Raw genomic sequence first — 235,473 nt, 5'->3', positions numbered from 1 at the left:
ATAAAGAAGAGAGAATAAAGCATAGAGGAGAGCGTGGGTATGGGCTTCTCAAAGAAAAGCACGGCTTAAGTGTATAAGCTGTATGCATATCATTCTGGTGGTCTCAGGTTACATCTCAAAGGGTTGCTAAGAAGCCCTTTTTTCTCTCTTCTTGTTAAGTAACATTCTAGGGTGGCTCCAGAGGTTCCCTGAATTACAGCATTACAGTCAGGTAAGATAAAATCAGGAGCCACTAGGCTTGCACAAGGAGTCGGGACACATTCTTCTACTGTAACTGAGGTTTCTGAGAGGAATCATAATAAACTGCAGGCTTATAGCTGGGCAGTGGGAAAAGTCCTCACGAAAATGCTAGTTGTGTTGGATGTCTTTTGTGCATGTGTGTGTGTGTGTGTGTGTGTGTGTGTGTGTGTGTGTGCAGTGTGAGTGTTGGTGTGCATGGTGTATGGAGACCATAGGTTCACCTTAGACGTACCATCCGACAACTTCTCCTTCTTCTGTTCCCCACCCTATTATGTTACTTTTATTGTTTCTGACCTGGAATTCCCTGGGTAGGTAAGGCTGATCTGCCAGCAACTCTCAGAATTCCTCTGTCTTCTCCCTGGTGCCCAGGAGTAAAAGCATACACTGCCAAAGCCAACTCTTTGACATGGATTATGGGACTAGAACTAAGGTCCTCACATCTGCAAGGCAGACATTTTACCCACTGAGCCCACTCTCTTCTGCCGGGATTCTCCATTCTCATCTGCTAAGTGGCTTGAATATTCCTGAGTCCACCATCTTCCCTGTTTTCCATCCTGTCTTAGTTCGTATGTAATGCAGACACCAAGCTGAAGCCAACCAAATCATTTCTTTTGGCATGGATTGATTGACTAAGAGGATGCGTGAGTGTGCACAGGCATGCGGTAGTCAGAAGACAACTTGCAAGAGGCAGTTCTCTCCTTCCACAGTTCGGGTCCCAGGAATCAAACTCAGAACATCAGGATCAGCTGCAAGAGCTGCCTGCTAAACCATCTTGCTGACTTCCTTCCTTCCTTCCTTCCTTCCTTCCTTCCTTCCTTCCTTCCTTCCTTCCTTTCTTTTTATTTTATTTTATTTTATTTTTTTTCCCAAGACAGGGTTGATATGTGTAGGCCTGGCTGTCCTGGAACTCACTCTGTAGACCGGGCTATCCCTCAAGTAATTACTTTCGTATTTAGTTTTTAAAAGCTGTCAGCTGGGCGTGGTAGCCCATGCATTTAATCCCAGCACTCAAGAGGCAGAGGCAGGCAGATCTCTGTGCCTTAGAGGCCAACCTGGCCTGGAAAGCAGAAACCAAGCCAAACCAAATTAGAACAAAACAAAAAAACCAAAGCACTCATTGTCCATTCTGCTCACTCACTCAGGGGGTGTTATCTGAGCCTTTGTAGATTCTGTCACCCAATTTATAAACCAGCCTTTGCTCAAATGAACCCTGAAATGTTAATGTGCCTGTTGTTAATTTTTCAGTGACTCAAATCTCAGCACAGGAAACCTATGTATTGTCGGGGGATATTTGTGTGCACTGTGTATTCATATGCTGATTTCTGGATCCAAAGATCTGATTGTAGTCCAAATTTTGGCAATGTCAAGCATTTCCTGTCTTAATGCTGTGTAAAACTTGTTTTCCATCACCTCTGATTGGTTAAGAAAAAGCTCATCAGCCAATAGCTGGGCAGGAGAGGAGAAGGCTAGACTCCCAATCCAGGGAAGAGGGTCTCTGGTGGGAACTAGGGAGGGGGGGAGGGGGGAGGAGAGGGAGAGGGAGAGGGAGAGAGAGAGAGAGAAGAGAGATTAATTCACCAGGAGATTGGCTTTGACCCCATGGACCAGGAGCAGCAAGACTAAGTTGACAAATAATGGGGCATGTGACTGGGTAGCAGGCAGTCATAGACAGGTTAGAATAAGATTAAAATAGATAAGCCCACCTATAGTGCAAAAAGCTTTTTTAATAAATATAAAGTCTCTGTGTCTTTTGTAAGGGACCTAGAGTGGGCATCAAAAAGCCCAAATTACTTTTACACTGTATGGCCATGGAGATGAGAGCCTATCATCTTAGTCTGCTCACTCCACTGAATTTACATACCTGTTGTTGGCTTTTCCATCACCCTCTAGTGGGCAACCCATCTCTAAAGGCTCCTGCTTCACTGGCAGTCAGCCTGTCCCCTCCACCTCTGGGGATGGTAGAAGCTCCTTCCGACTTCCCTAGAGATAAAAATCATGAACACCATACAGTCACTTTGTGGGCAGCTACTGAGCTGGAGTACACCAGCCAAAGAACTGTGTAAAGCTCACGCAGGAAGTAGCAGACCTCCGTTCCTTCTAGGCCTCCAACAGTTATCAGGAAACACAGCCATTGTCCCACACTGACACACAGCAGTGAGGATGGGCCAGGAAGGGAGCCCTCCCTCCCTGGCAACACCCATCTATCTGGCTTCTTATGGGGTTGGGGAAGCTACCTCTTTTATTGGTCCCCCACTTAAATCAGTCTCCTGCTGGTGTCCTCTTTGCCTCTTTGTTTTCAAAATCCAGGCTATGAAAGCCTCTCCTGAACTTACTTTTTCCTCACACTAGGAAGGTCAAAGGTCTGTACTGAAAGTGACCGCAGAGGGGGACTGCCCTGTGGGCAGTAATACGGGAAGACCAGCCACTGCCTGGCCTGGCGGGAGGGAGGGAGAAGATGGCAGGCTTTTCCCAGAACACTAAATCATTATTGAGAAACTTCAGCAGGACTGAGGAGATAGCTTGTTGCTCAAGCTTGGGGACCTGAGTTCAGACACACTCCCTCAACACAAACAGGTGAGGGATTGTAACCCTGTGGTGGGGAGGTGGAGACGGGTGGATTCCTGGGGCTTGGCCAGCCACCTCAGCCTGCTCAGTGGGCAAATGAGAGACCCAGTCTCAGAAACAAGGTGAATGGCTCATGAGGTCACTTGGGACTGTCTCCTGGCCTCTGTATGTGCCCGTGCACACAAACATGATCACACACAAATATGTTTTCACAGTAATATGAAAAAGCACAGCCTCTCTGTTTTCTATGTATTGCCTAAGCTTCAGGCCTGTGTTCCACACTAGCTAGCTCTATTGGGATATCATGAAGAACAGTCAAATCCAGTGCATTGGAATATGCCTGATGCCTGGCTCTGGACATGACGTCATTACCTATCCAGTTCCCAAGGACACGGTGAACTTCCTTCAATTCATACTTCCTGCCTCCCTCTCTTCTGTTCTCCACCAGTTTACTATATAATAGAAATTGTACCCAATTATTCAAAATCTCTCTCTCTCTCTCTCTCTCTCTTTCATCTCCTCCTATCCACATCTTACTGAGTTACATAGCATGTCAGGTTGTTCCTCATTCTATTTTGTTTTTATATATTTTTAAAATGTGTGTGTGTGTGTGTGTGTGTGTGTGTGTGTATTGCAGTTGGGGGAGAGGGGGAGGGGGAAAACTCCAAGAGACCAGCCTACACAAGCAGGCCAAAAACACACAAAGGCCCTCCTGTAGCCATGCCACATGGCGAGGCCTGACAGAGAAAACACAGAGGCCCACCTGTTGACACATAACACTAGGGAGGAGGAAGCCACCCAGAGACCGGCTTACCACCATGCCATGCAGAGGGGGAGAGGAAAGGAAGATAGCCATAGATCCGCCCACCACTATGCCACATGGGCAGGCATGAGACACCTACAGGCCCGCTTGCTGCCACACCACATGGTGCAGGCAGAGGAGGTCACCCAGAGGCCTGCCAGCTACGTGCATGGCCTGCCTTGAGTGGAGCCACTAGAATGTGCAAGTGTGGGGTGACAAATGGGAGAGAAAAAGGCACAACAGTTTGAGCATTATGAAAAGAGATGGAACCAGAGACACTAGGGCACAGAGGAGTAGCCTGTTGTGAGTAGCCAGCCTGGCCCCTGGGGCCTATGGTGAAGTCCCAGACTGTGCTATGGCTAAGGGCTATGTCTGGATACACGATTATGCAGCAGCAAGGGTCAGTGTCGATGTCCCTGGTTCATATCACCACTAAAGACCATGCAGACTTCCATGGTCTAGGACCATGTTGATGTCCAAGGGCTGTGCAGAGTTGATCCCAGCCTTTCTTTGCCTCCTGCAGCAGTTGAGAGTTGGGAGAGCTGTCCCTGTCCCTCACCACCTGCAGTACAATCCTGGCCAACACAGTGAAAATGTCCCCGATGGGGAAGGCATGGATGAGCTAGCCCCAACGTCATGAGAATGGGAGAGCTGGCCCAGCCCCTCTGCCGAGGCGCTTGGGAGAGTAGACCCGCCACGTTGACTGGGAAGCACAGTGGAGCTGGCTCTGGTATCCTAAGTGCCAGTGAGCCATGTGAGCTGATCCTGCCCCCTGCTGGCAGCAGTGTCCTTGGGTCACCTAGCTGGGGCAGTGCTGGAGAGCTGGCAGGCAGGCTGACCCACACTGCTACCACCCAGGCCCAGATCCAGGGCTTTGAGCTGATCCAACCCAAATCTACCTTATCTATGAACTGTGGATAGTGTGAAAGGGTCAGCTGTGCTGATCCAAAGGAACAGAATCTCTGGGACACAGGACAACCACAGGATAACTGAGAGGAGCCTCAGTGAGGATCCAGTATTGATGATGTAGCAGAAGCCAGAGGCTCTGAGCCAGACCAATGACTCATTGCAATGCACATTTGCAAGTGAAGATGTGTGGGCAAAAGGGTGTGCTGTGGGACACGCTGTGATACACTACAGTTTCCATTATGAAATGTTTTCTATGCTTTGTTTTGTTTAGTTTTTTTTTTTTTTTTTTGTATATATTTTTTATTTTGGCAGGGGAGGTTGCAAGGGCAGAGTGTGGATATGAAGGGATGGGGTGATGAGTGGAACTGGGGTACATGCTGTGAAACTCACAAAGAATTAATAAAAAGGTTTTTTTCAGGTTTTAAGTTGTCTGTGTTGCGTGTGCGCACACCTGTATACTGGTGCCTGCAGAGGCCAGAAGAGCGTGTCAGATCCTCTATTGCTTGAGTTACAGGCTGCTGTGAGCCAACCAACATGGCTGGTAGAACACAGCCAAGAAAACTTGGGGCCCTCTGCAAGAGTGGCAAAGACTCTTAGCCACTGAACCATCACCCCAACTTCTTTTTTGTTTTGTTTTGTTTTTTTTGTTTTGTTTTTTGGTTTTTTTGTTGTTGTTGTTTTGAGACAGGGTTTCTTTCTCTGGTTTCCTGGCTGTCCTGGAACTCACTCTGTAGACCAGGCTGGCCTCGAACTCAGAAATCCGCCTGCTTCTGCCTCCCGAGTGCTAGGATTAAAGGCGTGCGCCACCATGCCTGGCCACCCCAACTTCTTAATCCTTCCTTCCTTTCTTCATTTCTTTTTTTCTTCCTTCCTTTCTTCCTTTCTTTCTTTCTTTCTTTCTTTCTTTCTTTCTTTCTTTCTTTCTTTCTTTCTTTCTTTCTTCTTTCTTTCTTTCTTTCTTTCTTTCTTTCTTTCTTTCTTTCTTTCTTTCTTTCTTTCTAATTATAACCCTGGCTGCTAGCCCTTTGTCTTTTCAGTCTTCTAACACAAATGTTACAGCGTCTCAGTTTTCTCTGAGGCACCTTCCCTACTGGTGAAGACACAGGATCTCACCACACTGCCTTCCAAGGACCAGCTGTGCACATTTGCTCTCTAGTTGCAAACATGGGGAAAGCCTGTAATCGGAACCCCTTGCAGCATGTGTTACACTAACCGACAAACCCTACAAACCATGAGAAGGTCCCTGCAGAGTACCAGGAACTAAACAATTATCATCATGTGTTTGGTACAAGAAAGTGCCAGTAGGGGACTGGGAAGAGTAACGTGGGACAGAGAGCAATGTTAGTGCAAAGGTTCTGGGACATGGAGCTTGACTTGAGTGGAGTCCTGACTCTTTGAAGAGCCTGGACCTAGAGCATATCTCAGAATTGTCCTTTCCAGGAGGAATATTTGCCTGCTAGTTTCTATCCTCCCTGGACTAGGGTGTAAACTCTCTACCATTTCGAAGTTTGCTTGTGTGTGTGTGTGTGTGTGTGTGTGTGTGTGTGTGTGTGTGTATGTGTGTGTGTGTGTGTAGAAGGGCTGAAAAGGCAGCTGCAGGCATCTAGAATAGCAGAGGCCCTGAGGTCCCAGGGCAAAGAGAAAGCACAGCGCCGAGCAAATGGCTTCCAGACTAATCCTCCACATAGCCGATGGCTACAACCAGGACCTCAGGGAGTTTGCTGAAAGAACGTGGCACAGTGGAAGAGAAATCTGATCCACTCATTTCTGCTCCCTACTTAGTTCAGCCAATCCCAAAGACTGTGAGGTCCTGGCCAGCTTTTAACTGTTTCGTAACTCAATAGGCGAGGGGTCAGAGAATGAGCTGTTGTATTCCCTCGAAGAAACTGGTCTCAGGGCAGCTTTGGTATGCTTCGTCTCCAGTCTATTCCCACCCATTCCAAGTGTTCCCACCCTTGGGCAGCATTCAGCAGCTCTGGGTTGTTGCCTATTGGTGACTCAGGTTTTCATCCCCCTCCCCAGGGTGGGGGGGTTATGAATCATTAATTGTGCTTGCTTGCCATGAGCATTCATTTAAAGTTAGCACTGGACATGCAGGTACTGATATATGCCCCCCAGGATAACCCTCCCACCCCCCTGCCAAGTTCAGCACCAATGCTGCTGGTCTTTGTTGGTGGCCCAGCCATCACCCCTCATGGTAGCCAGCATCAGCTCTTCATCTAGGTAGCAAATGTCTGCAATAACTCTGAAGAGAAAAGTGGTACTGGATTCACAATGCTGTTGTTTCTGCCCGAGACTGGATGGGCCTAGGTCCAAAAAGTCCATGTGTTGGGAAAGTATGGTAGAGCAAATCCACTCAACTCGTGGTTAGAAAGGAGAAAGAGAAGAGAGAGGAGCGTCCCGCAGGCTCCATCAGGAGCTCAGACAAGAGAGCTGAAGACCACTGCTAGATCCCAGAAGCTTCTTCACACACCAGGAGCACCATGCTTCGGACAAAGCCTTCACAATGACACAGCACTGGGGTCTGAGTCCTTACTGTGCAGTTCACAGAGATCCAGTTTTCCCACACGGACTTGTGTGAGATCCGTAAGACCCAAGTCTCAGTGTAGCACTGGCAACAAGGTCACTTTTTGTTTTTGTCCTTGAGATAAGGTGTCATGTTTCTTAGGATGGTCCACAACTCACTGTGTGGTTGAAGATAACTTTAAACTTCGAATCCCCCTGTCTCTACCACTGAGTGCTAAGTTTGCGAACATGTATCACTATACCCAGTTTATGCCATTTGAGGGCCTGAACCTAAGGCTTCATGAATGCTAGGCAAACAGCTTACCAGTCGAGCTACATCCTTCAATTCAGTAACTCTTTGTGTGCTAGTGCACAGCATGGGACGCTCAAGTGATTATTGGGTGGATAGTCATAGACTCCAGGGTAATAGAACCTCTTGGAAGACACACTCTCTGTACTCCACACCAGGAGCTAGAATTCCTAACTCAGCAGTGCCTGACAGTGTGAGGACAGGAAACACAGTCCATGAGTGAGTCACCAGTTATCATGATGAGTCCAGCCCACTGTCACCAACTTATTCTGTTCAACCAACTTATTGCCTGGTATGTTTTCCTTCAGATGTCAGCTCCTCCCCAATCCATCAATTTCTTAATTTTTTAGAAGGTAGGGATATTCAAGACAGAGTTTCTCTGTGTATCCCTGGCTGTCTTGGAACTTGCTCTGTAGACCAGGCTGGCTTTGAACTGAGAGATTCTCCTGCCTCTGCCTCCTGAGTCCTAGGATTAAAGTCATGTGCCACCGTTGCCTGGTATTTTTCTTTTTTCTTTTTTTTTAAAGATGTATTTATTTATTATATGTAAGTACACTGTAGCTGTCTTCAGACACACCAGAAGAGGGTGTCAGATCTCATTACGGATGGTTGTGAGCCACCATGTGGTTGCTGGGATTTGAACTCCGGACCTTTGGAAGAGCAGTCGGGTACTCTTACCCACTGAGCCATCTCACCAGCCCGCCTGGTATTTTTCTTAATCTTTAAAACATGTATTTATAGCCAGGCAGTGGTGGCACACGCCATTAATCCCAGCACTTGGGAGACAGAGACAGGCAGATTTCTGAGTTCGAGGCCAGCCTGGTCTACAGAGTGAGTTCCAGGACAGCCAGGGCTATACAGAGAAACCTGTCTCGAAACAAACAAACAAACAAACAACAACAACAAAAACCCAAAACAAACAAACAAACCAAAAAAACAAACCAACATGTATTTATTGGGCTGGAGAGATGGCTCAGCAGTTAAGAGCACTGGTTATTCTTCCAGAGGTCCTGAGTTCAATTCCCAGCAACCATGTGGAGGCTCACAACCAACTTTATGGGGATCTGATACCTTCTTGTGGTGTGTCTGAAGATAGTGACAGTGTTTCACATATATAAAGTAAATAAATCTTTTTTTTCTTTTTTTTTTATTATTTATTTATTATATGTAAGTACACTGTAGCTGTCTTCAGACACTGCAGAAGAGGGCATCAGATCTCATTACGGGTGGTTGTGAGCCACCATGTGGTTGCTGGGATTTGAACTTTGGACCTTCGGAAGAGCAGTTGGGTGCTCTTACCCACTGAGCCATCTCACCAGCCCGAATAAATCTTTTAAAAATGTATTTATTACCATGAGGAGGTGCACACCTGCCATGGTATACCTGTGGGGACCAGAGGACGACTTAGTAGAGCCAGTTCTTTCCTACCACATTGATGAGAGTTCCGGGGTTCAAACTCAGGGATCAGGGATCATACAGGTACCTTGACTAGATGAGCCAACTCAGTAGTCAGAACCGTAACTTTTGAAATATGACTTCATGAAAATATTTACTATTGCTATCCTCGCCCTACAGAGGACAGTCACAGAGCTGCTCTGGGATGCCCCATTCCCATGCTTTTCCAATTGACTTTGTAAAGTGATTGCTATCTGTGTCTCTTTAGGGAATAGAATTGGGCGGTTGGTTCTATACTTCATGTATCAAATCAATTCTAATACCCTCCCCTGTTTTGGTTTTTTTTTTTTGTTGTTGTTGTTGTTCTTCTTCTTCCTCCTCCTCCTCCTCCTCCTCCTCCTCCTCCTCTTCTTCTTCTTCTCCTCCTCCTTCCTCCTCCTCCTCCTCCTCCTTCTTCCTCCTCCTCCTCCTTCTCCTTCTTCCTCCTCCTCCTCCTCCTCCTCCTTCTCCTTCTTCTTCCTCCTCCTCTTCCTCCTCCTCCTTTTCTTCTCCTTCTCCTTCTTCTTTTTCTTTGTCTACTGATACAAAGTGAGCTCCAGGACAGCCAGGGCTAAACAGAGAAACCCTGTCTCGAAAAAACCAACTTAAAAAAAAAAAAAGAATTCTCATACAACAAATTGAAGAAGCAGACTGTGAAGTGTTTAATCTGTTCCTGTCTCTCCCTCCAAATGTTAAACAAGTTTGAGCAAGTAGATAGGGCATTCAGATGAATTTGTGGTTTCCTGAATTTGTGGTTTTCTAAAGCCATTCCATCACAAAGCACCTCTTAGAAACCAGACTGGAATGTTAATCTATATTTGGTAAAACTTGATGAAGGCAGTTTTTTACTGTTTTTAGACATTCGAGGCTTATGTAACTTTTAACTGTCTTCTTCACCTTAGCTAATGGCTACAGATACAGAAAGATGTCGTATTGTCACCCCAGCACCCAAGGGGTTGAGGCAGGGGGATCACACGAGTTCAAGGCCAGCCTGATCTACTGTGTAAGTTCTAGACCAGCCAGGGCTACAGGTTGAGACCCTGTCTCAACCTCTCTCCACCAAACAGAGACAGAGAGGGAAAAGAACTCCATGAACACAATCCATAAGACATTTTCTGTAGAATAATGGTAAAAGCCTTATCTGGCAATAATGTTATTTTGGGTTGGGGTTCAAGACAGGGTTTCTCCGTGTAGCCCTGGCTGTCTTAGAACTTCCTCTGTAGACCAGGCTGGCCTCCATCTCAGAGATCCACCTGTCTCTGTCTCTCAAGTGCTGGGATTAAAGATGTGTGCCACCATGCCCAGTATACTTTTAAATTTTTTATTTTAGGGGTATGATTTTGTTCCAGGTTGTATTTCTTTTCTTTTCTTTTTTTTTTTTTTTTTTTGGTTGGTTGTTTGTTGGTTTTCGACACAGGGTTTCTCTGTATAGCCCTGGCTGTCCTGGAACTCACTTTGTAGACCAGGCTGGCCTTGAACTCACAAATCTGCCTGCCTCTGCCTCCCAAGTGCTGGGATTAAAGGCATACGCCACCACGACCAGCTTTCAGGTTGTATTTCTCTGCACTATGTGCATACTGTGTCCAGAGAGACCAGAAGAGGCCATCGGATCACCTGAAATTACAGATACAGATAGTGTGAGCCACCTTGTGGATACCAGGACTCGAACCTGGATCCCTCGTAGGAGCAGCCAGTACTCCTAATCATGGAGACACGTCTCCAGGCCTAGTTTATGAGATTTTAGTTAAAATGAGCAGCAACTAGATCTAGAACTGCATTATGACTCAGTTTACCACTCCTGGGCATATACCTAAAGAACTCTATATCCTACATCAGATGTTCATTGCCAGACAACTGAATAACCTAGATGTCCATCAAAAGATGAATGGATAAGAACACACACATAACAGTGATAAAAGTTCTGAATTTCAGGGTGTTGCTATAGCAGTAAGAAAACAACCAAGAACCCACAAGCATAAAGACTACTGGAGTGATGTCAGTAGCTCACAAAAACTCTCCCCTGTCGATGGTAATATATGTCCAGTTAATTGTGACACAGAAATTCCTACTTTCAAGGAATTTCCAGACTAATTCAGGGAGTACAGTTCATAAGACAACGTATTAGGTGCCACAAGAGTGGTATGGGTAATTTTTTTTGGTTTAGATCGTATGTTTTGAGACAGGGTCTCATGTGTCCCAGGCTGGCCTTGGATTTACTGTGTAGCTGAAGATGACCTTGCCCTCTCGACTCCACTTCCCTAGTCCTGAGATTAGAGGTGTGCACCACCAAACCTCCTTTATGCCGCGCTGCAGATTGAACGCAGGGGTTCATGCACGCACGGTCAGCAAGTGCTCTGTCAGCCGAGTCACATTCACAATCCCTGCATTGATAATTTCTGAAGTTTTGTATTATGGTTGTGTATCTTGCAGGAATTCATATTAAGGAATGTGTGGCAGTCAAAGCCAACCTGGTGGAGTTGGTTCTCTTTTTCCACCTTTATGTGGATTCCAGGAATTGAACTCTGGTCTCCAAGCTTGTGCGGTAATCAACTTCACCTGCTCTTTATCTTGCCGGCTCTAATTTTCTTTTAAGAACAAAAGCTGCTGAGCGTGGCAGCACATACTATTAATCTCAGTACTCTGAAGGCAGAGAAAGGCAGATGTCTGTGAGTTCAAAACCAGCCTGATCCCAGAAATTCAGTTCCAGTTCTGGGAGCAATGCTGGATAAAAACCCTAGAATCATTCCAACAGAAACCCAGTTATGTTATGTTTTATAGCTCTCAAAGGTCCTGAGCATCAGCCTATGAGTTAGGGAGTCCATTTCTGTGATAAGCAGGATGACCAGAATTAACTGGAGAGGAGAGGGTTTATTTTGGCTTACAATTCTGGAGTCACACTCCATCTCTGAGAGAAGTAAGAGCAGGAGCTCAGGCAGGGCAGAAATCCTGAGGAATGTTTCCTGGCTTGCTCAGACTTCTCTCTTATACAACCCTGGACCAGGGTGGCACTACCCATGTTGAACTAGGTTCTCCCACATCAGTCACAAATAAAGAAAATATCCCACAGCCTTGCCTACTGGCCAATCTTTTTGTTTCTTTTTTCAAAAGAGAGTTTCTCTGTGCAGCTCTGGCTGTCCTGGAACTTGTTCAGTAGACCAGACTGGCCTCAAACTCAGAGATAGACCTGCTTCTTTGCCACCTTAGTGCAGAGATTGAAGGCATGGGCTGCCACCACCCGGCTCCTACTGGCTGATCTTTTTTTTTTTTTTTGGTTTTATGAGACAGGGTTTCTCTGTATAGCCCTGGCTGTCCTGGAACTCACTTTGTAGACCAGGCTGGCCTCGAACTCAGAAATCTGCCTGCCTCTGCCTCCCGAGTGCTGGGATTAAAGGCATGTGCCACCACGCCTGGCATATGTGAATTCTTATTCCTCTGGATTCATTTCTGAGACCCAGAATAAGGTTACGTCCAAGAAGAAGCAGGTACCACACTGTACCTGCCTTGTGTCTAAAGAGAAATCACAGAGGTTTAGAAGGAGAAATCTGTCCCTTGTGTGTGTCTTTGGTGGGCTTGCTCAGAAGAGGAGCACAATTGCCTTCAGTCTTCTTAATGAAAGTTCTTCTAAAAATTACACAAGATTTTGTACATATGTACGCATGTGTGCCTATGTGTGCCATGGTGCTTTTGTGAAGGTCACTAAACAACTCGTGAGAATATTCACTCTCCCTCCACCATGTGGTTCAGGAAATCAAACCCAGGTTATGAGGGTTGCCAGGAAGCACCTTTACCCGCTGAGCCATCTCACTGGCCCTTCTTACAGAAATAAGCACAGACCAAAGAAGACCATGAAGAAGGACAAGTTAGGCCGGCCACGCGCCATTAATCCCAGCACTCAGGAAGCAGAGGCAGGCAGATCTCCAAGTTCGAGGCCATAGAGAGCTCTATGCTGGCAGGGCTACATAATAAGCCCCTCCCTTAAATTAAAATAAATATAAAATAATGAACGAATGGATAGATAAGAAGAGAAGTTGGGAGGGAGACAAAGAGGGACAAGTCTGGGCTGGAGAGATTGCTCACTTCCTGTTCTTTCTCTCTTTTTTTCTAAATATTTATTTATTTATTTATTATATGTAAGTACACTGTAGCTGTCTTCAGACACAGCAGAAGAGGGCATCAGATTTCATTACAGATGGTTGTGAGCCACCATGTGGTTGCTGGGATTTGAACTCAGGACCTTTGGAAGAGCAGTCAGCACTCTGTAACCACTGAGCCGTCTTACCAGCCCTCCTGTTCTTTCAAAGGACCCAGTGCAGTTCCCAACATGGTTCACAAGTGCTTTGTTTGTTTGTTTGTTTGTTTTGAGACATGGTTTCTCTGTGTAGCCCTGGCTGTCCTGGAACTCACTCTGTAGACCAGGCTGGCCTCAAATATCTGCCTGCCTCTGCCTCCCAAGTGCTGGGATTAAAGGTGTGAGCCACCACCGCCCGGCTCACAAGTGCTTGTAAGTGAAGTTCCAAGTGCTCTCTTCTGACTTCCAGTGACAGCAAGCACACACAGGACACGTACATTTTAAGTAAAGGAGGGAGAGCAGTCGGGTAGAGAAAGCGAGACAAGCCTGTTAGTCCCCGGCACAGGCTCTCCACTGTTCTACTTCGGTTTCAGTCCGTATTCCAAAGAAGATTATTTATAAACCACTGTCTGTTCCATGAGCTAAACAGACTTTTTAGGTGGATGTTCTCCAAGGTGCCTGAATTCCTCAGGAAAAAACCTCACTCCCTCGCCCCCTAAAAACTGCTTACGCTGGGGAAGAGAAGGAGTAAGGAGGATGGAAATGCAGCCACCCGTTCTAAACGAGCATGTGTGTTGTTTTTTCATTCTCTCCACCAGAAACATCTATGCCTGCTTATAGAAAAATGTTAGATATATAACTGTTTCATACTTTAAAAGGCTACTTCTGTCCCAGGAAATGTGGTTTGCAGGACTCAGGCAATTGGGACAAGGTTCACCAAATACCTCCAAAGGCCGACTGCATTCTTAAAGAAGAATAAAGAGTAAAACAAAATTAGAGTATCAGCAATTATTTCAACGCTAGCCCACACCACTTCTTTCTTTCTTTCTTTCTTTCTTTCTTTCTTTCTTTCTTTCTTTCCTTCCTTCCTTCTTTCTCTCTCTCTCTTTCTTTCTTTCTCTCTTTTTCTCTTTCTCTCTTTCTTTCTTCCTTCCCCTCTCTCTCTCTCTTTTTCATAAAGATTTATTTATTTATTATATGTAAGTACACTGTAGCTGTCTTCAGACACTCCAGAAGAGGGCATCAAATCTCATTACGGATGGTTGTGAGCCACCATGTGGTTGCTAGAATTTGAACTCAGGACCTTTGGAAGAGCAGTCAGTGCTCTTAACTGCTGAGCCATCTCTCCAGCCCCAGCCCACACCATTTTTTTAAAGAGATTCTGGGGTAGTGTTCAGAGATGTCAGCACTTTACATTTAAATTTTTTAAATTTTTTTTTATTTATTTATGTATATGAATACAGGCATACCAGAAGTGGGCATCAGATCCTATTACAGATGGTTGTGAGTCTCCATGTGGTTGCTGGGAATTGAACTCAGGACCTCTGGAAGAGCAATCAGTGCTCTTAACCACTGAGCCATCTCTCCAACTCCCCTATTTTTTTTTTATTATTATTACTAACATATGTGTGTGTCCACAAGTACACACCACAGCATGCATGTGAAGGCCAGGGGACTAACTTATGTGTAAGCTCCCTCCTTCCACTGTCAGGATTGCATTCAAGCTGTCAGGCTTGCTTGGCAAGTAGCTCCATCAACTAAGTCATCTCATTGGCCCCTTAAAGTGTGCTTTTTTGTTTTTTTGTTTTTCCAGTCTCCTAAAGTCATTGTGCAGTTTCCCCTCTTTCCAATAATGACATTCATTGTGTGGTGTGAGCAGACACTGTCTACAAAGAAACAATTAATGCAAAGAAGGTCTGAGTGGATTTTATAGTCACACCTGCCAAAAAAGCCTGAAACCACGGATTTCGGCCAAGCCTTTGAGAGAAGAAATGGTTTTGTTTATCGTTCAAAGAAGGCGTGGTTACAAAGCTTAAATCACATTGGAGGATTGGAGTTTTAGGCTTGAGGAAATTTTGCCACAGAGTAAGGACAATGAAGTGACTCACAGACAGCTCCCCTGCCTGCCTCAGGCAGGAAAGCCAAAGCAATATTTCCTGGGCTGAGAGGGAGAAAGGAGAACAGGCGAGAGTAAACAGAACTGAAGCGCCTAAGAGGGGCCCACTCCTAAGGCCTTGCTAGTCAAACCTTCAGTGACAGGATGGGTTGAACATCATGCCACTGGGGTCAGCCTCAAGGGGTTAGGAAGGGCATCTGGTGGGTCAGAGAACCTGAGGGAATGTCCTTGGTCTGTGTGACCCAGATGGGGACCAGATGGATGAGACCTGTGAGCTCCGGGAGCAGCCTGGGGTGGGACAGAGCAGAGGATGTCCACACCGGATGTGAGGATATACACACTAGCTGTGAGGATGTACACACCGGATGTGCTAAGAGGGCACAGACACCAGAAATCTTGCAGAAGAAGAACTTGGATTCCAAAGAGTTGAAAGAGTTGGATCTTTCCAGAGAAAGTCATGGAGAAGTTATAAAGTAATATGGGCCACAAATGCAGATGCTCAGGGGAGCCTGGAAGACTGAGTTTGGAGAGAGAATGATACAGTGAGGTTTGAAGGAGTGTCTTTATTGGTGATGTTGAAGTGGAGGGCAGCTTGGGAGATTTGGCCTTTGAGGAAAGAAGGCCAGCCACACAAGTCTGGGAGAAATGGGCTTGGTTACTCATATCCTTTTTCTAGCCAGCCAAGAATTCTGCCTTTAGAAGGGAGGAGATTCAAGTTGAAGAATTAGCTGTGCTTTGCTGTTAAGCAAAGACGGGGCTAGGGAGCCGACTTTGTGAGTAAAACGCTTTCCCTGAAAGCATGAGGACTGAGTTTGGATCCCCAGCATCCACATAAAAGTTCAAGCAGGGGTAGTGTGAGCCTGTAACTCTATCACAGAAAGGTATCGATGGGGAGGAGGGGGCAGTTAGGAGGGAGACTTGTGGAGTTTGCCAGCCAGCTAGCCTAGTCCGATGGCTGAGTTCTCGTTCCAGTGAGAGACGCTGCTTCAGAATAATAAGGTGGATGGCAATTGAGGAGGACACCAATATTCACCTCTGGCTTTCACATGCATGCACAGGTGTGTGTGCCTATACACATATGCACACAGCTCTATGAGGGGAAAGATAGCTGCTTATCCCTGTTGATATAAAGTGAGGACTGTGTTTACCAGGGCTAGGCTCTGAAGGAATGCTTCATAAATAAAGAAACAAAGCAAGGGCTGGGGAGATGGCTGTGATGGTTTGTATATTCTTGGACCAGGGAGTGGCACCATTTGGAGGTGTGGCCTTGTTGGAATAGGTGTGACTTGGTCGGAGTAGGTGTGTCACTGTGGGTGTGGGCTTAAGACTCTCACCCCAGTTGCCTGGAAGTCAGTCTTCCACTAGCCGCCTTTGGATGAAGATGTAGAACTCTCAGCTCTGCTTGCACCATGACAGCCTGGATGCTGTCATCCATTGATGATAATAGACTGAACCTCTGAACCTGTAAGCCAGCCCCAATTAAATGTTGTTTTTTATAAGACTTGCCTTGGTCATGGTGTCTGTTCACAGCAGTAAAACCCTGACTAAGACAATGACTCAGCAGTTAAGAGCAGTTAAGGCTGTTCTTCCAGAGTCCAATTCCCAGCCAGCCACAGATGGCGGCTCACAACCATCTGTAATGGCATCTGATGCCCTCCTCTGGTGTGTCTGAAGACGGCTACAGTGTCCTTATATACAGTAAAAAAAAAAAAAAAAAAAAAAAGTAAATCTTAAAAAACAAAAACAAAGCAAGACCCTAGTACCATATGGTAGCATCCAGCACACATCTGCCTGGGGTCCTCCAAAAGTTGTATGGTGCTCCCATCCCCCACCCATGAAAGTCTTTCTGTTTTGTAGTTGAACTTCCCAAGGGCTGGTAGCCCCCAGAGAAGGAGAGTGAGCCACTAAGGAGGTATTGTGAGAATTTCCGTTGAAACCAAGGGCTCCTCTCCGTGAACCTGAAAGAGACTTCAAACATTCCACACAGAGAAGTGGAATGACTCCCAGGGAAGTGGTCTAGATCAGATGTTTTTGTGGGGCTCACACAATGTATTAAGAGGAGTGGGATTAAGCCTCTCGAAAAACCAAAAAAAAAAAAAGAGGAGTAGGATTGATGCTTGAAAAATTTTTTTTCCTTTCTTTTTTTTTTCGGGGGCAGGGTTTCTCTGTGTTGCCCTGGCTGTCTTGGAATTCACTCTGTAGACCAGGAAGGCCTCGAACTCAGAAATCCGCCTGCTTCCTAAGTGCTGGGATTAAAGGTGTGCGCCACCACCACCACCCCGTGATGCTTGAATTTTTTTTTTTAAAGATTTATTTATTTATTATATGTAAGTATACTGTAGCTGTCTTCAGACACTCCAGAAGAGGGAGTCAGATCTTGTTACAGATGGTTGTGAGCCACCATGTGGTTGCTGGGATTTGAACTTCGGACCTTCGGAAGAGCAGTCGGGTGCTCTTACTCACTGAGCCATCTCACCAGCCCATGCTTGAAATTTTTAAGCCAACATGTGTTTTCTTTCCCAAAATGATTGCTGACTGACCCAGTAGAATGTCATGCATTGTTTAAGGGAGCAGCTGGTCTAACCTAGTACAAAAAAGGAGATCGAAAGTCAGAACTCTCTCTCTCTCTCTTTCCCTCTCTCTCTCTCTCTTTCCCTCTCTCTCTCTCTCGTGTGTGTGTGTGTGTGTGTGTGTGTGTGTGTGTGTGTGTGTGAAGTTCTCTGTGTAGATTTATTATGCGTGCCTGTGTATGTTCCCTAAGGTTGTTTTTTTGTTTTGTTTTTGTTTTTCAGATAGTGTCTCACCATGTTGAACAGGATGGTTTTAAAAGAACCTCATGAGTATCTGGGACTGGGTGTGTGCACCTTGACTCAGCTGTGTGTGTTTAATTAAATTCGGGGCCGGTACACTTGTCTGAATGTGTACACAGGCACCAGGTTTGAAGTTTATGGTTAAAATGACTCAAGGGCAAAGATATTTAACTCTGTTAATATGTCAGTGAAAAAAACAGAACACCCCACAATTCTACAAGTTGTGGAAACTTTCACCCTGCCCCTTTAAGAACATGTCACCACCTCTAGACCTTTCCTTTTGGATTAATTCAGAGTCTATCTTTAGGAACTCCTCAGGCATTCTTTCCCTTTATACCTCAGGCTGAGTGCAGGTGGCAGGCGGCAGAGGGTATGTGACACCACTTAGTTCTGCACTGAGGAGGGAGGCCCTTCTGCCCTCTCTGCTTGCTAGCCTCCACTAAGGTACTTTTCTCTACTGTGGGTACCATTTGCTTTTGGGATTACTATCTTCTGCCCTGGATGCCTCCTGTATTTGCCGTGGCCCCTTGCTTGGGGTATAGCTCTCCCAGACTTACGTCCAACCCTTTGGGATCTACAGGTCTTCAAATGTAGCTGTGGACCCCGACCAAAGGCACGAAACCTACTGTAACCAGTCAAGCAGAGATGGTTGGTATTCTAAAGAAACACTGTGTCCTTCCTTCCCTCTGGTCTGCAGACTATTGAAACAATGGGCCCCAGTAAACGGGAATTTCCCCAAAAGCTCTTGCTGGGAGAAGAGAAAGTCAGAGGGGGAAAAATAAAATCAGGAAAGAGATCCACAATTCGTCAGACTGCGTTGTGGGAGAGGTAAGGAGGAACAGCGGTAGGTGGGACCACAGTCTGCCCCAGACTGCTTGCTTAGCCTGGCCCCTACTTAAAACTGAACCTTCCATCAGGACGGGCTCACTAGAGTTCTTTGTCCTTCTCAATGTGACCACATTGAATAAAAATCTCTTCTTTCTGTTTTCATTATTAACTGGGCTGCTTTTTTTGGCTTACTCAGGACGGTTGTCGAAACATACTTTCTTGAGGCCCAGGCTGGGGCCTCAAATCCAGTAACATTTATCTAGGATATTCTGGCCCCTTGAAGCTCACACGCCCCAACTCCACTTCTCTCTGCTCTCCCACCCTCCTCCAGCCCGGCTGTTTTGTTTGCAACCCTCCTTCGGTGTGGGGTGTTTTTCCAAGTCCCCAGACAGAAAGAATGCCTGAGCTGCCTCTCCTCTAAGATTCCCTTTCACCCAGCTGGAGAATTCCACCCTTCTGGCTTTCTCCCTAGGCTCCTCCCCCCTAACCAGGAAGGTCTTTTATTGCCTTTTTGTGTGTGACAGGAAATTGCAATGACCTCATGGTCGTATGGTTTATATTAAAAACTATACTATACCATGCCTCAGATCGAAATATTTGAGGATATTTCGTAAGTTTGAAACAGAACAAGCGGGCCCTTCTTATCAACCAGTAGGCCCTGAGCCTGTTTGCGCAACGTGTTATTCTTGCCCTCACCCCATCCCCCTCTCAGCTCCGGAGCTAGCCGCTTGCAGGTCACATGATCTGTAAACCCTAGCTAGGTCCATCCCCTCGAGACAGCAGTGCGAGCCGGGCCTGGAGAAGTCTGGGTATTTTCTGGGCTAGCTGTGGAAAGTGCTGGCCACTGCCGCGTTCCACCGCGGCTCCAGCTTCCTCCTAGGATCATCTCCCAGCCTCTCTGGTCTTGCTGTAATCGGTTTCTGAGAGATCTTCAGCGTCCAGTCTGCTTTCTCACTGCCTCTGTTTCTTGTGCATCTAATTATCTGTTCAGTATTGCACACGCGCGCGCGCGCGCACACACACACACACACACCCCCGTAAGGGTTTTTGTTGTTGTTGTTGTTGCCATTTTGAGACAATCTGCTGGATCCCAGGTTAGCCTCAAATTCACTTAGGAGCAGAGGGTGTCTGAGTTGCTGATTTACTTTAGCTCCTGAGTGCTGAGGTCACGTGTGCATCACCATGTCTGGTTTATAGGGAGCTGGGGCTTTGTGTATACCAGGCAAACACTCTAACAGCTAAGCTCCTCCCCCTCCCCCTCCTCTTTCTTTTCTTTCTTTGTTCTTTTTTAAGACAGAATTTCTCAGTGTAGGCCTGGCTATCCTGGAACTTGCTCTGTAGACAGACCAGGCTGGCCTCAAATTCAGAGATCCATCTGCCTCTGCCACCCGAGTGCTGGGATTAAAGGTGTGCGCCACCACTGCCTGGCTCACTGAGGGTTCTTGAAGTGTTTTCTTGATTAGAATATAATGGAGAGATCAGGCTTTGAAGACCTTCTGAAATGATGTTCAAGAGAAAACGAGTAATTCTTTGCGTCCCAGCTATAAAAGCCCCAGAACTTTTGAAAGCAGTGATGTTTAAACTAGAGTAAAAGTCATGAGCAAGAAATACAAAAATAAAAAGCACATCAACATATTTCAAAACCTCTCGCTACCAAAGCCCCAAAGGTACTGTGTCCGTCATATTGCCTTACGGGCAGCCATTTGCTGGTCTGTCTGCTCCTGTGCAGAGTTCTCAGCTGTTACAGTCTTGTGACTATTTTGGTCCTGTGCAGCTACATCAGATTCCAAGTAACCAGTTTTTAAGCCCTGTCTTAACTGGATATTTCATATGGGAACAGAATACATTTGATGCTTAAGTAATGGACTCTTAATAAAACTTACAGGCTGATGTTTTAGAGTTAACTTTATAACAGTATTTGAATATCCTCATTTTATGTAACCTATATCCTTTCATTTACAGCAAGTGAATTTACATTATTGCTCTATTAGAATTATAATAATTATTATAATTATTTTGGTCTTTTGAGACAGGTTCTTACTACATAGCCAAGCCTAGCCCAGCTTTGTGATCCCCAAAACGCAGTCTTCTGAGTGTCCAGAGTATAGGCAGATGGTGCCATGTCTCGTTCTCTCTCTCTCTCTCTCTCTCTCTCACTCACTCTCTCCATGTAGCCCTAGCTGTCTTGGAACTCACTGTATGAACAGGCTGGAGAGTGCTGGGATTAAAAGCACCATCTGGCTTTTTTTTGTTTTGTTTTGTTTTAGAATTATTTATGGTTATATGTAAGTACACTGCAGCTGTCTTCAGACACACCAGAAGAAGGCATCAGATCCCATTACAGATGGTTGTAAGCCACCATGTGGTTGCTGGGATTTGAACTCAGGACCTTCAGAAGAGCAGTCAGCGCTCTTAACCACTGAGCCATCTCTCCAGCCCCTCTTTTGTATTTTTAAGCATCTCAAATTAATAGTATGAGTAACTTTTATAGTGGAAAAATGTAGGAAAAGTAAGTTTGGGTTTACATTTTCTCTTACTTTACCATTTTATACATATTTATTGGAACACATACAGGCTGCCTCTAAAATGTCTCTGCACCGTCTCCACTGCCTTTCTACTTCAGTCATTGCATGTTACCCTGTACTAAAGTGGTCCAATGTTTTCTCTCTTCTCTCGGCTCCCAGGCCGTGCATCTTCCTTTGGAGCAGCTACTATAACAGTCCCCTAGATCTTAGCACATCTGACTTCATGATGGAAGTACCATTCATCCATAAAACTCAGCATGCAGACACCACCACCCACTGAAATGAAAACAAAGACCTAATCCTTCAAAGCTCATAGTTCTGGGAAAGTCTCTAAATGTACTAACCTGTCTCTTTAGCTTCTGTAGTTTCACTTCTGGCTAACTGTTCTTGTTAAATAAAGTATGTCAAAACCAAGATATGTTTTTTTTTGTGTGTGTGTGCTTAAAAGTTCACTCTGAGCCGGGCGTGGTGGCACACGCCTTTAATCCCAGCACTTGGGAGGCAGAGGCAGAGGCAGGCGGATTTCTGAGTTCGAGGCCAGCCTGGTCTACAAAATGAGTTCCAGGACAGCCAGAGCTATACAGAGAAACCCTGTCTCGAAAAACCAAAAAACCAAAAAACCAAAAAAAAAAAAAGTTCACTCTGAGAAAGGCTCAGGCTACACTGGAATCCTGAACATCCAGTGTAGTTGCTGGCAGGTTAATTAAAACTTTCAATTGGGCCGGGCGTGGTGGCGCACTTCTTTAATCCCAGCACTCTGAGGCAGAGGTAGGCAGATTTTTGAGTTTCAGGACAGCCAGGGCTATACAGAGAAACCCTGTCTCGAAAAACCAAAAAAAAAAAAAAAACCAAAAAAAAAAAAAACCCAAACAAACAAAAAAACCCTTTCAATTGGCTTAAGCCCACGGCCAAATAGTCTTCTCTGGTGGATACCCCAAAGTGCTACCATGCATCAAGCACAATGCTAAGGACTCTATGCCCTCAGGAAACTCACATCCTAGCACTCCGGTGGGGAGTATCTGATGCTCTGTGGAGGGGTCTCCTCGTCATCCCAAGGATGGAACCCGGAGGAGCAGGGTCAGACTAACCAACTGGAACCTCAAAGACCGCTCCAGCAGCAGTTCCAGGCCTGACTAAGTGAGTTATTTTCTCCACATCTCCAAATGTAGAGCAATAGGGGTTCTAACATTTCTCAAATCTTACAGCTGGGGGCTGGTGAGATGGCTCAGTGGGTAAGAGCACCCGACTGCTCTTCCGAAGGTCCGGAGTTCAAATCCCAGCAACCACATGGTGGCTCACCACCATCCGTAAGGAGATCTGACGCCCTCTTCTGGAGTGTCTGAAGACAGCTACAGTGTACTTACATATAATAAATAAATAAATCTTTAAAAAAAAAAAATCTTACAACTGCCCTAAAAATGTATATTCAGGCTTTCTCTGATGGCTAATCTTGTTTGTCAATTTACAACATCGAGAATTAACTAAAACCCAAGTCGCTGGCCGATCTCATGAGGGATTTTCTTGGGGTCATTTGAGGTAGGAAGACCCACCCTTGTGGGTGTCAGGGTCACACCTCCTGTGGCAGCCAACATAAAAGAACATCAAAGGAAGCTTTGGGTTTTTTTTTTTTTTTTTTTTTTTTTTTTTTTTTTTTTTTTTTTTCCTACTTTCCCTTACCCTGGTTGGCAAGTTCATCTATCCTGCCGCTGACGAGTTCCCACAGTAGTATGAAAACCTACTTCTTCGGGATTTCCACATAGACTGAAGAGCAGCTGAGACACCCAGCCTCGGGAACTGAACAAACTACCAGGTTCTTAGCTTCTCTGTCAAGACACAGCCATTATTGCATTACTCAGACCATAGCCTGTAAGCCACTTTAATAAAATTCTAATAACTCCCCTTTGGTATATATGTACGTATAACCACCCACATATTTCTTTTTTTATTAAATTATTTTATTTATTCCAAATATTGCCCTCCTTCCAGGTTCTCCCTCCCAGAGTTCTTCATACCATACCCCATCCCCTCTGCCTCGGAGGGGTGCTCTTCCACCTCTCACATCTATACTACACACACACACACACACACACACACACACACACACATATTTTTACCAGTTCTGAATCCTGATTTTCTCTTATGTGAAAATACTACTTGACAGTGAAAATCAGGTATGATATCATCCAAAAGTCTCTTAATATTCTGGAATTGTTCTTTGTACTATAGTATATCTTATTTACAGTTTGAATTTATAGCATACACTGAAGCTGAGTGTGCTGGTACACACATGTTCCCCCCAGCTATCCAGGAAGCTGAAGCAGGAGGATTATTTGAGTTCAGTTCCAAATCTGCCTGGACATCATAGGAAGAAAAGTATCAATGTTTGAAATTTAGAAATAAATTTCTGTAAGACAGGAGTAGTAACATATACCTTTAATTATACTCAGGAGTCAGAAGCAGAGGATCTCTGTGAGCTTGAGGCCAGCCTGATCTACAGAGTCAGCTCCAGGACAGTCAGAGACATACAGTGAGACCTTGTCTTTAAAAAAAAAAAAAAGATTTATATAAATAAAATAGAAATAGAAACATTGCTAAGCAGTGGTGGTGTACAAATTTAATCCAAACACTAGGGAGGGGCAGGTAGACCTCTGTGAGTTTGAGGCAAGCCTGGTTTACAGAGCAAGTTCTAGGACAGCCAAAAACCAAAAACAAAGAAGAAGAAGAAGAACAACAACAACAAAACCCCAAAACCCAAAACAAAAATCAAAACAAAACAAAAAAAAACCACAAAATAAAAATTTTAAAGCTCTATGTTGCTTTGAAATACAGATTCTTGAATTCCTATCTTTCTCTACTAGACTATAAGGTCACTCTTTCATTGTCTGCATTTTGTATGTTGTCACAAGTGGCCCCTAGTGCTGCACTAGACAGACACTATTCAAGATTTGAGCTGGTGAGAAGTTAGAATCTCCATCTAGTGGTCAAACTGAAAAACAGCATGCCCCTTTGTGCTAACCTATCACAATTGTGAACCAAACCTAGAAATGGTAGCAAACTTAACAAAAACTACCTGACACCACAGGGCCCCTTCACTCCTTGTCTATTCCTTGAACTTCTGATCCTGCTGCCTCTACCTCTAAGTTTATACAGTGTCTGACTCAAGAGCTTTCTGGATGGTACACAAGCAGTCTACCAATTGAGTAGCATCCCCAACCCCTAGGTTTACAAAAAGAAAAAAAATCTCAAGTGTAGACAGTGTCTGTCACTAATTTCTGATCCATGGCTAGAGGCAGATGACCTCAGGCTTCTGTGAGGAAACAGAAGCCTAAAGAGTTTTATCATGACATGGCCTTTGTCTCTATGGAGCTGAGTAGGCTCAAGCTGATTTGGGTAGGGAGTGGCCCACTCCTACTGTGCTCTCTGAGAGCTGTCTGGGGTCTGGTCAGTGCTCTAAGGTCCATTATCTGGTTTGGGAACCCATAGGAAAACACTGGGGATGGCATTTTTCAAAAGGAGCCTTTTGAAACCTTGACCCCCTGACCTGTGACAAGTTTCTTCCAACATCCTCCAATACAGTCACAACTCTTAATCCTGTCCAAACAGTTCTACCAACTGGGAGCAAGCATTCAAGTATAGGAGCCTGTGGGGGCCATGCTCATTCAATTCAGCAAGGCTGTTTCACTCTGTGCTTTGACAGAGTGAAGATCCTCTGGTTCCTCTGGTTTGGTGTTGGCAAAACCTTTGGATGGAATTCCACTGTGGATTTGTTTAGGTTTCCTTGGCTCCTTGAAGTCTTGTGCTCTCACATGATGTAGTTCAGGATATTTTTTTCAGTTATGCCAAGTTATTTATTAAAGTCACCATTGTTACACTGAGGCCTAAACCACCTCCTCCTCCTCCTCCTCCTCTCCTTTTTTTTTTTTTTTAATCTGACAGCATTTTTTTTTTTATAAAATTAGGTGCTGTTCCAACATTTGGCATACATATTTACATCATTATGATTTTCTTCAAGTAACTTAAAATATATTTTGCTTATTCCTTCCTATTTATCTGGTAATTCTGATAGTTTTATTATATTAGTAATAGTTCTTATTCCCCATTGGTATATCTCTTTTCTTTTTCTTTTTCTTTTTCTTTTTCTTTTCTTTTTTTTTTTTTTTCCCGAGACAGGGTTTCTCTGCATAGCCCTGGCTGTCCTGGAACTCACTTTGTAGACCAGGCTGGCCTCGAACTCAGAAATCCGCCTGCCTTTGCCTCCCAAGTGCTGGGATTAAAGGCATGAGACACCACGCCCGGCTGGTATATCTCTTTTCTAGTGGAATTTATCCACATTCTCAATGATAGTGTTTTCTAAAGTCTTTCTCTTTTGGGAATAGGATTCTTTTAAACACTTGCTGCATTTCTGGGCCAGTGGTCAGGAAATCCCCTAATTTAATCTTAAGATGGAAGCTCTTCACTTCTTCTTTAACTGTGAAATATAGCCTTGCTGGGCACAACAATCTTAGTTGGTAGTTATTCCCTTCAGGACACAAAATGCATTATTCCATGCCCTTCTGACATTTAAGAATGCTTTCTGAGAAATCTTCTGTTAATCTGATGTATTTGCCTTTGTTACTTGACATTTCTATCTTATAGATTGTATTACATTCTTTGTCCTGTATTTTTAACAACTTAACTATAGCTATCTCATGGTGATATACTCTTGTGGTCATGTGTATTTGCAGTTCAGAATACTTCTTGTCCAAGATTTGGGGAGTTTCTTGCTGTTATTTTATGGAAGAGGTTTTCTTTCTTTTTTTTTTTTTAACGCTTCATGAATTTGCGTGTCATCCTTGCGCAGGGGCCATGCTAATCTTCTCTGTATCGTTCCAATTTTAGTATATGTGCTGCCGAAGCGAGCACTGGAAGAGGGTTTCTATGCCCCCAACCTGTATTTCTTCTCTCTCAAGTATGCCAATGATCTGAATATTTGAAAAAAATGTTTTTTCAAGACAAGTTTTCTTTGTCCTGGAACTCTGTAGACCAGGCTGGCCTCAAACTCAGAAATCCTTCTGCCTCTGCCTCCCAAGTGCTGGCATTAAGGGCATGTACCACCACTGCCCGGTTTTGTTTTGTTTTTTAAATTTTTTTAAAAAAGATTTATTTATTTTTAGCTGTACAGATGGTTGTGAGCCTTCATGTGGTTCTTGGAAATTGAATTTTTAGGACCTCTGCTTGCTCTGATCCAAAGGTTTTATTATTATACATGCATACACTGTAACTGTCTTCAGATGTGCCAGAAGAGGGCGTCAGGTCTCATTATAGATGGTTGTGAGCCACCATGTGGTTGCTGGGACTTGAACTCAGGACCTTTGGAACAGCAGTCAGTGCTCTTACCTGCTGAGCCATCTCACCAGCCCCAAATATTTGAATTTTTAAAGGGTATCTCAAAGCTCTTGCATTTTCTCCTCATTCTTTAAAAATAATTCTCTTAGCCGGGCATGGTGGCGCACGCCTTTAATCCCAGCACTTGGGAGGCAGAGGCAGGCAGATTTCTGAGTTCGAGGCCAGCCTGGTCTACAGAGCGAGTTCCAGGACAGCCAGGACTACACAGAGAAACCCTGCCTCGAAAAAACAAAACAAAACAAAACAAAACAAAACAAAACAAAACAACAAAAACAAAAACAAAAAAAAAACAAAAAAAATTCTCTTTTGTTTTTTGTGTTGGATGCTAACAACTCAAAAGATCTGTCTTCAAGATCTGCTATTTTTTGTAGGAGGAATGCAGGTCCTTGTGCTCACAGATAAGCACCAGGGAAACCAGGAATGTTAAACACACACAGCTGTCTCTTCAAAGAGAGAGATGTAGAACCTGTCTCCTGTCCAGAAAGCTGGAAATAGACATTAAGCCTGGTGACCTCTGCACTATCTGTATAGCCAGGCGACACCAGCTCTTGCAGACCCTTATCTTGAGCTTGTCTTGATCTATAGCTATCCTCCCCAGGACCCTTATCATGTGCTTGTTTATCTTGAACCTGCTTCCTCAGTTAATCTACAGAGCATATCTTTGTGGAAGATGTCATTTGTACTTCACAAGAGTTTTGATGTAGTTATGTCTTTTATTATTATTATATTTTTAAAATTTACATCTACAGTCCTCTGCTCTACCAACTGAGCTATCAAAGGCTCTGTGGATGTAGTCAGGCCTTAAGCTTTGTTGTGCACACAGTATTGAGTTAATTAAAACCAGGAAACTTTCCCTCAATTGTTCTGGGCTTACATATGTCTAAAATTATGTACCTACTATCCGCCTCTTCTTTTCATGAGACATGGTTCACCTGTGGAGCTAGGCAATCTCTTAGAGCCTCCCTGCTTTGGACATGAGGTCCTAAAGCAGATCCTACAGTGGAGTTCTCAACTTGACCTTGGAGTTTAAGGTCACATCTTGTGGTAGCTTTCTAAGGTCCACCCTTTATTTCTTCCTTCCTTTCTTTCTTATTCTCTTTCTTTTAAAAATTGTTTGTGTTGCTTATGAATGCGTGCACTGTGCTACACTGTACATGTGGAAGTCACAGAACTCCTTGGGGGGAGTCAGTTCTCTTCTTTCACTGTGTTGGTGGGAAGATTCAAATTCAGGTCATCAGGCTTAGTGGCAAGTGTCTCTCCTTGCTCAACCATCTTGCTGGCCAGTGAGGCCATACACTCAGGAACAGGATAGAATAAGAAAGAGTTCTGATTTTCAGTCCAACCAGCTCTATGTTGGAAGTATTTACTTTAAATTCTCCTCCTCCTCCTCCTCCTCTTCCTCTTCTTCTTCCTCCTCCTCCTCCTCCTCCTCCTTCTTCTTCTTCTTCTTCTTTTGGTTTTTCGAGACAGGGTTTCTCTGTATAGCCCTGGATGTCCTGGAATTCACTTTGTAGACCAGGCTGGCCTCGAACTCAGAAATCCATCTACCTCTGCCTCCCAAGTGCTGGGATTAAAGGCATGAGACACCATGCTCGGCTACTTTAAATTCTTCTTGAAAACTGCATTTCTCCTTCCTTGATTCATGTGTCCTTCCAATATTTTATCATAGGCAGCTAAGAAGACGCAAATTAGTCATCACTCAACTTGAAAATTTCCTTTGACTAGATCCACAAGTTCATCATGTTACTGTAAGTATCAGCTTTATTCATTACTCTACAACCTTTGTTGTTGTTGTTGGTTTGTTTTTTGAGGCAGAGTTTCTCTGAGTAGACCTGGCTCTCCTGGAACTCACTCTGTAGACCAGGCTGGCCTTAAACTCACAGAGATCTGTCTGCTTCTGCCTCCCAAATGCTGGGATTAAAAGTGGGTGCCACCATGCCTGGTTTTCATTCTACTATCTTAAAGCATAAATGGACATCTTTTCTGTCTACAAGAACAATTTCCTTACTGGCTCCCTGACATGTAGGTATCAAATCATCTGTAACCACCACCCCCCACTTCAGATACTAATTTAGTTTTAGTAATCTACTGACATGTAAAAACCTACCTCAGGGGGCTGGTGAGATGGCTCAGTGGGTAAGAGCACCCGACTGCTCTTCCGAAGGTCCAGAGTTCAAATCCCAGCAACCACATGGTGGCTCACAGCCATCTGTAACAAGATCTGACTCCCTCTTCTGGAGTGTCTGAAGACAGCTACAGTGTACTTACATATAATAAATAAATAAATCTTAAAAAAAAAAAACCAAAAAAAAAAAACCTACCTCAGATGAGTTGTCATTTCCTGAATGTTGTGGGGTTATTGAAATAATAGCTGCAGCCAGGCAGTGGTGGAGCACGCCTTTAATACAAGATACACATTTTTTAAAGGTACCGAATGAAATGTTACCCTACTTTTCAGTTACTGCCACATTGCTATTTTTTTAAAGATTTATTTGTTATATGTAAGTACACTGTAGCTATCTTCAGAAACTCATTACGAATGATTGTGAGCCACCATGTGTTTGCAGGGATTTGAACTCAGGACCTTCAGAAGAACAGTTGGTGCTCTAACCACTGAGCCATCTCTCCAGCCTGCCACATTGCTATTTTGTTGTTCTTTTGTTTTAAAACTGGGACTTATGTTTCACAGACTAGCCTTATACTAGCTTTGTAGCCAAGGATGACTTTGAATTTCTCATTCTTTTATTTCCAACCCCCAAGGTATACATCACCAGGACAATGCAAGGGTTATGCAGTGCTAGGGATGGAACCCATGGCCTTGTGCATATGAAGCAAGTGCTACAAAATAACCTACATTCCCAGGCCACTTTTTTCTTTTTTGATATGATAATCTGCTAATCGATTTTCTAATTAATTTTTCCTTTCCTTACAAAAACGAGTTCAGTTTGCCTATGTTACTTATTGATAGGTATTCCCAGAACTTCAAATAAGGTGTGAATCCATGTAAAGAAATGTATACATATGTATAGAGACTGTGGAGATGGATCAGAGGCTAAAGTGCTTGCTATGTAAACATGAGGATCTGGATTCAGCTCTTGCAACCATGTAATCAGGGGATGAACATATCATACACACACACATAACTATCTCATTGTTTAAACAACTGCTGACTACTACAGGCTGTGAGTAAATGATTAAAGTGTTAAAAGAATGGCTGTAACACTGACTAGAGCTTGTGGATATATCTGAGCTTTGTTCCAATAATCTGGAGCACATAGTCAGATGTGTTAAACTGGGAGTGTAATGAGGTTATGAGTTCATAACTATTAAGCTGACTTAAGGCTACATGAAGGTTCTCTATTCTTTTAGTTTTAATATTCATCTGAATCTTCCATGTATAAAAACTGTAATGTTGCTACAACTGTGAATTAGTTTATATATTATTCCTACAGCTCCTAGTTATTTTAGGGCAGTGGTTCTCAAACTATGCACGACCCCTTGGGGTCAAATGACCCTTTCATATAAGTTGTTTAAGACCATAAGAAAACATATTTACAGCCGGGAGTGGTGGCAAATGCCTTTAATTCCAGTACTTGGGAGGCAGAGGCAGGCAGATTTCTGAGTTTGAAGCCAGCCTGGTCTACAAAGTGAATTCCAGGATAGCCAGGGCTGCACAGAGAAACCCCATCTCAAAAAAACCAAACCAAAAAACCAAACCAAACCAAAAAAATCCAAAAAAACCCCAACATATCTACATTACAATTTATAGCAGTAGCAAAATTACAGTAAAGAAGACTTGTACAATGGTGGATAATGATTAACTAATGACTTCTATTTCTTGTTTTGTTTTGTTTTGAAGACAGGGTTTCTCTGTGCAGCCCTGGCTGTCCTGGAGCTCTCTCTGTAGAGCAGGGTGGCTTCAAACTTAGTGATCTGACTCCTCTGCCTTCAGAGTGTTTTAGTTAGACATGTGCCATAGGCTCAGCTAACTAATTTTTAACTATTTCTGTCAACATATGAGCAGGTCTTCCTCTTTTTCTTTTCTTGTTTTTCTCCTTTTCCATTAGGGAATACAGAAATGTCTTGCATGGCCAAGGTGACCTTAGCTTCTTGCTCAAAGCTGAGAACACCAGACAGTTCAATGCATCACGTTTCTTCCCGGATTTAGGCAAAATGCCAGTGCTTACAGCTGTGCCTGCACTTCATAGCCACTCCCCTGAGCTATAATTAGTAGTCAGAGAAATCAACAGGAGGCAGAGAGAATATGTTCTCAGAACTAAATGGAAATCAATTAGGAAATGGCTTGCTTTAAAGCCAAAGTTCCAGGAACATTTCAAGTGATGTCTGCTATTGTAGATGTGAGAGGTAAGCAGATATTTGAGTCTAGTGAATGGCAAGAATATAAAAGAACTTCTTAGCTACCTTCAACTGTCTCCTTTTCATCAATGTACTGGCCTTTTATTCGATTTACTTACCTGTCCAAACACCATTTCTCCACTGAAGAGAGGAACTAGTCCATTCTTTTAGACATTACCAGGTTTCAAAGCACCAGGATCACTAAGTACTAAGCTAAGCACTTGTAGAACATTTCACAGAGAGTCAAACTTAGAAGGAGTTTTGTAGTCAGAGCCTCAGGAGAACCTGGGCTCCCTGAGGTGGGAAGGGGGTTACTAAGAATCGGAAGGAAAGAGTTTCTTACTTTGTGAGTCCGTGCAAAGCCTCACATTTGGAGTGAGTTAACTGGATTCTGCACAGTGCTCAGAAACGGTTAGTCTCATTTCCTCTGACTTTCTATCCCCAAGACCACCTATCCGGAGAAGACAGAAGGCAGGAGCTGGCCTGACTGTTAAAGTCAAGCACAGGCCTAAATTGAGTCTTCCTGGAAAAATTAGAGCACTTATAAAAAAAAATTAACAATAGATAGGACAAATTCACAGTTGCGACTGCATGATGTGGACTCAGTCATCAAATTAAAAACACAAAATAAAACACTCAAATTTCTTTCAGTTTGAAGATCTTCTCAGACTTATATGGTAAAATGGTAGCTTAATCAAAGATTAGCTTAATGCAAATATTTAGCCTCCTCCCCAAAATACCATATGGTTATTGTCGTATCAGTTAAAAAATTCTGTTAAAAGCAGTAAGGGTGACCATCTGCTGAGGCTGGCAAACAAAGGAACATATTTAAAATGCAGACACATCCACATTCTCCTGCTGATCATCCACAGGCATCCTGGATGATTTGTTTAGGCTGGAGATCCTAGGCAATGCTCATTCTACTTAGTATTACAGAGAACAATCTTTTAGCTTAATACTCTTTCCACCAATACTCCTCCACAGTCTCATTTTTCTATTGTTGTGACAAAGCACCAGGACCAAGGAACTTATGAAAGAAAGCATTTAATTTGGGGTTTACTGTTATGACCATCATGTCATGGAGCATGGCAGCAGGCAGGCACAGTGCTGGAGAAATCTAAGAGCGGTTACATCAGGTCCACAAGCACAAGGGGGAGGGAGAAAGAAGGGAGGGAGGGAGGGGGAGAGAGGAAGAGAGTGAGGAGGGAGGGAGAGGGAGGGAAGGAGGGAAAAAAGGAGAGAGAGAAAGAACAAGTGGTGGTTTGAATATGTCCCCCATTTTGTGAGTGCTAACAGGGAATGTCATGGACTTTTGAAACCCCAGAGCCTAACTCTAGCAATTCATCTCCACCAGCAAGACTACACCTCCTAATCCTTCCCAAAAAGTTGTAACAACTGTGGTTCAAAATATATGAGCGTATGGGGGACATATTCACACTACCACCCTCTCCCTTTCTCCCCGTGTGCTTTTGCAAGTTTACATGCATCATTTGGTCAGAGGCTAGAAAGCTATGTTGGATCCTCTGAAACTGGGGTTACAATATTTGTAAGCCATTATGTAGGTGCTGGGACCTATACCCAGGTCACCTGTAAAAGCAGTATTCAGTCTTAACTACTGAGTCCCCTCTCCAGCCTCCTTTGTGCCCGTGTTATAGGAGTTATTAGTTACTAGGCCTGTGTTTTGACGTGGCACATACCTTTAACCCCAGTACTTGGGGGCCAGAGGTAGGCAGATTTCTGCAAGTTTGAGACCTAGCCAAGTATCTCGAACTTCTGATACTCCTGCCTTACTTTTTTTTTTTTTTTTCTTTTTTTTTAGTTTTTCGAGACAGGGTTTCTCTGTATAGCCCTGGCTGTCCTGGAACTTACTTTGTAGACCAGGCTGGCCTCGAACTCAGAAATCTGCCTGCCTCTGCCTCCCAAATGCTGGGATTAAAGGCGTGTGCCACCACGCCTGGCTCTGCCTCTTTTTAAGTGCTGGGAGTATAGGTGTGTACCATCATACAGTTTAGCTCCAACCCATTTCCAGACTCAAAGTTTTTTTGTTTTTTGTTTTTTTTAAATAGAGAACAGTCTGAGAAAGATTAGAGGCAAGAGTGTGTGATTTATTCATGAAACAGTGAGTGTTTCTGTTTGTCCGGATACGTTTTGAAAGATAAAGTTGGGAACAGCTGTGAGTGAGAACTGTGCATGGATTTCTGCAGCACTCTGCCCTTTGAAAAGACTTGAAGGAGCAGACTGCCCCGTTCCCTCAGTATCCCCCAAAGGAGCTTGGATTTTGAGTTATAGCCTTTAAGTCTATGGAAAATAGGAGGTTATTAAAAACTATTTTTAATGGAAACATACTCAAATATAGAAAACCCAAATTTGAACCATGATGAACCTCCAAAATTCATTTGCAGATTTAAAAATTGTTGTTTTGAAGGAGCATTCTTCCTGTTTTTCCCTTATCTCCATCATGTCATCCCCTCTGCATTTAAGAATACACCATGACATCCTTTACTCACCACATGTATTTCAGTATGCATCTATAAGAAAGATTAATATTACTTTTTGAGGGTTTCTCTGTGTAGCCTTGGCTGTCCTGGAACTCACTCTAAGTCAGCCTGTCCACAAACTCAGAATGCTGTTATTAAAGGCAAACGCCACTATGGACAACAGATGGGTATTATCTTACAAACAAAAGGCCCTTAGCACACCCAATAGTTACTCAGGATCTTTGAGTATCCAGCCGTTAAAATTTCCTCAATTATTCAGTTGTCTTGTTGTTTGTGAAACAAAGCTTCACTGTATAGCTTTGGCTAGACTGGAACTCATAGGTATGTATCTACCTACTGCTGCCTCTCTAGAGATGGATTTAAAGTAAACATTTCTTCCCAACAGATATTTTATTGAGTTACTTTTTGAGGGATGGTTTGGCAGTTAAGACTCCTTGCTGTTCTTATAAAGGACCTAGGTTTGGTTCCTAGCACCCACATGGCAGCTCACAATCATCTAGGGGGACCCAATGATGCTCTTCATCCCTGTGCTCGCCTCACCTCTGTGGGCACTGCACTAACATGGTCCACATCCACACATTTTGGCAAGGCTCACACACATAAACCTAAACCCTTCATAAAAGTCAATTCAATCCTAATTTTAAAAGTAGGATGAAAAACTTGAAAGGAGTCCCCAGCTCAAATGACTGTAAGTGGGCAGTGTGAGCGAGCACCTATGGACAGCATTAGGTGCAGCACTGGGCTCTACCCAGCAATGCCCCTTCCGGTGCTTCCATCAATTCATCTCTGGAATCCAATGTTATCACCTGAAAATAATAATCCCCTAGGATTATTATAATCAGGAAACGAGAACTTATGCAAACTATTTAGCATAGGATCTAATGCAAAGAAATACTCTACATATGGCAGCAAGATCATCTCATAATAGATTTTATCTACAAAACCATTTTACCTTCTCTCCAAGAAAAAATACTTGTAAGGACAGTCTTTCTTGAAAAGTGAGTCTGTTTTTACTTCCTTCTCTTGTAAGATTATTTACCCCAGAGCAGGCACACATTAAAAACCTTTAGGGGCTGACGAGATGGCTCAGCTAAAAGAGCAGTTTAATCTGTTGTTCTGTAGGTCCTGAGTTCAAATCTCCAGCAACCACATGGTGGCTCACAACCATCCATGAGGTCTGGTGCCCTCTTCTGGTGTGTCTAAAGTCAGCTACAGTATACTTATGTATAATAATAAATAAATCTTTAAAAAGCTGGGCAGTGGTGGCACATGCCTTTAATCCCAGCACTTGAGAGGCAGAGGCAGGCGAATTTCTGAGTTCGAGGCCAGCCTGGTCTACAGAGTGAGTTCCAGGATAGCCAGGGCTATACAGAGAATCCATGTCTCAAAAAACCAAAAAAAAAAAAAAAAAAAAAAAAAAGAACTTCAAGCCTTTTTGCCTTTTCTTTCCTTTTTTTCTACATACCACAATGTTAAATATCCAATTTTGTAATTAATTCTTTACTAGACTCTGAGCTTCCCAAAGGTAGGCTCAATATCTTAAAAGGCTGTTGAGATGGTTCAGCAGTTAAGAGCATCTATTGCTCTTACAAGATGTCTGGAGTTCAGTTCCCAGTACCATGCAGGGCAGCCTTTAACTCCAGCTCCAGATCAAACACTCTCTTTTGACTGTGGGCATTAGTAGGCAGTGTATATACAGACAGACAGACAGACAGATGCACACACAGAAAAATGTTTTTTTTTTTTTTTTTTAAAAAAACTCATTAATTTTACTAGCTGTTGTTTTCATTTTGACCACTAATGGTCTCCTTCCAAAGACGAAGTCCTTAACATTTTTAGGTTATGAAACTTAAAATTATGATTTTGTGTGTGTGTGTGTACATCCATCACAGTGTGCCTGTGGAGGTCAGAAACAACTGTGGAAATCACTCTTTTCACCACATGAGTCCTGGTGACTGATCTTAGACTTGCGGGTAGGTACTTTACCTGTTGAGCCATCTCAATTGCTCCAAATAGATGACCACATGCCCCAGAAAGCAGGCTCCTCTTCCAACCATAAACGATGAACCAAGAATTTAACAAATTGGCATTTTAGGCTTTTGCTTGTCCAGGAGGGTGTGAGATGTTGGAAAAGGATTTTTCTTTGATAATGGCAATAAGAACTGCCTTTATTAGCCAACTTAGGGTGAAGCCACAGAAACCAGAGACCCTGAAGTAACATGAAACCAAAGCTGGTGATGAAACAACCTAAACCCAGAAAGCCAGAACCTGGCCTTGAGAACAAACTACTGCATGAACTCTTTGAACCGGTCTACAGTTTCATTTTCTAGGGAATGAAGTCTCTGTATTGCTAAAATTGGTTTCAACACACTAGGCTGAAGAAATCTTCCTACCTCAGCCTCCCAGAAGCTGGGACTATGAGCACATGCTACTGCTTTTGACACTAAAATTGTTATTAAGCTAACTGCAAAGTTTCTTACAGCTTGAGGCAATTTTAAACTGTCATACTTAAAGTAACACCCAGGTGGTTTTGTCTTGAGATTTATCTGTTTTAGAGTTATTTTCAAAGTGCTTTGGAGTTTTGGTTTGTAGGTTCAATCTATGTAGGAACCTTCCTGTAATTCACTCATGGCCTTTCCCAATCTCTTCGTGACTGACTGCTTTATACCTGTGTAAGCTTGGGGTTCAAGCTCAGGGGTGAAAGATCTGTATATACAGGTACGTTGTCTGTTTGACTGAGGATATTATTATATGTTATTATCTCAGATACTGGTTCTTGTTGAGTCTGTATTAAAGGTGACCAAAATCCTAGACCCTGGTTCCAAGACTTAGAAGCTGAAGTTTCTGGTATCTTCTGCCTGCCTGTAGACCCATGGCCTATGTCCTGGCTTACAATTTCCGTACATGTGAACATATCTAGGTTTTGATATTTTCATTTTTGTATTCAATGCTCCTGAAAAAGAGCAACCTAGATAGCCCTCAATCTGACATCTGAAAGCAAATACCACGTGAAACAACAGAAAAAGATGGCCTTTTGGATGACATAAACTCTTATGTACCACTTGCTACAAAATTCAAGTGAGTGACAGAGTTCCAGAGAATGGAGAGACAGAGCTGTCATTTCTTTTGCATCAGCAGAGATGTGGCACATTTTGCCTTGTATCATTTTTATGCCCCTCTCCCATTTCACCAGTTCAAGGAAAATACAGCATCATGTACATATTTATAAAATGGCAAATTGTCTATAAAAATACATCCCATAAATTATCTTAACATCCAGTCAGTATAATATAAAATGTTTTTAATTGTTTTTGAAAACATTTAAAAAACAATTTGAGCACTTTTAATAAAAAAAGAGAACTGAAATGCTACTGTGCGATGCTCAACTACTGTAATCTCAGCAGGTACAACAGACAACAAAGCACCAGGGTCTGACTCTGCACTAAAGGAAACACACAACAGGGCTTGCTTTTGTCACCTCTGGTGTAGTAAGCACACTGTAGTACAAGACTGTTATCTGAACTTCAGATGCACTGCACAAACCACGCTCCTTCTTTCTCAGTTCAAAAGTCAGTGCTTATTGCAATTATATGCAAAATTATTTACTTCATGAAGTCTTATCATGATAAAACAGTATGCAAAAATGTTTTAAACGTCAAAACAATGAAAGAAATCCCAAGAAAAGAACATATTCAACAACTAAGCAGAATTAGTAAACATTAAAAAAGCAAAATAACCTGTGAATAACTATGCTCACCTGGTTAACACAGAGCCAGTTTCAATACAGCCAAGAGGGGAAAAAAAGTGGTTACAGGATTACCTAGTACTGTACAAGATAAGTCAAGAACACTCATGCACATTTTGTGGTCATGTATTAACATGGTGAAGCAAACTAAACTTAACTCTTCCTGCTGTAATATTCTCGTGTAAGAGAATAAGAAATAGAAATATCTCATTGAGATCAGTGCACATTGCTACATAAGACAATTTCATCTGTCACTTTGATGATATTTTGTCTTTTCATAATGAAACACATTTAAAAATTTTAATCTGTGGACTGTACTGGTTGCATTTATCCTAAGAGATGTGCCTACCACAGGTTCAACAAATTTAGTGCAATATATGAACCCCAAAAAGTTTGCTGGACGAATTCAGCCAAATTTAAAGAGTTTGCTGCAATACTGTACAGGGGGCAGGGGGTAAAAATCCTCCAGTCTCTAGACTTTTTTTTTTTTTATCAAAAAAAGATTTCCATTATTTTTATATTAGTAGGAAGCTAACAATGTAAACAAGGGATTAGAATGGCCTCAAAGTCTCCTTTTCAGAGTATCTCACTGAGAAAGGCTCCCATCATTTGTTAGAAGAAATCACACAGTTTCCTTTGGGTATTACATACTTTGGTGTGCAGTAGTGCTGTATCTCAATGTACAGTGAAGAAATAACTATTATCAAGAAAAAAAACTAACAAATCATTAAATCAAATTAACAGCAAACACACACATATGCCAGTAACTAGGACATATCCATAGATAAACCTCTGAGCCAACTCTAGCACCATTGATTTATTAGAATATGTTAATACCCTACTTTCAAATCTGTTGAACAATGGACCCTTATTAAATTAACCCTTCTATCATATTTATTAAATATTCAGATTGTAGTCTTCTAATTTCTTTTTGAATTAAGGTAAAAGAAAAGCTTGGCTAGTCAGGAGAGTACAGTGAATGTTTTCATGTAATCTTTTAAAACTCAGGGTTAACTTTAACATCTCTTTGAAAATTACCTTGAAACTCACTTAAATGGAGCTGCCTACTAGTTTTGTGTTAACATGAGATTCATAAATACTATTCATAAAACAAAATGGGAGCCACAGAGAAACACTTTAAAACAAATCCTGAGTGCTTTGCTTCTTTTGCAACTGTGTCCATCACAATAAATAAGTCAAGCATGTAATAAAATGCTCCTCTCTTCAAGTACTAATATCATCCCCTTTGTGTTATCAGAGATAGAAAGATCTGAGGCTTCAGACCTCAAGTGAAGAAATGCTTTTTTGCTGGGCTTTTAACGTTATCTCTTTCCTGCTTGGTGTTTTGATCCATGATAGAACTGTATTACTACATTCAGAGAAGCAAAGGAGTTAGTCAGCAAACTGAGGAGGGAAGCTGAATACTAAAGGATACCATGGTGAAAAGCATTAAAAAATAATGAATTCTTCAGTAGAATTTCAGTATGTACATGGAGCGGTGGTGAAGAAACTTAAAAAAAAATCCTCTATTTTCCTTCTAACACTCCAATCTCAGCAAGCAAATAATAAAACACGAGACAACTTCCTAACATGCTTGTATTTCTTCTATTAAATCTTAATGTCATGTGTGTGTGTGTGTGCGTGCGTGTAAGAGATGGGGAGGGGGGAGGGAAGAAGAGAGGAAGAGGGAAGATAGGAAGGGAACGGAAATGGGGGAGAGAGCCAGAGTGCATGAGCTGGAGAGCCCCACTTTAAAAGCCACCTTCTAAAATTGGACTAATGCAATGTCACAAATAAATGGCTACTAGTTTTCCTCTTAAAAATTTTAGTGCAGCTTTTACTTTCCTTAAACTAATGTTTATTTTCCATTATTTTCTCCTACATAAGCCCTTCATTGTGGGAGTAAATGGTACCGAAGCCCCAGAAAGTCCTACAGAGATTTTTTCATCCTACAGTAGCTTTATGTTTCAAGCTTAAATATTTATAATAACCTGAATATTATCCCTGTTTTAAGGAAGACTCTCTTGCCTACAGTTTACCTTAGCTATGATTTCATACCTAAAAGATAATGCCAACAACAAAACAGCCTACAACTAAAAATGGATGGTCTTTTAATTTCTGTGTAGGTCAACTGATGAGTTAAAATGAACTTATACAAAATAAAGACCCAGACTGCTCTCGTAAAAATCTGGATTTTTTACTAGCAAATGTGATTAAATGGGGAACATTATAAAATTTAAAACCTAATACTTGCTCTACAGCCTACTGTCTTCAGAAACGTGTCCAGAACTGAGGCAAGTCTAACCATTTCCTACTGAAGAAGAAACCACTTCTGCAGCAAACGCTTTTAAAATGTCACAATTAATAGTGTTTCTGCTGCGGGAGGCACTTCCATTAAGACAAATACAATACATATGTCTTTAGATACAGTGTGCTACATATTATAAAACACAATTTATCCCAACATTTCAACAGTAGGATGGTCCTTGCTTTCTATCCATTCAAAACCTGATGAAGTCATAGAGTTCATTGACTCACTGCAAATTTGTTGAAACAGTGGGTCATTCTTTAATTCTTCCAGTGTGGCTTCATCATCCTGTCCCTGCTGACGACCTGGATCAAACAGTAGATTTGGGTCTAAGGTGTTCAAATCATTGATGCTGCCTGAGAGGTCAGAAGACAACCTGATGTCGCTAGAGAAATCAGATGCAGTGTTGGTGAGATCAGATGCCACCTGACCTACCAGCTGCTGGCTGGTTTGCAGGTTGTCTCCACTCAACAGGTCTTTAACAGTGCTATTGAAATCTAACTGCTGTTCTCCAATTTCAGATTGTGCTTGATTATCTCCAGGAGAAAAACTGATCTGATCGGTGCTATTACTTTTGGTGAGGTAAGATGGTGTTTGGAATTCATAAACAGAAGTGCTGGAATCGATCATATTTTGTGAGTTGGCACTAGGAAAAACAGGGGAAGTTTCCAAAATCTGGGTGAGATTCATCCGGGCTGTGTAATTGGAGGGTACGTTGTTAATTCCCAAACCTCTCACTGAATCATCATTGTCAGAATCGAGTTTACTCAACAAAACATTAGTGATTTTTTTACTGTTTGTTTGCTTCTGCAGAGCGTTTGGGAAGGCTGTTTGCATCATGACTGTCAATGGAACTGACTGACTTCTTTGAGCTATGTTGTTGGCACATGCATCTGTGTGAACATTTGTGAAAACATGAACTTCTGGGGTCACTGGACTTCCAAAGGGGGTTACATTAGACCGTGGGATATTAGACACAGGATAGAGGGTGCTTCCACTAAGATTCCGTTGGCGATGGACAGCAGGGCTCACACTCCGGCACCTGAAGTTGCTGCCGGCAGATGAATTAGTTCCCTTATTATCAAGAGGAGCTGGGACTGCAAACCCTTCTTGCTTGTTGGTGTTTACAGTGGCACCTTGATGCTGCACAGGAGAGACGGGAGTCAAACGACCAAAATGAGTGTCATGGTGTCTGGACTGAGACTGATATGACTGTCCAGGTACAGCAAAAGCATGAGGTTTCCTGAAACGATCTTCTACTAGTTCCTGATAGCTTGGGAGAATGCCATGACCAGAAACCGATGAATTACCAACCCCACCATACCCATTATTCATCCATTCAAGCTTGGTTTTATCAGGGTGAGTGGCCATGGGTCTTTGCATTGGTTTCACAGGACTGCTTGAGACAATGCTGGCATCGTGATATGCCATACTGGAGCTTATTGGAGTGAATGCAAATGGATTCCTGCATTCAACAGGGCTTGGAGGGACGCTACTGCTGCAATTAGAATGAGGAGTACCAATGGGTGTGTGTCGGCTACTTCCTAAAGCACTATCCACAGGTGTTGTCTGGGCAAGCCTGGAACAAGGGCTCTCCCGTGACAGACTCTGAGACCCAGCAATCATTTCAGACGTTGGGGTTGGAGTTGGGGTTGGAGTTGGTGTAGGAGTGGGTGTGGGTGTAGGTGTGTGAATTGGAGTGCCATTGCTATGAATTGGATGATAGAAGTGAGTGCTGGAAGCATGAGATGACATTGGAGCTCCTGGAGTTACTGACTGATTCTGAAGGCTCATTCCCAAGCAGTTACCATAAGAATGTGAATTATTCATTGACATCTGCTGCTCCATAAGTACCAGCTCTTCCACAATGCTATCTTGTGTAAGTTCATCGTCAAAAGGAAAGTAGCTTTCATTTGTCTGGGAAACAGAAGACTCAAACTCTTTCAGTTCCGATTGCAATGGCAACTGATCTGAAGACTGTGCTTGTATTTCATTCAGAGAAGATTCTGGTATCTGGCTATGTAGCTGCTGGCTGTATGTGTCCTGTGGCATCCCTTCTAATTCCCAAACAGATTTCTCTAAATCATGGATGTCAGGATGCTCAGCAATCGTCATAACACTAATGTCTTGCTGATGCTCACAGCTGGCAGCTATGAAGTCAGAATCCTTAGTAACTTGTTGCCATTCGTTACGATTAAAGCTGCCATCTGATTTTGACTCACGGTCCAAGAGAAAGACACTCCCTTCAAGTTTGACTTTTACATCCGGAGACGATGATGGCGTTGTCTGCTGCTCCAGAACTGGTTCACTGGTGACAAGAGCAGGGTTCACGGGCTGATCCTCTATTATCTGTGAACTGACACTGATTGACACCTTGTTAGGAATCTGAGCACCTGCTGTTGAACTTTCTGTTTTCCCTGAATGTGGAACCTTTTGGTCCTTTTTAACAGTGCCTGGTTTCTGACCTTCTATAGTAACTGCAGAAAGCTGTTCCACAATTGGTTTCTTTACAGGAGGCACCTGAGACTCTTGCAATGTAGCAGACAGTCGTTTCCTTGGACTTTTAGTGCATATTTTAGGGTCTTTATTTACTGAGTCACCATTAGATGGTGAGCTGGTGCTGGTGAAAGGTAAGTTCTGAGTAGCAACCGAGAGAGTAACAGTGCTTTGATTATTGCCTGCTGAGATGCCTGACAGAATTTCATTACATCGATTTTTACATTTGGTCCTCTGGTCACAGACCTTAGTTGTTTTCACTTCAGTGACACCTTCATTAGAAGGTTTTGGTACTGTTCCATCTGTATTACTTTTCTGGCCCCAAAGGGCACTAGATGTTGTCAGGGGAGCTTTTGTCTCCTCAGAGTTCTCTTGGCACTGGAGAGGATGCTCATCTGATGAACCTTCTGGTTCCATTTTGACTTCCACAGCCGAAGTTCCCCCAGTGCTGCTAGCCCTGGACCCAGGAGACTGAAGAGAAACGACAGAACCATTCTTGATCTGAGGAACAATCCTTGATTCCTCTGTTGTTCCAGTAGCACTGCTGACTGAGGCAGAATGTTTAAGAGGCGCATTACTGTTACTGGGTGTGAGGGATATTGTTGTCATTTTCACCACATTTAGAGAACTCATGTGTGATGCAGGTACCACAGCAGTTTTGATGGGACTGCTAGTAAAGAGCACAGTTGTAGGAGAGCGGATGGTGAGCGCACTGGTGTTTGCTGGCTTGGGTAAGATCTGAGGGTAGCGGTGTCTGGCAGAACGGTCCCCACCAGGACTGGCTGGAACGTTCTGAGGAGTCTTTGGTGTCTGTTTCACAGACTGCATGTGCTGAGTGACCACTTGCACATTGAGGGGAAGAACTTTGCCATCAGGAGAATTCATTGGACTTGGTGAAGTTACTAACTGCCTTGTCCGCTGGACCTGCAAAAAGGTAAAAAAATCAAAAGTCCATTTTATAAGTCTAGGGTACAACAGTACATGTGTATAGTATTAGAGGATTTATTAAGTGTTAATTTAAAAGAAAAAAGGTCATTATAATGTTAGAAGAGAGTTCTTTTGTATCATTTTGTACACATATTTTTAACAAGTATAACCACAAAGCAATATACTTATGAAATACAGTAACACATGGGAAAAAAGTTAGGTTTACTTTCCAGTTAACAAAATACTTCATACCTATAACAAATATTTGTCTAATGAGTGGGTTAAAGACGTTACAGTGAGAAGGAATACAATCATGAAGAAAGGTAAGCTCTCAAGTATCTAAGAGCACAGTTCACTCTTGGGAAGTCTTACACAGCTCAAGTTTGCCCTGGACTTTAGTAACTAGCTACTAGGTTTCCTTATCCACAGTAGGCCTCCTGAAATCTGCTCTTAGGTGAGTAGTATGGCCATCAGATATTAAAAATTTTAATGGAATAGCAATGATGAAAGATAATGATACCAAGAAAAATTAAGAGAAAATATCTCCTTAATAATCATACCAATAGTAATTTAAGGTTACCACTTTACTTTAGGAGGATACACTTGCATTTGAAAATCCCCTTCACTATAATGTTAGTTGTGTGAGAGTGACCTTAACAATCTTCTACTCCTATATCTACCCAGATGCAGGCTAACCAAAGATGCAGGCCCACATTCAAGTATAAAATCATTAATAATATATTATAACTTGATCTAGTTCAATATTAAGAAAAACATTTAGGCTCCCAAAAGATTCTTGATCCAGCCAGGATCAATATTAAAAATTTTTTAATAAATTTAATCTTACTGAAATTCTGAATGCTTATATGCACACTTTACAAATCTTCATCTTTTGTATCTTTAGTTTTATAAACTTTAGGGTTTGCTTTTCATTAGCAATAAATATTCGGAATGAAAGATGAATGACCAGCCGGGCGTGGTGGCGCACGCCTGTAATCCCAGCACTTGGGAGGCAGAGGCAGGCGGATTTCTGAATTCGAGGCCAGTCTGGTCTACAAAGTGAGTTCCAGGACAGCCAGGGCTATACAGAGAAACCCTGTCTCAAAAAAAAAAAAAAAAAAAAAAAAAAGAAAAGAAGGAAGGAAGGAAGAAAGAAAAAGAAAGATAGATGGATGAATGACCAAGGATAGTCTGGTCATAAAACCAGCTTATGACCCTTGCCATCTTCTCACCTGTTACTTCTAATAAAATAAATGACTTCCTACCATCTCAGTAAGGCCAAACTCTAGTGATAATATTACCGGAATGGGGCTAGGGACAGCTGCCACCACGATCCCAATGGGCTGGGGAGAAAGGATCGCAGGGTTCCCATTGGGTAGATTAGCCACTCCGTTGGCTGTAGTGCCTTCTGGCTTTTTTGCTGAGGATTCTCCTGGCAATGGAGATTGTAGTTTCTGTTCTTGCTGCTTTTTTTGAATTTTCCGTTGCAACTGCTGCTTAGCATCAATTGGAGATGGCAAAGTCTTTACTTGAGGTTGAAAGGAATTACTTTCAGCTGTAGGTATAAAAGCAGAAGGCTGGGGAATTCCTTTAAGTCCTGAAAATAAACACAAAGGAAAGCTAAAACTAAACACTGTCTTGTGGAAGGCCGCATTACTCAGTTTCTTTGAATGTGTAGCCATCTGCTGGACAAAGTGTCTAAGCTTGCAGCACACTCTAATTAATTCACAGCTTATTTACAAAGCAAAGTAACAGACTTCTATTTACAAACCTCTGTCAACAAGAGTTTAATATCTTAAAATATGGTTTAACCAGGCCAATTTCAGTTAAGTAAACAATGGCAGACAATTTAAAAAGATTATTTATATCATAAATGTTGGAACACTAAGAAAAATACATGCCAACAGAGCAGTTTTACATTGTATTAGATGCCAGCAAATTCCTACCCCTTTCTGTGATTAGAATGAAATTAATAAATTTTCATAATTTAAATATTTAGCTCATAAGGATAACCTAATAAATATTTGCTAAAACCACTCCATAGCCTAATTTATGTGGGGAAAACAAGTTTTTAATCTTACCAGAAATTGAACCATTATTTTAATTGTTACTTAATGATTATTCCAGTGTGACCTAGAGAAATTTAGAAGCAGAATTTCTTTGTAAGACTAAGGTTAAGGCATTTTGAAAAGTGTCACTGAGAATACTTTTTAAGAGTAGTAAGATAGCAGGAAAAAAAAAAAAGAAGAAAGAAAGAAAAAGCAAGATAAAAATTGCACTTTGCCTTTGGTCCCTTAGCCAGGCTCTGCTTTGCATCAGCTACAACTTAGTGCAGGTGCGGGAGGGAGGGAGGGAGGCTAGGAAGAAGTTAAAAACACAGGAATTCTCCTTTGCAATCTCTGGTTGATAATCCTTCATTTTTGATCCTCTCCTTTTCTATTAAATGCTGTAATTACTGTTTTTCTCTTTGAACTCAGTCTTACAGCTTCCTTTGGCCCTGTCTCAGCGTTACTCCTAGCATCTGCACCCAGGAAAGCCTCTGCCAACGGCTCACAGCTTTCTGCCTTGTCCTCTTGCCAGGGTTTCTGGACAGGAATGATTTCCAAGCAGCTGACTTACAAAAAGGACATTTGTAACACAACCTGTCTTCAAGATGGACACTGTACTTATAAAAAAATTAATTTGCCTTCAAAGGATGAAAATTAATTTATCATGAGTATTCTTTTAAAAATGTACTAATAGTTGAGAACAAAATTTCAAGACTGAAAGTGTTTTCAGTAATGATATAATTGGAAAAGTTTTGTGTTCTCATATGTTGCTTCTAAAAATAAAAATCACCTGTTCACACATGTACTTTTTAGTACATTAAAAAAATTTATTATTTTATGTGTATGAATATTTTGCCTTCATGTATGTACATATGTGTATTATGTGCATGCCTGGCACTTGCAAAGGTCAGAAGAAGTCTTTGGATCCCCTGGGACAGGAGTTACAGAGGGTTGGTTGTGAGCTGCCACATGGGTCCTGGGAATAGAACCCAGGCTATCTGAAAGAGCAACATGTGCTCTGAACTGCTGAGCCATCTCTCTACTTTACTAGACTTACACCTCAAAAATCCCTTCATTCTCTTTTGGTCAAATTTGCAAATAATGGGAAACAGATGGTACTTCCAAAAAATCCAAGCCCCCATCCACAGAGGTACCCTTCCAACTGTCAGTGAGGAGAGTAAAGAGAGATTAGAGTGTTCTGAAGGCTCCACACTCTTCAAAGTCTTATTTTGCAAGAAGATAAGGAGTTAGTAAGAGTAACTGAGGTAGCCTGGTCTTTGGAGACAGGCAAACAGTATTCAAATCCTGGTTGCATTACTTCTCTAGCCAAGGACAAACTATTTCACCTCCTAGAGTCTGTTTCCTAGAATGAACTTCACCTTTTTCATAGGCATGAAAGAATTAAGGGAGCTAACATATATGTGAGCTATTTAGTGACACACATTGGGATTTCTAGGCAATACCATGCTTGTGTCTAATTAAGTGAAAAGTCAGGTTTGGTCATATACAGTTTATATTCAGGAAAGAAAAGTTGTGACTAGCAACTGTGAGAGGCTGCTTTGCTGATACTGGTACTCAATTGGTCATAAAATGAAAAGGAGAGATTATATACACTTATGCACAACATGAACAATAAATCTCTTCAGGATAAATGTAGTGCAGATTTAAAAAATATAAACTTAGAAGACATATCTTGGAGAACAAGTTCCATGTTAATATTCTTCACAGAAATAATTTTCTAAGGTAATATAATTTATTCACTCTACAATCTGTCAGGTATAAGTGAATTAAGGCATTTAAAATTTTCCATTAGAACTGATACCTTACATACAGCTATTCAATTAGCAATGCATCAGATATTCCAACAATAATGTTAATTACTAAAGTTGTCAATTACAAAAACTTCTCTTTGAATTAAAATTATCATTTAAACTGCCATTAAAGAAATTCTCTTTCAGCCAGGTATGGTGATAAATACCTTAGAGATAGAGGCAGGAGGATTTCTATGTTTTGTTTCAGGACAGCCTGGGTCCTATTAATAGAGGGACCCCATCTCAAAAACAACAAACTAACCAACAAACCAACCAAAAACAAAGCTCTTTTTATTTTATAGTACCACTTCATAAAATTTATTTTTTAAATAAAACCAGGTAATCAGTCAATGATGTTCAGAGATCATTTTATTTACAAGATTAATTTCTGGGACAGGAGCCTAGCACATAATTTTAAAATTAGTTTTATTTTACTTTTAACATTTAACTAATTTAGACATATAGACTTAAAAATACATATATTCTTTACATTTAAAAACAGCTATAAAAAAGGTATGGTAGGGGAATTCAAATAGTTTATTCTAGCAGAGCAACACAGAAAAGTAGATTAAACTCTACAGCTTAACAATATAGTTTTTATTTTATTAGCCTAATAAAACATCTGCATTTAGTGTGAACTGAAGTAAGATTGAACTTATACATATACTTAAATGATGAAGTTCTTTGGTCACAGACTTCATTAATCGATTCTCTAAACTTGATTTATTTATTTATAAATGCACATGTACCAGGGAGTGCATGTAGAGGTCATAGACAACTTGCAGGAGGGGAGTCAGTTCTCTCCCTTCATCATTCTGTTTCTGAGGCTTGAACTCAGGCCATGAGGCTTGGTAGCAAGTGTTCTTACCTACTGTGCCGTCTTACTGGCCTGCAAGCTCTCGTTTGCTATCGGCTCTACCTATAGCAATGCGGTCAGTTTCCATACCTGCCGGTGCTGCCGCCATCACAGTCAGAGCTGCCATTGACTTGGTGCCTATATAGTGACTCTTTACAAGGAAGTGGGCTAATTCCAAGACTGTGTCAAATGGCTGGCTTAACACTTTCTGGGCCCACTCACACACAAGACGGCAAGCAGAAGAGATAACTTCCTCATCAATATTTTGAAGCTGCCCAGATGGTTCAACTCCTTCCAACTATACAAAGGAAAGAGGAAAAGTTAACTTTACGAAATACTACTACTACTACTACTACTACTACTACTACTACTACTACTACTTCTTCTTCTTCTTCTTCTTCTTCTTCTAATGTTCAGAGAAATTAAGATGAAGTACATTGACGATATATATATATATATATTTTTTTTTTTCGAGACAGGGTTTCTCTATATAGTCCTGGCTGTCCCGGCACTCTCTTTGTAGACCAGGCTAGTCTTGAACTCAGAAATCAGCCTGCCTCTGCCTCCCAAGTGCTGGGATTAAAGGCATGTACCACCACGCCCGGCTCGATATGTGTTCTTATTGGGAGATACAAAATACATCTCTTGGATCAAAACAGCATGAAGGAGCTGTTGGAAGACATGTAACAGCTTTGCACATAAGAGCGAATCTGTAAAGAACAGTCAGTCAAGAGTAGGGTGAATATAGCACTTTAAATAGCAGCTAAATCAAGGTGCAGTGTTCCACACCTTTAATTCCAGCACTTGGGAGGCAGACACAGGTGGATCTCTGTGAGTTCAAGGCTACTGTGGTCCACATAGTGACTTGACTTCTAGGACAGAGAGGCCCATATAGAGAGCCACTGTCTCAAAAATAAAACAAAAAGAGCAACTAGGCACAAATAGATGTTTTTGGCATTTCTAAAGCTTTCTTTAGTATCAATAAAAACTACATTGCGTAGTAGCCCTGTTTTTGTTTTGTTTGTTTTTTTCTTTAAAAAAAAAAAAACAAACACATTTATTTATTTTGAATACACTGTAGCTGTCTTCAGACACACCAGAAGAGGGCATCAGATCCTATCATGGATTGTTGTGAGCCACCATGTGGTTGCTGGGATTTGAACTCAGGACCTCTGGAAGAGCAGTCAATGCTCTTAACAGCCGGGCCATCTTTCCAGCTCCCTGTTTTCTAGAGAGGTCAAATATAGCTATTTTACAAGACTCCCTTATGTATACATGTATCATCAATATATATTATGGACATACCTACAAATTAGTATCTTAGGTCTTTATTCTCCTGAATTTCACGGTGATATAGGTCATTTTCACTAACATCCTTTGGCCATTGTGGGTGTTTTCCCCCCACTCTTTCTTCTTTTTATTTGTGGAAGGAACAATTCTCAGTTCCCGATTTTAGCCAATATACTGAACAGAATGCATTCAATTAAAGGCACATTTCTCTTTATTAAAAAGAAATTGTAGGATTCTTACCCCATCTCCAGTTTTATGAAAGTCAAGGTTGGGCAGTGTTGGCATATGAACAAAAGCTTTTTTCCTTAGTCCACTGTAGCAATATGTAATAAACAGTTAAGGTTGAAAGCACTTTAACTGGGCTGCCTATAAAGATAGCACTTGAGAAGGAACTGTTTATAAAATGAGAATACAATCACTAGGAGATAACATATACTTTGGGAATTTGTCAATAAAAGCACAATGTACTAGCAGAAACTCAGAATACTTCAATGCTTTTAAAACTAAACATTTCTTGTAGAATGTTCAGTTAACTGTCTTAAAAGGAATCTCATCTGTTATAACATTATGAACAAATGTTCCCACTATGCAGTGACAGCCACCAGTAACAAGCAGGTCAGAGGGAAGGAATCACCAGATGGAAACCTGGCAAAGGGATAGGAAACTTGAGTAGGGGCAGAGGGACAAAAACAACCCTTAAGAGTGTCACAAGGGCTTTAACCTTTATATTTCTTTTTCCACTGAAACATACAGGATTATCACCCTGTAACATGCCAAAGACACATCAAGACCTTTTATGTCTGAATTCAGGAAACAAGGCTAGAGTGGTGCACCTGTGACTCCTTTAGAAAAGCAGCCTTCTTCCTTACTAGCCCCTTCTCTCATTGCCACAGTAGCTAACGTAAGGCTTTAAAAAAGGCCATGAGCTAAGCAAGGAGGGTATGAATGCATTTCTAATAAAAGATAGTCTCTATTTTATAATCTAGGAGCAGCAAACCCTTTAGTAAGTTCTCTTTTTTAACTTTTTTTTGACCCTTTGTGAATCTAACAACATGCACCCCAATCCACTCACCTCCCTGTTCCTTTGTATCCACCCTCTACCCCTGCAACCTCCCCTGAAAAGAAAACTAGAAGAGAGAGAGAGAAAAAAAGCTTCTTTTGGAAGCTGTAGTGTGTCACAGTGTGTGCCACAGTGTACTCTTTGTCCACGCATCTTTACTTGCAAATGTTCATTACAATGAGTCATTGGTCCAGTTTGAGGCGTTTGGCTTCTGCTATACCATCAATACTGGATCCTTTTTTGGGACTCCTTTCAGATACCCTGTGTTACAGAGATCCTGCAGCTTTGGATCTGCAGGACCTGCCCTTTCATGGACTCCAGTAGATCATAGATGGAGTAGATGTTGGGGTGGGCCAACTCAAAGCTGTAGATCTGGGCCTGGAAGGTAGCTGAGTTAGTCAGCCCACCAGTTTCTCTAGTGCCCGAACCATCAGGGTAAGCTCTCTAGCACTGCCCTTGTTAGATCACTCAATGCCACATCCTGCAAAGGGCAGGGTCAACTCCCCTGCTTGCAAGTCCTCAGGGTCAGCTCTACTATGCTGCCCAGTCTAGGTGCTGCTGGTGAGGGGTAGGGCCAGTTCAGCACAGTGTCTCAAGTATCAGTCTAAACTAGAGCACCTGCATGGGCTTTGGTGGTAACACGGCCTTGGACATCAACACAGGCCCCTGGCTGCCATAAAATCACAGACCCTGACATGTTCCCTCCCTGCAGGAGCAGAGGCCACTCAGATCAGCATGTCCCACTGCCCCAATGGCAACTACGACCATGGACATCTGCTTTGGTGGTAACCTGGACCACAGATCTCAACACAGACTCCAGCTACAGCAGTATCATGCTCTAGGTAGCAGCTCAGGTAAGGACCTCACCATGGCCTCTAGTTCCACTTTCCCCACAATGTACGAACCCCTTAGCCTCACTTTCTCTTCCATCTCTCCATCACACATTCTTCCACTGTGGTAGGGCCAGAGGCAGGTACTGGGTGTCTATCTTCTGGCCATCCAACACCATTGTGGCCAGGGCAGGTGCTTGAGTGTCCTTCTTCCAGCCACATGGGCCAGCCTGTGGTGGACACTTGGGTCAATCTGTAATAAATTCTTAATTTTCATCCCCTTCTGTTTTCTTATATATTATTTCTCTGATACAAAAAGGGCCTTTTCTATTCTTTTCTATGTCCTGCTTTAATGGTTGCAAAAAAAAAAAAAAGTTAACACCAGTCTTTCATTATAAGACAAGAACATTTTTTAAGTGTATTATTAACATTATAATTATTTTTTAACCAGGGAGATTCCCATGTTTTTGAATTACAGGAGGGAAACAAGATAAGCTAACATCTTTCTCCACTTTTACTGTTAAAGCAAAGATGATTGGATAATAACCAGGTGATAAAAGGGGCTGAAAAAATGGCTCAGTGCTTAAAAGCATTTGCAACTTTTATAGAGAACCTGGATTTGGTTCCTGGCACCCACACTTTGAGGTTTACAGACACCGTAACTCTAGTTTCAGAGAATTCAACACTTTCTTCTTCTGGTAGCACACATATATGCTACACATACAGGTGCATAGGAACACATACATAAATATGAGTTTAAAAAAATACAAAACATAAAATGATAAAAAGATAACATCTTCAGAATCATAACTTAGAAATCATTTGCTATTTCTTATGTAGTTTGGTAACAGTGGGAGAAATAGCATTTGTAGTTACTCCACTAAGGACTTTAAACTATTTATTTGTTGATTTACACTTATTTCAAAATGTAGTGGCCAGATGAACTACACTAGCAGCTGAGTCAAAAGAGATTCCTGACAGAATTCTGATAAAGGATATTTAGATTTGCCTCTAGTGCCTAAACGGCGTGCCTTCATGTTTGGAAAGACGTTTTTCATGATTTTTCCAAAGTCAGCAGCACTTAATGGATGGTAGCCAAGATTGTCGCAGTAGCTCCTGCAAAGGAAGGAGAGCAATTCAAACAGTGACAGAATTCAACATCACACAGCATGGGGCTAGTTCAATACACTTTTGGTAAAGTGAACCAATGGATATCCCAGTAATTCAGTACAATTTATAAACACTCACTCTGGGGAGCTGCATGCTAAATTCAGATTAAATTTGCTTGACTTCCTCTAAGGATCTCTAATACTATTTTCAATGGCATCTGGGAAATTTGTATGAAATTTGTACATAGACAGTATATTGCTATAAAGTTTCCAGCTCTGGTCAAACCCTAGGTCTGAAATGAGTACATGTAAGCCCATCTTGCAGGGCTTTAATTTGTATATACACACAGGTATGCCCACGGAGAAGAGATAACTTCCAATCTCAGAGCATTACACAGTTAATACCACGAGATGGTTTAAAACTTCAAAACAGTCTCCTCTTCTTCCTCCTCAGCCCCATGATTAAGAGGCCCAGGATTAGGAGGCTTTGGGGCTTCTGCAGAGATTTCTAGGGGCATGGGTCAGGGTCCTGGCTCCTGGAGGTAAAGCTGAAGAGTAGATTCCTATCCCCAAGCTGGACTGCCTGGATAAGGACCTAAAATCAAGTCCTTGGAGATCTACCTATTCTCCTCGACCACTAAGGAATCGAGATCATTGGCTTTTTCCTGGGTACACCCCTACAGGATGAGGTTCTAAAGAGCCTGCCAGTGCAGAAGCAAACTTGGGCTGGCTTGAAGACCAGGTACAAGACTTTTGTAGCTATTGGGGACTACAATGGTCACATTGGTCTTGGTGTTAAATGCTCCAAGGAGGTAGCCACTATCATCTGAGAGGCCATAATCTTGGCCAAGCTCTTCATCCCTGTGCAGAGAGGCTACTGGGGGAACAAGATTAGCAAGTCTCATACTGTTTCATGCAAGGTGACAGGCCATGGTAGCTCTGTGTTGGTGTGCTTCATCCCTGCCCCTAGAGGCACTGGTATTGTCTCTGCTCAGGTGCCCATGAAGATACTGATGATGGCTGGTATTGATGACTGCTACACATCAGCCAGAGGCTGTACTGCCACCCTGGGCAACTTTGCCAAGGCCACCTTTGATGCCATCTCTAAGACCTACAGCTACCTGTCCCCAACCTCTGGGAAGAGACTGTGTTCATCAAGTCTCCTTATCAGGAATTCACTGATCATCTTGTCAAAACCCACACTGGAGTCTTTGTTCAAGAACATAAGGGATTTTATACAAGAAAAATAAAGTGAAAAAAGCCCATTAAAACAAAACAAAACAAAAAACCCCCAGAACTCCAAAACATGGGCTATGAACTAAGAGACCTTAGAGATCATCTGCACTAACATTTATACTCCAGTGGTAAGGCTAACACCAAGGGCAATGAGACGTCCAGAGTCACTCTTTCCCTTTGTATCTCTTTAGTTTCATGAAATCTTAGAATTAGAAATGAATTCAGTTTGTATAGCTCAACTTTCTGTCATGTGGAGAAACTGTCATAATTTTAAATATTGGTATCCATGTGAGTACCTCCCTGATAAGGACAGCTCTACTATGAGGTGGCCTATCTAGATTTCAGTAGTTTTATTTTTAAAGAAAAAGGATTTTATTATTACCCATTGGGAAATTCTAAATAGTCAATGATCCTAACTTATGGAGAATAGAGCACATACAGTTATGATTTAGAAAGCAAGGGCTGTATTGCAAGTCATAGGTCATGCTAGGACAAATGAAGGTGAGGATTAGCTTACATCTCATTTTCCTGCTTTAACTAAAGGGTTCATCAAGCAAAATTTGGTGTCAATTAACACCTAACTCAGCATTAGGTTATGTTATACAAGTTATAAAAAGGTAAAAAATAAAAAATGCTCTGTTTATAGAAAAATTCACTCAACATTCTTAAAATGAGATCATTTGGTCTTTTTCTTTTTTACTTAAAACTATGCTTTAAAGACTGAAATAAAATTAACATTTAATATGACTGAAAAGGTCACCCAAAATACACAGAATTCAGTCTTTTTTACTTTGTCATGTCATTTATAACATCATTTACACAATGTAAAAGTAAATATTTAATTCTACAAAAATAAGCTAAAACGGGGCTGGAGAGATGGCTCAGCAGTTAAGAGCACTGACTGCACTTCCAAAGGTCCTGAGTTCAAGTCCTAGCAACCACATGGTGGTTCAAAACCATCTATAATGAGATCTGATGCCCTCTTCTGAGGTGTCTGAAGACAGCTACAGTGTACTTACATATAACAAATAAATAATAAATCTTAAAAATATATATTAAAAAAAATAAGCTAAAACACAGTAGAGAAAATTGGTGCAAGCAGAGGATAACTGACCAAATCTTACACCATTGAGTGCTTTATAAGAAGTATTATTTCATTTTTCTCAAGTCCTTAAGATAAAAGTTTATTAGAAAATTTATAGGGCTGGTGAGATGGCTCAGTGGGTAAGAGCACCCGACTACTCTTCCGAAGGTCCGAAGTTCAAATCCCAGCAACCACATGGTGGTTCACAACCACCCGTAATGAGATCTGATTCCCTCTTCTGGTGTATCTGAAGACAGCTACGGTGTACTTACATATAATAAATAAATAAATAAATAAATCTTAAAAAAAAAAGAGAGAAAATTTATAGATAGGAATCTGTACAAAGAAGTTTAGTCTAACCCAATCCAATTCATATAGCTTATTAAAATCTTTAAGCATATTTGGATACTTTGGATGAAACCAAGGTTTTATCAATTTTTTTCTATATACAGAATAATTTATTAAGATGATCATTTTTCTAATTGAATCTTTACAATGTTTTTAAGCTGCTAGTTTAGTGGGTCTTACCGCTCATGCATTACGGATGACAACAAATTAAAAAATTGGGAAGCTACACAGCATGGTTGCACATGTCTTTAAGTCCAGCACTTTGGAGGCAGAGGAGGCAAGTGGCTCTGTCAGCCTGGCATACATAGTGAACTCCAGGACACCAAGCTACATAGTTATACCCTGTCTGGAAAAAAAAAAATGTAGGGAAGCCAGAGATATGGTTGGATAATATTCTTTTAAAGTGTCAATCAAATACTACATCGCATCTGTGAGATAATCTAGACGATAAATTTGGTAAAAGAAAATTGACAAGTCTTTCACTTGCTTGGTTTTGGTTTTATTGTCAAAGGTCAAGTGAACATAGGTGTGTGGATTTATTTCTGGGTCTTCAATTCTATTCCACTGATCGACCTGTCTGTCTCTGTACCAATGCCATGTGGAGTTTTTACCACTATTGCTCTACAGTACAGAGGTCAGGGATGGTGATTCCCCCAGAGGTTCTTTTATTGTTGAGAACTGTTTTTCTTTTTTCTTTTGTTATTCCATAAAAAGTTGAGAATTACTCTTTCTCTCTCTGCGAAGAATTGAGTTGGAATTTAGATGGGGATTGATTGCATTGAATCTGTAGATTGCTTTTGGTAAGATGGCCATTTTTACTATGTCAATTCTACTGATTCATGTGCATGGGAGATCTTTCTATCTTCTGGGTCTTCTTCGATTTCTTTCTTCAGAGAGTTGAAGTTCATGTGATACAAGTCTTTCACTTGTTTGGTTAGAGTTACACCAAGATAGTTTATATTATTTGTGACTACTGTGAAGGGTGTTGTTTCCCTAATTTCTTTTTCAGTCCATTTATCTTTTGTGTAGAGGAAGGCTACTGATTTAATTTTTATATCCAGCTACTTTGCTGAAATTCTTTATCAGGTGTAGGAGTTCTCTGATAGAATTTTGGGGTCACTATGTATACTATATCATCTGCAAATGGTGATACTTTGACTTCTTCCTTTCCAATATGTGTCACTTTGACCTTTTTTTGTTGTCTAAATAGGGAGAGAGTGGCAGCCTTGTCTTATCCCTGATTTTAGTGGGATCACTTCAAGTTTCTCTCCATTAAATTTGATGTTGGCTGCTGGTTTGCTGGATATTGCTTTTATTATGTTTAGGAATGTGCCTTGAATTCCTGATCTCTCCAAGACTTTTAACATGAAGGGGTGTTGTATTTTGTCAAAGGCTTTTTCAGCATTTAATGAGATGATGTGATTTTTTCAAACCAAATAATCCAATTAAAAAATGTGGTACAGAGCTAAATAGAGATTTCTCAACTGAGGAATCTCGAATGGCTGAAGGAGCTCCCAGGACCCAATCGGGATGACATTAGCCGAAATACCCAATAGCAGGGAGACAGAACATGAAGAGACCACCTCCAGTAGATGGACATGGCCCCTAGTGGTGGTGTGGGGTCATCCACTCATCTCAAAAATTTTAACTGGGAATTGTCCCTGACTAAAGAAAATGCAGGGACAAAAAATGGAGCAGAGACTGAAGGAAAGGCCATCAGAGGCCGCCCCAACTTGGGATCCACCCTATTTGTAGACACCAAACCTTAACATTATTGCTGATGCCAAGATGTACTTGCAGGCAGGAGCCTGGCATGGCTGTCCTCTAGAGGCTCTGCCAGTACCTAAGACAGACGCAGATAATCATAGCCAACTATTGGATTGAGCTTGGGGATTCCAATGGAAGAGTTAAGGAAAGAACTCAAGGACCTGAAGGGGATTGTAACCTCATAGGAAGAACAAAAGTTTCAACTAACCAGACCCATCAGAGCTCCCAGGGACTAAGCCACCAGTGAAAGAGAATACACGGTCCAGTCCGTGCTCCTGTTACATATGTAGAAGAGGACTGCCTTATCTGGCATCAGTGTGAGAGGATGTGATTGGTCCTGTGGAGGCTTGATGCCCCAAAGAAGGGAGATTCTAGAGGGGTGAAGTGGGACTGAGTGGGTGAGTGAGCACCCTCTTAAAGGCAAAGGGGAGGGGGATGTGTAACTTTAATTTTTTCAAACTTTATTTTGAATGATGGTTCTTAAACACTTGTAGCCTACCACCCACCAGAGTAGTGGGAAAGAAAGGATACGGGGGTCTGGGGTCTGGGGGGTGGGCTGGAGGAGTGAACCTGTTTAAAAAGTTTCTTTGGAGCAACTCCTGTCTGTGTTGTCTGGAAATCAGTTCAATTAGCAGGCAGCAGCAGCTCCATCCACTCGCAAACACTTCACGGATATATCAGTAGTCCAATTCGGTAGAGTCAGGTTAGCAACAACAGTGACAGGGTGACACCATCTAGCTGAGACAATCAGGCATCAGCCTTAGCACCAGTCAGCGGGAGGGACCAGCAGGAACACCAGGAGAAGTTCTCTCTTTTTTTTTTTTTTTTTTTTTTTTTTTACCAGGAGAAGTTCTCAGCTGTGCCTCTCTCAGGGGAACGAAGATCAGTGAAGACTCAAGATCCACAAGGTTGCACAGCAAGCCAAGCTCTGTTTCCATCAGGAGTCCTATTTCTACCCTCCAAACATCATGTGTCCTACATGTGCCTTGCCTCAGCACATGCATCCAGTCAGCCCAAGTCTGAGGAAGTGGCAAGAAACTGCAGCACACCACCAGATGTTTTTTGTTCCATTGCTCTCTATGGAGTCCTGAGTAATATAGCTCAACTATGCAATATAAGGCAGACCAATACATGTGTGTCATTTAGCAAAGAATCCTTTGTCACGTGTCCTTTCACGTGCTTGCTTTAGCAGAACTTCCTCTCCCCTGTATGTCTGCTTCCGAAACGTTCCTTCATGGGTCGGCCTTAGCCTTTCACACCTGTGTCTACTTTAACAAAATGTTCCTTCATGTGTTTGCCCCAGCAAAACACCATCCAACTGATTTTCCAAAAAACCTTAAGTTTCCAGTTCAGGGAGGGGTGGGGGAGGAGTGGAGTGGGGATTGGGAAGGGGGAACAACACTTGAAATGTAAATAAAATAATTAAGAAAAAGATAAAAACAATCTGAACAGTCCTGAGATGCTACATCACAAGTATTTGAGACTTGAGAAAGCCTGAAGTTCCCATTTCAGGCTAAAGAGAAAGCCTCCCCAAAGCAGAAAGTGAAGGCTAAGGACAGTTGATTCCACATCTGATGGCTGAGGCTGAATCCTAATACATACTTATGGAGACCCCTAGTGAATAAAGATTGGGAGATTTATTGGTTCCAGGTCCTTTTTGAAATCTATATCTTACTAGACTATTAAGCCAGGGAGACTTCAGTAGATAGTCATAGTGACACAGTATAGTTCAAAAAAGCCACATAAAAAATTATCCCCCAAGCAACAAATATTAATAACCACAAGAAATGACACACACACAAACCTTGGGCAGGGACTGAATCTAATTTCCAGAGTAACATATTTTATGTCTAACTTGCAATAAAGGACTATGAGCTATAAAATAATCAAACATTTTTGCCCTGTTCCCAAATTGTAATTGTTAGAAGCTATACCCAAGGAAGTCTCGATAGATGTACTTGCTATAAACCAGCTTCTTAAAATATACTCAGGGTTAGGAGAAACCAAATCTCACCAAACAGGAAATATCAATAGAAAGACAGAAACTACATATATTAAAAAAGTTATAGTTCTAGAAAATATATAATGAATCTTTGCTATGATAAAAATAAGTATTTAAAACTAGCAAATGTGTCATATAAGAAATCAGGCTTAAATGGACACTACATAGCAGCTCTGAAAAAAAAAAAGTCACTTGAAGAAATAAAGAGTACCAGTAAAAACTAAATATAAAGTACAGAATAAATATATCTTCCATGTATAATTTTTGATATTTTCTTATCTGAACTGAAAGTCAATTGCATAAAACATCATTTATAAATCTCTGTTGATAGGCACATATTACAAAAAAATATATGGAATAAGGTAGATGAGGACATACATATACAAATATGCTTATTTGCTTCTGGCTTTTTGTTGGTATAAATCAAAATAGATCCTGGGGCAACTATTAGAAAAAACCCTGAAACGTAGAAAGTGAAAAAAATAGAAAATAATTATTAGGAAATAACTGTTTAATGAAGAGACAACAATAGGAGAAACAGAGGAACAAAATGAGGTATAACACACAGAAGATGACCAGCAAAACCAGGTAATACAATTCATACCTCATTAGCAATTACACTAAAGGTTCAAAGATTGCAACATTTTAATTTAGCCAGGTATTAGCACAACAGACTTAATATAAAACATGATGAAATCAGGTTATCCCCAGGGTGTGGGAAAGGGGACTCAAAAATCAGCTGTAGGTAGGAGCATATAACTTATGTAGCTGCTGTGGAAATCAGTATGGAGGCTCCTCCAAAAACCTGAAGCCAGCGCCAGCCACATGGTTCAGCAGGGAAAGCACCTGATGCTTTTTCTGTTTTGCTTTCTGTTGCTGTAATAAAAACACTGACAATGGCAACTTGTACCCATAAATCATAATACATTTCTTAAAAGTTAAAAAAATAAAAATATTAATATCATATGGCCCAGCTCTACCACTCTTTGATATAGACCTGAAGGACTCTAATACTTTAGAGATCCTTATACGTTTATATTCATAGCATCGATATTCGTATTAGGTAGAAAAAGAACTTTGCATTGGTTTCACAGGACTTTATTACTGACAGCCATCATTAAATGAATGACTAAAAAAAGTGGTACATTTTTACAATAAAAACTTTTATAACTGTATGGATAAATAAAGTATTTGCAAGAAAATGGATGCAATATGAAACTATTATATTACATAGAATTTTGCTTTTTTTTTGCTTGCCACATTTAAATATTAAACAGAAAGTAGCTGAACATGGCAGAAAGAGGTGGAGGTAGAGATAGGAAGGTCAAGGATTCATGGACAGCCTCAGCTACATAGTAAATTCATTCAGGTCATCCTGGGCTATATGAAACACTTTTTCAATAAATTCAGTACAGACAACAGGAAGATTACCAGACACAAGAAGAAACTATTAAAAAAAAAAACAAACCACACAGAGAAACATTGTCTCAAAAAAAATCAATATGAAATAAAACAAGAGAAAATCAAAAGAGATTAAGAATAAAAGTACAAGCAGAAATAATACAAGAAGTGAAAAAACACAAAGAATTCTATTTCTTCTAGTTAGGAAACATGTACCCAAATTACAAGTATACAAGTTTTTTTTTTTTTTTTTAAAAGATTTATTTATTTATTTTATGTAAGTACACTGTAGCTGTCTTCAGACACACCAGAAGAGGATGTCAGATCTCATTACGGATGGTTGTAAGCCACCATGTGGTTGCTGGCCTTCTCAAGAGTAGTCAGTGCTCTTAACTGCTGAGCCATCTCTCCAGCCCAAGTACACAAGTCTTTATCTGCTTCATATATTAGGATTTCTTCCGAGATAGTGACCTGTACTAAGTGTTCACTCATAACACCATTGTATATTCTACTAGAAGGTTAAAATAACCTAGAGGAATTTTAATTGATATCCAAACATAATTTACATGATAAATAGTAGTGTAGCCATTAATGACAGCTATTAAAGATAATTTATGTTCTGTTACAGAATGATCTCAGGTTTTGTTTCTGGTCAAAACAAATGTAATGTATAAAACCATGTTATGCTTCTATGACAGGTGATGTCCACTGTCAGCTCAAGAGATTAAAATCACCTAAGAGACTGGTAAGGTACCTCTCTGAGTATGTTTAATTCCAAATAGATTCACTGCTGAATTTTACCAAATGTTTCAATAAGAGCTAACAGCAGGGGCTGGAGAGATGGCTCAGCGGTTAAGAGCACTGACTGCTCTTCTGAAGGTTGTGAGTTCAATTCCCAGCAACTACATGGTGGCTGACAACCATCCGTAACAAGATCTGGTGCCTTCTTCTGGAGTGTCTGATGACGGCTTCAGTGTACTTACTAATAAATCTTAAAAAAAAAAAAAAAAAGAGCTAACAGCAATGTTCCTTAAACTCTTCTGTAAAACAAAAGAAAGAACACTATTAAGCCTAATGTATGAAATCAGCATTACCTTGATATAAAAATGAGAAAGGAATGCACCACCACCACCACCACCACAGGGTGGCCCCACCACTGCCCAGCTCTTTCTAAACTCTTATACCCATGGTTTAGTACTGCTCTCAACCCTCATCAAAAAAATTCCTTTGGTAGCAGACAGAGGTTATTACAGAGAATCGTAACTAGTCAAAGTGAAGAGAGAAAGTGCAGATGAGCCGGGCATGGTGGTGCACGCCTTTAATCCCAGCACTCGGGAGGCAGGGACAGGCGGATTTCTGAGTTCGAGGCCAGCCTGGTCTACAGAATGAGTTCCAGGACAGCCATGGCTACACAGAGAAACCCTGTCTCAAAAAACAAACAAACAAACAAACAAACAAACAAAAAAAGTGCTCATGGAATACCCATTTCCACATAGGATATCTATACTAACACCCTACATCCAAAGCTCAGAAATCCTCACAGAATGGGTGGAAAAACTACAAGACCCTGAAGGCTGGGAAGACTGCTTTGAAAGTCTCTCTGGTTATGACAGGGATGGTGCACTCATAAACGTTCTACAGCTATGGTTGCCCATACAAGATCATACTAGTCAATATTCTAGCATAGATGTGGGGTGAATTCACAAGGCCCCTCCCCTAGATGAGGAGCTGTAGGTAGCAGATGGCTGCAGAGGAGAGACGTAAGTTCTCCTTAGGGATGAACCTCCTGGCTGGTTTTATGTGCCAATGGTCAACCTTATACCAACTAACTGGATTCAGAAGAGAAATGATTTGAGAGAGAAGTGTGGGAAGCAACCTGAGTAGGAAAGTGTGGAAGGGAGACATGGATATGGACAAAATGCAAGAATTCTAAGCAAAAAAACCCCATCAACCCCTAACCAGTTCTTAACATTTCAGCTAGAGCAATAAGACAAATAACAAACAGGAGACAAACAGGAAAGAATTATCCCTACGTGAAGATGTCATGATTCTGTATCTAAAATGTAGACCCTAAACATTCTGCCACAAAAACATAGAATCCAATAAATACTTTCAGCCAGGTATTAGCATATAAAACCAGCAAAAAAATTAGTTGCTTTATCTATATACTGGTAATGAACATGATACATAAAAACTAGGAAAGACATCCCATTTACAATAATTTAACATCCTCCCATATTCAACAGGATACTTAGGAAGAAGTCTAACCAAGGACATGAAAGACCACCACATGAAAACTAAGACACTGAATAAAGAATGTAAGTTTAACAAGATGGAAACAACTCTCATGCTCATTGTTTGCAGAATATTGTGAAAAGCTATTATTACTAAACATGATACACAGATCCAATGTAATCCCCATCAAAATCCCTGTGACATGCTTCACAGAACTCAACTAAGCTGAAAATTAACTGTACGAGGTTGGAAAAGTCACTAATGTTCCTTAACAATATGACGTTTCAATCTATTTTAAAAATGATTTATTTGTATTTTATGTGTATGAGCGTTTTCCCTGAATGTATGTACATGTAGTTTTGTGTGTACACAGGCCACAGAGGTCAGAATAAGTTGTAAGTTCCTTTACTTTAGATGGTTGTGAGCCACCATGTTGGTGCTGGGAACTGAACCTGCATCCTCTGCAAGAGCAACAAGTGTTTCCAACTACTGAGCTATCTCTCCAGGCCCTCAATCTCTCTCTCTCTTTTTTTATTAGATATTTTCTTTATTTACATTTTAAATGCTATCTTGAAAGTTCCGTATACCTTCCCCCTGCCCTGATCTCCTACCCACTCACTCCCACTTCTTGGCCCTGGCATTCCCCTGTACTGGGGCACATAAAGTTTGCAATACCAAGGGGCCTCTCTTCCCAATGATGTCCGACTACACCATCTTCTACTACATATGCAGCTAGGTGCTGATTAGTTCATATTGTTGTTCCACCTATAGGATTGCAGACCCCTTCAGCTCTTTGGGTGCTTTCTCTAGCTTCTCCACTGGGAGCCCTGTGTTCCATCCTATAGATGACTGTGAGCATCCACTTCTGTATTTGCCAGGCACTGGCATAGCTTCACAAGAGACAGCTATATCAGGGTCCCTTCAGCAAAATCTTCCTGGCATATGCAATAGTGTCTGGGTTTGGTGGCTGATTATGGGATGGATCCCCGGGTGGGGTAGTCTCTGGATAGTCCATTCTTTCGTCTTAGCTACAAACTTGGTTTCTGTAACTCCTTCCATGGGTATTTTGTTCCCTATTCTAAGGAGGAATGAAGTATTTACACGTTGGTCTTCCTTCTTCTTGATTTTCTTGTGTTTTGCAAATTGTATCTTGGGTATTCTAAGTTTTTGGGCTAATATCCACTTATCAGTCAGTGCATATTTAATGACTTCTTTTGTAATTGGGTTACCTCACTAAGGATGATATCCTCCAGATACAGCCACCTCAATCTCTTTTACTTAAGAAAAACTTTTATTATTTCTTGATTTCAAAGAAAAATTCAATATAATTTAATAGTAAAATATAACCAAGCTTTACCCAAGACAGAACATTATTAGGAAAATATGAGCTGTTTTCATGCATTATGGTCACATTTTTACAAACTGAGGTGATGTCTCTGCAGGTGATATGAATTGTTGAATAGGCAAGGCCAATACTTCAGGAATATATGCATGTCATGGATTTGTTCATAGTCTATCATGAAAACATCATTTGTTGGGGCTGGAGAGATGGCTCAGATACTAAGTTCAATTGTTAAAACCCACATGGCAGCTCACAACTGTCTATAATGAGATCTGATGCCCTTTTCTGAAATGCATGCAGACAATGCACCCATATTCATAAAATACATAAATAAACAAACTTTAAAAAAACCACATCACTTGTTAAAAATTTCTTTTAACTCAGGGCTATACAGAGAAACCCTGCCTCAAAAAAACAAAACAAAAAACAAAAAAAAAATTTTTTTTTTTTTTTTTAGGAAACTAGCAAGACATCTCTGGACAATTTTTCAAGATTTTCTACTTCAGACAAGTTTATAATTTTAGACTAAAATAAACCTTATGCAGTTTCACTCTATTTCATTTTATAGATGTGCCAAATGATAAAAGAACAGTTAAACACTTTTCCTGGTCATAGAAGTTTGCTGACAATGTCAATTTCCTGGATCTTGAACTCAGACTTTCTTCAACATATTGTACAAATGTTCTTTTATTGAATTCAGACGAGCTTTTTACATGTTTCAGAAAGATCTCCTTTTGGCCTTTTGGCTAAGATCAAGTATATAAGTTTAAGAAGGTCTTTTGTATTTAATTACCCTGTTTGTACTAACCCTATGCTAATCATAAATATACACCTTTTTCCTCCATCCCTCCTGCTTCCCATGTAGCCCAAATATAAAGCTAACTTTACCCTTGGACTCTTCCTGGATCAGTGTGGCATCACAGACACAGACTACCATTCCACCCACCCACCACATATACAGAGTCTTGGGGAGGACAGAACTGGTGTCAGTCTCATCAGATACTCAGGGTCCAGCACACAGTGGATACTCATCAAAGAGTTTCCGATTGTAACAATGAACAACTTTCAGTTTCAACTTTTCTCAAAATATTAAAGTTCTTCATTTAGCTCATCTTAAGTATGTATTCCTTTTTATAGCCCCACTATGCTTTCTTTAACGAGCAGTTAAAACTTATGAGTAAGCTAGAGAGTTTTCTTGCCAGATATCAACAATGTTCTTGTTAAAGTTTTCTAACAAATTATATAATTACAACATACTATTTTTTTTTTAAATTAAAAAAAAAAAAGATTTATTTATTTATTATATGTAAGTACACTGTAGCTGCCTTCAGACGCACCAGAAGAGGGCGCCAGATCTCCTTAGGATGGTTGTGACCCACCATGTGGTTGCTGGGAATTGAACTCAGGACCTTCTGAAGAGCAGTCAGTGCTCTTAACCGCTGAGCCATCTCTCCAGCCCCTTAAAATTTTTTATTAGATATTTTCTTCATTTACATTTCAAATGCTATCCCAAAAGTCCCCTATACCCTCCCCCCGCCCTGCTCCCCTACCCACCCACTCTCATACTAATTTTTTCTTAGTTTGATGTTTTAATAACCATACAATTTTGGCTTTATTTATTCTACCAGAATGAATTCTTCCTCCCTCCCTCCCTCCCTCCCTCCCTTCCTTTATTATATGTAAGTACACTGTAGCTGTCTTCAGACACACCAGAAGAGGGAGTCAGATCTCATTAGGGATGGTTGTGAGCCACCATGTGGTTGCTGGGATTTGAACTCAGGACCTTCGGAAGAGCAGTCGGGTGCTCTTACCTGCTGAGCCATCTCTCCAGCCCCGAATTCTTCCTTTCAAATAAACTATAAACACACTAAGCAATACTGAATATCACAATAACTGATCATGCTCTGTCTTTAAAGCCCTATAACATATATACTTTTTATTTCCCATTTAAACAAACTATTTGCATAATCAAAGTTATTTGTGTGGAGTTCTTGTATGTCACTAATCTCTTTTATCCTTGAATAAACACTTTACAATATTCTCTGGTTGGGATAGAATTAAATGGTTTTATATTTATGAAAAGTGGCTTAAAAATTCAAGTACACCAATGGAGGAGTTAGAGGACTGAAGAGCTGAAGAGGTTTGCAATCCCATAGGAAGAAAAACAACATTAACCAACCAGACCCTCCAGAGCTCCCAGGGACTAAACCACCAACCAAAGAGTACACATGGAGGGACCCATGGCTCCAGCCACATATGTAGCAAAGGATGGCCTTGTCGGGCATCAATGGGAGGAGAGGTCCTTGGTCCTGTGAAGGCTTGACGCCCCAGTGTAGGGAAATGCCAGGGTGGGGAGGCAGGAGTGGGTAGGTGGGGGAACATCCTCATAGAAGCAGGGAGAGGGGAAATGGGATAAGGAGTTTTAGGATGGGGGGGAACTGGGAAAGGTGATAACATTTGAAGTATAAATAAAGAAAATATCCAATTAAAAAAAAAAGAGAAAAATATTAAAGTACAAAAACCCATGTTTTAGTCTTTTCTTATGCACTGATTATTTTTTATTGCCACCCACTGTCCCTCTAGTCCCTCCCATGTTTCTTGTCATTTTAAAATTCTGTAAGAAACTTTAAATTCAGTATCCCTATACATCCTTTGTCCTCAGAAGCCTGGACAAAGCCCTCATTTAATACTCTGTTCTATATTACATTCTAGCACAGAAGCTTAGAGCTGGTAGTAATCTTGGAAGTTTCTAAACACATCACCCAAGTAACAGCCAGATCATAAGCAGAGACAAAATAAATCACTGTTCTAACACAGTACTTATCTGCTTTAGTCTATCACATGGTACACTTACTTGTATTCATCATAGACTTCCTGTTTGGGGAGTGACGTCTCAGGATGCTCCTCTAAGGTATTTCGAATCCAGGAAAAGGCATGCATTTGCTGTGCCCGACTAGATGACATGGCATTCTGATCACTAGTGATAAAAACAGACAAATTTTAGCTGAACCAGACAGCAATTCTATTAATACCTTTTTAAGCAAGGCCTAAGTGTTATGTTAAAAACATATTAGCGGATCAAACTGAACTTAGGACATACAGTAGATACGCAGTAATCTATATAGAAATTGTGTATTTGTGACTGTGAGCCAGTTTTTACTATCTGTTTCAGACTGAAAATACTGGCCTGTTTGGCTAAACTGCTGGCTTGGATTCTAAAGCATGTTAGGTAGTGAAGATATTACAAAATAAGGTTTTTGTTTAGATCAAAATGACTTTTGTATGAATATTTCCTAACTTACTTGCCTATTTATATATTTTTTTAATTTCTAAATTGTTAAATGTTTAGAACAAACATTGTGGTAAATTCTTTATATTCGATTTACTCTGCACACTCAAAGAATATCCCTGTAGAAGTACCTACCCTGAAATCATACTAAAACCCTCCATCCCTAGAATGGACAGGAGAGATCTTAAGAAAATCATCCTCCCACCGTAACCCTTCTCACATCTAGGATCTTTGCATAGACTACCATGTCCATTAATCAGCATTAATTTTATTATCTGGCAGTACTTTTATAAGCCGATCTCATGAAATGGGCATTATAGACCGTATACAGTAAGCTAGTCTACTGACTATGACCCTAATCTCAACCTCCGAGTAGAAGTACCTGATTCCAAAATACTGAGCACATGTTTAGAACAGGATATAATTAAAATATGGTTGATACGAGGTAAGAACAGGTAAAAGCAACATAATATGTGTTTCATTATTTCTCATGTACAATTTGAAATGAATATAATATTGAAGATAACATATGAGTGAAATGAATCCTCAGAAATATGCAAAGGTAATGAAAATCTAAAGAATAGAAACTGAAGAACTGTTTTCTCCACATTCTCTCCACTTAAGCACTTTTAATGAAGCTAAATCAATACCCAAAGTACTGAAAGTGAGGCACACCTACAGTAATGTGGCCAACACTGCACTTCCTCTTTTCTCTGACCTCCTGTGATGTGCTTATTCATCACTGCATAAAAACAGCCCCACACTTGGTTCTTCAGAACACTTACCTGGCTATCCTTTGGTTTTCTTTTCTTTTCTTTTTTTTTCCACATTTTTATATGGCATAAATACTCCCACTGTTCTGTGTAACCAAATCCAACTTACATTTCATTGTATTTAGCCAGTTACACAAATGAATTATTCAAAATTGATGGTGAATATTAACTAAGTATTATGAAAGACACATGATCTGTTGTTTTTCCAATCTGTGTTCAGACAAGCTTAGGAATACTAAAATAACAATCAATCCTAATGTACACAGCTTGGTACAGTCCTACAAACAAGGCAGCATTACAAAGACAAGGATAGGTCTACCTTTTCTCTGCACTGCTAAGACCAGAAGGCAGTTGAAGGTAGAGGTAGAGTTTCTCTAGGTCTGTAAACTTCTCAACTTCTTGCTGGTTACAAAGGGTTAAAAAGAAAGATCATTAAAAATATTTCCTCCCAACTAAATTTATTATTTCCCCTAAATACTACTAATCTTTTTCTAATTTTCAAATACCTAGAATGTGACTAATGCTAATGCAGGCTAAAAGATCTGAAATAAAACCAACAAACCCCTTTGAACTATGCAGGTGAAATTATAGTTTGAATTTCAAAAGGGCTTCTATTTAGATAAACCTAGTTATAAAATTCTCTACTATTATTGCTGAATAAACGTCATTCCTGCCTTCTTTTATATGGGTTTCATCCATTTCATAACCTCTTTTTACAATAAAGACATTCATGGGGCTGGCGAGATGGCTCAGTGGTTAAGAGCGCCGACTGCTCTTCTGAAGGTCCCAAGTTCAAATCCTAGTCAAACACATGGTGGCTCACAACCATCCGTAATGCAATCTGATGTCCTCTTCTGGAGGGTCTGAAGACAGCTACAGTGTACTTACATATAATAAATAAATAAATCTTAAAAAAAAAAAGACATTTATGGTAACTTATTTCAAGCAAAACTTCTTAGTAATGTCAAGTGAACTGGTTACTGGTTATTTATAACAGAATTGTTTTAGGTAGTAGTGATGGTGTAGGACATCTTTTTAAGACAGAGTCACTCTATTATTGCAGCTGTGGCTGTCCTGAAACTCTCTATGTAAATGAGGCTGGTCTCCAATTCAGAGAGATTCACCTACCCCAGCTTCCTGAGAGCTGGGATTACAGGCATGCACTACCATGTCTGGCCCAGAATTTCTTCTTCTTCTTTTTTTTTTTCTTCTTTTTCTGAGACAGGGTTTCTCTGTGTAGCCCTGGCTATCCTGGAACTCACTCTGTAGACCAGGCTGGCCTCGAACTCAGAAATCCGCCTGCCTCTGCCTCCTGAGTGCTGGGATTAAAGGTGTGCGCCACTACTGCCTGGCCAGAATTAATTCTTTATAAAGCACAGTTTATATGTAGATTTAATTTTAATAGCAGAATTAATCTCACAATTTTGAACTGTCTATTCATTTTGTTATATACAATTGTATACATGTATGTAGAGGTCAGAAGAGGATGCTGGTTCTCCTTCATCGCCTTCTGCTTCATTTTCTTGAGAAATGGTCTCTCACTTAACCTGGAGTTGGCAGTTAAATGGCTATGTGGATGATCAGCAAGCCTCAGAGATAATCCCACCTCTTCATAGCTTCCTCAGCAACACAGGGGTAAGAGGTGCTGGTCCATGCCCTGGCTGCTTATGTGTGTGTGTGCTGGAGTCCCAAATGCAGTTATTTCTGTGCACCAAGCACTCTTACCAATTGAGCAATCTTTTTAGATTATAGAAGTCTGTCCTTATTTTCAAAATTTACCCGAAAATTTAATCTTAGATTTAATTCAGAAGGTGACTTAATCTATCAATTGTTTGCATATAGGTCCTATGTACATTTCAAAAATCTCATCATCTAAGAGTATTTTCCAAAGGATTGTTCTAATGCTTAATGAGCTATATCTCTTAAAGAAAAACAACAAAACAAAAACAAAGTAGTCTTATTTATGATTTCTGCCTTTTCTTAGTTTCCACAACATGTGGTTTTGGAGTCTGCTTAACTGAACTCTTCACAGTGCATTCCACATTAATCCTCCAGTTAGAGCACAAACATTGTGTCCCACAGTCTTCAGTACCTTTACTTTCACTCTCACAATAGTTTATGTTCTTTAGCTTTTTCTTTCACTACCACCAACAAAAAAAGTTCATTTACTCAGCATATATGTTTTGGGTTTTGCCATGTTTCACAAATTTTACAAGAGAATGGTCTGGCTATACTCTGTATTCTACATTACACAAACACTTGAATACATCACAATACTGATGAACACTACAATTTTTTTTGCTCCCACTGACTTAAGACAATGCTTACCGAACTAACTGGCTTTCCTGTTTCCAACCTCTCCCTTCTTAAATTTATTAAATTTGGTTCCTTATATTATTTTTATTAAATACTATAGTTCCCATTCAACCCCCAAAGTGTCTATCATCCTGAACCTAGTGAGGTTATACTGTAATAATAAATCATACATAATATTGTGGACAAAAAAATGAGAACTATAGCTAAAATCACAATATTTGATCATTAAGAGAAGATATATCTCAGAAGTTAGAGAGATGGTTCAGCGGTTAAGAACACTGTCTACTCTTCCACAGGTCCTGAGTTCAATTCCTAGCAACCACATGGTGGTTTGCAACCATGTGTAATGAGATTTGGTGCCCTCTTCTGGTGTGTCTGAAGACAGCTACAGTGTACTCAAATACAGAAAATAAATAAATAATTCTTTAAAAAAAGGTAAATCCCATATTGATTGTTAAACTTGGGGTTCTACATAATTTTTAAAATTTTCCAGATATGAGAAAAATAGAGAAACTTCAGAATATAGGAACATTTCAAAACATATTTCAAATTAAGACAAAGCACTAAAAAGGAAACTTATAAGATGTCAAAGAATATCTTTTGAAAAAAAAGTAAAACTTTTTTTCTTACTTTAAAAAATAAAAACTTGTAAATGCTCTGTTATTTCTTTATTTACAACTGGTGTTTAGCACACAAAAGGAAAAACTACAGACTAACACTAAAAATTGGTCATATTAACTCTATGAAAAAAATGGAAACAAAATGACCCAAGTGTGTACTAATGGCATTTGACTCCAGTCTGAGTTCATCACAGTTTTCTGGTTTTAGATATTTGTGTCATTCACTGCCATATGTTGGCTTCCAAAACAATGACAGTTGATTTATGAAGACTCTTATACTAGATTTTCAAGGCAAGAGTATCATGTGGCAAGCATGATAAACATCATATTATTTAATATACTTTGTGAAAATTTAAATGCGAAGAATAACCATTTTAAGATGCACTAGTTGTTAAAAACCACATCTGGCTGAATTCATAAGGTAAAGGATAATGGTGGTCCATTTTCATAGAAGTAGAGAAGAAACTTGACTGTATACACTTAAGAACTGTGTGTGTTTCTTAGATAGGATTTTACTAAGTGGCCCTGGCGAGCCTTGAATCAGAGATCAACTTGCCTCTGCCTAAATAACCTTATTCTAAGACAGTGTTCTCAACTTACTAATTCTCTGACTTTTCACTTTTAAAAAGATGTACTTAAAGCAAAGCTATGAAAATAGTTTCAAGTTTAGGGTGAGCCTCAAGCATTACCTAGTTGAATTACTTTACTAATACTCTGCTCTAAGTGAAAGAAAGCTTCCAACAAGAGACTTAGTTAAGTTTTCGACTGCCCCCACCCCCAGAGGCAATACGAATATTCCAGAGGAGAATGCAGAAACTGTTTAATGGGCAGCATCATATACATAAAATAAAAAATCTTACAAAAACCACACCAATCACAGTTTATAACAGAGTTGGGCAGATGTATCTTTATATCTGAAGACCTCTATCAAACTTTAAAAGATCACATTTTAAAAACAATAACCCACACCAACATCCCTTTATCCCTAGACTTAAGTTTTCACTTTAAAAAAGATGTTCTTAAAGCAAAGCTATGAAAATGGTTTCAAGTTTAGGGTGAGCGTCAAGCATTACCTAGTTGAATAGACTGGGCAATAACTGTTAGAAAACAATATGAAAAGGGTTCCTGCCTATAATCCTAAAAGCTTTCAGCCATTCATACTCAGTAGATAACTTATTTTGAAATTTAAGACTAACACTATTACTGATACTATGGTTTGCTTACAGACAAGAGAGTAGATGGCAATCCTCTGAGAGGCCCAACAAGCAGCTGACTGAGACAGAAGCAGATACGTACACCCAACCAATGGACAGAAGCTGGGGACCCCTGTGGTGGTTGAATTAGGGAAAAGCTGGAAGAAGTTGAGGAGGAGGACGACCCCATAGAAAGATCAGCAGTCTCAACTAATCCAGGCCCCTGAGATCTCTCAGACACTGAGCCACCAACCAGGCTACTGGTCCGATACCCCCCTCCCCTTCCCCCTTCCATACACAGCAGAGGACTGCTTCAGTGAAAGATGATGCATCTAACCCTCAAGAGACTTGGAGGTTCCAGGGAGTGGGGAGGCTTGGCAGGGTAGCTGGGGAGGGGGGAGAGTGAAGCGGGGGTGGGGTGAGGGGGGAGAGCAACAGTGACATCCTCTTGGGTACAGGTGGTAGGAGGAATGGGATGAAGAACTTTGGGAGGGTAGACTGGGAGGAGGTAATGACTGGACTGTAAAAAAATAAAAAACAAAACAACAACAACAACCCCCCCCCCAGCTCTGATAATCTCTTCCTATAAATTTTAAACAATATATACACAGTGAAACAAATAAGCAAAACCTCCTGTTAATAACTCAACTTGATTTAAAGCTTGCAACACTATTCTGATTGCTTCTCTGCTTTGGGTCCTAGCTGTCAATCAGAAACAAGTTCAGCTTATGGATAATTAGTTTGCATTTATGGATAGATTTAATAATGCTTTCTAGTATCAGGTTATACTTTTACCATCAACCAAGATGAAGCTTTTATCCGTTTTGTTCTAATTAATTCTTTTGTGAGGAAGAATCCTAAAAAATAAGATGAAGCCAGATGGGGACCTTTCTAGTATAGTTTAGTACCCAATTTTGTTTTTAAAAATCTAAAGTTATAAAAAAAAAATCACAAAGTAGAGAGAAAGATCAGGTAGGCATACATTACTATGTCACACTAACTTTTATTATCTTTGACATTCCTTCAGCAGCATATACAATAAAAGTATCTTGGTAGCGGGGTAAGAGGGTAGAGGATGGAGAGTTGGAGAAGGGAAATGGGAAGGGGGATAACATTTGAAATGTAAATAAATAAAATAATCAATAAAAGATGGAAAAAGTATCTGTATATGTTTGAAATACTAATGTTGTAAGAGCAGCCTAAACTGCTGATTGATTGATAAAGGATAAACAAAATGTGATACTGATATACAACAGTTTTATTCAGCTACAATGAAAATTATCTTGTCAGAAAATAGATGGAAACAAAATAGCCAATATCAGAATATACCACATATTTTCTTTCATACAGGCATTTCAGGTGGCATAAAAATAAAAGCAGGACAATTAGGTACATTGAAAGGGAAAAGGATTAAAGGGAGGAGGATCAGAGAAAGCAACAGAGGGGGTAAGCATTACCACAATGTCATATTCAATTATGAATATATTTATGAATAAGAAAAGCTACTGCTTTATGATCAGCATATGCTAGTGAGATAAACGAGAAAGCACATTGTAAAAATGGTCTGCTCATTGTTAGTGAATTACTACAAAGCTTCAGTATTTTAAGCACTAATGCTAGATAATAATTGTGACCCTTGTGAGTTTTTGTAACATGTTTAAAAGTAGAAATAGTCATCAAGGTTGTACATCTTCACCTTTATCAGTTTTGGATTTCTTCCCCAAACTGTTACACTAACTTATACTCCCAGCAGCTATGTCAGGATTTTTCCATATTTTTTTTATTAAACTTACATTTTAAATTAACTTGTAGTTTGAAGAAGTGTTTCTATTTTATCTATCATTTATAAGTGATGAATATGGCTACACTGAGGTTTAATGAAATGGCTCTGAAGGTTTTTTGAGGTAGAAGATCTGAAATGAGGGCCTGGCCTGAGAGTCTGGATTTCTAACAAGCTCCCAAGTGATGCTGCTACTGTTCCTCGGAGGATCATACCCAAGGAAGTAGTGTTCACAGAACTTTTCATGTTCAGGACACATTTAAAATAAGGGCTCTTTATCATAGACATAGTATACTAATCCTCCAGTGGCTACATGTGTTCATAAGATTTTTCTCTTAGTTGTAGCTAGCTACTCATTTTATTTTTGGAAACTTGTGACACCAGTCTTCTGATGTTTCCAGGTTGTCTAATTCTGCAGTCTCTTCATTCATAATCCCAAATCCCAGGACTTTATTCCTCAAGATTAAGTAAGAGACACAGAGTGAGGACTCTTACTTTCCAGGCTTGTTGCTTAGAATTCTAAAATTTCAGTTTCCAAATTTCTATGAAAATCATGGGGAATTACAGAGGAATATGATTTCCTTTTGTGGAGTAACTACATAAACAATGTAAGAAAACTGCCTTCGGCCCTCTGTCCTAGAAAACATCAAGCAACTAGGAGAGCCAACACTTTACATTATATTTGATTATTGTAAAAGTTTGGCCTTCTATTTATATACCTACTGACCTAGGTATAAAATGAAAATGGCTTAATTTCTCCACTCTGCTAAGAAATGTGATCTAAGTTCACTTGGAAGATCTGAGTTACTAGGGTCAGGGAAGGAAAAGTGAATCAAGTCCAATAAGCAAACTTTACAAAACCCCAGTGTGGTGGCTTACATGAGAATGGCCCCTATGGAATCATACTTCACTAGCTGGTCTCCAGTTGGTTGAACTGTTTAGGAAGGACTGGAAGGTGAAGGCTTCTTAGACAAATCATATCACCATGAACAGGCTTTGAGGTTTCAAAACTTATGCTATTTCCAGTGTGCCTTCTCTCTCTGCCTCATGGTTGTGGATCAAGATGTGAGCTTTCATCTGATTTTTTTTTACTGTTATCATGGACTTCTAATCCTATGTAAAAATGAAAACAAGACAAAACAAAACAAAACCAAGAAGCTCCTTTCAATTTACTCCAACCACAATCATGTGCCAAGAAATTGTAGTGCTAGGAATCAGAAGGTGCTGCAATGTGAGTGCTAGCAAATTCATATTCCAAGACAGAACTCTAATGTGATTCTCATTGGATTCTGAGTATAATACTGTGAACATTCTGTATGTAACAGTGAATAGATTTTAGTAAGAAAGAAAAAATTAAAGAGATTATGGAGGACATTCCCCATATTTAAGAAACCTCACATTTATGAATATAGTCTCAAATATATTTTGGGTTTTTCATTACTTTTATTTATCTGACTAATTCTTTAAAAAATGGGTGGGAGCTGGAGAGATGGCCCAGCGGTTAAGAGCACTGACTGCTCTTCCAAAGGTCCTGAGTTTAAATACCAGCAACCACATGGTGGCTCACAACCATCTGATGCTCTCTTCTGGAGTGTCTGAAGACAGCTACAGTGTACTTACCTATAATAAATAAATCCTGTTTTTTTTAATGGGTAAGTTAATAATAAACCAAAAGAAAATCATATTAAGAAAAAAGCAACATGGAATTTTTTTGTTTTTGGAGACAGGGGTTCTCTGTATAGCCCTGGCTGTCCTGGAACTCACTCTATAGACCAGGCTGGCCCCAAACTCAGAAATCCATGTGCTTCTGCCTCCCAAGTGCTGAGATTAAAGGCATGCACCACCACTGCCTGGCTTGCAACAAGAATTCTTAAGGACTAAACAACACATCACAGATAATTAGAAAATCTACTAAGTTACCCCAAGGCTATATCACAAAGTAATCCTTATCTTCCAACCACAAGCATTTTAAAGCCATATTATTTTTACTTAGGTACTCTAAAATGTAGTTGTAGGCTTAGTCAACTCTGAGTTAGTATGCTGATCTTGGTTAGCATTTAGTATTCACTATAGAATGCTTCCACCAACAGAGGAGAAAAGGCACTTTTTCAAATGGCCATACCTTACATATATCTATTTAATGATATATACACTGGCAAGAACAGGAAGCACTACAGTGAGCTACTTATTGTTAGGAGTATGTAATGTTTTGAAGAAGGCCTCTAACATCAGTCTGGTTCTCAGAAAGCATGTTCTTTTTTTTTTTTTTTTTTGGTTTTTTTCGAGACAGGGTTTCTCTGTGTAGCCCTGGCTGTCCTGGAACTCACTCTGTAGACCAGGCTGGCCTTGAACTCAGAAATCCGCCTGCCTCTGCCTCCTGAGTGCTGGGATTAAAGGTGTGCGCCACCACTGCCTGGCAGAAAGCATGTTCTTATATTCTAGTGTTCCAGATCACTTTTAGTCCATCTAACAACAGAACATAAGTTAATTCTCTCCCCATTTAAAATAATAATCATGAAACACACACATAAAAGTTTCAAAATTAAATAAAATCATTCATGCATCCAAAATTGAGTATTTAGCATATTCTAGGTACTATTTATACTTTAATCACACAAAACTAGACAATAAACAAAATTATACACGATGAAGACAAATGCTGTAACTAAAAAAATGTTGGGAAGAATAATTTTTTTTAAAAAATTATTTAATGTATATGAGTACACTGTAGCTGTCTTCACACACACCAGAAGAGGGCAATTATATCCCGTTACAGATGGTTGTAAGCTACCATGTGGTTGCTAGGAATTGAACTCAAGACCTCTGGAAGAGTAGTCAGTGCTTTTAACTGCTAAGTCGTCTCTCTAGCCCAGAAAGAATAATTTATAACAGTGACCTTGCCACAAAGTAAAAAGGCAAATGCTTTGTACAATGGCTGACCCACAGCAGAGATTCCCACAAGATATCATTATTCTTCGTTACATTAAATTTTCTTATATTTTGCTTTTTATTGACTGGTTATTGTGATGGCTAGGCAGGAGCAATGATAGAAGTTAGTACAGTACTAAAACAAAAATAGAGGTCGTCTTCCCATTTTCTGTTCTCATAGATAACTATGGTTTCCCCAACCCTATAAAGAATGACACTTGGAAGAACTCTGCCACAAAGATTCTAATACAAACTCCAATGTCAGACATTGCAGTACAAATAAAGAACACTTAAGAAAAATATCTTTGGGGCTGGAGAGATGGCTCAGTGGGTAAGAGCACTGACTGCTCTTCCAGAGGTCCTGATTTCAAATCCCAGCAACTACATGATGGCTCACAACCATCTGTAATGAGATCTGATGCCCTCCTCTGGTGTGTCTGAAGACAGCAACAGTGTACTTATTTATAATAAGTAAAATCTTAGGGCCAGAGCGAGCAGAGGTCCTAAATTCAATTCCCAGCAACCACGTGAAGGCTCACAACCATCTGTACAACTACAGTGTACTCATATACATAAAATAAATATCTTTTAAAAAATGGAAAAATATCTTTGCTGAGGATGTAAAACATGGTGGGGGGTCTGAGAAGACTTGAGAGCACCTATCATTTCTGGAAAAGAACTCAGGTACAACTGCTGACACGTAGGAAGATGGGCTCAGAGTACAACAGAGACCAGTTTTTTTTTTCCCCCTGTAAACTCTTTATTTTTGAGATAGGAAAATCAATTCAAGAATCTTTGATATTAATTAGGTATAAGTTGAAAGGGATTAAAGTATTATTCATTAATAATATTTAAGTAGGCAGAAAGTATTAGGCCTCTATATAAAATTACTGTATTTACAGGGCTGGACAATTAAGAGCACTGGCTGCTCTTGCAGAGAATCCAAATCACACAAAACTAGACAATAAAATTATACATGATGAAGATAAATGCTGTAAGTAAAAAAAAGTGTTGGGAAGAATAATTTTTTAAAAAATTATTTATTTTATGTATATGAGTACACTGTAGCTGTCTCCACACACACCAGGAGAGTTTGGTTCCCATCATTCACATGTTAGCTTACAAACCCTGTAACTCTAGCTCCAGGGTATACAACATCTTCTCCTAGCCTCTACAGGCACCATATATACACAGTGCCTTTACATATATACAAACATTCACATATACATAAAATAAACATATAATCACTATATTTAGTTGGTAAACAATGAGTCTGCCAAAATTTTTATTTTATAAATTATTAATGGAAAGGCTGAAATAGGAAAAGTAAGATTAAGGTGTTCACAAGGCTAGGTGGTGGTGGAACTGGCCTTTAATTCCAACAATTGGCAGGCCAAAAGATCAATATAAATATGGGCAATAAACACTGGATAACAAAAATTTAATTACTACCTACAACAGTATCTAAACTTTAAAAATTTTAATGTTTAGGAATAGTTTTAAGAAAATCTGTATGAAATTTACAGAGAAAACTACAAAGATATATTGAGAGAAAATATGGAAGAATCAACTATAATAGTGAAAAACCCTATCTCATAGAGGAAGACTGTGACATAGTCACTGAAGTCCCAATAAAAAATATCAATAATTTTTTTCTAAAAATAGAAATTGACAAAGTAATTCTAAAACTTGAATGGAAATGACATAAACAATGAGTTGTTTATAGAACTATTTTCCAGATTTCATATAAAGTGATAGTACACAAGACACTGATGGGGAGAGGAAGAGTCTATAAAAAGACCTGTACATTACAAATTTTGATAAGCTAGAGGATTCTCAATGAATGGTGCTGGGAATGGATACCTATTCAAGTTTTAAAAATCACCTGAAGCCAAAAACAGATTCAAAATAAAAACGATTCAAAGATCAAAAAAAAAAAAAAAAAAAAAAAGGCTAAAGTATACAAATAAATTTTACAAGGAAATATGTTAAAGTATTATGGAAAGGCTGAAATAGGAAAAGTAAGATTAAGGTGTTCACAAGGCTAGGTGGTGGTGGAACTGGCCTTTAATTCCAACACTTGGGAGGCAAAGACAGGGATCTACATTTCTAAGTTTGAGGCCAGCATGTTTTACAGAGAGAGTTCCAGGACAGCCAGCGCTGCAGAGAAACTCCATCTCAAACAACAATTAAACCAAATCAAACAAAACAAAACCAAACTCAAACCAACCAAAAAGAGATGTTCGCAATGCATCTTTAAAACATTTACAAAATGACACACAACAGTCAAAAAGAACAGTAGTGTGTACCTGAGAACTGACTAAAGGAAAACAATACACAAAGAAGTAGTTACATTATTAGAAACATCTGAATTTTCATCAGTAACTATCAAAGTCCCTATTATTTTTGCTTGAGGCTGCTACCATGACCCCATTTCATCTGGTCTGATAGTAAAACTATCAAAATGAGGGTGCCTGCATCTAAATGAAGCAGGAGGGAGGGTCAGATGCACGTAACTGCGATTTATAGGAAGGTTAACTCTAGGATCAAGTAACTGCCCCCTGGACTGCCTTAGACAGTTCCTTAAATTGTACAAACCCTCCCTCTAACAAATAGGAAAAAGAATCTGACTATGGCTAGGAAATAATATCCAGGGGAAGACTACTCTAAAGATGTGATTTTTCCCCATGGGACCTTTGGGACACCACAAACCACTTAAAAGTTCATGTGTATGGACTGTATCTCTAGCAGATGACTATTTAAAATGACTATAGAATAGATCATGTGTGGAAAGCATGATATTACATAATCAACAGATGCTAATCATCTATGTCAATCAAAGAAGGCTCTAACCCCGCCAGGGAATCTCTCCTTCCCCCTCTGTAACTAAAGTCTTGTAAAAACAGGAACTCCTGAGCCTGTGCTCTCTGGAGCACATTCCACTCTGCAGCGTGTGCCTGGCTTTCACTCTCACTGACTCTGTGGCATTCGTTACTGCTTCTCTGTGTTTTGCTCAACTCTTTGAGACACAAAGAACTGAGCACTGCCTCCTGAGAGATCCCCAAGGCTCTTTATAGTAACAAACAAGAAAAAAATTGAGTACAAGTCAAATAACAGAAATTAATTAATAAACAATGTTTTTAATAGTCTAGGTTGTCCTTGAACTTACAATCTTCTTGTTTCAGCTCCTGAGTCCTAGGTTTGGAAATTTTAATAGAGAAACCAGAGTAGAGAGAAAGACAATCAGAGAAAAAAAGAACAGTTATTGAGATCAGAATAACATCAGTGATTTCAATTTATGTATCTTCAAAATTTTAAAAGAGGGATGAAAAAAAAAATCTAAGGAACAGAAAAGTATTTAGAGGTAATAATGCCTGAAAACTTCCCAAAACTAATCTACTGAAGACAAATTCAATAAAGCCTCAGTCAGATGATACAAAGTAATACATAGCCAGACACATAACAGTCAAACAGCTGAGAACCAGTGTTTGTGGGCAAGTTAACAAATAAGAGACAGAATGAATAAAAAGAAATTTTAATAGCAATTAAGAGGAAAAGAACTCATCACATTCAGGAAGACAATGATGGACTAATTACTAACTTCACATCATAAATAACAAAGACTGGAAGGCTACAAAATAACATTCATAGCAATAAAAGTGTTAAGCAATAATTCGATTTCCAGCAAAGTTATTGTTTAAAACTCAAAGCAAGGAGATATTACACCAAATGACTTATTCTTTAATTTTTAAAATAAAATAAATTTTAAAAATAATTAACATTTACTATTACTTCAACAAAATTCTTTAATGCTCTATTGGATTTATGAGTGGCCTGACTAGTTTTCTACTTCCATTCTGCTCCCCTTATCTATATAGCACATTCTTTATATATGTCTGTCTGTCTGTCTGCCTGTCTGTCTGTCTGTCTCTCTCTCTATCTATATAAATAAAATTTGTTTGAGGGGGTTGGTTATTTGAGATAGGGTCTTTTTATATAGCCTGGTTATTCTAGAACCATTATGTAGACTAAATTGGCTTTGAACTTCTAGAGATCCTTCTGGCTCTGCCTTCTGAGTACTTAGATTAAAGATGTGTGCTCCTATGCCTGGCTCAGTAGAGTCTGAGCACTCTGTCCTGTAAAAAGCCTTCTACTTGGCTTTCAATGAACTTAGGATGAATGCATCCTTCCTGTCATAGCTAAGCACACCAGACATAAACGATTCCCTATACTACATCTTACTCTAATTCTGCCATCATTCCCCTCCCTTCCATGAGTTTTAGCTTACTGAAATCATTAGATCTTTCAAATATTCCAAACGCATTCCTAATTTTGATTTTGTGTATTCTCCTTGGTCTACAAATGTACAGGCCACTGCATATTTATTTATTTATTTATTTATTTATTTATTTATTTATCATTATTTGTGTGCATGCCACAGCATGCTTACAGAGGTCAGAGGATAAATTTGTGGAGCTAGTTCTCTTTTTATTTGGGTTCTGAGGATAGAACTCAGGTTGCTAGGGTAGAGTACTAAGTGCTTTTTTTGTCCACTGAGCCACTTGCCAGACCATGGTTGGCTTCTCAGGTCTGCTTTGTTATCATGATTTCAGAGAGGCCTTTCCTGATCACATCCACCTAAGTTTACTCTGGTCACCATTATTTATTTGCTTCAATGTGCCCTTTTCAAATTTTATAATAGCATTTATCAATATCTGATATTTCAAGCTCATTTGTTTAATGTGAAACCTTTTGTTATTATTTAGTATTTTGTAATATTACTTATCTTTTCCCTATTTTCTCCATGATTAAAAAACATGAATAATCCTCCAAAGTATATATGCCTTATGAATATCAAAATCTAAGAATATCAGTTATTTTAGTTATAAAAAGGAAGCAAAAAGATTGCCTATTCCAGAGGATTACTGTAAGACAACAAGAAGCAGAGAGATAAAGGAAGAAAAGAAAAGAAAAGAAAAGGAAAGAAAAGGAAGTCAATGAATGAAAACAGGAAGTAAAAGGTACAGGTAAAAACTTCCCTACAAAGCCATCCTTCAGCCATTAAGTTAGAAATATATAGAACTGATAGAATTTTCTCCCTATGAAAAATTGTTATCCATTTACCTTTCAAGAAACTACAATGTTAACAATAATAGGAAAAACCCCTAGTAAGATATATATTCATTATACCACCAGATACCTCAAGCCATCCAAACCCCACAGAATTTGACAGGAGAAGGTTCTGAAATGACAAGGAAAGGGAATTTGCTATCTTGACAATGTATAACTTAATAGTGCAAAGCTGTTGGATGCTCAGGTGCATAGGGTGTAGCCTAGGTTCTTGAGAAAACAGATAGTATTAACTCTTATCCCAGTAGTTGGACGTGTATGAGGGTGTGTGTTGAGGATGCCTGTGTGAGAATGTCTCACTGAGTAGCCTATGCTGGTTTTCAAACCTGTAGCCATCTTGCCTTCATCTCTGTGAGTGCAAGATGGCTTGGTTTTCCCTGTACATTAAAAAGACCTAAAGGCTGGAGAGATGGCTCAGTAGTCGTGAGCTCTTGAAGAGGACCTGAATTTGGTTCCTAATATGCATGTCAATCCCCTGTAACTATAGCCTCAGAGAATCCAACAGCCTCTCCTGGTCTGCAGGTAACTACACAGGTGTGGCAACCATTCATACATACACATAAATAAAAATAAAAAAATAGCTTTACAAGACCTAAGGAACTATCAAAATAAAACTATTATTGTGGCTTAAATTCTTAAAAGCTGCAACTCAAAGATGAAAACATAATAACAAAAATAAATTCCCCAAGAATATAAAAGCATTTGTTAAAGTAAATCCTTACAGGGTTTTATTAGTAAATGTATACTATCTTTGTAGGTGAATTCCAAAAGGCTAACCAACAAAACAGTGACAAAAAGGTTATCTAATGAATCAAGGTACCAAACATCTAAAATGTTTTCTTTAAAATTTTCATACCTCGTAATTAGAACTTTAAAAATTACACATTTAATGAAATGTTTAAGTAATCTTTCAGTAAACGTCAGCAAGATTCAAAAACACAATTGCTTCCAACTGTGGTTTTAGGACTGATGAGCTACACAAGAACATAGATAGTTAATAATGAAGGTACCCCGAGGGTTGGTTGTAAATGTAAAATTTATTCACAAAAACTCAAGAGATATTTAGAATCAATATTTATTTAAGAATGGCAGATTGTGAGGTATTGTACTTACCAAAATGCAGTCCACTTTAGATTGTACAGTTTTGCTAGAAGAAAAAAAAAAGTGAGAGTTAATAAAAAGTAGAGCATCTTTTAAGTATAAGAACTTCTCTTAAACAGACAGAGTAAATATACAAACTAAGGAAACAGTGAAGCATCTAATTAAATACTGCATTTTGTTACAATACCTACTAAAGTACAAATGAAAGCAAGGCATGCGAAACATTTAGATATTTAACACAGTCTTAAGAAAATAATGAAAACTAAATTACCTTTCACAGAAAGCCTAAGAGCCAAGTAGATGCAACAAAACCTAGTCATGGGGATAGAAGATGGCTCAATAGCTCTGAGCACTTGCTACTCTTGCATGGTGGCTTACAACCACCTGTAACTCCAGCTCCAGGAGCATACATGCAGTGGACATACATACATACATACATACATACATATACCACATATACACACACACAATTTTGAGGCCCTGACTATTATGTTTATGTGTGTACATGTATACATGTGTTTGCTGTTGTAGAGACCAGAGAACAACCTCAACTGTCACACAAAAATGTGTCTACCTCCTTTAAGATGGTGTCTTAATGTCCCGGGGCTCAACAATGAGAATTAGACGAGACTGGCTGGCCCAGGGATCCTCCTGTCTCTTCTCCAGGGCTGAGATTATAAGCATACCACTATATCCAGCATTTTAAAGTGATTTCTTGGGTCTGAACTCAGGTCTTCATGTTTGAGAGACAAGTAGTTTATCAACTGAGCTAAATCTCTGGCTCAGATTTGACTAATACTTATTATAGGAACCTTTATGTATCCTAGATACTAATTCCTCACATATATTTGACTTTGCTAACTAACAGCAACCGTGTCTAGACAAAGTTAAAATTTTTAGTCCAAATGTATTAACTTTCTTTTTATGATGTATTTTGTTTTGAGAACGCCTATCTAGGGCTAGAGAGCTGGCTCAGTAGTTAATTGTTTATTGCTCTTCCAAAGGCCAGAGTTTGGTTCCCAAAACCCACCTACAGTGAGCAGTTCACTACTGTCAGTAACTTCAGTTTCAAGAAGTTTGACACCCTTTTTCTGACCTACATGGGAGTACACACATATATAGCATATTTATATCTCCCCCAAACATACACACACAAATTTAAAAAGTAAACATTAAAAAGTTAATCTAGCTAAGTGTATGCATTATATTTTTAGGATTCTGACATCATCTTTTAAAATCCCACTCTGTTTTTGGAATTTCTGAGTATGTGTAATATACATTTTTTTTTCCTGGCAATCTGTTCCCGACTCTGTTATACCAAGTTTCACATATTCTTCAATCTATTCTTGGGCTTCCTTTTCTGTTTTATTGTTAATCTTACTGTTCATCCCTAAGCAGTACCACTTTCAGTATATCATGTCTAGTTATTTGATTGTTTGACTTTCTTTGTCCATTTTCAAAATGGCCAATGATTGATGAACATTCACTTTTCCAGATGAACATTTTAATATTTTTGTTTGTTTTATTTTATGTATTTAATTAATTAATTAGTTGATACAGAGTCTCCCTATATAAACCTTAGTTAGCCCAGAACTTATTATGTATACTATGGCCTTGAACTCAGAGATCTGGCTGGCTTTGCTTTTCAGCTGTGGGAAGTGTTCACTACATGGCAGGTCCATTTATTTATTTATTTATTTTCTCAAATTCAACAGAAGTTCTCCTAAGAGTTACATCTAGTAATAGTGATACACACTCAACTGGGGTTGGGGAGCAGATTAATTTCATGATATCTCATAGATGATATGTTGATAGTTATTCATATTACATATTCTGGTTAATTCCTGATATGTGAAAAATTATTGATTTCATAACTGAAACCAGTTTTATTTTCACCAGTCTTCTTGTACACTTAGTTTTTTTTTTTTTTAAGAAAGAAAAAGAGAGAAAAAAGAGAGGAAGGAAGGAGAGAGCAAGAGAGCAATTTTTAAAAAGATTTATTTTCTGTATATGAGTACACTGTTATTGTCTTCAAACACACCAGAAGAGGGCATCCGATTCCATTACAGATGGTTGTGAGCCACCATGTGGTTGCTGGGAACTGAACTCAGGTCCTCTGGAAGAGCAGTCAGTGCTCTTACCCACTGAGCCATCTCTCCAGCCCCCCACTTATTAGTTTTAATGGGATATAGATTCTCTTGTAGCTAATCATTTTGTGCATAATTAATGATATTTTGATGATTTTCAGTATTTATATTTCTTTTCTATTTCTAGCTGTAGTCTCTAGTGCAATGATGAGGAATGGTAGTGACAGCAGTTATTTGTTTCATTTCCACATTAAAGATCTTTCTTCTAAATTCTTTGAAATAATGTTGGTTTATGGAAGTAACTAACAACTTTTGATTGGATTTAAGGCCTACTCCATGACATAGATCCCATATAAATAACTGCTAAAGGGACGGAGGACAGATAGGGATGAGACTAGATAGGTTGTGAGCCTAGGGGAAAACCTAAACTATGAATCTGATAAAGGAACATAAGTAATAAAATGCCTCCCAATGACATCCTGCCATACCCATGGATTAATGCCTTGTTCAATTCATATCAGAGAAGCATCTTGTAGTGGATGAGAATTAACACAGACCACTAACTGGACAATGTGCAGAGAGTGAGAAAGACTTTGGAGCACTCAGTCCTAAACGGGATGTTCATCAAACCCTTCCCCTATGGCTCAGGAGATCTATGCAAAAGAGGCAGAGAAATTATACGAGCCAGAGGTAATGGGTGACTCCAAGTTAAGAGTGTCTTCCAGACACAATAGGATTGGTGCACACTTGAACTCACAGGAACAATGGCAGTATGTATAACACCTAGGCAGGTTCAAGCCAGATGGAGTTCTAGCACTATGAAAAAGGATTGGATATGGAGTCCTATCTCTAAACAAGAAGTTATCTATAACTGATACAAACTGAAAAGGAAAAAAATTGCTTTTTGCCACTGAGTGTCACTGAGTGTATCAACTACACTCCAGTGCAGAGGGGCAGTTGACCAATACAAAACAGCCTTAATGGTACTTTTGTGAACTTGTTTTATTTTACTTTGTTCTGATATTTTTTTTTCATCTTACTGGTCTTTTGCTTGCCCCTCCCACCCCTTAATGGGGTAGGTCATGGTAGCATAGGCTTTTAATTCTTGAAGTGAGGAGGTGGAGGCTGGAGAATCAGGAGTTGAAAGTCACCTTTGGTTGCATATCATTTGAGGCTAGAAAACTCCATTTAAAAAAAAAAAGGTGATTTGGGAGGCTTGAGAGATTGCTAAATGGTTCAGATGCTAACACTACTATAAAATCTAGGCATGGTCCTACACAAGCAGTACCTGAGTTCAAACACTTGTACCTATATGAAAAGATGGGTGTGGTTACTTGCTTGTAATTCCAATGCTGGGAACAGGGAGACTGGTGAATTTCTGAGACTCAACTTTGCCCAACCATCCTAGCCTCATCAGTGAGCCTTAGGTCAATGAGATACTGTCTCAAAAACAACTAACCAACTTATCCCCTAAGGTGAACTACTAGCCTCTGACTGTGCAGTACACACACATACTGTAGAGTCCAGAGGAAAAAAAGCAGTGCACAGAATGCAAATCCTGAATGACCTAGGTGTCACTCAGCAGACGAGACTTTTAACATGAAGAATTATAAGCATGCTCAAGTATATAGGGATGGTGATAATAAATGTGCACACAGAGGTGGGTCAACTGAAAAAGTTAAGCTGTGAACATAAAAAAATAAAAGTAAATTCTAGAATACAAAAAGTTGTAACATATATAAAAAAACCTCATTGGGTGGCTTTATAGGATAGCAGATAGCAGTAAAAGGGTCATAACTAAAAAACTGATAGATCTTATTGAACCTAAAGGAGAAAGAGAAGTCTTGAGATAATACAGAAATTCTGAATTTACAGCACAATATCAGGTGGTCTGTGTGTGACAGGAGAGGACAAATGAGACAAAATATTTAATAAAGGTCAGATTTTTCACAAATTTCATGACAAACAAAACCTTACAGATTACAATAAGCGAGAAAACTCTCAGCCAGACATATGTCAACCCAGAGGATGAGAACACATAGATAAAAAGAATTCCATGAAAGCATCTAGAGAAAAGCAATACCACATACAACAAAAGGGAGGTGAGAACAATGACCATCTTCAACACAGTCAACAGATCTGCAAGAAGGAAATCAGGGAAATTCAAGAGACCTGGGGGGTTCTTTAATGTATACTGATGTGATAAACTGTATGTACCTGTACAGAAAGCAACATACCTTACACTATAGGACAATTTGAGCTAGATCAAAAACTAAAAATAAAAGCTGAAACTATAATGTATCTTGGGAAAAAAAAAACTTGACAAAAATTCTACAACTTGAAAGCCAGAAAACCATTTACAAAATGCAGGAGTAATAACCTTTGAAAGAGCACTGGAGAGATGGCTCAGCACGTAAGAGTACTGACTGCTCTTCAAATGGTCCTGAGTTCAATTCCCAGCAACCACATGATGGCTCACAACCACCTATACAGCTAGAATGCACTCATATACATAAAAATAAATGAAAGAGAAATAAATTATAAAGCACGGGTGATTCTATACACCTTTAATGTCAGCACTCAAGAGGCAAAGGTAGGATGATTAAAATATCAAGATCATTTTCCAGCTAGGTAGTGAACCAAGGACTAGCCTGGGCTACATGGGCTTGGATACTATAAAAATGAAAAGCAAGTTCTATGTGTTGAAAGCATCAATTAAGAAAATATTTGCAGTATAAATCTGATAAAAGATGATCAGAAGAACTCCAGTAATCCAAAAGTAAAGACAAGTAACCAATTAATAAACATGTAAACAACTGGAATAGAAATTTTTAAGAGCAAGAATATATAGATGTCCAGTAAATACATGAAAAAAATAGTCCACATAAATAGGTACTCAGGAAAGGAGGGAGATAAAATGATGTATTAATAGCATATTAACAGAATTTAAAAAAATGGGCTGGAGAGAGTAAGAGCACTGACTGCTCTTCCAGAGTTCCCGAGTTCAAATCCCAGCAACCACATGGTGGCTCATAACCATCTGTAATGGGATCTGATGCCCTTTTCTGTTGTGTCTGAGGACAGCTACAATGTACTCTATACATAAATAAGTAAAATCTTTAAGAAAAGTAAAAACCAAACAACCCAAAACAAACCAAATAGAAAGGAAGTAAGAAAGAAAAGAAAAAGGAAAGAAAGAAGGAAGGAAGAAAGCAGGCAGGCTGAGCAAGCCTTGGTACTAAGCCAATAAGCAGCACTCCTCCATGGCCTCTGCATCTGCTTCTGCCTCCAGGTTCCTGTCCTCTTTGAGTTCCTGTCCTGACATCCTTTCATGATGAACAGTGATGTGGAAGCTTAAGTCAAATCAACTCTTTCCTCTTCAAGTTTTAGTAACCCTACTAAGGAAGACGATGATGACAACAGCAGCAGCAGCAGCAGCAGCAGCAGCAACAACAACAGAAATGTAAAGAAAAGAAAAAGAACTTAATACTTTTGAATAAAGGAGTTCAGATTCCACAGCAATTTAAGAATGTAATGTTAAAATCCAGCTCAGGCCCCTTTGACAGATACTGGCAGGCTTCTGGGATACTGTCTGTGAATCTCTAATTAATAGACTTGAGTTACCACACTCTCTCACCTGGGGAAGTAAGTTTACATTAAGTGGGGTACTGATGGCAACATGCTCTGCTCCTAACCCCTTTCCCTGACTTACACATGGGAAATGAAGAGAGCTTGGCTGCAGCCTCAAGTTGTAAAATAATCTCCATCTTCAGAGAGGGCTTGGGCCTTGGGGCCCCTCTTTTAAGAGCCCCTGCTATGTGACTATCCATCCATGGCACCAATAACTGTTAAACTCTAATACCCAAAAATCTGTTTCAGTATTCCTCTAGAACATAAAACTGAGATCTTTCATTAGGTATATGTCTTTTACTTACATGAACCATTTATTTCCTTCTGAGATACACTATCCTTCAGGGTTTTTCATAAAGATGACTTACATAAGTCATTGTAAGTCTGTTAACAGATTCTTATTACATGCTATGTGATATTATTTAAAGAAGAAAGTATATTAAGATTTAGTATAATTTTTAAAATATTCCATTAAAGACTAACCAGAGGGCACAGAGACAGTATCCAAATTAATAAAATCAGAAATGAAAAGGGAGACATAGTAAATGAGTTAAATACCTAATAAAAAATGGAAAAAAAAAAAAAAAAAAAAAAAAAAGAAAAGAAAAGGGAGACATAACAACAGAAACCGTGGAAGTCCAAAAAAATCATCAGATCCTACTACAAAACTTTATACTCAACTAAATTGGAAAATCTGGATGAAACTGACAATTTTTTAGACACATACCAGGTGCCAAAGTTAAAACAGGATCAGATAAACCATCTAAACAGACCCATAACCCCTAAATAATTAGAACCAGTCATTAATAGTCTCCCAACAACAACAACAACAACAACAACAACAACAACAAAACAAAAAATACCAAAAAACCCTAGGGTTTAGTGGAGAATTCTATCAGACCTTTAAAGAAGACCTAATACCAATACTCTTCAAACTATTCCACAAAATAGAAACAGAAGGAACACTACTCAATTCATTCTATGAAACCACAATTATGCTTGTACCTAAACCACACAAAGACCCAACAAAGAAAGAGAACTTCAGAGCAATCTCCCTTATGAACGTTGATGCAAAAATACTCAATAAAATTCTTGCCAACCAAATCTAAGACCACATCAAAACGATCATTCACCAAGATCAAGCAGGCCTCAACCCAGGGATACAGGGATGGTTCAATATATGGAAATCCATCAACGTAATCCACTATATAAACAAACACAAAGAAAAAAAACCCACATGATCATTTCATTAGATGCTGAAAAAGCATTTGACAATATTTAGCATCCCTTCATGTTAAAAGTCTTGGAGAGATCAGGAATACAAGGCCCATACCTAAACATAGTAAAAGCAATATACAGCAAACCAGTAGCCAACATCAAACTAAATGGAGAGAAATTTGAAGCAATACCACTACAATCATGGACTAGACAAGGCTGCCCACTCTCTCCCTATTTATTCAATATAGTACTTGAAGTTCTAGCTAGAATAATTAGACAACAAAAGGAGATCAAAGGGATACAAATTGGAAAGGAAGAAGTCAAAATATCACTATTTGCAGATGATATGATAATATACTTAAGTGACCCCAAAAATTTCACCAGAGAACTCCTAAACCTGATAAACAACTTCAGCAAAGTGGCTAGATATCAAATTAACTCAAATCAGTAGCCTTCCTCTACTCAAAGGATAAATAGGCTGAGAAAGAAATTAGGGAAACAACACCCTTCTCAATAGTCACAGATAATATAAAATACCTTAGTGTGACTCTAACCAAGCAAGTGAAAGATCTGTATGACATGAACTTCAAGTCTCTGAAGAAAGAAATTGAAGAAGATCTCAGAAGATGGAAAGATCACCCACGCTCATGTATTGGCAGGATTAATATAGTAAAAATGGCCATCCTGCCGAAAGCAATCTACAGATTCAATGCAATCCCCACCAAATTTCCAAATCAATTCTTCATAGAGTTAGAAAGAGCAATTTGCAAATTCATATGGAATAACAAAAAACTCAGGATAGTGAAAACTATTCTCAACAATAAAAGAACTTCTGGGGGAATCACTATTCCTGACCTCAAGCTGTATTATAGAGCAATAGTGATAAGGACTGTATGGTATTGGTACAGAGATAGGCAGGAAGATCAATGGAATAGAATTGAAGACCCAGAACTGAACCCACACACTTGATATTTGACAAAGGAGCTAAAACCATCCAGTGGAAAAAATACAGCATTTTTAACAAATGGTGCTGGCACCACTGGCGGCCATCCTCATGTAGAAAAATGCAAATCGACCCTTTCTTATCTCCCTGTAAAAAGCTCAAGTCCAATTGGATCAAGGACCTCCACATAAAACCAGAGACACTGAAACTTATAAAGGAGAAAGTGGGAAAGAGCTTTGAACACATGGGAACAGGGGAAAAATTCCTGAACAGAGCACCAATGGCTTATGCTCTAAGATCAACAATATACAAATGGGACCTCATAAAATTGCAAAGCTTCTGTAAGGCAAAGGACACTGTCAATAGGACAAAAAGGTAACCAACAGATTGGGAAAAGATCTTTACCAATCCTAAATCTGATAGGGGACTAATATCTAATTTATATAAAGAACTGTAGAAGTTGGACTCCAGAAAACTAAATAGCCCTATTAAAAAATGGGGTACAGAGCTAAACAAAGAATTCTCAACTAAGGAATACTGAATGGCTGAGAAGCACACGAAAAAGTGTTCAACATCCTTAATCACCAGGGAAATGCAAATCAAAACAACCCTGAGATTCCACCTCACACTAGTCAGAATGGTTAAGATCAAAAATTCAGGTAACAGCAGATACTGGCAAGGATATGGAGTTAAGAGGAACACTCCTCCATTGCTGGTGGGATTGCAAGCTGGTACAATCACTCTGGAAATCAGTTTGGTGGTTCCTCAGAAAATATGACATAGTATTATTGGAAGATCCAGCAATACCACTCCTGGGCATATACCCAGAAGATGTTCCAACTTGTAATAAGGACACATGCTCCACTATGTTCATAGCAGCCTTATTTATAATAGCCAGAAGCTGGAAACAACCCAGATGTCCCTCAACAGAGGAATGGATACAGAAAATATGGTACATTTATACAATGGAGTACTACTCAGCTATTAAAAATGATGAATTCATGAAATTCTTAGGCAAATGGATAGAACTAGAAAATATCATCCTGAGTGAGGTAACCCAATCACAAAAGAACACACATGGTATGCACTCACTGATAAGTGGATATTACCCCAAAAGCTCCAAATAGCCAAGATACAATTCACAGACCACATGAAGCTCAATAAGAAGGAAGACCAAAGTGTGGGTGCTTCGGTCCTCCTTAGAAGGAGAACAAAATACTCACAGGAGCAAATATTGAGATAAAGTGTAGAGCAGAGACTGAAGGAAAGGTCATCCAGAGAATGTCCCACCTGAGGATTTATCCCATATATAGTCACCAAAGCCAGACACTATTATAGATGCCAAGAAGTGCATGCTGAAAGGAGTCTTATATGGCTGTCTTCTGAGAGGCCCTGCCAGAACCTTACAAATGAAGAACACCCTCATAGAAGCAGGGGGGAGGGAGGATGGGAAACGGGTCTTCTGGGGGGGTAGGGGGAACTGGGAAAGGGGATAACATTTGAAATGTACATAAAGAAAATATCCAATAAAAAAAATCTAAAAAAAAATTCATTAAATGTTTGATAAAATAAATTTTAAATTAAAGATGTCATGTGAAACTTCCTTACACATATACATCATAAATACACACAATAAATTAAAAACCAAAAGTGACATATAAGATCACACATTTTTATTTGCTGTTACATCTGATAATGCCTCAATTGTACAATGGGATTTTCATCAAGAGCATTTTGTGTCCTAATCTCATGACTTTTGGAACTTCCTTTTCCTTAAACCCATTATATGTTTCACTGAGTGAGCTGGAGGAAGGGTCTGGCTAGATCCAAAGACTGACTCTTTGCTGAGCTTCAATGCCCTCTAGTGCTGATCCTGCAGAGCTAACCTAGAGGTCTAAACACAGGGCAAACGTTACATCCCAGAGAGGGAGAGGGAGGGGGGAGGGGGAGGGGATTCCTCAAGGTAAAAAGTCCTCAGAACAAAAGAGAATCATCTATCTACAGAACTATACTATCGATCCATATCATACCTACATTAAAAAAAATGGCTATGGAATATAAGACAAATTTAAATTTTTACATCAAATAACCACTTTACTTTCCTATGCTCCAGCAAACCAGAAAAAAAAAACTTCATGAAATCAAGTGTGAATGAGGATAAAACCCCACCTGACTCTAAAGCTACCCACTCTTGAGACTGGGCAAGCTTAAGAACACCGTGAGCCTTATAGTGAAAGCACAAAAACTAACCATAGTAAATAAGTAATATATACATTTTCTAGGGGGGAAAAATAAAAAAAAAAACAAAAAACAAATGCGGACTGAAATGCCTACCAGAGAGTCAATTTAGTCAACAAGCACACAAAGAAACAAATAGGTATTTCTTCTGAGGAAGATTCTTTCCTAAGGCTCACAGAAGGCATGTAAGTCAAAGACATACTACAGAAGATGTTCTATAATCTTTCAAAATCCAGACTCCAGAGCAAATGATTTTTAAAGATGATCAAAGGATAGAGAACATACAACAAAGCTATAAACAGAATGATACTGAAGTTTCAAAGCAAGTCAGTTTCAGTAGCATACAGTAGGGGTATACCTTCATATTGTGCCCATTTTAATAGGTATGAAAACCAATTTTTAATCTGCTTTTCCCTTGAGAACTATCAAGCTTGAGTAACTTTTAATAGTATCGTTGACCTTATTCCTTATGATGATTTATTCTGCCCAAATTTCTACCTGCCTATTTCCCTCTTAAAAATTACAGAATGCCTACCCGTTTCAAATGCTAATCTCAAAGTTGTTTTTCAGTTCTCTTCTCTGGGTTTGTGATCTACCCTATTTCTTATTATCAACATAAGTTTGATCACCAAACATCAAAATTAAATATAAATGCCCAGATATTTTCAGTAAAGAATACTACCAAATGTTTATCTACATATTACATTCAGAAAATAGAAGATGATAGGAAACTTTGAATCTAGTATTAACATAGTACTTCTGACAGTGACAGAAATATGTATCAACAGAACAGAACAGAAAACAAGGAAATAAACCAACTCAAGTATGTTCAAGTGTTTCTCTGATAAAGGTGCAAATGCAGTTATATGGAGGAAAGGGAGCTCTGTAACATCGGTTCTAATTATGTTGGAATTCATATAACAAAGTTTACTGTCTTAGCCATTTTTATGAACACAAATAAAGCTAAGCATGGTGGCACAGGCCTTTGTAAGTTTAAGGCCAACCTGTTCTACACAGTGAGTTCCACACAAGCCAATTTCTGTAGAAAATGGAACCCTGTGTAAGCTGACAGGGAAAGTGAAATAGTGAATACAGGAAGAATATAGAAATACTCAACATACAAATGGAGCACAGACTCTAACAGTCCCACTATTAGAATACATACCCACAGCAATTGACACAAGGACTCAGATGTGGATGCAGAACATATTATTCATAAAAGAAACTGTAAAAGCAACTTAATGTCTATCAATGGATACATGGTTATGAAATATGACATATCCACAGAGTATTACTCAGCACGTGCTACAAACACACAAGCCTAATAGTTTGAAACACCATCAACCAAAGGCCAAAAAGTGTAATTCCACTTTGTACTTATAAATAAAATCAAAGTGCAATCAAAGTCAGAGGAAGAAAGAACTGTGGATGCCAGGGATTAAAAGGTAGTGGGACCAGAGTGTTTTTATTTTGTTTGAGACAGGGTCTTACTCTGTAGCCGTGGCTGGTGTGGAACTCACTGTGTAGAACAGGTTGGTCTTGAACTTACATAGGCCTGTGCCGCCATGCTTAGCTTTATTTGTGTTCTTAAAAATGGCTAAGACAGTAAACTTTGTTATATGTATTCCAACATAATTAGAACAAATTTCAAAATGAACTTCAATCTTTATCTTATTTATCCTTTACTTTACAACTTAATTCAAAATAGATCACAGACAAACTGAAAACAAAAATATAAAACCATAAATGGGGAAAAATAAGAAAATTGGATCTAGAACAAGTCAGTTCTTAGATTTGAGATCAAATTACTATCTGTAAAAGGAAAAGCAGAAAAAGGACTCTGTTTCTGGTTTCTGGTTCAGTGCAGAAAATCTAAAAAGTCACTACTTAGTCCTCCAACAAGGAAAACACTGAAAAGGAGACAGATTTACTCTTAGATCTATTAGGGTGAAGTCACAGGACTGACCCAATCCCCTTGAGTTTGAGGGATTGACAATCACCAACACAAATCTCTGTGAGGTCCAGGAAGTTCAAAGTGCAGGAGAAATATCTAAAGTACTAAGGCAAAAACTCCTTTAACCTATAACACTAAAATAGAAAAAAACAAAAAACAACAAAACAAAACAAGAAAAACACCCCAAAACAAAAAAACCCCACCACCCTTTAAAACTGAAGGTGTAATATCTTCTCTTTTTAAGAAAAACCCAAGGAAGTCTGTGGATAGTAGTTCTATAGAAAAGTTAAAGAGATGGCTCAGCAGTTAAGAGTGTTTGCTACTACTCCAAAGCACCTGAGTTCCACTCCTACTACTCACTCTGGGCAACTCACAAATGCCTCTAACTCCAGATTCAGGGGATGTGACCTCTTTTTTGGACCTCTGTGGGCACATACAATGGACACACATATATAATATATATTTGATTTAAAAATATCAAAATGAATGTTAAAGGAAATGAATAGAGAAGACTAACAAGTTATAATACAAGTATACAGAAAGGAAGAGCATTAAGGACAGAAAATATGGGGGGGAGGGTATGGGGGGCTTTTGGGATAGCATTTGAAATGTAAATGAAGAAAATACCTAATTAAAAAAAATAAAAATCTAATAATAAAGGAAATTAAAATTAATTAATTAAAAATAAATAAAAGGAAAGGCACGTTAAGAAAGAAAATATAATAGTTACATTACTTACTTTTAATAGATTCAACATGCTTGTATATTCAAAATAATAACAACAATGTATTCAGTTATGCTTATGGACACATTCCCTCCTCCTGCTTCTATATGAATAAGGTGGGTAATAAAAGAAGGGACTATAAGCAAGAATTCATATAACTTTGCTATTTAAGGCTAAACTTACCAGTATCTGTGTAGCAGTAGTTATTTTAAAAAGTAGGGTTAGATTAGTTATGTATATGAACTGAAGATTTGGGAACAAATAGTAAGAAAATATCCAAAGGGAAGTATAAATCATTAGCTAACAAAGGAGATAAAATGGAATCACAGGAAATGCTTAATGAAGATCCAAAAGGATAGAAATAGAATTGACAGATATTGAACAAAGTAAGAGAAATATGCTTAATATCCACTTGATCAATAATCACTAAAAAATCTTGTGGTACAAATAGTCTAATTTTTAAAAATATTATCAGAACATAGCAAATACAATATCCCAACACTGCTAGAAAGAAAAGAAACTTCCTCTTATCTCTATTTTTTCCCCTGAGGTCTCTGTAATTGATTAAAGACTTAAAATGTTAAATGAAAGAATTAAGAAATAATTTCTAAGTTTTGTATTTTAGTATTATTTCTAATTGTTAATTGTCTGTATTTATGAATTATACTTAAGCACAGTTATGTACGACTAGGATGAAACCGTGAGTAATGAGGTTTAGGATTCAGGTGTCTAGTGCATGTCTCACAATACATTTTCCAGGAATAAGAAGAGACTATAGCAATGTGGGATGAGAAGATTTAAAGGCAGGCAAGCTATCAGAAATAGAGTAGCACTGCATGCAATAAAGATAAGATATATTTTGCAAGAAGACATTTTACCCCATAAGGTGCATGTGGTGATTTGAATATGCTTGGCGCAGGGAGTGGCATTATTAGGAGGAATGGTCTTGTTGGAGGAAGTGTGTCATTGTGGGTGTGGGCTTTAAGACTTTCCTCCTAGCTGCCTGGAAGTCAACTCCTCCTAGCAGCCTTCAGATGAAGATGTAGAACTCTCAGCTCCTCCTGCATCATACTTGCCTGGACACTGCCATGCTCCTACCTTGATGATAATGTGCTAAGCCCCAATAAAATGTTGTCCTTATAAGAGCTGCCTTGGTCATGGTTCACAAGAGTAAAACCCTAAGACAGTACACGAGTCAAATGATAAACTTGGCAGAACCAGCTGGTACAAAACCAGTTTAGGACACACTTGACCCTAATGCTGTCAATCACCTATAACGGATCTCTGCAGAGTACTTAGTCCAACAACTGTCAAGGCACACATAGAGCATTCACCAAGACACACATTCTGGGCTATGAGAGAATGCCTTAACAAAATTTCTTTCATAGTACAATAGCATAAACTAGGAATAAAAATATAAGCTTAGAAAATCCCAAATATGTAGATATAAACCAAAAATTTATAAGATTGGAGACAAAACTTTCTTTTAAAAAATGTTTTATGTATATGAGTGTTGTAACTGCATATATGTATATGCACCATGTACATGTCACAGAGGCATCAGATTCCCTGAGAATTAAGTTACAGATAGTTGTTAGCTCCCATATGGGCGATGAAAATCGAACCCAGGTCATTTGTAAAGAGCAACAAATGTTCTTAAACACTGACCCAATTCTCTAACTACAAGAGAAATCTTAAAATACTTTGAGTTGAATAAAAACAATCCATCAACCATGTGGGAAGCCAAACAAGCAGTGCTTAATAAAAAATTATTTCAGAGTGAATGGACTAGAACCCAAGTGTTTAACTTATAAAAGGAGTTAAATAAAGTGCTATGGTATGAGGCTCATTCATGTCTTTAATCACTTGACCCTGGCTAGTAGTGCCGTCCTGGGAGACAGGGGGTGTGGTTGGCAGAGAAAGGCTACTGGTGGAGCCCTTGAGGTTTCCCATCTCATTTTGTTTCTAGTCTGTTGCAAGGCTATAGTAACATGAGACTTATACTTCTACTAAGGTGGACATAATCACTCTTGCCACCATACTTCCCCTACCATGATAAACTAAGATTCGTTGAAACGACAAACCAAAAAAAAATCCTTCCTTAAGGTGCTCCAAAAGTTAGGTATCAGAAGGCTCAGAGTAAAACTTAGATTAGAGCATACATAAATGCTGGGTGGGCATGATGGTCTACCTGTAATTTCAGCCAAGCAATGGGAGCCTGGGCATCCCTAAAGCAAGATGGCTAGTTATGTCATGATTAGTCACATAGACAAAGTCTGATTTTATTTAGACCTTGTTTTAATAAATATGGTAGAAGAGTAACTGAAAATGACACTGAGCATCAACCTCAGGCCTTAATCTGTGTTTGCATACACTTACAGGAGCACACACACATAGGGGCCTGCACTCATGTGAATATGTATACATACCTATACTCATGAGATGAGTCATCTTACCACAGCACTGAAAAAAGTAACACTTTTTTAAAAAATAAAACAACCTACAAATTACTAGTATTAGAAATGAGAAACTGGACATCATGACCTTTAAAAGGTCAACAAGGAAAAAATCTCTGTACAACTTTATGCCATCAAATTTGATAATACACATAAAATTCCTTGGTTAATAAAATCTGTCAAAATTAGGAAACAAAGTCTGAACAGGCCTGGATCCACCAAAGAAACGGAGTAAGTAATTAGCAGCCTTTCACAGAAGAAAGCAACCGGTCTAGTTGAGTTCACTAGTAAACGGTACCAAGAATGTTCAGCGATCTTCAACAAAAGAACCAAAGCAATATAATGAAGAAGTTTTTTAAAGGCTACGCAGATTCTGGACAGCCACATGCAGAAAGAGGTAAGGAGACATAAGCATTACACCCTGAATTATCAAAATGCAAAAGTAAATTGAAAAATATTTTATAGATGGTAGTGAATGAGAACATCTTTATGAGTCAGCATGTTCATATTGTGCTTATACTGAGTGTGGTATGACTTTTCAGATATAAAATCAAAATCCATAAAAAGAAAAACTGATGATTTGGATTTATTAAAATTACAAATGTCTGTTCTATGAAAGACATTGTCAAGAGAATGAAAAGAGAAAAGATAAACTAGGTGACAGAATCTGCAGAAGATGCACCTGACAAAAAAACTGTTAAAATGCACTAAGATCCTGTCTTCATCTTTCTCCCTCAAAACAATAGGCGCACAACTCAACATTAAAAATACAAGAACCTAATGTCAGGTGTGGTGGTATGCACCTTTAATCCTAGCACTTCGGGAGGCAGAGGCAGGTGGATGATCTCTGTTAGTTCGAGGCCAGCCTGGTCTACAGAGTGAGTTCTAGGACTGCCAGGGCTGTACAGAGTAACTGTCTCAGGAGAAAAAAAAAAAAGAAAGAAGAAGAAGAAACAGGAAGAGGAAGAAGAGGAGGAGGAAGAGGAAGAGGAAGAAGAGCATGAGGAGGAAGAGAAGAGGAGGATGAAGAAGAGGAGGAGGAAGAAGAGGGGAGGAGGGGGAAGAAAAACAAGAATTATGTATAAATCTCAGCAAAGAAAATATACAGATGGTAAACAGCAGGTGCATAGACGGCCCTTGTATACACATCATTAGAGAAATGCACATGAAAATACTACGCATCTATTAGAATGTCCAAAAATCCAGAAGCTTGGCAACATCAACTGTTATAATGACATAGAGTAAGCTTTTTCTGCTAGTGAGAACAGAAGCTGAGAGATCCTCTTCAGAGAAAAATTTCTTACAAAATGAAGCATATTTTTAACATATGTTTCAGCAATTGTGCTCCCTGGCATTCATCCAAAAGAGGTGAAAACATGTGTTTACACAAAACCCTACACACATGTTTGTAGCAGATTGATTCATAATAGCCCAAAATTAAAAGCAATAAAAATGTCATTCTGCTGGTGAATAGATAAATAAACCATGGGAAAATAATCCATCAATGGAGAATCATTCACTATTAAAAAGAAATGACCTATATAACCCACAAAAAGACATGGAGGAACATCACTAGATGAAAATTAATAAGTGAAGTAAGCTAACGTGAAAAGAGCATATATTGTATGATTATAACCACCAACAATCTGGAAAGGTAGCCTTATGAAAACAGTAAAAAGATCAGTGGTTGCCAAAGTTTGGGGAGGAAATAGAGATATACAGTCAGGGCACAGAGAAGTTTAGGGCAGTGTGACTACTACTCTTCATGATGTAATCATGTGTGCATATCCTCATGTATGGTATACAGCATTAAGAGTGAAGCCCATGTGATAATATATTGTGGGTATGTGTTGAAGTAGCTTCAAAAATTTTAATAAATCTATCACTGGTATAGGATGTTGATGACAGAGGCAGCAATAGATGCTGGACAACAGTGAGAATGCAGGCAATCTCTGTGCTCTGTGTAGCATTACTACAAACCTAAAACTGCTCTAAAAATATGATCTAAAAATCAGTTTAGAAAAGACAAGTTTCAGGTTGAGAAAAATATCCCATATAATATTTAGATTATATTTAGACTAAGACTTAGAATATATAAATATATAAGCATGCATATATGTGTGTGTGTGTGTGTATATATATATATATATACATATATATCTCCAATTAACAAGTGAACAAGCCAGTAAGAATACATGCAAAAAATATAGAAATGTATATACATATGGTAAACAGGAGAAAAAGATTATTAAGCCATTAGATAAATGTACAATGAGTCCATAAGACATAGCAATACACACACACCTGTGAGAACAACAAAATTAAAGAATGTCAGCACCAAATACTGGCAAGGAACAAACAAACAAACAAACAGGAATCATTCAGAAACTGTTGGTGGAAATGTTTTGTAATCCTTTCAAAAAACAAAACTGAACAGGAATCTTCATTCTTGGGCAGTTATCCAAGAGATATGCAGATCGTATTTATAGAAAAACCTATACAGAAATGCCTACAGAAGCTAGCTTCTAAGAGCACAAACTAAAATCAACAAGGTAGTCTTCAATATGGGAACTGCCATACAAACTGTGGTGCAGTTAGGTCATGCTATAGTATTTGGCAATAAAGAGGAATGATTAAATGAGCAACATAGGTAAGTAATCAAAGAATTTTGTCAAATGAAAAAAAGCTAATCTCAAAAGTTTACTATAAAATCTGTTCTATGTTCTTGAAATGGCAGAACTTTAAAAAGGAGAACAGAGCAATGATCACTGAGAGTTAAGGAGGTTAAAGGTGAGGACGAAGTGGGTGTGCCTGTAAGAGGCACCATCAGGAACTTGTGGATACTGAAGACTGTCCTTGGTTGTGACTATCTGACTAAAGTGGTGTAAGATGTGACCACTGGGCCAGGCCAGGCAAAGTGCAGATGGATCATTTCTCCATTTCTTAAAAGTGCATGTGAGTCACTCAATGGTTGTTCAAAATAGAAAATTTAACTAAAAATTAAGTGTTAGCAAATGCAATTCTGTTCTGAAATGTGCACTTGTCTTTCCTCCAGGAATGTGCATCCTATGAACATTTTCTCCCATTGATTTGGAGTTTTTTTTTAAGTTTATTAACTAAAAATTGACTATGGATCAAGGGTAAAAAGGAGCTTTTTACTTTGCTTTTAACAACCCATTCTTCCCTGCCCTGTAACAAATGTCTATGCAAGCACAGGCCATCTAGGTTATCGAACTGTATATAAATACCAAACCCTACAGCTGCTGTAGCCCTTCAATCTTGTATGTGGCACAGCTATTTCCTGAGCTCCTCCTTCTGTAAGTACATGCTAGTTAACACTCATCCACAAGAAACTTAAATCACACTGGCTTTCTGAAAAACGCAGTTTAGCTTTAACTTGTAAGGAATCAATCTGGGTGTGGTTGTACGTACTACCATCCCATTACTTGGGTGGTTAAGCAAGGAGGGTCAGGATTTCCAGATCAGGCTAGGCTACAAAGGAATACTCTGTCCCAAACCACAATTATAAAGAAAAACAATTACATTGGGGCTAACATGAATGCTCAGTAGATAGAGGTACTCATCACCTGACAACCTGAATTTGATTGCCAGGACTCATATGGTAGAAGAGAAAACAAGTCATGATTTTTTGTGTGGACCTTTTTACATAGATTAACCCATGGCAAGTTTTTTCTTCTATTTACTGCTATTTATTCCTTTTTCTTGCATTTCAATATGGTAAAAACTTCTGAATATTTCTAATTTTTAAAAGTGTGTTAAATGTTTTTCTTTAATAGTATATTTTATGGTTTCTTGATACTTTTTATTAAGGAAAATCTATTGTCTTGCTAATTAGAGAAGAGCTTTAACATGAATACATATCAAACAACACTGGTTTTCCTCTGCAGAAGACCTCATAAAGCTAGACACTGAGGGTTTTATGCTGTTCAAAGTTTGGATTTCCTTCAAAATGTATTTATGTTTGGGGTAAAGTTAATTTATTAGTAGTTCAACTTGACATCTTTTAATATTAGCTTCACATTTTGTTAGAATCAGTCTAGACTAACTAACTATATTTGTACAGTCTTTTTTTTTTTTTTTTTAAAAAAGATTTATTTATCTATTTATTATATGTAAGTACACTGTAGCTGTCTTCAGACACACCAGAAGAGGGCATCAGATCTCATTACGGGTGGTTGTGAGCCACCATGTGGTTGCTGGGATTTGAACTTCGGACCTTCAGAAGAGCAGTCTGGTGCTCTTACCCACTGAGCCATCTCACCAGCCCCCTGTACAGTCTTAACTAATGTCAACAATGCTCAGCAAGATTACTACATCTAGCTTGTTGAAATGTTATTGCTCAGCAAAATGTGGCCTCTTTAACTATAGGTCACAACAGTTGCTTTTTAGAATAAGGCCTGTGCATCTGACATTCAGTACTCAGGCAGAGTGAGGGACACCTTTAAAATGGTTTCTAAAACTTCTCAAACTGCCCCCTTCCTCCAGTATTTAAACATGTAAAGTAGAGCTGCTTTAGCAGCTGTGCTCTTTAATGCTGGTTTACTCCATCTTAGACCTCTATGCAAGGATGGTCTGCTTTCTGCTTAGCTGAATGACAGTATGGAGAGTCAATGAAAGTATACCTGGAAGACCTCTATTCTTTATGCTTTATTATTTAATAATAAATGTAACTAATATGTAATTTATTTTTTATTCAGCTTCACAACTGATTCTAGAGAGGGTAGGTGCAATACCCATTACTCTATTAAGGTAGGGCCTAAAAGTGATTATGTATTAAAATTAACTTTATGTATTTTAAAAAGTCTTTTATATATGTCATTAAGAAAACTGAGAGATAAAAAATGTTAAAGAAGTTTAAACCAAGAACATTTTCTGTAATGAGTATCTGCTAACTTTGGTGTATTTTCTTCTACTTATACATAAATGTTTGAATATGTACATGTACATTAAGATCATTTCAATATTAGGACAGAATCAATTCTATATTTTTCTTTTCCCATTTCCCATGATTAATATATTCAAGTTATTATATATTATTTAACAATAGGATCTTTTATTACTGTATAATAAAACACTGACAGTAATTTAAAAATAAGCATTCTCTCTTTGTTGGACATTGATGCTCTACCAATATAAATTAATGCTTTGTTCTCAGGAACCACACAGCTCACTCCATAATTTAGGTCTTAATATTTAACTCTGGCTTTGATGATGTCTCCCTGACCCAGTCATCTGCTTACAACAGTAGTCCATTCCTGTCAGACGCAATCCCTACACTACAGCTTTACTTTCCCTCAGCACTGACCACCATACTTGACTATGCACTGTTATTTATTGTTTAAATTGATTAAATCGACTCTGTGCTAATACTGAAATGATCTAAATATACATGCATATGTCCAAATATTTGAGTATAAACAGAAGAAAATACACTAAAGTTAGCAAATACTCATGACAGGAAATGTTCTTTGTTGATTAGGTGGTTGGCTGGTTTGCTTGTTTGTTTATTTTTCATGTCTCCTTCCACCAAGACACGAGGTTTGGGCTGGAGAGAGATCTCAGTGGTTAAGAGTAAACACATACTGTTCTTTCTGAGAACCTGAGTTTTATTCCCAGCACTCAGGGGGCTTATATCTGATGTAACCCCAGCCTCAGGGGGATCTCACATCCCTAACCGCTGTGAACACTTGCATTTATATGCACATACCACCCCCTATACAATACACACAAGTAAAATAATCAAAATAAATATTATTTTTTTACAAGTCACAAGGTTTATGAAAGCAAGTACCTTTGAAATTTTTGTTTACTAGTTTAATCTCCGTGTGAAGAGCACCTCCAATAGCATATTTAGTGCTTGTTGAATAACTTTAAGAATATTTAGGAAGAACATACTATATAACATAATTCTGACTAAACATATGAATAAAAGTGCACCCTGTCTCAAAAAAACTCAAAAAAGTGCATACAAATTCATGTCATTCAAATGTGCTATGATAAAAAAAATTCTTTAGTATTTTTAATTTCTTAAATTAGTTTTTCAATATGAAAAAATAAATTTCTTTTACAAAAGATGATATATTAATATTATCTATTAAACAAGAAATGTGTAAAAGTAAAAATGAACTAAAACATCCTTTAGTAACTGGGACAAATTATTATCAAGCCATAAATATTTGCTAACATAACACAGTAGAGACACAGAGATAAATGGCATAGTCATCTATTGGAGCTCAATACCCACCAGGAAATACACATACATCTACAAATATCATATATGAAAAGTGTGACAATGCTATAGGACAAGTGTGAGGTCAAACAGGCTGAAGAATACTGGAAAGCATGTGGTCAAACTGGGTGGCCTCTGGTTATGGTCCTGAGCTGTCATTCAACACAGCGGGTAAAGGAAGGTACTCAGGTCCAGTCAAGGAAAATAAATGGAAGAACAGAAGAGTTTTAGGAAAACAGATACACCAAGTTATTTAGTAACTACCCAGCAAGGGTTCCTTCAGAAGTAAGATAGCCATGTTAGTTAGTGTGTGGTGTAGCTGAACTTCATGTACTGTGGATCACGTAGTGAAAGGGATGCTGAGGGCCTTCACATGAAGACGCGTGGAAAGTGAAACATGCTACTTGTGGTGGGAAACTGTGGAAAGTCAAGAAACAAATTTCTCAATATGTGGTTCTGTAAGCAATTTAAAAATAAACATTTTAAAAGTCAATAATTATAGAAAGAGTCAAAATACATTAAAAAACAGAATATTTTGAAAAATCACTGACATCAATTCTCCAAAAATTATCAACACACACACTGTGCATGGGTGTTTAGTTTTGGATGTGAAATTGTGTACCTAGATTACCAATCTTTCCTGTTTTTTTAATTAGAGTTAGGTTTAAGTGAAAAATATGAGCTATTTGGTTTTTCATTTTAAGTAGAAAAATCTAGCTTTTGTTTGAGGTATCTTCTACCACTTTTAACAGAGAATCTTTAAATTCCATCCTTTTCATTGTATTATGCTCTAGATTTTTGTTACTCTACTATGACTTTTATTTTGTTTTCTTTTCTTTTCTTTTTTTGGTTTTTTGAGACAGGGTTTCTCTATATAGCTCTGGCTGTCCTGGAACTCACTCTGTAGACCAGGCTGGCCTCAGAAATCCACCTGCTTCTGGCTCCCAAGTGCTGGGATTAAAGGTGTATACCACCACTGCCCAGCTCTGACTTTTGTTTTCATTTAAGTATTTATGCATCTGGAATTCTACTGATAACTATTGCTATGTCAAGGCTCTGAATTTATTAGCTTCCTTCTGCAAATAATCAAACAATTTCAGTAATGCTATTTTATAAATCACCCTCTTGCTGATTTATGATGTCTCTTCTAACATTTATTTGTATTATAATGTAAACAGCTTCATTATTATTAAGTGAAAGAAAAAGGAATACGAATACCAGTATAAAACAAGACTTGTATCATTAAGTATTTCTGAATTTAATAGTTTCACATTTGGAACTTAAGTAATAAACATCTACAATCTAAAGTGAATGAAACAGATAGGTGTAAACTATAATATTTGTTTTATAATCTGTCACAATCACTGTAGAGTCCATTTGTCTTTTTAAGTTCCTGCAAAGATTAAGCACATGCAACCCAACTTAAGGACTCAAGAAACAGCCTTGTTGACATCCCTGGACAATCTTCTCTAAGACTGGGTTATATTTCCCTCGGGTTTCAGGTCTTTACCTTCCTCTAGCTGTTCAAGCAGCCTCTACACTGTCCTTACTGAGCTGCCACATGTTTCACCTTACTTAAAAAATAACTCTGAACTATTCAGTACTATAATTTAGAATATCTACGAATGTTTAGAATAAGACATAAGACATATTTCTATCCAAAAAGATTAAAAATGTACAGAATTCACATTTTACATCCCACAGTAGAGTCAAGAATCCACAAATAAGTCAGGCACAGTGGTGTATGCCTTTAATTCCAGCACTCAAGCTCTGTGAGTTCAAGGCCAACCTGGTCTATAGATTGAGTTGGCTACACAGTGAGGCCTCATCCTCAAAAGAATGAATGAATGATCCTCAAATATCCTTTCAGCTCAGTTCCTCTGTGTCTTCAGCAGGTTTAGCATTTAGTAGCTTATATATGGGGACCACAGCAAAAAAGCAATCCACCTAGCACAACCCCTTTCTCCAAAAACCTGCCTGTTGACTTACACCTTCTTCACATCATCAATGATTTTATTGACTTTTTTAAAATATCAGACTCATTACATCTTTCTCAAATAATTCAATTAAGCTTTGAAACAACCTAGTTTCTAAAACAGAACAAAACTTAAAAACCCAGCCATCTACTTATCAGAGTTTAAACATAAGACAAGAAGACATGACTCTTGGAGTTCATCCTCTGACCTCTCTGTACTCCTGCCATTTGGCCTCCTTTCTTATAATCTCTGCACTTAAAGGGATGCTCCCATCCCTGTGGGTTCCATGTGTGGAATACATATGAATGTGTTCAACCAACCACTGATGTTAAAAAACAATGTTCCTATAGTGAACACACTGGCTTTTTTTTTTTTTTTTTTTTTTTTTTGGTCATTACTTCCTAGTACAGGTTAGTAAGTGTTCACATAGCATTCACACTGGATTAGAAATCAGACACAACCAATGAAAGATGACTTAAGCATATGGGAAGACATGTGTAGGTTAAATGCAAATACTGTCCCATTTAAGAGAACTGAGCAATTGCTAGAGCCTTGGAATCAACTTTACCAATACAAGGAACACTGGTTTAACATTCCTAGAAATGCTCCCTCACATATCACCATAGTCTCTTTACCTCTCTAAAAAAAACCCAGAAGTAATATTCCTTATATACAGATGGTATGTTAATGTATGTTCTTGGAATTTTACAGGGGCTAAAAAATAGCAGATGACAACTTGCCAAGTTTTAAGTGTTTTATATGAGATAGCTCACTTAATTAGTACTATAACCTACAAGGTACACAAAATGAAAACAGCTTCAAAAGGTTAGGTTAGTTGGGTAGGAAAATCTAGAAATTAATTCTAGAACACATTATAAAGCTTGCTGTCTCTGTAACTCTGAGTTTTCACTTTAAAACTTTTTAAAATAAAAGTCTATTTGTAAGTTGTGGATCTTAGCAAAAATTTAGAAAAATGTAATCATCTCACTGGTTCAAAATATGCTGAAGAAAAATCTGACAGTTGTCATACAGTATCCATGAATATGAACATATAAAGGCACAATTATTCGGAAATGAAGTTTCCCACAGAAAAACCACATGAGTGTGTGATTAGTGACTGAAATTCAAGTATTTTGACATTTTGCTTTTTTCCTTTTATAGAAAGAACACTTTGTAGCCTATCTGAAGTAATGGAAGACTGATCCATGAGGATAAATAAGACTGTAAGGAAAATGAACAGAGCCAAGTGAGCTTCCTGAGTCTAGAAATCTACATACTATAAACCCATATTGAGGTGTTAGGATGGGCTGCAGAGATGGCTCAGCGGTTAAGATCACTGACTGCTCTTCTGAAGGTCCTGAGTTCAAATCCCAGCAACCACATGGTGCTGGGATTTGACCATCCATAGAGAGATCTGACGCCCTCGTCTGGAATGCCTGAAGACAGCTACAGTGTACTTACACATAATAAACAAAAATGTTTAAAAAAAAAAGTTGTTAGATAAAAATACTACTTTATACAAATATACTACCTTTGATACTCTAGAATTACAAATGGATAACCTTTCTAATCCTAATTGTTATGCTACTCAGGCAACATAGTATGTTTTTTTGTTTGTTTGTTTTTTTTTGACTTTTCAGGGTTTTTAATAGTCATATGTAGAGGTCTGACTCATTTTAGCTCCTTCACTGTCAAACCTGGGGGTAGGGACTGCTTTAGCTTCTCTGCCTTCTCCTTGTCTATGATATAACCAGAGTGTAAACATATCTGCTACAGTGAACTTTGAAATTCTCATTATCCTTGTTCTTGATCTTGACAGATTTGGCAACCTTCCACGGGGCTATGAGCAGAAAATCCTTGATTTCCTCAATTTTCTGAGGCATGGCGACTGGTGCTCTGCTCTGGTGTCAGCACTTGCCCAAAAATACTCCCACAATACACCTTTCAACTACTTAAAACATCAAAATGTTGGGGCTGGGGATTGCTCAGTTGTTAAGACTGCTCTTCCAGTGGTCCTGAGTTCAATTCAGAGCAACTGGTTACATGCTAGTTCACAACCATCTGTAATGGGACCTGAAACCTTCTTTTGATGTGTCTGAAGACAGCTAAAGTGTACTCACATAAATAAAATAAATAAACCTTTAAAAGAAATCAGAGTGTGGGCCACTGAGATGGTTCAGTAGGTAAAGTTCTTGTTGTCAAGGTAAATTCTGTCCCTGCAACCCTATGACAGAAGGAAAAAAAAATTCCTGAAAGTTGTCTTCTGGATCCAACATTTATGCCACTGCATGGGCATATATGTACTTGAGTATGAATGAATGCACACACAAACAAAATGATAACATAATTTTTTTTAAATCAATGTGTCCTAAAACCAGAAGAAGGTAATGTTTCCACAACTTTGTAACCACACTGAAAATCATTTTATTGTTTGCTCAAAAGTAAATTTAATGGTATATAAGCCATATCAATACAGTTACTGTGTAAAAAAAAAAAAAAAACCCAAGTCACCACAGTTTTCGACAATCACTTGAAAAAATAAGATGAAATTAAGTGGTTCAAATATAAAACTAGGTTTAAAAAAATACAGCAAACTTTCCTTGAACTGTCTTCATAATTTTATCACCTTTACATTTGCTTGCAACTTGTGTAACAAAGGTTTTCACAGATTCTGTGACAACACATACATGAAGTATGTTACAATTAGCTTATTACTAAGTAATAAAATAGCATGCTCTGTAAATGATATTCTTGTAGACAACGTATGGGAGGGTCTTATTTTTAAAGCTAATCTAACAATATGTCTTTTTAAAAATTCTATTTTATGTGTATGGATGTATTGCCTGCATACATGTCTGTGTGCCATATGTATATCCAGTATCCACAGTGGTCAGAAAAGGACTTCATATTCCCTGGTACTGCAGTTACAGATAGTTGTGACCTACCATGTTAGGGCTTGGAGCCAAACCTGGGTCCTCTTTAAGCGAAGCCAGTGCTCTTAACCAGTGAGGCTTCTCTTCAAGCTCAACAACCTGTTCTTTAATTGCTGTATTTAAAATACTAACAAGGCTATCAGCAGATTTGGACTAGTCAATGCAACTTCTCTAGTTCTTTACTTTGTTGTATTTGATTTCTTTTTTTTTTTTTTTTTGTCTTTTACTCTATCTTAACTATTTTGTGATGTTGGGTCAAAATCAGATCTTTCTAAACTACTCAACCACTGAGCTACATCTCTCTAGTACAGTTTTTTACTTTCTTCTTTGAGCATGCTCCTAAATATAAAAGAGCATATGGAAGCCAGAGGACAACCTTAAGTGGTGGTGGTCTTCAGGAAGTGGCAATCCTCCCCAAATATGTCTGAGTGTTTGCCTCCATGTATGCCTGTGCAGCACATTTGTGCCCACAAAGGCCAGAAGAGGGTGTTGGAGACCCTGGAACTAGAGCTACACTGTGTGCTGCCTAATGGGTCCTGAGAATCAAACCAAAGTCCCACAGAAGAGTAACAGTACTCTCAATCCCCAATTCATTGCTCTAGCCTATCTCTGTCTTTTTAAGACAGGAGTTTCAATGACCTGGGCTTTGCCAAGTAGGTGAGATCTGAAAGTTTTTACCTCAATGATGAAAATATATGCTTCTACCACTGTCCCTGGCTCTCCCCACCCTCTGTGAGTTCTGGGGACTGACTGAACACAGTCCTCAGGTGTGTATGGCAAACACCTTTATCAGCTGAGTTATCTACCTAACCCAACTTGGTTTTCTATACCCTTCTGGTATACCGTATTAGTAGACTCCATCAGTGTAACAAAGTTCCTAGGGTAATCAGCTTAATAAGAGAAAAGGTTTATTATGAGAAAGAGAAGGAAAGAAGGAGGGAGGAGAGGAAGAGGGAGAGAGGGGGAGGGGGAGAGGGAGGGAGAGACTCACACTATCTTGAGGTTCCACTATTTGTATCAGAGGTAAGTCTTCAATGATCTAGTACCTAATGGCTCCAGACAAAGCCCATAACATGAATCTTTAAAGAACATTTTTGATTCAAATTATAGTGGGTATCAACTACATTTCCTTCTATTTAATCTCCTTTAGTCAAATGGCCCTACAGTTTGCAGTATAATTAAACTAATTGAAGTCTATGTTCAGTAACATTATACTCCCTCACAGGGTATCATTCCTAAGACCTCTGAACAATCTACTGAAGTCCTGTTGTTATTTACCTTATTTATTCATGAACTAAATAATGGTTTATCCAAGAACTATTTATAAATGTATTGTATTGTTGCTGTTATTTTAGATAAACTCTTATGAATTCATCAACTTAAGAAAAAAAAAGATTCTATCCCTTCTTATATTTCTTCTTGTTCTTCCTTTATATAGACTTGGGTTTTTTACATATTTCACTATTCTCTTTGCTGTACTATTTCACATTCCTTACAAACCAAGCATTTCAGGGACAAATTCTCTTAATATTTATTTCATTTTTACTTTATTTCATATGAATGTGGGAACACATGCCACGATACAGCACGTGCACATCAGAGGATTATCTTCCAGGAGTCAGTTCTCTCCTACTGTGTGTCCCAGAGATTGAAGTCAGAGGTCCCCTGAGGTCTTCTTGGTGGCTTATGCCTATATCTCCTGAGCCATCTCTCTGGCCTTCTCCATCATTTTCAAGGGCAATTGGTAAGCACAGAATTCTACTTTGGTGTTTTTGACACTAAATATTTCACTTCACTCTTTTTTGCCTGAACGGTTTTTAAAGGGAAGCCTGATACAGTTTTTATTTAGGGGTTTTTCTCCTTTGAATTTTTTCAAGGTTCTCTGCCTATAAGTATCTGTAGTTAGAATAAAATATGCCAAGATTTATTCTGCTGGGTTTTTTCTGGGCTTCTAGAATCTGTGTTTTGTTATCTAGTTGTTAACTTTGGAAAAATTTCAAGATTCATGTCAACTTTCTCTTTACTTGGTATTCTAATACATGTTATAACTTTTATAACTATAACTTCTTTGTATTCTTTACATGTCAGTTTTGGAGATGTCTTGGGATATTTTCATATTCCATGGTTCTTGCCTCAGTCATGTCCACTCTACCAATAAGCCATTGCTAATGATAGTATTTAGTAATTTTTTAACATACTGGGGGTTGAACCCAAGGCTTGAGGCATGCTAGGCACTTAAGTGCACTACTACTGAACTAGGTATATCACTAGCTCTAAGGGTTATTTATTTCTACCTTTTCCTTTGGGTTTTCTATGCCTATGCTTATGCACCTGTTCTTGCTCCTTTAGAGCATGTACAATATTACTCACAGTTAAATAACCATTCTAATCACACAAATTGATTTGAAATAATCTCTATGCTTAGTTTGCCTCTTCAGACATTGCTTATTTTGTTTTGGCCTTTTAGCATGTCTTGTATCTTTGCATTATCTGGCAGGAATTTGTTACTTCATAGTGTGATAGGCTAATGTTATGTTGTTATCATCCTTGTTTTTTGTCTCCTCTGTTAATTTTAGGCTTTCTTTGAGATTCCTTTAAACGGGTGTAAGCTGGCAGTCTCTTCAGATAGGATCCTCTGTGATTATACAAAAGCTCTCCTGATAGGATGGAAGTGTAGAGGGAGGGAACATTCTACACTCCAATGATTTGTTCTTAGTCTTTCAGAGTCTGAGCTGATCATTTCTCATCTCGTGTCAAAGACTAGGCAGGTCTGAAGTTGGGTATTTTCCTTCTTCTAGGTCATTTAGGTTTTGGTAAATATGCAGTTGATTATACTGTGGTAAAACAGTTTCCTCTGAGGGCAGTCCTTGTTAAAGAGAACAGATAAGTGTGAACATATTGGGACTTTTCTCTCATCTCCATTTACTTCCAGCTAAAGCACCTGGAAGTATAACTAATGACTGTGTAGCTTCCAGCCTCCCTTTTAAGAGTATGTGTCTGCCATTTAATTGCTGATTTGATGAGAACATTCATGGTACAAATGAAGATAAAATAGATTAGATTCAAATACTATAAAAATTAAAATGAAGAAATTATTAAGTTCACCTTAGGTACTTAGGAATGACTGAGAATACAGCTATGCTGGACTTGAATTAATATCTTTTCATAGATGAAACTTCTAATTTATTCACACACTTACTTTTGAGACACTGAATCACCTGGAGGACTAATTAAAACAAAGACTGCTACTTACCCACCAAGTTTTCATTCAAGTAAATCTAGGGTGGGGCTTCAAAATTTGTCAGCAAGTTCTCAAGCAATGTAATATAATCATAATTTGAGAAATTCTGTCTTAACAAACCAAGCAGAATAGAAGAAATTACAGCTGAAAAGGTTTTTTGTTTTTTAAAATAAAATTTAAATTTGTTTTATTTTATATATACAAATGGTTGGCCGCCATGTATGCATGTGCACAATATGAACATCCGGTGCCTGTGGAAGAATAAGGCCCCAGGTCTGCTAGAACTGGAATCAGGAATGGCTGTGAGCCACTGTGTAGGTGCTGGAAATGCAATCTGGCTCCTTTGTAAGAAACACAAATTCTCTTAACTGCTGACCCATTTCTCCAATCCCTGAAAAGTCTTTTAAAACAAGAGTTATCAGACAAACAAAAAAACAGAAAAGTTCTATGTCAGACAAGGTCTTAGAGCATAGGTGGCCAATTTTGTGAATCAAACACTTTAGTAACAGCATTTTTTTTTCTTATTTTAATCATTCATTCCTCACTTAGCAGATAAATCTACCTCCATCCTCATCTGCAACCACTCAGGTTTTCCTATGCCATCTTCAGACTTTGGCCAATATGAAATGTCCTCCACAGGTTCATGTGTTTGAACACTTGACCCTCAGGTGGTATTGTCTAGGGAGGTGGCAGAACTTACAGGAGGAAAAAGAAAGCTTCTTGGGACAGCAAGTGACAGGTATACTCTGGTCCAAGCTCTGCCTAACTTCTCTGTTTCCTGACTTGTACCACTTAACAAAGCTGCCTCTGCAAACCCCTCCCACTGGAACCCAGCTGTTTCAGCCACCATGCCTTTCTTCCCCCACCATGAATGATGGACTATCCCCTCCCAAACCAAGAGCCAAAAGAAATTTGTTCCTTCCATAGGTTGTTCTGCTAGGTATTTTGTCACAAGAGATGAGAAAAACAATCAGTACAGCATGATTTAGCAAGCTGCTTTAGTTTTGTGTCTTGTAGTCTAAGTAGACCAAATTTATGCTAGGACCAAATCCTCCAATTCAGTGTTACTATAACTCTAAAATACCAATTTTATCTCTTGGAAGTAGGCTGGGACACAGAACAATCATCCCAGAACTACATTCTGTTGTATTCTTGTATGGAATGTTACCGACACTTGGTTTAGTCATTTGTTTAGTAATTTAACAAGATTTGTATTTTCTTTTGAGACCACAAAATCAAAGAGATCCACCTGCCTCTGCCTCCCAAGTGCTGAGATTAAAGGTGTGTGCCACCATGCTTAGCTTTAACAAAATTTTTGTGTTTCTGTGTGTACACATGCCATGACTATGAGGTACCCATGGAAAACAAAAGAAGTCATATCTCTTGGAACTGTAGCTACAAGCAATTGTGAGCCACTCACTCAATGTAGGTGCTGGAAACCACCTTAGGTCCTCTATAAGAACAACAGATGTTCACTGCTAAGCCACTTCTTCAGTCCCATTTACTCTGTAACTATAAGGAGGGGTTCAACTGCTCTCATTTAGGGCATATATTATTTTATAATCCAGATACAGTACAATAGTACTCATAGTACTAAAATCCTTAATAAATAGTTACTTCAATTTCACTAATGAAATGTAAAAGAACCAGATGCTATAAATCCCTTGCCATGTAAAATGCACTGTCATATTAATAACCTGTTTGGTGAGGAAAAAACAACATTAAATACATCGAATATACAGACATTAATACATGGGGAAATCTAAGTGTCCATGAGAATACAGCATACAAAAGCTAATCACTAGTATCTACCACTAGGTGAAAAAAAAAAGTTGGCTGGGCATGGTGGCACACACCTTTAATCCTAACACTCAGGAGGCAGATCTTTCAGCTCAGGCCAGCCTGAGTTCCAAAACAGCAAAGCTTACATAGAGAAACCAGCTTGAAGAAACAAGATAAAAATTAAAAGGTACAGAAGATGCTGTCATCAGATTCAAATTGCTACAGCATAGGAAGCAAGAAAAAAAATTAAGATTAAGTATTTAATCATTCAGAACTTATTATACAATATGAGGTCAAAAAAAAGGCTAATGTGGACTAGAGTAAAAAAAAAAAAGTTTCTAGTACAAATGATATCATGTGTTAAGATGTAGGATCTGGAGACAGGTGGAAATTCTAGGACATCCATAATGAAAAACCATGGACAAAATCAAGACCACAACATACAAGGCTAAAAATACTGGGGAACATCAAAATCGGGTTGAACCAACTGTATGGGTGTTACATTGCTTGTAGGTCTTGTAAAACAAATGGAAATCTTTACACAGTATGGTGAAAAAGAAATTACTATAGAATTTTAGGAAGGAACCTACGAAAACTAACATTTGTAAAGCCTTATTTAGATAGCAGTGTATAGTATAGTTTAGTGAGGGACAACTATGAAGAACGATGTATTACTTTTTCACCACTGACAAAATGATAGAGTAACTTCAGTGAGGAAAGGTTTATTTTGGCTTATGGTTTCAGAAGCTTTAGTCTAGGATGGTAGGGAAGAAATGGCAGAATGAATAGAGCTGAAGCAAAGAAGTAACAAAGTTAGGCCCACTGCATAACAACCCACTCTTAAGGTTCCATAATATCCCCAAACAATGCCCCCTCTAGTACTTAAACTTGGGAATCTAGTATTTAAACTTGTAAGACTATCTTACTTCCTAATTCTAATATTCTGCTTCTGTTTCCTCCATTTACCCAGTTTTACAGCTATTTCATAATGAAAAATACACCTAGCCTAACTTCAAGAATCCTTATAATCTTAAGCCAGTTCAAAAGTCCATAGCCTCTTTTGTGACACAAGGAAGACATTTAGGTATGAGTTCAAATCACAATCTACATATTTCAAATATCCAATGTCACAGAAATATACACGCAACAAAAGGAAGAATGAGGACTAACAAGGAAAGACTGGACCAGAACAAGATGGAAAACTGTTGGGCAAACATCAAAACTTACAGCTAACTGTCTGATATCAGGGCACATGGGGGCTCCTATAGCCCTGCTTTTTGTAGCACATGTGGCCAGTCTCTTGGGTTGACTACCCAGTATCTGCAGTTTCTTCAGCAGATATCCCATATTCCTGGTATTTATAACATTTTAGTTTCTGCTGCAAATAAGGCTTCATCTTCAAAGCTTCAAACACAGCTTACTAAGGAACAAAGAACAACTACCCAATGCCTGGCCTCACAGGACTCCCTTTGGGATCTTTGTACAAGCCTACTTTATTCCACCTCTATGAAACACTACCACATGGAAAAGTCTAAGTTCTGTTGTCAGCTTCAGATCTGGCCAGGCCTCCATTTACCACAGCTCAGTAACTTCTGATGCCTGAGTGGTTGTATTGGGATAAACACTTCCCTTTGGCATTTTAAAAAATCCCCAACAATAGACTCTTGAAGCTGTATCTTCTTAGGCACCATTTATTTATTTAGATTAAATGTTTAGGTGTGGGCATATGCACAGGTGCAGATATCTACAAAATTGAGAAGAGGAAGTTAGATCTCCTGGAGCTTGAGGTACAGGCCACTGTGAACCTCCTGTTGATGGGAGGAACTGAACTCCAGCTAGGCCACTGCTCTGCAAGAGGAGTATGTTAACTGCTGAGTCATCTCTTAACCCCTTCAGTCCTTCCTCCCCATACTCTAAAGTTTTTCAAATACATTTTTAGTTTTGCTTACATCTCTGAGCTTTGGTTTGATGGGACCTCACCATCAAGCTACCTTTCTGTTTAGACAATACAAAGTGCTCAGTTTCTCTAATGGTATTAATCTCTTTAAAAGTTAACAGTCACTGCATCTGTACGGCTCATCTCTAAATATGATTTTTCCTTTCCTTGAAAAACTGTACATTTTCATATCCTGTTGCTTCATTTTCTACTTTTATTCACTATAAATCTGTGTAAATGCAATGAGCAAAACCCATGTTACAGCCTGATACTAATACTGTCTTGGAATTTCTTCCATAAAATACTGAATTAATTACTTCTGAATTCAGCCTGATACAATTTTTCAGGACATAGACAGAGTGCAGTTAAGATTCATTTTGACAAAAAAATTTAAAAAATGGGGAATAGAGAGATGGCTCAGCAGTTAAGAGCCATCCAACTGCTCTTCCAGCGGTCCTGAGTTCAATTCCCAGCAACCACATAGTGGCTCATGACCGTCTGTAAAGGGATTTGATGCCCTCTTCTGGTGTGTCTGAAGACAGCTACAGTGTACTTTACTTACTACATACATTAAATAAATAAAATCTTTAAAGACAGCTTATAGTTCTCTACAGTTTCTCTAGCCCACAACTCTAAAACTGTTCCACATTTCTCCTGCAAACCAATTCTGAAGACCTATAAACTAAATGGTCAGGTTCATGACAGTAACAACTAAGTATCAATTTCTGTATTACATTTCTCATGACTATCACAAAACAATGCAGGGAGGAAAGGCTGTTTTGGTTTAGGATTTAGAAGTTTGCATTACATCATGGTATAGTTCATGGTAGTAGGAGTAGTTAGCTAGGACTACTCATATCCCGGCATTAGATAGGAAGCAGAGACTAAGGACTAAGGGAAGGGCAGCCTACAACCTGCAGTGACCAACCTCTGGGAGTCAAGCCCTATTTCCTAAAAGTTCCACAACCTCCAAACAGAACCACCAGCTGTGTGTGAACTTGACATCTACACAGGAGTCCAAGAGAGATATTTTGGGCTCAAATAATTACAAATAATATCTATTACTATTCTTAATAATACAGTTATAGGAGGTTGAAGCACTAAACTATGGTTTTGGCAGTGGAAATAGAAAAAAAAGGAAGAAATTTAAGTTACACTACAAATTAGTCAGTTAGTTAAATGGTAAATATTGGACACAGGCATGGCCAAGAAAAATAATTAAAAACCAATTTGCTAGACTAATTGAAAAAAAAGATATAGTGGTATACACTATCAAAAGAAGTAGATAAACAGAAAACAAGGGCAAATTGAGGCCATAAGATACCAAGGCACAGAGGAAAGACTGCTGTTAAGCTTTTAGGGCTGGAGAGATGGCACTTATTGCTCTTGTAGAAAACCTAGATTCCATTCCAAGCACCTATTTGGTGGCTTGCAACTATCTATAATTCTAGTCCCTGGGGCTCTTACACCCTCTTTTCACCTTCATGGGCACCAGGCGTGTATGCACATGGTTTCATTCATACATGCAGGCAAAGCATTCATACAGATAAAATAAATACATCTAGAAACAAAAATAAAATGTTGTTTAAAGCAACAACTTGTACTTTGCCTAGTGCTCATCCATACCCATCCTTTTCTTCTCTGTTATTATGTTATACTTTTCTGCTACCTATGTAAATAAAAACTTAGGTAAGAGGGTTACAAATGGTTGGCATTACCATTATATGTAGGAACTATATTGATTAATAAGTTTCCCAAATATATTTTCTCCCATACTATCTTCCTCTACTGACCTACATTATTGGTAAGGTTCACTGTCATCACCAGCTCTAAATCTAATTCACGACAGAGAGAATAAAGAAGTCACAGTAAGAATCTAATAAGTAGTTTGTTTAAATCTATAGTCTATCTCTGGATTTTTTTTTTTTTTTTAAGAAAAACTAAGGCCATTACCCTGAGCTTGGCAAATAAAAATACTTAATATCCTTGACTCCCTATTCATCTACTACTCACTGTATCATTACTTTATTAAACAAAATCTTACTTTTATATATAAAATCCAAGTGGGTGAAGTTCTAAAGGTTGGAATTCTCCCCTATTAAATTTTAATTTTCCTATGCTTTGCAAGTGGAAACATTACAATAAATGTATACTGAGTTTCCCTTTCGTGTATTGAAGATTAACCCTTGTCTTTCTTACTTCTTGGAAACTTTTATATGTAGAATGTGACAGAAAAATGCTTACAAATAGCTTTTGCTTTAGAAAAAAATGGGATGATATATTTAATAACCTGTGATATTTTCTATCATAGATTCCCATGTATGCATACCTTACACAGTACTGATGACTACACTAAGGTTAGGGAAAAGACCCATTTGCATTAACTGAATCATTTTGTTGATAGACCTTTTCCAGGTTCCTAGAAACATAAACTTTACTTCAGGTAAGATGTCAGAAAAGTCTTAGGTAATTACAATGCTACATTTCATATACCTATTGCAAAAATATAAGTTATTGGCTTCTCTATATACAAATAACAAACTTCTGTTATATATTACTTAAGATTTCTGAGGTGATAGCTTTGCTTCATATATATTTAGTCTTTAAAATCCTTTAGACTTCACATATTAGAAAACAAGAATTTTCATTTAGTTAAAAAATTTTTAATCACTAAAATAGACATCTCAGTTAGTAAATCCAGTGTAAATTATCAAGAAATATTAAATAGCACAACTCATAACAGGCTCATAAGTCAATAGTTCATGAGTTCTAGTGTATATAAGCAAATAAAATAACAGAAACAAAGAAAATAAAAGGCCACTTATAGTAATCCTCTATTCTTATTTTGACAATATGAAATAGGACAGCCATGGAAAGACAGGAAAAACCCCACAAACCCAAGCAAGTGCTCTTTATGCTAAGGTTTCTAGTGTGCCTGTTGGGGGATGGTATGGATATGTGTTCATGTATAGTGTGCATATGTGCATGCAGGTGTGCAAAAACATGGATGTGCTCATGTGAGGGACAGAGTTTGACAGTGGTTGTCTTCCTGAATCACTCACTACCTTTACTTGAGACAGGGTTTCTCAGTAAACATAGAAATCACCAATCTGGATAGGGTGGCCACCCAGGGATCTCCAAGTTTCAGCCTATCTCTGTAAGCCATTGCAAGGGTTAAGTGCACATGCAGCTGCACCCAGTTTTTACATGAACACTGGGAATCCAAACTCCGGTCCTCATGCTTGCATGGCAGGCACTTTACTACTAGCCCCATGCTCAGTTTTACACCTTAAAAACATAAAAGGCAACAACACATGAGCCCTACAGATGAACTCACCCTCCAAGAAAAACAATCATGCCAGCAGTGGCATGCCGGCCTTTGGCATGCCGGGTGGTGGTGGCGCAAGCCTTTAATCCTATCACTTGGGAGGCAGAGGCAGGCGGATTTCTGAGTTGGAGGCCAGCCTGGTCTACAAAGTGAGTTCCAGGATAGCCAGGGCTACACAGAGAAACCCTGTCTCAAAAAACAAAACAAAACAAAACAAAACAAAAACAAAAACCAAAAAGAAAAATAATCATGATGCATTATCAACAACAGAGCTCAAATTCCAAGAAAGGAAAAAGGAAGCAAATATAAGGCATCTATAACATCATTTTCTATACCCATGTTTTGGACAGACATCACTAAGGGATGAGTATAAATATACATTATCTAATCCATTGCTATCCAAACTTAAGGCAACAAAATTCATGTAAAAAATTTATTTTTCATAAGGCTATTTTGGAAAAGATAGGAAATTAACCCTATTGAACCCTTCTCCTTTTTTAAAAAAAATATGTATTTATTTATTCACTTTACATCCTGATTGCTTATGCTTATAGACAGGAGCCCATTGACTCTTTAACTTCCTAAATTTCAAGGCATAACAGACTGTAGTCTTCCACTATACAACCCCTCCTCCTCTCAAGTCAGTATCACAAGTAGAGATTCAAACATCAAGGAATATCAATATGTTTTCAGTTTAGTCTTAGAAGGAAATATAAAATCTCACCTTTATACAAATTTTGTTATTTATATGTGTGTGTGTGTTTCTATTTCCTCTTGTAAACAGAACAAGTGTAGCTAATAAAACAAAAAAGAGAAATGTTTATAGCCTCAGAAGCATTATTAAATCATGTTTGAAGGTTTTAAAGTTGAGTGCTAACTATCTTTATCTCATAGTAGCAGTCAAGAGCATTAAAGCTCTAGTGTGTTGACCTTCATTTCATGATCCTGAGTAGGAAGATTCTTCCCTGATTGGACAATGCTGCTCATCTTTAATCTGACTTCTTAGAATCCTCCAGGAAGCAGAAGAAAAACGAAATGCCTACACAAATAGAAATTGAGGTAATGGATAAGAGTGTGTGATTTTTGCTAGGGCTGTGGAACCATCTTACTGCCTTATTCTTAAAAAGACACTGTCACAATAATTCATTACATGTCTACCCCAAATGAAGGAAATAATTGTGAAGCTCAACCCTACACTAAAGTATTCTGAAACCAATATACAACTGTTTTGTTTACATCAGCAATTTTATAAGATGGCATCACTACTGACTCAAAGTACTTTATTAGTACCATAGGAAGAGGTTTCTACATGAAATAGAGTTTAAGCAACTCTATTAAAAAAAGCAATCAGTAGCTCATAGTCTCCACAACAACTAGGATCATTCTTCAGCCTAGCATATATGTATATAATAAATCAGCACTTAGAACATTTTATATGTTATGCATTTTCAGTAAATATCTGCAGACTTAATTTCATGTAATAAAATACTTGCACATGGTATCAGTAAGAGAATGATACTTTCAGATAGTTCTCCTGGGCTAACGCCCAAGTAGACACTAACAAATCTTAATAACCTGTTGACTAAAAATGTTCTGTTGATGGCTTATGATAATTATCTTAGCCTTTCACTGTGCTTATGGCATGTTTTGGTTTTGTTTGTTTGTTTGTTTTTTCGAGACAGGGTTTCTCTATAGCCCTGGCTGTCCTGGAACTCACTTTGTAGACCAGGCTGGCCTCGAACTCAGAAATCCGCCTGCCTCTGCCTCCCAAGTGCTGGGATTAAAGGCGTGTGCCACCACCACCTGGCACTTATGGCATGTTTTATTAATGTTGTCAATATTAATCTAGTAGCAGACTCAGAATTTAAAAGCTAAAAGAACTTGCAAGATCATTCAGTATAACCCTCTACTTTATAAATGAGAAAATGAAGTTGTGCTTTGTGCAGGATCCACACTTTGACATGTGTCGCTTCTTTCCACGGTAAGTCCCCAACTGAACATAACAAGTGTCACTGTACATTTTCCACCTAAGGTTAACATTAAGGCAAATGAGCATTCCTTAAATGCCAGTGCTTATTTAGCACAGCACTTTCCTGCACAGTAGATATTCAATGGAGCACAATTCTTTTCTGAAGTGTCCAAATTTTAGTAAGTTACATTGTTTAATATTTGTTTTCAAAAATTTAGGTAAAAGAGACTTGATGTAATTTTAATCAAAGCACACTTTTCATGATAAATAAGATACTTCTGTCCTTTCCACCAGCTCATTTCCCAACTAAATCCCTAAAATAAGTAATGAGACAGAAGCCAAATCAGTTTTCAAATACCAGCATTCAAGACATCTTCCAGGTGGGAGAACTAACTGACCAATTATTTAAACACATACATATATCATTAGTTAAGCTAAATAGAACCAGAAATTTGACAGGCTTGAAATTGCTTAATTTACATTTTTGGATGACACGGAAGACAATTTCTTTCTGGAATCAGAGCCACTTAGTACTAACTGGGATATAAACATTACATCTGGCCTCAGTACACCAAGCAAAAGCAAACCAAGTCTTTTCTGTGCTGACTATAGAAGACTACCTGATTTCAGGATAGGTGGCATTTAACCAACTAAACTAAAATATATGCTAGACCAAAAAAAAAAAAAAAAAAAAAAAAAAAAAAAAACCAAAAAACAAACAAACAAAAAAAACCCCCAAAGATATGAGCTATTTAACAAGACATGTTTTCCACTACATTTGGATGAATTACAATTATTTCTTATAGCACTAATAAACCACATGGCTCAACAACAAAACTGAACTACTGAGTTCTATGGCAGAAGACAGAAAACAAGACTAAAATGATATTATTATGTAAATGTTATAGAGTATTGTACTCTACTCATTGTACTAACTTGGAAATGAGATTAATCATTTACTATTGAGGTATTTATTGCCATAACAATAAGACAACAAAACAAAATTGAGTATAAATAATAATCTAGAACATATCCAAAACAATTCTTAGATTATAATCCCAAATATAAAATATACCAGGTCAGAAATCAATGAGGACAAGGAACTCTTGACCCTCTGACACTGCCCCCTGGCTGGCTAATGAATTACAAACTCCACAGCTTCCCAGTCATTCAGTTTCTTAACACAAAAGGGGTAGAATAATGAACGTCTTACTGTTTAAAGACACAAGGTCTTACCTGAAAGTAATGCCATTAGAATTGAAATTTTCTGTGTATTACATTATAATATTTTCTATAATTAAGTATTAGGGCTTCTTTTTTACTTTTTTTAGGTAAAAGTTTATTATCTAGATTACAATCAAATAGCAAATATGAGCCACTCCCACCCATGTACATTTCTTCTTTCAGACCTTCCTTCCTTTTAATGGGGTACCAAGTATCTGGGGATAACCTAGAGCCTTATACAAGCTAAATAAGTGCTCTACCCCTGAGCTACATTTTTTTCTTTTTCTTTCTTTCTTTCTTTCTTTCTTTCTTTCTTTTTTTTTTTTTGGAGACAGGGTCTCTTTGTAGCTCAGGTTGGCCTTGAAATCACAGGGATTCATCTTCAGTGTCCCAAGTGCTGGGATTAAAGGTGTAACCACTACATACAAGAAGACAGAAGAGATCTTATATATAGTTTTGTATTCTTTTTTTTTTAAAGTTTCAATTCTATAATGGTTTCAAGTAAAACATCTTTAAAAGAAAAGGAGCCAAGTGTGGTGGTACATGCCTTTAATCCTAGCACTAGACAGGCAGAGACAGGAGGATCTCTGTGAGTTCAAATCCAGCCTGATCTACATAGCAAGCTCTAATACAGCCAGAACTACATTAGAGGGACCCTGTCTCAAAAAACAAATGGAGGTGGGTGGTAAAACTTTTTGTTACTTAAACTAAATAGAAATTTGCATACACACACATATAATTTTTTTTCAATCATGAAGTTACTGAGAAGGGAAAAAGTCTTCTTAAAAAAAACAAAAAAAAAAAGAAAAGAAAAGAGAAGAAAAGAAAAGAGAGAGAGAGCGCGAGCGAGCGAGAGATTGATTGATTGAGGTAACCAGGTATCATGGAACACAATTCCGAGGGTTTGAGAGGCTGAGGCAGGAAGATTATGAATCCAAGTCAGCCAGAGTCACAGATCAAAACTTGCTAAAAAAAAAAACCAAAAAAAAAAAAAAACCAAACAAATAAACAAAAAAACTATGTTTCTACTATTTTAATATTCTCTTCCTTTCTCCCGTTTAGGAAAAAAATCTTCAATTTATATTATTTATAAAATATAAATAACATTCTCATAGAATTAAATCACCTCTACAAATAAAAATCCTTTCAAGTGAGACATGCAAGTAATTCAGACTCTGTCTCTGGAACAGGAAGAAGTAAGGTCGAGAAACACACAGACAGTAGGCAGAGAGCTTTGTTAACCTAGGCTTAATTAGAAGATATTCACGAACACATAAATACAAACATAACACTATCAAGTCAGTCGTGTATTTTCTAGAATTTCTTTAATATTATTTCCAGGTCTTGAGAAATTGTTTTAATCTCATTAAGTACTATGAGATTTAGTGTTGAATACTCATTCATTTTTTTAGCGATTTATTTAATGCTCAAAATTGCAATGAAATACTTTTATCAGATAGCGTTTAATAAATGGAATAAATTAAGTGTGAGCCAAGATAATAAATAACTCGTTGTCCAGCTAGAGGCCTACATCACATACTATATTTACAATTGTAGAGCAGGAGGACAAGTACAGACTTGTTTGTGATCTGCAGGCCCAGGAATTTAGACTCTATGATCACCCTAAATGCAAAATCCAGTTGAGAATTTTTAAATGCCACATTTCTTTTGAATCTCATTTTAACTCTTAATAATCAATGATACTGAAGGATAACACAAAAGCAATACAAAACTGACAATCTTTCAAAACATTACCAGTTGATTTTTTTTTTTAAAGTGGGAAAGTATTACCTTAAAAAATACGAAACATAGTACGTGCAGAATTGTAGTTATATCTATTAAAACCAGTTTTGTGTTTTTTAAAAATACTACTTTTGAAATGGTGGTATATGCCCTTAAATTCTGAACTTGGAAAGCAAAAAGGCAGACAGGACTTCTGAGTCTGAGGCCTGCCAGGGTTACATAGTAAAAAAAAAAAAAAAAAAAAGTAGCAATGGAACTTTCACTTTTTATGTAGTTACTTGATGAATAATATGAATCCGTTCTTGTGGAGGAGTTACAAGTCTATATTAAATATGGCCACTAATGTTTATTATCCACTATGGTTGTTTATTCTAAAGTTTTAAATATAAAAGAAAAAAATAATTTCTGCAAACAGAATTACTAAAGTTGGAAATGAAATGCTAGTATGTCAGTACAATCTGAAGGCAGAGAGCAGCACATTTTGATATGAAGGTGTGTATTTGCACTGAGCTCCACTCTCTCTACTTCAGGATTTTTTTCATGTGCAAGTCTGCACATTTAAGTTGTCACAGATGTGTAAATACCATTACCACTGAAGGAATTAAATGATGAGTTCATAAAAATAAATAAGTAAAAAGGCACTCCACAATCATCATTATGCAAACATTATCCTTGGTATTCTATATAACTACTCTTTCTGTGAAATTATACAGTAAAATTTCTTCTCTTTTATTGTTTTCACAATAAAACAGACTTACTAATTCAACCGTTAAGATTTACCTTTCTTAAAAGATTTGGGTCCTGGAACTGAGATGTCCCTCATTTGAGTGTTAAAAAGAGTGAACTGCTTACTTCAATTCAATGATGATGTCAGGGACCCTAAGTTACATTATGCAGAGATAAACAAAACATCTGGCTTTGTGGAACCCAACACAGTAAGCACAAAATTAATTATATCTTTAAATTACAGATTTTAAAACAGGAAAAAGGTATGCATTGAATGAAAGTATTGCTCGTCTCCCCATCTCCATAAACACAACACACACACACACACACACACACACACACACGAGTGCATAAAATTATCTCACATATCTGACTTACTGAAGTTGCCACATAACTATTGTCAAAGCCTTAAAAAAATCCTTTTAAAATAATCGTTTCATATTAAAATTAAAAATAAAACCAAGACATTCAACTGTCAACTGTACAGTATTAACTAGAAAAGCCTGCACTGACCCACTTCCTATTAGCATCATGACATGGAAGCATGCTAAGAAAACAATGAAAATTACTATATAACAACTTTTAATTTTGTATTTAAAATTGGCCACTGTCTTGAAATGTTCAAATGCTATACATTCAATGCCAGTTGCTTTATGATACATTTGTTTTCAAATTGCAAGTTTTGTTATTTTAGTAGTCATAGTCAATGGTGAACCTGCTAGATTCATGCTCAAAAGAAATCAAGGCTATTTTTTTCACATCATACTTAATTCTATTTTAAAATTGCTATTAAAAGCAATCTTAGACCAAATTCCATATATTCCTTTCCATTTTAAAAATAGTGCTATGCTTTAAAAAAAGGTCAGTTAATAAAGAATCCTACAAAACAAGCCAAGTTCACATTTAAAGAACACTTGCAATGGTTCTGATAGAAGATGGACTTGACTCTGTGTATATATATTAATATTGTTATCAGTCTCTAAGAGTTCAATTAGCATTGAAATATCCCAAATTCCCATACAAGAAAATACAGGACTAGTGTTCCATCTAGACTCTTTTTAATAATTACACAAAATAGCAAGAGCTTTTTTACATTTAAAAAAATTTCACTTTACCTTGTAAATTTCTACGTTAAAATAAAATACTTTGTGCAAAAGAAGCATTTCCTTTACAGTCAATACAAAGAATAAATTCCCTAGAAGGGAAATTAAGTGCGAGAATAAAGGAGGCAAAACCATCCAGAAAAAGCAGCTAATCCAATTGAATGAAAAAGACATGTTAGGTTTTTGTGCTGCATATTAATGCAATGTCTTGTTTGGTCAAAATTCACAATACACTTCTTGCTCCTCCTATGACTACAAAAGGAGTCAACACATTTTTTACATTACAAGTTTCCAATTCATGCCACTATCATGCAATGACTTAATCTTGACCCATATTTCCCTTACTGTATATGGAAAAATGCACAAATAACTTGTTTATCTGCTTACAATTGAGAAGAGGGAAGCATGGTGTGTGTGTGTGTGTGTGTGTGTGTGTGTGTGTGTGTGTGTGTGTGTCTAAGGAGACCAGGGGTGGGTGCAACCTTCCCCCGTCCAGAGGTGGCACAGCCATGCACCCGGCTCTGGAAACCCACCTTCAATGAATGCATTAGCCTCCCCTTCGGATGCCGCCGCCGCCCCCCATCCCCTTTGCAGCAGCAATGTGCCTAGGCTGTTCTACCCCAGCGATGGAGGATCCTCTTACCAGATGGAGTTCTTGATCTTGTGTTGCAGAGCGTTGGCCTCTGTCCCTGGCAGCCCGGGCACAAGGGCTGGCAGAGCCACCCCGGGGTTGGGGGCGCTGAGGGGAAGCTGCTGAGGGGCATCGAGCTGCTGTGGTGGCGGCTGTTGTTGTTCCTCTGCCATCGCTGCTGGAGGGGAGGGAGGGAAGATGGGGGCGCGGGGAAGGGTGAGGGAAGAGACGCGGAGGGGAGGACGACGAGGGGAGGAGGAGGGGGAGGGGAGGAAGAGGAGGAGGAGGGGGAGGAAGAGGAGGAAGGAAGGAAGCTGGATAAGCTAGGCCTATACCCCAGGGCTCGAGTGAGTCGCTTTCTCCGGCCGCCTGAGGGACATCCCCGGGGAGACCGCGCGGCTCCTCGCGGCTCTCGTCACGGTTCCTCTCCCGGTTCTCCTCGCGGTTCTCGTCACGGTTCCTCTCCCGGTTCTCCTTACGGCCCCGCGCGTCACCGCGGCAGAGGCATGGCGGCGCCCCTCAGCCCCCCGTCAGCGGCCGGGGCTGGGGGGCGTCTGAAGAACGAGGTCCGTGGTCGGGCGCCCCCTCGGCCCCAAAATCCAACCCGACGGGTCTCTCGGGGGGCCTGCCTCCCCGGCCGCCCTCCCCCGGGGGCCTGGCGCCTCCGAGCTCCCCCACGCCGCTCGCTCCCTCGCTCGCTCCCGGCCCCGCCGCCGCCGCGGCCACTGCTGCCCTGCCAGCCCGGAGCAGCCCAGCGCGCGCAGCCGCACTGCGGCCCGGCGCAGACGGCACAACACCTACCGCGCGGCCGGGGGGCGTGGACGCGCGTGTGCGGGCGCGGCGCGGGGGCCGCAGGGGGGCGCGGAGCGCGCGGGGCGGAGCGGAGCGGCTACGGGCCGCGGGCCCAGGAAGCCGCGGCGGGGGCCCCGAGGGAGCGGTCGGGTGGCTGCGGCGGCCGAGGGGGTTGGGGGGGCGTGTTGGGGGCGGGGAGCGGGCTCGCGTGACGGCGGCAGGGAGTGGACCTGTGCCACCGTGCGGCGTGGAAGGGAGAATTGATCGCTTCCTAGTGTGTAAGGTGAAACGAATCTACACGCCCTCCCGCCCCCACTACACGCTCGCGAGCGTTTCCCCTCTACTAGTCAGGACTGCTTCCTCTCTCAGCCACCGGACTGAGCTGGAGCAGGTGAGAGCTTTTCGACGAGCTAGCGCAGCGAGCCTACTCGGTCTGGTCGGAAAATGGCAAGTGGCAAGCTGGTGGAAGTGCTCCTCGGTCGGGCATTCAAAGCCCTCCAAATCTGGCCCCACTTTAGCCGTCCAATCACAGCCGCCTCCATCCCCCCTGCAAGAACTCCCAGCTCCAATCAGTGAAGTCTCCATGCCATCCTCAGCGCGCAGCAGATTCATTCTTCCTTGGTGCCTTTGCCCATGCTGTTCCCCACCCCACCCCCTATGCCAGGAGTGCCCTCCCTGCTCTACACTCCCAATTCAGCCCAGGCTCGGAGACACACAGCTCAAGTCGCGGCTTGTCAGGGTCCCTGGCAGCCAAGGCCCCTCCTGTTTCTCAAAAGGAACACATGTAATACAACATGGAGGCGCGAGCTTCAGCCAAGAGCTCTTCCTTCGCAGCCATCTAAACTCACCCCAGCCAGAGACTGCCCACCATTTCGCCCCCTTCCCATTCATAGACAGCTTTGCTGGCTGAGAGTGAGACTCCCTGCCTCCAACAAATCATTCCTCTTAGAAGAGCAGAAGAATTAGCTTTTCTAGGTGGGGCTGGTCAGGAAGGCTAAGCGCCTGGGTGTAGAAGACAGCAGCCAAAGCCTCTGGCACCAGATGGAACAGCTGCACAGCTCGCACTGACCTTTCTCAGTGCCTGTGGCTGTAATGAGCCTCCCAGCCCGTAACTTCTCTGACAGTGTTTCTATCAGACTTGGCCCTGTCAGATTTTCTGGCCACTTTCCTGGATGGACTTTGAGCTAGGAGGCCCTGCCACCTTTCAGACTTCTAGTGGGTGGTGAATCTGATTGGCTTGGATTGCGTGGTCTTTTGAGTGCTCTGTTCCCTGCCTTGGCCTGAAACTCTCTTGCTTTGTCCATGTGGCCTCAGGCCTGGTTCATACAGACTGGAAGCCCATACTCTGAATGTTTGCACCTGGATGGGTGGAGGCAAGGACACCCTTGCAAAATACAGTTTCCTCCTGAGGATCCAGACTGTGTTCCAGAATGCATATTTATAATTCTGTATTCACGGGGAAGATGATATAAAAAGACAATGGGAAAAGTGGCCCAGACCCCTTTTTCTAATTTTTTTTTTTTAAACCCGAAGAGTGATGGCCTCACATTGCCACATTCGGGGAGGGGGGGGAGGGGGAGAATCAACAAAGAAAGGTAACTAGGACCTGCTAAAGACCTTAAGAAAAGGAAGTTGAGAACCGAGATGTCTTTAAAATAACTTCACTACCGGTGTCACACAGGCTGGCTTCCCGAGTGCAACTTTTCAGTTTTTAATAGGTTCCATAAAGAGCCACGCATCCCACAGTCACCGCTAGAGGGCTCAGCAGAGTTACAGCCCCGATTTGCCCTCTAGCGGCGATTCTGAACAGAGTGCGTTTACGGCGACTTAGGGCCTTGGGGACTGGCAGCATGGCAGTTGGAGCAGACATCTGGAAGCATTAGGTTCAACCAGCCATGAGAGGGTTTTCATATAGCGACAGACTGAAGACATCCTCTTGCCAGAATGAGACACCCTTTCAGGAAAAGAAAGATCATTGCTCACACTTAACATCTGAGAGGTAAATTTGGGCTTTGTTACAGTTTTCATAGGAGACTGAATTTAAATAAACTATGCTTTAAAGAAACTTGAAAAAAAAAAAAGTGGTAAAGTTACCTTAAACCTTGGGTAGGGATTCAGGGCAAACCCAGAGAGTAAAGGCCAACTTAGAATCATGGTGGCTCATTTTCTCAGTTTCAGTTCACCCCCATGGGAGTGAATAGAAAACATTTTAGTGAATATGAATTTTTAAGATAGCATTGGTTATGAGCAGATCCCAGTCACGGAAAGTGTAAACTTCCCCTCGAGGGTGTGTATGACAATGGGGAAAAAAACAGTCTGAGGAATGCCAATTGAGCTGGGAAGGAAAACTCTGGTTTTACAGTCAGAGACAGCATGGAGAGTGATTTGTAACCCACTGCAGTGGTCTAACAAGAGAATTGACAAAGTGGCTGTGGATACCTCTGAAGCAGAGTAATGTGTGGTAGCAGTCCTGGGACGTAATTCATGGCTCGTAGGTGTTTAGTAAATAACATTTAAATTCAGTTATTAACTTTTTTCTAGTATTTTCTTTTAAAGTTTTACTTATTTTATTTTATGTGCATTGGGGTGTTTTGCCTGCATGTATGTCTGTGTGAGGGTGTCAGGTGCCCTGGAACTGGAGTTACAGACAGTTGTAAGCTTCCATGTGGGTTCTGGGAATTGAACCCAGGTCCTCTGGAAGAACAGACACTGCTCTCAACCACTAAGTCATCTCTCCAGCCCCCTTTCTATTAATCTTATGTATGAAAACTTCATTTCCCTTATAAAGCTTTCCAGATATTTACACTACATATAATATATGTATATATGCATGTATGTATGAATTATGATACATTATACATTTATCTCTAGGGATTAGTGAGATAAAACTCACATAATTTACAAAGTATGAGGAAAATTAATACCACATAATATTACTGGGTGCAGAAAATATAAATAAGGCATAGACCCAACTCAAAGTAGTTTATATTTTGTGAAGTAGAGCAAGATTAACATTGAAGTATTTGAGACGAATTCCAAAATGTATTCATCTTTGTTTCTTTTCTGTTGCTATGATGAGACACTATGACCAAGGTAACATAAAATAAACATTTAATTGGGCTTATAATTTCAGAGGGTTAGAGTTCATGATGGCAGAGAGAAGGCATGGCAGTAGGAATGGGTGAGAACTCATATCTCAAATTGTAGTACAGGGCAGAGAGGCACACTGTGTGGCACTCCTCTTCCAACAAAGTCACAGGTTCTAATACTTCCCAAACAGTTTCACCAACTAAGGATTAAATCCTCAAACACTATAGCCTATAGGGGGATAGTCTTGTTTAAATCACCACAATGTCTATTAATGGTAGAGATAGATTAGAGAGATCGGTCTGTGAAAGTTAGATCTAGAGAAGGCCTCTTGGCTGGCCTTTGAGTTGGGTATCCTTGAAAAGAATAGGAGACAGAACCTGGGTGTGCTGCCTAGCTTTATGTTGACTTGAATCAACTATAGTCATCTGAGAAGAGGGAATCTCAACTGAGAAAATGCCTCTAGAAGACTGGGCTGTAGGCCAGCCTGTGCTGCATTCTCTTAATTAGTGCTTTATTGGAGCGGGTCCAGCCCATTGTGGGTGGTGACACCCCTGGGCTGATGATCCTCAATTTTATAAGAAAGCTGGCTGAGCCAGGTGGTGGTGGTGATACAAAGCTTGAACCCCAGCACTTGAGAGGCAGAGGCAGGTGGATCTCTGTGAGTTTGAGGCCAGTCTGGTTTACAGAGCAAGTTCCAGGACATCCCAGGCAACACAGAGATACCCTGTCTCAAAAAACAAACAACAAGAACATCAAATCATACTGAGTAAGCCATGAAGAACACGCTAGTAAGCAACGTCCTCTGTGGCCTCTGCCTCAGCTTCTGCTTCCAGGTCCCTACTCTGACTTCCTTCAGTGGTAGACTACAATGTAGAAAGTGTAAGCCAAATAAAACTCTTTCCTTCCAACTTCCTTTTGGTCAGGATGTTTCATTATCATGATCATCATCATCATCATAACGCTAAGCAGCTGGTACCAGGGTCATGGGATATTGCTGTGACAGGCCTGACCATGTTGTTTTGGCGGGGATTTTGTGAAAAGAGTTTGTAACTTTGGGCTAAAAAGTCATTGAGTGTTGAGAGTTCAGTGAGCTGTTCTGTAGGACTTTTTGAGTATCTGAATGTTGAGAGCAGTGCAGATAATGAAGTCCTGGCTTGTGAAGCTTCATAGGGAAGAAAATGCTCTATCAGGTCATTTGTATGAAGAGTCTGTGGTGTCTGATCAGCTGGGAATGAAAAAAATCAGCTCTAACAAGAGAGCAGAGCCGCTAAAGTAGAACCTGTGGAGTTTTTTGAGACAATGATGCTGGGCAACTGGGGCCGAAGTATCTACTGTGATTAAGAAGAGACCATCTTTTAACCACTGAGCCATCTTTCCAGCAGCTGTACATGCACCTAGAGCGCTCACACTTAAATAAATAAATCTTGAAGGAGAAGGAGGAAGAAGAGGAGAAACCAGCATTGCTGAGGTGAAGGCTTCTGGGGAAGGGATTCCTCATGGTCAGCACACAGAAGCTGTCTTTCAGAGGTGGCCAAGGTTGTACCTTGTGCTGGCATCTGAAATTGGTCACCCAGGTTAGGCTGGTTTTAAACACATGAAGGTCTAAAGAACAGCTGAGTCTTGGTACTGTGTGGCAGGGCCGGGGTCCCAGAAAAGAGCCCTGGAAAGGCTATTGGTGAAAGTGCTTCCAATTACTGCAAGAGACCCCAGAACTTTGCAGATGTCAGTACTATGAGATGGCCACCAAGAACAGCAGCAGCAGTGGAGTGGAGCTGGTCAAAGCCTAGAAGACAAGCTGTGTGTGAGGGTAGAGAAGTGATGCTGACCCTGTGGAGATGCTCAGAAGATCATTAGTAAATCCCAGATGTTGGACATTGGGTTATTTACACAGTTGGAGTCCAGTTTTACTTTGCTTTGATTGTGACTGTGCCCTGGTTCTTTCCTCTTGAGATAAGAAAGCATCTAACTTATTCTTTTATTTTATAGGAGCCCATAGTTGAGAGCTTTTGAATTTTAAAAGAAATTGAATTTTAAAAGTGTTTAAATTTGTAACACTTGTAAAACTTTTTCGGTTTCAGATGTTTTACTATTAGCCTGTGGTGGTGGCGCACACCTTTAGCCTCAGCACTCAGGCAGAGACAGGTGGTTCTCTGTGAGTTCGAGGCCAGCCTGGTCCACAGAGTGAGTTGCAGGACAGCCAGAGCTACACAGAGAAACCCTGTCTTGAAAAAAACAAAAGCAAACAAACAAAAAAGAAAGTGCTTTATATTGCGATGTTGATAATGAACAATTGTTGGGATAAACAAGAAAGAAAAGGTTGTGGTTTAACAGTGAAGTGTTTGTAAGTCAAATTCACAAGGGGTCAACTATGCTGGTTAGTTTATATCAACTCGACATGACAAGCTATAGTCATCTGAGAGGAAGGAACCTCAAATGAAAAAAAGGCTTCCATAAGAACTATCTGTAGGCAAGTCTATAAGGCATTTTATTATCTAGTGATTGATGTGGGAAGGGCCAATCCATTGTGGGTAGTAGTACCCCCTTGAGCTGGTGATCCTGGGTGCTATAAGAAGGCAGGCTGAGCTGGGCGTGGTGATGCACGCCTTTAATCCCAGCACTTGGGAGGCAGAGGCAGGCAGATATCTGAGTTCCAGGACAGCCTGGTTTATAGAGTGAGTTCCAGGACAGCCAGGGCTACACAGAGAAACCCTGTCTCAAAAACCCAAAAAAAAAAAAAAAAAAAAAAGAAGGCAGGCTGAAAAAAAAAAAAGAAGGCAGGCTGAACAAACCATGACAAGGACCAATATGCAACTTCCCTTTGTGGCCTCTGCCTTAGCTTCAGCTTCCAGGTTCCTGGCCTGGCGTAACCCAAGTAAACCCTTTCCTCCCCAGCTTGCTTTTGGTCATGGTGTTTTATTACAGCAATAGCAACCCTGACTAAGACACTGGGGGAAGATGATCATTGGAAGAACAATGTGATGAAAGAATAATACAAAGTTCTGGGTGATCTTTGGCCAGATCCTTAACAGGATATAAGAGAGGGGAAAGGTGGTGGGGACTCTCTGGTGTTTGCTTTTTAGGTGACTTGACTATGTGGTTTTGTTTGTTTGTTTGTTTCAGATTTTTTTTACTAGTTTTATTTTTTAATTGGATATTTTATTTATTTACATTTCAAATGTTATACCCTTTCCTGGTTTCCCCTCTGCATCTCCCTGCTACTATGAGAGTGCTCCCCCACGCACCTACCCACTCCCACCTCACTGCCCTAGCATTCCTCTATACTGGGACATAGAGCCTTCACAGAACCAAGGGCCTCCCTCCCCTCCCATTGATGCCTGATAAGGCCCCTTCAGCTCCTTCAGTCCTTCCCCTAACTCTTCCATTGGGGTCCTGTGCTCAGTCCAATGGTTGGCTGCGATGTTTCAGACTTCTTTTTTTTTTTTTTCCATTTTTTATTAGGTATTTAGCTCATTTACATTTCCAATGCTATACCAAAAGTCCCCCATACCCACCCACCCCCACTCCCCTACCCACCCACTCCCCCTTTTTGGCCCTGGCGTTCCCCTGTACTGGGGCATATAAAGTTTGCAAGTCCAATGGGCCTCTCTTTCCAGTGATGGCCGACTAGGCCATCTTTTGATACATATGCAGCTAGAGTCAAGAGCTCCAGGGTACTGGTTAGTTCATAATGTTGTTCCACCTATAAGGTTGCAGATCCCTTTAGCTCCTTGGGTACTTTCTCTAGCTCCTCCATTGGGAGCCCTGTGATCCATCCATTAGCTGACTGTGAGCATCCACTTCTGTGTTTGCTAGGCCCCGGCATAGTCTCACAAGAGACAGCTACATCTGGGTCCTTTCGATAAAATCTTGCTAGTATATGCAATGGTGTCAGCGTTTGGATGCTGATTATGGGGTGGATCCCTGGATATGGCAGTCTCTACATGGTCCATCCTTTCATCTCAGCTCCAAACTTTGACTTCTTAAAGGCATAACTTTTAAATTCAGTCTCCTATGAAGACTCTTGCCAGTCTATGTTACAAAACAGTGTTTTATTACTAATTATGATTGTTCTGTCAAAAGATGATAAGGCCCAAAATTGGTTTCATCATTGATAAATATTAAGTGCCATAAACAATGGTAGCTTAGCACAGAAATGATGAAAGTTCTATCCCATTCTTTTTCTTTTCACCTTACACATATACACATCCTCTTTCCCTTTCCTCTGCTTTCTTCACCCCACTGTTTCCCTCCAGGAGCTTAAAGGAGAACATGATGAGCCCCTCCATGTCATCTAGAAGAGCCAGGAAAGAAGGCCTCCTGTACACTTTATCCCTTCCTTGCCCAATTTTTGATATTTTAGAAACTGATGAGTATGTCTTGGGTTGTCTTTCAAATTTCATGAAGTCTCAGAGAGTGCCATGTTAAATTCCACTGCTGTAATATAATACACAGTCTTACCTTTCTTTGTATTAAGAGAGGGGAAATGTGGGGAGTGGGAAGTGGGAAGTGGGAAGAAGAAAATAAAATATGAAACAAGATTATAGAAGAGACAACTTGTAGAGTTTAAGGCTAAGTGAACAGGGGCAAATTTGGACAGATGTCCTAAATGTCTTTTATATTAAGAAGTCTAGTGTGAAAATGTGAGTTCTGTTAGAACACACACATTTTATTCTTCAATTAAAACAATGGTCTGTTAAGGGCAAGGTAGCTGACTTGTTCAAATACTGAATAAGGCTATTAGTGCTATCTGGCTATGAGACCCTATCTATGCAATCACTATTTTCAAGTTTACTTACCTTTAAGGATTAATGGGCTAAAGTTCACATAATGTACTTAGCTGTTCAAATGAAAGGTATTAAAATGAATGTCAAATACTACTTGGATTTCACTTAGAAAACATTGCCAGTTTGGTAGAGCATACATGTTCATGTTGACCTGAAATTATATGAAGGAAGGTTCAATATAATATCAACTGTCAGAATCTTAAAGGAAGAGTTTACTTTTACTTGTGGCCAAAAAGGTCCCAAGTAGTAATCCAACACTTCAGAAATGCAGGCCAAGCCGCAACTATGAACAGACGCAAGTAAAGTAAAAGTATATTTACCTAATTCTAAAAATTACAATGAAAAGACCTTAAGAGTCAGTCCTCCATACACTGAGGAAGTCAGTGCAGGTGTAGGCTGAACTGGAGAGAACCTAACCAATAAGCCACAAATTATTTCAGCTCAAGGAACTTTCAAGTACATGCAGTATACAAATTATTATTCTGGACCTTCAAAACTTTAAACTCAAGTGTCGAAAAAGATGCTGTTCTTACCTTCAAGAGAACATGAACATACATATTCTTTCTTTTCTGTTTTTTTTTTTGGGGGGGGTTGAGGACAGTGTTTCTTTGTGAGCTCTGGCTGTCCTGGAACTTGCTCTGTAGATCAGGCTGGACTCAAACTCATAATCTGCCTGCTTCTGCCTCCCAAGTGCAGAGATTAAAGGCATGTGCCATCACTACAGGGCCCATATATATTTCTCTTAAAGTAAGACAAACATATAAGCCTCTTCAATTTCCCTGAAGTGTCTATTCTTTCTTTTGGGGTCTGCCTTTTCAAGTTCACTGTACAAGACAAGAGTCTACCAGAAAACAGTTCATGGGATTGAGCACACACATACATTATACTACTTTATATTTCAACATAGTAATTTGTATAAGAGGTTGGTCCAAAAAAAAGGTTAGAAATGAACTAGCAAATTGATTCCTTTCTTATAGAATATGACCACGATAATGAGAAAGGGTAATTGAAAAGGCACTTGGTAGTAAAACCAATAGCTGAAAGATACACAGAAGAGGGCCTCCTTCTGAAACCATTAGCCAACAGTAACCAGCAGAGCCAGAGAATAAGCAGGAACTGTGAGAGGACAAGCTGAAAGGGCTTATGGGAGATAAAATAGTTGCTTAGTGATAGTAGAAGCTTGATGGGATTACAGTAATTTTTAGATGCACTGAAGTAAGAAGGGCACAAAGGAGAAAAAAGAGATCAATAGTCTGGCCCTGGGGATCCAGTCACACAGGTGACCTCATACACTGAAAGCACTATGGAGTGAGAAGTTCACTTGGATCCTATGTTGGCTAATTGTCATTTCAATTTGATTAGATGTGGGGAGAGTAAAGAGAGATTACAGGGGCTGGCGAGATAGCTCAGTAGTTAAGAGTGCCGACTGCTCTTCCAAAGGTCCTGAGTTCAATTCCCTGCAACCACATGGTGGCTCACAACCATCCGTAATGAAATCTGATGCCCTCTCCTGGAGTGTCTGAAGACAGCTACAGTGTACTTACTTACATGTAATAATAAATCTTGTTTAAGGAGAGAGAGGGAGAGGAAGGGGGAGAGGGAGAGAGAGAGATTACAGAGTGTTTTGAAGGCTACACACTCTTCAAGGTCTTATTTTGCAAGTTAGTATGAGTAACTGAGATAGCTTGATCTTTGGAGACAGGCAAACAGTATTCAAATCCTAGTTGCATTACTTATCTGGTCAAGGACAAACTATTTCACTTCCTAGAGTCTGTTTCCTATAATGAACATCACCTTTTTCATAGGCATGAGAGAATTAAGGGAGCTAACATATATGTGAACTATTTAGTGACACACATTGGGATTACTAGGCAATGTCATGCTTGTGTCTAATTAAGTGAAAAATCAGGTTTGGTCATATACAGTTTATATTCAGGAAGGAAAAGTTGTGACTAGCAACTGTGAGAGGCTGTTTTGCTGATACTGAAGAAACACCTGATCATTAATAAGGTACATTTTTCTTAGGCATATCTGTGATGCAGGGAAGACCCACTCAGAATGTGAGTGGCACCATTCTATTGGCTGGGTTCCAAGACTGAACAAAGCAGGGAAAAGGAGAAAGCCAGGTGAGTTACCAGCATCTGTTTTGCTCCATTTGTTCATCCATCTAGATGTGACCAAGCAGTTTCACACTCCTACTGCTTCAGCCTCAAGCAGTTTCTGCCACTATGCCTGTACCACATCTTTTGCCAGTTGGAAAATATTTTCCCAACAGAGATGGATGGGCTACTCCATGTGCCAAAATAGATCTCTCCACCCTATAAAGGGTCTCGCCTGTTCTAAGCTGGCTACCAGAGCAATGCACTTCTGATCCTTCTGCTTTTGTGTGGGGCTGGGGATTGGACCCAGGGCTTCATGCATGCTGGGAAAGCATTCTACTGACTAAGCTAATCTCCAGCCCCAGTATTTTCTTCTGTAAGTTGCTTCTTGTCAAGTATTTGGTCATAGACAGTTTCAGGTGCTGCTCTAGCAACAAGTTTGCCTTCTCAGTCCCCGGGAGCAGGTTTGATGTGACTCTTGTCTTCTTCCAATAAAGTCTTCTACATACAAAGACGTTCTTGATCATATGAGGGTTCTCATTGGTTCAGAATGGCATCCTCTCTGAAGTTTTTCCTATAGTGGGACTTTCTTGGACCTGCCAACAATATAAATAATACACAAAGGCTTTTTAATATTTGATAGCTTAGGCCTTTTAGCTAGGGTAGTTTAGCTACTCTAAATGTAACCTGACTAACTAGCCTACATCTGGCTGTGTGGCTAGTTCTACCTCTCTGTTCAGTTCTGGTCCATCTGTTTACCTCCATGTCAGCTGGGTGAATCTCCCACATCTCATTTCTTCTCTAAGCATGTGTGTGTCTGTGTCTCTGTCTCAATTTTGCTCTCCGAAGTTCTATCCTTAACTTCCTGTCCTGTTATTGGCCTGCAGATTTTTATTACAGCCAACCAGTAGTGAGGCAATCTCTGATACATTTTTTTTTCTTCGAGACAGGGTTTCTCTGTTGATACATTCTTGATTACCTTAGGCAGGTGAGGAATAACAAATATTTACAAAATAGAAAGCCTAGTTATGGGCCACAGAAATGGCAAAACCAGAACCTGCCAGCATTTAGCTTTCTGCCAGTACAGAATTAGCAATTGAATATACAGAGACACATCATCACACAGTGTACCTCAGCAGTTTCCTCATCCACTCCCCACTCCACCCACACTTCCATCTCTTTTCTGGGTCTTCTATAATACCTTGCACTGCCTTATGTCAGACACTTTCTCAGAATAGGAGTATTTCTTGATTCCTGTTTCTAGCCTTCCTGTATTGTGGTTTTGAATGCTGTGAATCATATATGGTCTTAAAGTGTGTTTTTATTCTCTGTATCTGCAATATAAAAGGTAGTCACTGCTAGAGTAGCCAAACAGTCCATGTTGTTGAATTGAGTGACTGAATTTTAAACATTTTAAGAAACAAAAGATTGAATAAAGAAAAGGGTATGGGCTAGGAAGAAAGCTTGATAACATAGCTGAATAATAGCGGGGAGTTGAGGATTTAGTTAATTTGCACTTACAATTCATCTCTCTGTGAGACTGTACAGCTCTTCTCAGCAGCTGATTTTTATCTGTTCAGGCTGACATCTGGTCCTGAGACTCTTTAGCCTTTATGCTAAAGTAATTCAGGCCAGTTCATTGTTCTCAAAGAAAACAATCAGTTATGTCCAGTTTCTCATGTGGATACAGATCCACACTCTAGACAGGCCAGGATTGAAGCTACGCTCAAAGGGGCTGTGTGGGTGTCAGAGGCTAACATTCTGCCTGACTTCAGCCCTATGCTTTAGGAGTTCTTTAGCTCTTTGACTTTCTTTCCCAGTTGGTAGAAGTGGCAATTATAAAAACTCCCTTGCACAACTACACTATGGATTCAATGAAAACCATTCATGAAAGTAACATTGCAATACTTTATGGGAGTATGTGCTAAATACTTGTGATTTTTTTCCTTCTTTTCTACTTCTGGCAGGGAGAGAAGAGAGGTGAAGAGTAGGGTAATGGTAGAAGACCAGACAAAGACAGGAGTTGTGAAAAGCAAAGTGGACTCAGACATGATAGTATATACTTTTATCCCAGATCTCAGGAGAAGTTAAGGCAGGATGATGAGTTTGTGGCCAACCTGGGCTACATAGTAAGGTCGAGTCTAGCCTGATGTATAGAACAAGAGCTTATACAAAGAAACCGAGAAGCAAAAAAAAAAAAAAAAAAAAAAAACTAGCCAGGAAACAAAAATGACAACAGCCTGGTTACTGTGTAACTGCTTAAAATCTGATGAAGTACAGATCCTTACCACACTGCTCCTGAGTAGCTGACTCCAGAGTCCTGATCAGCATGGAAGGACATTCAAACACTGCCAACAGATATCAAGACAGCCCAGCACTAGATGGCAAGCAGTAGCCTTGTGTACCCCAAGGAGAAAACATAGAGACTCAGAGTTACCATCTGTTATTGGTTGACTCTAACATATCCCCTATAGCTCAGGTTTTATTGTTTATTTATTTACTATTAAAAAGGGGATTGTGTGTGCCACACAACCTGTGCAGAGGTCAGGGGGCAACTCTGTGGAGTACATTCTCTTCTACCTATACATGGCTGCTGGGGATTAAACAGGCTTGTGTGGCCAGTATTTTACTTACTAAAGCATTTGCCAGCCCCAAGGTTTTGTTTGAATGCTTGTTTCTCAGCTGCTGGCACCATTTAGGAGATGGGCTTCCCTGGTAGAATTAGGTTACTTGGAGTAGGTCATGAATAGAGCTCTGCTTCTGGCTTCAGACTGCCTCCTGGTCCCCTGCCATGTGATAAGTTACCACATGCTCCATGGACTAAGCCATTCTGCTGCAGCTCCCCTGATGAATCTGTAAGCCAGGATAGTATTTTCTTCCCATATGTGTTTCACTTCCAACACCCATGCCTTTTTTTTTTTTTTTTTTTTTTTTTAGCAACCAAGGATTGAATTTTGGACATTATGCATGCTGGTCAAATGCTCTACCATTGAACTACATTCCTCTGAAGTTCTTAAGTCATTTCTATGGTATTTAAGTCACAGAAACGCAGATGTGACTAATACCCCATCTCAGAAAATTATAAGAGTGTGTAGAGGTGTACAGCAGCAATTCCTCCAAATAACAAATACCAAGGAGAGCAGAAGAGAAGACATTTATAACCAGTTGGTAAACGTCAAGGACTACTTCAAGGAACTCCAAGGCAGTGTTTCTCCTGAGGTTCCTAAAGAAGAAGGAAATCAACCATTCATATTAAGGTCTTGAAAAACTCCCAAAATGTAGGCGATAAGGGCCTGTTCTTTCTACCTGTTTTAAGAAGGTTTTGGCTAATTAGTGTTAAAAACCGTTAAAGAGCTCCCAATGGACTCTAAACAGGCTTATCAGTAGGTAGGTGTTGATGTGGCAGGGGTGGCAGTAGAATTCTAAAACGGGATAACTTGTTAGCTCAATTTTTCTCTCTAAAAATGTTAACTTTGTCAGTGATTGCTAGTTAGTGTTAGAGATGGAGAAAGTGGCTAGAAAGCACAGTTCTGTAGCCAGTGTCTCTTGCTCCTGTGAAAGGATACTTTTAAAAAGGACAGCTGAGGGGGCTAGAGAGATGGCTCAGTGGTTAAGAACATGGAGTGAAATTCCATCAAGCACATGGTGGTTCACAACTATCTATAAGGGCATCTGATACCCTCTTCTGGCACGTGGGTGTACAAGCAGCAAAACACTTATACAAGAAAGAGGGAGGGAGAGAGAGAGAGAGAGAGAGAAAGTTTTTTAAAGGACAACTGAAGAGACTACCCAATTTTTTTTGAAAGGCAGATGACTCAAGACTAAAAACCCTCTCTACTGATGAAAGTTATCTTGTTGTTTTCAGTCTTGTCAGAAATATCACAGGAGGTGGGCTTAAATTTTCTTTCTATGTTAGAGATATACAGTTTCTTTTAAAATATTTGGAAATAAAAATGGCAAGATCATAAGTTGTCACTCATAAATGATGTTTCATGATGTCCTGAAAGAGTTTAACTGAAGATCCTGGGTAGGAAAAGTTAAATTAGGATTTAAGACTGGACTACATTTCCCTCCTCACACACTTAGGGAATCACAGAAAAGACAGAGATGGGAGTGTGGAGTAACTAATAGGTAAGTGATCAAAAGGTGCCAGCAAAGATGCAGATGCTTTAAAAAATTTATTTATTTTATTATATGTAAGTACACTGTAGCTGTCTTCAGACACTCCAGAAGAGAGTGTCAGATCTCGTTACAGATGGTTGTGAGCCACCATGTGGTTGCTGAGAATTGAACTCGGGACCTCTGGAAGAGCAGTCAGTGCTCTTAACCACTGAGCCATCTCTCCAGCCCGATGCAGATGCTTTTAGGAGATGGTATCAAACCTTAGGAAAACAAACTAGAACATTTGTACCACAAATACAGGCTCCAGGCTACTGAGAAGGTAGAAGAAATATGGGACTTAGTGAACAGCAGATCCTACAGTAATGAGCAGAGGGACTGACGAAGATACTGCCAGCTTCTTTCCCTTCATCTGCTTGTAATGCCTATAGTTAAAGTGCATTCACAGATCCTGCAAGGCAAGGAACAGAGCAGTCACAAGGGACTCCAGGAGAGAAGGCCCCTCTACAAACAAAGATCACATCTCCCAGCATGCCTGTCACATTGCCCAAAATCACCAGCCCACCTGTTTCAAGCCAAGCAGAGAGCTAAAGAGTAGAATAAAAGAACCGTACATGTTTATGGAAACTCCAAACTCAACAAATAGAAGATGCAGCACATAGAGTTGATAAATGAGAGAAAGGGTGAGATTATTTTATAAATTTATAATTTTAAGAAAAGCGTAAGTATGTAAGTTATATGTTTATATTCTGAGTGCTGGGACAAAAGGTATGTCTCTTTAGTTACAGAAAGTAACTATTTGTATTGGATGTGTTATTTGGGAAGCAAACTGACTTTCTTTTACTTTTACCCTTCTCATCCTTTGAGACAGTCTCCTGTGTAGCCAAGTTTGCTTTGAGCTCATAATCCTCTTCTTTCATCTTCCTGAGTGCTCAGATATAGGTATGTACCACCATGCCTGTCAAAAGGTTGATTTTTGTCTGGTATGGTAGTACATACCTTTAGTCCCAGCACTCAAAAGGCCAAGGCAAGGAGAATTCTGTGAGTTCAAGGCCAGCCTAGTCTACATAGCAAGTTCTAGGGCAGCTAGAGCTACATCAACTCTGTCTCAAAAACGTTTTTGATTTTGTTCTTTTTATTTGTGTGTCTGTGGGAGAGTGCACCATATGTATGGCTGCTCACATAGGTCAGAAGAGAGCCTCAGAGTCCCTGGAGCTAGAGATCCAAGAAGTTGTGAGTTACCAGACATGGGTACTAGGAACCAAACTTGGGCCGTCTGGAAGAACAGCAATGATTTTTAAATGCTGAAACATTTCTTCAGTCCCTGAAATGTTCTTTTTGGGGTAAAAATATTAATAGATATTTATCAACAATAGAATCTTTTGAAACAATTACTATATGATAAACTTCAACAAAATAAGAGTCCAAGAAAGACTGAAGACAAGATTCAAAAATCAATAGAGAGTGGAAAAATCAGTTAATTTGTAGTTGTCTAACTATAATGTGATTAAAATTAAAGTCTAGATTAGAATTTCACAGATCTGCCTCAGTAACAGGCTAAAGAGAAATTATTTCAGTTTTATGATCCATATGGTCTTTCACCACACCTGTGAAAGCAGTCGTAGATATATTAGTACCTGAATGGTAAGCTTGTGTTCCAATACAACTTTATTTACTAAAGGAGGGAACAGACCAACTCCTATTTAGAGGATTGCAACATAAGAGTGTCAGGATAAAGCCATGACGAACAGATGTAAGTTCTGAAAGCATGATAAACACACAGAATTAAGTAGCAGGGGAAAGTTGATCTGTCATTCAGTGACAATGGGTAAAATAACTTCAATAAAAAGAAATAATTTAAAATTTGGTAAAAAAGAATAGCAACATATATAGCTATATTATTTAGAATGTAAATAATATTATAATGAGTCTATAAGGGGGCTGGAAAGATGGTTCCTTGGCTTAAGAACACTTGTTGCTCTTTCAAAGCAACAAGTTCTTTCTGTTCCCAGCAACTACATGATGGCTCACAGCTATCAGTAACTCCACTTCCAAGGGACCCAACACCCTCTTCTGACCTCGATGGACACCACCATGTACAGACTGTAAATACACATAGGCAGGCAAAAACACTCATAGACATAAAAGAAAATAAAAAGGAGTTGTTTGACGCTATTTTAACTAACTAAATAACTAACAATTAAATATCACGTAGTCACTATCAAAAGAAAAGAAACAAGGGAACATTGTTAGACTAAACAAATTGAATGTAAGAAAAAATTTGTCAACCCTATGGATGAAAATAAATTTCATGAGAAATTTTGCTAGCAGTGAAACTTTATAAATCACATACTATATCATCAAAATCATCTTTATCACAGATTTTATGCAGTAAAAATTAACAGAAAAGTAAGAACAAAAAACTTGGTAACTGTTGGTAAACTACCATGTACCTCAGAAACTGACAGGTCAGGTAGGAGAGCTGTTGGAGTACACAGAATTTGAGCAACACAACAAAGCAGCTTTCTTGAGTAAAGGACTTTGTCCACAATAAACAGTGAATGTCCTGTCTCTTCCAACACATATGAAACATTAACCAGCTTGCTAAAACTCAAGGAAGATGTTAATAAAGTTCCAGATAAAAAATCATTTAGGTTACAGCCTTTGATTACACTGCAATAAAATTTGGAAATAATAAAATGGCAGGGTATGGTGCTCATGTCTTTAATCTCAGCCCCCTGGGAAGCCAAGGCTAGAAGATTACCTATAATCTGAGCCAAACCTAGGCAATACAGTGAGTTTCATGTTAGCCTAGGCTACACAGTGTCTCATAAAAACACTGTAGTCATTTGAATGAGAATGTCCCCCAAGGGCTCTTGTATTTGTCCTTAGTCCCTTGTTGGTTTAGGTCTCAGAGTGTGCTCTTGCCAGAGAAAGTGTGTGTATGCTGGGGTTCATTGAGGTTTCAGAGCTTTGTGCCATCCCAAGCTGGGGCACTCTACTCCATGCTTTTGGTTTAAGATGTGAGTCTTCAGCTTCCGGCTCCAGTTGCCATGCCTGTTATTTGCTGCCATGCCTGGCAGGTTTTCTTGGCATGGCAGACTACTAACACTCTAGAACCATAAGCTGAAATAAACTCCTACTATAAGATGCCTTCGTCATGGCATTTCATCACAGTAATAGTGATAAAGTAACTAATAGAACCAATATTCAAACAGACAAACAAACAGCTAAAGTTTTATACCCAAACATAGTACCTCAAATCCCAGCTCTCAGGAACCTGAGGCATGGAGATATGATTCTTTTGAGGTCACAGAGTGGGTTCCAGAGTAAGACCTCATCTCACAACCTCCTCTAAAACTGAGGATAAAAGAGAAATGTGCATGGGGCTGGAGAGATGGCTCTCAGTAGTTAAGAGCACTAGCTGTTCTTCCAGAGAACCAGGGTTCTATTCCCAGCAATCACTGGCAGCTCACTACTGTCTATAACTCCTGTTTCAGGGGATCTGACACCCTCACACAGACATACACAGAGGCAAAATACCAATGCAGATTATAAATTAGAAATAAGTAAGTTATAAAAAGAGAAATGTGCAAACTAAAGTTAACTGTCAAGAAATGATAATACATAAAAACTATAGCATATACTTGTACAATTAGCATGTTGCAAAGTGATCTATGTGAATTGACATTATTTTTTACAATAATCTTTTCACAGATGAACTGAAATACAGAGCTTTGGGTTAAATAACCTGTCTAGTGGCACAGTCATAAATAACAGGGTTCATATATAAATCTAAATAGAGGGTCAGCAAGATGTTTCTGTTGTCAAAGGTGCTTGCTGCCAACCCTTACAACCTGAGTTGAACCCTCAGACTCACATGCGAAAACCAACTTCTTCAGGTTACCCTCTGACTTACACTCATGCACCATGGTACATATGTATGTGTGCATGTGTATGTTCAGAAGATATGGATATATCATAAATACAAATGTAAATGAACTATGTATATAGCTCACAAAGCTAATAAAAACAAAGTTAAACTATTGCATATACCAGCAAGGTTTTGTTGACAGGACCCTAATATAGCTATCCCTTGTGAGGCAATGCCAGTGCCTGGCAAATACAGAAGTGGATGCTCACAGTCATCTATAGGATGGAACACAGGGCCTCCAATGGAGGAGCTAGAGAAAGTACACAAGGAGCTGAAGGGGTCTGAACCCTATAGGTGGAACAACAATATGAACTAACAAGTACCCCCAGAGCTCGTGTCTCTAGCTGCATATATAGCAGAATATGGCCTAGTCGGACATCATTGGGAAGAGAGGCCCCTTGGTCTTGCAAACTTTATATGCCCCAGTACAGGGGAACACCAGGGGCAAGAAGTAGGTGTGGGTGGGTAGGGGAGTGGGCGGGAGAGGATATGGGGGACTTTCGGGATAGCATTTGAAATGTAAATGAAGAAAATATCTAGTAAAAAATTGAAAAAAAAGTTAAAATATAACTGAGAGAAAAGATGTTATTTTTAAAAGTCTTGAAAAGAATGAAATGATAGAGTAAGTTTGTATAAAACTAAAAGATGATTCTTTGAAAAGAGACCAAAAAAAAAAAAAAAAAAGAGTGCCGGGAAGAGTGGAATTTGTCCAAGGTAGAGGAAGACTGTAAGAGTCAGGACAAGAAATCAGCCTTAATTATAGATTATAAAATGTCCAAAATAGATATTAAATGTAAATTTTTTTTTTGTTTTTGAGATAAGGTCTCACTATATGGCCCTTGGCTGTCTTGGAATTTATAGAGCTGCTTGCCTCTGCCTCCAGAGTACTAGGATTAAATGTGCAAGCCATCATACCCACGCTTCAAACTCACAATTTTTAAAGTCCAGATAAAAATGATCTCTATAAAACATATATCAGCCGGGTGTGGTGGCATACGCCTTTAATCCCAGCACTCGGGAGGCAGAGGCAGGCGGATTTCTGAGTTCGAGGCCAGCCTGGTCTACAGAGTGAGTTCCAGGACAGCCAGGGCTACACAGAAAAACCCTGTCTTGAAAAACCAAAAAAAAAAAAGAAAGAAAGAAAGAAAAGAAAAGAAAATCTTAGCCACTGCCTTCTGCTGTAAGGAAACCTTGAGTGATTTAGAAATGAAGCAATGTACTGCTTATATTTCTCGAGAAGTCTGAGGTCAAGGCATAAACAATGCCTATTCTCTCCTTCACATATGGCACTTGTTATCCATGTTCTTATGCAGCGATATGAACAAGGCAGCCCTCTCCTGTAAGCAGTTAGTAGAGGTTATAAGCCCAAGGAAAACAGATGATCAAATCCTAGTAAAGAGCCATAGTCAATCCTAGAACACTGAAGTGTGAATCTGACAACCAGTGAGCCCGACTCATCAAAATGCCTGTTCTTTTTACATCCTCGTTCTTCTCCCCACTCAACACGGTAGAATTTTTGGAGAATCTTTTTCCTACAAAGTCTGAAGTCTTTCATTCTGACCCGCCAAACAATCAGAATCTCCCGTATACATTCGAATTAACTAACCATCTGCATCACAATTCCTAATTTACATATGGGCAGGGCCAATTGGCCTGTTTCCCAGGATATTAAAACAACATCCAAACTGCTACTTGCCAACACATCTTTCCTGTTCTTCATCAGCTGTTGCTTTGCTTCTCAGTAAACACTTGTTTGTCCATCTGCTGTTCCTCTAACCATGAGACAGCGACTCAGAAATCTGGCAGCAGTGGCAGGAGGGGTGACCCTGCCCACTTGGGAGTCTTTTAGAAGGGTGCAGTAGTAATGCAGGGCATCACTGGTAAGCCGGTCCTTGGATTGGCTACCATTTCATGCTGTCCATCTATCTTACGTACATCTTCCTGCTGCCTAGTCACGAGTATCCATGTACTTTTGCTTACATTAGCTTTTTCTTTGTAAAACATCCTCTCTTTTGGCTAAATGTTTTGTCTTTTTATTGATTTGTGGGCATTTTTAGATGTGAGCTTATTTATTGGATATATTTGCATCATACAAGATATGTATGTATTTATATGTGTAGCAAATATTCTTTACCAGACTATGTTCTTCTCTTGATGTCTTTTAAGATATTTACTTTTTCTATTTTTAATTATGTATAGGTATATGTGTCTGCACATGGGTATGTATACTTAAGGGCAGGTGCCACAGAGGTGAGATATAGGGTCCTCTGGAGCTGGATTTACAAATTGTTGGGAGCCATCTGATGTGGGGGCTGGGAACCAAACTCCTCAATGGTAACTTTTGACAAATTTCAGATTAGCAGACTTTTATGGCTCATGCTTTTGGTGAAATCTTACTGAAGGACTTGATGCATGTTTATTCTATAGAGTAAGTCAGGAGTGTAGGAACCATGTGGCTTGCTGCTTTTTTTTTGTAACTAAATCTGCATGGGAGCTTAGCGCTTCCCATTCATTTATGAGCTGTGTGTGGTTGCTTAATGTGCTAACAGTCCAAGACCATATGGCTGGGTGCCGTTTGAGTGTGGCCATTACAGAAAAAATTTATGAACTCTCCTAAAATATTATTTCCCCCATGTTTATGCATGATGTCTAACTGGAGTAATTTTTATAATTTTATGAAACATGGCCTGTAATTTGAATGTCTTTAACATGTTATTCTATAGAATAAGCATGCATCAAGTCTTTCAATAATATTCCACCAAAAGCATGAGCCATAAAATAATATAATTTGAATGTGATGGAAATTTTTTGTTTGTTTGTTTTTTTGTTTTTCGAGACAGGGTTTCTCTGTGTAGCCCTGGCTGTCCTGGAACTCACTCTGTAGACCAGGCTGGCCTCGAACTCAGAAATCCACCTGCCTCTGCCTCCCAAGTGCTGGGATTAAAGGCATGCGCCACCATTGCCCGGCTGTGATGGAAATTTAACCTCCAAGAATAGTGTTGCAACACTGGTGTTAAGGTTCTTGGGTCATGAAGACCCTCTCCTTATCAGTGCATTAATATCGGTATTGTGATAACACTGTTTGCTAAAAAAAAAAAAAAAAAAAAAAAAAAAAAAAAAAAAAAATCCTAATCACTTCAAATTGCCATGGTACTTTTATTGCATCACAGGTTACTGTTTATGAATTGGCCTGTTTGGAACTGTTTTCTGTTATACTGGGCTACGTATCATTGCACTAATACTTACCCATGTGAAGTATTGTGGCCTTGTGGTAACTCTTGATGTCTGATAGCGTAAGTCTTTCTGCAATTTCTAGTCTATGATAAGTTATTTGCATTTTCCATACAAATTTTAGAATTTCTTAACTAATTTCCACAATAAACCCTCCTGATCTCAAATGGGATTGTATTGAATCAAGAAATTACTTAATGGTGTGGGGGGCAGAGTGATGGCTCATTTTCCAAGACAGCCTACTGCTCTTCTAGAGGTCATATTCAGTTCTCAACACACACCTCAGGCAGCTTACAAGCACTTATAACTTCAGTTCCAGGGAATACAATACATTCTTCTAGCCTCTTCAAGTCTCTGTACATATGTGTGCACGTGTAAAACACACATGCACACACAAACACATACACAGTCTAAAAAAGGAAAGTTACTATGTCTGGCAGAATTGACATTTTGCAGTACTAAGTACCTATCCACTTACTTACGTCTTCTTTAACTTCCCTGGAGCATTTTGTAGTTTTCAGTTTATTTATCTTGAATGTCTTTTATCAGGTTTACTTCTAGACTTATGAAAATATGGTCTCTTAAATTGAGATACTATTCATATAATATAAAATTTGCCCTTGTGACCATGTAAGCTTAGTGACTTTTAGACCATTAACAGTGTTAGAAAACTGTTCTTTAACCCTTTCTTTTTAACCCTAGAACATTTCCTTCTAGAAATATTTTCCTTTCTCTTTAGCCCCACCCTGTAGCTGTTAATTTATTTCTTGTCTCCATGGATTTGAATATTGTTTGTTTCACATAAGTGTAACATACACTATGTAGCTTGTTGTGCTTATCATGCTTTTATGCGCATACAATAGCCTGATTCATTTTGTTCTTTTTTTATGGCTGAATAATAGTCTGTTGCATGGATATACATGACATTTTACTTTGAAATTCATCAGTTGGTAAATATTTGTGTTGTTTTCACTTTCTGATTATTATAAATAATACTGCTAGTATGTTTGTACACAACTTTTTATATAAACATTGTCTTAGTTACTTTTCTATTGCTATGATATAACACTATAACCAAGGCAACTTATAGGAAAAAGAGTTTATTGGGGCCGGGCAGTGGTGGCACACGCCTTTGATCTCAGCACTTGGGAGGCAGAGGCAGGCAGATTTTTGAGTTAAAAAAAAAAGTTTATTGGGGGCTTACAGTTCCAGAAGTTTAGAGTCAGCATTATGGCAGAGAGCATGCAGCAGGCAGGCAGTTACAGTGCTGGAGAAGTAGCTGAGAGCTTATGTCTTAATTCATAAGACCTAATAGGAAACAGCATGGGCTTTTGAAACCTCAGGGCCCACTGCCTGCAGTGATGTAGCTCCTCCAACAAGGCCACACCTCCTAATCCTTCCCAAATCCTTCCCAACTACCAACTACCAAGCATTCAAATACATGAGATTGTGGGGGCATTTTCATTCAAATCACCACAAGCATGTGGTTTTTGTTGCTTTTAGACAGGATCTATGTAGCCCTGGTTTTTCTAGAACTCACTATGTAGGACAGGCTGGCCTAGAACTTACTCTGCCTGTCTAGTGCTGGGATTACATATATGCATACCACACCTCGTTCAGTATGAATTTTCTTTTTCTTTCTTTCTTCCTTTTTCTCTTTCTTTCTTTCTTTCTTTCTTTCTTTCTTTCTTTCTTTCTTTCCTTCCTTCCTTCCTTCCTTCCTTCCTTCCTTCTTTCTTTCTTTCTTTCTTTCTTTCTTTCTTTCTTTCTTTCTTTTTTTTTTTGAGACAGGGTTTCTCTGTGTAGTTCTGGCTGTCCTGGAACTCACTCTGTAGACCAGGCTGGCCTCGAACTCGTGCTGGGATTAAAGGTATGCACCACCACTGTGCAGCTCAATATGCATTTTCAATTCTCTTGGAAAAGTATACCCAAGAATGGATTAGTTATGTCACGGAGAAAGTCTATTTTTAACTTTCTAAGGAGCCACCAAACTGTTTTTATGCAGTGGCTACATCATTTTCCGTACTCAATAGGTCTGATTTTGTACAAAATCTAAAATTTCTTTGTTTAATCTCTTTAGACAGTTTACAACAATGTTTACCAATACCTGATTTAACTTCAGCATCTTGCTTATTGTTTGCTATCTAATTAGTTGTTTCATAGGTTATTTTTTTATATTTTTATTAGGTATTTTCCTCATTTACATTTCCAATGCTATCCCAAAAGTCCCCCATACCCTCCCCCCCACTCCCCTACCCACCCACTCCCACTTTTTGGCCCTGGTGTTCCCCTGTACTGGGGCATATAAAGTTTGCATGTCCATGTTTCATAGTTTTGTTGCCATTTTACTGCCTATTAAATTGTTTTTGAAATTCAAATTTGTCTCTACTTTTTGTTTCTTCTTTGTAATTTTTATTTGCTTACTGTATGTTAGTTCATCCATGTTTTCATCCAGGAAGTGCTGCATTGTGTGTGTATAGCACTGAGCTTCATGGCAGGTTATTCCCAGCTCTTACCTCCAATCTACTGTTCTAGTGTTTCTGTCCATGCCTTTCACCTTTATACATGTTGTGAACTCAAACACAATATTCCTGTTTTGGTTCTCTGTGTGTGCCTGTAAGAGGCCAGAGGTTAACCTCAGCTGTCATTCCTCAGGTACTATTCACCTTGTACTTGGTTTTTGTTTGTTTTTAATGACCTTTGTTGATGTGCATTCATGGATGGTCAGAGAATGGCTCTTCGGGGTTGGTTCTCAGGCCTGCTGTCAAGGGCCTTTACCCAGGAAGCCATCCTGTTGGTTCCACCTTGTTTGTTTGTTGGTTAGTTGGTTAGTTGTTGTTGTTTTGAAACACAGTTTCTCATTGATCTGGAACTCACCAAGTAGGCTAGACTGTCTGGCCAGTGAGTCCTAGAGATCCACCAGTCTGGGTCTCCCCAGTGCTAAGGCTACAAGAGAGTGCCATCTTGCCTGGCTCTTTTCACATAGGTTCCAGGGAACGAGTGCAGGCCATGTGGCTTGACAGCCAGTGCCTTTACCCCCATCCATTCACCCCACCAGTCCTGAAGAATAATACCTTTGCAGTGCAGATTTAATGGCAATGCCTTTCTTCAGTTATTGTTGATTAAAATCTATTTCTTCTTCTCATTAGAAAAACTGCTCCATGTGATATAAAATTTCACCCTGACAAACTTTCCTTCAAGCACACTGCAGCTTTTCTCCCACTGTTTGTAGCTCACATAACTGCCAATGAGTTGTCGAATTTTGATCTGCATTTCTCTGTTCATAAAATTTCTTCTTATATCTGTCAGTCTTTACCTTTTATTTTTGGCAATTTGAATGTGATGATTGCAGCTGGTTTTATCTTGCTACTCTTATTTATGCTGCTCAGGATTCCCTGATAGATCTTGTTGGCTGCTTTCTCATTGATATAACATGGACTTGAGACACTCAGCTTATGAAAGGGAAAGGCTCATTGGCTCATAGTTTTGGAGGCTTTAAGTCATTTGGTTGGCCTCATTGCTTTTGATGAGTTAGTACATCATGGTGGAGTCAGTGGTGGAACAAAGGAGAGGATAAGACTGGGAGTTGGGGTCCTGTTTCCCCCCTCAATGACATACCTCAGTGACAGAAAGGCTTTCTACTAGATCCCACCTCTTCTTCATCTGCAGGCTGCCCTATGGCACCAGCCATGGGAAAGTTTTTAACATATGGAGAGCCACTGAGGGCAAATTACAGTAGCTATTACAGATTTGTATTTCCCTCCTCTTCTCTCCCTCCCTCCACTCCCTCTATTTTTTATCCTTGGACTCTTTAAACTTGGACCAGAGGCCCCAGGTTTTCAAACTTGATATCTTAAACACGAAAGCCTATAGGACTAGCAGGACTGAGTTCCATTAATCATACTTAATCACTACAGACCTAATGGCATAGAGTGCCACCCTGTCGACCCCTCTCCACACAGAGTAAAACCTCCACTCATCCATCTGCCCTCATTTGTATGACAGGAACTGAAAAAAATCACAAATAAAAAAATCTCATGGCTGCCGGGCAGTGGTGGTGCACACCTTTAATCCCAGCACTTGGGAGGCAGAGGCTGGCAGATTTCTGAGTTCGAGGCCAGCCTGGTCTACAAAGTGAGTTCCAGGACAGCCTGGGCTACACAGAGAAACCCTGGCTCGAAAAACCAAAAAAAAAAAAAAAAAAAAAAAAAAAAAAAACCCCAAAAAACAAAAAAAACAAAAACAAAAAAAACTCTCATGGCCTGCTTCCCTCATATTGTACAAAAAGAAAAAGAAAAAAAAAAAAAAAGAAAGAAAGAAAGAAAAAAGAAAACCAAACCAACCGACCTTGTCTTTATCTACGCTGATCAGATTTAGATGAATCCTTTAACCTTTTACAATTCAAGGCCACCACATTAACATTTCCCTAACTTGTTTGGGTCAGAATCTTTTTCTGTCAATCTGAGCTTTTATTCAGTTTAGTCTTGGTATACATGGATGATACAGTTAAGGCTCATCTTCATTGCCGTGAAAAGTATTGTAGTCTTTCCCATCAGTGACTCTTACTACAAAGGAACCAAAACAGAGCATCCTCTCCAAGTCTGTTTCTTTTGCCAGCACGTCCCTTTGGTCCTCCTCATGAAGCCTCCAGTCTTCCGCGGCACACGGTCACGTGGTGGGTGTTCATCCATTTGCTACTGCCTGACAGTGTGCCTTTAACAAGCTGTTCTCACTTGCCACAGCAATCCTGACATTGTGCTTCACTCTTCCTTTTCCATCCTTCTATATGACACCTACTTAACAAGTTCACAGTCTCTTGAGTGCTTTGCTGTGAATGTTAATCCCACATATTAAGATTTTTAAAAAATTTACACATCTCCAATTTTCTAGTCCGTGAGATGAAGAACTTCAGGATCAGTCTTGTATAGACCACCCTTGCTCTTCCAGCACTCCTGGCTGAGCTGTACAAGTTCTTCTCTTCTCACTGGGTCCACGTGGCCCCACCCTGGTTACGCTCTGACCTTCATCAGAATCCTCCTAAAAGCACTTACCTTATTGTTTCTGGGGAGTTGTTGAACATACCCTGTCTTACCGAGGAGAGCTTCATTTTCTTAAAGCAGTTGAAATTGGTAGCTCTCAATAGGGATGCTCTCCTTACTTTGGCAGACTTATATGTTTTAGGCGAATCTCAGAATTCAAGATTCTTGGGGATATCAAGCCAAATATTCCAAGTATCATATTCAGTACACATAGGAACTCAGTTGTAGTAGATTATAGGTTTCTTGTTTGGGAGTTGAACAGTTTTTGAAGAGAATCACTAATAGTTACATTTTGGAAACAGAGACACTTCCTATGCTGCTAAGGGGGCCCTGTGGCTTTTCCTGGTCTTTTAACTGCTTGTTAGTTGCTTTCAGCTTTTCATCTTCTTACAGCACCAGTCCAGGTTAGCTTTAGCCATAGAAACTCATTGTCCCTGAACCCATATTCACATGTATCAGATATCTCAATCTAACTATGCTAGTCATCCCTGTTGAGAGCTGGTAGAAGCTTCAACAGTTGCAAAGCTGGATATTTATTTCCCTCACCATCAGAGAGAGTGGCCTTCCTATCAAAGCTATGTGAATGATGCGACTCCAAATCCCATCATCTTACCTACTTTCCTAGATGTCTCCAGTATAAATCCTGGTTGGGTTTCCTTGTTTCCCTTTGTCCTACATGGTCATTTGATATTCTGTGTATGTGAACTCACCTTAGCCTTTAGCTGACATACATCAAGACTGTTAGTATTCCAGTTAACTATGTTCTGAACGATAGCAATTCAAATATTGTCCTCCCTAATGTTTTCAGCCAGTAAATAGTTAAATCAGCAATTTTGTTTTGTTTTATAGTAAATCAATTCATATTTCTTTAACAAAATGTCTCAGGCCAAGTGGTGGTAGTACATGCCTTAAAACCCAGCACCCACCCAGCCAGAGGCAGGTATATCTCTGAGTTCAAGGCCAGCCTTGTCTATAGAATGAGTTCCAGGATAGCCAAGGCTACACAGAGAAATCCTTTCTCAAAAACAACCAACCAACCAACCAACAAAAATACCCACAATGTCTTAGATTACAATTTATAAACAATAGAAATGCTGCATCAGGCTAAGTGTGCAGGCAAAATTCCACTGCATATGAAATAAAAATAAACAAGTTTATTTTAAAATTCAAAAATTTCTTCACCACCACTAACAGTTTTTCTCATTCATTGCCTTTCTACATTGATTTTCTTGGTGAGAATCTATCCTGTCTTCCTTTTAACTTTATCTAATGTGTTAGCTCTCAACTTAGTTGTAATCTTCCATATTTCCATTCCAGATTTCACCCTTATGTGCCTTTTTCCAAGTCCTCCAGATAAACTAGCTCACTCATAATTACCTGAAAATATTGTTTTTCTAGTTCTTCTGGTTTTCCTGAGCTGTTTCTTCATTCAGTTCTTAACCATGGATAGGTTATAAGGTCCAGGACTTAATCACTTAACACAAAGTCATTTTCTCTCCAGTTTAGACCACTTTTGAATGCCAGAGTATTTTGATCCTTTATAGACTTTTATAGTGTTCAACTATAATATTATAAAACATTTAGAAAATAAAAAAATTCAGAATAGATTATACATTTTAAATTTAATGTAACATATTTGTATGTGTTGGTAGTTTACCTGCACGATGCACCCAATGAATGCAGTACCTAAAGAGACCCTAAAGAGACCCTAAAGAGATCATCAGACCCTCTGGTGCTGGAGACAACAGTTGTGAGCTCCCAGACTGATGCTGGTGATTGAACCTGGGTCCTCTGGAAGAGCAGCCAGTTTTCTTCACCAGAGCCATCTCTTTAGCCCCAGATTATACTTTTTGTTTGTTTGTTTGTTTGTTTGTTTTGACACAGGGTTTCTCTGTGTAGCCCTGGCTGTCCTGGAACTCACTTTGTAGACCAGGCTAGCCTCGAACTCAGAAATCTGCCTGCCTCTGCCTCCCGAGTGCTGGGATTAAAGGCGTGCACTACCACGCCCGGCTCAGATTGTACATTTTTAAGGAGAAAAATGACGGGTTTGTTTTTAGGGAGGATGAAAATACTTTTAGTGAAAGTGTAAAGGGGACAACGCTGTCAAATGAATGATAGTTAAAATAGCTTGACTTGTCTGTCGCCTTTGTGTGTGATCCCTTGAAAAGAAAGTGACTTCTGAAAATACAAGTTATCCCTGAGAAATTTTTTGTCTCCAAAGAGCAACGATATTGTGTAAGTCTGAAACCTCTGAAGAGACCGTAAATTTTCCTATTCTCTAAATTTAGACCCATCAACAGTAATGTCAGTCAGCCATTTACTTTAAACATATCAAAACGAGTTATGGTAAAGAGACTATCCATAAGGGGATAGATCTCATCACATATAAGTGATTCTTAGAAATATGTAATTGATTAAAGCCATGCAGTAATTATTTTACTAAGACAAGTGAAATGCCTAGCATATAGGGAACCATATATGTGAAGTCTATTAAGATACTCTAGGTCAGAGGTGTTGCTGGTCTGAGCAGGGTTAAGTGGAATGGATGGTCTTGTTGTGGCTGTATAGAGTGGTAAGGATTTGAAAGCTCAACAATGAGTCAATGGTTTTTGCCCTTCAGAGGGGGGCCTTGCTATGTAGCCTTCATTATCCTGGAACTTGTTCTCTGCCTCACCTCCAAAGTTCTGGAATTACAAGCATGTACCACCACACTCAAATCATCCTTAGAGGGCTAAGAGGGTCTTTATGCAACCTCAATAGGCCCATAGATTACTTTGTGGCAAGTTGGCTACCTGCATTAACTTCTATGTTTTTCTTTATTTGTACTATTAATTGACAAGCAAAAAATATTTTTGAGACAAAGACAATGTAATCCTGGCTGGCCTGGAACTCACTCTGTTGACTAGATTAGCCTGGAGTTGGGAAACTGATGTTGGGGTTACAGACATGCACCAATGCACCCTGTGGACAAGTAAAATTTTTTGGATTTATGTTTTGACAGACATAGATGAATAGCTTAATCAAGCTAATTTATAATGAATTACCTATACACTTATTTATTTGTAGACAACACATACAGTCTATTCTTGTAGCAACTTAAAAGACTGTAGTATTCTATTATTAACTATAGTTAACGTGACACACAGATTTCTAGAATTTTCCTTCTATATAACTGAAGTTTTTATATCCTTTGAAAACATCTTTCCAATCCCCCAAACCTTAGATTGTAAATCCTTTCTCAATGTGGCTGCTGTGGGTATGGGTCTTTATTTCTCGTAGTGCCTTGGGCAGCTATACCCTCTGTGGGTGCATAGAATTTATGATTTAGTGATTTGAGATCTCATATCACATCTCCTTAGAGCAAAAGACACTTCCGATGAGATGAGGCAATTTTTTTAGGACTATGCAAATCAGTGGTCCTATTACACAACCTACCACCAGTAAACTAAGGCTATCAAACTAAGCATGAAGTGGAATGACCCTGGGGGCTTATAGATGACTTCCAGGAGAGAAAACAGAAGTATTCTTTAGCATATTGTATATATCTTCAGATTGTGGTTAGTGGATGGTGTTTGTCCCCTGAAACTAAAATACTAGTTTTGGTGACAACAGATGGGAATAGCAGTGTGTCTATGCAACATAACCCTGTTTGTTAGCTGTCTTGTCAAAATACCTGACAAAGAAACTTAGGGATGGAAGGGTTAATTTTGGCTTGCAGTTTGAGGGTACCATCCATCATGGGAAGAAGGCAAGGTGGCAAAAACTGGAAGCTGCTGGCCATATCATATACACAGCTAGAAAGTCCTAAGCAATGATGGTGGTGCTCAGCTCCCTTCTCCTTTTCATTCAGTCCAGGCCCCAGCTTGTGGGAGGGTGTTGCCCATAGGTAAGATGGTAAACTTCCCACCTTAACTAACCTAATCTAGACAACCCCTCACAGATATTCCAAGAGGCTTGTTTCTTAGGTATTTCTAGATCCTGCCAACTTGACACTATTAACCATCACTCCCCACATGAATCACTTGGACAAAGTATTCCAGTTTTTGTAGTTTTTAGAGTCTGTGGATTGAAAGACTTCTGGGGGAGGGGTTCCTTTTACAAAGTAGATGCTTTCTAAACATAAGACCATAGCTGCTTCTTGGTCACTTTGGACACCCTCTCCCTTTATAGCAGCTGACAGATAAAAAGAGCAGTGAACTAATGAGCACAATGGCAGGGATCATTGGCCTTGGTCATCATGAAGAGGTGATGCTCATACATACAGGGGCATGAAGAAATGGGAGTGTATTCAGGTAACCTACTGAGACAGTTCTTATTTCTGTGCCCAGTTTTAACAGTTCGGCAATCACAATCTTGGAGGGCCTAAGCTTTCTGAGCATTGGAGACCTGAAATATGCTATCAGATAATCCTAGACCATAGAAAACGCTTGTCAGGAGAAAGATATTTGCAGAATGATAGGTAGAAGAAAATGCCCTTAATCCCAAGATGCTACAGAGTGGCTCATGCTGGCTCACAGCTGCATTCAACTCATGAGAATTACATTGGTCTGTTAGTTGCCTCACCCAGAAATACCTGGGTGATATATCCAGTCTTCTACCTATCACTGATTCAGACCGTGTGACCCATAGCTCATGGCTCACAAATAGGTGAGCTCAAAGCCCCTTGCATCAAGGAGGATAATTCCAAGGCTCAGGCATGCTTAAGAGCTTCCTGTCAGGTTAGGCTATGGCTAGGCTAGATTTCAGGTTTTAGATATTTCTTTGTTTCAACTCTTCTATGGTGCTGTCCTGCCTGCTGTCTCCCTGCCTGCTGTGTCCCATCCTGATAGCTTTCTCCCAAGAACACGCCAATAAGTCATTTGTATGAGAATCCTATGTCAGGCCCTTGTTTCTAGGTCCATTCTCCATCTACAAAGAATACTAGGGGAACAGTATATACGTGCCTGTTATGCGGCATAGAATAAACTTTTTCCCAGGACAGGTGAGGCATTTTCTCTCACCTACCAGGAGATGACCCCTGGACCTATGCTTAGAAGCAAGTGACTATGAACATTTCTTTTTTTTTTTTTTTTTTTTTTTTTTTTTGCTATGCCCCCATTTCCACTTTGGGGTTTCACTTTGCATTTGTTTATGTAACTAAATGTTGAAGTGCTGGTCTCAGAACTAAAATTCTTCCTGGCAGTTCTGTCCTTCTCTGTGGAGATTTTTCCCCCTTCTTTGCTTTAATAGTTCAAATGTCATGGCTCAAACAAATGTCTGCATTTTGTGCTTCGCCTTCTCTTCAAGAAGTCCTTATCCCAAGCCCTCAGGTAAGGGAGGGCATGAAGCATCAGGATAAGCTGAGATGTGGGTGGTCGGGGGAAGTCCCTACTTCTGCCCTCAGGCTTTGCTCCAAGCTTCATGTTTTATAAAGTTGTTATTTATCACTGTCTTAGCTGGAGTTTTACTGCTGTGAACAGACACCATGACCAAGGCAATTCTTATAAGGACAACATTTAATTGGGGCTGGCTTACAGGTTCAGAGGTTCAGTTCATTATCATCAAGGCTGGAGCATGGCAGAGACCAGGCAGGAATGGTGTTGGAGGAGCTGAGAGTTCTACATCTTGTTACAAAGGCAAACAGAAGACTGAGTTCTAGGCAGCTAGGATGAGGGTCTTAATTAAAGCCCACGCCGATGACAACACACTTCCTCCAACAAAGCCACACTTAGTCCAACAAGGTCACACCTCCTAATAGTGCCATTCCCTGGGCCAACTATATTCAAACCTGGCTCCCATGGGCATGTTCAAACACATGAATCTATAGAGGTTGTACCTAGCCATAGAAAAATGCGCTGGGCAGTGGTGGCGTACGGCTTTGATCCCAGGCCTTGGGAGGCAGAGGCAGGCAGATTTCTGAGTTCGAGGCCAGATTGGTCCACAGACTGAGCTCCAGGACAGCCAGGGCTACACAGAGAAACCCTGTTTCAAAAAAAAAAAAAATGCAAAATACAGTTAGTCCACCTTCCAAAGTTCCATAGTCTATAACAGTCTCAACAATGTTGAAAGTTCAAAATTCAGTCTCCTAAGATTCTACAATCACTTAACTGTAATCTCCAAAGCAAGACAGAAAACCAGCTGGGCAAACTCCATTCTCTGCATGTCCATATCTGTTGTCAAAGCAGTCTTCAGATTTCCAACTCCTTTTTCATCTTTCTTGACTGCAACAAAGTTCTTTCTCCTGGGTTGGTTCCACTCCCTGTTAGCAGCGTTCCTTAGCAGATATCCCATGGCTCTGGCATCTCGATCATCTTGAGGTCTCCAAGACAACTTCAGTGTTACAGCTTCTTGTTCCAGTGTTTGGGATCCACACATAGTCCTTTGGGCTCCTTCAAAGGAAGGAGCTTTGCCCTCCGTAGCACTCTAGGCTCTGGCTGACTCTTCCACTGCTGCTGCTGTTCTTGGTGGTCATTCCATGGTAGTGGCATCTTCATTACACTGGAGTCTTCTGCTACAATTAGGCTTCATCAATAGCTTCTCATAGGTTCTCCTCATGGTGCCAAGCCTCAAGTTCTTTGCATGACTCCTTCAGTCCTAGGCTGTCAAATGCAACTGAGGCTGTACCTTCTAATGGCCTTCTATGGCCTCTCATAGTGCCAAGCCTCAGCTGCTCTTCATATCACCTTCATGCCTTCAAAACCAGTAACACCTGGATGACTCTTACACATTACCAAGTATAGCTGCAGCACAAGGTACAACTGTGGCTGCCTCTGGAACACAGCTTCTTTGTGCTTTCAGAAAAATACTTCCCAGAAGATTTCACCTCAGTGATGCTGATCTCTTCTTCATCACCACTAATTTCTTAGCTTCAGCTAACCAGCACCAATTGTCCCAGTAGACTCATTCTCCTCTTGAATATAAAGACAGAGCCAAATGACCAAAGCTGCTGAGTTCTGCTGCTTACTGGGGCTAGAACATGGCCCCTTTGTTATATTTCATTAGCACCAACTTTTGGTTGTTCAGAACTTGCTCTGTCAACTATGAACATTTGACTACTCTTTTTTTTTTTTTTTTCCTGAGACAGGGTTTCTCTATGTAGCCCTGGCTGTCCTGGAACTAACTCTGTAGACCAGGCTGGCCTCGAACTCAGAAATCCACCTGCCTCTGCCTCCCAAGTGCTGGGATTAAAGGTGTGCGTCACCACTGCCTTGCTCATTTCACTACCCTTATTGTAAAATAGAAATATGTATATTACTTGTATATTACTACCATCTAGAGTTATGAGAGTATTATACAAAATGTATGGAAAAAGTGTTTGACCCAAATTAAGTACTTAGTAAATGTAGCTATTACTAATAGCTTTCATAATTGGATTCTAAAATTTAACTCATTAAGTATCCTAAAGGGGCACCTCTTGGCATTCTATCTGGATCTGATAATTAAGGTGCAGAAAATACTCCATTCGGGATGCTCCATTCTCCCTAGGTCATGGATAACTTCTTGAGGACCAAGCTGTTTACCAGCATCCACCCTTCCTTAGTCCTGTTCACTTAACGGCACTCTCTATGTGAGAACCATTCAGCTTCCTTGTTTCTGACCATCTTGCCAACACTGATTTTGTCTTTCTCTCCAAGCTGGAAGTCTTTTGCCAGTTGAAAGCAGAGCAGTTTCAACATGAGATTAATTTTTTCTGCTCAAAGGCTAAGTTTTGTATGCCTGGGGAGATGGTTAGGTTAATCGTCAGCTTAGCAGAATCTAGAATCACCAGGGAGATGGCCCTCTGGGCATGACAGTGTAGGATTATCTTGAATACATTAATTGATGCTCCAAGCTCCATCATGGTTGTTGGCAGTACTGTTCCCTGGCAGAGGATCCTGGGCTGTATAAGATGGAGAAATGGAGCTGAGCACTAAGAGGTATTCATCACTCTGCTTCTCGACAGTCAAGCAAAGTGACCAGCTGCTTCTGGTTCCTGCTGGCTTGACTTTCCCACCGTGATGGACTATACCTTGATCAGTAAACCAAAAGAAAGCCCTTTCCCCTTGAGTTGCTGTTTTCAGGGGAAAGGAACAAGAATCCTGACTTTTCACGTCTTCTCACCTCTCCATGTTATCCTAGGCCATGTTTATAGGATCTCTGCCTAATCCTCAGTTTATTACTCAGAACTCAAGCTCCCGATGGGGATAGGGATGATGGAACAGAGGCCTGTGGGAGAGGATGCTAACAGCCTTTGCTGGAGGGGCTGAAGCCAGTGCTCCACAAACACATGCTTTTGTTAGGCGTTTGCTTCTGAACCCTCACATTTCTGGCCTTTCTCCATCTCCTATTTTGTCCGCCCAGGCCTACCGGAACAGATTCAGTGTCAATCTAAGTTGGTGAATTTGCCATATGAACCCTGGCTTGCTACCCTGTGACACAATCTTGTAACTAGGTCAGTTTCTCCTCCTGACCCACCCAGGACTCGGCTCCCAGTAGAGCTCAGAACAAAGCTCCTACTGGCTTCAGCTCTATAAACAGCCTCCTATTTAATGCCCCAAAGAACTTGGGCTCTGTGCTGCATTACTCGTGTGCTTTTAAAATCTCCTAATCACCTGATTTTATGACAGACACTAATTTGTTTCTGAGCTTCAGATTCCATTTTTGTTTTAGCGCCCTAGGAAAATTGCTCAAGTTGCTTTAATTAGTATCAATTTGGTTGTCAGATTTTCAAGATGAAGCCATTGTGTTCAAGCATTATTTAAGCTAGGGCATTAAAATTAGCCGGGGATTTTTTTTTCAGGAATCACTAATTATGACCCAATTTTAAATGTAACATTTAAAAAGAATTATTAATAAGTCTATATCCTATCTCTTTGGGCTACAATATCTCATAGTTATATAAAAAGTTAATTGCTAGCCAAAATTTGTATCTCTTTTCACTGTGTAAAATATGTCAATGCAATTGTCTGTATTAAAAGAGGAAGAAGTTGAGTAATTGCAAAGTAATTTATATTTATCTTTGGAGTGCATGTGCCCTTAGATTTGAATATGTCTGAGTCTGATGTCTAGGGAATTCATATCAAAATAATGAAGCTGTGTTAAAAAAAAAATCTCAAGTCAGGAGATTGCTTCCCTTTTTGTTGCTTTCCTGGGTTGGAAAAGAAAGCTAAATTGAATCCCATTCATCTTCAGTCGATTTGTATGTTGAACACAGATGTGCAGAAGTGAAGTCGTTGGTCTGAAAGGAATTCAGGAGCAGAGTAAAAAATATGTTAAAATAGGAACTTTTAGATCTCTGTTGGATTAGCTGGTAAAGGCAAAGAAGGAGAATTAAAAATAAAGAAATGTAGAAAAGAAAAAAATGGTTTTGAAAAATCATTGCAGTATTCTGTACTAAGAACAGGGAGGCAGAACTGCCCAAGCTTTAGACCAGAGTGGATGATATCTGTTCGCTTCTTTCTGTATACTGTGATCTATACAGATAGAAGATGAACATGGAGACAAAGAGGCAATAGTAGGTTACTGAAGTTTAAACTAGTATTTTTGAAAATTAGGTTTTAGATTGTGGAAGGGCATCTTTTGATGTAATGATAAAAATATATCATGTTTTGGGGCTGGAGAGATGGTTCAGCAGTTAAGAGAACCGACTGCTCTTCCAGAGGTCCCAGGTTTGGATTCCTAGCACCCATACTGACAACTGCAGTAAATGACTTTTCTAATTGCAAGTACCTAACATTCTACCCATCTAAAGGAAGTATTTATTAATGCATTGTTTTCTTTTCCTAACTAGAATATACATGCTCTGAGACTAGGTACTGTGCCATAGATCTCCATATTTAGGAAAATCATTTGGCTCATTTTAGATCCATCTTTTAAATGAATAAAGTACATTAAAACAAATGTATATGACAGGACTGTTATCAGAGAGGCTTCACCCATCAACTAATGGAAACAAATTCAGAGACCCAGGGAAACATTAGGCAGAGCTTGGGGAATCCTCTAAAAGAGGAGAAGGAAGGGTTCAAGGACACCTACAGAATGAACTAATCTGGGCCCATAGGGGCTCACAGAGACTGAACAGGCAACCAGAGAACATACATGGGACTGACCTAGGCCCTCATATGTGACAGTTGTGTAGCTTGGTCTTTGTGTGGGACTTCTAACAGTGGGAGTATGGGCTACCTCTGACTATATTTGCCTGCGTTTGGGACCTTTTCTCTCTACTGGGCTGCCTCTTCTAGTTTCAATAGGAGAAGATGAACCTAGTCTTCTATAACTTGATATACCAGACCTGTTTGATATCCATGGAAGGCCTCTTTTTCTGAAGAGAAAGAGAGGAAGAGTGGATGGGCATGGGGTAGGGGGAAAGGATTGGGAGGAGAAGAGGGAGGGGAAATGTGGCTGGATGACATGTAAATTAATTAATTAAAAATAAATGTATGTATATCTTTAGGTTTCTTTCAATATTCTGAATACCAACCACATAGCTGTCTGATCTCAGCCATTTTAAGGGCTTCTCAACTTGTTCCCCTCGTGTTAATTGTGTGAGCTATGTGGAATAATTATGGGTCACATTATGGGTAATTGTGGTTTACTTTATTTGTATTGCAGCTTTACAAAAATTATTTGAGATGGCACCAAAATTATTATAGTGGATGAGCCACTCTGCTTGCTTTCTCTTCCTCCTCCTAGAAGTACTTCTCTTTAAAGTTTCATGGTGTGGGGCTAGAAAGATAGCTCAGCAGTTAAGAGCCTTGGTGTTCTTGCACAGCACCCAGACTCTGTTCCCAGGACCCACATCAGGAAGCTCACATCCAACTATAACTCCAGCTCCAGGTAACCAAATGTCCTCTTCTGGCTTCTTTAGGTACTGCACAAAATCCATCCATCCATCCATCCATCCATCCATCCAGGCAAAATATGCATACCCATAAAATAAATAAAAAATAAATTAAAAAAAGTTTCTATGAAGAAGGAAAATATTTTCTGGGCAGGATCAGGTAGTTTTTGTTGCGGCCATGAGGGTGTATCCAAAGACATCTGGTAAATAAGTCAGCAACTGGAGGGTCAAAATCCCACCTGAGGATGGTACTTCCTACTTCATCTGGAAGTAGGGAATGGCCAGTGAATGAGTGCAAGCTTGATTTCTCCTGAATGAACCTGGACTTGGTTGCTGCCATCACTAGTGTACCTTTGAACTTGAACTCACACCAGCATCTCCAGAGTTTCAGTGGTTTCTTTTTTCTGAGGCTTCTAGCTTCTGAGACTAAGCACCTCTAGCTCTTTGGCCTATAGATAGTCACCATGGGACCATACAGAACCTGATTAGGCCAATTTCATGTCTGTCTGTCTGTCTTCCTACCTACTTTTCCATTATACTGCTTCTCTAGAGGGCCCCAAGGGACTGGGGAGATAGTTAAATGGTTAAAGCACTTTCTAGAAGCTTGAGGACCAAAGTTCAGACCCTCAGAACCCACGTGAATGCTGGGGAGGTGTGGCAGCCTGCCTGTAATTCCAGTCTCATGGACAATTATCCCCCAGAGCAAGCTGGCCAGCAAGATTGTACCAGCAAGCTCTGGATTTGATTGAGAGTCCCTGCCTCAGTGAATGAGATGAAAGTGTATGATTCAGGACAGCCTTGGGCCTCTATAAACATGTGCACCCATGTGCATAGACACCCACATGTGCATGCACACACACATGGAAACATGTAAAAACATGCCCAACATGGAGGGAAATGGGGGAGAGAGAGCCGATTAACCTACCAGGCATGAAAATGGTTAGAAGGTCATGAATGCAAGCAGCTGCACAACTGCCCTAGTTTTCTAAAAACAAACTCCACTGGGATTTGGGGCCTGGGTCTCCAGCAGAAGAGAGAGTGTGTGGAGAGATCAAGCCAAGGGAGCCAAATCAGTGAGAGTCACAGGTAGAAACTAGAAAGAGGCCAGTAATGTTCCTCGCTGCTTACAGGCTTCGAAAAGGACATGTCCCTGCCAAGACCAGGATTTCGCTTACATCTCACCCCTAGGACTATGAGACATTTGTGTTGTCTTCAGCCGCCAATTAGTAATACTTGTTAAAGCAGCCCAGAATTTTTCTACTTTTAAAGAAGAGCCTCCCTCATCCCAATGGCTTTGTGAAGAGGGAATGTTCTGCTGACTTTGCATGAGTTTTTTATAAGTGCTGATAGACTTAAAAGATGGTTGCTGGTGCTGTTTAGGATCCCTGTGTCTGTACTGGTGTTCTGTCACGTGACCTGCCCCTTACTGTAAGAGGCATGTTGGAGTTGCCATCTGCAGTACTGGTATGACAGCTTCCCCTTGCGGTTTGTAGTCTTACTGACTACAGCTTGACAATTCTGCATTAGGCAAATGAATGCTAAGGATTAGCATTCTAATCTAATTCTCCTTGAAGAATTAAGGTTTTCCTCCCTATATAATGTTCCTCTTTGTTCTTAATAATTTTTCTGAAATCATCTTGTTTAAAGTGAATTGGATACTGTAGCTTAATTTTGGTTAGTGTTAAGCATGGCCTGCCTTTCTCTAGCCTCTAACTTTAAAAATAACTCATTTAAAAATGCTTTAACATTTTGATTTATTCACATATTTACCATTCACTGCACATAAAGTGTACTATTCACTGATTTTTAATAAATTTAGGGGGATGTGCCACCAATACCAATCTATTAATAAAAGAATTAATAGATTATCTACATAGCTACTACATGATCACTGACAGCACAAGGCTCAAATATCTCCACATAGTCCCTCATTTGTTCCTGTCTCCTTTTAGTTACAGTGACCTTAGTGCGTAGGAGAGGGTATCTTACACTGGTTTTGGGTTTCATCTATCTGAAGACCCACACTACTGAGCATCTTTTTATATGTTTTAGTTATCTGTGTATTGTCTTTGGATAAATGCCTATAAAAGGCCCCTTAGTGGTTTTTTTGTTTTGTTTTGTTTTTTGTTTTTCAAGACAGGCTTTCTCTGTGTAGCCCTGGCTGTCCTGGAACTCACTTTGTAGACCAGGCTGGCCTGGAACTAAGAAATCTGCCTGCCTCTGCCTCCCTGAGTGCTGGGATTAAAGGCATGCACAACCATGCCCGGCTCCTTAGTGTTTTTCTTTTTTTATTCTAATCGTTCTTTATATGTTGTTCAGACAGTTGCTTATTTTTCTGGGGGCATAGCAAAAAAAAAAAAAAAAAAAATCTCCGAATTCAGACAGTTCACACACATGGTGCTTATGGATAGGTTTTCATTTAGCTATGATGTGGAATTCCTTTTTGAATCTGGTGTGAAATATCAACCGTACTTTGTTCTTTTATGTGGGGACATGCAATTGCCTCCCATTGGTGCAGAACCCTCTATTCCTCTTGAATGACCTTGGCGTCCTTTAAATGGGAAGGCTTATTTCTAGACTCTCAGTTTCATCCCCAAACAATCAGATGCTGCCCTGTGTTGCCCTGGGTCTTAAGCATGAGATCATTTACATCTCAGTTACTAGGTGCTGTTGATGCTATTCTTAGTCCTGCCTTGCAGAGGAAGTGGTTTATATCTGTGAATGGTATGTCTGGACTCAAACATGCGCCAAAATTGACTGCCTGAGCTCTTAGCCGTGGCGTGAGTAAATATTCACAATCAGAAGTATAGAACGGCACTGAAAAATCCATTTTAGCAAAAACTACTGTGAGTGGGATTGGCCTACTGGGCTGGAGAAACACTCCCAGAAAGGGGCTTATACTTGCGTGTTGTCTGCGTGGTGGGCTCTGAAACCCTTCCATCTCCAGGCAGAGGACTCGCAGGTTTGTGGATTAAAGCGCTAGTCTCAATGGGTGAAGGGAACCCAGGAGCTGCTGGTCAAAGCCTATGCAAAAGCTGTTCGAGGTGGAGACAGAAGAGGCTGCCCTTTGGCGGGAGGCTGCCCGAGACCTGAGAACTCTCGCGGGAAGATGTACGGTCACCACGGCAACCGCATCGCCCCGGGGTTGGTAAAGATGGCGGGGCGAAGTGTTAGAGTGCCGGTGAGTTCAACCCCAGACTACTGACCAGTGGTTGGGCTGCGGGCTGGCGGGCGGGACGGACGGACACCGGACTCTCTTGAACTTGAGCTCTGCAACTCTGTCTGCAGAGACGCGGTTCTGCAGGTACCCAGTCGCGCGGGCAGCTTGCAGCTGGACGGGACCTCCTCGCCCGGGAACAAGAGTACAAGTGAGCATCCCTCATATTTCCAGGGCGGTTACTGGGGTGCCTTTCCTGCAGGTTGGCTGCATATAGGGACCCTCTCTTTCTCCTCATTACCCCTTAGCCTTGGCTCTTTCACAGTAGTAGCCTGAGAAAATATTTGTAGGGGCAAAACTGTAGTCCACAACCGTGTTGGAAGGCAGGAGGGTTCACATGGAAGTGGCTTGGAGCACAGGAATTGCCGCCGAGAGGGAAATCCCCAGATTTTGAGGATTCTCAAAGTACTAGAGTTTACTTTGCACAAATTTCTTGGAGGCTTGTTTTCCAAATGAAAAGCTCCTGTCTATAGTGGGGTCCTGTGTGTGTGTGTGTGTGTGTGTGTGTGTGTGTGTGTGTGTGTGTGTGTGTGTAGAAGAATGATATCCCTTCCTTGTCTTGTTCTCTGACAATTACAAAGCTCTTGAAAACACAGGCTTCACGATGTCTGCCTACCCCCACTGCCCTTCCCCAAGTTTCTTGCAGAGGCCAGAACGATCTTTTCATTTTCGTTTCATTGCACTGCTTGGAACTGCATTTAGTTGTTGTCATTGCCCCTGCAAAGTTTTGGCAACTCTGGCACTTTCATTTAACCTGCGTGTCGGCTCTTACATAGTGTGGAACTCTTCGGTCACAAGGGACGTGGGTCTTTCTTTCCTCTCTTTTCGAGGGAATCACACTTGCCTTCGGACTGTAAAACTCAGAGGGGCCTCTGACAGTGCTGATCAGGGCCCTAGTTGTTTAATAATTTTTTTTGCAATTAGCATATTTTGTTAAAATAAACTCACATGATGGCTTTTTTTTCTCCCCGAGACAGGGTCACGACACAGCTGTGGCTGTCCTGGACCTCACAGAGCTCCTATCTGCTCAGCCTCTAGAGTGTTGGCATTAAAGGCATGCACCACCATACCCAGCAATAGTTTACTTTTCTATATTCTGCCGCCTCTCCTGGACTCTGAACTCCACTAGGGCAGAGATTATGTCTGCTTTATTTGCCATTTTATTTACCCTTTTTTTTTTTTTTTTTTTTGGTTTTTCCAGACAGGGTCTCTCTGTGTAGCCCTGGCTGTCCTGGAACTCACTCTGTAGACCAGGCTGGCCTCGAACTCAGAAATCCACCTGCCTCTGCCTCCCAAGTGCTGGGATTAAAGGCGTGGGCCACCATGGCCCGGCTTCGCTTATTTTTTTTTTTAAGTATATTTTAACTTTTAAAATTGAAAGCATTTAAACTAGCTTGTTTCAGGTACAACAAGAAGAAGATACGCATTTCAGTAGTGTGAAGACCTTCAGCACTGCTCTGCTGTGGTTCATGCTGTAGAGCCCTGTGAATGCTGGTGGAGACCACCATCTGCTAATTTTGATAGTGTGTCTTCTGTGTATGCCTTTTTCCCTGTTTATGACAATGAAAAGTGAAATACAAACAGTAACCACAAGCAGCTGTAATTTTGAAGAGCTCACATTAATAATTCATTATTTTATTTTAGGTTTGCTCCAGGAATTGGGTAGATAGATCCCTTTTAAAATAGGCTCTAAAAAGTTGTTTGCTTTGATTTCTAACTTGACTAAATGTAATTTTTAAAAATTTTGATGTAGCCGGGCGTGTTGGTGCACGCCTTTAATCCCAGTACTTGGGATGCAGAGGCAGGTGGATTTCTGAGTTTGAGGCCAGCCTGGTCTACAAAGTGAGTTCCAGAACAGCCAGGGCTATACAGAGAAACCCTGTTTCAAAAAACCAAAAAAAAAAAAAAATTTTTTTTTTTATGTAAACTTTTCTCCACACTTTAATTCAGGTCATAAACTCCACATGGCAGAGGAGTTTATGGCAGGCAGGGCACCTCGGTAGGTCAGGAAACACAGAGTTCAGGCAGGAAGTGAGGCTGGACTGTAAGGCTAAGAGACCTCTCCTGGTACCCTACTCCAAAAGCTACACCTCCCTAACAGCACCACAGGCTGGGAACCCCCCCGGGGGAAGTTAACTTTCAAACCATAACAGTCTGTCCCTTCTCCTTTCCCCTTTTTCAAGTTAGAATTCTGATTACAAATTTTTAATGTGTTTCTCTCTGTCTTTTATGGTGTAAATCCCTCCTCTCCCTTCTTGTGCCTGCCTGTTCTCCCTGGTGGCTAATGGGATGTGTTATTCTTTTAAAGCCGTCTTCGGCAGGGCTAGGTTTCAGAGCCCTTACCTTCTAGATGAGAAAATGTCCTCGTAGCCTGGCTGTGAGTTTCTCCTACTGGCTTACCTCTCTTCTGCACTAAAGTTGGATGAAGGTTGGCAGCCTGACTCTGAACCGCCTGGACCCCTCCTCCATGTGTTTGAACTCCAGGGTAGTCCTTCTCCACCTCATCACCTGAGGTTGTGGGCAGAGTCTTTATGGCCACTTGACTCACATGCACACTGAGTTCTCACTGCTGGGGTGTTGTGGCTTCTATTCCTCTGTGTGGCGCTCTCGTAGAATTTTGAGTCATTCTTAATTCGAGGCCATTTCCTTTGAGCTTGAGGTTAGTGATTATTTCTACCATTACATTTTATCTCTCATTTTAATGAATTTAGAGTAGAAAAATAGGCTTAATCCTCTTGGTTGACCTGCATTGACTCTTAAGTTTCAATTTAAGTCCTCCTGATTATTCTAGGAAACAATTGAAAGTCACTTTAAGTATAGTAAATCTGTTTCTTAGATACTTCTCTTTTAACCAAGTAATTCTTGCAGGTGAGACTGTTTTAAGAAAGGATGTGGTGCTATCTGTCCTCCCCTCCCCCTCTTCCTTAGGTTAGGGGTTAGATTCTCCTGTTACTTTAGAATTATGGGCCAATGAGCCTTCCTGAGAACTCCTTGACAGAATTTCAGCCATGGTTGGAAATGGGATCCTTCAATAGGAGAAAAAGACATATATCATAGTGTGAATCTTTAAAAGGGAAATAGACAGGAATAGAATGTAATGCACTAGGCTAAATGTGCTCTCTGGACTGTTGTGAACCCAGTTAAGATGCTGACCATGTGAAGATAAATATATTTCCTGTTTCTGGGTAAATACAAACTTGTGTGTGTGTTATAGATAACAGTTGGGAGGAAAGATTAAAAATAAAACAGGTTAAATGATAACTTCCCCTTTCAAACATTTTCCTTATAATCATTCATGCTTTTTGTTAGAGTGCAAATGGAGGCCAAATTAGTCCCACATTTATGATGATATTGGTAGTGAAGTGTGTGGCTGAGTTGTAAGCTGGCTCCCCAAACAGAGTAGCACCCTAGTCCATGTAGGCTTCTGTGATTCTGGCCACCCTAGTCATCATCAGAAGAGCAGCCCTACCCCTCACCCCCCCTCCTGTCTCTAAAGACTCATGGTTGGAATTTGTGTTCTCCAGTGGTTAGTCCTGGAGCTGAGTTGAAATTACCCAGTTTCTCTTGCCTAACTTGCTAGTCTGATGACTTACTTCAGAAGACATTAGTGAAGGGCCATGACAGGCAGGGCAGTACTGCCATCCTACCGGAAGTAGGAAGAGGCAGCGCGTTCTAGTAGCTGGGTTTATTTTAGAATAAAAATGTTGTGTGTTTTGGCATGCATTGATTATAATGTACTTGCCCAAATATAATTACTTTTATTTTTGTTACAATTTGAGTATAACCCAACTATCACATTATTTTCTGCTTTTAGGCGTTTAAATGAAGAATTGGAGGCAAAAACTGCTGATCTGGTTCGACAAGCTGAGGAAGTAATAGTAAGTAGATGTACAGTTTCCCCCTGTGAGTGCTAATTTTTAACTTTAAATCTAATGCATAACATGCATATTAAAAATACCCAAAGCATCAATGATCAGCTCACTGGGTGACAATAAACAAGAGTGTGTGAACAGGGATGGTTTCTAGCCCGATGCTACAACCACATAGCCAACAACAAGAACATTACTGCGGTAATCTTTTCCAGTACCAAAATAGAAGTACCATAGAGTTCTAATGTGTTCTAGCTGCTCTTAGTAGCTGAGCCATTCTTCACAGTCAATTTTTTTAAAGATGTATTTATTTATCATATGTAAGTACACTATAGCTGTCTTCAGATGCACCAGAAGAGGGCGTTAGATCTCATTACAGATGGTTGTGAGCCACCATGTGGTTGCTGGGATTTGAACTCGGGACCTTCAGAAGAGCAGTTGGTGCTCTTAACCACTGAGCCATTTTGCTAGCCCCACTGTCAATATTTTATTTTGATGCTTCATATAAATCCATCATTATTTATTAGTTGAGGATTAAGAAATATAGGATCTATAACATTTCACTTAATAGATAATAATCTCAGAAATGCTAGTTGGCATTTGTAATTATTTTACTGGAAATACTTTAACTTTAAGTTTTGTATCTGAACAGAGGGAAACATTTTCCCAGAAGAACAGCATGTCACAGTAGAACGAGAGGTGCATTTTCTATATGCTTAAGGAGTCCCCTACCGAGACCCTCCATGTCCACCCAGAAATAACAGTCTAGAATACTGAGGGAGGCTGGGAGGGGGAGGGGCTGCTTATTATTCCCAGAAGCCCACTGAACGGAACGTCTGCCATCTTCAGTGTGCATTTACTGCTTTGTTGCTTACTGGCTCCTCACCAGAAGTTTCCGCTCCCCAGCCTCACACGGATTTCACAGGGTCTAATGGCTGCGGCAGCCTTACCACTCTAATGCTTTTATCTCCAGAGAGTTTCATAAGCTGGAACGAATGAAAGAGGAGTGAATCCGTAGCAGTTAGCACTCACTTGTGATTGCACAGCATTCCTGACACTGTCGAGGCCTGGGCAGTTCTGGAATGCTGAGTGTTCCGAGGGAGCTAAGCTCAGTCCTGGCAGTGTTGTTGTGAGTATTCATGGTTTGTCTTGTTTAACTAGAGAGAGCAGCAAGAAGTGCGAGCCAGGCCTTTCTCAGCACTAACTACATCATGCAAAGAGGAAGGTGGTTCCAGTTCGAGGTACGTAACTTCAGTTCTCAGTTGCGGCTTTCTTTCAGCGGTCCTTGTAAATCTTTAATGTATAAAATCTTTTTGAAAATGTTAATAATTCAAAGAAGAGTATAATATATATGTTGGGCCTTATAAGTTAGATTCAAGGCACGCTCTTAACCTGTTTTATCTCTTGTAACTCTAGGTTTTTTTTTTGTTGTTTTTTTGTTTTAAAGATTTATTAATTATTATTATATCTAAGTACACTGTAGCTGTCTTCAGACACACCAGAAGAGGGCATCAGATCTCATTGCAGATGGTTGTGAGCCACCATGTGATTGCTGGGATTTGAACTCGGGACCTTTGGAAGAGCAGTCAGTGCTCTTAACCGCTGAGCCAACTCTCCAGCCCTCTTTCTTTTTTAAAAAAAGATTTATTATATGTAAGTACACTGTCGCTGTCTTCAGACACCCCAGAAGAGGGCAACGGATCTCATTAAGGATGGTTGTGAGCCACCATGTGGTTGCTGGGATTTGAACTCAGGACCTTCGGAAGAGCAGTCAGTGCTCTTTACTGCTGAGCCATCTCTCCAGCCCTATTTTCTTAACGCAGCTGTTTCAATAGGTGGCTTTTATCATGTGAAATGTGGCATTTGATTATTTTTGAAAATTATTAAAGATGAGAGACAATTCTGTAAAGGGACCATCCATTTCTCTTCAGAGTAGTAATAACTTAGAGATATAGGCCGTGAGTTCTATGATAGGTCTTCAACACCTATGGTTGCTCTGTCAGAAATACAGTAAGGAAACCAGAGTTTAGTTTAACATCCAGCTGCTCTAGTGTGCTGGAAGCAAGGCTGACCACCCAGGCCATTCCAGTCATGCATCGGACAAAACTTCATGTGAGTCAGAGCACTGTCCTGCAGCGCGTCTTGGGAGGGAGTGGGCCAGCAGAGGCAGCATGTCTACTTCACGTCATGGGCAGCTGGCAGATGTTTTTAAAATGCTCTCTGTTTTTATGTTTATTTAATTTTTTTGACTATGTATTTGGGTGAGGATGTCTGTGCATGTGAACGTTACTGTATGTGGGAGCCAGAGGCATTGGGTTCCCTGGAACTGGAGTTGCCCAACTTGGTTGCTGAGAACTGAACTCTGGCCTAGTGCTCTAGCCTCTGACTTCCCTCCAGCCCTGGTAGATGTTTTCAGTTGTGTACGTGTGTGTGGGAGTGTGGGTGTGGAATGGGATGGGCAGTGCAGAAGCATGGTGATGCCTAATGAAATGGTAGGTGTACACTCAAAATAAGGACACTTCGAGATACTTATGTATAATTTTAGAAAGATTTGTGTGTTGTGTGTGAAAAAGGTTACTTTCCATAAATTTAAAATATTTTGAAAACTACTTTTCTAGTATATATGATCTAATTTTATATACTTTCATGTTAAATTGCAAGAAACCTATTCATGGCCAGGTCACTAGGTAACGTCTGATGGAAAGCTGTTTTATTTTGTGTGTCCTCTACTGTGGCCAGTCATTCTAGGGGATATGATGGCATTTCCCTCATGTAGCAATGGATAATAACACAGTGTGCTCCATGATATTAATATCGATGTTCCAGACAGTAGGTCCGGGGCAGGTGAGCTTTCCATGGAGAGGGCCAGGTAGCAAATGTTTTAGGATTTTTGGGCTTAGACAGTCTCTGACACAACTTAGATAGTCTCTGTTGAAGAGTGAAACCAGCATAGGTCATGAGTGGGTGGGCGTCGATGTAGCCGCTGGTGAGCCAGTGTATGTATACACCTACAGAGATGCCTCATCCTAAGCTACAGACACAACTAAGCCGGAGATAAAACGTTAGGAAACAAAGTGGATTTAGATTTATCTGTTCTCTTATTTGATGCCTGTTACTTGATGTCAGTTTAAAATTTTACATGTGAAATCTGTGCCAAATTCAAAGCATTCAACAATGAGAAAGGCAGGCTGGGCCCTACGGTCATGAGTCCATAATGTTAAGAAGAGAGACCCTGACCAAGTGTTCAAGTGCACTTGAATGGTTGTGGTGAGCATGGTTATAAGTAAAAGTGCTGCAGTGGGTTGTTACTAGTGCGTGTCTCTGTGTGTGTGTGTGTGTGTGTGTGCACGCACATGTGTGCACGCATGCCTCTGTGTGTGTGTATGCACATGCATGCATAGACGGAGATCAGAGGACAACCTGTCGGAAGTAGTATTCTCCTTCCACCACGTGGGTGTTGCAGATAAAACTCAGGTGGTCAGGCTCAGTGCATTTATATGCTGAGCCATCTTGCCAGCTCTGACTCATTTAAGAAATGGGTACCCCTTGTTATGATTTACACTAATAAAAACTTGTACATTCCCCTAAAAGGATATTGTCATACCTTCTCTGTAGTGAATTACTTAACCTGAGCACTTTTTACTTGCCATTATTCAAAGTAAATTAATGTCTAGGAACTAGAATCAAAGTGAAATGTAATTCTCTGTGTATATATAATTATTAAAATATATGCATACATCTAGATGTAAGTTACATAGAAATCAACTTATAAATCATGTCACGTTAATGTATTGCTAGCTGGAATTGGAGCAATATTTCCTCTTTAGGATATAATTACTGTTGAATTTCATGGTCTTTCAGCGTAGTATCATGTATTTTAATGTAGTGCTTACTTTTGGTTTGTAGAGATCTGTTGTCATCTGAAGGGACTCATCCATGGACAGAAACCAAGGTATGAAGGCAAACTTTCCATAAATGCAATCACAGTCTGTACAATTTAGGATGTTTAACTAAAAAACAAAACAAAACAAGATTTTTATTTGTGCCACCTCATGCATATGGATGTCAGAGGACAGCGTGTGGAGGCTGGTCCTCCCCTTCCACCATGTAGAATCTGGGGATTGAACTCAGGCCATTACACTTAGCAAGCATCTTATCAGCTATCTTGCTGGTTCCTAGGGTTGATTCATTTGATTGTTTGTTTTTAAAGACAAGTAGGCAAAGAGTATGACTCAGTAAACAGGATGTAAACCTTAGTACTCAGCTGTGATCACTTATTCAGCATTGCTTATAAAGAGATCTTGGGCAATTTCTGTCTTGTAATTTCACTGAGTAATTTGGAGAATAGTGAACAGTTCTAAGGAAGAGACTTTATAGAATTAGGTTATTGAGTCTCCATGAATCATAATCCTTAAAGTCACGCAGGTCCTCATCCAGAAAGCATGGCACAGAGATCCATCAGGAAAGTGGGCTTCCTGGGATCTCCAGGTTTCTATCCACAAGGGAGCTGTAAATTTCAATGCTAGGAAAGGCCTGCTTGCCACATGGTTGGCTAATGAGGGGAGCTGCATTCTATGAATCAAAGCATCCTTATTTAATATTCACTACCTGGCTGATTGCACATGCATCTTTGGAACTCATTTTCTGTATTCCTGATTCTCTTGGTCTGGGTGCTGTTTAGGTCTTTCTTGCATAGTTCTGGGATTCCTGAAAATGCAGTTATATAAAAATACCAATTCTTATTTGTAGCAAAATAACAATTGCATATGTTACAAAATTTTGGGGGCTGGAGAAAAGGCCCAGTGGGGAAGAGCACTGACTGCTTGTCCAGAAGACCCAGGTGCAATTCCCAGGGCATACATGGCAGCTCACAACTCTATAACTCTAGTCTCAGGATATCCGGTGCCCTCTCCTGGCCTCCAAAGACACTGGGCACAATGTGGTACACAGACATATATGCAGGCAAAGCACTCATATCTATAAAAACCAAAAACCAAAACCAATCTGAACAAAATTTCTGTTGTTAGCGATTATTAGACTTTGGCACTGGAGAGATGGCTCAGTGACTAAGAGTGCTGACTGTTCTTCCAAAGGACCTGAGTTCAATTCCTAGCACCCACATAGCAGCTCACAACTGTCTTAACTCTAGTTCCAGGGGATCTAACAGCCTCACATATGTACAATAATGATATACAGATAAAATAAAAAGTTTTAGAAAATCATTTTTTAAAAGATTTATTTATTTATTATATATAAGTACACTGTAGCTGTCTTCAGACACATGAGAAGAGGGCATCAGATCTCATTACAGATGGTTGTGAGCCACCATGTGGTTGCTGGGATTTGAACTCAGGACCTCTGGAAGAGCAGTCAGTGCTCTTAACCACTGAGCCATCTCTCCAGCCTCTAAAAAAAAAAAAACCAAACCATTTTTTAAATGAAGAAATGATTAGACTTTTAGTTAATTATAGTTTCAATTCTTTTTCTCTAGCCAAAGACCAAAAACACTGGTCCTGTAAACAAGATTCAAAACAGACTCCACTCTGCAGATAAAGAAAGGAAAACAAATTCAAGGTACAGCACAGTTTGACACGTTTGAGTCTGCTCTTCTCTCCTGCGGCTCACAGTGTCTGCATTCTCCGTTACGGACTTTCTCTTCTCCCGAGTTCTATAAAGCTCCCACTACAAAGCTACTGCATCATACTCAGTAATGCAGTTAGTAACCAGTCTGTGTTCTCTAAAACAAACTCACTACCTTCTCATACATATTCCTGCCATTCTAATGAGACACTATTGAAACTGGGACTGAGATCTGGGTTTTGTTTAGAGATTTTTTTTAATGTGTGTTTATATGAGTGTTTGCATGAATGTATGCCATGTACGGGCAGGATCCCTCTGAGGTCAGAAAAGGTCAGATTCCCCAGGGTCACCAGCAGTTGTGACCTGCACTTAGGTGCTGGGAGCCAAACCTGGTTCCTCTGCAAGAACCTGCTCCTGACTGGTAAGCTATCTTTCTAGTCCTTGGACCTGGGTTTTTGAGTCATTCTGTCAGGTTCTTGTAAATGGATTAAATTGTCTTCTAGTTCTTTACTTCTTGACAGATGCCATATATTTAGTTTGTGAGATGGATGGAATAGTTCGATATGGTATAAATTAGATTGTGTCAAAATTTTAACTTACAATTTGCTGTTTTTTGTTGTTTTTAAAGATTATGAGACTACCTTTAAGATCATAAACATGTTTTCATGAGACTGGCTTTTTTTTTTTTTTGGTTTTTGGTTTTTGTCTTTTTTAGACAGGGTTTCTCTGTGTAGCCCTGGCTGCCTGGAACTCACTCTGTAGACCAGGCTGGCCTTGAACTCAGAAATCCACCTGCCTCTGCCTCCCGAGTGCTGGGATTAAAGGTGTACACCACCGCCGCCCAGCTTGAGACTGGCTTTTTTTATAAAAGGAAAAGAGTTTGGATGTACCAACCAGTAAGCAATTAAATCTTTGAGTCTACGGTTTACCCAGGCTGGTAATTACATTATAATAATGTGGAAATCTTTATTAACGCTTGTGTCTTTTAATTGCTTCAAAGGGAAAACAATAGAATTGAAGGAGCAGAAGATAGAATTAATAAAAACCAGCCTGAAGAGATCATTGGCTAAACTGCATGTTCCACTGCAGGATTAATGCCCTTGTCCTGGCCTCCCAGTCAGTGTTTAAATAAAGGGGGTGACTGCAAGAGCCTAGGAGCATTTGCTGTCCTGTTAAACATCATCTGGGCTTCAGAGTCACAGACTGGGTGACATCCCAGTGTATTTGACCTGGTCCAGTCTTTCATGCTTTTGGAAGTGAGTTTCATTCCCTAATTCTTTCTCCAGTTAATGTTAAAAGTGAATTCCAACATTTTTTGTCAACTCTGATTCTTGTCAGAGTGTGTTTCCCTACATGGTAAACAAATGTTAGGTGTGAGGACCTGGTCATTCTTTCTCAGGATGGGGTGCCATCACCTGGACAGTTCTTCTCCAGCAGCAAAATTAAAACTCTAGGCTGGGTGTGACCCGTAGCCCTGCGTGTGCCCATCAGAAAGACTGAATGCCTCCTCAGACTCTTAGGACAAAGCACTCGAAAGTCTCCACCGTAGCTGTCATCGTGTTTACACTTTACAACATGTCTGCCTAGTTGTTTTTGGAGCACAGTTCCACCTCCTTCCCACCATTCTGTTTTTGCTCATGTATGCCCGTGTGTTTTATTTCTTAGTGCTAAACTGAAATATCCTGATGCGCAGACTGCCAACGATGTGGCCATCCCAGACGATTTCTCAGACTTCTCCCTTGCCAAGACGATTAGCAGGATTGAAGGGCAGCTGGACGAGGACGGCTTGCCCGAGTGTGCAGAGGACGACAGCTTCTGTGGTGTGAGTAAGGACATTGGCACAGGTAGGTTTTCTTTTCTTCATAGCTTTTCCCTTAACGTTACAGCTACTTAGTTAGAAAAAAGATTTGGGGGGACTATTTCTTTAAAAATGTATCACGATTTATGGATTTGTGTCTAGATAATAATAACGTAGAGTCATGTAAAGGATGGAGGAAGGATGGAGAGTCTAGATGAAGCAAGTTGGCCATCAGTGTTGTTGACCAAGGGTGGCGCGAGTGCACTGAACTTCCCTCTGCTTTCATCTCGGGCGGGTATTTTGTATTGTAAAAAGGCATGACTATAGTATTGTTTGGAGTTTTTTGAAGTTTTCAAGTGAAATTAAAATGTCGTATAGCTTATCAGTGGAATGAAGTTTCTCTGAATTCCTTTTATTTTTATTATGTTGTTGATTATATGTTAAATTGATATATATTTGAAAAGGATAATTTAATTGATTAGCAACACATAAGTAATCAAATGAGTTTTTTAATGAATATAATTTTCTTTCTGATTAATTTAGACTCTGCATGTAACTAGCAAAAGACTGAGGTGTGTGAGGTGTTTTTTTTTATATATAAGACTGAGTTTTTAATTATCTAAAAGTATTGTATTCGTTAGCAGCAGTGCCTCTAAAATTACTGAAATTGTGAGGATCCACCTGTGCTGTTGGGACAAAAACCAGAACAATTGGAATGAGTAAGCATAGTTACTGTGAACTGTCATTTGGCTGTGAAATGAATACGGGTGTGCACTATGGTTAGCTGCGACTCCAATCTGGCTCCCGAGCCCCTCTGTGATAGCAGTGTCTCCATTTGAAAATTAGAGTTTGTCAAATGATGTCTTGAACCTAGCTAATATATCACAAAAGGCTGACAGTATCTGAGGCAGGTGGTCTTTCAGAGCAGCGTTGTTTGAGCTCAATACAAACCAGCAGTCACGTCTCAGCTGTGCTTAGCTGTTCAGCCAGGGTGCCGGACAGTCAGTGGTCACCAAGGTCAGTGGCAGATTCCCTTATTGCTAGGATACATGGCTTGTATGCATTACACTACATTGGAGACCAGCCTCTGCAGAGCTGTCTGAGGCCTGGCTTTTTATGGTTCTTTTGAAGCTTGCACACTTTTTGGCCCATGCTCCTCATTGATGTGGGCTTCCTGTGCAGTCCCAGGGCATTGCTTGTTCCACCCAGGTGCTTGCTTCTCCTGTCAGTGTGTTTTGATTGTTGGGGGTTTAGCAGGAGTGCCTCCCATCTTATTTTCTTGTTTTTAGTTTTAAATGTTTACTACAGATGATCATGAAGTTTATCTCTGAACTTCTGACACTGAAGAGTCCTAACAGGTTGTGTGTGTAATGATGATTAAGCTAATGCTCTAGTTGGTCACAGTGGGAAGCAATTCAGTTATGCGTTTGTAGCATCACCTGACCTAGTCAAGTCCCTGGAACTGGTAGAAGGAAGGACAGTAATGAATCAGGAAGTTGGTTGTTACTCTTCAGATGCCTTCCAGGGTGTGCTGGCCACATGTTTGTTCCTGGAGACAGTCACCCACTGCCCTGTTACAGGACAGAGATGTAGAAATCCAGGACCAGCAACAGGCTTTACCATGAACATGAACATGAACCTGAACCTGAACATGAACCTGAACCGAGACAGTAACACTGTCTCGGTGCCTGCTTCTTCAGTGTGTTTGGCCAGGGAGAGTATCCTGTACTCCAAGAGCTTGCTTGGCATGTCTGGGTTATGGTTGAACTAATGATCTGGAGTCAGTTTGGGGGTACAGACTGTAAGCTATTGAAACTTCATTTTTGCTAGAGAAAATGTTTGTTTCTATCAAATTCTTGGACATTGCCAACCTGAGACTGATATCAATTCTGGTTGATATTTTTTGGATCACTGTAGTAGATGTGAGACCGGTTTGTAAATGCGCAAGAACGCCAGTTTATAGTGTGGTTCTTAGGAGAAGGGGTTTCTGTCTGGTCCCTCTGCCCTTACCCACTCTCCATGGCTGATGTGGCCACCTGTTGCTGTTCTTTTTAGTCTCCTACCTGTGGAGTGTTTAATGTTCACAGTGTTCCTGTCATGGTCTCCTGTTAGACTGTCTACTTTGGCCATATTTTACTTATAAAATATGATCTTTTGATAATTTATACCTTAGATTTGATTTTTTTTTTAAAGCAGTTATGTAATGATTTGACTTCACAGAGGCTCAGATCCGATTTCTAAAGGCCAAGCTCCATGTGATGCAAGAGGAGCTGGACAGCGTTGTGTGTGAGTGCAGTAAGAAGGTAAGCTTGCGTGGCCTCTCACAGCAGTGCGCGGATCGCCTTATTTGGATTACAAGCTATAGTTAAATATCAGATTTGAAAATTATATATGTGTATATATATATGTATATATATACACACATATATATATATCAAACTATTCTGAAATTCTGAATTACCACAAAGCTTATAAAAATATTTTTTGAATATCTCAAAATTGTTAAAATTAGAAATCCTTATTTTCGACTTGCTAGATAAGCTTATTCAATATAAATAATTCAATATAAATGACTTCCATTTCTGATAGTGAGTATGAAATGGGCTTTATTTTTCTCAGCAAATCATGAAAATATCTCATCCAAGACCATCTGAGGCTCTTGTTTTCTGCTGTGTGTTTTGATAGCAGATCTTGTACATTTTTCACATAATTGATAATGTCATTGATTGTAGGAGGATAAAATTCAGGACTTAAAGTCCAAGGTGAAAAATTTGGAAGAAGACTGTGTGCGACAACAGCGAACAGTTACATCCCAGCAATCCCAAATAGAAAAATATAAGAATCTTTTTGAAGAAGCAAATAAAAAATGTGATGAATTACAGCAGCAGCTGTCATCAGTAGAACGGGTAAACATTTTGCCTCGCCTTCTGACCCAGTCTCCAGGACACATTGAAACTATTAGCCGTTCTTGTTAGCCGTTCATTTACTAAGACTTACTGAAAACTCCCCCTTAAACAGAATATTTGACAACTTTTTGAGGTACACATACTGTATTTCACCTTGTAGTAAAGTACGCAGTTCAGTCCGTGGCTTTAGTAGGTTCATGAGTTCATGTAGCTATGACCTCACATAGAACATACTCACATTTTCCAAAAGATGTCTCTTACCCTCCAGTCCTCCCCCCACATCTCCCGCCCTGGGTTCCTGCTGTGTTTATTGTCTCAGTGGCCCTGTCTGTTCCTTCCACACAGTCGCTGGGGTTGATTTCTCTTACTGAACACAATGGCTTTTTTTTTTAACTGTTCAACCATATTACAACACTAATTGTTTCATTCTTCTTTAATTGTGGAGTATACTCTATTTTGTATAACACATTTTGTAATTTATTGTTTGTTTATGTATTTGTTTATCTGGCAATACTGAGGTTGAAGGCAGTGCCTTCCTCTCGCAGGGACAGTTGCCAGCTGCTCTCTAATGACTCACTTCACTTCCGCCAGCAGCAGAGGGTCCAGGCTCTCCACACCCTCACCTGCCCGTCTTCAGTTATCCTTTGACTATAGCATCCCACTGGCATGAGTATACACACACACTTGTATGCATACAGTAAAAATCTTTAATAGAAATCATCTTTATTGGCTGGGTGTGATGACCTATGTCTTTAATCCCAGCACTTGGGATTCAGAGGCAGGTGTTGATCTTGTCATGTGCTGTGTGCTCCTCTGTGGTCTGTCTGTACAGTGACAGGACCAGGCTCTAAGGCTCTTCATGATCCCTTTGCATCCCCTTGTTAGATGCTTGGGTATTGTGTCTAAACTTTTGTAATTCAACTTTGCTGCTTCTTTTTTTTTTTTTAAGCATGTGTTTCCAAAGGCAGAAGTTTTAAATTTTTGGTAAATTGTATATATCATTATATTCAAGTTTTCATTCTGCCCAGAAACTTTTTTTTTTTCCATTTTTTATTAGGTATTTAACTCATTTACATTTCCAATGCTATACCAAAAGTCCCCCATATCCACCCACCCCCACTCCCCTGCCCACCCACTCCCCCTTTTTGGCCCTGGTGTTCCCCTGTACTGGGGCATATAAAGTTTGCAAGTCCAATGGGCCTCTCTTTCCAGTGATGGCCGACTAGGCCATCTTTTGATATATATGCAGCTAGAGTCAAGAGTGCCCAGAAACTTTTGCCTACTCCAAAGCCATGAGAATTTTTCTTTGAAGTATTTTACATAGTCTGTATAAATCAGCATCATATGAGTCATATACATGTGATCTATTTCAAGTGGAGTTTATGTGTAGTATGAAATAAATGTCCATTTTTTTCATGAAGGTAATAACATTGTTGGAAATACTGATTTATCCCCATTTCATTACCATGTCATTGACTGTCAGGCCCAGTTCAAGTAAAACTTTTAAAACAGGTGTAAAATTGAAACCTTGAGATTTCTTTCCCATAACATTTGTCTGACAACATGTGAATTGGTTTTATCTGTTTTCAGGAAGCAGTGTGTCTTCTCTGCATGCTATAAGATTACCAGGACAGACATAGTGTTGGAGCACTTGGATGACAGAGACAGACAGATCTCTGGGAGTTTGAGGCCAGTCTGCTCTAAATAGTGAGACTGATTCCACCCCCAAAAGAGAGTTATCAGTGTATGATTGAAAACACTTGTTATCAAAGTTTTTACCCAGGTTTTCTCTTAGTGAGCTTACTCACATGGAGACATGTCATTTGTTCCTTTGCTGGTCTTCCTCCTTGCTGTCCTTTTCGGATTTCTGAGACGGGAGTTACAAAGTCACCAGCAAACTGAAGGGCAAAGGTTTATGGCGTTCTCGGTGAGACTGCTGGGGGGCAGCTCTGCAGCAGGAGCCGGGAGAGAGCGATGGTTCCCAGCATAGCTGCCTCCCACAAAGCTGTGCGGAAGGGCTGCGCAGCAGATGGCAGCCAGGCGCAGCTTGGTTTGTTTAGAGACCTACATAAGGAGCAGCATGTGTTTTGTTTTGTTTTTCCCTTTAATTACTCAAAGCCACAGAGATGAGTTTCAAAGATGATGTGATATAGCCAAGGAAGAAATGTTTAAAAAGACAAGTGTCTAAAGTGAGCTCTGTCTCTACAGTGATTCCTGGGTGTACTGAGTGCTCTTGGAGGCTCTGGGCCAGCCCGGCCATGTATTGTGTGGGATGCGATAGAGGTGTCAATATTACAAGACAAGCCTGAGTCTTTTTTTTTTTTTTTTTTTTAGATTTATTTATCTATTATATGTAAGTACATTGTAGCTGTCCTCAGACACTCCAGAAGAGGGAGTCAGATCTCGTTACGAGATGGTTGTGAGCCACCATGTGGTTGCTGGGATTTGAACTCCTGACCTTCGGAAGAGCAGTCGGGTGCTCTTACCCACTGAGCCATCTCACCAGCCCACCTGAGTCATTTTTAATATTTAATTATTTATATGCATGTGTATGCCTGCATGCCTGTCCACCAAGGGCATATGGTTGTCTATGGCCAGAATAGGGAATCGGATTCCTGGAACTAGAGTTACAGGCTGTTGCAAGTTGCCTAATATGAGTGTTGGCAGCAAATGTTCTTAATCACCGAGCAATCTTTAAAGCCTTTATGAAGATACTGGTAGTGCCTTTTACATGCAACTATGATGCTGGGACTACAGAAATGAAAACCGTTGATAGCTTTAAAAGTTTGCACTGCAGAGGGAGAAGCAAGCAAGGAAATGGTTTTAGCGCCTGCAGCAGATGCTGTGCTAAACCATTATCAGGATGGTCTAGAAGCCCTCAAGAAAAGGTATCAAATCACATTAGGTAACAGGGGATGTACGGGAGGAGAAAAGTCCATGTCCACAGGGAGAGATGCAAACAGTGCCGTGGAAGCCCCTAATGGAACATGCGTGGTGGGGGAGGGAGTTGTTAACACCGAGTTTATGAGGTGAGGTATTTTCTTCAAACATTAACCGTCCACTTGCAGCAGCTCAATAGCTTAGAATAATTGCACAAATACCCCATACTTTACAAGGTAATGCTGTTTCTGCTCAGGTTGGAGAATCCCAGTGGGGCTAATGTACAGTCCTCCCTTTATCTATTGTTTCTTCAGGCAGTAGACTTGGTCAGTTCTCCAAGAGCACTGTCTATGGGCAAATGATCTCTTACATTGGTCTTTTGGAGGGTTTGCAGAAGGCCTTGAGTGAGCTAGATGTGGAGGCGCATGCCTAGAATCTCAGCGCTCAGGAGGCAGACACAAAAGGCTTGAGAGTTTTAGCCCCTCCTGGGCTACACTGCAAGATCCTGACTCCAGAAAAATTAAGTTTTAAAAGTTGTGCTCCTAAAATAGATATGGAGGATAATTATATAGTGTTTTGAATCAGTAGAAGGAGGCAGAAAATACTAAACAAAAAGAGCAATATTCACTGGAGCTAGAGAGATTGCTCAGTGGCTAAGAACACCAGCTGCTGTTCCAGAGGACCCAGGTTCAATTCCCAGCACTCACATAGCGGCTCACAACCGTCTGTAACTCCAGCTCCAGGAGATCCGATGCCTTCTTCTGGGCTCTGCAGGCACCAGTCATACAAGAGGTGCAGAGACAGCCATGCACGCAGATAAAGCACCCACCCCCCACAAAAACAAAAGGGTAGAAATTTTAAAAATTATAAAGGCAGTCACAAGTACATTTTTAGGTGTCTTTTTCGAATACCCATTTTGGGTGAGAAACCCCTGAGAACTGTGTCTCTTGATGCTTAGCCTGCAGCCCTGTGTGAATGAAAGCAAGAAACACAGAAATGAAATAATGTCAGACATAAAAGGGAACTGACGATATTTCAATACTCCCTATTTTTTAACTGCACAGGAATTAGAAAGTAAAAGAAGATTACAAAAACAGGCTGCCTCAAGTCAGAGTGCCACAGAGGTCCGTCTGAATCGAGCTCTTGAAGAAGCAGAAAAGTATAAAGTGGAGCTGAGTAAACTCAGGCAAACTAACAAGGTATGCAAAACCACACAGCTCCAGGAGTGCTCACTCTTGGGAGGGCTCACCCTTGGGAGTGCTCACCCCCCAGAGTGCTCACTCTTGGGAGTGCTCACTCTTGGGAGTGCTCACCCTTGGGAGTGCTCACTCTTGGGAGTGCTCACTCTTGGGAGTGCTCACTCTTGGGAGTGCTCACCCCCAGAGTGCTCACCCCCAGAGTGCTCACCTCAGGAGTGCTCACCCTCTGGAAGCAGTGGAAACCATTGTTTGTTTACTCGTTGCAGGGAGGGGGTGAGTGGGGTGAGAGATGTGTGGGGTGGGCTGGGGCACACATACCATGGTACTCCTGGGGAGGTCAAAGGACAGCTTCATGGAGTTGGTTCTCTCCTTCTACATTTTCTATGCAGTTGAGGGATCAAACTTAGGTGGCCAAGCTTACACGTTAAGCCTTTACTCACAGAGCCATTTCACCAGCCCAGAAAACAGGACTTTTGAAATTAAAATTCTTCATGTCATGATGAATGTTCATTTTAATAGTAGGACATTTCCACTAGTCAGAACTTTATGGTTTGGCTGTTGTTGTAATTGGGTGACTGCACAACTTTGGAGGGTTTATTCAGATCTTTAGAGTGGCCCATGTTCTATGCCAGATTCTTTCTGAACTTGTGGATAAACAATGGGAAAAGAAAGAATTTTTCATATATCACCTGCTACCTTCTTCTCTGAACCTCAGGTTTCTGCCATTCGTAGGGAGGGGCTGTATTATGGGGCCACAGTTCTGAGCATTGAGCACATAGAGGCTTTTTGTGAAATTCAGACCTTTAGGCCTTGGCCTTGGAGCATCTCCTCAGGTTAGGGTGAGGCAGGAAAATGGCACTCTCATTTTTGGTGGTAACTGTTACAGATGTGTCAGCAGAGTCCTCAGTCAGTGCCTTGATGTCTGCTGCCCTAGAGGAGGTGGACACTGACGTGAGGGCCTTTTGTTGGTTCTATAAAGTGAGTTCTGCATCATCCTGATGGGATTGCTTCCTTAGGACAATCAGTACCTTAACAATGACTTAGAGAGAAGAGCCTCAAACTGAAGGAGGGAACTCAAGTGAGCAGTCGTCATGATGGAAGAAACTGAGATGAAGACAACTCATTATCTGTACTTAAAGGATAGAAGAACCTTTAAGTTGACCTCTGAGCAGTTGCAGAAGCTAAAAAAGCACTTGGAGACAGACCATTACCCTAAGAAGGAAACTCTGCAGGCCTTGGCTGAGGAGCTCATACTGTGGAAAGAAGTCATCAGATCCTGGTTCTTCACTCAGCATCAAAGAGAGATGAGGCACAGATGGTTTTTAATGGGCTACAAGGGTTGGATAACGCACTGTCACTACTGTACAACAAGAAGGACTGCCAGGCAGAAGAACTCCAAGGAGTGTCCTCAGAATGGCGTTGGACTCCCCGAAGCGTTGGAAGCCTTAAAGAGGCTCAAGCTCTCTTCTGGTTACCAAAGCAGAGATGGCATGTCACAGGATTTCTGACTTTTCAACTTCTTTGTTGGGGCAGGTGTCTGTCTATGGAAGAAGGTACATTAATAATAAAGCTTGCGCCGGGCGTGGTGGCGCATGCTTTTAATCCCAGCACTCGGAAAGCAGAGGCAGGCAGATTTCTGAGTTCGAGACCAGCCTGGTCTACAAAGTGAGTTCCAGGACAGCCAGGGCTAAACAGAGAAACCCTGTCTCGAAAAACCAAAAAAAAAAAAAAAAAAAAAAAGCTTGCATTCATAGAAAAAAACAAAACAAAACAAACAATGACTTAGAAACCGCCTCGTTTCATAGCTGATGGTGCATTCTGAATTTTCTCAGTAACACTGGCTAGAAACAGAGACCTTGGCTAGTCTTCTGACACAAGTACCAGGAGCCAGCATACGGCACCTTAACTAGAGAATTTCAGTGAGTCCATCTGAGGCCCCTCATGCTGCGGGACCGCTTGTTCCACGTTCAAAGGTCATCAGAGATGATCTAACAGAGATAAGTCATCCTCGAGTACCAACACTCAGCACGCTGTTCAGATAAGAAAGTCAAGGAGAGTAACTTGCTGATTTAGTTGTTGGTTTGATTCCCCCCCCCCCCGCCCCCCATGTTAGGAAAATAGAAAGGGAAACTGGCTTCTTGGCAACAGGTAACTTTCCTTGTATCTAGCAATCTTGAAAATTCAAGTAATAAAACCTTGGTATATGAAAAAGTGGATATGTGCAAGGTTGACACAACTTATTTCAAATTTCAAAAGCTTTTAGTGAGACCTCATCTCAAAACCAGAGAAAAGACTTTCGACTCTTTTACCTATTTGCATATTTTTAGGATTTGTCACTGGGGATGTTTAGGCTCCACAGTGGCTTTGTTTTTTCTTAGCATCTAATCTGTGTGTATGTATTCTCTGGTGAGACCTTTATATCTTCTTCTTTTTAGACATGTGATTAGGTAAATTAAAACTTTCAGGTCCTTATGTTTAAAACATGACAAGAAAATAGTAAGGTTTCCTTAAAATGGAACAAGATTCTCTCACAGTCATCAGAAAGTTAAAGATTTGTTTTTAAAATAATGACAAAGTTATTTTCCACAGATGCTAGGAAACAGAAAATTGGGTTTTAAGGTAAAGGTAACCTTTTGAACTGAAGTCAGTCAGCCTAAACCAGATGAAGGGCTACAGGGATCTTTATTATTATTATTATTATTATTATTATTATTATTTATTTTAGTGTAAGGCTGTGGTGTGTGTGTGTTATATGTACAAATGTATATACACACATGTGTATTGAAGGCCAGAGGTTGACTCTGGGGCCAGGGTTGACACTCCATCTTCTTCAATCACTCTGCCTTATTTGTTGAGACAGGGTCTTGTACTGAACCAAGAACTGCCCCGTTCCTTTAATCAACCCGAATAGACTGCTCCAGGATTGCACGCATAGGCAATGATTTACATGGGTGCCAGGGGTCCAGACTATGGTCCTCGTACTTATCCAGTGACTCAATCCAAGCCCTCTCTGGATGCTTCTCTTTTCCCTTCTCTTCTCTTTTTCTTCTTCTTCTTTTTCTCTTTTTCTTTTTTGAGACAGGGTATCTCTGTGTAACAAGCCCTGGCTGTCCTGTACTCCTTTTTTGTAGACCAGGCTGGCCTCAAACTCACAGAGATCCGCCTGCCTCTGCCTTCCAAGTGCTGGAATTAAAGGGGTGTGCTACCATGCCCAGCCTCTCTGTAATCTTAACTGTTCCTTCATGGCTTGTTTATGATTGTGTCCTCCAAGTCTGGATAGTTGTCACTGTGGAACCTTCTGAGGGAAGGAGTTGTCAAATATTAGAAGCAGGATATTTGATGAAACGGTTGTTTGAAATTTGGAAGCAAAGTCCTTGTTACTTCATTTAGAAAGTGATAATTTCTGATTCCTTAACAATTCACTTAGAAATATTTCAGAGGTCCTTTTAGGTACTATACCACCCAGAGGTCTATTGGAGGTTGTAGATAGATAGAGTCAAGAATCAAATGTAGTCCTTGCATGAATATACCCAAGTTGATGGAGTGCAGAAATTGGATACTTAGGTTAGCAGCCAGGCAAAACTAGTCATGCACTTGAATTAGTCCATGAGGCAGAAGCTGTGGAGGGAGCATGGTGTTCTGAGCAGGTAGCCAGACCATGGCATTTGCTTCCTAAATGTAATCTAAGGTTATACTGGAATCATCAGTAGCAGTTAGGCGCCAAGAGAAAAGATTATGAACAGAAGAAATAGTGTGTAGAAATGGCTGTGTGGCAAGAAAGAAGAGGAAGGCAATCATAGATGTGAAGGAGGCCGTAGGAGACAAGCCATGAACATTAGAGAGGACAGAAGTCGTTCACATGACTCACTGGGCCACGGCTGAGGCTTCTGGAACTCATTCGCAGAGCAGGGCAGATTAACTGTAGTTGCTCTGTAGAGAGGGAATGGTTGCAGAGGGCACAAATGAATGCAGGTGGGCTGGTTAACTAGAATACAGGCAAAGTGAGAGATAGTGTAGGCTGGGCTGATTGTAGCAAAAATGGAAATGATTTGAGTATCAAAAATTGCATGTAAGAGAGAAAATCACAGGATATGGGCTTTGTAAGGGAGAAGCCTGAGGTATTTTTTTAAAGGATTTATTTATTTTTAAGATTTTATTTATTTATTATATATATGTAAATACACTGCAGCTGACTTCAGACACCACAGAAGAAGGCATCAGATCTCATTACAGATGGTTGTGAGCCAGCATGTGGTTGCTGGGATTTGAACTCAGGACCTTCAGAAGAGCAGTCAGTGCTCTTAACCGCTGAGCCATCTCTCCAGCCCCAAAAGATTTATTTTTAATTAAGTGCATGTGTGTAAGTCTGTGGGTGGGGGTTTTATGCACATGAGTTCAGGTGGCTGAGGAGACCAGATGAGACTATTGGATCCCTGGAGCTGGAGTTAACTACAGGCTGTCTTGAGTTTCCCGATGGAGGTGCTGGGAACTGAAGTCGGGTCTTTTGCAAGAGCAGTGCAGTCTTAGCCACTTATCCACTTACTAGCTCAGGATTGTTTGTTTGTTTGTTTAACACGGTGCTGCCATTACTAAAATAAGGAAGTCTTGAATAGTTTTAGAGAAGGACAGTTGTGGTACATGTCAGTAGGCAAATAGTGAAGATGAGCAGGAGGATTGCAAATTTGAGAACTGAGGAACAAACTTTATGAATAATTTTGACATTGTATTGTTAGAGCTATGCTGAGGAATCTGAGATGGGCGGTCACGACTTACGAGTCTGCAGGAGCAGCAGCTAAGTGGGAGGCACAGGGGTGGCATAAAGTGGCCGCTGCGGTTGAGCATCGCTGAGGTGCGGTTCTGTGAGAACTGTTCTTGTGCGCCACGTCAACAGCTGAGGGTCACCTTAGACATGCTTGTGGATGGTGCTTAGTGAGGAGGCTGAGGTCTGTAAGGGACTAAAAGTGAGCAAAATGAGGAAACGAGTGAATGCATGTGAGTGAGAAAGTGGATCTAGAGAGAAACACAAAGTTGACTTTATTTGTTTAATGATGTAATTGAAACATGGTGAAATGTAGATTGTATATGTATAGTTTGGATCTTGGCTCTTACATTTTCATTGCCCAGAAAGATCCTATGCCTTGTCCAGGTCCTTTTTAGAGGTCCCACTGTGCTGACTGCCCTTCCTGACCTAAACACAAGTCTCACTGCTGGGCTCGGGACTGGAAGCTTGCACTCAGCAAAGAGTGGGGACTGACCCGCGCTGGGAAGGCTTTTCTTCCACCCATCTTATTGATGAGCTATCAGTCACCCATCTTATTGATGAACTTTCAATCAGTTACTCTTGTCAAAGAACGAGCTTTTGTTTTTACTTGAGTCTGTTTTCTGTGTCCCTGACAACTCCCTTTCACTTCTGCTTTCTTGTTTGGGTTTGAATTTGCTCTTTTGTCTCTAGCTGAAGTTGCACCTTAGAGCATTGATTTTAAATTTTGTTTTCTAAAGCATTTAAAGCTACATTTGCTTTTAAAATGATACTCTACATCTGTCTAACAATTTCTGGCCTGTTTTAAGTATATATTTCATACTTTCAAGATATAACTAGTGTAGCATAAGCCTGCACATGCTTGGAGTGAAATGTGATTGAGTTTGACAGTTAGCGTTTGGGACTGAGACAGGAGCCGCCATGTTCAGGCAGCACACAGTGATGCTCCACTAGGACATTGCCATTAAACTGGTTTCACACAGATCATAGTTTACTCAGTTCCCTTCCTACTGTGCCCTGTTTCTCCTCATTTACTGTCCCCTTCCTCCCTTCAAGCAGCTTCCAGTTTGCTTGAATATCATACAAATGCATATGCAAACCTAGAGTCTCCATGAGAGAAAGCAGCAATATCGTCTGAGTCTGGTCTGTTTCACTTGTTCTGACGACATGCAGTTGCGTGCGTCTTCCTGCAGATGGCATGCTCTCATCCGTCTATACTGTCTCCCTTTGCCTTTACCCACGCAACTGCCAACTTAGATTCCTTCAGATAGATATCCAGTGTGGTACATGTGGGTCACATGGTAAATAAATGTTTGTCTCTTCAGAAACCTTCATATTGCCTTCCCAGTTTCCATTCCCACCAGCTAGTGAATAAGCCGCTCTTCCCCGCGTCCTCACCAGCACTGGTCTTGATGGTGTCAGTTCTGACTGGGTGAGATGGGATCCCTGTGTAGTTTTCATAATAATGCGATTTGAGATTTTCAGACTGTAAGTTTTTTGCATTATTTATAGATTCTAGATATTTCTGCCCTTTCAGGTATCAGATGGCTAGATCTGTAAGAAAAATTACTTATTTTATGTATGCTTGAGTATATGTAAATACCATGTGTGTACAGGTGTCCACGGAGGTCAGGAAAGGGTGTCAGATATCTTGCACCTAGACTGCAGGTGGTTGTGAGCCCACATATGAATTCTGCGTACTGAACCCAGATCCTGTGCAAGAGATCTCAACCTTTGAGCCATCTCTCCAGCTCCATTTTCTGTAGTTATTTAAAGTATATAAGCGATACCCAATCTGCCTTTTTTTCCTTCATTCTCTATGTTGGGTTCAATTTCTTTTTTCTTTTTGAGACAGGGTTTCTCTGTGTAGCCCTGCTGTCCAGGAACTCACTCTGTAGACCAGGCTGGCCTCGAACTCAGAAATCTGCCTGCCTCTGCCTCCCAAGTGCTGGGACTAAAGACGTGTGCCACCATTGCCTGGCCAACTTCTTTTTTCAATTTTTTTCTTTTGTTAATTTTTCCACATGGACATGGAAACTGCACTGAAGCTTTTCCTTCTGTCTACTGGAAGAACTTACCTGGAAACTTTATTGCGTGTATTCTGTTGGCTACTTCCCACAAATTGGATTATTTTAAAATTTTTCATTATGCTATTTAAAACACTGATTTTCCTTCTGTTTTCTCCTTGAACACAAACATTACTTAGAAGTTTGCCACTCAGAACCCAAGGAGCTAAAGGGATCTGCAACCCTATAGGTGGAACAACATTATGAACTAACCAGTACCCCGGAGCTCTTGACTCTAGCTGCATATGTATCAAAAGATGGCCTAATCGGCCATCACTGGAAAGAGAGGCCCATTGGACACGTAAACTTTGTATGCCCCAGTACAGGGGAACGACAGGGCCAAAAAGGGGGAGTGGGTGTGTAGGGGAGTGGGGGTGGGTGGGTATGGGGGACTTTTGGTATAGCATTGGAAATGTAAATGAGCTAAATACCTAATAAAAAATGGAAAAAAAAAAGAAAAAAATGAAAGACGAATATCTGAAAGTCAAAAAAAAAAAAAAAAACAAAGAAGTTTGCCACTCTGTTTCCACATCTGAGGGGATCTCCCTCCCCCTCCAGATACCTTTCTCGGAGATTTCAGGTTAATCTCATCATGGATAGAGCACATGGTCTTTATAGATTTGTGCAGGCTTGTTTTATGATCCATAATATGGCTTAAGTTGGTAAATGTTAGTTTCATGTGCTTTCTGCCTTTGCTGGATGGAGTAGTCCTCCGATGTCAGCCACGTAAAGTTGCGTGACAGTTGCTGTGTGTGGCACCATCACAACTTTCTGTGTATTTACATCCGTGAGTAAAGGAGGAATATAAAGGAAACTGTGGCTATGTTAGCTTCCTCTTCAGCCTTATCTGCATCTACATCCTGTTTGTCAGGGCTGCCACTAGAGAGAACATTGGTGTCTTCTTGGTGAATTGGCCACTTTGAAAATAACTGTTTTCTTCCCAGATGTAGCCTGTGCTCTGTGAAGCCTTGATGTTCCAGCAGCTTGAACTCTGCTCAGCTGATGTCACCTCTGCCATGTCTCCTGTCCTTTCCCTGTTCACTGCTCTATGACTTGTAGATTACAGAGCTGAGGTTGGCTTTTATGACTCAGCTCTCTTAATATTATTTCTTATATGGACGGCCTGTCTGTTACCACAGAATTCCTTCCTGGCTCATTTGCACTTTTTTTTGTGCATGTCAGTATTTGTTACGAATCTTTAACTTACCATTATCTGTATTCAGATAACACAGAATTTCACAGATAACCTACAAAACTTTCAGCAGCTATCATACCCTCCTCATTATTGCATTATTTTTTATTATGGTTAACTATACATAGAATTTACACTCTTTTTACACATTTTTAAGTGTAAAATCTTTATTATGGTTTTGCAGTCTGCCTTTGTGCTTCTCATTATGGAAAAGTGGGAACGCAGTAGCCCCAGGCTCCCAGGCCCCTGCAGCCACTATTCAGTTTCTGATCCTGTGAATCTGACGTCTGTACGTGCCTCATTGCTGAGTAAAATCACATAGTTTTCTTTTTGATTAGCTTTGTTTGTTTGTTTGTTTGTTTTGTTTAAAACAGTGTTCTCGGGGTTGTTCCATCTTTTCAACTTTAACTTCTTTGGAAGGCTCAATAAAACTCGGACCTGCTCTTTGTTTTTCTTCTCTCGGTGGGCACTTGGGTTGTGTGCTCTTGGGTGCTATCTGGAGTGCCTAGACCTGATCAGAGGTGAGGATCATTTGGTTTCAGTAGCATCTGTGCCATTTCACATTTCCACTTGTAGAAATGGCCAAGTGTCCCCATATCATCAACATGAGTCATTTTGATTTTTATTGATACCAGTCATCCTAGTGGGTTTTGATTGCTTCATTGAGGTTTTAATTCCCACATCCTTAATTATAAGTAATGTGTTCAGCATCTTGTATTTAGTAACTATTTGTTCATCTTTAAAGAAGCATCTGGTCAAGTCCTTTGTTAATTTTTACATTTTATTGTATATTCAGGACATTAAGCCTGTGCCTATGTGGCTTGTAAATATTTTCTCACAGTCAGCAGACTGCCTGCCTTTTCACTGTTTATTGTGTCCCCTGTGGCCTTTGTGGGATAAAGTCCAATTTATTTTCTTTTGGTGTCATCTAAATCCAGTGTCATTAAGAGTTTTATACCTTCAGCCTTTTTAATCAAAGTGTTTATTCCATTCAGCGTGCGCGCGCACACACACACACACACATGCACACGCATGTATCTGGAGTATATACTATTTTTGCAGAGGACTCAAGTTCAGTTTCCAGCAGCTTCTAGCCAGCTATAACTCAAGTTCCAGGGGGACTGACACCTTCTTCTGACCTTTTGGCACCCAGCATGTCTGCAGTGCACAGACTCCATGGAGACAAAACATTCAAACATAGGAACAACACTAAAAACATAGAAAAATAAACACAAGAAGACAAGAGAAAATTAAATATAGGTAAATGGCATGGACCTCTCATAAACCCTCACATATACAGGTGTCAAGCAATCAGGAAAAGATAGTCTCTTGAAAAATGGTACGAGGAAACCCCGCAGCCTGTGTGTGTGTGCGCATGCGCGTGTGTGTGCGCCAGTGTTTATTGCCAATGATACACTTCCAATTATTCTAATATATAAATATTTGATTTGTTTTGAGCTGCCCAATATTAGTCTGTGAAAGGAACCCTTTTGTCTGTTGCTTTTGTAGCCTACAGGTTTGCTGAATCCATTTCTTGGTCATCATGATTTTCTTAGAAATCCTTAGGGATTTCCACAGCTGCAGTCTTGTCCTCTATGAGGAGTTGTCTTCCTCTCCATTGTGGATGTCATTTGTTCTGTCCCAGTTGCTTGGGTGATGTCTTCTAGTGCTACATTCAGCAGAAGTGATAGAAGCTGCTGCCTTTGCCTCAATGCTGACCAACACTGAAGCTTTCAGTCCTCACCACCTGTGTGTGTGAGCTGAGGGCTTTTTGTCATACAGTCCTTTTTATTGCTGTGAAACCAGCTGAAATGGCCACTCTGTGATTCCTGGTTTCATGTACTTCAGTCCTCCTTTTTTTTTTTTTTTTTTTGCCACTGCACCTAAAGGTTTGTTGATAGTCCACAGAGCAAACTTTGTTTCTTTGATCTATTAATTCACTTATATATGCTCTCAAATTTACCATTTACATTCCTGCTAGCTTCAGGGGTCTCCTTGCTCTTAGGAAAGGTTGGGCTGGTTTGAGCTCATCTGATCTTCGTTGTGTCACCGTGTGAGTATCCCGCCCGTGAGTGTCCTATTCTCTCCTGTAGGTGCTGGTGCTTGAGTAATTTTGTAAAATTTTTTGAAAATTGGTAGTTTGAGGTTTTGGTCCTTGGTGTCCCCAACAAGCTTACATTGAAGGCTTGCTTGATCCCTGTGTCTGCATTACTGGGCAGTGGTAAAACTTTTAGAAGATGGGCCCTGGTGGAAAGACATTAGGCCATTGAGGGGTGTGGCCTTGAAGGAAATATTGGGAACTGAGCCCTTTTCTTCCCTTTGCTTCCTGGCTTCTTTAAAGCCCAATGTCCTCTGCTGTGTGCTTTCACGATGACAGACTGCTCCTCAGGCCTAAGGCACTGGGCCCAGGGAACGTGGGCAGAAACTGCTGAGGCTGAGCAAAGCAAGCCTCCGGCAGGTTGTCTCGGGCATTTTACTATAGGCCAGAAAGCTGCCTCAGTGTGTGCTTAGTTTACACATATTTAATTTCTAGCTTCAATTTATGGTTACAGAAGACACTGCATGGTTCCAGTCTCCCTAAACTTGTTAAAAATTATGATCTACCATGATTTACTATGGAAAATGACCTGGTTGCATTTGAGAAAACTATATTCCCTTATTGTTGGGAGGAATATCTTTCTTAGTTCCAACTTATCTGCAGTCCCCCGTTTCCTTATTGATCTGTCTGGTGACCATGCATGATTGAAAGTAAGATACCGAACTTTCTGCATTTATTGTAGTGATCTCCCTTTGAATCTTTTCATTTTTGCTTCTTAGGTTTAGTCATGCTGATGTTTGATACACATGTAATTATCACAGATTGGAGAACAGACCCTTTTGCCATTATGTAATCATCTTGCCTCTTCCTAAGTCTGACTGAGGAACAACTGTACAGTCATGCAATGGAAAGAGGCTGATTTCTTTTGGCTACTATTTCTGTGGATTATCTTCTTCCATCCCTCACATGTCTTTAGAGATAAACCTGAACACAAGATGCCTGGTTTCCTCTTTTAAGAAGTGTGTGTGGAATCTTAGCTCCTTCTGCTGTCTTACTCCTTTTGTGAAACCTTCTCTTCAGTACGGCAAACACAGAACCTTCCTGGACCTAGTAACTTCTACTGTTCCATCTTTTCTGAGAGTTCAGATTTGGTGTCCTTGTTATTGCTGCGGATGAGTTCTCTGACCAGCTCTGTAGAATAAGTCTTTCACAGGCTTCTGAGACTCTCACTCCAGACATAATACTTCTGTCTGCCAGTGCTTTAAAGAAAGTGTGTGGGTAAAATGTGGGGCTCGTTCTTGGATCTCCAACTCGATGCAGTATCTCACAGTCCTGTTCTCTGTCTCGAGCCCAGCAGGACCACTGTAAACCTGTACAGTGGAAAGTCTTGCTAGGAATGATAGTGGAATATGTGGCTCTTACCTCAAACGACCATACCATGTGCAAATTCTGCTACTGAAAAGTCTTATGTTCTGTCAAGTTTAGGTTTATAGATTTTTTTAGAATTGAAAGTTAATTTTAAAAATATTTTTAAAGAGCTGACTGAAATTATTTAGTAATATAAAGAACAATGTTATATTTCAACTAAAATTTTTTTTATTTGCTTTCATAGGATATTACAAATGAAGACCATCAAAAAATTGAAGTGTTGAAATCAGAAAACAAAAAACTAGAAAGACAAAAAGGAGAATTAATGATAGGGTTCAAGAAGCAGTTGAAATTGATTGACATTTTGAAAAGGCAGAAGGTGAGTCTAACAATAGACGCTGTATCTCAGATACACTACAGACAGACCGTTCTGCCAAAAAGTTTGTTTTTACTTTGCTTATAATCTTACACATAAAATTGTATCTAAAGATGCACTGTATACGTGTGAAGTCACATCTGTGTAATACATAGTGAGGTTCACTGGTTTAAAACACACGCACGCACGCACGCACGCGCACACATACACAGATATGTTTGTATATATATTCCCTCCCAACTACAGAAAGTACCATTCATGAGAATGACTAATTTTAGTGGATTAATTTCCTCTTCAAACTTTGAGCAGTAATTCTAAAACACATTGTATCTTTCTTGAAACATGAAAAAAGACAATTCACAGCCCTCTCTCGTTACAAAGATCAGGTATAATGATATCAAATTATTCTTTTAACAGTAGCTTGGTCTTCATGTAATATCAATTTAAAGTGTTACACTTGCATGGTTAGTATGTATAATCCAACAATAGCTTATTTTTTTGATAGCATATTAACACAAACAAATTTTCTTTTGTTGTGTGTCCATCTCTAAATTGAACAATATATATTTTTTAAAAACAGATGCATATTGAAGCTGCCAAGATGCTGTCTTTCAGCGAGGAGGAGTTTATGAAGGCTCTTGAGTGGGGCAGTTCATGAGTGAGCAACTGCAATGGGATGCTCATTTGATATCAAGTGTAGTCTTCTTGCTGTTCATGAGTAATAAGAACATTTGTGAAATAAAAGAGTTAGATAATGACCTGGTGAAATAAACAGAATGTTTGGGAGGATGTTGGAAGACAAAGCCAGACGGCAACTCTGGCCTGACTTCCTTTTTCATTAGTAGTTATGAAATAAGGAAGCAAGACTTCGACTCTTAATTATCTTTTATGACCTACTAGACCTGGGAGAGGACAGAGAAGATGGCAGGGCAAGATTCTGGAGATCCCCAGCTGCAGCTGCTGAGTCTGCTGCAGGCCTGTGTGCTGTGCACGGCTGCTGCATCCAACAGCAGTGATGCAGGCTGGGACCAGAGGCTGTTGTGCAGGGGCTATGTGTGTGTTCTCTTGTTCAGTGGTTGTGCACACAGGAGACAAAATAGAGATGGAAACAGGGACACACTTACTGTACCAAAGGATCATAAGTATAAGTGATTATGAACAATTTGGATAACACAGAATGTTTAATTTCTGGAGATATACTACCAAGAATTAACTAAGATAGAAAAACCTGGACACACCCATAGTAAGAAGGGAGATCAAGTAGATCAAATCCATAATAAAAAGCTCTATTGGGAGCTGGTGTGATGGCACAGTGGTTACGGAGGGCATTGCTGCTATTGCAGAGGACCCAAATTCAGTTCCCAGCACCCACAGGGCTGCTCACAGCCACCTTTAACTCCAGCTCTAGGGGTTCAAGGCCCTTTTCTGGCCTCCATTGACCTCTGCACAAACGGGATACATAGACATGCACTCAGGGATACACATAAAATAAAAATAAATATTTAAAAAAATAAATCTCCTCAAAGAAAAACACAGGACCTGACGGCTTCACTGCCAGCTTCTACCAAACATTTAAAGATTGGCAGTTCTTCTCAAACTATTCCAAAACAGTGACATAAAGACATTTCCACATTCAAGTATGCTCATCCTGATACCGAAATCATGCAAGAGCAACAAACAAAACCAAGCCAACAACTCCCATAGTCCAGTATCTCTGATCAACTCAGATGCAGAAATGCTCCCCAGAACACCAGCAAACAACTTCTATACATCAAAAGATCCCTCATCACGATGCAGTGGGATTCAACCTAGATGATTTGACATTCAAATCAGTAAGCATGTCACACTGACAGAATGAAGAAAAGGTTTGTAAATTCAGTAGAGAGAAAAGCCCAAGACTGAGCAACACTTCATGACAAAACTGTCAGCAAAGTAGGTTACAGAAGGAATGTGCTGTAACGTGAGTCATATGTGACAAACCCACAGCCAACACACTGAACAGGGAAAAGCTGAAGCTTAGCCCCACGTATTTGTGTATCCAATCCTTTTATATTGTGACATGATATTGTGATCTTCAGAGTTCATACTGAAAGACTATGCAACAGAATTACAAATTAAAAAAATGAATTTTGTATAACATTTTAAGTTTGCTATTTGTAGTGGTCTGCATTAATCACATCCCAGGTTGCCCATCCCTATAAGACCTGAAATCAGACAGTTAAGAGCAATGGCTAGGCAGAGAGCACACGCCTTTAATCCCAGCACTCAGGAGGTAGAAGCAGGAAGATTTCTGTGAGTTCGAGGTTAGCCTGGACAGCCAGGCCCACACAGTGAAACTCTGTTTCCACCCTCTCCAAAACCTCCCCAAAAGAGCACTAGTTGCTCTTGCAGAGAACCCAGGTTTGGTTCCCACCGTGCGTATGGTCCCAGTCATCTGTAACTCCAGTTCCAGAGGCTAGGACACCGTCTTGAGGCATTCTTGAGCTCTGCAGACATCTAGTACACATATATGCAGGCAAGCACATGTAAAATTTTTTTTTTTTTTTTTTGGTTTTTCGAGACAGGGTTTCTCTGTGTAGCCCTGGCTGTCCTGGAACTCGCTCTGTAGACCAGGCTGGCCTCGAACTCAGAAATCCGCCTGCCTCTGCCTCCTGAGTGCGCCACCACGCCCGGCTCGTAAAATATTTTTTTAATCTTAGCAGAAATGCTAATCAAATATAACCAGCAAGAGAAAGAAAAATATGAAGTCTGGGAACAAAGAAGTTGGGTTGTCCATTATGAAAAATGGTTGAGATCAAATCAACTGAGTAAAGTTACAAGGTAAGAAAACCAATAGGCACACATCAGGAGACTGACAGCACAAATGAAAGCCTTGAGCTGTAGCTCAGTGGCAGAGCACTTACAGAACATGTATGAGACCCCAGATCCAGTCCCTAGCATAGCACAAGCCAAAGTAGTGGCATTTTTATACATCAGTGGCAGAATATCAGAGAAAATCTACAGTACCCCATTTGTAGTATCTAACAAAAACATTTTAGACTAAATTTTACCAAGGAGATTGAAGATGGCTGTATTGAAAACTACAAAATATTGATGACAGAAACTTGAGAGAAGTAAATAGCTGTTTAATGTTTATGAATTAGAAAAGTGTCTTACATACTGCCCAGAGAGGTCTGTCGTCTCCCTGTAGTGAGCTGCTGTGTTTGGCCTCTGGTTCTGTGGAATTCTGTGATATGATGGCATCATAGAATGCATAGTAAATAAAAATGACTAATTCTGCAGTTAAAGTACTAATGTGTTTAATTTTTGTCAAACTGTATACATGATGAAATAGGAGGATGTTTTAGAACATGCAGATAGACCAGGGCCTACTGTCACCAACTGTAAAACAGCAGTTACGCTGACATCTAGTGGCAGCATCTGAGCACTCCAGGTCTCGCCCGGCCTTGCTATGAAGACTCGGCTTCAGACTCCATCCCTTTTCTGATAGGCCTTCCTGAACTCTTCACCAAGCATGTCAACATCGTCTTCTCTTTTAAACACTCCCTACAAAGAAGCATTTTGTTGGTTACTTTGAACATTAGAGTATTTCACTGAATTTTCTTAGGACTAACACACACAGACATGAAGCTAATGAAGAAATGCAGATAATGAGATCGATTATTGAAACTTAATTTTAAAATATCAGAAAGACTATGGCTTCAAGTATATCTGAATATCACTGAGCTGCTCCCAGTTCCTGATTACTCAACCTCAGAGTATTAAGCTGTGCTAGGGGCTGCTGTGCCTTATGCTCTAACTCCGGCCGTGACTGCCTACATTACAGGCTACTGTCCGGACGCACTCTTTCTGCCTCAGTCTATCAGCGGCTCATTCTGAGACACTGAATTTTACTCTTAACGGGTCCCGGCTGCCCTCCAGAAGTATTTTCTCCACTCAGATGTTGAAGTCCAAAGGCCCTCTCAGCATATATATAGTCTGTTTTATTAAATATACCAATCATGGGTGAATTTTGGCATCAGGCTATCATGCGTATTTAAATCTACCTAACTAATTAGACTTTAATACACTACGGCTAGCAACTTTTAATAATTTTCCTTTTTCTTTCATTGGTTAGGGACTGAACACACTTGATTCTGCATAGTCAATAAAGACTTCAAGCAATATGACTCATATATTTGAAGGACTGTGGCTTTATGAATCTCCATGTTTATATGGATAAGGAAGCTAATTATTAGCAGTCACAATGTGTCTCAAATACTATACATGAAAATTCATTGCCTATTGGAATAGCTCTCAATAGTTGAGGCTGCCTAGTACCTACTTACAATCAGTTTCCCACAGAGCAGACTCGGCTCAGACTCATGTCTAGCATGTGTTCACCCATGACAAGGCTTCATGTCTCTCATTATCTTCATGTTTACCCTTTTATAGTTGCTCTAGGGTAGTTTGTTTCAGATTTCCCATGCAACAAGCAGATGAAGAGCCTCAAAAGTGTTAGCTCAGGGGCTGGGGATATAGGTCACTACATAGAGCACTTGCCTAGCAAGGCTCTAGGTTAGATCCCCAGCCCCACAGAAGCTTGGCAAAGTAACACAAGCCTGCAGGAGGAGAAGCAGGAGGACCACAAGTTCAAGGTCATCCTCTGTTTCATAGGGAGTTCCAGGCCAGCCTGGGCTACACCTTGTCTCAAAAAGTAAATAAATGAATAAATAAATAAATGAATAAATACTCAATCTTGATAACTCTAGCTCAGATCACTAGTAATGCTCCAGGACAAGCTCTTGCTATCGAGGCATTTAAAAAGGACGATAGGTATCAACTCTGCCTGGGTCCCAGTGCTTCACCAACAAACAACAGCATGAAGTTACTCCCTCTGACTCTAGAATCACGCTTCAGCGCCGTTGTTTTCTCCAGTAGGACGAGGCTCACACACTAAGGTCAGTGTCACTTACTTTGGGGAGATAGCCTAGTAACTTTGCAGCATGTTCTTTGAGGAGTCTCAGCCTCTCTTCTTCAATAATCTCATTGATGCAGCCCTGCCGCCTTTGCTGTAGTTGCAATTCCTCCAGCTCACGTTGCTGCAAACAAAATCAAAATGTTTTAACTGTCACACAATACATTCATCTCTTATGAAGTTTACAAATAAAGCTAGATGATAAGACTGGTGTGTTAATTATAAGATTAGAAGATAATTATGTATATCTTTATTTTTTAAAGATTTATTTATTATACATATGTGAGTACACTGCTGCCCTCTTCAGACACACCAGAAGAAGGCATCAGATCTCATTCCAGATGGTTGTGAGCCATCGTGTGGTTGCTGGGAATTGAATTCAGGGTCTTAGGAAGAGTAGTCAGTGCTCTTAACTGCTGAGCCATCTTTCCAGCCCATAGTGTATGTCTTTTAATACAGGTAAATATATATACCTGTATTTTTATCATCATTATCTCTCTAAACTTTCAAGAACAAGTTATATCCCACCCGTATTTTTGTTTTCTTTATTTGTGGTGCTGGTGTTTGAACCCAGGGCCCTGCACCTGCACCTGCTAGGCAAGTACTCTACCACTGAGCTGCAATCCCAGCCCTATGACAGGAAGTTTAAAGGACACATTTTTTTTTTAGGAAAATCTTCAATCTCAAGAAAAAATGTATTCAAATGAGTGATTTCCTAACTAATTCAGCAAATATTTATGCAGTTTCCACCATATACCCCGTTCCCAAGATACCCCAAACAGTTTATAGTGTAAGACAAAAATAAAATCCTAATGCATAAAACAAAACACAGTTATCTGAAGATACGTTTTTTTAAATGCATCGTTAAAGGTCTAAGTGGAGCACACTGCAGAGGTCAGAGTCCCAGCAAAGAAGCTATGGTACCTTTCTGGAGAATACTGAATTCTGTGGGAACTCTGAGCTATGGAATGCCGATGTGATGTCATGTACATAACATTAGGGCCCAGAGAACTTTACCCAAGCCACACTCCTGAGTAGGATCTGCAGAAGTGGGAACGGAATCAGGTAAGACCTCTACCACGGAACAGCAACCCAGCCCCACACACTGATTTAATGAGATGACGTAACCTATCTAATCTTGGCATAACACAGGGTTTTCCTTCATATGCTGTGCTACCCCACACTACATGTTTACCCCCACTTCACATAATTCTACTCTAAGGCAGGTCGATCGGTTTAGAAAGGTGTGGGACAAAGCCTGAATAAACTGGTAGTAAAGTCTTTTTAGGAATTTGTTTAAACCATACACATTCTTAGAGGTGAACAGGATTATAGACAGCTACTTAGGCCTCTAAAATAGAAATGGGCAGTTTAGTGCTTTTAAGGCTACGTAATGCTAAGAATTAGTAAGTTCTGTTAAGGCATCCACATTTGCTCCCGGGCAAAGCAAGACTTGTCTTACACAACACTGACATCCAAGCCAGTTCTTCATACTGGGCATGCTTACTACTAAACCCTAAAACATGTGTGATAGCGTGTGTTACTAGGGGTTTTAGTGAATTCCATGTTTGCATGTCGTGCTGGCTTCTCTGAGTGTCCTGATCAGCTCTGTAACCCTAGAGAGGGTTCACTGGTCCTACCCTTCTACAGGAGTTAACTCCTAGGCCATACAGGTGGTTCCAAAACCTTTTTAGTTTTCTATATTCATTAACTCAACATTTAAAAGTACCAAATGTCAGGCAAATTGCATTTTATAGAGCATTATAAATCCCTTAAAGGTTAGATTCAGGCCAAGACTGACTTACACCAGGCCTAAGCAATTGTGGCTTTGATCTGTTTAAGAGTTCCCTGAGGTTTAAGTGTGAAGCAACACGAGATTTATAAAAATTACTGATTGGCAGCCTGACCAGTTACAAGGGGACCAAGCTGAAATGCCAAGGAGCAGGAGGGCCTGCTGGCCTCTTTGTTTTCTGTGATATCATTTACGGTCTGGTTTTTTTTTTTTTTCTTCTCATCTTAAACCATAATGTTCTCCAAGACTCAACCCTAGACTCCTGATGCTTTCTCATTACAACACCAATATATCACTTAAATCTCTTGGTGCTGCTTAATTCTGGGTAAGCACTTCTCAAAAAAAAAAAAAAATAATAATAATAAAGAAAACCAAACCAACTAAATAAACAAAAATATCAAACAAACCAAACCAGCCTAAGCCTCACTGTGACATGTAACCACATATGTGCTCCATGTAACCACACATGTGCTCCCTGTAGCCACACATGTGCTCCCTGTAGCCACACATGTGCTCCATGTAACCACACATGTGCTCCCTGTAGCCACACATGTGCTCCATGTAACCACACATGTGCTCCATGTAACCACACATGTGCTCCATGTAATCACACATGTGTTCCATGTAACCACACATGTGCTCCATGTAATCACACATGTGCTCCATGTAACCACACATGTGCTTCATGTAACCACACATGTGCTCCATGTAGCCACACATGTGCTCCCTGAGTCTCTCACACTTGAAACCTTTGAAATATTTTGATTCCTTCCTTCTTCTACTCTATATGCTAGGGGGAAAATCATACAGTCTCAATTATTTCCTGTAATTCATCTGACATCCCCTACTGCTGCTGCTGTTTATGGCCTGTAAAAGCTAGAACTGCCACTGGACGTCTCAGAGGCCACTCTTATTACATTTAGAGTTTTCACACAAGACTGTGCTGAGTTCTTAAAAATACCCTTCCAGTGAGACAGATCGCTTGGGGATTCTTTCAGTTTGTCATTGACGCATAAATATTTAAGTCAGTATGTCAAACTCACAAGCTGGTTCCCTGTCCAACTTTTTTTCCCCCTTATTAGATGGGGTTTCTCTGTGTAGCCCTGGCTGTCCTGGAATTCAGTCTGTAGACCAGGCTGGCCTTGATCTCTGAGCTCTGCCTGCCTCTGCCTCCTGAGTGTTGGGATTAAAGGTGTGTGCCACACCACCTGGCTCCTCCCTATCTGACTTTTAAATCAACATTTCCAACAATCAACCTTCTCTTCTGGCCACAAAATCAATGTGAACAAATGCATATTCCTTCCCAGGCTGCTTGCCTCTCTACGTGCTCCTTAGGACATGGCTGGCTCCCTTAAGAAAGGAGTGTCGTCGTGCTGCAATCAGTGCTCACCTCTCCAGATTCACCTGCTCCCCAGGATCATCAGTTCTGCACGTGTGGCATCTGAGGAGCCCCTTCAGCGTGCGCACATGCCACCTCTTATCACTGAGACTCCGTACACTGCTTACTGCCCCCACCAGCTCTGGACTCGCTCCTTTAACTTCTATTCTCAATGATGCTACTTGGATCATCCATGCCAAACTTAACATGCAATTCCCTAAATTCTTCAGTGACTTCTCTTGGGGAAAAATCCATCTTAATATTCAAAGGTATCACGATGTGTAATTCTTCTGCTATACCAATGTCACCACACCCTTATTATCACACACAAAATACATTTATAACTTAGTTATATATTGTTCTTGACCAAGACTATATTCACAGATGCTAGTTCTCAAGTCCAGCACATAAAAGCCCCAATAGTCAGATGCTTTAATAAATGATCACTCAGTAAACGTATAGCTCACATGATCAGTAAACAAATACCTAACGTATGACACATAAATAGTTTTCAGTGGGCTGAGGCGATGGCTCAGTGGCTAAAGTGTCTGGCACACAACCATGAGGACCTGAGTTTATATCGTCAGAACTCAGGTAAAGTCAGGTGTGTATTCCAGCTTCTGACAAGTGGAAGATGGCAATAAAAGAATCCCAAGAAATCCCAAGATGTCCAGCCCCCAGGTCATCTGCAGTGGACGAGACCTTGCCTTACACAAATTGAAGGAGAGGAGCAATGTGAGGTTGTCCTGTGCTACACACTAGGGTGCACATGTGCACACTCAAGCTCTCTCTCACTCCTCTCTTCTCTCTCTCTCTCAGCAAATGTTTACTGATGAACACATGAGCTGGGTGCTGTTCAATGAGAATAACCAAAGAACCAAGGCTTTCCTTACTTTGTCTGCGAGGAACTGGCTCCGGCGTTCTTCAATGAGTTTCTCCACGGCGCGTTTGTGCTCCAGCTGCTTCATTCGCTGTTTCTGGGCATTCATGAGCTCAATGCGGTCATCTTCGGCAAACTTGGCCAGCATGGCTTTCTTAAAGGTCTCTTCCTCCTCTTTTGCAGCCTGCAGTATGAGTTCCTTCAGTGCCATTTGGTCTTCAAAGTCTTGCTTCATCTCCCTCTGCCTCCTCAGTCTCAGCTCTGCTTCTTCCTGCACGACAGTGGGGCTAGAGTTACGTGTGCCCTGCATTGTCATGAGAGGGCAAGCTCAGTGAGAGGGAGCCAGGAGGAGGGTCAGGAGCTTGAGACCAGCCTAGGCTACAGTGAGATGATGTCTCAGGAAACAAGACAAAAGAATAAGACAGAGTTAGGGGGCTGGAGAGATGGCTCAGGGGTTAAGAGCACTGGCTGCTCTTCCAGAGGTCCTGAGTTCAATTCCCAGCAACCACATGGTGGCTCACAACCATCTATAGGGGGATCTGATGCCCTCTTCAGGCAGGCAGATGTATATGCAGCAGAGCACTCATAAATTAAATAAATAAAAATTAAAAAAAGACAGAGGTTATGCTGCAGATTACAATATGAAATCAGAGAGACAGAATTAAGCCTTTTCACGGCTACACTCTGTCCCACCCTCTTAAGACTATGGCTCTTAAGACTTTTGAATAAAGTGACATGACCTTTTTAAAATTGATTTTTACTTGTGTGTGTGTGTGTGTGTGCGCGCGCGGGTGCTCATGCGCACATGTGCAAGTGTGCACAGAGGCCAGAAGAGGGTGCTGGATGCCCTGGAACAGGAATTATAGGTTCCTGGGTCCTCTCCAAGAGCAGCAAGTGTTCTTAATTATTGGATCTATAGCATGGCGGTCATTTATTCTAAAATTTTAAGTTGTATATGGTGCCATCTTGTTTCTAGGCTCAGAACTGATGTGTGACTGATTTGAAAGGAGCCACTGTGAAAGCCTTTGCCCACTCCTGCGTTTACTCATCTTCAACCGAGGACGGTTACGTCACGTGTCCAAGGTGTGGACCAACTTCCTCACCTTGTGACACCCATGCTGCATGTACCCACTCTAGTTTCTAACCCTCTGATAATTCTCAAAGCAACAAACAACAGAACAAAACAAACAAACAAAACACCCCCCAAACTGCAAAATAGTTTAAAAAAAATCAGTCATCTAGCAATGAAATTGGAAGTTTTTCAGAGAAATAGAAGCGTACTGGACACAACTAAATTCCTTTCCTGTGAGCTTTTATTTTCTAAACACTTAAAATTTTTCATATACAAAAAATGTAAAAACGTTTATAATAACCATCGATACTCCTAACAGCTGAAGTCTAATGATGACAGCTTGCTGTTGGTGTCCTGTCACCTATCTGTTCACCCAGAGCTAGCACGCACTTTAACTCACATTATCTTGTAATCCCCTCCCCCCGCCCCCAAGCTCTGGGAAGCCACTGTTCATGCATCTAAAATCTTAACAGCCGCACCAGCCTCTCACTTCCTCCATGGGCATGTGCCTCTCGCATTCCCTCCTGAAACTAATCAAGCTACTCAAAGACATATATTTTGTTTTATGTTCTGGGTACATGATGTTTTATACTGCATATTTTGTACTTACTTGCCAAATAATTGCACAGACATCAAGGGCTTGGAGAACAGTTTAGTTTGTGACATTTAGTCTGAATGCCTCGAGTTTATGGCATCAGCACACATTTTTTTTTTCAATTTTTTGTTCAATTCAGTAGTGAAGACATCTTGCAAAGAACAAAAGGCAGGAGAATGTTTGGCCAAAGAATTGCTTTAATGTGAAAATGTCCATACACCCCCTGCTGGGTCCGCATAAGGAATAGACTAGTCACCAGCAGTGCGGGCTACCAAATTTCTGCCCTTTCCTGTGTTCCAAAACCTGGTCTTGAAACCTTTAAATCATTTGCTGTACAGTCACTCGGACCCCAGTAACTTTCCAGAGTCTCTGTTGAGAACAGAATGTATCAGGAAAGAAGAAACCCAACCCAGGGCAAGTTGGAAAGATGGTTACACAGTGCTCACTGAAGCTGTGTTCTCAGGACCTTCCCTGGGAAGGACAGAGGAGTGATCACCCATCAGTGACTTTCCAGTTGGTGGGGAGTGGGTAGAGAGGTCTGCTTCTTGCTGTCACCAACTCTCCCCTGACTGTGGAGAAGCTGCCAGCACAGTTAATCTAAGCTCTCACAAATGTGTCCCACAGCTGTTCCCAGGGGACAAAGGTCCACATGTGTCATCTATTCATAGAGTATTCTTGAGTACTCCTTAGTACCACTAAAGGCTCACATACTGCATCTTGTTTACATTCCATCAGCTGATGGATATGAAGGCTACTCTCATGTTTTAGCTATTATAAATATATGTGTAAACACAAGATTACCGGCTTTTAACTACTCCTTTCTAAAACTGCAAAGATAATACTTTCCACTAACCTCTGCTGTGCCCACATATTTTTAAAATTATCGTTCAGTTTGCAAGTATCTTTCCTTTGCTCATTGCTTATTAGAAAGAAATACATGGTTTCATTGTGGTGCACTTAATGACTACATAATCATTCTTATTATGGATTCTTAATTTGAAATGACTTAAAAATCCTGTGAATTTACAGAGGTTCACTTTGGTTTCTGGGAGCTGTCAGTGTGTATTCTCTGTGGATGGATGGAATCTGTATTGTGCTGTTGTTTGTTGGGTGGAGTCCTCTTTAACCCTGGCTGCGCAGCTGTTTCAGGCTGTCTTTATGCATGGTGCTGTTCCCGGGGACTGGGTGCATTAATGATAAAGGAGCACTCTGGTTGGATCTTCCTACTCTCCCCCTCTCATCAGTTTTCCTTCATGTGTCATGAAGCTGTGTTGTCAAAGGTCACAGGCATATACATGGATGAATTTATTTTGACTACAAACTTCCATGTCCCACAGTTGACTTTGCCTCATATTAACATTCGCACTCCAGTCTGCTTTGCGTTGCATTGTGTTTTCCTCCATCCTGCTTTGAGCTTGCATGTGCACTCATTTAAGCTGTGTGGGCTGTGACTGACCCAGCTGCATCAAGCTCTTCAGAACACTCTATTTTTGTCAAGTCTCTTAACTGCAGCATTGATGACGTTGACACACAATGCAGCCGCCCTATGGCTGGGTCTAACCCTGCTATCTTCCTGCCCCGTGGCTTCTCTTCCCTAACCTTCCCTCCGGCTGAGGCTCACTTACTTTCACTTTCAGTTTGATGATCTCTGCCTGCTCCTCCTGGTACAGCTCCTGCCGCACTTGCTCCAGGTCATCCCGCTGCCGCAGTGTTTCCTCCAGCTGCTTCATCAGCTGTTAATAAAACACCTGTTTAGGAACTGGATTGGGCCACTGTTTCAGGAATTTAGCACTCTTTAAAAAGTAGTATTTTTATACCAAATTCTGACGCTGGACCCTCTTTTCCTCGATCTCGTGAACTCTGGCCATCCGCTCGCCTTCTCTTTGCTCCTGTATGTTTGCAAACTCTATGATTTTCCGGTTCTCTTCCTCCATCTCCTCACGCTTCTTTTGTCTCCAGAAGTCTTGTGCCCTCTGGAATTCTTCAATATACTTCTGAATTGCATTCTTTTTTTCTAATTTTTGCTGTCTTTCCCTAAAAAGCAATCAGGAGAATGGTTTATAGTTACAGAAATAATAAAATAATGGCAAACACGGACTGTTCAGAGTCTATTGATTCACAAATGCCACAGACTTTCCATACACAATGCTGGGCTCTCTTCTAAAGGTTCACAAAGGTGACCGTCTGTCCACAAAATCCATACAGCGCTCTGTACTTAAGCCGTGTGCCAAGGAGAGCCATCAGAAAACGTGCTCTGACATATGAGATGTACAGAACACACATGACATCTATTATTTTTCCAATCACCTATTACTACTCATGCTAGCCAAGGTGAGGAAGAGCTGTAAAGTCACGACAGAGCTCACACTGAGTGAGCACACACACCCAGTGTGGGGGCGCAGCGGTTTGTCTCCGGGTGGACTTACACCTGGTCTTCCTCGTAGATCTTCCTGACAATTTCGTCTATCATGAGTTTCTCCTTCAGCAGCTGCTCGTATGCCTCCTGCTTCCTCCTCTCTTGATCTTCCAGCTGCTTCTCCAGGTCCAGGTAGTACTGTGCCCTCTCCTTGTTCCGCCGCTCTTGCTTGGCGCTCTCTTCCTTCAGCAGCCTATCGTGCTCCTCCATCATGATCCTTTCTATCTCCGCATCACGTTTCTGGCATTGAAACAAAACCCTTCCACGTTCAGGAGTGGACACAGCTTATTACAGCACCGTAAATAGTTGTACCCTCAAAACCTGCTATATTAAGTAAGAAGCAAGAGTTAAGTCTTAGAGGGCTGGAGGGTGTGAATGAGGAGTCAGACCGAAAGGGGCGTTCCTACTCTTTCCAGAGGCTCCTAGGACAACCCCTGGCAAGGATAATAAAGTCCACATTCAGAAACCACAAAGTAAAGGTTTAAGTATTTTGTTTTTAAATACTTCAGCCACCAAACCATTGCCCCCTCTGCTGGTTGATCACGGTAGTGTCCGTTTCTAATGCCACTGTTTGCCAGCTGCTGTTGAGCGCCCCTCTGCCCATCCTTGTTGAAGAGCCCTGAGCAACTCTCCGGTTCCCCCAGCTCAGCCCTTCCCTCCCACACATCTTCACGGTTATTTAGTCAGTGAGTAACTGTTCGTAAGCTCAGTGTGGTGACTTCCACTGAAAGACCACACACATCACTGTGGCTGTTCTCTCTCATCTTCAGCTTCGTTCATGAAGGACCACTCCCACTGAGTTACAGACTCACTGGCCTTTCCATAAGTGGAAGCCCGTGCCTCTTTTCAGCATGGTCAGAACTGAGTAGGTTTAAACGCTGGAGCAATGGTGGAAACTACCCTCACCTGCTGTGACTGCATTCCAAATGTCGGATCAGTTAGCAGCAAAGAAAGAGAGGGAGCAGACGGGAAGACCAATGCAGCCATTCCCAAAGCTGATGGCTGTCACGCATGCTGCGTATCGTGGCTTAACCATAAGCTCTCTTATCTTTGCTCATGCTGTACTACATCCTTCTACAATGTAAGATAGCAAATAATATGTATGATAACAAAAAAATGTATACAGACCCCACAGCCTTACAGAAACAATGCTCTAACTTTATAGTTAAGAAAACTAGCTAGAGCTTCACAGGACCTGGGTCTCACCACCCACATTAGGCAGGCAGCTCACTAGTACTTGCAAACCCAATTCCCTCTTCTGACCACATGGGCACTGCATGTATGTGCTGCATGTAGACAGGCAAGCAAGCATGTGTACACACACACACAAAAACCCCAAACCTAACAAATACAAAGATATACTTCCATTTAAGTCAGGTCCTAGGAGTCTATGGCTCTAATTTTTTGAGTCAACTTTGATTTAGAAGACAGTAGCATTTTTAGGAGTCGAATGTCTACAGTGGCCATGGATGACCTCATCTATCAGAGTAATCAAAACTGAACACAGAACAAACTGTACATTATGTTCTATTCTATCATTGGAAACAGAGGACTACACAGTTCACAAACAGGTCTCCCCATCTTCCTTCGGCTGTCCCTGTTAGCAGCATGTTCTACAACAGTGGTTCTCACCTCGTGGGTTGTGAACCCCTTGGGGGTAGTTCGATGACCCTTAATTTTATGGTTGGGGGGGGTCATCACAACACGAGAAACGGTATGTACGCAGTAAAAAGGCTGAGAACCACTGTATTAGAATCTTCTAGGTAGCCTGTGTCCATGCTGCACCACACTGGTTAAATATTGTTATCATGCCTATAATCCTGTGTGTATAAACATGTTTGTTAGTATTCACAACCCACATGTACAAGCATACATTTATATGTAACTGTCTGGCTTGCCTGTGAAAGGAGCTCGGTGGTGGCTGAGATGCCACGCACCTTAGTTTTAGGAGTTAACTCAGCAAGCCTGTTCACAGTTCGTGACACAGCTGCCGGTGCAGCTCCTGAAGCTGCTTCAACCTTCCCCTCAAGTGTCAGACAGGGATGAAAACAGAAACCCAGGTTAAAGAGGTTACTGGAGAAAACGAGAGTTAGAAAGTGGGATGGAGAGGGAGCCCCAGTGCGTATAGAACAGGAAAGCTTACATCCACTGCCAGGCTATAAATATCCATAGGTAAGCAGTGGGAAATCACAGTCCCCAGTTAGGACGCCGTAGACAGTTTGTACTGAGTCAGCTGGTCGTGGGAGCAGGCTCAGGAGCACGGCAGATGCGGGAGTTAGCTGGGCTGAGGGCTCCAGTGTGCAGGCAGACACAGTGGAAATCACCTAAGGGTCTGAACATCACAGCTTGGGGAGCCTAGTCTAGCAGGTTCTTCATAGGGGCGGCTGCTCTCAGGACCCGGCCTGCCTCGGCCCTAGCAAGGCTCAAGCGACCAACAGCACAGAGAGCAGCTAGCTTACCATCTGCTCATACTTCATGGCGTCCTTCTCCACGATCTGGGCTGCTCTCTCTTTGTTCATGTAGGCGGCTTTCAGTTTCTGCTCCAACTCTCTGAGCTCAATGCTGGGGGGAAACGCAACTTTAAACTTAAGGACAACAAAATAACTCAGCTTTACACAAAGTCGGGTGAATTCTTATTTACTCAAAGAAAGTACACAACTGGTATCATTCAAGTCCAAAGACAACTCACCTCATTTAATGGACACTGTAAAGGTTAGCCCTTAAACCTTAAACCTTACTCTTCTCTAGTTTAATCTTCCTTTATTTTAACTTATAGACTGAAATTTGTGGGAGTCCTGTTCTTCTGCGCAGTGGGTCTGAGATCAAATGCAGGCCTTTAAGCTTGGCAGCAGGTTAGCATTAAACTATCTTGCCTACCACAGACTATTCTATCCTAGAGACGTAGTCTCCATCTTTGGTTGTCTTCATAAAGACTTAGTAATTCTCTGGAAACTGTATCTCCAGCTCTGGTGCCCCCAAGTCTTGACTGACAGTACGATATAGCTAGCTTAAATAATTCAATCTAAACCGGGCAATGGTGGCACACGCCTTTAATCCCAGCACTTGGGAGGCAGAGGCAGGTGGATTTCTGAGTTTGAGGCCAGCTTGGTCTACAGAGTGAGTTCCAGGACAGCTAGGGCTATATAGAGAAACCCTGTCTTGAAAAACCAAACCAAACCAAACCAAAAAAAAAAAAAAAAAATCAATCTAAAGCACCACTAAGAAATTCGTGGTAGGGCTAGGAATGGTGGACCATGCCCTAGAACCCAGAACCTGGGAAGCAGAAGCAGATGGATCTCTGAGTTTAAGGCTAGCCTGCTCTACACAGGGAGTTTCAAGCCATCTGGGGCTTCATAGTGAGGCCCCAGCTCAAACAAACAAACAAAAAAAACAATAAAAGCCAAGTATTCTCGGATTCCACAAGTCTGTTTTTTTGTTTGTTTTTGTAATTAGAAATCATTTTAAATTTTGTCCTTAAAGAAAAAGACAAAAAGGAACCAATCCATAGTCTTCATTATTGCCACAAACACATAATCCCCTAAAGCAGCTGACCTTCTGAACTATTTCTGTGGGTTGAGGCTGTGACTTTGGTAGGACACTTGCCTAGCGCATGTGAAGTCCTGGGTTCCATACCCAGCCCCATGACAATAGTGCAAATGAGTATCTTTAAGCTAACGCTCTATTCCCAGGAAAACTATACCCTGTAAGTGCAATGATCTAAAGTCTCACGTTCAGGTGCCAAGGGTGACAGAGCGCAGGGGTGGAGACTACACATGCAAGTGGAAGAAACCACGACACCTGTTCTCTCTCACTTGCTGCCTCATCTTCTTATCCTTCAGACTCTCGTGCTTCAGTCTGGCCAGTTCGTTTGCAAGTCTCTCTTCCTGCTCAAGCTGTCGATCCCTCAGCATCTTGTTTGCTTCTGCCTGAAGAGAGAAGTGGAGCTTTAGTTACCTAGGTCCTCAGATCAGGCACTGTCCAAGTTCATGTACTCTACAACAGCAAACTGACTGCTCTGACAGCGAGAGTTAACTGTTCACTTCAAAATGAAAACATATCTCAGCAAATACATCTCAAATATTTTACCACAGAAAAGATGTAAATAACACCAATACTGTGAAGAATATTAATATGCCTATAATAATTCTTTTTAAAATGTATCAGTATTCTGTAACTCCTCTCTAATCTTGCATTCAACTCCATTTTTCCTATTTTCTATCTCCATCACAGTATTTTAAATCAAATCCGAGGGGGCTGCAGAGATGCGCAGAGATTAAGGGCACTGGCTGCTATTGCAGAAGAGCCAGGTTTAGTTCTCGCACATACATGGTGGCTCACAGCTGTCTGCTCCAGAGGCTGATGATGCTCTTCCGACTTCCTTGGCACCAGTCATGCACACCGTGCACTTAGACACATACAAGCTTTAAAACCTAGATAATAAAACAGCCTTGGATAATGCTGCCCGCCATGGTAACCGCTTGGTATGGATGTACCTGACAAGAATTTCTTTTTCATAACCATACCATAAATTAGCAATACTTTTGAGTGAGGTCTAAGGTCTTGCCCACACTCATTTCCAAACTGTCTCAAAGATACTTTTTTCAAAACCAAATAAAATTCACAACATTGTATTAAGTATCTTTCTCCAGTCTCCTTTATTTTATATATTAGTCACCCCTCAATACACACACACACACACACACACACACACACACACACACGCTTTTTTGTAATATGTAATTTGTAGTAATTACAACCTGTCTAAGTTAGGACTTCTTTATTGTGATAAAACATATGACCAAAGCAACTTGGGAAGGAGAGGGTTTATGTCCGCTTACAGTTCCACGTTATAGTCCATGATGAAAGCGAGTCACAGCAGGAACGTGGAGGCAGGAGCTGAGGCAGAGGACAAGGAAGAGTGCTGCTCACCGGCTTGCTTACCCCTAAAACTCAGGACAGCCAGCCCACGATGATACTGACCCACCCACATCAACCATGGATCAAGAAAATATAGCACAGGCTTGCCCACAGACCACTCTGGGTCACTTTCTCAGTTGGAGTTCCCTCTTCCTAAATGACACCAGCTTGTGTCAAGCTAACATAAAACTTTCCTATTGGATAGCCCACGTTTTCTTGTTCTTCTCTTAGGAATTCCCTAGACTAGCCTCTCTTCTGTTTCCTGTAAAATGGTGGGAAGATCTGGAGGCTTCAGTCCTTGGTGAGTTAGGAAGCACATGGTGGTCTAGGCCTAGAGCACAGAATCCAGGAGGCCAAGGCAAGAGAGCCACCAGGCATCCACGCACAGCTTGGCATCATAGTGCGTCTCATAGTGCGTTCCAGTCCAGGGATGTACATTAAGACACCTCAGAAGTAAAGATATAAACAAAAAAATAACACATGAAAACTGTTCAACGTTATTAGCCACAGGAAGTGTGGACTAGGAAGCAGAGGGATGGCCCGAGTCTGCTTCCCAGCATGTGTTCCAGATGCTCCCCACTACCCGGACCCAAGAGACCCACAGTCCCTGAGGCACCTGTTCAGATGAACATATCCACATGCAGACAAAATCTACACATAATTAATAAAAATATATCTTTCACACAATCTACACACAATTAATAAAAATACATCTTTTTTTTTAAGGCAAGTTAAAAGCCAGGAGGTAGTGGTGAACACCTTTAATACCAGCTTGGGAGACAGAGACAGGTGAATCTCTGAGTTCAAGGCCAGCCTGGTCTACAGAGTGAGTCACACACAAACACACATATACTGGTGACACCAAATAGTGAAAAACTGCACCATCTATACATTGCTAGGCACTCTGGAAATCAACCTAGTAGTTTGTCAAAAGGCTGACCTACAATTACTACACAAACAATACACTCTTAAGCACTTGTCTCAGAAAAAGGAAACATGTTTCTTTAAAAATCTGTATTTAAATATCCACATCAAATTTATTTATAATATCCAGTATTGGAAATTCCTCATCAGGTGAAGGGTCAAGAATACTGTGTATATCCACACAACAGAATACTACTTGGCAATAAAAAGGAAATAATCCATAAAAATAAAAAATAAAATACACATAAAAATACAAATAAAAAAAAACCTTTAAGAAGATAGGATTCAAAACACGAACTCTTAGCGGACACTCCCCGTCTCTGGCTCCCTCCATGCAAAGGGCATAAAGGTTCGTAGTCAGCTGGGTGTGTGTTCATCAGAAGGGAGCACACCCCAGCCAGCCGAGGCTCAGCCTATGAGACAGCGGGGAGGGGAATCAGCACACCTGTGTTTCTGCCCCGGTAGGTGTGTGCAAACATGAGTTGCTGCAAGCTGCTAAATTTTCAGTAACGTATTACATGGCAGAAAAGCTGACACCAAACTACACTTTCCACAGTGTCAGGAAGAAACTCTCAGGCTGGAAAAGCGAGACTGGAGGGACCAAGGAGACATGACACTACAGGTAACTTAGGCTAGAACAAGAAGAACATGAGGAAAAAGCAAAAGCCAACAAAAAAAAAAAAAAAAAAAAAAAAACCCACGTACTTAGAAAGCCCTCAAGTTCAGTCAACAGAACAGTAGGAAGGTGAACTGCTCTGTGGTGATAATCTCATGGTTTCATCTTCTATGTAAGACTCTGGCATAAGAAGCCAGGCAAGGGGTTTATGAAATCTCTATACAGTTTTTTATCTCTTTGATCAATCCCATCTTGCCTCAAAATAAAAAGCTATAATGTGTATATTTCCTAGGTCTGTTCACCAAAAGGTCCCAGAGGTATGATAATCTGGAACTAGTGATCACTCTGACTTTGGCATAACTGGTGTGGCACAAGGCCTGCTGAAACAAGCCCTGTGTGATGAGCAAGCCAGCAAGCCCCAGGAGCTGCAGGGAAGCCCACAAGCTGAAAAGCCAACCACATCACTCTATTCCGAGTCTTACATCTGAGACCCAGTAGATGAAATGCTGTACTTCCTGTCCAAACTAACAAGAGTGAGCTTAGGACACAGGAAGAGACAGTGTTACAATCAGAGTCCAAGGCAAAAAACAAAAAATCAAAAGCCCTGAAGCAGATATCTCCTCTTGAAGGGGTCTGGTCGGAAGAATTGGCTGTTTTGGTAACTCTCAGCCTCTTTGTTCTACCAAGCTTTCAACTGGCAGAATGAGGTCCTCCCTCATGCGGAGGGTAAACTGCTCACTCAGCCTGACTTGGTGTCACTCTTATCTGAAAACACCCAGAAAAGGTTAGCTCAGGGCCCGATCAAGCCAACAGAAGGCAAGAAAGTTATCAAAGATCAGAGGCTGTTTTGTCAAAAGAGCACAGAAGCAGCACAGGAGGACCCACTGGCCAAGGACAGAATGATTGGAGGATCAAAGAAATACCAGGCCCCTGATAAGATGGCTGGGGGAGGGGGGAGGTTTCGAGGCGGGGAAGGGAGGGGAGGGTGGAGGCAAGTGTGCCCAAGACTTGGACTCAATCCCCAGGACCAGCATGATAGGAGGAGGAAATGGGACCCCTGCTAATGGTCCTCTTCCCCACTACACAAGGGTGGGGGGGGGGAAGAGAGGGGGGAGGAGGAATTACTTTCTTAACTTGTCCTCAAGACAGTAAATAACAGAGGCTAGGGCTGTAGCTTAGTGGTAGAGTGCTTGCCTTTGCGTGCATGACGTCCTAGGTTCAATCCCCAGTACTGTCAGGGAAAAAACTGCAATTATACATGAATTCTTGAGTTCTGATCTCATAAAGATATTTCATGATCTGTTTTAAAAAATACTTATTTTAATGTGTATTGGTGTTATTCCTGCATTTGTGTATATGCACCATGTGTGTGCCTAGTGCCCACAGAGACCAGAAGAGGGTGTGGTAACCCCTGGAAAGAGAGTTACAGACAGCCCCGTGGGTGCTGAGAACTGTACCTGGGTCCTCTGCAAAAGTAACAAGTGCTATTAACTGATGAGCCATTGCTCCCGCCCCATAAAGATATTTAAAAAAAAAAAAAGACATATTTTTAAAGAGAAAATAAAAAATCAAAGAGGACAAAACTTTAAAATAATCCCAACATATGCAGAAACAAGTTCATTAAAAAAGTCACTATTTCCTCCCCAGTATAAGATGAACTGCAATCTAATCAAGTCTTCCTGGCTAACTGCCTTTTGAGACTATGGGAAAGATAAAGGCACACACCAAAGAAACCAGACAGATATAAAACCACACGCATCTAGAAGATAACAGGCCTGATATCTTCATTAGGTTAAACACAGGAAGTTAATAAAGGATGCATCGATGAAGTTCATATTAACAAAACATTGGCCATAAAAACTATATACGCTGTATGAACCTTGCCTGGTCCTGATTAAAAGAAGCCAACGCTAAGGACAGATTTCAGCATAGTACAGAATTTTGCTTAGAGGCATCTATCATGAGAAGATGACATCAGAACAACACTCGAAAGAAAACATCCCCACTTCATCAGATAGACCAATGGTTGCTAGGCAGAGTTAGGGTATATGGGAGTTTCCTTAAAGACATAATAAGAATAAAAAGATGGGAGGCCAGGGTTTTCCTGTTCAGAATTAAAGGGTCAGGTCTATGCTACTGGAACTTAGGACAGAAGGAAGCCGACACACTTTTAAGCCTTTCTTTTGCTATTTCCAGATCCACCCTCAAAATCCTGGACATAACCGCACGCTAGTGCTCAAAACACAACAAAACAGGGGACGTTCTTTTCACACTTAGGAGAAAATTCACTTGTCTCACTTCCTGTCTGTTTCCTCTTCTACTGCAATCTCCTAAAAAATATTTAGAAATACTCATGATAGATTTAGCCAGCAGAGCAGGATGTAAACACACGCATTCAATAACTGAATTCTTCAAAAATTAAAAATATGAGTAAGTGTACATCTCACACATATGTCCATCTCCTACCACTTTAATAGTGTCTATGTTTAACGTCATGAATTTTTAGAAAGGAAGGAATTTCTTAAATTTCTTATTAGAAATGTAGAGAAGGCAACACGGTTGCACTCACATAAACAAAACTGTGATGTTAACAATTACGGATTTCATGCTTATGTTTAAAAACAAAAATGGATATTCTTGCCAAATGCTATTCTAAAGTCTTTCGATTTGCTCGTTGTTAAAAGCATGCAAACTGACCAACTGACACCACGTTCTTCAGCTAAAATAACCAGGACTCCAAAGGATTCAGTCAGTTCCCAGCTCTCTGTATTTCCTCAACTCCAGGCAGGGCTGACAGCCATCTTTCACCTTTTCCAAGGAAAGAAAACTAACAAGGACATTGCAACTTACTTTTTGGATGGCTTCTTCCATGTCGAGCTCAAACTGCTCATTCTGCAGCACTCTGAGGAACCTCTGGCGTTCCACCTTCTCGTCGTTTTCATTTTGCACCACTTGGTTCTTGGCTTGCCTCTCTAACTTATTCATGACTTGTATGTTCAATGATTTGCGGAATTTTTCATCTACTAACTTCTGATGCTTTTCACTAAAGCTCAAAGCTCTCTTTTTGGTCGCCTACAAGTGCGAGGGGGAAAGGGAAATACACAGAATTCAATATTCTTCTTTCAAAAAGATACTGCTGAAAATCCCTATAATAAACACTATAAAATAGGTAACAGTATAAAAGGTCTTTGGCTTTAATTCAGGATATACTAATTAATATTTAAATATGATAATGTAAACTTAACGGCGTACTGATTGAGTACTACTAATAGTCCCTGTTTTGTAGTGGAAGCAGGAAAAGTTAAATTAAAATTCAACAGCGTCAGTGAGTGCGATGCGGATGCTCTCCAGCTGCAGCTTTACCACCAGAGAGTTGCCTTTCCCCCCACCCACAACAGAGCAGATTTAAAGATGTATCTATTTCGATGAGAGGGGGAAAGGTGCAGAAATGCCTGGAGTGTTCCTGGAAAAAAAAAAAAAAAAAAACCCAGAACCTTCTAGTAAGCAAATCGAAGTTTCTCACTGACCTCTCGGATTACGCACTTCAAATTGTATTTCAGAGAGCTCAAGACTACAAATAAACAGTTTGAAAGTCCCTGACCGACCCTTCCCCCGGCCTCCGAGCTGCTTACCATCTCGGTTGGCTTTAAACCTCCTCCTCCGGCAGGATGGGTCTCTGCCTCAGTTGCAAACGCGTCTTCCGGAGCAGCAGCCACGGCAGCGGATACCTGTGCACGCTGGGTTAAGTTTAAGCTGTGTCCCGGCAACCGCCAAAAATGCACCGCCCGCCCAAGAGGGACGCGGCCTCCCATTGGCTGGCACAATATCCAATCAGCACGGAGAGTCTTCGTTGCCAGGCAGGAGCGCTCCTTCCATAGGACCAAGCCAAAAGCGCGAAGTTCGGACGCTTTGCCCTAGCGGGAGCCGTTTACATCCGAAGGGAGCTAATCTCTGCGGTCTGGAGCCCAGCTAAAGCCCCAAGGAACCCCAATAAGCTCGGACTTGTCACTGCAGTGGACTGAGGGATGGTGCCCCTCTACCATCCTCAGTCGGTAGCAAGTTGCCTAACGTGGGTGCTGGGCCCTCCAAAAGAGCAGCAGGGCCCCCTACCGAGCCATTGCTCCATCCCTGATACACTCATTTTAGAGATGAAATATTTTGAGAACTTAGAGACACGGACGAGACCTATTTACTTACCTGGAACAGAAGCCACTGGATCGCTAGCGGAGTGTGAGACTGGAGAGCACGTGAAAACGGAACGGAACAGGTGTGGATGCATACTTGCAATCCCAGTGCTCTCTAAGGCCAGGACCACGTGCCGAGGGATGGCACCACCCACTGTGGTCTAGACCCCCCCCCCCATATTCATTAGTAACAATAATGATAATAGTCACCGCACGCCTTTAATCCCAGCACTTGGCAGGCAGATTTCTGAGATCGAGGCCAGCCTGGTCTACAGAGCCAGGACAGCCAGGTCTATACAGAGAAACTCTGTCTCAAAAAAAACAAAAAACCAAAAATAAATCATATATGAAACTGACTGTGGGGCAAAGCATATAATGCAAAGCATTCTTGGACTTAGGATGCAGCTAACAATCCCTTGGAACTCTACTAAGAATGTGGTTTGTGTAACTTTAAATTTTAGCTAATACATTAAAACCAAAAATTGTGTCTTGTGGAATATCATGGAACATCCTGGTGCATTGTATAATATTTAAATCAGTAAACATCAAAATATTTCTTTAGGGTTAAACAATCTTTTCCTCTGTGTGGTTTTTTTTTGTAATGTACAGCATATTACCATCCTACACCCCCACCTGGCTGTGCACCCCTGTACTTCTGACTATATTTTGCTAACTGCAGTCTAGCCCTTCGCCATTTCCCCCTGCCCTAGCCCCTGTCATCACCAATCTGCTTACAGTTTCTGTGAAATCAACATTGTTAAAGACTCTACGTGTTTTCACAATCATACTTTATCTTTTTTTCTTAAGAACTTTTTGAGATTTAACTTTACGTAAATAAAGTGTCTATGCGCCATTATGTGCCTGATGCCCACAAAGACCAGAAGATGTTATCAGCTCCCCTAGAACTGGAGTTAGAAATTCCTGGAGGTAGGTTACTGGAGCTGTCATGTGGGTGCTGGTTCCCAAACTCCGGGTAATCTGCAGGAATAGGCGGCGCTCCAAACCGTTGAGCCATCTCCCCAGCCCCACTCTGGCAGAGCAATATCTGTAGCACCATTATTATTTCAGCTGATCTCTCCAGTTCCATCCACACTGTCAGAAATGGTAAGACTTTGTTTTTCCCTGTGGTTGAATCTTATTCTTCTGTCCATTTATTCACTGATGGACACAGGATATAACCAGGACTTGACTACTGTAAATGGAGCTGCAACTAACGTGTGCATTCAGAGGCCTTCCGCATGCGGATTCCATATCCTGTGGATATATAGATTACGGTGGGGGGGGAGGAGGCAGTAGTTCTATTTTAACTCTGGGGGACCTTAGTCTAGTATTCTATAATGGCCACACTTATTCACATTCCACCAACAGCATACATGTGTTCCCTTTTCTCAGTACTCCCAACAATGTTTTTTATTTTTAATATTTTTGAAAACTATTCTTGCTGGGGTGAAGTGATATCTACTCATTGCAGGTTTGGCTTTTGTGTCCTGGATCATTATTCATTAGTGATGTTGAAAGGGATACATTTTAACGGTGGCCTCTTTTATTGTTTGTTTTTCATTTTATTCATATTATCTTTTATTATTTATTGTTGTTAGAAGTGACTGCTTAGGCCCATTGCCATTTTTTGTTTTGTTTTGTTTTTCGAGACAGGGTTTCTCTGTATAGCTCTGGCTGTCCTGGAACTCACTTTGTAGACTAGGCTGGCCTCTAACTCAGAAATCCGCCTCCCTCTGCCTCCTGAGTGCTGGGATTAAAGGTGTGTGCCACCATGCCCAGCTCCATTGCCTATTTTTAAATCAGGTTTTGTATATATGCTATTGATTTTTGAAGTTCTGTATAATCCAAGTTTGGTCTCTGTTGCTGTGATAAAAACACTCTGACTAAAAGCAAGTTGAGGAAGTAAAGGAGTGTTTGGCTTACTGGTTATAGTCAGTCCTGTTGGAAAGCCAAGGCTGGAACTCACAGGGCAGAACTTGAGGCGGGGACTGAAGCAGTGACCAAGGAGGACCGCTACTGGCTGCCTTACTGACTTTTTCTCTATACCCCAGGCCCACCTACTAGGGATGGTCTACAGACAGGCCAATGTGATAGACACAACTCCTCAGTAGAGACTCCCTTATCCGAAGTGGCTCTAGTTTGTCCAAGGTGAAAAAAAAAAAAGACAAAAACAAACAAACAAAAAACCCAAAACAGACACACATCTAGTTCTCAACGTCTTGTCAGATGCGTAATTTGAACATTGTTCCCCCCAAAGGGCACTGTTTTACAGGCTATATCTATATTCTGATTCCGTTAATAAAGTGGTTCTTAGCCAATGGCTTGACCTCTAAGACCACTGGAAAACACAGATACTTACAATTCATCAGTAGCAAAATTACAGTTATGAAACAGCAACCAAAACTATTTTATGGTCGGGGGTCACCACAGCATGAGGAAGTGTATTCAAGGGCCCCAGCATCAGGAAGGTTGAGAATCGCCGCATTAGTTCTTCCTCTGCTGGCTGTTTGTCTGCTTTTGCTTTGGTTTCCTGTGTAAACGGGCGATCGTGTAGTATTTGCCCCTCCCCAACCAAAAGCCTTGCTCCTTCCCACATTTTAAAACATTTCTTAATTTTGTGTCTAGTACCATCTCGATTTCAGGCACATCTGGATCTCTAGCCCAGTTTCAGTTGATATTCAAGCTGGTGGGTGACTGCAGTCTAACCATGATCTTCTGCACATGGACTTCGGGTTTCCCGCAGCCCCTCCTGAAAAGACCGTCCTTCCCCCAGCGGGTGTTCAGGGTTCCCGGGTTGGACAGCAGGGGTCTGCAGATGGCGAATATACTTCTGGCTTTCTGTTCTGTCGCATTGGTCTGTAGGGCTGTGTCGAATGACAAGTCCACATTGTTCGATGAAACTGCTTTTTAGTACATTCTGAAAGCCAGGAATACAATGCTTTCTTCATTTTGTTCCTCATGGCTGTGGCTTGTGTGATGTCTCAGAAAGCAGCTTCTAACTGAAGCGTGTTCGCTGGTCCATCAGCGGCAAACACTCTATTCAACCTTGATGAATTCCAGACAGTTAAAGCCGCTCCTGGCATTGATCAGGCCTAAGTATTTGCTCAGTGAACAGATGGTGGAGGTCGTATTACCGCTTTGCATGTGGAGACAGCGCTACTTAGAAATCATCTTGCAGAGGTGTTGCTCTTCACTAGCCCAGTAGGAATGCTAAAATTATAAAACTGGTTGCAATTTTGTCTATTTTCTAAGGACAAACTTTTTTGATTCATTTTTCCATTTTAACTCCCTGATTTCCATTTTATCATCTTAATTTCCTTCCTTCTGTTTGTTTTTAGTGTTGTTTTATTTTTTCCAGTTTCCTAATGCAAATGTTTAAATATTTGAGACCATTTGTTTTAATACAAGCAAATAATATCAATTTCTCTCTATGCTTTAGTGATCTCTCATATATGTATGCTATGTATATAATATATATAACATACATATATATGTATATACAATGTTGTATTTAATACTCATTCATTTAAAATATCCAGGCTTATTAGTTGATCACTGAGTGTCTTAATAAATTTTCTATTGCAATGTTAAAAAACACCCTGACCAAGGCAGCTTATAAGAGAAAGCTTTTAATTTGGCTTGTAGTACTAGAAGGTTAGAGTCTATGATAGTGAAGTAGAGGCACAGCAGCAGGAACATCTGGGGGTCACATCTGGGTCTATAAGCAAGAGGAAGAGTGAACACACTGGGGATAGTGGGAAGTCCCCCCACACCCCAGCGATACACCTCCTCCAACAAGGCCACGCCTCATAATACACCACATTGAGCTACCAAGAAACGTCCATTCCTTTCATTGACTTCTAGCTTAATTCCACAATGGTCAAAGAATACATTTTGTGTGGTTCCCATTCTTCTATACCTGTGGTAGCACATCATGTAGGATATAGTCCGTTCTTGCCTGTTCCATGCGCATGAAAAATTGTATTCTGGTATATTCTGGTGTTGCTGGCTCTATAAGGCCAAGTTGGTTAAAGACACACTTTGGCATCTGTCTTCACAGTGTTTCTGTCTGCCTTACCAACTACTTGGTTTATGAAACTGTTGGGTATAATTATGAATTGCTTCTCTTCCTCATTTTTTTCATTTCAGCCACACGTGGGTCACATAATTTGGGAATATTTTCATGTCTGGGTAACATTTTGAAATAGCCTCTCTGGCTTGATGACACTGCTGGCTCTGAGGTCTGTTTGATATCATCGTAACTGTCTGAGAGTTTTTCACTGCTTTTTTCCCTTTTCATATTTGTTGATATTTTGGTGATTTTCCTATGCATCGTTTCCTTTACACTTTATATCAGACCTATGTCTTATTCAGTGGAAACAGTGTACAGATGTCTATGTGGCTAAAGGAAGTGCTTGTTGGGCCAGTGAAATGGATTAGTGGAGAAGGCACACTACCCAGCCTGATGACCTGAGCTTGAGCCCCAGGACCCACGTGATGGAAGGAGAGAACCAACTTCCACATATTGTCCTCTGACCTCCACACTCACAGTGTGGCACCTGCACACACACATACCTGCATGTGCACACACAATGAATGCAAAATAGTTCACTGAAAATAAATTGTCTCATCTATTCTTTGCACATTTTTTTTCCTCTGATTCCTTTTTATTTTAGTGCTGCCTTATCTTACTTCCTTAAATTCTCACTGGTAAATACCATAATTCTACTTCATTTGTCCCTATAAACCATAGGACAACATCTAATTCTTCTGAGTCATCTTTTTTTTTTTCTGCTTTATACATTTTACTTCTACACATGCTATAAATCCAAAATATGTTTCTACAAACGTTAGATCATTAGATTATGTCTGGAAGTTCCCAGGTTATGCACACATTCAAATGTACTTGCCTTCTACCTATGATGAGCCTGTTGCAGATATTCAGCATTGCTAGTTTTATTTTCAAGATTTATTTTATGTGTTTAAGTATTCTGCCTGTATGTATATATGTGCAAGCTGTGTGTCCAGTTATCTCAGAGGCCAGAAGGGGGCCTTGTATCTCCTGGAGGCTGGCAATATAGACAGTTGTGAGCTGTCATTTGGGTTCCGGGAATGGAACCTGAGTCGTCTGCAAGAGCAGCCACCTGCCGAGCATCTATCTCTCCAGCCCCCAGTTTTGTTCCTGACCTAACATTTCCATTTAACTCTTTCTTACGGTTACTGTCTTTGCAGCTGAAATTGCTCATCTTTTCACATAAACTGTCTGCCTTTTCTATCAGACCTTTCCGAAGGTCCTGATATCCTATTTGCTAAATCCCATTCTGCATTTTAAATTTCCTCTATCTGACAATTTTATTACCTGGCTCACATGCTGATCATATTTTTAATTTTTTACATTTTAATTTTTGTTTTCTGTCTTATGATTCTGTTAGACATCGTGTACAAGTCAGAACAACACCACAGAAGACCAAAGCCACACAGGGAAAGAGCAGACCTCTGTCACTAAAGACTACTAGTGTAGCAGACTGAGGCAGTGTTGCTGGATTGGAGTGAAGTTGTTGCCATGCCTCTACCTTCCATTTCTCCAGTGTCCCCTTCAGCCTACAATAGTCGGGGCTTCCCAGGCATTCCTCCTCAGTGGTCCTGATTCCGTCTCCACTCTCTGCCTTCCTGTATTCCTGCCCCTCAGAGCATCTCTCCTCCTTGCCACTCCTCCTTCTAACAGCAGCCAACACTTTTGGTTGTGCAGGCTCACCAGCCAGGCCAGGGAGAACAACTCTCCGTTGTCCTGGCCCAGCCTCAATAGGAGACAGGCCCTGGTACAGAGTCCTGGATGTAGGGATGAAACATGATAGAAAGCGTTAACAAGAATTCACTGTTTCTTGTTGGCTTTCAAGCAAGTTCAAGATCTTTAACCTGATTCATATATACACAGGTACATCTGTTCAGATTTTTTCTTTAGTCTTCAGACGCCATGGATTCCTTTGAGCTCATGTCTGTCGCAAGACCTTTGGACCTGTCTGTCTGTCTGTCCGCCCAGCAGTAGCTTTCTAGCTTCTTCTGCTCTCCCCCACTCAGTGAATTTTGAAGGATAATTTTATAAATTGTACTTTTATTTTGAACTGTGTGTATAAGTGTATGTCTGTCTGTCTGTGGGTGCGCGCGCACGCATGGAGGCCAGAAGAAGGTGACAGATTCTCTGGAGCTGGAGGCTTGGGCAGTTGAGAGCTGTCTGATGAGGGTTCTGGGAACTGAACTCTAGTCTTCCGTAAGACTAGAAAGTAGCTGGCTCCGGCTCTCACAGACATTGCAGTACATTGAGCTCCATAGAGACAGCGCTGGGGCAAGCGCGAGCTGGACGGGCACTGGGCGATTCTGTGCCTCGCGGAGGAAAATCAACTAAACATGGGCAAAGGAGATCCTAAGAAGCCGAGAGGCAAAATGTCCTCATATGCATTCTTTGTGCAAACTTGCCGGAAAGAGCACAAGAAGAAGCACCCGGATGCTTCTGTCAACTTCTCAGAGTTCTCCAAGAACTCTCCAAGAAGTGCTCAGAGAGGTGGAAGACCATGTCTGCTAAAGAAAAGGGGAAATTTGAAGCTATGGCAAAGGCTGACAAGGCTCGTTATGAAAGAGAAATGAAAACCTACATCCCTCCCCAAAGGGGAGACCAAAAAGAAGTTCAAGGACCCCAATGCACCCAAGAGGCCTCCTTCGGCCTTCTTCTTGTGATGTTCTGAGTACCGCCCCAAAATCAAAGGCGAGCATCCTGGCTTATCCATTGGTGATATTGCAAAAAAACTAGGAGAGATGTGGAACAACACTGCAGCAGATGACAAGCAGCCCTATGAGAAGAAGGCTGCCAAGCTGAAGGAGAAGTACGAGAAGGATATTGCTGCCTGCAGAGCTAAAGGAAAACCTGATGCAGCGGAAAAGGGGGTGGTCAAGGCTGAAAAGAGCAAGAAAAAGAAGGAAGAGGAAGATGAGGAGGAGGAGGATGAAGAGGATGAGGAAGACAAAGATGAAGAAGATGATGATGATGAATAAGTTGGTTCTAGCGCAGTTTTTTTTTTCTTGTCTATAAAGCATTTAACCCCCCTGTACACAACTCGCTCCTTTTAAAGAAAAAAATTGAAATGTAAGGCTGTGTAAGATTTGTTTTTAAACTGTACAGTGTCTTTTTTTGTATAGTTAACACACTACCAAATGTGTCTTTAGATAGCCCTGTCCTGGTGGTATTTTCAATAGCCACTAACCTTGCCTGGTACAGTCTGGGGGTTGTAAATTGGCATGGAAATTTAAAGCAGGTTCTTGTTGATGCACAGCACAAATTAGTTATATATGGGGACAGTAGTTTAGTTTTTTTTTTCTTTTGTTTTTATTTTTGGGTTTTATTTTTTTCATCTTCAGTTGTCTCTGATGCAGCTTATACGAAGATAATTGTTGTTCTGTTAACTGAATACCACTCTGTAATTGCAAAAAAAAAAAAAAAAAAAAAATTGCGGCTGTTTTGTTGACGTTCTGGATGCTTCTAAGTAAATACAAATTTTTTTATTTAAAAAAAAAAAAAGACTAGAAAGTACCCTTAACTGTGCAGGCCCCCTCTCCAGCCCTTGTTTCCTTCTGTCATAAGAGAATGTGATGACTGAAATCCCAAGCTCACTTCATTTGTCCCTGAGGTGAAGCATACTGCCAGATGTAGATCAAAGAAACAGACATTCACTGCCCAACTCAATCCCAACAGCGAGTTACCTGAAGGAAAAGCAAAGGCTTAATTTATGGTGCCTCTGCATCATTCTTTCTGTTGCTCTAGCATACCTTTGACTTGGTACTGTACCCTGTACCGTGTAGTTTTTAAAAAATCGATCCACACTAAATCTGGCTAATCGCTGGTCATCTGCGGTCTCTCCAACCCCCATGGCCAGCTTGCTGCCAAACCTTTCGCACTTCGCAGTCCATACACCCACTGTGGCTAGCCTGCAGAAAGCCAGCTACCACTCTGCTCAGATCCCTTTAGTCCAGTAAAATGATAACACTAGAGACTTGAAATATACCAGCCAGATTTATAAAGGCAAATCTTCAACTCCAAAATGCCCTCACAAAGAACACAAAACTCAATCGATATACTTCCCAACCACAGGCTCTAGCATTATCTGACCAATTAAGATTTCACCTGACCTCACCTGAGTCCAGGCACCCCTCTTGAGGGAGCAGAAAATACAAACAGCAATCCACATCATGGTACAGCCACTCCTCCTGGTCAAACTCCTGGGTGAGGTGACCAAAAGAGCATTCGCAGCAGCATTTTTAAACTCAAACCATGTAAAGATTTAGTCTCTAGAGTAAAAACCTACGTAGCTGGGCATGGTGGCACATGCCTTTAATCCAAACACTTGGGAGGCAGAGGCAGGCGGATTTCTGAGTTCAAGGCCAGCCTGGTCTACAGAGTGAGTTCCAGGACAGCCAGAGCTATACAGAGAAATCCTGTCTCAAAAAACAAAAAACAGGGCTGGAGAGATGGCTCAACGGTTAAGAGCACTGACTGCTCTTCCAGAGGTTCTGAGTTCAAATCCCAGCATCCACATGGTGGCTCACAACCATCTGTAATGAGATCTGATGCTCTCTTCTGGTGTGTGTGAAGACAGCTACAGTGTACTTATATATAATAAATATAAATAAATCTTTAAAAAACAAAAAACAAAACAAAACAAAAAATCCACAAAACAAAACCCTACATCTTTCCTTTTCCCGTTTCTCCCCTTCCTTCTTCTTTACCCAGAAGCTACAAGCCAGTTTCCTTCTTTTAATCCCTGACAAAGAATATGTATTAAAACTTTAAAAAATATTTACTTCATTTTATTTTATGTGTGTGAATATTAGCCTACATGTATGTATGTATGTATATATGTATGTATGTATGTATGTATGTATGTGCCCCAGGTGCATTCAGTACCCACAGAGACCAGAAGGGGACATCAGGTCCCCTAGAGCTGGAATTACAGTTCCATGCCTGTGAGCTGCACGTGGCTGCAGAGAACCTGGGTCCTCTGGGAGAGCAGCAGGCTCTCCTAATCACTGAGCTGTCTCTGCAGCCCCTGCACTATAACTTACAATTCTCAATTGTGCTTCCCCACATCTCTCCTCACCATGTTTGCCTAGTGATTTGGTACCTCCCAGAGTCACATCATTTACAAACTGGACAAGCGTGCATTTACACTTTCACGTGCCTTATGAGGACAGGTCTGGAAGAACACAGCTTTGACCTACATCAAGAGGCATCTCTGCCATTGGAAACCGGCTCTTGAGTCGGCTCAGTCAGGAGATGCTCTGCCTCCCGCAGTTTGTTTCCAATATTTTTATAAGATTTCATTGGGAGTTTTTTCTAAGAAATACTTCTCCAAAGCCCAGAGAAGTCAAGGTTTCTTAATATCCCTTACCTAATAAGAGCCAATCGATCTCTTGACAACCAAATGATCTCTCATCTTGGATACATGCAGTTAAGTTGCCTCTGATCCTTGAAATATTCATCAACCAATGTAAATGTCTTTTTAAAAAGCAACATTGTATAAATATTGTTGCTAAATACTTAAAGGGGAAAGTGATGTCGGATTTTGTTAACTCAGAAAAATAGACATCTGAAGGGTACTGGTGTGCCGTCTTTGCCAGGAAAGAGTTATAACTTAGAGACTGGTTCATTAATCAAATGTACAAAGTGTTTCACTCATCAATACGCAGATTATCAGTTTAGCCAGGCAGTTAACTATATCCATCACAGCTCCCTTGTAAAAATATGTAGTTAACATTTTGGAATACTATACACAATAGTCAATAACTCAACTGTATTGCTAGCAGTCTGAATTTCTCAAAACATACTCGGCACAGAGCCTTAGGCATAATATTTCCTGACAAATGTAAATAGAAAGATTGCCTATATATTTAAAATGTGGTAATTTGCATATTAGGATGCTCAGAAATGTAAATTCAGAAGGAGAACCGGTGTGGGAGGAAGGAAGGACATTGTGTGCAGACAGAATTATGAAACTAAGGAGACAGAAGAGATTTACAAAGGCTGACCTACATAATGGATTTACAGTCACGGAGAGGGAAGCCAGAAGGCCGGGAGAGTCTGAGCTAGTGGAGGTCAAAGAGTGTTCATACCAGCAGCAGCCAAATGAAATGATGGTACTACAGAAGGAGGTATGAGACTAGGGAGAAAGCCCAAACACATGGACCTGAGTTTGAGTCTCTCAAACCCACAAAAAAGCCAAGAGCATAGAGGGGACATCTGCAACCCAAGTACTTCTGTGGGGAGATGGACACAGGGAGACAGGGGAGATGGGTGAGCCCACAGAATCCCTACAAGCTCTGGGCCAGCTGTCCTGGTTCCTGCAGTGGGAAAAAGCAAAGAGAGGCTCAAACAAGGTAGAAGGCACGGATTGACATCTGAGGCTGTCCTATGACCACATGCACACTTGTATGTTCTCACACAGGCTGTAAACACACACACCATGAACACACACATACTAAGCACACACACACACACACCATGTACACACACACCATGCACATACACACCATACACACACACACAAAGACACACCATGCACACACATACTATGCACACACACACACACACACACACACACACACAAGGAACATATATGTGCAAGAAGAAAGAACTAGAGGTAAGTCATAGCAATTAGGTGAGCATATGAATGCACTCACTGATGCGCCTTTGTGGTTAGGGGTGTAAGAAATGTAAAGTCAAGACAAGAGGGGAAAGGCTGTAAACAATGTCAAGGCTGAAGCAGAGCTTTTGAACAAGCTCTGAGAGCCTCGAGCATTTGGGGTCTCTACACTTCTGTACTGAATCCACTGTTTGCCCTTTGTGTAAAATGATGCAGGGTGGAGCCAGGCATGCAGCCTGCTGCAGCCTTCTCCCCAAAGTGGTGGAAGCTCTGTAGTCCAGATGAGCCCAGGTTGAAGAATGACAGGTATAGCATGTTCACTTGTGTGAATTAGAATTTAATTCCTAACAGCCAAACAGCAGCACTGCAAAGCACTTCAGCAAACGCACGCTCTTCTGTCAGCCTTTGCCTTTCTCACTGAAGACCTGCAGCTCTGCAAGGAAGCTTATCACAGCTGCTCACTTTTAAATACCCATGGGTATTACAGAAGGATTTGTGCAATACTTGAACCTCCAAGAAGTGACTCTGGGGAGATGTCTGAACAATGGTTATATTTCCTCAAGTTAATGGGCTGTTTTAGAGTAGTTTTGGGTTAACAGGAAAATGGGCGGTATGTATATAATCTTCCTGTGCCCCTACACCCACAGTTTCTCTACCATATGTTAGCGTGATATATCTTATACTTGATAAACTGTTACTGGTCCATTATTATTAGTCAAGAGTTGAGTAAAAACTGCCCTTAGGTTGGTATTGGTCTCCTGATGCCTGTATGTGTAGGGGAAACCTACAAGGTCAGGGGCAAACACATACAGGTCAAATTCCAATACTAAGAGTGTCATGAGTGAGAGGTTCACTATCACCCAGTTCCTCCATGCTCCACCCATTTAGCCTCCCTCCCTCACTTCCTCCCGGCTGCAGAAGCCCTGGGAACCACATGACTTTCTGTCATCTCAGCTGTTGGCCTTTGCCAGGACAGCATCATTGTAACCAAAGAGTATGCAGCCTTCTCCACCTGACTTCTTTCCCTTCTAAACTTTGTGGGAGCTCAATAGGTTGTTTCTTCTTATCGCTGAATAATATTCCATTGTATACCATTAAAAAATAGCTTCTGGGCAGGTAAGCTGGCTCAGCAGGTGAAGGCACTTGCTGCTAAACCTGATGACCTTAGGTTGAGTCCCCAAGGACTCAATGATGGAAGGAGAGAATGAACCCCCACAGATTGTCCTTTGACCTCCACATATGTGCCATGACACACACACACACACATGCACACATACATACATACATATACAAAATAAAAGGAAAAACAGTTTTTACATTTAAAGATAATTTCTAGTGATAATTTCCATTATAAATGACATTTATTATTAAGGATGACTTATATCCTCCTAGCCTTAAAAGTAAGTTTTTGGTTTATCTTTTTTTAGGAAAATAGCTTTTCACTTACAAACTTGCACCAAAGGTCTAGACTACTGCGGAGATTTTTCCCAATAACCAATGACAGCTGACATTGATTAGCACTTCCCAATGGTTACAGCATAGCAGGGTTGTGCTTAGCAGAGTCACAGGTAGGAGATCAAGCATGCCAATAGGTCTGTCCTACAAATTGGTACTACACAGTAAAAATTATTTCCGAAGTTGCGTTGCCTTCTTAAAGGAAGCAATTAGAACCAAAATGGTTTTTCTTTCATTCAGAAAAATGCCCAAGTCTGATCCAATTTGCTGCAGCTGGCCCCCCACCTGCAGAGGACAGCTAAAGCACTCTGCACATCAGACACTTATCTTCTCAATATTGATAATGCCATTTTTCATTTCCTCGACATGAAATCCCACAGGGAATAATTATGCTAATAAACCTTAATGATTCTTGCAAATAAATGATCAAACCAAATTGCTGCTGCTGATTTATATTAATGGACGCCTTTAGGAAGAGCCTGCCAGCGAGGCGCTGCCTCTGGAATCTCAATTTATCTTATTTAGCTGAAGAGCATACGAAATTTGTTAAATGGATGAAGTGTTTAAAATATAATGTGTTTGCGCAGATTTTGCACTTCATAATGTTCCCGAATTACCATCATGCCTCGTGGCAAATTCACACTTAATGGCTTCCTCGCACATAACTTCCTTTTATACTTTCTCTCTGAGCTGCAGCTACAATGTGACAACTTTCTGATTGGTTTGGGATTAACCAGCTCTCCCACGTTGAGCACAAATGCTTCATTCTGCTCCTGAGTACTTCAGCCACAGTGATCTGGAAATCAGCTCGGTCACATAATGATGACGTGATGCAGTGCTACCTACCTGCTCAGAGGGTGAAAGGACACTAGCAAACAGTGTATCTGTCATGAGTGTCCTTTCTCTCTCCATTTGAACCAAGTCTACAAAACATTCGGGGACTGGGGGGCAGCTTGGTCTACACAGCAAGTTCCAGGCTAGCCAGGATTCCATAGGGATCCTGTCTATAAAATAACAAACATATGGGGATTGCTGACTTTACATTAGATGTGGGGGCTGGAGAGATGGCTCAGTGGTTAAAACACCCACAGGGGGCAGCTCACAACCTCCTATAACTCCAGCTTCGGGAATCGGACACTCTCTTCTTACTTATGGACGCCTGCATATATGGGTGGGTACGTGCACACATGCACACGCACACGCACACACATACACACACACACACACACACACACACATACACACACACACACACACACACACACAATTAAATAACAAATCTTATGACTGGAAACGAATGGTAGAATTGCCAGGACCTGGGGATGCTACCCAGAAAGAATCTATTGCCATTCCATAGATAGGAGTATAAATTTATCTGAGTAATCCTATGAAAATCTACTTTCATTTAAAATATCAGGCAACTGAGAAAGACGTCCTCATTTCAGACAATTGCCTCAGCTATCCAGTTTGTATATTCAGAGTCACGGAGGAAAGATGCGGAGTGAAGACACAACAGGTAAAGAGAAGGGAGCTGAGAAGCTCCGAGTGAGTGGGACATTGGGACGTGTTCACACCCCTTACACGTGTTCACACCCCTTACAAATGTTCACACCCCTAACACATGTTCACACCCAGGCAGGCTGTGGCCCATTCTGGCCAGTTTCAGATGCTACAGGACTCATCACACTCTGCTCAGAGACTCATAGCCATGTGTGTGTGGGTGGTCTGATTAAATTTATTGTGACGAGCAAAACATGCTCACCTGTGAACTGTGCAATTCTCTAACACCGTGCCCTCCTGACAGGGTCTCACTGTGACTTTCCGGCTGGCCTGGAACTCACTGTGTAGACCAACCTGGCTTGGAACTCACAGAAATCCACCTGCCTCTGCCTCTGCCTCTGCCTCCTAAGTACTGGGAAAATTCCTAGTCATTAAATAAATAAGTAAATAAATAAATAAATAAAATGTATGTCATATATACCTTCTTTTTTCTTTC

At 40.4% G+C, this 235,473-nt stretch overlaps 3 protein-coding genes, 2 long non-coding RNA genes, 1 other non-coding gene and 2 pseudogenes across 21 annotated transcripts, besides 1 other annotated feature; 3 read left to right on the top strand and 5 right to left on the bottom strand.

The window, feature by feature from the left end:
- Window positions 17,996-20,368: an enhancer, noted in NCBI's record as "VISTA enhancer mm1473". NCBI's record gives its function as "enhancer in: limb[11/11] | eye[5/11]" and the evidence as "EXISTENCE:transgenic organism evidence [ECO:0001131][PMID:17130149]".
- On the bottom strand, window positions 25,909-26,015 carry Gm23057. The gene has a single exon (XR_003948543.1). It is a non-coding gene; the product is annotated as a U6 spliceosomal RNA (small nuclear RNA).
- Window positions 26,016-36,512: 10,497 nt separating this feature from the next.
- Rfx7 (regulatory factor X, 7) lies at window positions 36,513-127,293 on the bottom strand. 3 transcript variants are annotated; one of them, XM_006511223.4, is made up of 10 exons: window positions 126,805-127,293; window positions 126,482-126,647; window positions 82,390-82,423; window positions 67,629-67,711; window positions 66,102-66,224; window positions 51,723-51,839; window positions 49,074-49,158; window positions 47,634-47,841; window positions 44,130-44,425; window positions 36,729-42,825 (listed from the first exon to the last, which is right to left on the bottom strand). In XM_006511223.4, the coding sequence occupies exons 2-10, from the start codon at window positions 126,640-126,642 to the stop codon at window positions 39,553-39,555; spliced, it is 4,380 nt and encodes a 1,459-aa protein (XP_006511286.1). In that variant the 5' UTR covers window positions 126,643-126,647; window positions 126,805-127,293; the 3' UTR covers window positions 36,729-39,552. The 3 variants fall into 3 exon arrangements, with proteins under 3 accessions (NP_001028708.1, XP_006511286.1, XP_011241056.1); XM_011242754.3 differs by having other exon boundaries at window positions 126,482-126,644; NM_001033536.1 differs by having other exon boundaries at window positions 36,513-42,825; window positions 126,482-127,222.
- Gm18014 (predicted gene, 18014) lies at window positions 52,301-53,051 on the top strand (annotated as a pseudogene).
- Window positions 107,279-107,922, bottom strand: Gm19427 (annotated as a pseudogene).
- A 310-nt stretch (window positions 127,294-127,603) lies between the features above and the next one.
- On the top strand, window positions 127,604-141,212 carry 4930509E16Rik (RIKEN cDNA 4930509E16 gene). Its single transcript, NR_045735.1, has 3 exons — window positions 127,604-127,652; window positions 137,161-137,261; window positions 140,172-141,212. It is a non-coding gene; the product is annotated as an RIKEN cDNA 4930509E16 gene (long non-coding RNA).
- Window positions 137,256-170,153, bottom strand: Gm33004. 3 transcript variants are annotated; one of them, XR_379620.4, is made up of 3 exons: window positions 169,973-170,153; window positions 139,523-139,630; window positions 137,256-137,830 (listed from the first exon to the last, which is right to left on the bottom strand). It is a non-coding gene; the product is annotated as a predicted gene, 33004 (long non-coding RNA). The 3 variants fall into 3 exon arrangements; XR_870915.3 differs by lacking the exon at window positions 169,973-170,153 and adding an exon at window positions 143,807-143,958; XR_379619.4 differs by lacking the exon at window positions 169,973-170,153 and adding an exon at window positions 140,366-140,428.
- Tex9 (testis expressed gene 9) lies at window positions 148,517-201,407 on the top strand. Of its 10 annotated transcripts, none has more exons than XR_001778850.2 (14): window positions 148,521-148,580; window positions 167,303-167,536; window positions 167,644-167,723; window positions 171,387-171,450; window positions 172,603-172,682; window positions 175,348-175,393; window positions 176,933-177,015; window positions 178,687-178,865; window positions 179,464-179,538; window positions 181,040-181,122; window positions 181,552-181,725; window positions 185,670-185,804; window positions 197,472-197,606; window positions 198,184-200,884. XR_001778850.2 is itself a non-coding variant. In XM_030244237.1 (13 exons), the coding sequence occupies exons 2-13, from the start codon at window positions 167,465-167,467 to the stop codon at window positions 198,259-198,261; spliced, it is 1,209 nt and encodes a 402-aa protein (XP_030100097.1). In that variant the 5' UTR covers window positions 148,522-148,580; window positions 167,303-167,464; the 3' UTR covers window positions 198,262-200,893. The 10 variants fall into 10 exon arrangements, 6 of the variants coding, with proteins under 6 accessions (XP_006511084.1, XP_006511082.1, XP_006511085.1 ...); XR_003947844.1 differs by having other exon boundaries at window positions 179,461-179,538; XM_030244237.1 differs by lacking the exon at window positions 179,464-179,538 and having other exon boundaries at window positions 148,522-148,580; window positions 198,184-200,893.
- Mns1 (meiosis-specific nuclear structural protein 1) lies at window positions 200,881-221,641 on the bottom strand. Of its 3 annotated transcripts, NM_008613.3 has the most exons (10): window positions 220,783-220,933; window positions 220,001-220,222; window positions 214,492-214,619; window positions 213,153-213,255; window positions 210,704-210,933; window positions 210,095-210,311; window positions 209,903-210,010; window positions 206,624-206,881; window positions 202,559-202,684; window positions 200,886-201,149 (listed from the first exon to the last, which is right to left on the bottom strand). In NM_008613.3, exons 1-10 carry the CDS (start codon window positions 220,783-220,785, stop codon window positions 201,069-201,071), a joined length of 1,476 nt encoding a protein of 491 aa, NP_032639.1. In that variant the 5' UTR covers window positions 220,786-220,933; the 3' UTR covers window positions 200,886-201,068. The 3 variants fall into 3 exon arrangements, with proteins under 3 accessions (XP_011240967.1, NP_032639.1, XP_006510887.3); XM_011242665.3 differs by lacking the exons at window positions 220,001-220,222; window positions 220,783-220,933 and adding an exon at window positions 215,532-219,509 and having other exon boundaries at window positions 200,881-201,149; XM_006510824.4 differs by lacking the exons at window positions 209,903-210,010; window positions 210,095-210,311; window positions 210,704-210,933 and having other exon boundaries at window positions 220,783-221,641.
- Window positions 221,642-235,473: the final 13,832 nt, after the last annotated feature.

The sequence above is a fragment of the Mus musculus genome, chromosome 9, assembly GCF_000001635.26.
Source record: "Mus musculus strain C57BL/6J chromosome 9, GRCm38.p6 C57BL/6J".
In the NCBI taxonomy this organism is placed as follows: Eukaryota; Metazoa; Chordata; class Mammalia; order Rodentia; family Muridae; genus Mus; species Mus musculus.
Note: the sequence above shows the minus strand (reverse complement) of the source record. Positions and strands in the feature narration are given on the sequence as shown.

Bases quoted from the DNA above. Each gene is read 5' to 3' on its own strand.
- Rfx7 (XM_006511223.4), bottom strand. From the start codon at position 126,642: ATGGCAGAGGAACAACAACAGCCGCCACCACAGCAGCTCGATGCCCCT. The intron at 47,842-49,073 runs GTAAGAATCCTA...TCCTTTGTATAG, and splicing joins TTCATAAAACTGGAGATGGG to TTGGAAGGAGTTGAACCATC. The intron at 42,826-44,129 runs GTAATATTATCA...ACCTTTTTGCAG, and splicing joins CTGTCCCTAGCCCCATTCCG to GTCCAGCGGACAAGGCAGTT.
- Tex9 (XM_006511019.4), top strand. From the start codon at position 167,465: ATGTACGGTCACCACGGCAACCGCATCGCCCCGGGGTTGGTAAAGATG. The intron at 171,451-172,602 runs GTAAGTAGATGT...TTGTTTAACTAG, and splicing joins GACAAGCTGAGGAAGTAATA to AGAGAGCAGCAAGAAGTGCG. The intron at 172,683-175,347 runs GTACGTAACTTC...TTTGGTTTGTAG, and splicing joins GAAGGTGGTTCCAGTTCGAG to AGATCTGTTGTCATCTGAAG.
- Mns1 (NM_008613.3), bottom strand. The intron at 210,312-210,703 runs GTAAGTCCACCC...ATTGCTTTTTAG, and splicing joins ATCTACGAGGAAGACCAGGT to GGAAAGACAGCAAAAATTAG. The intron at 202,685-206,623 runs GTAAGGAAAGCC...TTTTGTTTGCAG, and splicing joins GCCAGTTCCTCGCAGACAAA to CAACGTGAGCTGGAGGAATT.